Genomic DNA, 288,358 nt, shown 5'->3' with positions numbered 1-288,358 from the left:
GGGGGGGGGTATTTGAATGATTAACACGCAGTATTCTGGGGGTATGGGTCCCAGCGCGGTTACAGCAGCTGTGCAAGGGATTGACCGGGCATTGCTCGGCGTCTCCCCCCCCTCCCCCCCCCCCCCCCACGTGGGTGCTCAGTCAGATGTTTCCCTTACACAAGTAAATCGCAGAATTTGCACATTTTCATATGTCTGTTAATTGGATGAATTAACTGCAAATTTGTACTGGCACCTCTGAGTAACGCCCACTGTATACTGGCACCTCTGAGTAACGCCCACTCTGTACTGGCACCTCTGAGTAACGCCCACTGTATACTGGCACCTCTGAGTAACGCCCACTGTATACTGGCACCTCTGAGTAACGCCCACTGTATACTGGCACCTCTGAGTAACGCCCACTGTATACTGGCACCTCTGAGTAACGCCCACTGTATACTGGCACCTCTGAGTAACGCCCACTGTATACTGGCACCTCTGAGTAACGCCCACTGTATACTGGCACCTCTGAGTAACGCCCACTCTGTACTGGCACCTCTGAGTAACGCCCACTGTGTACTGGCACCTCTGAGTAACGCCCACTGTATACTGGCACCTCTGAGTAACGCCCACTGTATACTGGCACCTCTGAGTAACGCCCACTGTATACTGGCACCTCTGAGTAACGCCCACTCTATACTGGCACCTCTGAGTAACGCCCACTGTATACTGGCACCTCTGAGTAACGCCCACTCTGTACTGGCACCTCTGAGTAACGCCCACTGTATACTGGCACCTCTGAGTAACGCCCACTGTATACTGGCACCTCTGAGTAACGCCCACTCTGTACTGGCACCTCTGAGTAACGCCCACTGTATACTGGCACCTCTGAGTAACGCCCACTCTGTACTGGCACCTCTGAGTAACGCCCACTGTATACTGGCACCTCTGAGTAACGCCCACTCTGTACTGGCACCTCTGAGTAACGCCCACTGTATACTGGCACCTCTGAGTAACGCCCACTCTGTACTGGCACCTCTGAGTAACGCCCACTGTATACTGGCACCTCTGAGTAACGCCCACTCTGTACTGGCACCTCTGAGTAACGCCCACTGTATACTGGCACCTCTGAGTAACGCCCACTGTATACTGGCACCTCTGAGTAACGCCCACTGTATACTGGCACCTCTGAGTAACGCCCACTGTATACTGGTACCTCTGAGTAACGCCCACTCTGTACTGGCACCTCTGAGTAACGCCCACTGTATACTGGCACCTCTGAGTAACGCCCACTGTATACTGGCACCTCTGAGTAACGCCCACTGTATACTGGCACCTCTGAGTAACGCCCACTGTATACTGGCACCTCTGAGTAACGCCCACTCTGTACTGGCACCTCTGAGTAACGCCCACTGTATACTGGCACCTCTGAGTAACGCCCACTGTATACTGGCACCTCTGAGTAACGCCCACTGTATACTGGCACCTCTGAGTAACGCCCACTGTATACTGGCACCTCTGAGTAACGCCCACTGTATACTGGCACCTCTGAGTAACGCCCACTGTATACTGGCACCTCTGAGTAACGCCCACTGTATACTGGCACCTCTGAGTAACGCCCACTCTGTACTGGCACCTCTGAGTAACGCCCACTCTGTACTGGCACCTCTGAGTAACGCCCACTCTGTACTGGCACCTCTGAGTAACGCCCACTGTATACTGGCACCTCTGAGTAACGCCCACTCTATACTGGCACCTCTGAGTAACGCCCACTCTGTACTGGCACCTCTGAGTAACGCCCACTGTATACTGGCACCTCTGAGTAACGCCCACTCTATACTGGCACCTCTGAGTAACACCCACTGTATACTGGCACCTCTGAGTAACGCCCACTGTATACTGGCACCTCTGAGTAACGCCCACTCTATACTGGCACCTCTGAGTAACGCCCACTCTATACTGGCACCTCTGAGTAACGCCCACTCTGTACTGGCACCTCTGAGTAACACCCACTGTATACTGGCACCTCTGAGTAACGCCCACTGTATACTGGCACCTCTGAGTAACGCCCACTCTGTACTGGCACCTCTGAGTAACGCCCACTGTATACTGGCACCTCTGAGTAACGCCCACTCTGTACTGGCACCTCTGAGTAACGCCCACTCTATACGTTCTTCTGCAGCTAGTGGGGGGTAGTCAGGGTAGCCTAACCTTACTGACAGGACAGAGGGAGGATCAGATGGGGGGTGTTACCGCACAGTATGTCTCACTGGCTTCTCATCCCGGGAGGTATATATACGTGTTACCGCACAGTATGTCTCACTGGCTTCTCATCCCGGGAGGTATATATACGTGTTACCGCACAGTATGTCTCACTGGCTTCTCATCCCGGGAGGTATATATACGTGTTACCGCACAGTATGTCTCACTGGCTTCTCATCCCGGGAGGTATATATACGTGTTACCGCACAGTATGTCTCACTGGCTTCTCATCCCGGGAGGTATATATACGTGTTACCGCACAGTATGTCTCACTGGCTTCTCATCCCGGGAGGTATATATACGTGTTACCGCACAGTATGTCTCACTGGCTTCTCATCCCGGGAGGTATATATACGTGTTACTGCACAGTATGTCTCACTGGCTTCTCATCCCGGGAGGTTTATATACGTGTTACCGCACAGTATGTCTCACTGGCTTCTCATCCCGGGAGGTATATATACGTGTTACCGCACAGTATGTCTCACTGGCTTCTCATCCCGGGAGGTATATACTGTATACGTGCTACCGCAAAGTATGTCTCACTGGCTTCTCATCCCGGGAGGTATATATACGTGTTACCGCACAGTATATCCCCCTTGCTGCTCAGAATTTGAAGCCTTCCCTGTTCTATACTGCAATCCCTGATAGTAGACAAGGGGTTAATTACAGCTGAAACAAATAATTCTGCCTTAACCCCTCGCTGCTGGCGAAGCCTGCAATGCTTTGCTGGGCTATATTACACAGTGCAGGACAGTGCGTCCAGCAAAGAGGCTGGCCCACCTCTTCCTGTTACTCACAGCCTGGGGGGTTTCCTGGCCCCTGATTAAACTGTACCCCTACCCCCCTAAATAGTAACTGTGCTCAGTGAGGCCCCCTGTTGTTGGAGAGGAGAGCAGCAGATTCCACGGCTTCATCTTGTGTGTGTACATTTTCCCCCCACTGTATTTTGGGTGTCTGGGGGGGGTCTTGCTCCAAGCTGCCAGCTGCGCAGGAGTTATGACATCATAGCGGCACCCTCCATATGCCTCGCCTCTCAGGGAAAGGTTGTACTGGGAGCACTCTATCGTTTTGTTCTCTGATTTGGTATGTGTTTTGTTTGGAGATTATCAGATAACCCATGCTGTGTCTTCATGGCTACGGGATCACACCCGTCTCTCCGCCTCTTTCTCACCCTCTCCCGTCTCTTTCTACTCTCTCTCCTGTGTGTCCTCATGGCTACGGGATCCGTCTCTCCACCTCTTTCTCACCCTCTCCCGTCTCCTTCCACTCTCTATTCTGTGTGTCCTCATGGCTATAGGACCCGTCTCTCCACCTCTCTCACCCTCTCCCGTCTCTTTCCACTCTCTCTCTATCCATGCTGTGTCCTCATGGCTACGGGATCACACCCGTCTCTCCACCTCTTTCTCACCCTCTCCCGTCTCTTGCCACTCTCTCTATCCTGTGTGTTCTCGATATGCCTTGTCAGTATGGAGTTGCTCTGTTCTTAAGTGTTTGCAAGATACTTTAATCCTGGGCATCGTCTTATCACAGGTTATCATCGTCTGTCTCCCTATACATATATATATATATATATTTTACCCGGGGCAGTATTACCTGTTACCATCTGTATACCCGCACTCCCCTTCCTTCTGCTCTCAGACTGTTAATCTGACTTAGTTTTATTTTCAGAAATTTTTCAGAACTGATGTCTATTTTCCAATGAAAAATAAAGTATTTTAAAAATACTCGTCTTCCCGTCCTGTCTGTGACGTTTCGTATTACTGCTCTAAATATGGTCAGAAGAGACCCTGACATACCGAATCGCACACTGACACCCAATGTACAGCACCCATCACACACCTCTCACTGACACCCAATGTACAGCACCCATCCCACACCTCTCACTAACACCCAATGTACAGCACCCATCACACACACCTCTCACTGATACCCAATGTACAGCACCCATCCCACACCTCTCACTGACACCCAATGTACAGCACCCATCCCACACCTCTCACTGACACCCACTTGCGTGTACTGCGTGTACTGACCGATATGTGTGGTTGATTTCAAGTGCTGGTTGTTTAAAGTGTGTGCAGTTGTATTGTATTGTATGTCTTTATTTATATAGCGCCATTAGTGTACATAGCGCTTCACAGTAGTAATACACGTGGTAATCAAATAAATAACAGATAATATAAATAACAGATCATGGGAATAAGTGCTTTAGACATAAAAGTAACATTTCGGAAGAGGAGTCCCTGCCCCGAGGAGCTTACAGTCTAATTGGTAGGTAGGGAGAACGTACAGAGACAGTAGGAAGGACCAGAAGCAGTGCTGGTTGTTTAAAGTGTGTGCAGTTAGAACCAGAAGCAGTTAGAACAAGGAAGCGGTTAAACAAGGTATAGTTTATTGAAGTACAGGTTACTGTTAGTACTTATAATCTTCATAGTTGCTAGAATGAGCAGGATTGAAAATGCCACTCAATGCACATCTTGCCACATGTATGTGCACTTGGAGCAGCTGTTCCAGGGAGCATACCGCTGTGAGAAGTGTGAGCGGGTGGTCTCTTTAGAGTCAGAGATTGCTGATCTGAAGAGGCAACTTGCAATATTGAGGGACATTGGCAATCTTGAAAGGGAATTAGAGCTCACTGAGCAGGCCCTTGCTTCGACTAGTAGTGCAGATGGTGGCGCTGTTAGTGAGGAGCAGGTAGGTAGCTTGGTTGCTGTTAGTGAGGAGCAGGTAGGTAGCTTGGTTGCTGTTAGTGAGGAGCAGGTAGGTAGCTGGGTGACAGTTAGAAGGGGAAGCAGGGGCAATAGGGAGAGGCAGGTCGTTTCTGAGCTGACACATCCCAATAGATTTGCCGTGTTGAGTGAAGATATTGGGAATGTTGGGGGCAGAAATGGCAAGGCTGGGGGAGACTGATTCCTCTAGCAGCCAGGGGAATGGTTCCTCCAGCACAGTGGGGACTCAGGATGCTCAGATACGAAGAAAGATTGTGGTGGGAGGGGACTCCATTATTAGGAAGGTAGATAGGGCGATCTGTTGCCATGACCGCATGAACCGAACAGTTTGTTGTCTCCCGGGTGCTCGGGTTCGGCACATTGCGGATGTCAAGTCAAACAAAAAAAAACATAAGTAATTTACCTAAAGGAAGTTTCAAATGTTTAAATTGCAAATCCTGCAAACATATGACTTCTACATTAAAATGTAACTCTACAATGACTGGATCTGAGTTTAATGTTAATTCTTTCATTAATCGCAATACCACATTGGTAATTTATTTATTAAAGTGCGGATGCGGTCAGCAATATGTGGGGAGGTCCATATTATGGAGCATTACCAAAAAGGATCTCACTCATCCACTTTCACAACATAGTACAGATTGCAGTATGGGGAGTGTACATTCACAGACATGGGTATAAAACATATATACACTGCCAGAGGAGGAAACAGAATCAATATATTGTACAGATTGCAGTATGGGAGTGTATATTCACAGACATGGGTATAGAACATATATACACTGCCAGAGGAGGAAACAGAATCAATATATTGTACAGATTGCAGTATGGGAGTGTATATTCACAGACATGTGTATAGAACATATATACACTGCCAGAGGCGGAAACAGAATCAATATATTGTACAGATTGCAGTATGGGAGTGTATATTCACAGACATGGGTATAGAACATATATACACTGCCAGAGGAGGAAACAGAATCAATATATTGTACAGATTGCAGTACGGGGAGTGTACATTCACAGACATGGGTATAGAACATATATACACTGCCAGAGGAGGAAACAGAATCAATATATTGTACAGATTGCAGTATGGGGAGTGTATATTCACAGACATGGGTATAGAACATATATACACTGCCAGAGGAGGAAACAGAATCAATATATTGTACAGATTGCAGTATGGGGAGTGTACATTCACAGGCATGGGTATAGAACATATACACTGCCAGAGGAGGAAACAGAATCAATATATTGTACAGATTGCAGTACGGGGAGTGTACATTCACAGACATGGGTATAGAACATATATACACTGCCAGAGGAGGAAACAGAATCAATATATTGTACAGATTGCAGTATGGGGAGTGTACATTCACAGGCATGGGTATAGAACATATACACTGCCAGAGGAGGAAACAGAATCAATATATTGTACAGATTGCAGTATGGGGAGTGTACATTCACAGGCATGGGTATAGAACATATATACACTGCCAGAGGAGGAAACAGAATCAATATATTGTACAGATTGCAGTATGGGGAGTGTACATTCACAGACATGGGTATAGAACATATATACACTGCCAGAGGAGGAAACAGAATCAATATATTGTACAGATTGCAGTATGGGGAGTGTACATTCACAGACATGGGTATAGAACATATATACACTGCCAGAGGAGGAAACAGAATCAATATATTGTACAGATTGCAGTACGGGGAGTGTACATTCACAGACATGGGTATAGAACATATATACACTGCCAGAGGAGGAAACAGAATCAATATATTGTACAGATTGCAGTACGGGGAGTGTATATTCACAGACATGGGTATAGAACATATATACACTGCCAGAGGAGGAAACAGAATCAATATATTGTACAGATTGCAATAAGTGGGGAGGTCCATATTATGGAGCATTACCAAAAAGGATCTCACTCATCCACTTTCACAACATAGTACAGATTGCAGTATGGGGAGTGTATATTCACAGACATGGGTATAAAACATATATACACTGCCAGAGGAGGAAACAGAATCAATATATTGTACAGATTGCAGTATGGGGAGTGTACATTCACAGACATGGGTATAGAACATATATACACTGCCAGAGGAGGAAACAGAATCAATATATTGTACAGATTGCAGTATGGGGAGTGTACATTCACAGACATGGGTATAGAACATATATACACTGCCAGAGGAGGAAACAGAATCAATATATTGTACAGATTGCAGTACGGGGAGTGTACATTCACAGACATGGGTATAGAACATATATACACTGCCAGAGGAGGAAACAGAATCAATATATTGTACAGATTGCAGTATGGGGAGTGTACATTCACAGACATGGGTATAGAACATATATACACTGCCAGAGGAGGAAACAGAATCAATATATTGTACAGATTGCAGTACGGGGAGTGTATATTCACAGACATGGGTATAGAACATATATACACTGCCAGAGGAGGAAACAGAATCAATATATTGTACAGATTGCAGTATGGGGAGTGTACATTCACAGACATGGGTATAGAACATAGATACACTGCCAGAGGAGGAAACAGAATCAATATATTGTACAGATTGCAGTACGGGGAGTGTACATTCACAGACATGGGTATAGAACATATATACACTGCCAGAGGAGGAAACAGAATCAATATATTGTACAGATTGCAGTACGGGGAGTGTACATTCACAGGCATGGGTATAGAACATATATACACTGCCAGAGGAGGAAACAGAATCAATATATTGTACAGATTGCAGTATGGGGAGTGTACATTCACAGACATGGGTATAGAACATATATACACTGCCAGAGGAGGAAACAGAATCAATATATTGTACAGATTGCAGTATGGGGAGTGTACATTCACAGACATGGGTATAGAACATATATACACTGCCAGAGGAGGAAACAGAATCAATATATTGTACAGATTGCAGTACGGGGAGTGTACATTCACAGACATGGGTATAGAACATATATACACTGCCAGAGGAGGAAACAGAATCAATATATTGTACAGATTGCAGTACGGGGAGTGTACATTCACAGACATGGGTATAGAACATATATACACTGCCAGAGGAGGAAACAGAATCAATATATTGTACAGATTGCAGTATGGGGAGTGTACATTCACAGACATGGGTATAGAACATATATACACTGCCAGAGGAGGAAACAGAATCAATATATTGTACAGATTGCAGTACGGGGAGTGTATATTCACAGACATGGGTATAGAACATATATACACTGCCAGAGGAGGAAACAGAATCAATATATTGTACAGATTGCAATAAGTGGGGAGGTCCATATTATGGAGCATTACCAAAAAGGATCTCACTCATCCACTTTCACAACATAGTACAGATTGCAGTATGGGGAGTGTATATTCACAGACATGGGTATAAAACATATATACACTGCCAGAGGAGGAAACAGAATCAATATATTGTACAGATTGCAGTATGGGGAGTGTACATTCACAGACATGGGTATAGAACATATATACACTGCCAGAGGAGGAAACAGAATCAATATATTGTACAGATTGCAGTATGGGGAGTGTACATTCACAGACATGGGTATAGAACATATATACACTGCCAGAGGAGGAAACAGAATCAATATATTGTACAGATTGCAGTACGGGGAGTGTACATTCACAGACATGGGTATAGAACATATATACACTGCCAGAGGAGGAAACAGAATCAATATATTGTACAGATTGCAGTATGGGGAGTGTACATTCACAGACATGGGTATAGAACATATATACACTGCCAGAGGAGGAAACAGAATCAATATATTGTACAGATTGCAGTACGGGGAGTGTATATTCACAGACATGGGTATAGAACATATATACACTGCCAGAGGAGGAAACAGAATCAATATATTGTACAGATTGCAGTATGGGGAGTGTACATTCACAGACATGGGTATAGAACATAGATACACTGCCAGAGGAGGAAACAGAATCAATATATTGTACAGATTGCAGTATGGGGAGTGTATATTCACAGACATGGGTATAGAACATATATACACTGCCAGAGGAGGAAACAGAATCAATATATTGTACAGATTGCAGTATGGGGAGTGTATATTCACAGACATGGGTATAGAACATATACACTGCCAGAGGAGGAAACAGAATCAATATATTGTACAGATTGCAGTATGGGGAGTGTACATTCACAGACATGGGTATAGAACATATATACACTGCCAGAGGAGGAAACAGAATCAATATATTGTACAGATTGCAGTATGGGGAGTGTACATTCACAGACATGGGTATAGAACATATATACACTGCCAGAGGAGGAAACAGAATCAATATATTGTACAGATTGCAGTATGGGGAGTGTACATTCACAGACATGGGTATAGAACATATATACACTGCCAGAGGTGGAAACAGAATCAATATATTGTACAGATTGCAGTATGGGGAGTGTACATTCACAGACATGGGTATAGAACATATATACACTGCCAGAGGTGGAAACAGAATCAATATATTGTACAGATTGCAGTATGGGGAGTGTATATTCACAGACATGGGTATAGAACATATATACACTGCCAGAGGAGGAAACAGAATCAATATATTGTACAGATTGCAGTACGGGGAGTGTACATTCACAGACATGGGTATAGAACATATATACACTGCCAGAGGAGGAAACAGAATCAATATATTGTACAGATTGCAGTACGGGGAGTGTATATTCACAGACATGGGTATAGAACATATATACACTGCCAGAGGAGGAAACAGAATCAATATATTGTACAGATTGCAGTACGGGGAGTGTACATTCACAGACATGGGTATAGAACATATATACACTGCCAGAGGAGGAAACAGAATCAATATATTGTACAGATTGCAGTACGGGGAGTGTACATTCACAGACATGGGTATAGAACATATATACACTGCCAGAGGAGGAAACAGAATCAATATATTGTACAGATTGCAGTACGGGGAGTGTACATTCACAGACATGGGTATAGAACATATATACACTGCCAGAGGAGGAAACAGAATCAATATATTGTACAGATTGCAGTACGGGGAGTGTACATTCACAGACATGGGTATAGAACATATATACACTGCCAGAGGAGGAAACAGAATCAATATATTGTACAGATTGCAGTACGGGGAGTGTACATTCACAGACATGGGTATAGAACATATATACACTGCCAGAGGAGGAAACAGAATCAATATATTGTACAGATTGCAGTACGGGGAGTGTACATTCACAGACATGGGTATAGAACATATATACACTGCCAGAGGAGGAAACAGAATCAATATATTGGACAAATGTGAACTATTTTGGATTTTCACAGTAAAAACCAGAACCCCGCCAGGTTTAATCTCGGATTGGGACCTGGGTCCTTTTTTACATTGGTTATGTTTTTGATATGTTTGCACTTCATATGTTCCCAATAAAACTATTTTGTGATCTGCATTTTGACATTTATCTTTTGGAATATTTCAAATATCTGGCAGGAATTATTGTGCGTGACGCACACATCCCTCTCGTGGTTATTCCTCTTTAGGACCGTCCCTTCTCCCCCTTCTGCTGGTTGACATGCACTAGATTTCCTTTATGGATGGGAATTATTCACCTGTGGTGCATGTCTCATTGTGTTACGGTCTCTAGGACACTATACATAGATTATGACCCATGTTTACGTTGTGTTATATTTATACAGTTGTACATATGGATATATTCCAAATGCATGTTCTATTAATTAGCCACCAACTAAGACAACTATTCAACATCGGACATTCAATGTATTCATTATTATTATTTAGTAATTTTATATTGAATGAAGTTAGATGGTTGTGTTGTTGTCTTTTCTCATTCTCACTTTCGCATGGTATCAGCGGCTTAAACATACATGTTTTTTTCTGTCATTGCTCCACGAGTTATCTTGTGATGGGGAGAGTGGAAATAACTAGCAGAGACGCCTATATTGTATTTATGACCCGCTTTCGTCACAATTCCCCGCGTCATTTGACGCTCCAGGAAGTACAGGGGACTGGCGATGATGGCGCACGGCGCCGCTATATATATATATATATATATATATATATATATATATACACTCCAGTAAGTACTTTTATATTTTTCCTTCACCTTGATAAAGAGCCGTTGCTTGAAACGCGTAGGGGTGGACATCTTTTTTACATGGGAACGCTCTCTGCTTGATCCTTTTTTCTATATGTTGGTAGTGTTCGGTTTTCTTTGATTTTTCCTCTTGTATGCTGTGAAGACGGAAGCGCTCCTGTACCCCAGGATCAGGGGGCCATCAGGCCGGGACGCTGCACTACCCGCGAGTCCGGGCCACTGCCCCACACACCCACCCTAAGGTACTACTCCACGTCGATGTATGTGTGTCGGGATACAAGTGTATTTGAATTCCTTACTACAGTGCGAGTGGGAGCTCATCCAGCTAAATTCGACTTATGTGGGACTGTTATAGCCTTTATTTAGGTTTTTATATACCAAGGTACCAAAGGGGTACACCATTCTTTGGATTTTCAATATCTAAGAGCTATATTCAGCCATATTTTGCTCGTGTTTTGAGCATCACACAGTATTTTTTCAACTGAATGAATTTTTAACATTTCCATAAAGGACGAGGGATGGGATGAGGGGAATGTTAGTGGGAGGGGGCAGTGTAGGTGAGTGATGGGATGAGGGGAATGGAAGCAGGGTAGGTGAGGGATGGGATAAGGGGAATGGAAGCAGGGTAGGTGAGTGATGGGATGAGGGGAATGGAAGCAGGGTAGGTGAGGGATGGGATGAGGGGAATGGAAGCAGGGTAGGTGAGGGATGGGATGAGGGGAATGGAAGCAGGGTAGGTGAGTGATGGGATGAGGGGAATGGAAGCAGCATAGGTGAGGGATGGGATGAGGGGAATAGAAGCAGGGTAGGTGAGGGATGGGATGAGGGGAATGGAAGCAGGGTAGGTGAGGGATGGGATGAGGGGAATGGAAGCAGCGTAGGTGAGGGATGGGATGAGGGGAATGGAAGCAGCGTAGGTGAGGGATGGGATGAGGGGAATGGAAGCAGGGTAGGTGAGGGATGGGATGAGGGGAATGGAAGCAGGGTAGGTGAGGGATGGGATGAGGGGAATGGAAGCAGCGTAGGTGAGGGATGGGATGAGGGGAATGGAAGCAGGGTAGGTGAGGGATGGGATGAGGGGAATGGAAGCAGGGTAGGTGAGGGATGGGATGAGGGGAATGGAAGCAGCGTAGGTGAGGGATGGGATGAGGGGGGGTGGGATGAGGGGAATGGAAGCAGGGTAGGTGAGGGATGGGATGAGGGGAATGGAAGCAGCGTAGGTGAGGGATGGGATGAGGGGAATGGAAGCAGGGTAGGTGAGGGATGGGATGAGGGGAATGGAAGCAGGGTAGGTGAGGGATGGGATAAGGGGAATGGAAGCAGCGTAGGTGAGGGATGGGATGAGGGGAATGGAAGCAGGGTAGGTGAGGGATGGGATGAGGGGAATGGAAGCAGGGTAGGTGAGGGATGGGATGAGGGGAATGGAAGCAGGGTAGGTGAGGGATGGGATGAGGGGAATGGAAGCAGGGTAGGTGAGGGATGGGATGAGGGGAATGGAAGCAGCGTAGGTGAGGGATGGGATGAGGGGAATGGAAGCAGCGTAGGTGAGGGATGGGATGAGGGGAATGGAAGCAGGGTAGGTGAGGGATGGGATGAGGGGAATGGAAGCAGGGTAGGTGAGTGATGGGATGAGGGGAATGGAAGCAGGGTAGGTGAGGGATGGGATGAGGGGAATGGAAGCAGGGTAGGTGAGGGATGGGATGAGGGGAATGGAAGCAGGGTAGGTGAGTGATGGGATGAGGGGAATGGAAGCAGCGTAGGTGAGGGATGGGATGAGGGGAATGGAAGCAGGGTAGGTGAGGGATGGGATGAGGGGAATGGAAGCAGGGTAGGTGAGGGATGGGATGAGGGGAATGGAAGCAGCGTAGGTGAGGGATGGGATGAGGGGAATGGAAGCAGGGTAGGTGAGGGATGGGATGAGGGGAATGGAAGCAGGGTAGGTGAGGGATGGGATGAGGGGAATGGAAGCAGCGTAGGTGAGGGATGGGATGAGGGGAATGGAAGCAGGGTAGGTGAGGGATGGGATGAGGGGAATGGAAGCAGGGTAGGTGAGGGATGGGATGAGGGGAATGGAAGCAGCGTAGGTGAGGGATGGGATGAGGGGGGGTGGGATGAGGGGAATGGAAGCAGGGTAGGTGAGTGATGGGATGAGGGGAATGGAAGCAGGGTAGGTGAGGGATGGGATGAGGGGAATGGAAGCAGGGTAGGTGAGGGATGGGATGAGGGGAATGGAAGCAGGGTAGGTGAGGGATGGGATGAGGGGAATGGAAGCAGGGTAGGTGAGGGATGGGATGAGGGGAATGGAAGCAGCGTAGGTGAGGGATGGGATGAGGGGAATGGAAGCAGGGTAGGTGAGGGATGGGATGAGGGGAATGGAAGCAGGGTAGGTGAGGGATGGAATGAGGGGAATGGAAGCAGGGTAGGTGAGGGATGGGATGAGGGGAATGGAAGCAGGGTAGGTGAGGGATGGGATGAGGGGAATGGAAGCAGGGTAGGTGAGGGATGGAATGAGGGGAATGGAAGCAGGGTAGGTGAGGGATGGGATGAGGGGAATGGAAGCAGGGTAAGTGAGGGATGGGATGAGGGGAATGGAAGCAGCGTAGGTGAGGGATGGGATGAGGGGAATGGAAGCAGGGTAGGTGAGGGATGGGATGAGGGGAATGGAAGCAGGGTAGGTGAGGGATGGGATGAGGGGAATGGAAGCAGGGTAGGTGAGGGATGGGATGAGGGGAATGGAAGCAGGGTAGGTGAGTGATGGGATGAGGGGAATGGAAGCAGCGTAGGTGAGGGATGGGATGAGGGGAATGGAAGCAGGGTAGGTGAGGGATGGGATGAGGGGAATGGAAGCAGGGTAGGTGAGGGATGGGATGAGGGGAATGGAAGCAGGGTAGGTGAGGGATGGGATGAGGGGAATGGAAGCAGGGTAAGTGAGGGATGGGATGAGGGGAATGGAAGCAGGGTAGGTGAGTGATGGGATGAGGGGAATGGAAGCAGCGTAGGTGAGGGATGGGATGAGGGGAATGGAAGCAGGGTAGGTGAGGGATGGGATGAGGGGAATGGAAGCAGGGTAGGTGAGGGATGGGATGAGGGGAATGGAAGCAGGGTAGGTGAGGGATGGGATGAGGGGAATGGAAGCAGGGTAGGTGAGGGATGGGATGAGGGGAATGGAAGCAGGGTAGGTGAGGGATGGGATGAGGGGAATGGAAGCAGGGTAGGTGAGGGATGGGATGAGGGGAATGGAAGCAGGGTAGGTGAGGGATGGGATGAGGGGAATGGAAGCAGGGTAGGTGAGGGATGGGATGAGGGGAATGGAAGCAGGGTAGGTGAGTGATGGGATGAGGGGAATGGAAGCAGCGTAGGTGAGGGATGGGATGAGGGGAATGGAAGCAGGGTAGGTGAGGGATGGGATGAGGGGAATGGAAGCAGGGTAGGTGAGGGATGGGATGAGGGGAATGGAAGCAGGGTAGGTGAGGGATGGGATGAGGGGAATGGAAGCAGGGTAAGTGAGGGATGGGATGAGGGGGGATGGGAGCAGGGTAGGTGAGGGATGGGATGAGGGGAATGGAAGCAGGGTAAGTGAGGGATGGGATGAGGGGGGATGGGAGCAGTGTAGGTGAGGGATGGGATGAGGGGAATGGAAGCAGGGTAGGTGAGGGATGGGATGAGGGGAATGGAAGCAGGGTAGGTGAGGGATGGGATGAGGGGAATGGAAGCAGGGTATGTGAGGGATGGGATGAGGGGAATGGAAGCAGCGTAGGTGAGGGATGGGATGAGGGGAATGGAAGCAGCGTAGGTGAGGGATGGGATGAGGGGAATGGAAGCAGGGTAGGTGAGGGATGGGATGAGGGGAATGGAAGCAGGGTAGGTGAGGGATGGGATGAGGGGAATGGAAGCAGGGTAGGTGAGGGATGGGATGAGGGGAATGGAAGCAGCGTAGGTGAGGGATGGGATGAGGGGAATGGAAGCAGGGTAGGTGAGGGATGGGATGAGGGGAATGGAAGCAGGGTAGGTGAGGGATGGGATGAGGGGAATGGAAGCAGCGTAGGTGAGGGATGGGATGAGGGGGGGTGGGATGAGGGGAATGGAAGCAGGGTAGGTGAGTGATGGGATGAGGGGAATGGAAGCAGGGTAGGTGAGGGATGGGATGAGGGGAATGGAAGCAGGGTAGGTGAGGGATGGGATGAGGGGAATGGAAGCAGGGTAGGTGAGGGATGGGATGAGGGGAATGGAAGCAGCGTAGGTGAGGGATGGGATGAGGGGAATGGAAGCAGGGTAGGTGAGGGATGGGATGAGGGGAATGGAAGCAGGGTAGGTGAGGGATGGAATGAGGGGAATGGAAGCAGGGTAGGTGAGGGATGGGATGAGGGGAATGGAAGCAGGGTAGGTGAGGGATGGGATGAGGGGAATGGAAGCAGGGTAGGTGAGGGATGGAATGAGGGGAATGGAAGCAGGGTAGGTGAGGGATGGGATGAGGGGAATGGAAGCAGGGTAAGTGAGGGATGGGATGAGGGGAATGGAAGCAGCGTAGGTGAGGGATGGGATGAGGGGAATGGAAGCAGGGTAGGTGAGGGATGGGATGAGGGGAATGGAAGCAGGGTAGGTGAGGGATGGGATGAGGGGAATGGAAGCAGGGTAGGTGAGGGATGGGATGAGGGGAATGGAAGCAGGGTAGGTGAGTGATGGGATGAGGGGAATGGAAGCAGCGTAGGTGAGGGATGGGATGAGGGGAATGGAAGCAGGGTAGGTGAGGGATGGGATGAGGGGAATGGAAGCAGGGTAGGTGAGGGATGGGATGAGGGGAATGGAAGCAGGGTAGGTGAGGGATGGGATGAGGGGAATGGAAGCAGGGTAAGTGAGGGATGGGATGAGGGGAATGGAAGCAGGGTAGGTGAGTGATGGGATGAGGGGAATGGAAGCAGCGTAGGTGAGGGATGGGATGAGGGGAATGGAAGCAGGGTAGGTGAGGGATGGGATGAGGGGAATGGAAGCAGGGTAGGTGAGGGATGGGATGAGGGGAATGGAAGCAGGGTAGGTGAGGGATGGGATGAGGGGAATGGAAGCAGGGTAGGTGAGGGATGGGATGAGGGGAATGGAAGCAGGGTAGGTGAGGGATGGGATGAGGGGAATGGAAGCAGGGTAGGTGAGGGATGGGATGAGGGGAATGGAAGCAGGGTAGGTGAGGGATGGGATGAGGGGAATGGAAGCAGGGTAGGTGAGGGATGGGATGAGGGGAATGGAAGCAGGGTAGGTGAGGGATGGGATGAGGGGAATGGAAGCAGGGTAGGTGAGGGATGGGATGAGGGGAATGGAAGCAGGGTAAGTGAGGGATGGGATGAGGGGGGATGGGAGCAGGGTAGGTGAGGGATGGGATGAGGGGAATGGAAGCAGGGTAAGTGAGGGATGGGATGAGGGGGGATGGGAGCAGTGTAGGTGAGGGATGGGATGAGGGGAATGGAAGCAGGGTAGGTGAGGGATGGGATGAGGGGAATGGAAGCAGGGTAGGTGAGGGATGGGATGAGGGGAATGGAAGCAGGGTAGGTGAGGGATGGGATGAGGGGAATGGAAGCAGCGTAGGTGAGGGATGGGATGAGGGGAATGGAAGCAGCGTAGGTGAGGGATGGGATGAGGGGAATGGAAGCAGGGTAGGTGAGGGATGGGATGAGGGGAATGGAAGCAGGGTAGGTGAGGGATGGGATGAGGGGAATGGAAGCAGGGTAGGTGAGGGATGGGATGAGGGGAATGGAAGCAGTGTAGGTGAGTGATGGGATGAGGGGAATGGAAGCAGGGTAGGTGAGTGATGGGATGAGGGGAATGGAAGCAGGGTAGGTGAGGGATGGGATGAGGGGAATGGAAGCAGGGTAGGTGAGGGATGGGATGAGGGGAATGGAAGCAGGGTAGGTGAGGGATGGGATGAGGGGAATGGAAGCAGCGTAGGTGAGGGATGGGATGAGGGGAATGGAAGCAGGGTAGGTGAGGGATGGGATGAGGGGAATGGAAGCAGGGTAGGTGAGGGATGGGATGAGGGGAATGGAAGCAGGGTAGGTGAGGGATGGGATGAGGGGAATGGAAGCAGGGTAGGTGAGGGATGGAATGAGGGGAATGGAAGCAGGGTAGGTGAGGGATGGGATGAGGGGAATGGAAGCAGGGTAGGTGAGGGATGGGATGAGGGGAATGGAAGCAGGGTAGGTGAGGGATGGAATGAGGGGAATGGAAGCAGGGTAGGTGAGGGATGGGATGAGGGGAATGGAAGCAGGGTAAGTGAGGGATGGGATGAGGGGAATGGAAGCAGCGTAGGTGAGGGATGGGATGAGGGGAATGGAAGCAGGGTAGGTGAGTGATGGGATGAGGGGAATGGAAGCAGGGTAGGTGAGGGATGGGATGAGGGGAATGGAAGCAGGGTAGGTGAGGGATGGGATGAGGGGAATGGAAGCAGGGTAGGTGAGGGATGGGATGAGGGGAATGGAAGCAGCGTAGGTGAGGGATGGGATGAGGGGAATGGAAGCAGGGTAGGTGAGGGATGGGATGAGGGGAATGGAAGCAGGGTAGGTGAGGGATGGGATGAGGGGAATGGAAGCAGGGTAGGTGAGGGATGGGATGAGGGGAATGGAATCAGGGTAGGTGAGGGATGGGATGAGGGGAATGGAAGCAGGGTAGGTGAGGGATGGGATGAGGGGAATGGAATCAGGGTAGGTGAGGGATGGGATAAGGGGAATGGAAGCAGGGTAGGTGAGTGATGGGATGAGGGGAATGGAAGCAGGGTAGGTGAGGGATGGGATGAGGGGAATGGAAGCAGGGTAGGTGAGGGATGGGATGAGGGGAATGGAAGCAGGGTAGGTGAGGGATGGGATGAGGGGAATGGAAGCAGGGTAGGTGAGGGATGGGATGAGGGGAATGGAAGCAGGGTAGGTGAGTGATGGGATGAGGGGAATGGAAGCAGCGTAGGTGAGGGATGGGATGAGGGGAATGGAAGCAGGGTAGGTGAGGGATGGGATGAGGGGAATAGAAGCAGGGTAGGTGAGGGATGGGATGAGGGGAATGGAAGCAGCGTAGGTGAGGGATGGGATGAGGGGAATGGAAGCAGCGTAGGTGAGGGATGGGATGAGGGGAATGGAAGCAGGGTAGGTGAGGGATGGGATGAGGGGAATGGAAGCAGGGTAGGTGAGGGATGGGATGAGGGGAATGGAAGCAGGGTAGGTGAGGGATGGGATGAGGGGAATGGAAGCAGGGTAGGTGAGTGATGGGATGAGGGGAATGGAAGCAGGGTAGGTGAGTGATGGGATGAGGGGAATGGAAGCAGGGTAGGTGAGGGATGGGATGAGGGGAATGGAAGCAGGGTAGGTGAGGGATGGGATGAGGGGAATGGAAGCAGGGTAGGTGAGGGATGGGATGAGGGGAATGGAAGCAGGGTAGGTGAGGGATGGGATGAGGGGAATGGAAGCAGGGTAGGTGAGGGATGGAATGAGGGGAATGGAAGCAGGGTAGGTGAGGGATGGGATGAGGGGAATGGAAGCAGGGTAGGTGAGGGATGGGATGAGGGGAATGGAAGCAGGGTAGGTGAGGGATGGAATGAGGGGAATGGAAGCAGGGTAGGTGAGGGATGGGATGAGGGGAATGGAAGCAGGGTAAGTGAGGGATGGGATGAGGGGAATGGAAGCAGCGTAGGTGAGGGATGGGATGAGGGGAATGGAAGCAGGGTAGGTGAGGGATGGGATGAGGGGAATGGAAGCAGGGTAGGTGAGGGATGGGATGAGGGGAATGGAAGCAGGGTAGGTGAGGGATGGGATGAGGGGAATGGAAGCAGGGTAGGTGAGTGATGGGATGAGGGGAATGGAAGCAGGGTAGGTGAGTGATGGGATGAGGGGAATGGAAGCAGGGTAGGTGAGGGATGGGATGAGGGGAATGGAAGCAGGGTAGGTGAGGGATGGGATGAGGGGAATGGAAGCAGGGTAGGTGAGGGATGGGATGAGGGGAATGGAAGCAGGGTAGGTGAGGGATGGGATGAGGGGAATGGAAGCAGGGTAGGTGAGGGATGGAATGAGGGGAATGGAAGCAGGGTAGGTGAGGGATGGGATGAGGGGAATGGAAGCAGGGTAGGTGAGGGATGGGATGAGGGGAATGGAAGCAGGGTAAGTGAGGGATGGGATGAGGGGGGATGGGAGCAGGGTAGGTGAGGGATGGGATGAGGGGAATGGAAGCAGGGTAAGTGAGGGATGGGATGAGGGGGGATGGGAGCAGTGTAGGTGAGGGATGGGATGAGGGGAATGGAAGCAGGGTAGGTGAGGGATGGGATGAGGGGAATGGAAGCAGGGTAGGTGAGGGATGGGATGAGGGGAATGGAAGCAGGGTAGGTGAGGGATGGGATGAGGGGAATGGAAGCAGCGTAGGTGAGGGATGGGATGAGGGGAATGGAAGCAGCGTAGGTGAGGGATGGGATGAGGGGAATGGAAGCAGGGTAGGTGAGGGATGGGATGAGGGGAATGGAAGCAGGGTAGGTGAGGGATGGGATGAGGGGAATGGAAGCAGGGTAGGTGAGGGATGGGATGAGGGGAATGGAAGCAGTGTAGGTGAGTGATGGGATGAGGGGAATGGAAGCAGGGTAGGTGAGTGATGGGATGAGGGGAATGGACGCAGGGTAGGTGAGGGATGGGATGAGGGGAATGGAAGCAGTGTAGGTGAGGGATGGGATGAGGGGAATGGAAGCAGGGTAGGTGAGGGATGGGATGAGGGGAATGGAAGCAGGGTAGGTGAGGGATGGGATGAGGGGAATGGAAGCAGCGTAGGTGAGGGATGGGATGAGGGGAATGGAAGCAGGGTAGGTGAGGGATGGGATGAGGGGAATGGAAGCAGGGTAGGTGAGGGATGGGATGAGGGGAATGGAAGCAGGGTAGGTGAGGGATGGGATGAGGGGAATGGAAGCAGGGTAGGTGAGGGATGGAATGAGGGGAATGGAAGCAGGGTAGGTGAGGGATGGGATGAGGGGAATGGAAGCAGGGTAGGTGAGGGATGGGATGAGGGGAATGGAAGCAGGGTAGGTGAGGGATGGAATGAGGGGAATGGAAGCAGGGTAGGTGAGGGATGGGATGAGGGGAATGGAAGCAGGGTAAGTGAGGGATGGGATGAGGGGAATGGAAGCAGCGTAGGTGAGGGATGGGATGAGGGGAATGGAAGCAGGGTAGGTGAGGGATGGGATGAGGGGAATGGAAGCAGGGTAGGTGAGGGATGGGATGAGGGGAATGGAAGCAGGGTAGGTGAGGGATGGGATGAGGGGAATGGAAGCAGCGTAGGTGAGGGATGGGATGAGGGGAATGGAAGCAGGGTAGGTGAGGGATGGGATGAGGGGAATGGAAGCAGGGTAGGTGAGGGATGGGATGAGGGGAATGGAAGCAGGGTAGGTGAGGGATGGGATGAGGGGAATGGAAGCAGGGTAGGTGAGGGATCGGATGAGGGGAATGTGTCACGGGAGACGCGCTTAATAACACATTTATATTTCGTGGATCCTGATTGAGCAGAACAGGTTGAGCAAAATAAACTGAGATTTATTCCCTTGATAGGCAAACACACGACAACTGCAGAATAAACTTAATAATTGTACTTACGGGTAGAAGAACAGAGGATAATGTCCAGAAAGGTGCAAAGCGCCAGAAGATTGTCTTTTAAAATGTAGTCCTTTTGCAAATTGCCAAATAAATAGCCTGTCCAATCCTTCTGTGAATGTGCAAAGTCTTTTCTGGTTCTTTGGGGTTCGTTCTGGATCCTCAGGGCTAACGAAATCCTGAAGCAGGGCAAGTTTCCTTGTTGCGATGGTTTTAATCCCTTGCGTTCTGGAATCGTAGCCGCTGTACTTAGATCTTATCCGCTTGAAGAAATCAGGTAACAACAGCAACAACAACAGCAGCAACCCAGGAATGAGGGGTACAGGCCTTTTTAAGGACAAGGGCCTGTGAAGTGTTACATTAGCCTCATCCCATTGGCAAAGAATTCTCTTCCTCCTATCAGAACCTGCCAGGTCACATGGGCAAATCCTACAGCCAGCCCAGGTAACTCTGAGCATGCTCAGTAAGCAGCTTGGTAGCACTGCTAAGTAAAAAGGGGCCACTCATTTCTGGGGACGCAATGTCTGGAGTTTGGTCCCAAGGTGTGGAATATCCAGGATGAGTAACAGGATCTGCTACTCAGAAAAATCCTGATTAAGTGACACTAAGAATCTGGGGTCTTTCATCCCCTAGACGCATTGGCATCTCCCAACCGGGGGCTCATATATGCATAACATTTGTTCCTTAATGCATTACAAAGGCAGGCAGAAAAAAATAGCATCCTGCCGGTACATTTTAAAACTGCAACAGAAAGGCACTTCATCAAAAATATGTTTCCCTTATGACAAAGTTATATTTTTAATATGTGTGTACTTGGGGGGTTACACTGAGGCTGCACACCAAAAATCAGGGTGCTGGCTCACTCCGTTCCTAAATTAGCAGTCTTAATGGAACGGCTCCTGTTATTCAGCACTGCAAGTAGTGACTAGCCTGCAAAAAGGGGACAACAATGCATAGAGGGGAGAATGGCACATGGGAGCAGCATATAAAATTAACCCCTGCCTAGCCTCCCCTAGGAGATCTGGCAGAGCTATGTACTCCTTGAGCATATTGATGTGATAGACTTTGGTCCTCCTTGTCTCCCTAATCCTGGCTAGCACTGCTGCTACCTGTCCTGGATACCAATCACTGATCTGCCTGAAGCCAACTACCCTCTCTCTGTATGTCCCCACATACCTCTGCACTCTCTCTAGTGCCCTCCTGACCAGGCGGTGGGAGGTAGCCAGAGCATTCCTCATCCTGAATGGCACCCTGAAAAACTCACAGAGGCCATTCTGAAGGCTGAAGACTGACTCCTCCTTTGCCTTCCTCTCTACACTGTCTTCCACCTCTGCTGATACTCCATAGATATTCTTATGCAGAGGATGCAGATCACCTGGGAGCACAGGCTGATCTGTACTATGTGCCCTGCCCAGCTTGTCTGAGAACAGGACCCTAGGCTGCTCTACCCTAGCCCTGGTTTCTGCCCCTGCCTGCCTACCTCCCAGGGCCCCTAGCTCAACTAGGACCCCCCCTAGGAAACCCTATCCTACCTAAGAGGCCTGGCACTGCCTGAGCTACTTCCTGAAACATGTTCCCCATTCCTGGTAACAGGTTCAGGAGCATCTGCACATAATCACCCGCTTTACCCTCTGGCTGGCAGGCGTCCCAGGGGTGGCCAAAGTCTGCCACTGCCCCTGCTGCCTCTGGCCAGAAGTAAGGCTGCAACAGCTGGGTTCTCATGTGAGTGACCCCCTGATGCCCCACTAGTGGACTGGGGAAGGCTACCTGCAACACTTGCTGTCTACCCTCCCTGGGACACACTAACCGTCTTCTACCTGTCCAGCCCCTGGCTGACCCGGTAGAACCTGGCTCCCTACCCCAGAGCCCGCAGTGCCACAGCCTGTGGTCTGACCCCCTGCTTTCCCAGGACTCGGACACCCGCAGTCCCATACCATCTAAGCTGGGGTTTGCTTTCACCGCATCCCTATCTGCTGTCCCTAATTCTAACCACCCACCCTTAGTCTCTAAGTCAGGGGTAATAGGAACAGGTAAAGGGAACAGTAAGTCAGTCACTGGTCGTGACTCAGTAGTCTGGCTTACCTGTCTGGTCTCCGCAGAGGCCACTGGAACCATTAGTCCCAAATGCAGGGGGACAGAGGTTGATTCTGCTGTGACTCCTGAGGACAGGCTCTTAGGAATCGCCGCAACAGCAGGCAATTCCGCAGCAACCACACAGATCACAGGCTCCAGGTTATTGCTAAGGCGCACCTCAGCAGTTTCCCTGGACAAAACCCCCACCTCCCTCATGCCATGATTGGCACCCCCATCCAAAATGATCTGGGCACCCTGTAAGGACCGCAGCCCTCCATCAGGCATGGTTCTTTGCACCCCGGTGCCCGGGAGCAAATCTTCTGGCTGCACCAGAATAACAGCAGCACCCAAATCTGGCAAGCTCCCTGCTTGCCGGTCACCAAAGGTAACCCCACCATGGGTGCCTGCTCAGGACATCAGCAGGCTGGATCTCGACTGATGCACTTGGACATCCTCTGCTCACTGCTGCTGGCTCTGAGGTGACAAAAGCAGCATCTGCCTGGGACATCCCTCTTGGTTGTGGCTCCCTGGCTGTGCTCTGTTCCTCTGTGTGGGCCAGCCCAATCTGGGTTACTAGCCCTGCAGCTTGTGAACGTTGCCCCTGATGGGGTCCCCCAGACCGCTCACGGTCCGGGCAATGTGGCCCACCTTGTGGCAATGATAGCACCGTCTCTCAAGCTTGAACCCCCAGTATAGGGCGTGTTGCTGCCCACGGTATGTTTGGGAGTCCGCTGAGGTGCAGACTGGTCCCCCCTAGCCAGAATGGCTGCCTCTCTGGGGACTGCTGCGTTGCTCACCAAGGCTCTGCTGGTTACATATTCATTTGCTGGCTCTGCTGCTTCCACAGCAGTTACTCTGGGAACGTCCTGTTCCCCGCTGACAAGGTGGGAGTGAGGGGGCCTTCCAAGCGCTGTAGACAAGAGCTGGAGTAGCTGTTCATAGCTAAGCCCTTCTCCCCAGGCGGTGAGGAGTGCAATGAGCTCAGAGGTAGTAAGTCCAGTCGCCGCAGCGACTGATCCATCTGCACCCCCTGGCACCACGCCACCCTCTTCCAGGCGGTCACTGACATCCTCCCACTGTCCTTGCAGCCCCGGAGCTGGAGGGACCTCCTGCACTCCGGGCTGAGTACTGTCTGCTGGCGGGGCCATCCTGCCCTCATATTCTTCTAAATCCTCCTCCAGCTGACTCTTTGAATGACCGTCTGTCGTGAACCCGTACCCCACACATCTCTCCACTATCTGCACCCGGTTCCAGGTACAAAACCTTCCTGAGCGTGGACTCATGGTGCCACTGGGGTATGGGTCCAGAGACCAGTGAATTATCTCGTGCTCTTTGTGTGTGTAAGTTGCCACTTGTCTGAGGAGCTTGCAATCTACAAGGTCCTCACTATATTGCAGGACACTGCAATATAGGCTCAATCAGTATCTCACCCGCTGCCACCAGTTTTAAATGCTTGTCACGGGAGACGCACTTAATAACACATTTATATTTCGTGGATCCTGATTGAGCAGAACAGGTTGAGCAAAATAAACTGAGATTTATTCCCTTGATAGGCAAACACATGACAACTGCAGAATAAACTTAATAATTGCACTTACAGGTATAGGAACAGGGGATAATGTCCAGAAAGGTGCAAAGCGCCAGAAGATTGTTCTTTAAAAACTAGTCCATTTGCAAATTGCCAAATAAATAGCCAGTCCAATCCTTCTGTGAATGTGCAAAGTCTTTTCTGGTTCTTTGGGTTTCGTTCTGGAACCCCAGGGCTAACGAAATCCTGAAGCAGGGCAAGTTTCCTTGTTGCGATGTTTTTAACCCCTTGCGTTCTGGAACCGTAGCCGCTGTACTTAGATCTTATCCGCTTGAAGAAATCAGGTAACAACAGCAACAACAGCAACAACAACAGCAGCAGCAACCCAGGAATGAGGGGTACAGGCCTTTTTAAGGACAAGGGCCTGGGAAGTGTTACATTAGCCTCATCCCATTGGCAAGGAATTCTCTTCCTCCTATCAGAACCTGCCAGGTCACATGGGCAAATCCTACAGCCAGCCCAGGTAACTCTGAGCATGCTCAGTAAGCAGCTTGGTAGCACTGCTAAGTAAAAAGGGGCCACTCATTTCTGGGGACGCAATGTCTGGAGTTTGGTCCCAAGGTGTGGAATATCCAGGATGAGTAACAGGATCTGCTACTCAGAAAAATCCTGATTAAGTGACACTAAGAATCTGGGGTCTTTCATCCCCTAGACGCATTGGCATCTCCCAACCGGGGGCTAATATATGCATAACATTTGTTCCTTAATGCATTACAAAGGCAGGCAGAAAAAAATAGCATCCTGCCGGTACATTTTAAAACTGCAACAGAAAGGCACTTCATCAAAAATATGTTTCCCTTATGACAAAGTTATATTTTTAATATGTGTGTACTTGGGGGGTTACACTGAGGCTGCACACCAAAAATCAGGGTGCTGGCTCACTCCGTTCCTAAATTAGCAGTCTTAATGGAACGGCTCCTGTTATTCAGCACTGCAAGTAGTGACTAGCCTGCAAAAAGGGGACAACAATGCATAGAGGGGAGAATGGCACATGGGAGCAGCATATAAAATTAACCCCTTCTTTCCCAATATGAAATAGGGGTAACCACCTGAGCACACTGCCTTTATTAATGCGCTGATTACCCCCATTTTCGCCACATCTACCCCACTCAAAGCCCAAGGTTTGCCCTGGCCACCTCCTCTGGTGGTTGGGCTGACCGGAGAGTTTTTGAAGTCATTAGGTCTTGGGGATTGTCCTGCCGGGAGAGGCCATCAGCGTTCCCATGCTCACTGCCTTTCTGGTGCTGAATGGTGAAGTCACATTCTTGCAAGGCCAGGCTCCAGCGCAGGAGCTTGGCATTCTCTCCCGACACCCTCTGCAACCAACTTAGGGGGTTATGGTCAGTGATAACAGTGAAGTGTCTGCCATAGAGATAAGGCTGTAACTTCTTGAGAGCCCATACTATGGCCAAACACTCCTTCTCAATAGTGGCATATGCCCCTTCTCTGGGCAGCCGCTTGCGGCCCAGAAACATCATTGGAGGTTCCTTGACCTCCTCCCCCACCTGGCTGAGCACAGCCCCAATGCCAAAGTCTGAGGCATCAGTCTGCACCAGAAAGTTCTTGGAATAATCTGGAGCGGCAAGGATGGGTGCAGTCTTCAAAGCCTGAAATGCTTTTTCACAGGCTGGAGACCAGACTACCAGCACAGACTGTCGCTTCTGGGTCAAGTCAGTCAGGGGTTTTGCAATGGCACTATACTGGGGAACAAACTTCCTATAGTAGCCTGCAGTGCCTAGAAACGCCATGACCTGCTGCTTGGTTTTGGGAGTGGGCCACTGCACTACTGCCTCTACCTTAGCTGGTTCTGGCTTGAGGTGCCCTCCACCCACCCTATGCCCTAGGTATAAGACTTCAGCCATCCCTACTAAGCACTTGGTGGGTTTTAAGGTGAGCTACATGAAGTAAGTGTGATTCCCAGGAGTTACTGAACACAGCAATATCATCCAGATAAGCCCTTGCAAACCCTTGCATGCCCTCTAGCAAACGATTGACCAGGCGTTGGAAGGTAGCCGGTGCATTCTTCATCCCAAAATGGCATCATTAAGAACTCATAGAGGCCACTTGGGGTGATGAAAGCCGACTTCTAAGTAGCCTCCTGGGTCAAAGGGATCAGTCAGTACCCTTTACTGTGATCCCTGGTGGTCAGATACCTTGCCCCCGCGAGTTCATCCAGCAACTCATCCATGCGGGGCATGGGATAGGCATCTGAAACTGTCTGTGCATTGAGCTGCCGGTAGGCCACATAGAACCGGGTGGTCCCATCCTTCTTAGGCACTAGGACTACCGGACAAGCCCAAGGGCTCTGGGATGGTACAATTACCCCTAGGGCCAGCATCTCCTCCACCTCCCTCTCTATACTGCCCTTCACCTCTGCTGACACTCTATAAGCGTGCTTATGCAGAGGTCTCAGATCCCCTGTCAGCACTGGGTGCTCAGTGATGTGTGTCCTCCCTGGTTTGTCCGTGAACAGAGCCCTATACTGCTCTAGCATAGCCCTGGCATCTGCTCTCTGCCTGACACTCAGCTGAGATCCTATCTCCACCTGCTCTATGGTACCTCCCTGCCTAGCCTCCCCTAGGAGATCTGGCAGAGCTATGTACTCCTTGAGCATATTGATGTGATAGACTTTGGTCCTCCCTGTCTCCCTAATCCTGGCTAGCACTGCTGCTACCTGTCCTGGATACCAACCACTGATCTGCCTGAAGCCAACTACCCTCTCTCTGTATGTCCCCACATACCTCTGCACTCCCTCTAGTGCCCTCCTGACCAGGCGGTGGGAGGTAGCCAGAGCATTCCTCATCCTGAATGGCACCCTGAAAAAAACTCACAGAGGCCATTCTGAAGGCTGAAGACTGACTCCTCCTTTGCCTTCCTCTCTACACTGTCTTCCACCTCTGCTGATACTCCATAGATATTCTTATGCAGAGGATGCAGATCACCTGGGAGCACAGGCTGATCTGTACTATGTGCCCTGCCCAGCTTGTCTGAGAACAGGACCCTAGGCTGCTCTACCCTAGCCCTGGTTTCTGCCCCTGCCTGCCTACCTCCCAGGGCCCCTAGCTCAACTAGGACCCCCCCTAGGAAACCCTATCCTACCTAAGAGGCCTGGCACTGCCTGAGCTACTTCCTGAAACATGTTCCCCATTCCTGGTAACAGGTTCAGGAGCATCTGCACATAATCACCCGCTTTACCCTCTGGCTGGCAGGCGTCCCAGGGGTGGCCAAAGTCTGCCACTGCCCCTGCTGCCTCCGGCCAGAAGTAAGGCTGCAACAGCTGGGTTCTCATGTGAATGACCCCCTGATGCCCCACTAGTGGACTGGGGAAGGCTACCTGCAACACTTGCTGCCTACCCTCCCTGGGTCCCACTAACCGTCTTCTACCTGTCCAGCCCCTGGCTAACCCAGTAGAACCTGGCTCCCTACCCCAGAGCCCGCGGTGCCACAGCCTGTGGTCTGACCCCCTGCTTTCCCAGGACTCGGACACCCGCAGTCCCATACCATCTAAGCTGGGGTCAGCTTTCACCGCATCCCTATCTGCTGTCCCTAATTCTAACCCCCCACCCTTAGTCTCTAAGTCAGGGGTAATAGGAACAGGTAAAGGGAACAGTAAGTCAGTCACTGGTCGCGACTCAGTAGTCTGGCTTACCTGTCTGGTCTCCGCAGAGGCCACTGGAACCGTTAGTCCCAAATGCAGGGGGACAGAGGTTGATTCCGCTGTGACTCCTGAGGACAGGCTCTTAGGAATCGCCGCAACAGCAGGCAATTCCGCAGCAACCACACAGATCACAGGCTCCAGGTTATTGCTAAGGCGCACCTCAGCAGTTTCCCTGGACAAAACCCCCACCTCCCTCATGCCATGATTGGCACCCCCATCCAAAATGATCTGGGCACCCTGTAAGGACCGCAGCCCTCCATCAGGCATGGTTCTTTGCACCCCGGTGCCCGGGAGCAAATCTTCTGGCTGCACCAGAATAACAGCAGCACCCAAATCTGGCAAGCTCCCTGCTTGCCGGTCACCAAAGGTAACCCCACCATGGGTGCCTGCTCAGGACATCAGCAGGCTGGATCTCGACTGATGCACTTGGACATCCTCTGCTCACTGCTGCTGGCTCTGAGGTGACAAAAGCAGCATCTGCCTGGGACATCCCTCTTGGTTGTGGCTCCCTGGCTGTGCTCTGTTCCTCTGTGTGGGCCAGCCCAATCTGGGTTACTAGCCCTGCAGCTTGTGAACGTTGCCCCTGATGGGGTCCCCCAGACCGCTCACGGTCCGGGCAATGTGGCCCACCTTGTGGCAATGATAGCACCGTCTCTCAAGCTTGAACCCCCAGTATAGGGCGTGTTGCTGCCCACGGTATGTTTGGGAGTCCGCTGAGGTGCAGACTGGTCCCCCCTAGCCAGAATGGCTGCCTCTCTGGGGACTGCTGCGTTGCTCACCAAGGCTCTGCTGGTTACATATTCATTTGCTGGCTCTGCTGCTTCCACAGCAGTTACTCTGGGAACGTCCTGTTCCCCGCTGACAAGGTGGGAGTGAGGGGGCCTTCCAAGCGCTGTAGACAAGAGCTGGAGTAGCTGTTCATAGCTAAGCCCTTCTCCCCAGGCGGTGAGGAGTGCAATGAGCTCAGAGGTAGTAAGTCCAGTCGCCGCAGCGACTGATCCATCTGCACCCCCTGGCACCACGCCACCCTCTTCCAGGCGGTCACTGACATCCTCCCACTGTCCTTGCAGCCCCGGAGCTGGAGGGACCTCCTGCACTCCGGGCTGAGTACTGTCTGCTGGCGGGGCCATCCTGCCCTCATATTCTTCTAAATCCTCCTCCAGCTGACTCTTTGAATGACCGTTTGTCGTGAACCCGTACCCCACACATCTCTCCACTATCTGCACCCGGTTCCAGGTACAAAACCTTCCTGAGCGTGGACTCATGGTGCCACTGGGGTATGGGTCCAGAGACCAGTGAATTATCTCGTGCTCTTTGTGTGTGTAAGTTGCCACTTGTCTGAGGAGCTTGCAATCTACAAGGTCCTCACTATATTGCAGGACACTGCAATATAGGCTCAATCAGTATCTCACCCGCTGCCACCAGTTTTAAATGCTTGTCACGGGAGACGCGCTTAATAACACATTTATATTTCGTGGATCCTGATTGAGCAGAACAGGTTGAGCAAAATAAACTGAGATTTATTCCCTTGATAGGCAAACACACGACAACTGCAGAATAAACTTAATAATTGCACTTACAGGTATAGGAACAGGGGATAATGTCCAGAAAGGTGCAAAGCGCCAGAAGATTGTTCTTTAAAAACTAGTCCATTTGCAAATTGCCAAATAAATAGCCAGTCCAATCCTTCTGTGAATGTGCAAAGTCTTTTCTGGTTCTTTGGGGTTCGTTCTGGAACCCCAGGGCTAACGAAATCCTGAAGCAGGGCAAGTTTCCTTGTTGCGATGTTTTTAACCCCTTGCGTACTGGAACCGTAGCCGCTGTACTTAGATCTTATCCGCTTGAAGAAATCAGGTAACAACAGCAACAACAGCAACAACAACAGCAGCAGCAACCCAGGAATGAGGGGTACAGGCCTTTTTAAGGACAAGGGCCTGGGAAGTGTTACATTAGCCTCATCCCATTGGCAAGGAATTCTCTTCCTCCTATCAGAACCTGCCAGGTCACATGGGCAAATCCTACAGCCAGCCCAGGTAACTCTGAGCATGCTCAGTAAGCAGCTTGGTAGCACTGCTAAGTAAAAAGGGGCCACTCATTTCTGGGGACGCAATGTCTGGAGTTTGGTCCCAAGGTGTGGAATATCCAGGATGAGTAACAGGATCTGCTACTCAGAAAAAGCCTGATTAAGTGACACTAAGAATCTGGGGTCTTTCATTCCCTAGACGCATCGGCATCTCCCAACCGGGGGCTCATATATGCATAACATTTGTTCCTTAATGCATTACAAAAGCAGGCAGAAAAAAATAGCATCCTGCCTGTACATTTTAAAACTGCAACAGAAAGGCACTTCATCAAAAATATATGTTTCCCTTATGACAAAGTTATATATTTAATATGTGTGTGCTTGGGGGGTTACACTGAGGCTGCACACCAAAAATCAGGGTGCTGGCTCACTCCGTTCCTGAATTAGCAGTCTTAATGGAACGGCCCCTGTTATTCAGCACTGCAGGTAGTGACTAGCCTGCACAAAGGGGACAGCAATGCGTACTGTATAGGGGAAAATAGTACATGGGAACAGCATATAAAATTAACCCCTTCATCCCCAATACGAAATAGGGGTAACCAGCTGAGCACACTGCCTTTATTAATGCGCTGATTACCCCCATTTTCGCCACAGAATGGAAGCAGGGTAGGTGAGGGATGGGATGAGGGGAATGGAAGCAGGGTAGGTGAGAAATAGTGAAGTGCAGGCATGGCAGCGGGGTTAAGGGTCCCAGGGGGAGAGAGGATGTTAAGTGCCCCAGGGGTAACAGAGGAAGGGGTTAAGAGCCCCAGGGGATGGGAAGGGGTTAAATGCCCAGGTGGAGGATGGGAAAGAGGTTATGTGCCCCAGAGGGAGTGTGGGGAAGGGGTAAGTGCCCCAGGGGTGGGAGAGGAAGGGGATAAGTGCCCCAGGTGTGAGAGGAAGGGTTTAAGTGCCTCCGGGGAGGTTGGGAAAGGGGTTAAGTGCCTCAGGTGGAGGGTGGGAAAGAGGTCATGTGCCTCAGGGAGAGGGTGGGGAAGGGGTTAAGTTCACTAGGGGTGAGAGAGGAAGGAGTTAAGTGCCCTATGGGGGAGGTTGGGGAATGAGTTAAGGGTCCCAGGGGAATAGGAAGGGGTTGTGTCCCAGGTGGAGGGTGGGAAAGAGGTTATGTACCCCAGGGGATGGGTGGGGAAGGGGTTAAGTGCCCTAGGGGAGGGTGGGGGGATGGAGGGATGAACAAAAGGAAATAGGGTAGTTCCTGCTGCATTCAAAGGACAAATGGGGAAATAGGGCGCTCCACCACAGTACAGCTTCAGCCAAGCATCAATGCATCTTAGGAAAGCCCCAAACTGGACTAAGTGGGAGTGGGTGTAAATGAAAATGACCTGTGAGTCACTCAAAGGAACAAAAGCAATAAAGCATCCTAATGGAAACGATCCAAATAAGAGTACTCAACTACTGTGGTCATAAGAAATAAGTGTAAGTCTCTTACCCACAGCCAGGGAATCAGGGAAAAAAAGCTAATCCCATTTATCTCAGTACATGACTGATAAAAACATCACCCCGGGGGGAAAACACACAGCCTCCTACGCGTTTCGGACGGGTAGGTCCTTTATCAAGGAGTATGGAACATACAGCAAGTAGTATATATACCCCTTTCTAAATATCAATAATTGAAAACACTTGAAAAAAATCAAACTACCCCCTCGATGCGCATGCACGTGACATCACGCGAGGCGCCACCATCTCCGGCGTAATGCCGGTGGGTAGACACGCCCCCCCGCTCGCTCGCGCATGCTCACCCCAGAGACAGAACATATTGACTCTGATCAAAAGCCTGTGACAATGCGATATGTTCCGCCCCACGTGAGAAGCAGGGCTGGGATAGCAGCACGCCCACCCCTCGGCTCCCCTCCGGGTGGCCACGCGTGAGCGTAAACAAGACCACAATATCAGAGTCACCCGGTAGGTAAAGCGCAACCTGTAAAATACAGGAACGAAGCTCCCTATATACAAGCAGGGTGCCTCGTAATGGGTATCTAACCCCAATTGCCCCATGTCCCATATATAGGTAGCCAGGTCTCCCATGAGTATCAGCACCCCCCTCACCTAGCTGCCGATCGCGGGTGCCGCCGCGTCCAATGGCGGCTCCGCCAGGCGATCTCAGGGGTGAGGGCGGTCAGGCTCAGGCTCGGGGGTTGTCGGGGACGCGTGCGGCCGGTTGCCAAGGCCGCGATCGCGTCACTGGGCTCCCGGCGTTCCCAGAACCGGGCGGCAAGGGCGCCGCCATTGCGCATTAGCTCGTGCATGCGCAGTAAGAGTCAGGAGTCAGGAGAGCCCCAGATAGATCGCGCACGCGCGGGACAGGGTAGGAAAGCAGTGAGTGAGTCACGGCAGCCCCAGATAGATCGCGCACGCGCGGGACAGGGTAGGAAAGCAGTGAGTCACGGCAGCCCCAGATAGATCGCGCATGCGCGGGACAGGGTAGGAAAGCAGTGAGTCACGGCAGCCCCAGATAGATCGCGCACGCGCGGGACAGGGTAGGAAAGCAGTGAGAGAGTCACGGCAGCCCCAGATAGATCGCGCACGCGCGGGACAGGGTAGGAAAGCAGTGAGAGAGTCACGGCAGCCCCAGATAGATCGCGCATGCGCGGGACAGGGTAGGAAAGCAGTGAGAGAGTCACGGCAGCCCCAGATAGATCACGCACGCGCGGGACAGGGTAGGAAAGCAGTGAGTGAGTCACGGCAGCCCCAGATAGATCGCGCACGCGCGGGACAGGGTAGGAAAGCAGTGAGAGAGTCACGGCAGCCCCAGATAGCTCGCGCACGCGCGGGACAGGGTAGGAAAGCAGTGAGTGAGTCACGGCAGCCCCAGATAGATCGCGCACGCGCGGGACAGGGTAGGAAAGCAGTGAGAGAGTCACGGCAGCCCCAGATAGCTCGCGCATGCGCGGGACAGGGTAGGAAAGCAGTGAGAGTCACGGCAGCCCCAGATAGATCGCGCATGCGCGGGACAGGGTAGGAAAGCAGTGAGTGAGTCACGGCAGCCCCAGATAGATCGCGCACGCGCGGGACAGGGTAGGAAAGCAGTGAGAGTGTCACGGCAGCCCCAGATAGATCGCGCACGCGCGGGACAGGGTAGGAAAGCAGTGAGTGAGTCACGGCAGCCCCAGATAGATCGCGCACGCGCGGGACAGGGTAGGAAAGCAGTGAGAGTGTCACGGCAGCCCCAGATAGATCGCGCATGCGCGGGACAGGGTAGGAAAGCAGTGAGTGAGTCACGGCAGCCCCAGATAGATCACGCACGCGCGGGACAGGGTAGGAAAGCAGTGAGAGTCACGGCAGCCCCAGATAGATCGCGCATGCGCGGGACAGGGTAGGAAAGCAGTGAGTGAGTCACGGCAGCCCCAGATAGATCGCGCACGCGCGGGACAGGGTAGGAAAGCAGTGAGAGTGTCACGGCAGCCCCAGATAGATCGCGCACGCGCGGGACAGGGTAGGAAAGCAGTGAGAGTGTCACGGCAGCCCCAGATAGATCGCGCATGCGCGGGACAGGGTAGGAAAGCAGTGAGTCACGGCAGCCCCAGATAGATCGCGCACGCGCGGGACAGGGTAGGAAAGCAGTGAGAGAGTCACGGCAGCCCCAGATAGATCGCGCACGCGCGGGACAGGGTAGGAAAGCAGTGAGAGAGTCACGGCAGCCCCAGATAGATCGCGCACGCGCGAGACAGGGTAGGAAAGCAGTGAGAGTGTCACGGCAGCCCCAGATAGATCGCGCACGCGCGGGACAGGGTAGGAAAGCAGTGAGAGAGTCACGGCAGCCCCAGATAGATCGCGCACGCGCAGGACAGGGTAGGAAAGCAGTGAGTCACGGCAGCCCCAGATAGATCGCGCATGCGCGGGACAGGGTAGGAAATCAGTGAGTGAGTCACGGCAGCCCCAGATAGATCGCGCACGCGCGGGACAGGGTAGGAAAGCAGTGAGAGTCACGGCAGCCCCAGATAGATCGCGCATGCGCGGGACAGGGTAGGAAAGCAGTGAGTGAGTCACGGCAGCCCCAGATAGATCGCGCACGCGCGGGACAGGGTAGGAAAGCAGTGAGAGTCACGGCAGCCCCAGATAGATCGCGCATGCGCGGGACAGGGTAGGAAAGCAGTGAGAGTGTCACGGCAGCACCAGATAGATCGCGCACGCGCGGGACAGGGTAGGAAAGCAGTGAGAGAGTCACGGCAGCCCCAGATAGATCGCGCATGCGCGGGACAGGGTAGGAAAGCAGTGAGTGAGTCACGGCAGCCCCAGATAGATCGCACACGCGCGGGACAGGGTAGGAAAGCAGTGAGAGAGTCACGGCAGCCCCAGATAGATCGCGCACGCGCGGGACAGGGTAGGAAAGCAGTGAGTGAGTCAGGAGAGCCCCAGATAGATCGCGCACGCGCGGGACAGGGTAGGAAAGCAGTGAGAGAGTCACGGCAGCCCCAGATAGATCGCGCATGAGCGGGACAGGGTAGGAAAGCAGTGAGAGAGTCACGGCAGCCCCAGATAGATCGCGCATGCGCGGGACAGGGTAGGAAAGCAGTGAGAGAGTCACAGCAGCCCCAGATAGATCGCGCACGCGCGGGACAGGGTAGGAAAGCAGTGAGTGAGTCAGGAGAGCCCCAGATAGATCGCGCACGCGCGGGACAGGGTAGGAAAGCAGTGAGAGAGTCACGGCAGCCCCAGATAGATCGCGCATGCGCGGGACAGGGTAGGAAAGCAGTGAGAGAGTCACAGCAGCCCCAGATAGATCGCGCATGCGCGGGACAGGGTAGGAAAGCAGTGAGAGAGTCACGGCAGCCCCAGATAGATCGCGCACGCGCGGGACAGGGTAGGAAAGCAGTGAGAGAGTCATGGCAGCCCCAGATAGATCGCGCACGCGCGGGACAGGGTAGGAAAGCAGTGAGAGAGTCACGGCAGCCCCAGATAGATCGCGCACGCGCGGGACAGGGTAGGAAAGCAGTGAGAGAGTCACGGCAGCCCCAGATAGATCGCGCACGCGCGGGACAGGGTAGGAAAGCAGTGAGAGAGTCACAGCAGCCCCAGATAGATCGCGCACGCGCGGGACAGGGTAGGAAAGCAGTGAGAGAGTCACGGCAGCCCCAGATAGATCGCGCACGCGCGGGACAGGGTAGGAAAGCAGTGAGAGAGTCACGGCAGCCCCAGATAGATCGCGCACGCGCGGGACAGGGTAGGAAAGCAGTGAGAGAGTCACGGCAGCCCCAGATAGATCGCGCACGCGCGGGACAGGGTAGGAAAGCAGTGAGAGAGTCACGGCAGCCCCAGATAGATCGCGCACGCGCGGGACAGGGTAGGAAAGCAGTGAGAGAGTCACAGCAGCCCCAGATAGATCGCGCACGCGCGGGACAGGGTAGGAAATCAGTGAGTGAGTCACGGCAGCCCCAGATAGATCGCGCACGCGCGGGACAGGGTAGGAAAGCAGTGAGAGTGTCACGGCAGCCCCAGATAGATCGCGCACGCGCGGGACAGGGTAGGAAAGCAGTGAGTGAGTCACGGCAGCCCCAGATAGATCGCGCACGCGCGGGACAGGGTAGGAAAGCAGTGAGAGAGTCACGGCAGCCCCTGATAGATCGCGCACGCGCGGGACAGGGTAGGAAAGCAGTGAGAGAGTCAGGAGAGCCCCAGATAGATCGCGCACGCGCGGGACAGGGAAGGAAAGCAGTGAGAGTGTCACGGCAGCCCCAGATAGATCGCGCACGCGCGGGACAGGGTAGGAAAGCAGTGAGAGAGTCACGGCAGCCCCAGATAGATCGCGCACGCGCGGGACAGGGTAGGAAAGCAGTGAGTGAGTCACGGCAGCCCCAGATAGATCGCGCATGCGCGGGACAGGGTAGGAAAGCAGTGAGTGAGTCACGGCAGCCCCAGATAGATCGCGCACGCGCGGGACAGGGTAGGAAAGCAGTGAGTGAGTCACGGCAGCCCCAGATAGCTCGCACACGCGCGGGACAGGGTAGGAAAGCAGTGAGAGAGTCACAGCAGCCCCAGATAGCTCGCGCACGCGCGGGACAGGGTAGGAAAGCAGTGAGAGAGTCACAGCAGCCCCAGATAGCTCGCGCACGCGCGGGACAGGGTAGGAAAGCAGTGAGTGAGTCACGGCAGCCCCAGATAGATCGCGCATGCGCGGGACAGGGTAGGAAAGCAGTGAGAGAGTCACGGCAGCCCCAGATAGCTCGCGCACGCGCGGGACAGGGTAGGAAAGCAGTGAGAGAGTCACAGCAGCCCCAGATAGCTCGCGCACGCGTGGGACAGGGTAGGAAAGCAGTGAGTGAGTCACGGCAGCCCCAGATAGATCGCGCACGCGCGGGACAGGGTAGGAAAGCAGTGAGTGAGTCACGGCAGCCCCAGATAGATCGCGCATGCGCGGGACAGGGTAGGAAAGCAGTGAGAGAGTCACGGCAGCCCCAGATAGATCGCGCATGCGCGGGACAGGGTAGGAAAGCAGTGAGAGTGTCACGGCAGCCCCAGATAGCTCGCGCACGCGCGGGACAGGGTAGGAAAGCAGTGAGAGTGTCACGGCAGCCCCAGATAGCTCGCGCATGCGCGGGACAGGGTAGGAAAGCAGTGAGAGAGTCACGGCAGCCCCAGATAGATCGCGCACGCGCGGGACAGGGTAGGAAAGCAGTGAGTGAGTCATGGCAGCCCCAGATAGATCGCGCACGCGCGGGACAGGGTAGGAAAGCAGTGAGAGAGTCACAGCAGCCCCAGATAGATCGCGCACGCGCGGGACAGGGTAGGAAAGCAGTGAGAGTGTCACGGCAGCCCCAGATAGATCGCGCACGCGCAGGACAGGGTAGGAAAGCAGTGAGAGAGTCACGGCAGCCCCAGATAGATCGCGCACGCGCGGGACAGGGTAGGAAAGCAGTGAGAGAGTCACGGCAGCCCCAGATAGCTCGCGCACGTGCGGGACAGGGTAGGAAAGCAGTGAGAGAGTCACGGCAGCCCCAGATAGATCGCGCACGCGCGGGACAGGGTAGGAAAGCAGTGAGAGAGTCACGGCAGCCCCAGATAGATCGCGCACGCGCGGGACAGGGTAGGAAAGCAGTGAGAGAGTCACGGCAGCCCCAGATAGCTCGCGCACACGCGGGACAGGGTAGGAAAGCAGTGAGTGAGTCACGGCAGCCCCAGATAGATCGCGCACGCGCGGGACAGGGTAGGAAAGCAGTGAGTGAGTCACGGCAGCCCCAGATAGATCGCGCATGCGCGGGACAGGGTAGGAAAGCAGTGAGAGAGTCACGGCAGCCCCAGATAGATCGCGCATGCGCGGGACAGGGTAGGAAAGCAGTGAGAGTGTCACGGCAGCCCCAGATAGCTCGCGCACGCGCGGGACAGGGTAGGAAAGCAGTGAGAGTGTCACGGCAGCCCCAGATAGCTCGCGCATGCGCGGGACAGGGTAGGAAAGCAGTGAGAGAGTCACGGCAGCCCCAGATAGATCGCGCACGCGCGGGACAGGGTAGGAAAGCAGTGAGTGAGTCATGGCAGCCCCAGATAGATCGCGCACGCGCGGGACAGGGTAGGAAAGCAGTGAGAGAGTCACAGCAGCCCCAGATAGATCGCGCACGCGCGGGACAGGGTAGGAAAGCAGTGAGAGTGTCACGGCAGCCCCAGATAGATCGCGCACGCGCAGGACAGGGTAGGAAAGCAGTGAGAGAGTCACGGCAGCCCCAGATAGATCGCGCACGCGCGGGACAGGGTAGGAAAGCAGTGAGAGAGTCACGGCAGCCCCAGATAGCTCGCGCACGTGCGGGACAGGGTAGGAAAGCAGTGAGAGAGTCACGGCAGCCCCAGATAAATCGCGCACGCGCGGGACAGGGTAGGAAAGCAGTGAGAGAGTCACGGCAGCCCCAGATAGATCGCGCACGCGCGGGACAGGGTAGGAAAGCAGTGAGAGAGTCACGGCAGCCCCAGATAGCTCGCGCACACGCGGGACAGGGTAGGAAAGCAGTGAGAGAGTCACGGCAGCCCCAGATAGATCGCGCACACGCGGGACAGGGTAGGAAAGCATTGAGAGAGTCACGGCAGCCCCAGATAGATCGCACACGCGCGGGACAGGGTAGGAAAGCAGTGAGAGTGTCACGGCAGCCCCAGATAGATCGCGCACGCGCGGGACAGGGTAGGAAAGCAGTGAGAGTGTCACGGCAGCCCCAGATAGATCGCGCACGCGCGGGACAGGGTAGGAAAGCAGTGAGAGAGTCACGGCAGCCCCAGATAGATCGCGCACGCGCGGGACAGGGTAGGAAAGCAGTGAGTCACGGCAGCCCCAGATAGATCGCGCACGCGCGGGACAGGGTAGGAAAGCAGTGAGAGAGTCACGGCAGCCCCAGATAGATCGCGCACGCGCGGGACAGGGTAGGAAAGCAGTGAGTCACGGCAGCCCCAGATAGATCGCGCACGCGCGGGACAGGGTAGGAAAGCAGTGAGAGAGTCACGGCAGCCCCAGATAGATCGCGCATGCGCGGGACAGGGTAGGAAAGCAGTGAGAGAGTCACGGCAGCCCCAGATAGCTCGCGCACGCGCGGGACAGGGTAGGAAAGCAGTGAGAGAGTCACGGCAGCCCCAGATAGATCGCGCACGCGCGGGACAGGGTAGGAAAGCAGTGAGAGTGTCACGGCAGCCCCAGATAGATCGCGCATGCGCGGGACAGGGTAGGAAAGCAGTGAGAGTGTCACGACAGCCCCAGATAGATCGCGCATGCGCGGGACAGGGTAGGAAAGCAGTGAGAGTGTCACGGCAGCCTCAGATAGATCGCGCACGCGCGGGACAGGGTAGGAAAGCAGTGAGAGAGTCACGGCAGCCCCAGATAGATCGCGCACGCGCGGGACAGGGTAGGAAAGCAGTGAGAGTGTCACGGCAGCCCCAGATAGATCGCGCACGCGCGGGACAGGGTAGGAAAGCAGTGAGAGTGTCACGGCAGCCCCAGATAGATCGCGCACGCGCGGGACAGGGTAGGAAAGCAGTGAGAGAGTCACGGCAGCCCCAGATAGATCGCGCACGCGCGGGACAGGGTAGGAAAGCAGTGAGAGAGTCACGGCAGCCCCAGATAGATCGCGCACGCGAGGGACAGGGTAGGAAAGCAGTGAGAGAGTCACGGCAGCCCCAGATAGCTCGCGCACGCGCGGGACAGGGTAGGAAAGCAGTGAGAGAGTCACGGCAGCCCCAGATAGATCGGACACGCGCGGGACAGGGTAGGAAAGCAGTGAGTCACGGCAGCCCCAGATAGATCGCGCACGCGCGGGACAGGGTAGGAAAGCAGTGAGAGAGTCACGGCAGCCCCAGATAGATCGCGCACGCGCGGGACAGGGTAGGAAAGCAGTGAGAGAGTCACGGAAGCCCCAGATAGATCGCGCACGCGCGGGACAGGGTAGGAAAGCAGTGAGTGAGTCACGGCAGCCCCAGATAGATCGCGCACGCGCGGGACAGGGTAGGAAAGCAGTGAGAGAGTCACGGCAGCCCCAGATAGATCGCGCACGCGCGGGACAGGGTAGGAAAGCAGTGAGAGAGTCACGGCAGCCCCAGATAGATCGCGCATGCGCGGGACAGGGTAGGAAAGCAGTGAGAGAGTCACAGCAGCCCCAGATAGATCGCGCATGCGCGGGACAGGGTAGGAAAGCAGTGAGAGAGTCACAGCAGCCCCAGATAGATCGCGCATGCGCGGGACAGGGTAGGAAAGCAGTGAGTCACGGCAGCCCCAGATAGATCGCGCATGCGCGGGACAGGGTAGGAAAGCAGTGAGAGAGTCACAGCAGCCCCAGATAGATCGCGCACGCGCGGGACAGGGTAGGAAAGCAGTGAGAGAGTCACGGAAGCCCCAGATAGATCGCGCATGCGCGGGACAGGGTAGGAAAGCAGTGAGAGAGTCACGGCAGCCCCAGATAGATCGCGCACGCGCGGGACAGGGTAGGAAAGCAGTGAGAGTGTCACGGCAGCCCCAGATAGATCGCGCACGCGCGGGACAGGGTAGGAAAGCAGTGAGAGAGTCACGGAAGCCCCAGATAGATCGCGCATGCGCGGGACAGGGTAGGAAAGCAGTGAGAGAGTCACGGCAGCCCCAGATAGATCGCGCATGCGCGGGACAGGGTAGGAAAGCAGTGAGAGTGTCACGGCAGCCCCAGATAGATCGCGCATGCGCGGGACAGGGTACGAAAGCAGTGAGAGTGTCACGGCAGCCCCAGATAGATCGCGCACGCGCGGGACAGGGTAGGAAAGCAGTGAGTGTGTCACGGCAGCCCCAGATAGATCGCGCACGCGCGGGACAGGGTAGGAAAGCAGTGAGAGAGTCACGGCAGCCCCAGATAGATCGCGCACGCGCGGGACAGGGTAGGAAAGCAGTGAGTCACGGCAGCCCCAGATAGATCGCGCACGCGCGGGACAGGGTAGGAAAGCAGTGAGAGAGTCACGGCAGCCCCAGATAGATCGCGCACGCGCGGGACAGGGTAGGAAAGCAGTGAGTCACGGCAGCCCCAGATAGATCGCGCACGCGCGGGACAGGGTAGGAAAGCAGTGAGAGAGTCACGGCAGCCCCAGATAGATCGCGCACGCGCGGGACAGGGTAGGAAAGCAGTGAGTGAGTCACGGCAGCCCCAGATAGATCGCGCACGCGCGGGACAGGGTAGGAAAGCAGTGAGTGAGTCACGGCAGCCCCAGATAGATCGCGCACGCGCGGGACAGGTTAGGAAAGCAGTGAGAGAGTCACGGCAGCCCCAGATAGATCGCGCATGCGCGGGACAGGGTAGGAAAGCAGTGAGTGAGTCACGGCAGCCCCAGATAGATCGCGCACGCGCGGGACAGGGTAGGAAAGCAGTGAGTGAGAGTCACGGCAGCCCCAGATAGATCGCGCACGCGCGGGACAGGGTAGGAAAGCAGTGAGAGAGTCACGGCAGCCCCAGATAGATCGCGCACGCGCGAGACAGGGTAGGAAAGCAGTGAGAGTGTCACGGCAGCCCCAGATAGATCGCGCACGCGCGGGACAGGGTAAGAAAGCAGTGAGAGTGTCACGGCAGCCCCAGATAGATCGCGCACGCGCGGGACAGGGTAGGAAAGCAGTGAGAGTGTCACGGCAGCCCCAGATAGATCGCGCACGCGCGGGACAGGGTAGGAAAGCAGTGAGAGAGTCACGGCAGCCCCAGATAGATCGCGCACGCGCGAGACAGGGTAGGAAAGCAGTGAGAGTGTCACGGCAGCCCCAGATAGATCGCGCACGCGCGGGACAGGGTAGGAAAGCAGTGAGAGAGTCACGGCAGCCCCAGATAGATCGCGCACGCGCGGGACAGGGTAGGAAAGCAGTGAGTGAGTCACGGCAGCCCCAGATAGATCGCGCACGCGCGGGACAGGGTAGGAAAGCAGTGAGAGAGTCACGGCAGCCCCAGATAGATCGCGCACGCGCGGGACAGGGTAGGAAAGCAGTGAGTCACGGCAGCCCCAGATAGATCGCGCATGCGCGGGACAGGGTAGGAAAGCAGTGAGTCACGGCAGCCCCAGATAGATCGCGCACGCGCGGGACAGGGTAGGAAAGCAGTGAGAGAGTCACGGCAGCCCCAGATAGATCGCGCACGCGCGGGACAGGGTAGGAAAGCAGTGAGTCACGGCAGCCCCAGATAGATCGCGCATGCGCGGGACAGGGTAGGAAAGCAGTGAGTCACGGCAGCCCCAGATAGATCGCGCACGCGCGGGACAGGGTAGGAAAGCAGTGAGAGAGTCACGGCAGCCCCAGATAGATCGCGCACGCGCGGGACAGGGTAGGAAAGCAGTGAGAGAGTCACGGCAGCCCCAGATAGATCACGCATGCGCGGGACAGGGTAGGAAAGCAGTGAGTGAGTCACGGCAGCCCCAGATAGATCGCGCACGCGCGGGACAGGGTAGGAAAGCAGTGAGAGAGTCACGGCAGCCCCAGATAGCTCGCGCACGCGCGGGACAGGGTAGGAAAGCAGTGAGTGAGTCACGGCAGCCCCAGATAGATCGCGCACGCGCGGGACAGGGTAGGAAAGCAGTGAGAGAGTCACGGCAGCCCCAGATAGCTCGCGCATGCGCGGGACAGGGTAGGAAAGCAGTGAGAGTCACGGCAGCCCCAGATAGATCGCGCATGCGCGGGACAGGGTAGGAAAGCAGTGAGTGAATCACGGCAGCCCCAGATAGATCACGCACGCGCGGGACAGGGTAGGAAAGCAGTGAGAGTCACGGCAGCCCCAGATAGATCGCGCATGCGCGGGACAGGGTAGGAAAGCAGTGAGTGAGTCACGGCAGCCCCAGATAGATCGCGCACGCGCGGGACAGGGTAGGAAAGCAGTGAGAGTGTCACGGCAGCCCCAGATAGATCGCGCACGCGCGGGACAGGGTAGGAAAGCAGTGAGAGTCACGGCAGCCCCAGATAGATCGCGCATGCGCGGGACAGGGTAGGAAAGCAGTGAGTGAGTCACGGCAGCCCCAGATAGATCACGCACGCGCGGGACAGGGTAGGAAAGCAGTGAGAGTCACGGCAGCCCCAGATAGATCGCGCATGCGCGGGACAGGGTAGGAAAGCAGTGAGTGAGTCACGGCAGCCCCAGATAGATCGCGCACGCGCGGGACAGGGTAGGAAAGCAGTGAGAGTGTCACGGCAGCCCCAGATAGATCGCGCACGCGCGGGACAGGGTAGGAAAGCAGTGAGAGTGTCACGGCAGCCCCAGATAGATCGCGCATGCGCGGGACAGGGTAGGAAAGCAGTGAGTCACGGCAGCCCCAGATAGATCGCGCACGCGCGGGACAGGGTAGGAAAGCAGTGAGAGAGTCACGGCAGCCCCAGATAGATCGCGCACGCGCGGGACAGGGTAGGAAAGCAGTGAGAGAGTCACGGCAGCCCCAGATAGATCGCGCACGCGCGAGACAGGGTAGGAAAGCAGTGAGAGTGTCACGGCAGCCCCAGATAGATCGCGCACGCGCGGGACAGGGTAGGAAAGCAGTGAGAGAGTCACGGCAGCCCCAGATAGATCGCGCACGCGCGGGACAGGGTAGGAAAGCAGTGAGAGTGTCACGGCAGCCCCAGATAGATCGCGCACGCGCAGGACAGGGTAGGAAAGCAGTGAGAGAGTCACGGCAGCCCCAGATAGATCGCGCACGCGCGGGACAGGGTAGGAAAGCAGTGAGTCACGGCAGCCCCAGATAGATCGCGCATGCGCGGGACAGGGTAGGAAATCAGTGAGTGAGTCACGGCAGCCCCAGATAGATCGCGCACGCGCGGGACAGGGTAGGAAAGCAGTGAGAGTCACGGCAGCCCCAGATAGATCGCGCATGCGCGGGACAGGGTAGGAAAGCAGTGAGTGAGTCACGGCAGCCCCAGATAGATCGCGCACGCGCGGGACAGGGTAGGAAAGCAGTGAGAGTCACGGCAGCCCCAGATAGATCGCGCATGCGCGGGACAGGGTAGGAAAGCAGTGAGAGTGTCACGGCAGCACCAGATAGATCGCGCACGCGCGGGACAGGGTAGGAAAGCAGTGAGAGAGTCACGGCAGCCCCAGATAGATCGCGCATGCGCGGGACAGGGTAGGAAAGCAGTGAGTGAGTCACGGCAGCCCCAGATAGATCGCGCACGCGCGGGACAGGGTAGGAAAGCAGTGAGAGAGTCACGGCAGCCCCAGATAGATCGCGCACGCGCGGGACAGGGTAGGAAAGCAGTGAGTGAGTCAGGAGAGCCCCAGATAGATCGCGCACGCGCGGGACAGGGTAGGAAAGCAGTGAGAGAGTCACGGCAGCCCCAGATAGATCGCGCATGCGCGGGACAGGGTAGGAAAGCAGTGAGAGAGTCACAGCAGCCCCAGATAGATCGCGCATGCGCGGGACAGGGTAGGAAAGCAGTGAGAGAGTCACGGCAGCCCCAGATAGATCGCGCACGCGCGGGACAGGGTAGGAAAGCAGTGAGAGAGTCATGGCAGCCCCAGATAGATCGCGCACGCGCGGGACAGGGTAGGAAAGCAGTGAGAGAGTCACGGCAGCCCCAGATAGATCGCGCACGCGCGGGACAGGGTAGGAAAGCAGTGAGAGAGTCACGGCAGCCCCAGATAGATCGCGCACGCGCGGGACAGGGTAGGAAAGCAGTGAGAGAGTCACGGCAGCCCCAGATAGATCGCGCACGCGCGGGACAGGGTAGGAAAGCAGTGAGAGAGTCACGGCAGCCCCAGATAGATCGCGCACGCGCGGGACAGGGTAGGAAAGCAGTGAGAGAGTCACGGCAGCCCCAGATAGATCGCGCACGCGCGGGACAGGGTAGGAAAGCAGTGAGAGAGTCACGGCAGCCCCAGATAGATCGCGCACGCGCGGGACAGGGTAGGAAAGCAGTGAGAGAGTCACAGCAGCCCCAGATAGATCGCGCACGCGCGGGACAGGGTAGGAAATCAGTGAGTGAGTCACGGCAGCCCCAGATAGATCGCGCACGCGCGGGACAGGGTAGGAAAGCAGTGAGAGTGTCACGGCAGCCCCAGATAGATCGCGCACGCGCGGGACAGGGTAGGAAAGCAGTGAGTGAGTCACGGCAGCCCCAGATAGATCGCGCACGCGCGGGACAGGGTAGGAAAGCAGTGAGAGAGTCACGGCAGCCCCAGATAGATCGCGCACGCGCGGGACAGGGTAGGAAAGCAGTGAGAGAGTCACGGCAGCCCCTGATAGATCGCGCACGCGCGGGACAGGGTAGGAAAGCAGTGAGAGAGTCAGGAGAGCCCCAGATAGATCGCGCACGCGCGGGACAGGGAAGGAAAGCAGTGAGAGTGTCACGGCAGCCCCAGATAGATCGCGCACGCGCGGGACAGGGTAGGAAAGCAGTGAGAGAGTCACGGCAGCCCCAGATAGATCGCGCACGCGCGGGACAGGGTAGGAAAGCAGTGAGTGAGTCACGGCAGCCCCAGATAGATCGCGCATGCGCGGGACAGGGTAGGAAAGCAGTGAGTGAGTCACGGCAGCCCCAGATAGATCGCGCACGCGCGGGACAGGGTAGGAAAGCAGTGAGTGAGTCACGGCAGCCCCAGATAGCTTGCACACGCGCGGGACAGGGTAGGAAAGCAGTGAGAGAGTCACAGCAGCCCCAGATAGCTCGCGCACGCGCGGGACAGGGTAGGAAAGCAGTGAGAGAGTCACAGCAGCCCCAGATAGCTCGCGCACGCGCGGGACAGGGTAGGAAAGCAGTGAGTGAGTCACGGCAGCCCCAGATAGATCGCGCATGCGCGGGACAGGGTAGGAAAGCAGTGAGAGAGTCACGGCAGCCCCAGATAGCTCGCGCACGCGCGGGACAGGGTAGGAAAGCAGTGAGAGAGTCACAGCAGCCCCAGATAGCTCGCGCACGCGCGGGACAGGGTAGGAAAGCAGTGAGTGAGTCACGGCAGCCCCAGATAGATCGCGCACGCGCGGGACAGGGTAGGAAAGCAGTGAGTGAGTCACGGCAGCCCCAGATAGATCGCGCATGCGCGGGACAGGGTAGGAAAGCAGTGAGAGAGTCACGGCAGCCCCAGATAGATCGCGCATGCGCGGGACAGGGTAGGAAAGCAGTGAGAGTGTCACGGCAGCCCCAGATAGCTCGCGCACGCGCGGGACAGGGTAGGAAAGCAGTGAGAGTGTCACGGCAGCCCCAGATAGCTCGCGCATGCGCGGGACAGGGTAGGAAAGCAGTGAGAGAGTCACGGCAGCCCCAGATAGATCGCGCACGCGCGGGACAGGGTAGGAAAGCAGTGAGTGAGTCATGGCAGCCCCAGATAGATCGCGCACGCGCGGGACAGCACACGCGGGACAGGGTAGGAAAGCAGTGAGAGAGTCACGGCAGCCCCAGATAGATCGCACACGCGCGGGACAGGGTAGGAAAGCAGTGAGAGTGTCACGGCAGCCCCAGATAGATCGCGCACGCGCGGGACAGGGTAGGAAAGCAGTGAGAGTGTCACGGCAGCCCCAGATAGATCGCGCACGCGCGGGACAGGGTAGGAAAGCAGTGAGAGAGTCACGGCAGCCCCAGATAGATCGCGCACGCGCGGGACAGGGTAGGAAAGCAGTGAGAGAGTCACGGCAGCCCCAGATAGATCGCGCACGCGCGGGACAGGGTAGGAAAGCAGTGAGAGAGTCACGGCAGCCCCAGATAGATCGCGCACGCGCGGGACAGGGTAGGAAAGCATTGAGTCACGGCAGCCCCAGATAGATCGCGCATGCGCGGGACAGGGTAGGAAAGCAGTGAGAGAGTCACGGCAGCCCCAGATAGATCGCGCATGCGCGGGACAGGGTAGGAAAGCAGTGAGAGAGTCACGGCAGCCCCAGATAGCTCGCGCACGCGCGGGACAGGATAGGAAAGCAGTGAGAGAGTCACGGCAGCCATAGATAGATCGCGCACGCGCGGGACAGGGTAGGAAAGCAGTGAGAGTGTCACGGCAGCCCCAGATAGATCGCGCATGCGCGGGACATGGTAGGAAAGCAGTGAGAGTGTCACGACAGCCCCAGATAGATCGCGCATGCGCGGGACAGGGTAGGAAAGCAGTGAGAGTGTCACGGCAGCCCCAGATAGATCGCGCACGCGCGGGACAGGGTAGGAAAGCAGTGAGAGAGTCACGGCAGCCCCAGATAGATCGCGCACGCGCGGGACAGGGTAGGAAAGCAGTGAGAGTGTCACGGCAGCCCCAGATAGATCGCGCACGCGCGGGACAGGGTAGGAAAGCAGTGAGAGTGTCACGGCAGCCCCAGATAGATCGCGCACGCGCGGGACAGGGTAGGAAAGCAGTGAGAGAGTCACGGCAGCCCCAGATAGATCGCGCACGCGCGGGACAGGGTAGGAAAGCAGTGAGAGAGTCACGGCAGCCCCAGATAGATCGCGCACGCGCGGGACAGGGTAGGAAAGCAGTGAGAGAGTCACGGCAGCCCCAGATAGCTCGCGCACGCGCGGGACAGGGTAGGAAAGCAGTGAGAGAGTCACGGCAGCCCCAGATAGATCGCACACGCGCGGGACAGGGTAGGAAAGCAGTGAGTCACGGCAGCCCCAGATAGATCGCGCACGCGCGGGACAGGGTAGGAAAGCAGTGAGAGAGTCACGGCAGCCCCAGATAGATCGCGCACGCGCGGGACAGGGTAGGAAAGCAGTGAGAGAGTCACGGAAGCCCCAGATAGATCGCGCACGCGCGGGACAGGGTAGGAAAGCAGTGAGTGAGTCACGGCAGCCCCAGATAGATCGCGCACGCGCGGGACAGGGTAGGAAAGCAGTGAGAGAGTCACGGCAGCCCCAGATAGATCGCGCACGCGCGGGACAGGGTAGGAAAGCAGTGAGAGAGTCACGGCAGCCCCAGATAGATCGCGCATGCGCGGGACAGGGTAGGAAAGCAGTGAGAGAGTCACAGCAGCCCCAGATAGATCGCGCATGCGCGGGACAGGGTAGGAAAGCAGTGAGAGAGTCACAGCAGCCCCAGATAGATCGCGCATGCGCGGGACAGGGTAGGAAAGCAGTGAGTCACGGCAGCCCCAGATAGATCGCGCATGCGCGGGACAAGGTAGGAAAGCAGTGAGAGAGTCACAGCAGCCCCAGATAGATCGCGCACGCGCGGGACAGGGTAGGAAAGCAGTGAGAGAGTCACGGCAGCCCCAGATAGATCGCGCACGCGCGGGACAGGGTAGGAAAGCAGTGAGAGTGTCACGGCAGCCCCAGATAGATCGCGCACGCGCGGGACAGGGTAGGAAAGCAGTGAGAGAGTCACGGAAGCCCCAGATAGATCGTGCATGCGCGGGACAGGGTAGGAAAGCAGTGAGAGAGTCACGGCAGCCCCAGATAGATCGCGCATGCGCGGGACAGGGTAGGAAAGCAGTGAGAGTGTCACGGCAGCCCCAGATAGATCGCGCATGCGCGGGACAGGGTAGGAAAGCAGTGAGAGTGTCACGGCAGCCCCAGATAGATCGCGCACGCGCGGGACAGGGTAGGAAAGCAGTTAGTGTGTCACGGCAGCCCCAGATAGATCGCGCACGCGCGGGACAGGGTAGGAAAGCAGTGAGAGAGTCACGGCAGCCCCAGATAGATCGCGCACGCGCGGGACAGGGTAGGAAAGCAGTGAGTCACGGCAGCCCCAGATAGATCGCGCACGCGCGGGACAGGGTAGGAAAGCAGTGAGAGAGTCACGGCAGCCCCAGATAGATCGCGCACGCGCGGGACAGGGTAGGAAAGCAGTGAGAGTGTCACGGCAGCCCCAGATAGATCGCGCACGCGCGGGACAGGGTAGGAAAGCAGTGAGAGAGTCACGGCAGCCCCAGATAGATCGCGCACGCGCGGGACAGGGTAGGAAAGCAGTGAGTGAGTCACGGCAGCCCCAGATAGATCGCGCACGCGCGGGACAGGGTAGGAAAGCAGTGAGTGAGTCACGGCAGCCCCAGATAGATCGCGCACGCGCGGGACAGGGTAGGAAAGCAGTGAGAGAGTCACGGCAGCCCCAGATAGATCGCGCATGCGCGGGACAGGGTAGGAAAGCAGTGAGTGAGTCACGGCAGCCCCAGATAGATCGCGCACGCGCGAGACAGGGTAGGAAAGCAGTGAGAGTGTCACGGCAGCCCCAGATAGATCGCGCACGCGCGGGACAGGGTAGGAAAGCAGTGAGAGAGTCACGGCAGCCCCAGATAGATCGCGCACGCGCGAGACAGGGTAGGAAAGCAGTGAGAGTGTCACGGCAGCCCCAGATAGATCGCGCACGCGCGGGACAGGGTAGGAAAGCAGTGAGAGAGTCACGGCAGCCCCAGATAGATCGCGCACGCGCGGGACAGGGTAGGAAAGCAGTGAGTCACGGCAGCCCCAGATAGATCGCGCATGCGCGGGACAGGGTAGGAAAGCAGTGAGAGAGTCACGGCAGCCCCAGATAGATCGCGCATGCGCGGGACAGGGTAGGAAAGCAGTGAGAGAGTCACGGCAGCCCCAGATAGATCGCGCATGTGCGGGACAGGGTAGGAAAGCAGTGAGAGAGTCACGGCAGCCCCAGATAGATCGCGTACGCGCGGGACAGGGTAGGAAAGCAGTGAGTCACGGCAGCCCCAGATAGATCGCGCACGCGCGGGACAGGGTAGGAAAGCAGTGAGAGAGTCACGGCAGCCCCAGATAGATCGCGCACGCGCGGGACAGGGTAGGAAAGCAGTGAGTGAGTCACGGAAGCTCCAGATAGATCGCGCACGCGCGGGACAGGGTAGGAAAGCAGTGAGAGAGTCACGGCAGCCCCAGATAGATCGCGCATGCGCGGGACAGGGTAGGAAAGCAGTGAGAGAGTCACGGCAGCCCCAGATAGATCGCGCACGCGCGGGACAGGGTAGGAAAGCAGTGAGAGAGTCACGGCAGCCCCAGATAGATCGCGCACGCGCGGGACAGGGTAGGAAAGCAGTGAGTCACGGCAGCCACAGATAGATCGCGCATGCGCGGGACAGGGTAGGAAAGCAGTGAGTGAGTCACGGCAGCCCCAGATAGAGCGCGCACGCGCGGGACAAGGTAGGAAAGCAGTGAGTCACAGCAGCCCCAGATAGATCGCGCACGTGCGAGACAGGGTAGGAAAGCAGTGAGAGAGTCACGGCAGCCCCAGATAGATCGCGCACGCGCGGGACAGGGTAGGAAAGCAGTGAGAGAGTCACGGCAGCCCCAGATAGATCGCGCACGCGCGGGACAGGGTAGGAAAGCAGTGAGTGAGTCACGGCAGCCCCAGATAGATCGCGCACGCGCGGGACAGGGTAGGAAAGCAGTGAGAGAGTCACGGCAGCCCCAGATAGATCGCGCACGCGCGGGACAGGGTAGGAAAGCAGTGAGAGAGTCACGGCAGCCCCAGATAGATCGCGCACGCGCGGGACAGGGTAGGAAAGCAGTGAGAGAGTCACAGCAGCCCAAGATAGATCGCGCACGCGCGGGACAGGGTAGGAAAGCAGTGAGAGAGTCACGGCAGCCCCAGATAGATCGCGCACGCGCGGGACAGGGTAGGAAAGCAGTGAGAGTGTCACGGCAGCCCCAGATAGATCGCGCACGCGCGGGACAGGGTAGGAAAGCAGTGAGTGAGTCACGGCAGCCCCAGATAGATCGCGCACGCGCGGGACAGGGTAGGAAAGCAGTGAGAGAGTCACGGCAGCCCCAGATAGATCGCGCATGCGCGGGACAGGGTAGGAAAGCAGTGAGAGAGTCACGGCAGCCCCAGATAGATCGCGCACGCGCGAGACAGGGTAGGAAAGCAGTGAGAGAGTCACGGCAGCCCCAGATAGATCGCGCATGCGCGGGACAGGGTAGGAAAGCAGTGAGAGAGTCACGGCAGCCCCAGATAGATCGCGCACGCGCGGGACAGGGTAGGAAAGCAGTGAGAGAGTCACGGCAGCCCCAGATAGATCGCGCATGCGCGGGACAGGGTAGGAAAGCAGTGAGAGAGTCACGGCAGCCCCAGATAGATCGCGCACGCGCGAGACAGGGTAGGAAAGCAGTGAGAGAGTCACGGCAGCCCCAGATAGATCGCGCACGCACGGGACAGGGTAGGAAAGCAGTGAGAGAGTCACGGCAGCCCCAGATAGATCGCGCACGCGCGGGACAGGGTAGGAAAGCATTGAGAGAGTCACGGCAGCCCCAGATAGAGCGCGCACGCGCGGGACAGGGTAAGAAAGCAGTGAGAGAGTCACGGCAGCCCCAGATAGATCGCGCATGCGCGGGACAGGGTAGGAAAGCAGTGAGTGAGTCACGGCAGCCCCAGATAGATCGCGCACGCGCGGGACAGGGTAGGAAAGCAGTGAGTCACGGCAGCCCCAGATAGATCGCGCACGCGCGGGACAGGGTAGGAAAGCAGTGAGTGAGTCACGGCAGCCCCAGATAGATCGCGCATGCGCGGGACAGGGTAGGAAAGCAGTGAGTCACGGCAGCCCCAGATAGATGGCGCACGCGCGGGACAGGGTAGGAAAGCAGTGAGTGAGTCATGGCAGCCCCAGATAGATCGCGCATGCGCGGGACAGGGTAGAAAAGCAGTGAGTCACGGCAGCCCCAGATAGATCGCGCACGCGCGGGACAGGGTAGGAAAGCAGTGAGAGAGTCACGGCAGCCCCAGATAGATCGCGCATGCGCGGGACAGGGTAGGAAAGCAGTGAGAGAGTCACGGCAGCCCCAGATAGATCGCGCATGCGCGGGACAGGGTAGGAAAGCAGTGAGAGAGTCACGGAAGCCCCAGATAGATCGCGCATGCGCGGGACAGGGTAGGAAAGCAGTGAGAGAGTCACGGCAGCCCCAGATAGATCACGCACGCGCGGGACAGGGTAGGAAAGCAGTGAGAGAGTCACGGCAGCCCCAGATAGATCGCGCATGCGCGGGACAGGGTAGGAAAGCAGTGAGAGAGTCACGGAAGCCCCAGATAGATCGCGCATGCGCGGGACAGGGTAGGAAAGCAGTGAGAGAGTCACGGCAGCCCCAGATAGATCGCGCACGCGCGGGACAGGGTAGGAAAGCAGTGAGTCACGGCAGCCCCAGATAGATCGCGCACGCGTGGGACAGGGTAGGAAAGCAGTGAGTGAGTCACGGCAGCCCCAGATAGATCGCGCACGCGCGGGACAGGGTAGGAAAGCAGTGAGTGAGTCACGGCAGCCCCAGATAGATCGCGCACGCGCGGGACAGGGTAGGAAAGCAGTGAGAGAGTCACGGCATCCCCAGATAGATCGCGCACGCGCGGGACAGGGTAGGAAAGCATTGAGAGAGTCACGGCAGCCCCAGATAGATCGCGCATGCGCGGGACAGGGTAGGAAAGCAGTGAGTGGGTCACGGCAGCCCCAGATAGATCGCACACGCGCGGGACAGGGTAGGAAAGCAGTGAGAGTGTCACGGCAGCCCCAGATAGATCGCGCACGCGCGGGACAGGGTAGGAAAGCAGTGAGAGAGTCACGGCAGCCCCAGATAGATCGCGCACGCGCGGGACAGGGTAGGAAAGCAGTGAGTGAGTCACGGCAGCCCCAGATAGATCGCGCACGCGCGGGACAGGGTAGGAAAGCAGTGAGTGAGTCACGGCAGCCCCAGATAGATCGCGCACGCGTGGGACAGGGTAGGAAAGCAGTGAGAGAGTCACGGCAGCCCCAGATAGATCGCGCATGCGCGGGACAGGGTAGGAAAGCAGTGAGTGAGTCACGGCAGCCCCAGATAGATCGCGCACGCGCGGGACAGGGTAGGAAAGCAGTGAGAGAGTCACGGCAGCCCCAGATAGATCGCGCACGCGTGGGACAGGGTAGGAAAGCAGTGAGAGAGTCACGGCAGCCCCAGATAGATCGCGCATGCGCGGGACAGGGTAGGAAAGCAGTGAGTGAGTCACGGCAGCCCCAGATAGATCGCGCACGCGCGGGACAGGGTAGGAAAGCAGTGAGAGAGTCACGGCAGCCCCAGATAGATCGCGCACGCGCGGGACAGGGTAGGAAAGCAGTGAGTGAGTCACGGCAGCCCCAGATAGATCGCGCACGCGCGGGACAGGGTAGGAAAGCAGTGAGTGAGTCACGGCAGCCCCAGATAGATCGCGCACGCGCGGGACAGGGTAGGAAAGCAGTGAGAGAGTCACGGCAGCCCCAGATAGATCGCGCATGCGCGGGACAGGGTAGGAAAGCAGTGAGAGAGTCACGGCAGCCCCAGATAGATCGCGCATGCGCGGGACAGGGTAGGAAAGCAGTGAGAGAGTCACGGCAGCCCCAGATAGATCGCGCATGCACGGGACAGGGTAGGAAAGCAGTGAGAGTGTCACGGCAGCCCCAGATAGCTCGCGCATGTGCGGGACAGGGTAGGAAAGCAGTGAGAGAGTCACGGAAGCCCCAGATAGATCGCGCACGCGCGGGACAGGGTAGGAAAGCAGTGAGTGAGTCACGGCAGCCCCAGATAGATCGCGCACGCGCGGGACAGGGTAGGAAAGCATTGAGAGAGTCACGGCAGCCCCAGATAGATCGCGCACGCGCGGGACAGGGTAGGAAAGCAGTGAGAGAGTCACGGCAGCCCCAGATAGAGCGCGCACGCGCGGGACAGGGTAGGAAAGCAGTGAGTCACGGCAGCCCCAGATAGATCGCGCACGCGCGGGACAGGGTAGGAAAGCAGTGAGTCACGGCAGCCCCAGATAGCTCGCGCATGCGCGGGACAGGGTAGGAAAGCAGTGAGTGAGTCACGGCAGCCCCAGATAGATCGCGCACGCGCGGGACAGGGTAGGAAAGCAGTGAGAGAGTCACGGCAGCCCCAGATAGATCGCGCACGCGCGGGACAGGGTAGGAAAGCAGTGAGAGAGTCACGGCAGCCCCAGATAGATCGCGCACGCGCGGGACAGGGTAGGAAAGCAGTGAGTCACGGCAGCCCCAGATAGAGCGCGCACGCGCGGGACAGGGTAGGAAAGCAGTGAGAGAGTCACGGCAGCCCCAGATAGATCGCGCACGCGCGGGACAGGGTAGGAAAGCAGTGAGTCACGGCAGCCCCAGATAGATCGCGCACGCGCGGGACAGGGTAGGAAAGCAGTGAGAGTGTCACGGCAGCCCCAGATAGATCGCGCACGCGCGGGACAGGGTAGGAAAGCAGTGAGAGAGTCACGGCAGCCCCAGATAGATCGCGCACACGCGGGACAGGGTAGGAAAGCAGTGAGAGAGTCACGGCAGCCCCAGATAGATCGCGCATGCGCGGGACAGGGTAGGAAAGCAGTGAGAGAGTCACGGCAGCCCCAGATAGATCGCGCATGCGCGGGACAGGGTAGGAAAGCAGTGAGTGAGTCACGGCAGCCCCAGATAGATCGCGCACGCGCGGGACAGGGTAGGAAAGCAGTGAGAGAGTCACGGCAGCCCCAGATAGATCGCGCACGCGCGGGACAGGGTAGGAAAGCAGTGAGAGAGTCACGGCAGCCCCAGATAGATCGCGCACGCGCGGGACAGGGTAGGAAAGCAGTGAGTCACGGCAGCCCCAGATAGATCGCGCACGCGCGGAACAGGGTAGGAAAGCAGTGAGAGAGTCACGGCAGCCCCAGATAGATCGCGCACGCGCGGGACAGGGTAGGAAAGCAGTGAGAGAGTCACGGCAGCCCCAGATAGCTCGCGCACGCGCGGGACAGGGTAGGAAAGCAGTGAGAGAGTCACGGCAGCCCCAGATAGCTCGCGCACGCGCGGGACAGGGTAGGAAAGCAGTGAGAGTGTCACGGCAGCCCCAGATAGAGCGCGCACGCGCGGGACAGGGTAGGAAAGCAGTGAGTGAGTCACGGCAGCCCCAGATAGATCGCGCACGCGCGGGACAGGGTAGGAAAGCAGTGAGAGTGTCACGGCAGCCCCAGATAGATCGCGCACGCGTGGGACAGGGTAGGAAAGCAGTGAGTCACGGCAGCCCCAGATAGATCGCGCACGCGCGGGACAGGGTAGGAAAGCAGTGAGAGAGTCACGGCAGCCCCAGATAGATCGCGCACGCGCGGGACAGGGTAGGAAAGCAGTGAGAGAGTCACGGCAGCCCCAGATAGATCGCGCACGCGCGGGACAGGGTAGGAAAGCAGTGAGTGAGTCACGGCAGCCCCAGATAGATCGCGCACGCGCGGGACAGGGGAGGAAAGCAGTGAGTGAGTCACGGCAGCCCCAGATAGATCGCGCACGCGCGGGACAGGGTAGGAAAGCAGTGAGAGAGTCACGGCAGCCCCAGATAGATCGCGCACGCGCGGGACAGGGTAGGAAAGCAGTGAGAGAGTCACGGCAGCCCCAGATAGATCGCGCATGCGCGGGACAGGGTAGGAAAGCAGTGAGTGAGTCACGGCAGCCCCAGATAGATCGCGCACGCGCGGGACAGGGTAGGAAAGCAGTGAGTGAGTCACGGCAGCCCCAGATAGATCGCGCACGCGCGGGACAGGGTAGGAAAGCAGTGAGAGTCACGGCAGCCCCAGATAGATCGCGCACGCGCGGGACAGGGTAGGAAAGCAGTGAGAGTGTCACGGCAGCCCCAGATAGATCGCGCACGCGCGGGACAGGGTAGGAAAGCAGTGAGAGAGTCACGGCAGCCCCAGATAGATCGCGCACGCGCGGGACAGGGTAGGAAAGCAGTGAGAGAGTCACGGCAGCCCCAGATAGCTCGCGCACGCGCGGGACAGGGTAGGAAAGCAGTGAGTGAGTCACGGCAGCCCCAGATAGATCGCGCACGCGCGGGACAGGGTAGGAAAGCAGTGAGAGAGTCACGGCAGCCCCAGATAGATCGCGCATGCGCGGGACAGGGTAGGAAAGCAGTGAGAGAGTCACGGCAGCCCCAGATAGATCGCGCACGCGCGGGACAGGGTAGGAAAGCAGTGAGTCACGGCAGCCCCAGATAGATCGCGCACGCGCGGGACAGGGTAGGAAAGCAGTGAGAGAGTCACGGCAGCCCCAGATAGATCGCGCACGCGCGGGACAGGGTAGGAAAGCAGTGAGAGAGTCACGGCAGCCCCAGATAGATCGCGCACGCGCGGGACAGGGTAGGAAAGCAGTGAGTGAGTCACGGCAGCCCCAGATAGATCGCGCACGCGCGGGACAAGGTAGGAAATGCAGTGAGTGAGTCACGGCAGCCCCAGATAGATCGCGCACGCGCGGGACAGGGTAGGAAAGCAGTGAGAGAGTCACGGCAGCCCCAGATAGATCGCACACGTGCGGGACAGGGTAGGAAAGCAGTGAGAGAGTCACGGCAGCCCCAGATAGATCGCGCATGCGCGGGACAGGGTAGGAAAGCAGTGAGTGAGTCACGGCAGCCCCAGATAGATCGCGCACGCGCGGGACAGGGTAGGAAAGCAGTGAGTGAGTCACGGCAGCCCCAGATAGAGCGCGAACGCGCGGGACAGGGTAGGAAAGCAGTGAGTGAGTCACGGCAGCCCCAGATAGATCGCGCACGCGCGGGACAGGGTAGGAAAGCAGTGAGAGTGTCACGGCAGCCCCAGATAGATCGCGCACGTGCGGGACAGGGTAGGAAAGCAGTGAGAGAGTCACGGCAGCCCCAGATATATCGCGCACGCGCGGGACAGGGTAGGAAAGCAGTGAGAGAGTCACGGCAGCCCCAGATAGCTCGCGCACGCGCGGGACAGGGTAGGAAAGCAGTGAGAGAGTCACGGCAGCCCCAGATAGATCGCGCATGTGCGGGACAGGGTAGGAAAGCAGTGAGAGAGTCACGGCAGCCCCAGATAGATCGCGCATGCGCGGGACAGGGTAGGAAAGCAGTGAGTCACGGCAGCCCCAGATAGATCGCGCACGCGCGGGACAGGGTAGGAAAGCAGTGAGAGAGTCACGGCAGCCCCAGATAGATCGCGCACGCGCGGGACAGGGTAGGAAAGCAGTGAGTCACGGCAGCCCCAGATAGATCGCGCACGCGCGAGACAGGGTAGGAAAGCAGTGAGAGAGTCACGGCAGCCCCAGATAGATCGCGCACGCGCGGGACAGGGTAGGAAAGCAGTGAGTGAGTCACGGCAGCCCCAGATAGATCGCGCACGCGCGGGACAGGGTAGGAAAGCAGTGAGTGAGTCACGGCAGCCCCAGATAGATCGCGCACGCGCGGGACAGGGTAGGAAAGCAGTGAGAGTGTCACGGCAGCCCCAGATAGATCGCGCATGCGCGAGACAGGGTAAGAAAGCAGTGAGAGAGTCACGGCAGCCCCAGATAGATCGCGCATGCGCGGGACAGGGTAGGAAAGCAGTGAGAGTGTCACGGCAGCCCCAGATAGATCGCGCACGCGCGGGACATGGTAGGAAAGCAGTGAGAGACTCACGGCAGCCCCAGATAGATCGCGCACGCGCGAGACAGGGTAGGAAAGCAGTGAGAGAGTCACGGCAGCCCCAGATAGATCGCGCACGCGCGGGACAGGGTAGGAAAGCAGTGAGTGAGTCACGGCAGCCCCAGATAGATCGCGCACGCGCGGGACAGGGTAGGAAAGCAGTGAGAGTGTCACGGCAGCCCCAGATAGATCGCGCACGCGCGGAACAGGGTAGGAAAGCAGTGAGTCACGGCAGCCCCAGATAGATCGCGCACGCGCGAGACAGGGTAGGAAAGCAGTGAGAGAGTCACAGCAGCCCCAGATAGATCGCGCACGCGCGGGACAGGGTAGGAAAGCAGTGAGAGAGTCACGGCAGCCCCAGATAGATCGCGCACGCGCGGGACAGGGTAGGAAAGCAGTGAGAGTGTCACGGCAGCCCCAGATAGATCGCGCACGCGCGGGACAGGGTAGGAAAGCAGTGAGTCACGGCAGCCCCAGATAGATCGCACACGCGCGGGACAGGGTAGGAAAGCAGTGAGAGAGTCAGGAGAGCCCCAGATAGATCGCACACGCGCGGGACAGGGTAGGAAAGCAGTGAGTCACGGCAGCCCCAGATAGATCGCGCACGCGCGGGACAGGGTAGGAAAGCAGTGAGAGAGTCAGGAGAGCCCCAGATAGATCGCGCACGCGCGGGACAGGGTAGGAAAGCAGTGAGAGAGTCACGGCAGCCCCAGATAGATCGCGCACGCGCGGGACAGGGTAGGAAAGCAGTGAGAGAGTCACGGAAGCCCCAGATAGATCGCGCACGCGCGGGACAGGGTAGGAAAGCAGTGAGTGAGTCACGGCAGCCCCAGATAGATCGCGCACGCGCGGGACAGGGTAGGAAAGCAGTGAGAGAGTCACGGCAGCCCCAGATAGATCGCGCACGCGCGGGACAGGGTAGGAAAGCAGTGAGAGAGTCACGGCAGCCCCAGATAGATCGCGCATGCGCGGGACAGGGTAGGAAAGCAGTGAGAGAGTCACAGCAGCCCCAGATAGATCGCGCATGCGCGGGACAGGGTAGGAAAGCAGTGAGAGAGTCACGGCAGCCCCAGATAGATCGCGCATGCGCGGGACAGGGTAGGAAAGCAGTGAGAGAGTCACAGCAGCCCCAGATAGATCGCGCATGCGCGGGACAGGGTAGGAAAGCAGTGAGTCACGGCAGCCCCAGATAGATCGCGCATGCGCGGGACAGGGTAGGAAAGCAGTGAGAGAGTCACAGCAGCCCCAGATAGATCGCGCACGCGCGGGACAGGGTAGGAAAGCAGTGAGAGAGTCACGGCAGCCCCAGATAGATCACGCACGCGCGGGACAGGGTAGGAAAGCAGTGAGTGAGTCACGGCAGCCCCAGATAGATCGCGCACGCGCGGGACAGGGTAGGAAAGCAGTGAGAGTGTCACGGCAGCCCCAGATAGATCGCGCACGCGCGGGACAGGGTAGGAAAGCAGTGAGAGAGTCACGGAAGCCCCAGATAGATCGCGCATGCGCGGGACAGGGTAGGAAAGCAGTGAGTCACGGCAGCCCCAGATAGATCGCGCACGCGCGGGACAGGGTAGGAAAGCAGTGAGTGTGTCACGGCAGCCCCAGATAGATCGCGCACGCGCGGGACAGGGTAGGAAAGCAGTGAGAGAGTCACGGCAGCCCCAGATAGATCGCGCACGCGCGGGACAGGGTAGGAAAGCAGTGAGTCACGGCAGCCCCAGATAGATCGCGCACGCGCGGGACAGGGTAGGAAAGCAGTGAGAGAGTCACGGCAGCCCCAGATAGATCGCGCACGCGCGGGACAGGGTAGGAAAGCAGTGAGAGTGTCACGGCAGCCCCAGATAGATCGCGCGCGCGCGGGACAGGGTAGGAAAGCAGTGAGAGTGTCACGGCAGCCCCAGATAGATCGCGCACGCGCGGGACAGGGTAGGAAAGCAGTGAGTGAGTCACGGCAGCCCCAGATAGATCGCGCACGCGCGGGACAGGGTAGGAAAGCAGTGAGTGAGTCACGGCAGCCCCAGATAGATCGCGCACGCGCGGGACAGGGTAGGAAAGCAGTGAGAGAGTCACGGCAGCCCCAGATAGATCGCGCATGCGCGGGACAGGGTAGGAAAGCAGTGAGTGAGTCACGGCAGCCCCAGATAGATCGCGCACGCGCGGGACAGGGTAGGAAAGCAGTGAGTGAGTCACGGCAGCCCCAGATAGATCGCGCACGCGCGGGACAGGGTAGGAAAGCAGTGAGAGAGTCACGGCAGCCCCAGATAGATCGCGCACGCGCGAGACAGGGTAGGAAAGCAGTGAGAGTGTCACGGCAGCCCCAGATAGATCGCGCACGCGCGGGACAGGGTAAGAAAGCAGTGAGAGTGTCACGGCAGCCCCAGATAGATCGCGCACGCGCGGGACAGGGTAGGAAAGCAGTGAGAGAGTCACGGCAGCCCCAGATAGATCGCGCACGCGCGGGACAGGGTAGGAAAGCAGTGAGAGAGTCACGGCAGCCCCAGATAGATCGCGCACGCGCGAGACAGGGTAGGAAAGCAGTGAGAGTGTCACGGCAGCCCCAGATAGATCGCGCACGCGCGGGACAGGGTAGGAAAGCAGTGAGAGAGTCACGGCAGCCCCAGATAGATCGCGCACGCGCGGGACAGGGTAGGAAAGCAGTGAGTGAGTCACGGCAGCCCCAGATAGATCGCGCACGCGCGGGACAGGGTAGGAAAGCAGTGAGAGAGTCACGGCAGCCCCAGATAGATCGCGCACGCGCGGGACAGGGTAGGAAAGCAGTGAGTCACGGCAGCCCCAGATAGATCGCGCATGCGCGGGACAGGGTAGGAAAGCAGTGAGAGAGTCACGGCAGCCCCAGATAGATCGCGCATGCGCGGGACAGGGTAGGAAAGCAGTGAGAGAGTCACGGCAGCCCCAGATAGATCGCGCATGTGCGGGACAGGGTAGGAAAGCAGTGAGAGTGTCACGGCAGCCCCAGATAGATCGCGCACGCGCGGGACAGGGTAGGAAAGCAGTGAGAGAGTCACGGCAGCCCCAGATAGATCGCGTACGCGCGGGACAGGGTAGGAAAGCAGTGAGTCACGGCAGCCCCAGATAGATCGCGCACGCGCGGGACAGGGTAGGAAAGCAGTGAGAGAGTCACGGCAGCCCCAGATAGATCGCGCACGCGCGGGACAGGGTAGGAAAGCAGTGAGTGAGTCACGGAAGCTCCAGATAGATCGCGCACGCGCGGGACAGGGTAGGAAAGCAGTGAGAGAGTCACGGCAGCCCCAGATAGATCGCGCATGCGCGGGACAGGGTAGGAAAGCAGTGAGAGAGTCACGGCAGCCCCAGATAGATCGCGCACGCGCGGGACAGGGTAGGAAAGCAGTGAGAGAGTCACGGCAGCCCCAGATAGATCGCGCACGCGCAGGACAGGGTAGGAAAGCAGTGAGAGAGTCACGGCAGCCCCAGATAGATCGCGCATGCGCGGGACAGGGTAGGAAAGCAGTGAGAGAGTCACGGCAGCCCCAGATAGAGCGCGCACGCGCGGGACAAGGTAGGAAAGCAGTGAGTCACAGCAGCCCCAGATAGATCGCGCACGCGCGAGACAGGGTAGGAAAGCAGTGAGAGAGTCACGGCAGCCCCAGATAGATCGCGCACGCGCGGGACAGGGTAGGAAAGCAGTGAGAGAGTCACGGCAGCCCCAGATAGATCGCGCACGCGCGGGACAGGGTAGGAAAGCAGTGAGTGAGTCACGGCAGCCCCAGATAGATCGCGCACGCGCGGGACAGGGTAGGAAAGCAGTGAGAGAGTCACGGCAGCCCCAGATAGATCGCGCACGCGCGGGACAGGGTAGGAAAGCAGTGAGAGAGTCACGGCAGCCCCAGATAGATCGCGCACGCGCGGGACAGGGTAGGAAAGCAGTGAGAGAGTCACAGCAGCCCCAGATAGATCGCGCACGCGCGGGACAGGGTAGGAAAGCAGTGAGAGAGTCACGGCAGCCCCAGATAGATCGCGCACGCGCGGGACAGGGTAGGAAAGCAGTGAGAGTGTCACGGCAGCCCCAGATAGATCGCGCACGCGCGGGACAGGGTAGGAAAGCAGTGAGTGAGTCACGGCAGCCCCAGATAGATCGCGCACGCGCGGGACAGGGTAGGAAAGCAGTGAGAGAGTCACGGCAGCCCCAGATAGATCGCGCATGCGCGGGACAGGGTAGGAAAGCAGTGAGAGAGTCACGGCAGCCCCAGATAGATCGCGCACGCGCGAGACAGGGTAGGAAAGCAGTGAGAGAGTCACGGCAGCCCCAGATAGATCGCGCATGCGCGGGACAGGGTAGGAAAGCAGTGAGAGAGTCACGGCAGCCCCAGATAGATCGCGCACGCGCGGGACAAGGTAGGAAAGCAGTGAGAGAGTCACGGCAGCCCCAGATAGATCGCGCATGCGCGGGACAGGGTAGGAAAGCAGTGAGAGAGTCACGGCAGCCCCAGATAGATCGCGCACGCGCGAGACAGGGTAGGAAAGCAGTGAGAGAGTCACGGCAGCCCCAGATAGATCGCGCACGCACGGGACAGGGTAGGAAAGCAGTGAGAGAGTCACGGCAGCCCCAGATAGATCGCGCACGCGCGGGACAGGGTAGGAAAGCAGTGAGTGAGTCACGGCAGCCCCAGATAGATCGCGCACGCGCGGGACAGGGTAGGAAAGCAGTGAGTCACGGCAGCCCCAGATAGATCGCGCACGCGCGGGACAGGGTAGGAAAGCAGTGAGTGAGTCACGGCAGCCCCAGATAGATCGCGCATGCGCGGGACAGGGTAGGAAAGCAGTGAGTCACGGCAGCCCCAGATAGATGGCGCACGCGCGGGACAGGGTAGGAAAGCAGTGAGTGAGTCATGGCAGCCCCAGATAGATCGCGCATGCGCGGGACAGGGTAGGAAAGCAGTGAGTCACGGCAGCCCCAGATAGATCGCGCACGCGCGGGACAGGGTAGGAAAGCAGTGAGAGAGTCACGGCAGCCCCAGATAGATCGCGCATGCGCGGGACAGGGTAGGAAAGCAGTGAGTCACGGCAGCCCCAGATAGATCGCGCATGCGCGGGACAGGGTAGGAAAGCAGTGAGAGAGTCACGGAAGCCCCAGATAGATCGCGCATGCGCGGGACAGGGTAGGAAAGCAGTGAGAGAGTCACGGCAGCCCCAGATAGATCACGCACGCGCGGGACAGGGTAGGAAAGCAGTGAGAGAGTCACGGCAGCCCCAGATAGATCGCGCATGCGCGGGACAGGGTAGGAAAGCAGTGAGAGAGTCACGAAAGCCCCAGATAGATCGCGCATGCGCGGGACAGGGTAGGAAAGCAGTGAGAGAGTCACGGCAGCCCCAGATAGATCGCGCACGCGCGGGACAGGGTAGGAAAGCAGTGAGTGAGTCACGGCAGCCCCAGATAGATCGCGCACGCGTGGGACAGGGTAGGAAAGCAGTGAGTGAGTCACGGCAGCCCCAGATAGATCGCGCACGCGCGGGACAGGGTAGGAAAGCAGTGAGTGAGTCACGGCAGCCCCAGATAGATCGCGCACGCGCGGGACAGGGTAGGAAAGCAGTGAGAGAGTCACGGCAGCCCCAGATAGATCGCGCACGCGCGGGACAGGGTAGGAAAGCAGTGAGAGAGTCACGGCAGCCCCAGATAGATCGCGCACGCGCGAGACAGGATAGGAAAGCAGTGAGAGTGTCACGGCAGCCCCAGATAGATCGCGCACGCGCGGGACAGGGTAGGAAAGCAGTGAGAGAGTCACGGCAGCCCCAGATAGATTGCGCACGCGCGGGACAGGGTAGGAAAGCAGTGAGTGAGTCACGGCAGCCCCAGATAGATCGCGCACGCGCGGGACAGGGTAGGAAAGCAGTGAGAGAGTCACGGCAGCCCCAGATAGATCGCGCACGCGCGGGACAGGGTAGGAAAGCAGTGAGTCACGGCAGCCCCAGATAGATCGCGCATGCGCGGGACAGGGTAGGAAAGCAGTGAGAGAGTCACGGCAGCCCCAGATAGATCGCGCATGCGCGGGACAGGGTAGGAAAGCAGTGAGAGAGTCACGGCAGCCCCAGATAGATCGCGCATGTGCGGGACAGGGTAGGAAAGCAGTGAGAGTGTCACGGCAGCCCCAGATAGATCGCGCACGCGCGGGACAGGGTAGGAAAGCAGTGAGAGAGTCACGGCAGCCCCAGATAGATCGCGTACGCGCGGGACAGGGTAGGAAAGCAGTGAGTCACGGCAGCCCCAGATAGATCGCGCACGCGCGGGACAGGGTAGGAAAGCAGTGAGAGAGTCACTGCAGCCCCAGATAGATCGCGCACGCGCGGGACAGGGTAGGAAAGCAGTGAGTGAGTCACGGAAGCTCCAGATAGATCGCGCACGCGCGGGACAGGGTAGGAAAGCAGTGAGAGAGTCACGGCAGCCCCAGATAGATCGCGCATGCGCGGGACAGGGTAGGAAAGCAGTGAGAGAGTCACGGCAGCCCCAGATAGATCGCGCACGCGCGGGACAGGGTAGGAAAGCAGTGAGAGAGTCACGGCAGCCCCAGATAGATCGCGCACGCGCAGGACAGGGTAGGAAAGCAGTGAGAGAGTCACGGCAGCCCCAGATAGATCGCGCACGCGCGGGACAGGGTAGGAAAGCAGTGAGTCACGGCAGCCCCAGATAGATCGCGCATGCGCGGGACAGGGTAGGAAAGCAGTGAGAGAGTCACGGCAGCCCCAGATAGAGCGCGCACGCGCGGGACAAGGTAGGAAAGCAGTGAGTCACAGCAGCCCCAGATAGATCGCGCACGCGCGAGACAGGGTAGGAAAGCAGTGAGAGAGTCACGGCAGCCCCAGATAGATCGCGCACGCGCGGGACAGGGTAGGAAAGCAGTGAGAGAGTCACGGCAGCCCCAGATAGATCGCGCACGCGCGGGACAGGGTAGGAAAGCAGTGAGTGAGTCACGGCAGCCCCAGATAGATCGCGCACGCGAGGGACAGGGTAGGAAAGCAGTGAGAGAGTCACGGCAGCCCCAGATAGATCGCGCACGCGCGGGACAGGGTAGGAAAGCAGTGAGAGAGTCACGGCAGCCCCAGATAGATCGCGCACGCGCGGGACAGGGTAGGAAAGCAGTGAGAGAGTCACAGCAGCCCCAGATAGATCGCGCACGCGCGGGACAGGGTAGGAAAGCAGTGAGAGAGTCACGGCAGCCCCAGATAGATCGCGCACGCGCGGGACAGGGTAGGAAAGCAGTGAGAGTGTCACGGCAGCCCCAGATAGATCGCGCACGCGCGGGACAGGGTAGGAAAGCAGTGAGTGAGTCACGGCAGCCCCAGATAGATCGCGCACGCGCGGGACAGGGTAGGAAAGCAGTGAGAGAGTCACGGCAGCCCCAGATAGATCGCGCATGCGCGGGACAGGGTAGGAAAGCAGTGAGAGAGTCACGGCAGCCCCAGATAGATCGCGCACGCGCGAGACAGGGTAGGAAAGCAGTGAGAGAGTCACGGCAGCCCCAGATAGATCGCGCATGCGCGGAACAGGGTAGGAAAGCAGTGAGAGAGTCACGGCAGCCCCAGATAGATCGCGCACGCGCGGGACAAGGTAGGAAAGCAGTGAGAGAGTCACGGCAGCCCCAGATAGATCGCGCATGCGCGGGACAGGGTAGGAAAGCAGTGAGAGAGTCACGGCAGCCCCAGATAGATCGCGCACACGCGAGACAGGGTAGGAAAGCAGTGAGAGAGTCACGGCAGCCCCAGATAGATCGCGCACGCACGGGACAGGGTAGGAAAGCAGTGAGAGAGTCACGGCAGCCCCAGATAGATCGCGCACGCGCGGGACAGGGTAGGAAAGCATTGAGAGAGTCACGGCAGCCCCAGATAGAGCGCGCACGCGCGGGACAGGGTAAGAAAGCAGTGAGAGAGTCACGGCAGCCCCAGATAGATCGCGCATGCGCGGGACAGGGTAGGAAAGCAGTGAGTGAGTCACGGCAGCCCCAGATAGATCGCGCACGCGCGGGACAGGGTAGGAAAGCAGTGAGTCACGGCAGCCCCAGATAGATCGCGCACGCGCGGGACAGGGTAGGAAAGCAGTGAGTGAGTCACGGCAGCCCCAGATAGATCGCGCATGCGCGGGACAGGGTAGGAAAGCAGTGAGTCACGGCAGCCCCAGATAGATGGCGCACGCGCGGGACAGGGTAGGAAAGCAGTGAGTGAGTCATGGCAGCCCCAGATAGATCGCGCATGCGCGGGACAGGGTAGGAAAGCAGTGAGTCACGGCAGCCCCAGATAGATCGCGCACGCGCGGGACAGGGTAGGAAAGCAGTGAGAGAGTCACGGCAGCCCCAGATAGATCGCGCATGCGCGGGACAGGGTAGGAAAGCAGTGAGAGAGTCACGGCAGCCCCAGATAGCTCGCGCATGCGCGGGACAGGGTAGGAAAGCAGTGAGTGAGTCACGGCAGCCCCAGATAGATCGCGCACGCGCGGGACAGGGTAGGAAAGCAGTGAGAGAGTCACGGCAGCCCCAGATAGATCGCGCACGCGCGGGACAGGGTAGGAAAGCAGTGAGAGAGTCACGGCAGCCCCAGATAGATCGCGCACGCGCGGGACAGGGTAGGAAAGCAGTGAGTCACGGCAGCCCCAGATAGAGCGCGCACGCGCGGGACAGGGTAGGAAAGCAGTGAGAGAGTCACGGCAGCCCCAGATAGATCGCGCACGCGCGGGACAGGGTAGGAAAGCAGTGAGTGAGTCACGGCAGCCCCAGAGAGATCGCGCACGCGCGGGACAGGGTAGGAAAGCAGTGAGTCACGGCAGCCCCAGATAGATCGCGCATGCGCGGGACAGGGTAGGAAAGCAGTGAGTCACGGCAGCCCCAGATAGATCGCGCACGCGCGGGACAGGGTAGGAAAGCAGTGAGAGAGTCACGGCAGCCCCAGATAGATCGCGCACGCGCGGGACAGGGTAGGAAAGCAGTGAGAGAGTCACGGCAGCCCCAGATAGATCGCGCACGCGCGGGACAGTGTAGGAAAGCAGTGAGAGAGTCACGGCAGCCCCAGATAGATCGCGCACGTGCGGGACAGGGTAGGAAAGCAGTGAGAGAGTCACGGCAGCCCCAGATAGCTCGCGCACGCGCGGGACAGGGTAGGAAAGCAGTGAGAGAGTCACGGCAGCCCCAGATAGATCGCGCACGCGCGGGACAGGGTAGGAAAGCAGTGAGTGAGTCACGGCAGCCCCAGATAGATCGCGCACGCGCGGGACAGGGTAGGAAAGCAGTGAGAGAGTCACGGCAGCCCCAGATAGATCGCGCACGCGCGGGACAGGGTAGGAAAGCAGTGAGAGAGTCACGGCAGCCCCAGATAGATCGCGCACGCGCGGGACAGGGTAGGAAAGCAGTGAGTGAGTCACGGCAGCCCCAGATAGATCGCGCACGCGCGGGACAGGGTAGGAAAGCAGTGAGTGAGTCACGGCAGCCCCAGATAGATCGCGCACGCGCGGGACAGGGTAGGAAAGCAGTGAGAGTGTCACGGCAGCCCCAGATAGATCGCGCACGCGCGGGACAGGGTAGGAAAGCAGTGAGTCACGGCAGCCCCAGATAGATCGCGCACGCGCGGGACAGGGTAGGAAAGCAGTGAGAGAGTCACGGCAGCCCCAGATAGATCGCGCACGCGCGGGACAGGGTAGGAAAGCAGTGAGTGAGTCACGGCAGCCCCAGATAGATCGCGCACGCGCGGGACAGGGTAGGAAAGCAGTGAGAGAGTCACGGCAGCCCCAGATAGATCGCGCACGCGCGGGACAGGGTAGGAAAGCAGTGAGAGAGTCACGGCAGCCCCAGATAGATCGCGCATGCGCGGGACAGGGTAGGAAAGCAGTGAGTGAGTCACGGCAGCCCCAGATAGAGCGCGCACGCGCGGGACAGGGTAGGAAAGCAGTGAGTGAGTCACGGCAGCCCCAGATAGATCGCGCACGCGCGGGACAGGGTAGGAAAGCAGTGAGTCACGGCAGCCCCAGATAGATCGCGCACGCGCGGGACAGGGTAGGAAAGCAGTGAGAGTGTCACGGCAGCCCCAGATAGATCGCGCACGCGCGGGACAGGGTAGGAAAGCAGTGAGAGAGTCACGGCAGCCCCAGATAGATCGCGCACGCGCGGGACAGGGTAGGAAAGCAGTGAGAGAGTCACGGCAGCCCCAGATAGCTCGCGCACGCGCGGGACAGGGTAGGAAAGCAGTGAGAGAGTCACGGCAGCCCCAGATAGATCGCGCATGTGCGGGACAGGGTAGGAAAGCAGTGAGTGAGTCACGGCAGCCCCAGATAGATCGCGCACGCGCGGGACAGGGTAGGAAAGCAGTGAGAGAGTCACGGCAGCCCCAGATAGATCGCGCATGTGCGGGACAGGGTAGGAAAGCAGTGAGAGAGTCACGGCAGCCCCAGATAGATCGCGCATGCGCGGGACAGGGTAGGAAAGCAGTGAGTCACGGCAGCCCCAGATAGATCGCGCACGCGCGGGACAGGGTAGGAAAGCAGTGAGAGAGTCACGGCAGCCCCAGATAGATCGCGCACGCGCGGGACAGGGTAGGAAAGCAGTGAGTCACGGCAGCCCCAGATAGATCGCGCACGCGCGAGACAGGGTAGGAAAGCAGTGAGAGAGTCACGGCAGCCCCAGATAGATCGCGCACGCGCGGGACAGGGTAGGAAAGCAGTGAGTGAGTCACGGCAGCCCCAGATAGATCGCGCACGCGCGGGACAGGGTAGGAAAGCAGTGAGTGAGTCACGGCAGCCCCAGATAGATCGCGCACGCGCGGGACAGGGTAGGAAAGCAGTGAGAGTGTCACGGCAGCCCCAGATAGATCGCGCATGCGCGGGACAGGGTAAGAAAGCAGTGAGAGAGTCACGGCAGCCCCAGATAGATCGCGCATGCGCGGGACAGGGTAGGAAAGCAGTGAGAGTGTCACGGCAGCCCCAGATAGATCGCGCACGCGCGGGACAGGGTAGGAAAGCAGTGAGAGAGTCACGGCAGCCCCAGATAGATCGCGCACACGCGAGACAGGGTAGGAAAGCAGTGAGAGAGTCACGGCAGCCCCAGATAGATCGCGCACACGCGGGACAGGGTAGGAAAGCAGTGAGTGAGTCACGGCAGCCCCAGATAGATCGCGCACGCGCGGGACAGGGTAGGAAAGCAGTGAGAGTGTCACGGCAGCCCCAGATAGATCGCGCACGCGCGGGACAGGGTAGGAAAGCAGTGAGTCACGGCAGCCCCAGATAGATCGCGCACGCGCGAGACAGGGTAGGAAAGCAGTGAGAGAGTCACAGCAGCCCCAGATAGATCGCGCACGCGCGGGACAGGGTAGGAAAGCAGTGAGAGAGTCACGGCAGCCCCAGATAGATCGCGCACGCGCGGGACAGGGTAGGAAAGCAGTGAGTGAGTCACGGCAGCCCCAGATAGATCGCGCACGCGCGGGACAGGGTAGGAAAGCAGTGAGAGAGTCACGGCAGCCCCAGATAGATCGCGCACGCGCGGGACAGGGTAGGAAAGCAGTGAGAGAGTCACGGCAGCCCCAGATAGATCGCGCATGCGCGGGACAGGGTAGGAAAGCAGTGAGAGAGTCACGGCAGCCCCAGATAGATCGCGCACGCGCGGGACAGGGTAGGAAAGCAGTGAGAGAGTCAGGAGAGCCCCAGATAGATCGCGCACGCGCGGGACAGGGTAGGAAAGCAGTGAGAGAGTCACGGCAGCCCCAGATAGATCGCGCACGCGCGGGACAGGGTAGGAAAGCAGTGAGTGAGTCACGGCAGCCCCAGATAGATCGCGCACGCGCGGGACAGGGTAGGAAAGCAGTGAGTGAGTCACGGCAGCCCCAGATAGCTCGCGCACGCGCGGGACAGGGTAGGAAAGCAGTGAGAGTCACGGCAGCCCCAGATAGATCGCGCACGCGCGGGACAGGGTAGGAAAGCAGTGAGAGTGTCACGGCAGCCCCAGATAGATCGCGCACGCGCGGGACAGGGTAGGAAAGCAGTGAGAGAGTCACGGCAGCCCCAGATAGATCGCGCACGCGCGGGACAGGGTAGGAAAGCAGTGAGTGAGTCACGGCAGCCCCAGATAGCTCGCGCACGCGCGGGACAGGGTAGGAAAGCAGTGAGAGTCACGGCAGCCCCAGATAGATCGCGCACGCGCGGGACAGGGTAGGAAAGCAGTGAGAGTGTCACGGCAGCCCCAGATAGATCGCGCACGCGCGGGACAGGGTAGGAAAGCAGTGAGAGAGTCACGGCAGCCCCAGATAGATCGCGCACGCGCGGGACAGGGTAGGAAAGCAGTGAGAGAGTCACGGCAGCCCCAGATAGATCGCGCACGCGCGGGACAGGGTAGGAAAGCAGTGAGAGAGTCACGGCAGCCCCAGATAGATCGCGCACGCGCGGGACAGGGTAGGAAAGCAGTGAGAGAGTCACGGCAGCCCCAGATAGATCGCGCACGCGCGGGACAGGGTAGGAAAGCAGTGAGAGAGTCACGGCAGCCCCAGATAGATCGCGCACGCGCGGGACAGGGTAGGAAAGCAGTGAGAGAGTCACGGCAGCCCCAGATAGATCGCGCACGCGCGGGACAGGGTAGGAAAGCAGTGAGTCACGGCAGCCCCAGATAGATCGCGCACGCGCGAGACAGGGTAGGAAAGCAGTGAGAGAGTCACGGCAGCCCCAGATAGATCGCGCACGCGCGGGACAGGGTAGGAAAGCAGTGAGAGAGTCACGGCAGCCCCAGATAGATCGCGCACGCGCGGGACAGGGTAGGAAAGCAGTGAGAGAGTCACGGCAGCCCCAGATAGATCGCGCATGCGCGGGACAGGGTAGGAAAGCAGTGAGTGAGTCACGGCAGCCCCAGATAGATCGCGCACGCACGGGACAGGGTAGGAAAGCAGTGAGTGAGTCACGGCAGCCCCAGATAGATCGCGCACGCGCGGGACAGGGTAGGAAAGCAGTGAGAGTGTCACGGCAGCCCCAGATAGATCGCGCACGCGCGGGACAGGGTAGGAAAGCAGTGAGAGTGTCACGGCAGCCCCAGATAGATCGCGCACGCGCGGGACAGGGTAAGAAAGCAGTGAGTGAGTCACGGCAGCCCCAGATAGATCGCGCACGCGCGGGACAGGGTAAGAAAGCAGTAAGAGAGTCACAGCAGCCCCAGATAGATCACGCACGCGCGGGACAGGGTAGGAAAGCAGTGAGAGAGTCACGGCAGCCCCAGATAGATCACGCACGCGCGGGACAGGGTAGGAAAGCAGTGAGAGAGTCACAGCAGCCCCAGATAGATCGCGCACGCGCGGGACAGGGTAGGAAAGCAGTGAGAGAGTCACGGCAGCCCCAGATAGATCGCGCACGCGCGGGACAGGGTAGGAAAGCAGTGAGTGAGTCACGGCAGCCCCAGATAGATCGCGCACGCGCGGGACAGGGTAGGAAAGCAGTGAGAGAGTCACGGCAGCCCCAGATAGATCGCGCACGCGCGGGACAGGGTAGGAAAGCAGTGAGAGAGTCACGGCAGCCCCAGATAGATCGCGCATGCGCGGGACAGGGTAGGAAAGCAGTGAGAGAGTCACGGCAGCCCCAGATAGATCGCGCACGCGCGGGACAGGGTAGGAAAGCAGTGAGTGAGTCACGGCAGCCCCAGATAGATCGCGCATGCGCGGGACAGGGTAGGAAAGCAGTGAGAGAGTCAGGAGAGCCCCAGATAGATCGCGCACGCGCGGGACAGGGTAGGAAAGCAGTGAGAGAGTCACGGCAGCCCCAGATAGATCGCGCACGCGCGGGACAGGGTAGGAAAGCAGTGAGTCACGGCAGCCCCAGATAGATCGCGCACGCGCGGGACAGGGTAGGAAAGCAGTGAGAGAGTCAGGAGAGCCCCAGATAGATCGCGCACGCGCGGGACAGGGTAGGAAAGCAGTGAGAGTCACGGCAGCCCCAGATAGATCGCGCACGCGCGGGACAGGGTAGGAAAGCAGTGAGTGAGTCACGGCAGCCCCAGATAGATCGCGCACGCGCGAGACAGGGTAGGAAAGCAGTGAGAGAGTCACGGCAGCCCCAGATAGATCGCGCACGCGCGGGACAGGGTAGGAAAGCAGTGAGTGAGTCACGGCAGCCCCAGATAGATCGCGCACACGCGAGACAGGGTAGGAAAGCAGTGAGAGAGTCACGGCAGCCCCAGATAGATCGCGCACGCGCGGGACAGGGTAGGAAAGCAGTGAGTGAGTCACGGCAGCCCCAGATAGATCGCGCACGCGCGAGACAGGGTAGGAAAGCAGTGAGAGAGTCACGGCAGCCCCAGATAGATCGCGCACGCGCGGGACAGGGTAGGAAAGCAGTGAGAGTCACGGCAGCCCCAGATAGATCGCGCACGCGCGGGACAGGGTAGGAAAGCAGTGAGAGTGTCACGGCAGCCCCAGATAGATCGCGCACGCGCGGGACAGGGTAGGAAAGCAGTGAGAGAGTCATGGCAGCCCCAGATAGATCGTGCACGCGCGGGACAGGGTAGGAAAGCAGTGAGAGTGTCACGGCAGCCCCAGATAGATCGCGCACGCGCGGGACAGGGTAGGAAAGCAGTGAGAGAGTCACGGCAGCCCCAGATAGATCGCGCATGTGCGGGACAGGGTAGGAAAGCAGTGAGAGAGTCACAGCAGCCCCAGATAGATCGCGCACGCGTGGGACAGGGTAGGAAAGCAGTGAGAGAGTCACGGCAGCCCCAGATAGATCGCGCACGCGCGGGACAGGGTAGGAAAGCAGTGAGTGAGTCACGGCAGCCCCAGATAGATCGCGCACGCGCGGGACAGGGTAGGAAAGCAGTGAGAGAGTCACGGCAGCCCCAGATAGATCGCGCACGCGCGGGACAGGGTAGGAAAGCAGTGAGAGAGTCACGGCAGCCCCAGATAGATCGCGCACGCGCGGGACAGGGTAGGAAAGCAGTGAGTCACGGCAGCCCCAGATAGATCGCGCACGCGCGAGACAGGGTAGGAAAGCAGTGAGAGAGTCACGGCAGCCCCAGATAGATCGCGCACGCGCGGGACAGGGTAGGAAAGCAGTGAGTGAGTCACGGCAGCCCCAGATAGATCGCGCACGCGCGGGACAGGGTAGGAAAGCAGTGAGAGTGTCACGGCAGCCCCAGATAGATCGCGCACGCGCGGGACAGGGTAGGAAAGCAGTGAGAGAGTCACGGCAGCCCCAGATAGATCGCGCACGCGCGGGACAGGGTAGGAAAGCAGTGAGAGAGTCACGGCAGCCCCAGATAGATCGCGCACGCGCGGGACAGGGTAGGAAAGCAGTGAGTGAGTCACGGCAGCCCCAGATAGATCGCGCACGCGCGGGACAGGGTAGGAAAGCAGTGAGAGTCACGGCAGCCCCAGATAGATCGCGCACGCGCGGGACAGGGTAGGAAAGCAGTGAGAGTGTCACGGCAGCCCCAGATAGATCGCGCACGCGCGGGACAGGGTAGGAAAGCAGTGAGAGAGTCACGGCAGCCCCAGATAGATCGCGCATGCGCGGGACAGGGTAGGAAAGCAGTGAGAGAGTCACGGCAGCCCCAGATAGATCGCGCATGTGCGGGACAGGGTAGGAAAGCAGTGAGTGAGTCACGGCAGCCCCAGATAGATCGCGCACGCGCGGGACAGGGTAGGAAAGCAGTGAGAGAGTCACGGCAGCCCCAGATAGATCGCGCACGCGCGGGACAGGGTAGGAAAGCAGTGAGTGAGTCACGGCAGCCCCAGATAGATCGCGCACGCGCGGGACAGGGTAGGAAAGCAGTGAGAGAGTCACGGCAGCCCCAGATAGATCGCGCACGCGCGGGACAGGGTAGGAAAGCAGTGAGTCACGGCAGCCCCAGATAGATCGCGCACGCGCGGGACAGGGTAGGAAAGCAGTGAGTGAGTCACGGCAGCCCCAGATAGATCGCGCACGCGCGGGACAGGGTAGGAAAGCAGTGAGTGAGTCACGGCAGCCCCAGATAGATCGCGCACGCGCGGGACAGGGTAGGAAAGCAGTGAGAGAGTCACGGCAGCCCCAGATAGATCGCGCACGCGCGGGACAGGGTAGGAAAGCAGTGAGTCACGGCAGCCCCAGATAGATCGCGCACGCGCGGGACAGGGTAGGAAAGCAGTGAGTCACGGCAGCCCCAGATAGATCGCGCACGCGCGGGACAGGGTAGGAAAGCAGTGAGAGAGTCACGGCAGCCCCAGATAGATCGCGCACGCGCGGGACAGGGTAGGAAAGCAGTGAGTGAGTCACGGCAGCCCCAGATAGATCGCGCACGCGCGGGACAGGGTAGGAAAGCAGTGAGTGAGTCACGGCAGCCCCAGATAGATCGCGCACGCGCGGGACAGGGTAGGAAAGCAGTGAGAGTGTCACGGCAGCCCCAGATAGATCGCGCACGCGCGGGACAGGGTAGGAAAGCAGTGAGAGTGTCACGGCAGCCCCAGATTGATCGCGCACGCGCGGGACAGGGTAGGAAAGCAGTGAGAGAGTCACGGCAGCCCCAGATAGATCGCGCACGCGCGGGACAGGGTAGGAAAGCAGTGAGAGAGTCACGGCAGCCCCAGATAGATCGCGCACGCGCGGGACAGGGTAGGAAAGCAGTGAGTGAGTCACGGCAGCCCCAGATAGATCGCGCACGCGCGGGACAGGGTAGGAAAGCAGTGAGAGTCACGGCAGCCCCAGATAGATCGCGCACGCGCGGGACAGGGTAGGAAAGCAGTGAGAGTGTCACGGCAGCCCCAGATAGATCGCGCACGCGCGGGACAGGGTAGGAAAGCAGTGAGAGAGTCACGGCAGCCCCAGATAGATCGCGCATGCGCGGGACAGGGTAGGAAAGCAGTGAGAGAGTCACGGCAGCCCCAGATAGATCGCGCATGTGCGGGACAGGGTAGGAAAGCAGTGAGTGAGTCACGGCAGCCCCAGATAGATCGCGCACGCGCGGGACAGGGTAGGAAAGCAGTGAGAGAGTCACGGCAGCCCCAGATAGATCGCGCACGCGCGGGACAGGGTAGGAAAGCAGTGAGTCACGGCAGCCCCAGATAGATCGCGCACGCGCGGGACAGGGTAGGAAAGCAGTGAGTGAGTCACGGCAGCCCCAGATAGATCGCGCACGCGCGGGACAGGGTAGGAAAGCAGTGAGTGAGTCACGGCAGCCCCAGATAGATCGCGCACGCGCGGGACAGGGTAGGAAAGCAGTGAGAGAGTCACGGCAGCCCCAGATAGATCGCGCACGCGCGGGACAGGGTAGGAAAGCAGGGAGTCACGGCAGCCCCAGATAGATCGCGCACGCGCGGGACAGGGTAGGAAAGCAGTGAGTGAGTCACGGCAGCCCCAGATAGATCGCGCACGCGCGGGACAGGGTAGGAAAGCAGTGAGTGAGTCACGGCAGCCCCAGATAGATCGCGCACGCGCGGGACAGGGTAGGAAAGCAGTGAGAGAGTCACGGCAGCCCCAGATAGATCGCGCACGCGCGGGACAGGGTAGGAAAGCAGTGAGAGAGTCACGGCAGCCCCAGATAGATCGCGCACGCGCGGGACAGGGTAGGAAAGCAGTGAGTCACGGCAGCCCCAGATAGATCGCGCACGCGCGGGACAGGGTAGGAAAGCAGTGAGTGAGTCACGGCAGCCCCAGATAGATCGCGCACGCGCGGGACAGGGTAGGAAAGCAGTGAGTGAGTCACGGCAGCCCCAGATAGATCGCGCACGCGCGGGACAGGGTAGGAAAGCAGTGAGAGTGTCACGGCAGCCCCAGATAGATCGCGCACGCGCGGGACAGGGTAGGAAAGCAGTGAGAGAGTCACGGCAGCCCCAGATAGATCGCGCATGCGCGGGACAGGGTAGGAAAGCAGTGAGAGAGTCACGGCAGCCCCAGATAGATCGCGCATGCGCGGGACAGGGTAGGAAAGCAGTGAGAGAGTCACGGCAGCCCCAGATAGATCGCGCATGTGCGGGACAGGGTAGGAAAGCAGTGAGTGAGTCACGGCAGCCCCAGATAGATCGCGCACGCGCGGGACAGGGTAGGAAAGCAGTGAGAGAGTCACGGCAGCCCCAGATAGATCGCGCACGCGCGGGACAGGGTAGGAAAGCAGTGAGTCACGGCAGCCCCAGATAGATCGCGCACGCGCGGGACAGGGTAGGAAAGCAGTGAGTGAGTCACGGCAGCCCCAGATAGATCGCGCACGCGCGGGACAGGGTAGGAAAGCAGTGAGTGAGTCACGGCAGCCCCAGATAGATCGCGCACGCGCGGGACAGGGTAGGAAAGCAGTGAGAGAGTCACGGCAGCCCCAGATAGATCGCGCACGCGCGGGACAGGGTAGGAAAGCAGTGAGTCACGGCAGCCCCAGATAGATCGCGCACGCGCGGGACAGGGTAGGAAAGCAGTGAGAGAGTCACGGCAGCCCCAGATAGATCGCGCATGCGCGGGACAGGGTAGGAAAGCAGTGAGAGAGTCACGGCAGCCCCAGATAGATCGCGCACGCGCGGGACAGGGTAGGAAAGCAGTGAGAGAGTCACGGCAGCCCCAGATAGATCGCGCACGCGCGGGACAGGGTAGGAAAGCAGTGAGAGAGTCACGGCAGCCCCAGATAGATCGCGCACGCGCGGGACAGGGTAGGAAAGCAGTGAGAGAGTCACAGCAGCCCCAGATAGATCGCGCATGCGCGGGACAGGGTAGGAAAGCAGTGAGAGTGTCACGGCAGCCCCAGATAGATCGCGCACGCGCGGGACAGGGTAGGAAAGCAGTGAGTCACGGCAGCCCCAGATAGATCGCGCACGCGCGGGACAGGGTAGGAAAGCAGTGAGTGAGTCACGGCAGCCCCAGATAGATCGCGCATGCGCGGGACAGGGTAGGAAAGCAGTGAGTCACGGCAGCCCCAGATAGATCGCGCACGCGCGGGACAGGGTAGGAAAGCAGTGAGTGAGTCACGGCAGCCCCAGATAGATCGCGCATGCGCGGGACAGGGTAGGAAAGCAGTGAGTCACGGCAGCCCCAGATAGATCGCGCACGCGCGGGACAGGGTAGGAAAGCAGTGAGTGAGTCACGGCAGCCCCAGATAGATCGCGCATGCGCGGGACAGGGTAGGAAAGCAGTGAGTCACGGCAGCCCCAGATAGATCGCGCACGCGCGGGACAGGGTAGGAAAGCAGTGAGTGAGTCACGGCAGCCCCAGATAGATCGCGCATGCGCGGGACAGGGTAGGAAAGCAGTGAGTCACGGCAGCCCCAGATAGATCGCGCACGCGCGGGACAGGGTAGGAAAGCAGTGAGAGAGTCACGGCAGCCCCAGATAGATCGCGCATGCGCGGGACAGGGTAGGAAAGCAGTGAGAGAGTCACGGCAGCCCCAGATAGATCGCGCACGCGCGGGACAGGGTAGGAAAGCAGTGAGAGAGTCACGGCAGCCCCAGATAGATCGCGCACGCGCGGGACAGGGTAGGAAAGCAGTGAGAGAGTCACGGCAGCCCCAGATAGATCGCGCACGCGCGGGACAGGGTAGGAAAGCAGTGAGAGAGTCACAGCAGCCCCAGATAGATCGCGCATGCGCGGGACAGGGTAGGAAAGCAGTGAGAGTGTCACGGCAGCCCCAGATAGATCGCGCACGCGCGGGACAGGGTAGGAAAGCAGTGAGTCACGGCAGCCCCAGATAGATCGCGCACGCGCGGGACAGGGTAGGAAAGCAGTGAGTGAGTAACGGCAGCCCCAGATAGATCGCGCACGCGCGGGACAGGGTAGGAAAGCAGTGAGTGAGTCACGGCAGCCCCAGATAGATCGCGCATGCGCGGGACAGGGTAGGAAAGCAGTGAGTGAGTCACGGCAGCCCCAGATAGATCGCGCACGCGCGGGACAGGGTAGGAAAGCAGTGAGTGAGTCACGGCAGCCCCAGATAGATCGCGCACGCGCGGGACAGGGTAGGAAAGCAGTGAGTGAGTCACGGCAGCCCCAGATAGATCGCGCACGTGCGGGACAGGGTAGGAAAGCAGTGAGAGAGTCACGGCAGCCCCAGAGAGCTTGCGCACGCGCGGGACAGGGTAGGAAAGCAGTGAGTCACGGCAGCCCCAGATAGATCGCGCACGCGCGGGACAGGGTAGGAAAGCAGTGAGTCACGGCAGCCCCAGATAGATCGCGCACGCGCGGGACAGGGTAGGAAAGCAGTGAGTGAGTCACGGCAGCCCCAGATAGATCGCGCACGCGCGGGACAGGGTAGGAAAGCAGTGAGAGTGTCACGGCAGCCCCAGATAGATCGCGCACGCGCGGGACAGGGTAGGAAAGCAGTGAGAGAGTCACGGCAGCCCCAGATAGATCGCGCACGCGCGGGACAGGGTAGGAAAGCAGTGAGTCACGGCAGCCCCAGATAGCTTGCGCACGCGCGGAACAGGGTAGGAAAGCAGTGAGTCACGGCAGCCCCAGATAGCTTGCGCATGTGCAGGAAAGCACAAAGAAAGCCTGCGAAACCCTAGCCTACCAGGGAAGGCTCTAGGCAGGGACTACGAGTCCCAGGAGCCTCGGCGCGCCCCACGTGATGCCAGGGAGCCAATAGGGCTTAGGATCTCCAGCCAGGCAAGAGGTACATTTCGCGCGCTGAGCCCACGCCAGTCAGTTGGAGCAGCGGAGCAGAAGGGGAAGGAAGGGTGCAGGGAGAGAGTGAAGCTCCTGCACCGCGTAAGGTCCCCCCTCTCCCAGGTAGGCCCCAACTCCCCACCAGGTTAGTGGGTAATTGCTAGGGACGGCCCCAGTTAGGGACTCTGCCCTTAGTGTGAGTGCTGTCTTGTCAGAGTCACGGCTGTCAGTGCTGTGAGGTCTGACAGGCAGGCACAGTGTTGTGCAGTACGGTTGCTGTACGTACCAAGTAGCTGGCCGTGCGTTACTGCAGGTACTAGGTACTAGGTACTTAGAGTTAGGACCGGGAAGAGCTAGGGGGACGGGATAGGCCAATTAACCCCTTAGGTCCCAGATAGGTCCTCACTCCCCAGTTTGTGGTGCTACAGGGACAGGCCCTAGGTTAGGGATCCTGTCACAGTAGCGCTAGAGTTAGATAGGGACACAGCGGACGCTGCGTTTCCCTGGAAGAGGTTCGGGCTCAGTCGGGGCCCACAGAGACTATCTCCAGGGTGGGATCAGACGGAATCACCGAGCGACAGATCCTTTGCGAAGTGTTGCGGATCCGACCACTGGAGTGCTCGGGCAGGTACTTTAAAGCCACAAGTGCACCAACTGGCCATTAGCTTTAATAGTGACTGCGCAGTCATCCATATCCTCTCTCTGCAAGAGTGCGGGACATTGGGTGGGGATCCTATGGATACGGGGTGGGATCATCCTGTGTTGGGGAAGCGTCCTGCGCGACGCCGTAGTCAGTGTCGCCTCTAGAGAGGGACACCCGTAGATATTCTATTTGTGTTGTATGCTGTTTCTCATGTTCACAAGTAAACGTTATTGGTTATCATACATTACGGTGTGTGAGTTATTGTATGTGTCCTGCGAGGAACAATTCCTGCTCTGCTAGGAACCATCGCAGGTGGAGGCGCTGCACCGAGTACCGTGTAACTCTTAATATAATTGCCCCAGGTTCCCCGCGGCGGAAGCTCAGCCCTCCTGTGAGCCTAACAGGTAACGCACCACACCTGGTAACACTGTATGTTCTCCGCACTCACACTATATCTGCGATTGGGGTGGGGGAATACCCGTTACATATACAACATGTATACATTTAAAATAAACACATCCCCTGTCACTGCATTGATACCTAAATGACAGGGGAATTAACACAACATCCACAAACCAATAAAAAAGCATCACCGTACATTTAAACATTATGAATAAAATATAAAGTATCGTTCTGCTATACATCTATAAGTGTTCATCCTCTTAGAGTGATGATAAAAAGAACCAACAATATCGCCTTCAAATAATTTCTAACAACAGTATGGTAATTAATATTGTCATGGAACGAGAACTACATTTCTGACTCACCCCCCTCTCTCCTTTGCAGCTTCTGCCTGTCAGATTTTATTCCCAGCTGCATGGAGTTTGCACACACATACTGTGCCTGTGTGACATGTAACAATGTTGCATTTCTTGCCTCTGGGCATGGAATCAGTGAGCTGCTACTGCAGTTTCTGGGATCCTCACCAGAATGGGCTAGTCTGCCCCCCCTCCTGTTTGTTCAGAGATAGTCTGCCCCAAGACTATTCCCTTTACCCACACCGCCCCTCACTTCCTTTTCCACCCTGGAGACAGTGAGTACAGCACCCTTCTCTGTTAATCTCCCTCGGTGAGGCCATCTCTTTTTACCTGTTTCCAACTATAAATCACCACTACACACCATCCACAAGTATCTGTGTTCTGCTGCTTTTCCCAATAAAGTGGAGGAAATATTACAGGACTTGGAGTGATTAAAAGGGAGCTGAGTTAATGCTATCGGGGGCCATTCACACATCACACGTGACCCTGGCTTCAGAAAAGTAAAAAGAGGACCGTGTGCCTTGGGAACACACACAGAGGAGCTGCTACCCTCAGCCTTTATGCTAAAGAAACAAGCAAGCAGCTTACACAGCATATAAACAGCAGTCTCTCACCACCACTGTACAAACATACTGCTCCACGTTGCTACACAGAGCCACCAGCCTCTACACAGCAAACAACTACAGCTTTATGCAAAGACAAGTGAGCAGCCTTACTTTGCTAATAAGAACACAGAGCAGTCTCTGCAGACAAAAAAGCAGCAAGTAGCTCAAACTGCAAACAGCCTGCAGCCTTACAGACAAGCAGCAGCTGTACACTGGACAGCCAGCATCAACCCTGCACACAAGGCAGCAGCTTTGCAGACAGACAGTGCACTTTACACACAGAGCCTTGATCGCCTTCTCTGTCTTTTTGAGTCCACCCCTTGCACAGCCCCATAGTGAGGAGCTATCATCCCACCTACCCCTGCGCACGTCCCCACGGCCAGCGCCATCAAGGGCCACGCTACCGGACACCCGCCAGGACACGGGTCAGAGCCAACGGACACCTGTGAGTACAGCTACCCCTACGCTGCACGCTGCAGGACACCGCTCGGCATCATCTGAGACAGACGCCCATCGCTGACACAGGTAAAAGACCGCATGCCACACGCACTGGCTAAAGGCCTACACACACCTACAGCATGGCAGAACTCAGAGCCTCACCAGACATCAAGCAGGAAAGCGATCACTCAGACACAGAGACCGCTGCGCAACTGCAACAGGCGCAGGCAGGCGCAAGGCCCAAACGGACAGTCACACTGACACAAAAGGGCCGCGAAAAATATGAGACTGACATTGAAGCGCACCGCGCTAAATTAGAGTTGGCCTGGGAAACAACCACACTTGGGATACGCAATGTCGCCGGCGCCGGCAATTGTGTACAATAGCTCGAGCAGGCAATAACTCAATTAAAGATAGATCACTCGTGCTACCAAGAGCTGTCAGAGGCATACGTCACTTACTTGGCCAGGGCTAACACCGGCGAAAGCCTGCAAGAAAGGGACCTACAGCATAACATTGACTCGACACGTGACAGCCGCGTGCGAACCTCTATCACGGAAGCCGAGAGTAAGAGGAAAGACCTTTTGCTGGAAACCGCATCGCAGCACTCAAGCACATCCAGGCATTTATCAAGGTCAGCAAGGTCAGCGCAATCTAACGTGTCCAGCGCAAGCGCCAGCGCTACCAAGGCCCGAGCCACCACAGAGGCCGCACGTGCCAGGGCCGAATATGGTCGGAGAGAGGCAGCCGTAAGGGCAGAAAAGGCGCGCATAGAAGAGGAGGAGCAGGTCGCCGCTGCCACCTCTAATGCCGCCGCCGCTGCTGCCTCCGCCGCTGCCAATGCGCGTAGAAAGGCCGAATTAGACGCAAATCTAGAGGCTCTAAGCAAAGAAGAGGACGCCGCTGCCGCCATAGCCCAAGCCGAAGTCTTAGAAGCAGCTGCGAGACAGGACGGCGGGGAGCTACCGTACAGACGGTTTGCCTCAGAAGATCCAATCCAACGCACCGAAGACTACGTAAGGAGTCTCTTCAGTGTAAACACCAGCGCACCATCTCTACACAGAGGGAGTGACACCACAGACACCGAAGACTTGCTAGGCCCACGAGGAGAAGACGCTATTCCTTCAATGGTACATGCTGCCTGGGATAGCCACAGCCGCAACAGTGATCCACACGCCAGCGCGCACACGGATATACTACAATGGGTTCGCAATCCAGGTACACCCACACGGGAGAACACAGGCCCTCACACCGACCAGCAGTCATCACGCGTCGACGCCAAGGAAGAGGCGACCGCGCGGACCCTCCCAGCAACTACCTCAGAACAGGACCAACACGCCGATGCCTCAGGCCTGACAGACATAGCCAAGTACATGATCCGGCGCGACCTGGTGCACGCAGGACTCATCAACTTTGACGACCGTCCTGAGAACTACCGGACGTGGAAGTTCACGTTCAAAGACGCAATCGACAGCTTGGACTTCTCAGCAAGGGAAGAGCTCAACCTGCTATTCAAGTTCCTGGGGAACGAATCCAGGGAGCACGCGAAGAGACTTCGGGCGGCAAACGCGCACCAACCCCAATTAGGTCTTGACCTAGTGTGGGAAAGGCTGGAAGAATCCTACGGCAGCCCCGAAGCAGTCGAGGATTCGCTCTTCAAAAGAGTCGACAGCTTTCCCAAGATCACAACTAAAGACTACTCGAAATTACGAGAGCTCGGGGACCTGCTGCAAGAACTGGAGTTCGCAAGGAAAGACCATTCCTTAATAGGTCTCAACGTCCTAGACTCAGCTCGTGGAGTGAGACCCATCCTGGAGAAGCTACCCTTCAACCTCCAAGAAAAATGGATTTCACAAGGCTCCAAATACAAAAGGGAGAAGCAAGTCGCCTTCCCCCCATTCTCATTCTTCGTGAGCTTCATCCGCGAAGCGGCAAGGACAAGGAACGATCCCAGTTTCATCTTGGGTGCGCAAACCACATACAGTGCAAGCAGCCTGAGGAACGAGAGACCAGTGGCGAGATACGGTAACACTCAAACACCCATCTCGGTCCACAGGACGGACGTGCCTCCCACGACCCAAACTACTCCCGATCAGTCGGTTGCCGGAGGCGAGGAAACAGGGACCCAAACAGGGAATGTCCCATACACAAGAAGCCACACCCACTCAACAAGTGCTTTGGGTTCAGGATGAAGTCCCTAGAGGAACGCAAGAGGTTACTTGGAGAATTCGGAGTTTGCTTCAAGTGCTGCGGTTCCACGACTCACCTAGCCAGAGACTGTAAAGAAGAAACCAAATGTACAGTGTGCGAAAGTGACAAGCACGTGATATCGCTACACCCAGAGGCGCTGACACTGCACCAACTCAACAACCCATCCTCCGTAGCGGAGCATGGCGGGGAGAAAGAAGGAGAGTCAACATCCATCACATCCCAGCGCACTGAGATTTGCGGAAAAGAAGGTGACAAAATGTCCTGCTCCAAAATATGCCTTGTCGCAGTGCACCCCCAGGGACAACCTGAGAAGGCTATTCGGATGTACGCAATCCTCGACGACCAGAGCAACCGATCGCTGGTCAGGTCAGAGTTCTTTGACATGTTTAACATACAAGACGGTGCTTCTCCTTACACTCTCAGAACGTGCGCAGGGCGAATGGAGACCACAGGGAGAAGAGTGAATGGCTACACCATATGCTCAATAGACGGCAAAGTGAATATGCCCCTTCCCACACTCATCGAGTGCAACCACATGGCCACAAACAGGGACGAGATACCCACACCAGACGTGGCACTCCATTACCCGCACCTCAAAGGAATAGCCAACCGCATCCTGCCGGTAGAACAAGGCGCCAAGATCTTGCTGCTGCTCGGCAGGGACATCATGAGGGTACATAAAGTCTGTAAACAGCATAACGGACCCCACAACGCGCCATACGCCCAAAGACTTGACCTAGGATGGGTGATGGTGGGCAACGCGTGCACTGACAAAGAGCACGGACAAGACTATGTTGACGCCCGCTAGACGGTGGTAACAGAATGTGGACACACATCTCTCTCTGAACCATGTCTTGGCCATCTCCAAGTGACCGAAGGGCCAAGTGAAGAGAAAAGACAAGGTCATACCCCCTGAGATCAACAAAATCATCCTCACATCGGGGGGATGTGACAATGGCCTAGGATGCTCAGCAGTTCAGACAGCTAAGGATGACGAGTCGATTCCACCGAAGGAAGAAAGTAACCTCCCAAAGGTGATCGACAAAGGGATCGTCCAAAAGGCAATAAACAATCAAACAGTCCTCTCGCGAGCAATGGCACGACTAAGACGTACAGTTGTTCCTCTCCACAGAGTATCAAGTGACAAAGCAACCAGCTGCCACGGCTGGCATAGCCGCAAAAGATTGCACCCTACAGGTGAAGCCACAGTGTCAAAAAGACTGTCTTCTCACACGTCTAAAAAGAGACAGCCACAGAGACATTTCATAAAGGGATTTACTAGGGCAAAAGAGACTGTTCTTCGTTACGTCCAGGGAGAAAATAACCTCCTGATGGCAGTTAACAAAGAAACACAAAAGCGTTTCACCAAACTACGGGGAGATGTTCTCGTGCAAGAGGAATGCACCAATGACCTACGGTGTACAGCGTTCCAGACAACAAGGAACGACGACAAGCAAACACCATCGAGGGAAGATAGAGGATTCCCGAGGTTAACAGTCAAGGAGCTCTCTAAAGACGGACTACGCAGTTGGGTGACTCCGCTACCATTCCATTCACCAAAAGGACGCCTCCCGAACAATAGAGAACCTGCCATCCCTAGGCTCACTTCGCTCGGCTGCAACCCACAAAGGGAGCCGGAGACCAAGAATCAAATTGTGGTCTTCACGCGGAAGAGATTCCTTAGCGGACACGCAGAACCAGCGCCTTCACTGAAGGAAGGTAAAAAATGCCGGCACCTCCCATCATCTGGTGTCCACCACCGTCAGAAACCCAGCCAGATCTGGATAACGTTCAACTCCAATGCTCGGCACCAGGAAGCTTCTCCAAACGGTGCACTACTCACTGGACTAGATCTGACAACCAGTCTTCCAGGGGCGTTGATCCGCTTCCGCAAGGAGCCAAAGGCCATCTTCTTCAGCCAAACGCCAGGTGGTAGGATGACAAACTACCACAACTGGCACATCCATGAGGCGATGCACTCTGTAGCGCAAACTACAGTTAAAGGGACTGTTTTCTCACAAAGTTGAAAGAAAACAGTGCAAGGGACCTTTACACAAAGAGATTGTGGTGCATCAAGCTAACCTAGAGCTGTGCATCCGCCTACTTCCCTTACCGAGATGGCAAAGGATTTCTAGCTGGGGGTACCGGCCGGTATCCCATCGTTATGTGGACATCATCTTTGCACTGTTATGTTGTTATATTGCACATATGTTCCACATATACTTAGAATATAGTGGTATCTCCAGATACCAGACGGGGAGTGTCATGGAACAAGAACTACATTTTTGGTTCACCCCCCTTTCCCTTGCAGCTTCTGCCTGTCAGTTCTTATTTCAGCTGCATGGAGTTTGCATACACATACTGTGCCTGTGTGACATGTAACAATGTTGCCTTTCTTGCCTCTGGGCATGAAATCAGTGAGCTGTTACTGCAGCCTCTGAGATCCTCACCAGAATGGGCTAGTCTGCCCCCCCTCCTGTTTGTTCAAAGATAGTCTGTCCCAAGACTATTCCCTTTACCCACACTGCCCCTCACTTCCTTTTCCACCCTGGAGACAGTGAGTACAGCACCCTTCTCTGTTAATCTCCCATGGTGAGGCCATCTCTTTTTACCTGTTTCCAACTATAAATCACCACTACACACCATCCACAAGCATCTGTATTCTGCTGCTTTTCCCAATAAAGTGGAGGAAATATTATAGGACTTGGAGTGATTAAAAGGGAGCTGAGTTAATGCTATCTGGGGCCATTCACACATCACACGTGACCCTGGCTTCAGAAAAAATATAATGACTATAATATCAAATTTTAGTGAACCGAAGGTAAATGATATGCACGGTAAGTAATCTACAGATCAAAACAATGTAGACATAAGTGGCATCAACTTATACTATCAGTATACAGTACATATAGTAATGAAATTACCCCTACTGGGCCAAAATGAAGAAAGACTAATGACCCACAGAATATTCATAAATTCTCAAATAGTAAGATACATATTCAACGATTTAAAAAATGGCTCAGATTCCACTCTATATTTAGACCGCAGGGGGCTCTAGTTTGTAGCATAAAATCCAATATGCCTCCCTGCGGTCCAACATATTGAGTAAATCCCCTTTCTCTCGCTAGCAAATACTTTTTTAATTCCTCTCACAGTTAATCCTTTAGCCCCCCCCCCCTTTCTCGCATTGTGAGAAATGCTTGGAGACTGGATGTGAAGAGTCTCGTTTTTTAATCAGTCTTACATGTTCAAGTTTAAAGGAGATAGAGAAGTTGCGCCAAAAGAGATATCCTACGCGACTGTAGTCCGTCACACAATGCAGTTCTGCTGCCCGAGTCTCTCAGAGGTGATTCGCCAGCCTCTGTATACTTGTATAGAAGGGAAAGGGGAGAAATCCTCAGGCGCGTTGTTCTGCTTGTGGCTCCAGGACATATATGGACGTTAAAAATAAAAGAGAGAGGGGGACCACAATGAGGAGAAATTCAACATACATATATACCTTGATTTTTCATTTAAGGGGAATAAATATACAGTACGGGAGGAGACACACACATTAGGTGTCTGGTCTTGGTCAGATGACTACTCCTCTGGGTGGAGGGTGGGTTGGGGGTGAGGGGAAACCCCCTGATGACTCCTCAGAGAATAAGGAAAAGGGAAAAAATAGTGTAATAACATTTAATACCATACAAAAAATAGAGATTAAAAACTCACAAGCGACCAAAAGTTTTTGGCATAGGGAGGAGATAGATCCAGACTCCACAGAGCGTCCCTCTCAGAGATGGGTTGTCATGTGTAGATTATTCTCTGAGGAGTCATCAGGGGGTTTCCCCTCACCCCCAACCCACCCTCCACCCAGAGGAGTAGTCATCTGACCAAGACCAGACACCTGTGAGTGTGTCTCCTCCTATACTGTATATTTATTCCCCTTAAATGAAAAATCAAGGTATATATGTATGTTGAATTTCTCCTCATTGTGGTCCCCCTCTCTTTTATTTTCTACGTCCATATATGTCCTGGAGCCACAAGCAGAACAACGCGCCTGAGGATTTCTCCCCTTTCCCTTCTTTACATGTTCAAGTATCCTAATTTTTAGGGATCTAGTAGTCCTCCCGACATAATTCATTCCACACCTACAGGTCAGAAGATATATTACGTACTGTGTGTCACAATTTATAAAAGATTTAATTGGGAATGAATGACTAGAGGAAGAGCCCATAAATTGGGTTGATGGTAACATAAACTGGCATACTTTACATCCTCCACACCTAAAAGAACCTTTCGTGACAAATTTCTTAGTAATTGAGGATGAAGTTACATAGCTAGAGGACACGTACGTAGCTATTGTCTTCGCCTTTCGATAGACAAACCGCGGACCTTTGGTTACATAATCTTTCAAACTCGTATCCAATAGCAGAATATTCCAATACCTTCGAATAATCTCTTGAACTTGCTGGCTACATTTATTGTACGGAGTGATCATGACGGTTACATCCTCTCCTATGTGGCCCAGATTTCCTTTTTTACCTCTGTTGTCATCTTTTTCTAGATGACCTAATCGATTGGGAAATCCCTTTTTCTGTCATTCCATCTGTCCTGGGGCTGCCTGTGAAAGGTTGTGTCCCAGCCTTTATTTAAAGAAGCAGCAGCAGCATCAGACCCTGGGAAGAATGAAAGAGGCTTTTGCTGTTCTCTGAACCTTCTTTGTATTAGGGATTCCCCATTCAGGTGTACAACAACCAGTTCCCCCAACGTGATGTCTCCAGCCACAGAATAGCCAGCAATATCTGCATTAGAAAGTGTGCATCCTTTCACTGAAGTTCCACAGACATCCTCATATCACATAGCAGCAACAAGGAGTGCAGAAGGGGACAACCTCATATCACATAGCAGCAACAAGGAGTGCAGAAGGGGACAACCTCATATCACGTAGCCACAACAAGGAGTGCAGAAGGGAACAACCTCATATCACACAGCAGCAACAAGGAGTGCAGAAAGAGACATCCTCATATCACATAGCAGCAACAAGGAGTGCAGAAGGGGACAACCTCATATCACATAGCAGCAACAAGGAGTGCAGAAAGAGACAACCTCATATCACATAGCAGCAACAAGGAGTGCAGAAAGAGACAACCTCATATCACATAGCAGCAACAAGGAGTGCAGAAAGAGACAACCTCATATCACGTAGCAGCAACAAGGAGTGCAGAAAGAGACAACCTCATATCACATAGCAGCAACAAGGAGTGCAGAAAGAGACATCCTCATATCACATAGCAGCAACAAGGAGTGCAGAAAGAGACATCCTCATATCACATAGCAGCAACAAGGAGTGCAGAAAGAGACAACCTCATATCACATAGCAGCAACAAGGAGTGCAGAAAGAGACAACCTCATATCACATAGCAGCAACAAGGAGTGCAGAAAGAGACAACCTCATATCACGTAGCAGCAACAAGGAGTGCAGAAAGAGACAACCTCGTATCACATAGCAGCAACAAGGAGTACAGAAAGAGACATCCTCATATCACATAGCAGCAACAAGGAGTGCAGAAAGAGACATCCTCATATCACATAGCAGCAACAAGGAGTGCAGAAAGAGACAACCTCATATCACATAGCAGCAACAAGGAGTGCAGCAGCAGCCACAAGGAAAGAAACTCCCTCCCTTTTATTACTGGTTAATTAGGACACAACCAAATTAAGTATACCACACAGGGAAGCTGTCTCCCCAAAACTTACACAATTTGCAAACATAATACACTTCACTCAACATACAATTTTCTATAGCAAGCCCCAAAACAGTACCTTTTACAAACATCCCATGCATGTCTTTACTCTGCAAAATAAATGACATTCAGTATCACTTACTTTAATTCCTCCCCCTCCATACCATCGTATAATCCACCCTGAATGGTATGCAGGAAGGAAACGCCCTTTTCCTTTTTAACAGGGACTGCCCATGGCTGTGTAACATCAAACTCTGTTTAACTCCAACCATAACTGCATTATACTGGCTGACCTCAGGACATCACATTAAAGGTTAGTAAAGTTTCAGATAAAGGGAAACAAAAAAAAGATTGCTGGGCCCAGCAAAAAGCAAAACAGAAAAATAAAAGTGGTGTACTTGATGCCAGAAAGCAAACATGCATTTAACTTATACAATAGTGCAAGCAGCCCTGTCACACTGTCCTCTTTGGGACTCAATAAAGTATACCTGGCTATAGTTAATACATCATGGAACGTACGAACTAGGTCTTCAGTATTATAACCTCTCTGTTGGAATCGATGGCTCAACTCCTCAGACTGTCGGATGAAACCCTCCTCAGTGGAGCAGTTCTTCCTCAGTCTGAGGAATTGGCCTTTAGGGATACCCTTGATGACCGTGCAGGGGTGGCAGCTGTCTGCTCTCAGTAGCATGTTTCTGGAATTTGGCTTTCTAAACACATCCGTTTGTATATTCCTCTCAATGTCTATAAATAACCGAAGGTCCAGATAGTCATTGTGGTGCAAATTAAAATTATAAGTGAATTTTAGATTATTAGTATTTTGATTGATAAAATCAAAAAAAGTGTGTAATGTGACTAAATCCCCTTCCAAAATCATAATGAGGTCATCAATAAACCTCTTATAAAAAGTGATATATTGTCTAAATGGATTTGTACTAGTGAAAATGAATTGTGACTCCCGCCACCCCATAAACAAATTAGCATACACCGGTGCAAAACTCGTGCCCATAGCTGTGCCCTGTTGCTGCAAATAAAATTTGTGATCAAATAAAAAATAATTGTGAGTAAAAAATTAATAGAATCTACAATAAAAGCTGTATGGAATTGATTGCTATCTGGACCCCCAATAAAGTGATTAACAGCCGCCACACCCTGGTCATGTTTGATGACTGAGTACAATGACATTACGTCTAGAGTCACCCATATAGACTGAGGTCCCCATTTAACAAGACTTAATTTATTGATCAGGTCCCCCAAGTCCAACAGAAAAGAGGGTAAGCCCTTCACAAATGGCTGCAGATATTGATCAATATATTTGGATTAACCATCTCCCAAAGATCCAATAGACGACACGATTGGTCTCCCCGGAGGGTCGACCAATGTCTTATGGACCTTTGGGAGATGGTAGAAAACAGGAATGGTAGGGTATGGATTCCATAAGAAGATGCTCTCCGTTTTACTCAAAACTTGGGTGATTTCACCAACATCCAAAAGATCTTTGAAGGCTCTCATAAACCCTTCTGTGGGGTCACCTGGTAGCAGAGTAGATAGTGGCATCCCCAAGTTGCCGATAGGCTGCCTTGAGGTAGCCAGGCCTACTCTGTACCACCACTGCTCCCCCTTGTCAGCATTCTTAATAACAATTAAGTGCCCTAGGGGGAGGATGGAGGGATTAACAAAAGGAAATAGGGTAGTTCCTGCTGCAGCCTCGCTACGCTCTCCCCATGCTGCCCTTACACGCGCGCTCTCCCCATGCTGCCCTTACACGCGCGCTCTCCCCATGCTGCCCTTACACGCGCGCTCTCCCCATGCTGCCCTTACACGCGCGCTCTCCCCATGCTGCCCTTACACGCGCGCTCTCCCCATGCTGCCCTTACACGCGCGCTCTCCCCATGCTGCCCTTACACGCGCGCTCTCCCCATGCTGCCCTTACACGCGCGCTCTCCCCATGCTGCCAGAAGCTCACCCCCCGGAGTCAGCATTTAGAAGCAGGGAGGGGGACACGGAGACGCAGAGAGAGACCGCACAACGGCAGCTCAAAGCGGCTCTCACTGCACCGGATCTTGTAATATCGCGATAACAGGTAATATCCCATATCGGCCCACCGGAAGATTGTTATCGCAATATTACTGAATAGCGGTATATCGCTATAACAGGTAATATCCCACATCGGCCCACCGGAAGATTGTTATCGCAATATTACTGAATAGCGGTATATCGCGATAACAGGTAATATCCCACATGGCCCACCGGAAGATTGTTATCGCAATATTACTGAATAGCGGTATATCGCAATAACAGGTAATATCCCACATGGCCCACCGGAAGATTGTTATCGCAATATTACTGAATAGCGGTATATCGCAATAACAGGTAATATCCCACATCGGCCCACCGGAAGATTGTTATCGCAATATTACTGAATAGCGGTATATCGCGATAACAGGTAATATCCCACATCGGCCCACCGGAAGATTGTTATCGCGATATTACTGAATAGCGGTATATCGCGATATTACTGAATAGCGGTATATCGCCCAGCCCTAGGTGGGCGACTTTGGAAATGAATAGAAATAAAGACGGATTTCTGCTTTCAAGAAACTCTTTATTTTCCTGAGATAATTCCTTTAGAACAGATAAAATCAGAACGATGTCGCACGCTGGGACAGGCGCAGGGGAAAGCTACAGTGAGGTATACAGGTGTGCCCATCTCCTCGGGGCAATAACTATCTCCTCCCCAGGGCAACACCCATCGCCTCCCTGGGCAGGAAAGATGGGGGGAGGGGACAGCGAAGGAGCAGCAACAGGGCAGAAGGCAAAAGCAGCAAACGAGCAATATCAGAAAGAGGGGTGCAGAGAATGTGAGGCCGACGATCCCAAATACGGGAGAGGAGTGAGGGGGGAGGTCCCCGAGCCTCTCTGGGGGCTGTACAGCAGTATTTATATAAATCGGTGCAGAGTATTGCAGTGCAAGTCCCATTCCGCAGCAGAGGCTGGAAAATAAACATTTACATCCTCGGGTTGATACAGAGCACTAGCAGCCTCCAGTGTACTGGTCCTAGAGGTACGCAGTGCCGTTCCCATGCACAGGGGAAGGGGAGCAAGGGCTCATGGACAGGCCCAGCAGAGAGCGCAGGCGGAGAGGTAAAGGGGGTCTCTTCCTGTAAGAGGAGAGTGCAGGAGACTTCCTTACTGGGAGTGTAGGGGCAGGAGCTGGGGGAGGGGCAGGAGCTGGGGGAGGGGCAGGAGCTGGGGGAGGGGCAGGAGCAGGGGCAGGAGCTACCAGTAGAACTAGAGAGTTTGTTTTGGTGAAGGTCCATAAAGTGCTACTGAGCATGATGAGGGGAGGAGGAATAACCGTATAAGCATTAGGGACCTGGGGAGTGTATAAGAGACGACCCTTTAAGCGTCTGTTTGTGGGGTCACCTTAACAAGGAGGGGGTTTCGGTGTTTGTAGTGTCACGGTAAGCTGCTTGTGTGGTCACCCTATAAACATTAGGTTTCCTGGGTGTGTTTGTAGTGTCACCCTATAAACATTAGGTTTCCTGGGTGTGTTTGTAGGGTCACCCTATAAACATTAGGTTTCCTGGGTCACCCTATAAACATTAGGTTTCCTGGGTGTGTTTGTAGTGTCACCCTATAAACATTAGGTTTCCTGGGTGTGTTTGTAGTGTCACCCTATAAACATTAGGTTTCCTGGGTGTGTTTGTAGTGTCACCCTATAAACATTAGGTTTCCTGGGTGTGTTTGTAGGGTCACCCTATAAACATTAGGTTTCCTGGGTGTGTATGTAGGGTCACCCTATAAACATTAGGTTTCCTGGGTGTGTATGTAGGGTCACCCTATAAACATTAGGTTTCCTGGGTGTGTATGTAGTGTCACCCTATAAACATTAGGTTTCCTGGGTGTGTATGTAGTGTCACCCTATAAACATTAGGTTTCCTGGGTGTGTATGTAGTGTCACCCTATAAACATTAGGTTTCCTGGGTGTGTTTGTAGGGTCACCCTATAAACATTAGGTTTCCTGGGTGTGTTTGTAGGGTCACCCTATAAACATTAGGTTTCCTGGGTGTGTATGTAGTGTCACCCTATAAACATTAGGTTTCCTGGGTGTGTATGTAGTGTCACCCTATAAACATTAGGTTTCCTGGGTGTGTTTGTAGGGTCACCCTATAAACATTAGGTTTCATGGGTGTGTATGTAGTGTCACCCTATAAACATTAGGTTTCCTGGGTGTGTATGTAGTGTCACCCTATAAACATTAGGTTTCCTGGGTGTGTATGTAGTGTCACCCTATAAACATTAGGTTTCCTGGGTGTGTTTGTAGGGTCACCCTATAAACATTAGGTTTCCTGGGTGTGTATGTAGTGTCACCCTATAAACATTAGGTTTCCTGGGTGTGTTTGTAGGGTCACCCTATAAACATTAGGTTTCCTGGGTGTGTTTGTTGGGTCACCCTATAAACATTAGGTTTCCTGGGTGTGTATGTAGGGTCACCCTATAAACATTAGGTTTCCTGGGTGTGTATGTAGTGTCACCCTATAAACATTAGGTTTCCTGGGTGTGTTTGTAGTGTCACCCTATAAACATTAGGTTTCCTGGGTGTGTTTGTTGGGTCACCCTATAAACATTAGGTTTCCTGGGTGTGTATGTAGGGTCACCCTATAAACATTAGGTTTCCTGGGTGTGTATGTAGGGTCACCCTATAAACATTAGGTTTCCTGGGTGTGTTTGTAGGGTCACCCTATAAACATTAGGTTTCCTGGGTGTGTTTGTAGGGTCACCCTATAAACATTAGGTTTCCTGGGTGTGTTTGTAGTGTCACCCTATAAACATTAGGTTTCCTGGGTGTGTTTGTAGGGTCACCCTATAAACATTAGGTTTCCTGGGTGTGTTTGTAGGGTCACCCTATAAACATTAGGTTTCCTGGGTGTGTTTGTAGGGTCACCCTATAAACATTAGGTTTCCTGGGTGTGTATGTAGTGTCACCCTATAAACATTAGGTTTCCTGGGTGTGTTTGTAGGGTCACCCTATAAACATTAGGTTTCCTGGGTGTGTTTGTTGGGTCACCCTATAAACATTAGGTTTCCTGGGTGTGTATGTAGTGTCACCCTATAAACATTAGGTTTCCTGGGTGTGTTTGTAGTGTCACCCTATAAACATTAGGTTTCCTGGGTGTGTTTGTTGGGTCACCCTATAAACATTAGGTTTCCTGGGTGTGTATGTAGGGTCACCCTATAAACATTAGGTTTCCTGGGTGTGTATGTAGGGTCACCCTATAAACATTAGGTTTCCTGGGTGTGTTTGTAGGGTCACCCTATAAACATTAGGTTTCCTGGGTGTGTTTGTAGGGTCACCCTATAAACATTAGGTTTCCTGGGTGTGTTTGTAGGGTCACCCTATAAACATTAGGTTTCCTGGGTGTGTTTGTAGGGTCCCCGCATGGAACCTGTGGTTTGGAGTGTGCTGGGGTTCCCTCTCTCCGCTTATGTAATTGTGAGTGTGTTTGTAGGGTCTCCCTGTTAGTACTGGGGGTCCCAGGTTTGTTTGAGGGGTGCATTAGCTGTGGGATGACAGGTCGATGTTGCTGGCGCTCAGACCCCGAGTCTCAGAGAGAAGATTTGTAGAAACCTAAAGAAAAAACAAAAATAGTTTTATTATATGAAATGTAAGTACCGAAAGTGACGGGGGACAGGGTGACACAGGGTGACACACGGGGGACTTACTGCCCGAAGAACCAGTCCCTCTGCATTGTAACAGACAGAAGGGACCCATCCCGTGTTGCAGGTGACAGTGACAGACAGAAGGGACCCGTCTCACGTTGCAGGTGGCAGTGACAGAGAGGGGACCCGTCTCACGTTGCAGGTGACAGTGACAGAGAGGGGACCCGTCTCACGTTGCAGGTGACAGTGACAGAGAGGGGACCTGTCTCACGTTGCAGATGACAGTGACAGAGGGAACCTGTCTCAAGTTGCAGGTGACAGTGACAGAGAGGACCTGTCTCACGTTGCAGGTGACAGTGACAGCGAGGGGACCTGTCTCACGTTGCAGGTGACAGTGACAGCGAGGGGACCTGTCTCACGTTGCAGGTCACAGTGATAGCGAGGGGACCTGTCTCACGTTGCAGGTGACAGTGATAGCGAGGGGACCTGTCTCACGTTGCAGGTGACAGTGACAGCGAGGGGACCTGTCTCACGTTGCAGGTCACAGTGATAGCGAGGGGACCTGTCTCACGTTGCAGGTGACAGTGATAGCGAGGGGACCTGTCTCACGTTGCAGGTGACAGTGACAGAGAGGGGACCTGTCTCACGTTGCAGGTGACAGTGACAGAGAGGTGACCTGTCTCACGTTGCAGGTGACAGTGACAGAGAGGGGACCTGTCTCACGTTGTAGGTGACAGTGACAGACAGAAGGGACCCATCCCGTGTTGCAGGTGACAGTGACAGAGAGGGGACCTGTCTCACGTTGCAAGTGACAGAGAGGGGACCTGTCTCACGTTGCAGGTGACAGTGACACAGAGGGGACCTGTCTCACGTTGCAGGTGACAGTGATAGCGAGGGGACCTGTCTCACGTTGCAGGTGACAGTGACAGAAGGGACCTGTCTCACGTTGCAGGTGACAGTGACAGAGAAGGGACCTGTCTCACGTTGTAGGTGACAGTGACAGACAGAAGGGACCTGTCTCACGTTGCCGGTGACAGTGACAGCGAGGGGACCTGTCTCCCGTTGCAGGTGACAGTGACAGAGAGGGGACCTGTCTCACGTTGCAGGTGACAGTGACAGAGAGGGGACCTGTCTCACGTTGCAGGTGACAGTGACAGAGAGGGGACCTGTCTCACGTTGCAGGTGACAGTGACAGAGAGGGGACCTGTCTCACGTTGCAGGTGACAGTGACAGAGAGGAGACCTGTCTCACGTTGCAGGTGACAGTGACAGAGAGGGGACCTGTCTCACGTTGCAGGTGACAGTGACAGCGAGGGGACCTGTCTCACGTTGCAGGTGACAGTGACAGAGAGGGGACCTGTCTCACGTTGCAGGTGACAGTGATAGCGAGGGGACCTGTCTCACGTTGCAGGTGACAGTGACAGCGAGGGGACCTGTCTCACGTTGCAGGTGACAGTGACAGCGAGGGGACCTGTCTCACATTGCAGGTGACAGTGACAGAGAGGGGACCTGTCTCACGTTGCAGGTGACAGTGACAGCGAGGGGACCTGTCTCACGTTGCAGGTCACAGTGATAGCGAGGGGACCTGTCTCACATTGCAGGTGACAGTGATAGCGAGGGGACCTGTCTCACGTTGCAGGTGACAGTGACAGCGAGGGGACCTGTCTCACGTTGCAGGTGACAGTGATAGCGAGGGGACCTGTCTCACGTTGCAGGTGACAGTGACAGCGAGGGGACCTGTCTCACGTTGCAGGTGACAGTGATAGCGAGGGGACCTGTCTCACGTTGCAGGTGACAGTGATAGCGAGGGGACCTGTCTCACGTTGCAGGTGACAGTGACAGCGACGGGACCTGTCTCACGTTGCAGGTGACAGTGACCGAGAGGGGACCTGTCTCACGTTGCAGGTCACAGTGATAGCGAGGGGACCTGTCTCACGTTGCAGGTGACAGTGATAGCGAGGGGACCTGTCTCACGTTGCAGGTGACAGTGACAGCGAGGGGACCTGTCTCACGTTGCAGGTGACAGTGATAGCGAGGGGACCTGTCTCACGTTGCAGGTGACAGTGATAGCGAGGGGACCTGTCTCACGTTGCAGGTGACAGTGATAGCGAGGGGACCTGTCTCACGTTGCAGGTGACAGTGACAGCGAGGGGACCTGTCTCACGTTGCAGGTGACAGTGATAGCGAGGGGACCTGTCTCACGTTGCAGGTGACAGTGATAGCGAGGGGACCTGTCTCACGTTGCAGGTGACAGTGATAGCGAGGGGACCTGTCTCACGTTGCAGGTGACAGTGATAGCGAGGGGACCTGTCTCACGTTGCAGGTGACAGTGATCGAGAGGGGACCTGTCTCACGTTGCAGGTCACAGTGATAGCGAGGGGACCTGTCTCACGTTGCAGGTGACAGTGATAGCGAGGGGACCTGTCTCACGTTGCAGGTGACAGTGACAGCGAGGGGACCTGTCTCACGTTGCAGGTGACAGTGACAGCGAGGGGACCTGTCTCACGTTGCAGGTGACAGTGATAGCGAGGGGACCTGTCTCACGTTGCAGGTGACAGTGACAGCGAGGGGACCTGTCTCACGTTGCAGGTGACAGTGATAGCGAGGGGACCTGTCTCACGTTGCAGGTGACAGTGATAGCGAGGGGACCTGTCTCACGTTGCAGGTGACAGTGACAGCGACGGGACCTGTCTCACGTTGCAGGTGACAGTGACCGAGAGGGGACCTGTCTCACGTTGCAGGTCACAGTGATAGCGAGGGGACCTGTCTCACGTTGCAGGTGACAGTGATAGCGAGGGGACCTGTCTCACGTTGCAGGTGACAGTGACAGCGAGGGGACCTGTCTCACGTTGCAGGTGACAGTGATAGCGAGGGGACCTGTCTCACGTTGCAGGTGACAGTGATAGCGAGGGGACCTGTCTCACGTTGCAGGTGACAGTGATAGCGAGGGGACCTGTCTCACGTTGCAGGTGACAGTGACAGCGAGGGGACCTGTCTCACGTTGCAGGTGACAGTGATAGCGAGGGGACCTGTCTCACGTTGCAGGTGACAGTGATAGCGAGGGGACCTGTCTCACGTTGCAGGTGACAGTGATAGCGAGGGGACCTGTCTCACGTTGCAGGTGACAGTGATAGCGAGGGGACCTGTCTCACGTTGCAGGTGACAGTGATCGAGAGGGGACCTGTCTCACGTTGCAGGTCACAGTGATAGCGAGGGGACCTGTCTCACGTTGCAGGTGACAGTGATAGCGAGGGGACCTGTCTCACGTTGCAGGTGACAGTGACAGCGAGGGGACCTGTCTCACGTTGCAGGTGACAGTGACAGCGAGGGGACCTGTCTCACGTTGCAGGTGACAGTGATAGCGAGGGGACCTGTCTCACGTTGCAGGTGACAGTGACAGCGAGGGGACCTGTCTCACGTTGCAGGTGACAGTGATAGCGAGGGGACCTGTCTCACGTTGCAGGTGACAGTGATAGCGAGGGGACCTGTCTCACGTTGCAGGTGACAGTGACAGCGAGGGGACCTGTCTCACGTTGCAGGTGACAGTGACAGCGAGGGGACCTGTCTCACGTTGCAGGTGACAGTGACCGAGAGGGGACCTGTCTCACGTTGCAGGTCACAGTGATAGCGAGGGGACCTGTCTCACGTTGCAGGTGACAGTGATAGCGAGGGGACCTGTCTCACGTTGCAGGTGACAGTGACAGCGAGGGGACCTGTCTCACGTTGCAGGTGACAGTGATAGCGAGGGGACCTGTCTCACGTTGCAGGTGACAGTGATAGCGAGGGGACCTGTCTCACGTTGCAGGTGACAGTGATAGCGAGGGGACCTGTCTCACGTTGCAGGTGACAGTGACAGCGAGGGGACCTGTCTCACGTTGCAGGTGACAGTGATAGCGAGGGGACCTGTCTCACGTTGCAGGTGACAGTGATAGCGAGGGGACCTGTCTCACGTTGCAGGTGACAGTGATAGCGAGGGGACCTGTCTCACGTTGCAGGTGACAGTGATAGCGAGGGGACCTGTCTCACGTTGCAGGTGACAGTGACCGAGAGGGGACCTGTCTCACGTTGCAGGTCACAGTGACCGAGAGGGGACCTGTCTCACGTTGCAGGTGACAGTGATAGCGAGGGGACCTGTCTCACGTTGCAGGTGACAGTGATAGCGAGGGGACCTGTCTCACGTTGCAGGTGACAGTGACAGCGAGGGGACCTGTCTCACGTTGCAGGTGACAGTGATAGCGAGGGGACCTGTCTCACGTTGCAGGTGACAGTGACAGCGAGGGGACCTGTCTCACGTTGCAGGTGACAGTGATAGCGAGGGGACCTGTCTCACGTTGCAGGTGACAGTGACAGCGAGTTACCTGGAAGGTTTCATCACTGGATTTATTCAGATGGTTTAGAGAAGCAGCCCTCTTCATACTGCGGATACAAGCACATAATGAGTTACAGGGTGTGTGTGTGTGTGTGTGTGTGTGTGTGTGTGTGTGTGTGTGTGTGTGTGTGTGTGTGTGTGTGTGTGTGTGTGTGTGTGTGTGTGTGTGTGTGTGCGCGCGCTGTGAAAAGCTTCTGGGCTGTGTCCCGTTGTCCATCAGTGTTGTACTTTGTTGCAGGTCTTTGCAAATACCTAGTGTTGCATTGTGGACTTGTATCACACCTTGTGTCGTGTGTCTGTGTCATTATGAATTTGTTTTGTTAAGTTTCAGGATTTGTGGTTGTGTCAATGTTTTGTATGCAATCTTATTGTCTGAGTGTGTGTCAATATGGTTTGTCTGTCAGTGTGTGGTTGTGTGTCAGTGCCATACTTTGTGTTGAGTGGATCCGGGGTCGGTGTATCAGTGTTGTACTTGGTGTTGCGTGGCTTTGGGGGCTTTGTGTCAGTGTCACAATTTGTGTTGCGTAGCTCTGGGGGGGGCTGTTTGTTAATGTAAGATTGTGTGTCAGGGTGAGGTTGTGTGTCATTGTCGTACTTTGTGTTGCGGGGCTCCGGAGGCCCTGATCCCTGCAGTTTCTTCACCAACATCTCGCTGCTTTTCCGCAGAACATCCCGGATCTTTCCCAGAGACCCAGAGCGCCTGAGAGTCCCGCTACCATCCTATAACACAACAACACCACAACTTACACACTGCCACTGAGAACCCCGCTACCATCCTATAACACAACAACACCACAACTTACACACTGCCACTGAGAACCCCGCTATCATCCTATAACACAACAACACCACAACTTACACACTGCCACTGAGAACCCCGCTATCATCCTATAACACAACAACACCACAACTTACACACTGCCACTAAGAACCCCGCTACCATCCTATAACACAACAACACCACAACTTACACACTGCCACTGAGAACCCCGCTACCATCCTATAACACAACAACACCACAACTTACACACTGCCACTAAGAACCCCGCTACCATCCTATAACACAACAACACCACAACTTACACACTGCCACTGAGAACCCCGCTACCATCCTATAACACAACAACACCACAACTTACACACTGCCACTAAGAACCCCGCTACCATCCTATAACACAACAACACCACAACTCACACACTGCCACTGAGAACCCCGCTACCATCCTATAACACAACAACACCACAACTTACACACTGCCACTAAGAACCCCGCTACCATCCTATAACACAACACCACAACTCACACACTGCCACTGAGAACCCCGCTACCATCCTATAACACAACACCTTAACAAAGCTGTGCCTCCCCAGGTAACCCCCACTCCGAAGATACCCGAGTAACCAGCTCCTTACACACAGTATGACACAGCTGTGCCTCCCCAGGTAACCCCCACTCCGAAGATACCCGAGTAACCAGCTCCTTACACACAGTATGACACAGCTGTGCCTCCCCAGGTAACCCCCACTCCGAAGATACCCGAGTAACCAGCTCCTTACACACAGTATGACACAGCTGTGCCTCCCCAGGTAACCCCCACTCCAAAGATACCCGAGTAACCAGCTCCTTACACACAGTATGACACAGCTGTGCCTCCCCAGGTAACCCCCACTCCGAAGATACCCGAATAACCAGCTCCTTACACACAGTATGACACAGCTGTGCCTCCCCAGGTAACCCCCACTCCGAAGATACCCGAGTAACCAGCTCCTTACACACAGTATGACACAGCTGTGCCTCCCCAGGTAACCCCCACTCCGAAGATACCCGAGTAACCAGCTCCTTACACACAGTATGACACAGCTGTGTCTCCCCAGGTAACCCCCACTCCGAAGATACCCGAATAACCAGCTACTTACACACAGTATGACACAGCTGTGCCTCCCCAGGTAACCCCCACTCCGAAGATACCTGAGTAACCAGCTCCTTACACACAGTATGACACAGCTGTGCCTCCCCAGGTAACCCCCACTCCGAAGATACCCGAGTAACCAGCTCCTTACACACAGTATGACACAGCTGTGCCTCCCCAGGTAACCCCCACTCCGAAGATACCCGAGTAACCAGCTCCTTACACACAGTATGACACAGCTGTGCCTCCCCAGGTAACCCCCACTCCGAAGATACCCGAGTAACCAGCTCCTTACACACAGTATGACACAGCTGTGCCTCCCCAGGTAACCCCCACTCCAAAGATACCCGAGTAACCAGCTCCTTACACACAGTATGACACAGCTGTGCCTCCCCAGGTAACCCCCACTCCGAAGATACCCGAATAACCAGCTCCTTACACACAGTATGACACAGCTGTGCCTCCCCAGGTAACCCCCACTCCGAAGATACCCGAGTAACCAGCTCCTTACACACAGTATGACACAGCTGTGCCTCCCCAGGTAACCCCCACTCCGAAGATACCCGAGTAACCAGCTCCTTACACACAGTATGACACAGCTGTGTCTCCCCAGGTAACCCCCACTCCGAAGATACCCGAATAACCAGCTACTTACACACAGTATGACACAGCTGTGTCTCCCCAGGTAACCCCCACTCCGAAGATACCCGAATAACCAGCTCCTTACACACAGTATGACACAGCTGTGTCTCCCCAGGTAACCCCCACTCCGAAGATACCCGAGTAACCAGCTCCTTACACACAGTATGACACAGCTGTGCCTCCCCAGGTAACCCCCACTCCGAAGATACCCGAATAACCAGCTCCTTACACACAGTATGACACAGCTGTGTCTCCCCAGGTAACCCCCACTCCGAAGATACCCGAGTAACCAGCTCCTTACACACAGTATGACACAGCTGTGCCTCCCCAGGTAACCCCCACTCCGAAGATACCCGAGTAACCAGCTCCTTACATACAGTATGACACAGCTGTGCCTCCCCAGGTAACCCCCACTCCGAAGATACCCGAATAACCAGCTACTTACACACAGTATGACACAGCTGTGCCTCCCCAGGTAACCCCCACTCCGAAGATACCCGAATAACCAGCTCCTTACACACAGTATGACACAGCTGTGCCTCCCCAGGTAACCCCCACTCCGAAGATACCCGAGTAACCAGCTCCTTACACACAGTATGACACAGCTGTGCCTCCCCAGGTAACCCCCACTCCAAAGATACCCGAGTAACCAGCTCCTTACACACAGTATGACACAGCTGTGCCTCCCCAGGTAACCCCCACTCCGAAGATACCCGAGTAACCAGCTACTTACACACAGTATGACACAGCTGTGCCTCCCCAGGTAACCCCCACTCCGAAGATACCCGATTAACCAGCTCCTTACACACAGTATGACACAGCTGTGCCTCCCCAGGTAACCCCCACTCCGAAGATACCCGAATAACCAGCTCCTTACACACAGTATGACACAGCTGTGCCTCCCCAGGTAACCCCCACTCCGAAGATACCCGAGTAACCAGCTCCTTACACACAGTATGACACAGCTGTGCCTCCCCAGGTAACCCCCACTCCGAAGATACCCGAATAACCAGCTCCTTACACACAGTATGACACAGCTGTGCCTCCCCAGGTAACCCCCACTCCGAAGATACCCGAGTAACCAGCTCCTTACACACAGTATGACACAGCTGTGCCTCCCCAGGTAACCCCCACTCCGAAGATACCCGAATAACCAGCTCCTTACACACAGTATGACACAGCTGTGCCTCCCCAGGTAACCCCCACTCCGAAGATACCCGAATAACCAGCTCCTTACACACAGTATGACACAGCTGTGCCTCCCCAGGTAACCCCCACTCCGAAGATACCCGAATAACCAGCTCCTTACACACAGTATGACACAGCTGTGCCTCCCCAGGTAACCACCACTCCGAAGATACCCGAGTAACCAGCTCCTTACACACAGTATGACACAGCTGTGTCTCCCCAGGTAACCCCCACTCCGAAGATACCCGAGTAACCAGCTCCTTACACACAGTATGACACAGCTGTGCCTCCCCAGGTAACCCCCACTCCGAAGATACCCGAATAACCAGCTCCTTACACACAGTATGACACAGCTGTGCCTCCCCAGGTAACCCCCACTCCGAAGATACCCGATTAACCAGCTCCTTACACACAGTATGACACAGCTGTGCCTCCCCAGGTAACCCCCACTCCAAAGATACCCGAGTAACCAGCTCCTTACACACAGTATGACACAGCTGTGCCTCCCCAGGTAACCCCCACTCCGAAGATACCCGAATAACCAGCTCCTTACACACAGTATGACACAGCTGTGCCTCCCCAGGTAACCCCCACTCCAAAGATACCCGAGTAACCAGCTCCTTACACACAGTATGACACAGCTGTGCCTCCCCAGGTAACCCCCACTCCGAAGATACCCGAGTAACCAGCTCCTTACACACAGTATGACACAGCTGTCTCTCCCCAGGTAACCCCCACTCCGAAGATACCCGAATAACCAGCTCCTTACACACAGTATGACACAGCTGTGCCTCCCCAGGTAACCCCCACTCCGAAGATACCCGAATAACCAGCTCCTTACACACAGTATGACACAGCTGTGCCTCCCCAGGTAACCCCCACTCCGAAGATACCCGAGTAACCAGCTCCTTACACACAGTATGACACAGCTGTGTCTCCCCAGGTAACCCCCACTCCAAAGATACCCGAGTAACCAGCTCCTTACACACAGTATGACACAGCTGTGCCTCCCCAGGTAACCCCCACTCCGAAGATACCCGAATAACCAGCTACTTACACACAGTATGACACAGCTGTGCCTCCCCAGGTAACCCCCACTCCGAAGATACCCGAGTAACCAGCTCCTTACACACAGTATGACACAGCTGTGCCTCCCCAGGTAACCCCCACTCCGAAGATACCCGAGTAACCAGCTCCTTACACACAGTATGACACAGCTGTGCCTCCCCAGGTAACCCCCACTCCGAAGATACCCGAATAACCAGCTACTTACACACAGTATGACACAGCTGTGCCTCCCCAGGTAACCCCCACTCCGAAGATACCCGAGTAACCAGCTCCTTACACACAGTATGACACAGCTGTGCCTCCCCAGGTAACCCCCACTCCGAAGATACCCGAATAACCAGCTCCTTACACACAGTATGACACAGCTGTGCCTCCCCAGGTAACCCCCACTCCGAAGATACCCGAGTAACCAGCTCCTTACACACAGTATGACACAGCTGTGCCTCCCCAGGTAACCCCCACTCCGAAGATACCCGAGTAACCAGCTCCTTACACACAGTATGACACAGCTGTGCCTCCCCAGGTAACCCCCACTCCGAAGATACCCGAGTAACCAGCTCCTTACACACAGTATGACACAGCTGTGCCTCCCCAGGTAACCCCCACTCCGAAGATACCCGAGTAACCAGCTCCTTACACACAGTATGACACAGCTGTGCCTCCCCAGGTAACCCCCACTCCGAAGATACCCGAGTAACCAGCTCCTTACACACAGTATGACACAGCTGTGTCTCCCCAGGTAACCCCCACTCCGAAGATACCCGAATAACCAGCTCCTTACACACAGTATGACACAGCTGTGCCTCCCCAGGTAACCCCCACTCCGAAGATACCCGAATAACCAGCTCCTTACACACAGTATGACACAGCTGTGCCTCCCCAGGTAACCCCCACTCCGAAGATACCCGAATAACCAGCTCCTTACACACAGTATGACACAGCTGTGCCTCCCCAGGTAACCCCCACTCCGAAGATACCCGAATAACCAGCTCCTTACACACAGTATGACACAGCTGTGCCTCCCCAGGTAACCCCCACTCCGAAGATACCCGAGTAACCAGCTCCTTACACACAGTATGACACAGCTGTGCCTCCCCAGGTAACCCCCACTCCGAAGATACCCGAGTAACCAGCTCCTTACACACAGTATGACACAGCTGTGCCTCCCCAGGTAACCCCCACTCCGAAGATACCCGAATAACCAGCTCCTTACACACAGTATGACACAGCTGTGCCTCCCCAGGTAACCCCCACTCCAAAGATACCCGAATAACCAGCTCCTTACACACAGTATGACACAGCTGTGCCTCCCCAGGTAACCCCCACTCCAAAGATACCTGAGTAACCAGCTCCTTACACACAGTATGACACAGCTGTGCCTCCCCAGGTAACCCCCACTCCGAAGATACCCGAATAACCAGCTACTTACACACAGTATGACACAGCTGTGCCTCCCCAGGTAACCCCCACTCCGAAGATACCCGAGTAACCAGCTCCTTACACACAGTATGACACAGCTGTGTCTCCCCAGGTAACCCCCACTCCGAAGATACCCGAATAACCAGCTCCTTACACACAGTATGACACAGCTGTGCCTCCCCAGGTAACCCCCACTCCAAAGATACCCGAGTAACCAGCTCCTTACACACAGTATGACACAGCTGTGCCTCCCCAGGTAACCCCCACTCCGAAGATACCCGAATAACCAGCTACTTACACACAGTATGACACAGCTGTGCCTCCCCAGGTAACCCCCACTCCGAAGATACCCGAGTAACCAGCTCCTTACACACAGTATGACACAGCTGTGCCTCCCCAGGTAACCCCCACTCCGAAGATACCCGAGTAACCAGCTCCTTACACACAGTATGACACAGCTGTGCCTCCCCAGGTAACCCCCACTCCAAAGATACCCGAGTAACCAGCTCCTTACACACAGTATGACACAGCTGTGCCTCCCCAGGTAACCCCCACTCCGAAGATACCCGAATAACCAGCTACTTACACACAGTATGACACAGCTGTGCCTCCCCAGGTAACCCCCACTCCGAAGATACCCGAATAACCAGCTCCTTACACACAGTATGACACAGCTGTGCCTCCCCAGGTAACCCCCACTCCGAAGATACCCGAGTAACCAGCTCCTTACACACAGTATGACACAGCTGTGCCTCCCCAGGTAACCCCCACTCCGAAGATACCCGATTAACCAGCTCCTTACACACAGTATGACACAGCTGTGCCTCCCCAGGTAACCCCCACTCCGAAGATACCCGAATAACCAGCTCCTTACACACAGTATGACACAGCTGTGCCTCCCCAGGTAACCCCCACTCCAAAGATACCCGAGTAACCAGCTCCTTACACACAGTATGACACAGCTGTGCCTCCCCAGGTAACCCCCACTCCGAAGATACCCGAGTAACCAGCTCCTTACACACAGTATGACACAGCTGTGTCTCCCCAGGTAACCCCCACTCCGAAGATACCCGAATAACCAGCTCCTTACACACAGTATGACACAGCTGTGCCTCCCCAGGTAACCCCCACTCCGAAGATACCCGAGTAACCAGCTCCTTACACACAGTATGACACAGCTGTGTCTCCCCAGGTAACCCCCACTCCGAAGATACCCGATTAACCAGCTCCTTACACACAGTATGACACAGCTGTGCCTCCCCAGGTAACCCCCACTCCGAAGATACCCGAGTAACCAGCTCCTTACACACAGTATGACACAGCTGTGCCTCCCCAGGTAACCCCCACTCCGAAGATACCCGAGTAACCAGCTCCTTACACACAGTATGACACAGCTGTGTCTCCCCAGGTAACCCCCACTCCGAAGATACCCGAGTAACCAGCTCCTTACACACAGTATGACACAGCTGTGCCTCCCCAGGTAACCCCCACTCCGAAGATACCCGAGTAACCAGCTCCTTACACACAGTATGACACAGCTGTGCCTCCCCAGGTAACCCCCACTCCGAAGATACCCGATTTACCAGCTCCTTACACACAGTATGACACAGCTGTGCCTCCCCAGGTAACCCCCACTCCGAAGATACCCGAATAACCAGCTCCTTACACACAGTATGACACAGCTGTGCCTCCCCAGGTAACCACCACTCCGAAGATACCCGAGTAACCAGCTCCTTACACACAGTATGACACAGCTGTGCCTCCCCAGGTAACCCCCACTCCGAAGATACCCGAGTAACCAGCTCCTTACACACAGTATGACACAGCTGTGCCTCCCCAGGTAACCCCCACTCCGAAGATACCCGAATAACCAGCTCCTTACACACAGTATGACACAGCTGTGCCTCCCCAGGTAACCACCATGCGAAGATACCTGTGTCACGGGAGACCAAGCTTTTAACACCTTAATTACCAGGAACATTTTGTGGCGGGAGAGGGTTAACCAGGCCAATAATAAAGGTATTATGCCCGGCTGGTTAACCCTGAGCCCTGTTGGGAGTGAAGGGGTTAAAATGCATTGTCCCCATAATACCATGTTTTCCCCTACACTACTGTTATTGTCCCTGTTTTGCAGCCTGTTCGGGCTGAAAGGGGTTAAAATGTATTATCCCCATCATATGTTTTCCCCTACACTATCTTTGTTGTCCCTGGTTTGCAGCTTAGAAGCTAGCTGCAGTTACACTGAATGAATGAATATGTGCTAACTGTATTCGTGACACAAGGGGGAGCCTCTAGCGCTGAACCAAGCGCTAAGTGAAGAAGCGTGCCTGTGAATAAGTGGCTGCTTTGAAGTATAGGGATCCTTTCCTAAGCCGTAGATCTCTAAACCGCAAAGTCAATTGGATAAGTGGTTTGCGGTCTAACTGAAGTGCCTTCTTGTCAAAATGTATCTACCGGGCTCGTTAACCACTTAAACTGAAATTGTTGGCGCGTGTCTGCGGTCTCGGATTAAAGCCAGCACGGATACATTGTATGCCGGCTTGTAACCCAGACCGATTATAGGTCAAACCTCAACCCACATCAGAGAGCCTGTTCAATTAAGGGGATAACGTGCGCTAGGAAAGAACTAGCACTCTAATTTTTTGTGAGCAAAAAGAGAGAAGGGGGTGGGGGAGCACTGGTGGAGTAAAAAATAAAAAATATGATGCAATCTGATTCGAGTGTGTGAGACTCTGAAAAGTGGATGGTGTGGATCTAAAATAACATAAACACTCACACGGCCTTGTGCAAATGCTTGCGCATCAAGGTATCTTTTGCGTCCTCGCTTCTTTTCCTTGTAGATTCAGTCTCCGATTCTCGTCAGGCAGGGCTATTCTTTTTTTGATGTGATGTCTCTCGTCTGTTCTGTTCCTCTCCTTTTTCTTGCATGTGGTGTCCCCCTCAGAAGAAATACATGGGGATGTGAACAGAAAAATAACAAAATGATACAGACAGGAATTAGCACAAGTTGGTAAAAATCAAAATACAGAATTAATAAGACACTCACACGGGCATGTGTGGGTGCACTCAGGGGGGAAGGTATCTTGACCTCCAACGGGATCTCTCTATTTCAAAGTGCCGGCTGACACTCTGTGACGAGTGGTGGGGGATAGGGGAATGAGAAAAATGAGTATATATAAATGAAAATATTACTCACACGGCCAAGTGTGAGTGCACTCTTGGAAAAGGTATCTTGTTTGTTCTGGCTGGCGTCCCTGGATAAAGCCTTGTGCCGGCCTCTGATGTTGTTTTCTCTCTCCCAGTGCGATGTGGAAATATAACAGCCCAGAATGTTGAGGCCAAAAAACTCTTTATTTAAGAAACAAATAAATAAACAAACTCACCGCTCACTCAACTCGTGAGCTGCGGTGTCAGGGTGGGATAAAAAGGCCAGTCTTTAGGGGATGTTTAACGGGGATCGTGGGGCTGCAGTGGGACTCCCTCCGCGTCCGGGAGGAGCTCTGTACTTCCCGTGTCCCGCTCCCTGCGGTGGCCGCAACAGGTCAAAAAGGATGGGGGATTTTGAGCAACGCGTTTCGCCGAATGGGCTTCCTCAGGCTTACAACTACGGAGCCTGAGAAAGCCCATTCGGCGAAACGCGTTGCTCAAAATCCCCCATCCTTTTTGACCTGTTGCGGCCACCGCAGGGAGCGGGACACGGGAAGTACAGAGCTCCTCCCGGACGCGGAGGGAGTCCCACTGCAGCCCCACGATCCCCGTTAAACATCCCCTAAAGACTGGCCTTTTTATCCCACCCTGACACCGCAGCTCACGAGTTGAGTGAGCGGTGAGTTTGTTTATTTATTTGTTTCTTAAATAAAGAGTTTTTTGGCCTCAACATTCTGGGCTGTTATATTTCCACATCGCACTGGGAGAGAGAAAACAACATCAGAGGCCGGCACAAGGCTTTATCCAGGGACGCCAGCCAGAACAAACAAGATACCTTTTCCAAGAGTGCACTCACACTTGGCCGTGTGAGTAATATTTTCATTTATATATACTCATTTTTCTCATTCCCCTATCCCCCACCACTCGTCACAGAGTGTCAGCCGGCACTTTGAAATAGAGAGATCCCGTTGGAGGTCAAGATACCTTCCCCCCTGAGTGCACCCACACATGCCCGTGTGAGTGTCTTATTAATTCTGTATTTTGATTTTTACCAACTTGTGCTAATTCCTGTCTGTATCATTTTGTTATTTTTCTGTTCACATCCCCATGTATTTCTTCTGAGGGGGACACCACACGCAAGAAAAAGGAGAGGAACAGAACAGACGAGAGACATCACATCAAAAAAAGAATAGCCCTGCCTGACGAGAATCGGAGACTGAATCTACAAGGAAAAGAAGCGAGGACGCAAAAGATACCTTGATGCGCAAGCATTTGCACAAGGCCGTGTGAGTGTTTATGTTATTTTAGATCCACACCATCCACTTTTCAGAGTCTCACACACTCGAATCAGATTGCATCATATCTTTTATTTTTTACTCCACCAGTGCTCCCCCATCCCCTTCTCTCTTTTTGCTCACCTTTGAAGGATCCTGGGTAGATCCTACATTGGGGTCTTTAGAGTCACAGGAGGAGAAGAACCAGAGGGAAAACCTTGTCCACCATCAAGGTTTATTACTTTATTACACCTTATCCGCCTTTGAACAATTCACAGGTAGCGCCCGGGCATTTCTGTTCTAATTTTTGGAGTACAGCCAGGTAAAAAGAAACCATCAACATACACATAAGTTGTATAATTGTTGCACAAGCAGAACATACATTTATAAACAAAGTGTATTGTAATGGTGTTTTAAAATGTGCCGGCAGGAATCCTTTCCTGTCCTGAAAACATTAGCCTGCCCATATGTTATGGATGAATGAGCTGAGGGATTTTTCATCTCCGAACTTCAAAAGGCACCCTGCTAAGGTGGTGCCCCAGTGTCTATGAGAAGTTCGGAGTTTAAAAGCCTCAGATACCCTAGGTATTAGGGTGGCCAGGATATTATTAATTGCCAGATTGCAGTGGGAAGTATGGGCACTTCACACTTGGTAGCCAAACCCCAGACTTACTGACGCCAGGTAGGGGGTTGGGTTTGGTATGCTAAGCAGCTTAGGTGTGAGATTAGCACATGCTCTGTGCAAACTGGGAAGCAACTTCTGCCCTCTTTGTAAGGTACTGGCAAGTTGGGGATAGGTGGGGAAAATTATTCCCACGAGAGGATTGGGTGTATATGTTAGGTATAGGACCCTTAACCCTATAAAAATGCCTGCAGCCCAGTCCCAGTCAGATTCATCTCAGCTTTACCAAGATACGTCCAAGCTACAGCGTCAGCGGTTCCGGAGTGTGAGGGGTTAACTACACGTAATGAAGAATTGCACCCCTCTTCCAGAATTCGTTTGAGCGAAGGATTCCCGAACTAATCCTGTAAGGACATTACGAAAGACTTCCTTTTGGCGCAGATATAGGGCTGGCAAATTGCACCCCTAGCCAAGGACTGTCGCACAGCTCACATCGCGCACCCACTTGCATGCGTGCAGAGGTGCCCAGAGACTTTGATTCGTTCTGTGGACATTTTATTTCGTTTCCCCATCCCAGTAAGTGTATATTGACTGTAATTGTGAAGTATTATGTGTTTGTCTTAAAAGGAAATAAATTACAATTTATTTTACTCATCTTGTGTGCTCAGTCCAGAATCCCGGTATAATTTGAGCAAAACGAGTGATGAAATAAATTGTAATTTATTCAATTAAATAGGCAGACACACAATATTACACAAAATACAGAAGAAAGACACACTTACTTTGGAAACTGGGATACAAAACTAATCTTTCCTAGATGCAAACAAACAGCAAGATAATCCAGGCAACTTTTCCTTCAAGTCGCCTCTTTCTGCTGGAGTCTTATATCTGGACACTTACCCTCTGAGAAATTTAGATGACTTTCTCAGAGCTTGGAATTCTGGGAACTTCATACACAATGGAACTTAGATGGAACCACACCAGAGAGAGTTCTGGGATGGGGCTAGCTGTCTTATACCCTTTTAGGAGAGGCAGTTCCACAGCTTGCCCTCCAACCAGTGGCGTGGGAATTTCATCACTGGCCACTCACACACTTTGCCAGGTTGGCAACACCAGCTCCTTACACACAGTATGACACAGCTGTGTCTCCCCAGGTAACCATCACTCCAAAGATACCTGATTAACCAGCTGAAAATAATGCAGCGTGCAAAAGCAAAATGTCTGTGTAGGGATACACGCGTGCACAGCACCTTGCACACGCGTGCACAGCACCTTGCACACGCGTGCACAGCAGAGCAGAGGTCACCTAGGAGTTATAGGGCCAGTTTCCCGGCCCTGCTGTAACCATAACAGACATGGTAAGGTTCCATCTGCAGACAGCACAATGTCCAGACAGTTCTGGGAAGGATTCCTGTGGCACGTGGCTTAGGGTGGCCGCCCCGTCTATCAGAGCAATGGGAATACTGGGAGACGGAAGCCATGATCCCATTGTGCCGGTCACACAGGGGACAGACTGAGAGACTGAAGCCACAGTCCCATTGTGCCGGTCACACAGGGGACAGACTGGGAGACGGAGCCACGGTCCCATTGTGCCGGTCACACAGGGGACAGACTGGGAGACGGAGCCACGGTCCCATTGTGCCGGTCACGCAGGGGACAGACTGGGAGACGGGAGCCACGGTCCCATTGTGCCGGTCACACAGGGGACAGACTGGGAGACGGAGCCACGGTCCCATTGTGCCGGTCACACAGAGGACAGACTGGGAGACGGGAGCCACGGTCCCATTGTGCCGGTCACACAGGGGACAGACTGGGAGACGGGAGCCACGGTCCCATTGTGCCGGTCACACAGGGGACAGACTGGGAGACGGGAGCCACGGTCCCATTGTGCCGGTCACACAGGGGACAGACTGGGAGACGGGAGCCGCGGTCCCATTGTGCCGGTCACGCAGGGGACAGACTGGGAGACGGAAGCCACGGTCCCATTGTGCCGGTCACACAGGGGACAGACTGGGAGACGGGAGCCACGGTCCCATTGTGCCGGTCACACAGGGGACAGACTGGGAGACGGAGCCACGGTCCCATTGTGCCGGTCACACAGGGGACAGACTGGGAGACGGAGCCACGGTCCCATTGTGCCGGTCACACAGGGGACAGACTGGGAGACGGGAGCCACGGTCCCATTGTGCCGGTCACACAGGGGACAGACTGGGAGACGGGAGCCACGGTCCCATTGTGCCGGTCACACAGGGGACAGACTGGGAGACGGAGCCACGGTCCCATTGTGCCGGTCACACAGGGGACAGACTGGGAGACGGAGCCACGGTCCCATTGTGACGGTCACACAGAGGACAGACTGTGAGACGGGAGCCACGGTCCCATTGTGCCGGTCACACAGGGGACAGACTGGGAGACGGGAGCCACGGTCCCATTGTGCCGGTCACACAGGGGACAGACCGGGAGACGGGAGCCACGGTCCCATTGTGCCGGTCACACAGAGGACAGACTGGGAGACGGAGCCACGGTCCCATTGTGACGGTCACACAGAGGACAGACTGGGAGACGGAGCCACGGTCCCATTGTGCCGGTCACACAGAGGACAGACTGGGAGACGGGAGCCACGGTCCCATTGTGCCGGTCACACAGGGGACAGACTGGGAGACGGGAGCCACGGTCCCATTGTGCCGGTCACACAGGGGACAGACTGGGAGACGGAGCCACGGTCCCATTGTGCCGGTCACACAGGGGACAGACTGGGAGACGGGAGCCACGGTCCCATTGTGGCGGTCACACAGGGGACAGACTGGGAGACGGGAGCCACGGTCCCATTGTGCCGGTCACACAGGGGACAGACTGGGAGACGGGAGCCACGGTCCCATTGTGCCGGTCACACAGAGGACAGACTGGAAGACGGGAGCCACGGTCCCATTGTGCCGGTCACACAGGGGACAGACTGGGAGACGGGAGCCACGGTCCCATTGTGCCGGTCACACAGGGGACAGACTGGAAGACGGGAGCCACGGTCCCATTGTGCCGGTCACACAGGGGACAGACTGGGAGACGGGAGCCACGGTCCCATTGTGCCGGTCACACAGGGGACAGACTGGGAGACGGGAGCCACGGTCCCATTGTGCCGGTCACACAGAGGACAGACTGGAAGACGGGAGCCACGGTCCCATTGTGCCGGTCACACAGAGGACAGACTGGGAGACGGAGCCACGGTCCCATTGTGCCGGTCACACAGAGGACAGACTGGGAGACGGAGCCACGGTCCCATTGTGCCGGTCACACAGAGGACAGACTGGGAGACGGTGTGTGTTGGTCCTGCGTGTTAAGGTCGGTTGCACCCTGCAGAACACACTCCCTGCATCACAGTATGGGAGTGAAGGGACGAGATGTCAGGAGAGATGAAGACACAGGAGACTGCCATGTTTGATTCTTATGTTATTTATAACATTAGAAATAACTGGAAGGCTGCAGTACATTGAGATTACAAGGTGGCTGCCTCCCATGTGGCTGCGAGATTAAGTTCTGTGGTCTCATTTCAGAACTCCATTTCTACCCATCGGATCCAAGGCTCCTGGGTGCGAGTACTCAGCGACCCCCTGAAGAAGTGCGCATGCGCACGAAACGCGTTGGGCAGTTTGTTTCGAGTTATTTTTGACTAAGGCAGAGGACTTGCAGAGCGTGATTGCAGTAATACTACAAGAGAAGGGATTTCGGTGTTTTTACCCGCCCCTGGTGACGTGTTTCCGGCTACGGAGTGACAGACAGTTCCTGGAGAGCTCCAGATTCATCCCGAGTGACGCACATCCGGTCGCGGAGTAAAGGACACCATTTGGAGCAACCCCTGGATGTCACGTGTCTACCGGATCCCACATCTGCTATAGTCTTTTAGTGTGTGTATTAAATTAACTCTTACTATTGGTCAGCCTTGCTTGTCCTGTTGAGTGTTTGTCCTGTCCTGTTTTTATTGGCATTGTTGCACTATGCTGTGCTCTCTGTCTCTCCTTTCTCTGCATTATATGCACGGAGTAACGTCTTGCTGTGGAGCTGGAAAGTGATAAGAGCTGATATCCACCTCTAGAGACTATATCACTATTGGACTAGAACTATTCCCTTTGGACTCTTTAGGCGCCGGTTTGTATGCTTTATTTAGTACTCGGCAGCGCTTTATTTGTACAAAAACACAAGCATGGAGGATCGATACATCCAGCCACCTCGCACGCACGAGTAATAGAAACAAACCTCACGCACGCACGCACGAGTAATAGAAACACACCTCGCACACGCACGCACGCACAATAGAAACACACCGCGCACACACACTGCGCACACGCACGAGTAATAGACACACACATCGCGCACACACACTGCGCACACGCACGAGTAACAGAAACACACACCGCGCACACTCACACGCACCCCAGAGTAATAGAAACACAAGTTCATTAGCTATCTTACTTTAATTAACATGACAGAAAGCTGCAAAACATTTACAATTCGTAACTACAATCCTAATATAAATATCCTAAATACTCAGGAAGGAAAGCTGGAGACATACAAGAGGGAGGAGAGAGAGCAGGGAGAGGGGGGAGGTAGGGGGGGGGAAGAGAGAGAGAGAAGAGAGCAGGGAGTGGGAGGAGGAGCAGGGGGGAGGGAAGGAGGGGGGAGGGGGGAAAGGGGGAGGGGGGAAAGGGGGAGGGGGAAAGGGGGAGGGGGGAAAGGGGGAGGGGGGAGGGGGGGAAAGGGGGAAAGGGGGAAAGAGGGAGGGGAAAAAGGGAAGAGAGAGAGGGAGGAGAAACAGGGTAGAGGGAGAGAATATGAAAGAGTGCAAGGTAGGATGGGGGGCAGAGAAAGAGACAGGAGTAGTAATTGATGGCATACAGATAGAAAGGCTGGAGCAGGGAGAGAGAGACAGGAGGAGGCTGGATATTGTTGGGGGGAGAGAGACAGGAGGAGGCTGGATATTGTTGGGGGGAGAGAGACAGGAGGAGGCTGGATAGTGTTGGGGGGGAGAGACAGGAGGAGGCTGGAGCAGGGAGAGAGAGACATGAGGAGGCTGGATATTGTTGGGGGGGAGAGACAGGAGGAGGCTGGATAGTGTTGGGGGGGGAGAGAGACAGGAGGAGGCTGGATAGTGTTGGGGGGGAGAGACAGGAGGAGGCTGGATAGTGTTGGGGGGGAGACAGGAGGAGGCTGGATAGTGTTGGGGGAGAGAGACAGGAGGAGGCTGGATAGTGTTGGGGGCGAGACAGGAGGAGGCTGGATAGTGTTGGGGGGAGAGGCAGGAGGAGGCTGGATAGTGTTGAGAGGGAGACAGGAGGAGGCTGGATAGTGTTGGGGGGGAGAGATAGGAGGAGGCTGGATAGTGTTGAGGGGGAGACAGGAGGAGGCTGGATAGTGTTTGGGGAGAGAGACAGGAGGAAACTGGATAGTGTTGGGGGGAGAGAGACAGGAGGAGGCTGGATAGTGTTGGGGGAGAGAGACAGGAGGAGGCTGGATAGTGTTGGGGGGAGAGGCAGGAGGAGGCTGGATAGTGTTGGGGGGGAGAGGCAGGAGGAGGCTGGATAGTGTTGGGGGGGAGAGATAGGAGGCTAGATAGTGTTGGGGGGGAGAGGCAGGAGGAGGCTGGATAGTGTTGGGGGGGAGACAGGAGGAGGCTGGATAGTGTTGGGGGGGAGAGGCAGGAGGAGGCTGGATAGTGTTGGGGGGAGAGAGACGGGAGGAGGCTGGATAGTGTTGGGGGGAGAGAGATAGGAGGAGGCTGGATAGTGTTGGGGGGGAGAGACAGGAGGAGGCTGGATAGTGTTGGGGGGGAGAGACAGGAGGAGGCTGGATAGTGTTGGGGGGGAGAGAGACAGGAGGAGGCTGGATAGTGTTGGGGGGGAGAGGCAGGAGGAGGCTGGATAGTGTTGGGGGGGAGAGAGATAGGAGGAGGCTGGATAGTGTTGGGGGGGAGACAGGAGGAGGCTGGATAGTGTTGGGGGGGAGACAGGAGGAGGCTGGATAGTGTTGGGGGGGAGAGACAGGAGGAGGCTGGATAGTGTTGGGGGGAGAGGCAGGAGGAGGCTGGATAGTGTTGGGGGGGAGAGACAGGAGGAGGCTGGATAGTGTTGGGGGAGAGAGACAGGAGGAGGCTGGATAGTTTTGGGGGGAGAGAGATAGGAGGCTGGATAGTTTTGGGGGGGAGAGGCAGGAGGAGGCTGGATAGTGTTGGGGGGAGAGAGATAGGAGGAAGCTGGATAGTGTTGGGGGGGGAGAGACAGGAGGAGGCTGGATAGTGTTGGGGGGGAGAGACAGGAGGAGGCTGGATAGTGTTGGGGGGGAGAGAGACAGGAGGAGGCTGGATAGTGTTGGGGGGGAGAGGCAGGAGGAGGCTGGATAGTGTTGGGGGTGAGAGAGATAGGAGGAGGCTGGATAGTGTTGGGGGGAGAGATAGGAGGAGGCTGGATAGTGTTGGGGGGAGAGAGATAGGAGGAGGCTGGATAGTGTTGGGGGGAGAGAGATAGGAGGAGGCTGGATAGTGTTGGGGGGGAGATAGACAGGAGGCTGGATAGTGTTGGGGGGGAGAGGCAGGAGGAGGCTGGATAGTGTTGGGGGGGAGAGAGATAGGTGGAGGCTGGATAGTGTTGGGGGGGAGAGAGATAGGTGGAGGCTGGATAGTGTTGGGGGGGAGAGAGACAGGAGGAGGCTGGATAGTGTTGGGGGGGAGAGAGACAGGAGGAGGCTGGATAGTGTTGGGGGGGGAGAGGCAGGAGGAGGCTGGATAGTGTTGGGGGGGAGAGGCAGGAGGAGGCTGGATAGTGTTGGGGGGGAGAGACAGGAGGAGGCTGGATAGTGTTGGGGGAGAGAGACAGGAGGAGGCTGGATAGTGTTGGGGGGGAGAGAGACAGGAGGAGGCTGGATAGTGTTGGGGGAGAGAGACAGGAGGAGGCTGGATAGTGTTGGGGGGGAGAGAGACAGGGGAGGCTGGATAGTGTTGGGGGAGAGAGACAGGAGGAGGCTGGATAGTGTTGGGGGGGAGAGAGACAGGAGGAGGCTGGATAGTGTTGGGGGGGGGGGACAGGAGGAGGCTGGATAGTGTTGGGGGAGAGAGACAGGAGGAGGCTGGATAGTGTTGGGGGAGAGAGACGGGAGGAGGCTGGATAGTGTGGGGGGGAGAGACAGGAGGAGGCTGGATAGTGTTGGGGAGAGAGAGACAGGAGGAGGCTGGATAGTGTTGGGGGGGAGAGAGACAGGAGGAGGCTGGATAGTGTTGGGGGAGAGAGACAGGAGGAGGCTGGATAGTGTTGGGGGAGAGAGACAGGAGGAGGCTGGATAGTGTTGGGGGAGAGAGACAGGAGGAGGCTGGATAGTGTTGGGGGAGAGAGACAGGAGGAGCCTGGATAGTGTTGGGGGAGAGAGACAGGAGGAGGCTGGATAGTGTTGGGGGAGAGAGACAGGAGGAGGCTGGATAGTGTTGGGGGGGAGAGATAGGAGGAGGCTGGATAGTGTTGGGGGAGAGAGACAGGAGGAGGCTGGATAGTGTTGGGGGGGAGAGACAGGAGGAGGCTGGATAGTGTTGGGGGAGAGAGACAGGAGGATGCTGGATAGTGTTGGGGGAGAGAGACAGAAGGAGGCTGGATAGTGTTGGGGGGGAGAGACAGGAGGAGGCTGGATAGTGTTTGGGAGAGAGAGACAGGAGGAGGCTGGATAGTGTGGGGGTATTGGGTTGGGTGTTGGGCAGGGTGTTATAGAGGGTATTGGGCTGGGTTTTTATAGAGGGTATTGGGCTGGGTGTTATAGAGGGTATTGGGTTGGGTGTTAGAGAGGGTATTGGGTTGGGTGTTAGAGAGGGTGTTGGGCTGGGTGTTATAGAGGGTGTTGGGTTGGGTGTTAGAGAGGGTATTGGGTTGGGTGTTAGAGAGGGTATTGGGCTGGGTTTTTATAGAGGGTATTGGGTTGGGTGTTAGAGAGGGTGTTGGGCTGGGTGTTATAGAGGGTGTTGGGCTGGGTGTTATAGAGGGTACTGGGTTGGGTGTTAGAGAGGGTATTGGGTTGGGTGTTAGAGAGGGTATTGGGCTGGGTTTTTATAGAGGGTATTGGGTTGGGTGTTAGAGAGGGTGTTGGGCTGGGTGTTATAGAGGGTGTTGGGCAGGGTGTTATAGAGGGTACTGGGTTGGGTGTTAGAGAGGGTATTGGGTTGGGTGTTAGAGAGGGTATTGGGCTGGGTTTTTATAGAGGGTATTGGGTTGGGTGTTAGAGAGGGTGTTGGGCTGGGTGTTATAGAGGGTGTTGGGCAGGGTTGTTATAGAGGGTATTGGGTTGGGTGTTAGAGAGGGTATTGGGTTGGGTGTTAGAGAGGGTACCAGTTTGTGTTATGTTGGATTACAGTATACAGTGGGGTTTGACAAGCATTAGCAGGATCTCATGATGTGGGTGTGGATTTCGGGATCAGGATGTCAATGGTGGGTTTTCACACTGGCCCGTTAGTATCTTGCAGTGGGTACAGGTGGGTTACGTGGCCCAGTCTGGATTCCCCCCCCACTAATATCTTGCAGTGGGTACAGGGGGGTTACGTGGCCCAGTCTGGATTCCCCCCCACTAATATCTTGCAGTGGGTACAGGGGGGTTACGTGGCCCAGTCTGGGTTCCTCCCCCACTAATATCTTGCAGTGGGTACAGGGGGGTTACATGGCCCAGTCTGGGTTCCTCCCCCACTAATATCTTGCAGTGGGTACAGGGGGGTTACGTGGCCCAGTCTGGGTTCCTCCCCCACTAATATCTTGCAGTGGGTACAGGGGGGTTACGTGGCCCAGTCTGGGTTCCTCCCCCACTAATATCTTGCAGTGGGTTAGGAGGTTCGAGGGACAGAGGCTGGTTTCTGTCCTCTCCATAGCCATGTATCGTCTGCTGCTGCCGCTGGCTCCTGCTGGGTAGTGTGTGGGCAAGACTGCCGTCCCTCTGGTGATGTGGAAGGGGACACAGGGAACAGGGCGCGGGGGTAGATGGGTCCAGGTGACTTTGGCAATTAGGCCTAAAAAGCACAGAGATAAGAAAACAAAGGAACAGCTTACAAAGCCTGAGCCACTGGAGAAAGAGACCAAGTCCCCAAGGTACAGAAAGAGAGACCAGGTCACCCAAGGTACAGAGAGAGAGACCAGGTCACCCAAGGTACAGAAAGAGAGACCAGGTCACCCAAGGTACAGAGAGAGAGAGACCAGGTCACCCAAGGTACAGAGAGAGAGACCAGGTCACCCAAGGTACAGAGAGAGAGAGACCAGGTCACCCAAGGTACAGAGAGAGAGAGACCAGGTCACCCAAGGTACAGAGAGAGAGAGACCAGGTCACCCAAGGTACAGAGAGAGAGAGACCAGGTCACCCAAGGTACAGAGAGAGAGACCAGGTCACCCAATGTACAGAGAGAGAGAGACCAGGTCACCCAAGGTACAGAAAGAGAGACCAGGTCCCCACAGTACAGAAAGAGAGACCAGGTCACCCAAGGTACAGAGAGGGGCCGATGAGGAGAGAGACCAAGCCCCCAAGGTACAGAGAGGGGCCGATGAGGAGAGAGACCAAGCCCCCAAGGTAGAGAGGGGCCGATGAGGAGAGAGACCAAGCCCCCAAGGTACAGAGAGGGGCCGATGAGGAGAGAGACCAAGCCCCCAAGGTACAGAGAGTGGCCGATGAGGAGAGAGACCAAGCCCCCAAGGTACAGAGAGTGGCCGATGAGGAGAGAGACCAAGCCCCCAAGGTAGAGAGAGTGGCCGATGAGGAGAGAGACCAAGCCCCCAGGGTACAGAGAGTGGCCGATGAGGAGAGAGACCAAGCCCCCAAGGTACAGAGAGTGGCCGATGAGGGTGAGCGAGAGAGTTGGGAGGACAGAGCGGTAAAGAAGCCAAATAAGATGGTAAAATAAACCCATACACCTTCTAGTTGGGACTTCACATCTTCACTGCCAGAGAGGCCAAACATGTATTAAACGCCCCTCTGTGTGGCAGTGGAGGGTTTACACGAGGGGGCAGAGAAATGTTAACATTTTTATGATAAATATAGATATGTATTTTTTATATATATTTTTGTTCAGTTGTTTTTAAACCAATAATAGTCCAGCGGTTTCTGTGTTTAATTTTTTTTTTATTAAAGTAGATGTTTAGATCAGGAGAAGTAAAAGTAATGTGAAATATTCTATGTTCAGACACGAGGGAATCCAAGCTAGTGACAAGTGCTTAATAAAGCCCCCCATCCCCCCGAGAGGGCCCCCGATGTGGCAGAGTGGGATAATTTGGGTAAGCAGCGAGAATGGGCGGCTTAGGTGGGTTATGGGAACCACATTTGCCACGAATATTTATGTATAATCTGGTTTGACTTCAGTTCTGTGCTATTCTTTATTTCCATTTCCCCTCCTGTGATCTCCCTTCCTCAGGGTCACAGTGACCTCACTAATGCATGGAACGGGCTACACAGGAAGTGACCAGTCTGACCAGAGATGGAGGGGTCGGACAAGAAGTGACCAGTCTGACCAGAGATGGAGGGGTCGGACAAGAAGTGACCAGTCTGACCAGAGATGGAGGGGTCGGACAAGAAGTGACCAGTCTGACCAGATATGGAGGGGTAGGACAAGAAGTAACCAGTCTGACCAGAGATGGAGGGATCGGACAAGAAGTAACCAGTCTGACCAGAGATGGAGGGATCGGACAAGAAGTAACCAGTCTGACCAGAGATGGAGGGATCGGACAAGAAGTAACCAGTCTGACCAGAGATGGAGGGATCAGGCTCAGAGTCCTATACATGGAGATCCCGGCAGCAATAGCATGTAAACGGGAAATATCCATATGTACGTGTACCTGAGCTGTATATACTGTGTGGGGAGGATTTATTATCTAGCTCTATTGCAGTACTGGCCAATGCAGTCCTCAAGGGCCACCAACAGGTCAGGTGTTATGAATATCTCTGCTTCAGCACAGGTGATAGTCAATTATTCAGCCACCTGCGCTGAAGCAGGGATATCTTTAAAACCTGACCTGTTGGTGGCCTTGAGGACTGCAGTTGGCCGCCCCATGTCTACTGCATTAACCCCAATCACAGTTACAAAGGCCTCTCCGGCAGAGAAGGGGTTAAAATAAATGTTTTGGGGGGAGGAGGGGTAATGTCTGCGATACAGAAGTGCACCAGCACATGCAGGAATATGGCTCATCCCGCTCTCGATAATAAAGGAAACGCAGGGTGCAATACCCTGGGAAGAGGCACCCCAATAATAAGCCCCCTCCCCCCCCCCCCAACAAAGGCTGAGCGCTTTCCTCTCAGAGAAGTTACTGCTATGTACTGGCAGGGAAGCTATGTCACTGTCACCCTTAAGTATGAGGGACTGGGTAAACCGCCGCACGTTCATCTCTTCTGTGTCACCCTGCTCTACGAGGGACTGGTTAAACCACCCATTAATCTCTTCTGTGTCCCTGTCACCCTGCAGCAGCGGCTGAAACAATGGGTCACACATCCCTTCAATCAGGGTCACCCGGACGGAAAAGGGACGGACATAAGGTGACAGGTCCCTCCCGTGGTGTTCATTGTATGGTGGAAGAGTGAGTGGTGAGAGAAGAAGTGAGACTGCGTCAGTGATAGAAGATGGTCCCTCCTGTGGTGTTCATTATATGGTGAAAGAGTGAGTGGCGAGAGAAGAAGTGAGACTGAGTCAGTGATAGAAGATGGTCCCTCCAGTGGTGTTCATTGTATGGTGGAAGAGTGAGTGGCGAGAGAAGAAGTGAGACTGAGTCAGTGATAGAAGATGGTCCCTCCTGTGGTGTTCATTAAATGGTGGAAGAGTGAGTGGCGAGAGAAGAAGTGAGACTGAGTCAGTGATAGAAGATGGTCCCTCCTGTGGTGTTCATTGTATGGTGGAAGAGTGAGTGGCGAGAGAAGAAGTGAGACTGAGTCAGTGATAGAAGATGGTCCCTCCTGTGGTGTTCATTGTATGGTGGAAGAGTGAGTGGCGAGAGAAGAAGTGAGACTGAGTCAGTGATAGAAGATGGTCCCTCCTGTGGTGTTCATGGTATGGTGGAAGAGTGAGTGGCGAGAGAAGAAGTGAGACTGAGTCAGTGATAGAAGATGGTCCCTCCTGTGGTGTTCATTGTATGGTGGAAGAGTGAGTGGCGAGAGAAGAAGTGAGACTGAGTCAGTGATAGAAGATGGTCCTCCTGTGGTGTTCATTGTATGGTGGAAGAGTGAGTGGTGAGAGAAGAAGTGATACTGAGTCAGTGATAGAAGATGGTCCTCCTGTGGTGTTCATTGTATGGTGGAAGAGTGAGTGGTGAGAGAAGAAGTGAGACTGAGTCAGTGATAGAAGATGGTCCCTCCCGTGGTGTTCATTATATGGTGGAAGAGTGAGTGGTGAGAGAAGAAGTGAGACTGAGTCAGTGATAGAAGATGGTCCCTCCTGTGGTGTTCATTATATGGTGGAAGAGTGAGTGGCGAGAGAAGAAGTGAGACTGAGTCAGTGATAGAAGATGGTCCCTCCTGTGGTGTTCATTGTATGGTGGAAGAGTGAGTGGCGAGAGAAGAAGTGAGACTGAGTCAGTGATAGAAGATGGTCCCTCCCGTGGTGTTCATTATATGGTGGGAGAGTGAGTGGTGAGAGAAGAAGTGAGACTGAGTCAGTGATAGAAGATGGTCCCTCCTGTGGTGTTCATTATATGGTGGAAGAGTGAGTGGCGAGAGAAGAAGTGAGACTGAGTCAGTGATAGAAGATGGTCCCTCCTGTGGTGTTCATTGTATGGTGGAAGAGTGAGTGGCGAGAGAAGAAGTGAGACTGAGTCAGTGATAGAAGATGGTCCCTCCCGTGGTGTTCATTGTATGGTGGAAGAGTGAGTGGTGAGAGAAGAAGTGATACTGAGTCAGTGATAGAAGATGGTCCCTCCTGTGGTGTTCATTGTATGGTGGAAGAGTGAGTGGTGAGAGAAGAAGTGAGACTGAGTCAGTGATAGAAGATGGTCCCTCCTGTGGTGTTCATTATATGGTGGAAGAGTGAGTGGCGAGAGAAGAAGTGAGACTGAGTCAGTGATAGAAGATGGTCCTCATGTGGTGTTCATTGTATGGTGGAAGAGTGAGTGGTGAGAGAAGAAGTGAGACTGAGTCAGTGATAGAAGATGGTCCCTCCTGTGGTGTTCATTGTTTGGTGGAAGAGTGAGTGGTGAGAGAAGAAGTGAGACTGAGTCAGTGAAAGAAGATGGTCCCTCCTGTGGTGTTCATTGTATGGTGGAAGAGTGAGTGGTGAGAGAAGAAGTGAGACAGGCACCCCAAACAGAAGGGCACATCCCGGGTGTACAGCCCACAATCAAGACTGCAGGAGCCAGACGGAAATTCCAGACCATGGGAAAGGGGGCCAGGGGAAAACCCCACGGCGACCTCTACGCGCAGAGGATATGGGGCAGCCAGTCATTTAGGGAGGTTCTGACAGGCTGGTTGGTTCTCATGGCAGATTAATGGCAGAAAGAGGGGGTGATAAGCCTTGCGGGAGATGGCTCAGAACATGGAGAAGCAAAGAGGTGAAATAGAATCAGAGAGGAGGGGCAGGCAGAGGTGATGCGGGGGGAGGCAGAGGTGATGCGGGGGGGAGGCAGAGGTGATGCGGGGGGGGAGGCAGAGGTGATGCGGGGGGGGAGGCAGAGGTGATGCGGGTAGGGAGGCAGAGGTGATGCGGGGGGGAAGCAGAGGTGATGCGGGGGGGAAGCAGAGGTGATGCGGGGGGAGGCAGTGGTGATGCGGGGGGGGAGGCAGAGGTGATGCGGGGGGGGAGGCAGAGGTGATGCGGGGGGGAGGCAGAGGTGATGCGGGGGGGGGAGGCATAGGTGATGCGGGGGGGGAGGCAGAGGTGATGCGGGGGGGAGGCAGAGGTGATGCGGGGGGGGGGGAGGCAGAGGTGATGCGGGGGGGGGAGGCAGAGGTGATGCGGGGGGGAGGCAGAGGTGATGCGGGGGGGGGGGGCAGAGGTGATGCGGGGGGGGCAGAAGTGATGCGGGGGGGGGCAGAGGTGATGCGGGGGGGGAGGCAGAGGTGATGCGGGGGGGAGGCAGAGGTGATGCGGGGGGGAGGCAGAGGTGATGCGGGGGGGGGCAGAGGTGATGCGGGGGGGGCAGAGGTGATGCGGGGGGGGAGGCAGAGGTGATGCGGGGGGGGGAGGCAGAGGTGATGCGGGGGGAGGCAGCGGTGATGCGGGTGGAGGCAGAGGTGATGCGGGGGGGAGGCAGAGGTGATGCGGGGGGGAGGCAGAGGTGATGCTGGGGGGGGAGGCAGAGGTGATGCGGGGGGAAGGCATAGGTGATGCGGGGGGGGCAGAGGTGATGCGGGGGGGCAGAGGTGATGCGGGGGGGGCAGAGGTGATGCGGGGAGGGGGGCAGAGGTGAGGCAAGGAGGGGGGGCAGAGGTTAGGCGAGGGGGCAGAGGTGAGGTGTTGGGACAGAGGTGAGGCGGGGAGGGAGGGCAGAGTGTGAGGTGGGGAGGGGGGTGCAGAGGTGAGGTGGGGAGGGGGGGGCAGAGGTGAGGTGGGGAGGGGGGGGGCAGAGGTGAGGTGGGGAGGGGGGGGGGCAGAGGTGGGGAGGGGGGGGGCAGAGGTGATGCGGGGGGGCAGAGGTGATGCGGGGAGGGGGGCAGAGGTGAGGCAAGGAGGGGGGGTAGAGGTTAGGCGAGGGGGCAGAGGTGAGGTGTTGGGACAGAGGTGAGGCGGGGAGGGAGGGCAGAGTGTGAGGTGGGGAGGGGGGGCAGAGGTGAGGTGGGGAGGGGGGGGCAGAGGTGAGGTGGGGAGGGGGGGGCAGAGGTGAGGTGGGGAGGGGGGGGGCAGAGGTGGGGAGGGGGGGCAGAGGTGAGGCGGGGAGGGGGGGCAGAGGTGAGGCGGGGAGGGGGGGCAGGAGTGAGCCAGAGATGGAGGGGGGCAGAGATGAGGCAGGGAGGGTGGGGCAGAGATGAGGCAGGAGGGTGGGGCAGAGGTGAGGCGGGGAGGGGGGGCAGAGGTGAGGCGGGGAGGGGGGGCAGAGGTGAGGCTGGGAGAGCAGGGAGGGGGCAGATGTGAGGCAGGGAGCAGAGGTGAGGCAGGGAGGGTGGCAGAGGTGAGGGGGGGAGAGGTAAGGGAGGAGGGTTGTAGTCGAAGTGGGGGAGGGCAGGGCTGTGGCGAGGATAGGGGGGAGCAAGGCTGTGAGAGGGGAGTAAGGGGGGAGATGGGGCTTTAGCATAACATACAGTATTAGGGTAGTGTGCATGTTAGGGGTTAATATAATCAGGGCATGCAGTACATGCTCCCCCCCCCTCCCCCGCTCTCTGACCTACACTCAGGAGATTTATACCTCCCCCATCACTACACAATGGGGCTCCTCACACACCTAGTCACAGGAGGCCCCCCTTACTCTCACTCAGTGTGTGCACACTCACCAGCTAACATTCAGGTTAAACTATACATATACACACACACACATATACATACATACATACACATACAGTATACACACACACACACACACACAGTATATGCACACACACACAGTATATGCACACACAGCCCTACATACAGGTACATACATACAAGTATGCGAGTATGGGTCCCTGATGCAGTGAGTATGGGTCCCTGATGCAGCGAGTATGGGTCCCTGATGCAGTGAGTATGGATCCCTGATGCAGTGAGTATGTGAGTATGTGTCCCTGATGCAGTGAGTATGTGTCCCTGATGCAGTGAGTATGTGAGTATGTGTCCCTGATGCAGTGAGTATGTGAGTATGGGTCCATGATGCAGTGAGTATGTGTCCCTGATGCAGTGAGTATGTGAGTATGGGTCCCTGATGCAGTGAGTATGTCCCTGATGCAGTGAGTATGTGAGTATGGGCCCCTGATGCAGTGAGTATGGGTCCCTGATGCAGTGAGTATGTCCCTGATGCAGTGAGTATGGGTCCCTGATGCAGTGACTATGTGAGTATGGGTCCCTGATGCAGTGAGTATGGGTCCCTGATGCAGTGAGTATGGGTCCCTGATGCAGTGAGTATGGGTCCCTGATGCAGTGAGTATGGGTCCCTGATGCAGTGAGTATGGGTCCCTGATGCAGTGAGTATGGGTCCCTGATGCAGTGAGTATGGGTTCCTGATGCAGTGAGTATGGGTCCCTGATACAGTGAGTATGTGAGTATGGGTCCCTGATACAGTGAGTATGTGAATATGGGTCCCTGATGCAGTGAGTATGTGAGTATGGGTCCCTGATGCAGTGAGTATGGGTCCCTGATGCAGTGAGTATGGGTCCCTGATGCAGTGAGTATGGGTCCCTGATGCAGTGAGTATGGGTCCCTGATGCAGTGAGTATGGGTCCCTGATGCAGTGAGTATGGGTCCCTGATGCAGTGAGTATGGGTTCCTGATGCAGTGAGTATGGGTCCCTGATACAGTGAGTATGTGAGTATGGGTCCCTGATACAGTGAGTATGTGAATATGGGTCCCTGATGCAGTGAGTATGGGTCCCTGATGCAGTGAGTATGGGTCCCTGATACAGTGAGTATGTGAGTATGGGTCCCTGATGCAGTGAGTATGGGTCCCTGATGCAGCGAGTATGGGTTCCTGATGCAGTGAGTATGGGTCCCTGATACAGTGAGTATGTGAGTATGGGTCCCTGATACAGTGAGTATGTGAATATGGGTCCCTGATGCAGTGAGTATGGGTCCCTGATGCAGTGAGTATGGGTCCCTGATACAGTGAGTATGTGAGTATGGGTCCCTGATGCAGCGAGTATGGGTCCCTGATGCAGCGAGTACGGGTCCCTGATGCAGCGAGTACGGGTCCCTGATGCAGCGAGTACGGGTCCCTGATGCAGCGAGTACGGGTCCCTGATGCAGCGAGTACGGGTCCCTGATGCAGCGAGTACGGGTCCCTGATGCAGTGAGTACGGGTCCCTGATGCAGTGAGTACGGGTCCCTGATGCAGTGAGTATGGGTCCCTGATGCAGTGAGTATGGGTCCCTGATGCAGTGAGTATGGGTCCCTGATGCAGTGAGTATGGGTCCCTGATGCAGTGAGTATGGGTCCCTGATGCAGTGAGTATGGGTCCCTGATGCAGTGAGTATGGGTCCCTGATGCAGTGAGTATGGGTCCCTGATGCAGTGAGTATGGGCCCCTGATACAGTGAGTATGGGTCCCTGATACAGTGAGTATGGGTCCCTGATGCAGTGAGTATGGGCCCCTGATGCAGTGACTATGTGAGTATGGGTCCCTGATGCAGTGAGTATGGGTCCCTGATGCAGTGAGTATGGGCCCCTGATGCAGTGAGTATGGGCCCCTGATGCAGTGAGTATGGGCCCCTGATGCAGTGAGTATGGGCCCCTGATGCAGTGAGTATGGGCCCCTGATGCAGTGAGTATGTCCCTGATGCAGTGAGTATGGGTCCCTGATACAGTGAGTATGTGAGTATGGGTCCCTGATTCAGTGACTATGTGAGTATGGGTCCCTGATTCAGTGACTATGTGAGTATGGGTCCCTGATGCAGTGAGTATGGGTCCCTGATGCAGTGAGTATGGGTCCCTGATGCAGTGAGTATGGGTCCCTGATGCAGTGAGTATGGGTCACTGATGCAGTGAGTATGGGCCCCTGATGCAGTGAGTATGGGTCCCTGATGCAGTGAGTATGGGTCCCTGATGCAGTTCGTGGGGAGCTTGGGGCTATCAGGATTATTGCTGTCCTCGCTTATTTACAACGGTATTTTTAGGTCCTTTAGGTGACACTTTACCCAGGGTAGAGTGCCGATGAGACGCTTGAAGTGCCTGTCCTGAAGCCAGTTGTCACCCTTACGATTAGTTGAAATCGCTTTTTGGGAGACACTCTCTTTTCTGGGGTGTTGAAAGCATTCCCAAAATTCTCAGCACTTTGGAAGGGTGGAGATTGAATTTTGACAAACTTATTGCCAGCCCAGCTTCTTCAATTCTGTCAAAGCCAGATCTAAACGTGCCAACTGCTGACTTCGTGCTGGAGCGTTTGTTTTGTTAAGGGAATTACGAATACTCCATGTTGCCCGAGACATGATCCTACCACAGCCATGACCATTGTGAAGAGGCCGTTGCTATTCCAAATGGTAAGGCCATGAGTTGAAAGGTTCTTCTCGTCACTCAAAATCTTACATACTTCTGAGGACTTTCCCTGATTGGGATATGTAGGTAAGCATCTTTCAGATGTTCCGAGACTTGGTTATGTAGCGGTGATGACTGATCTCAAAGATTCCATCTTGAAATGATGACTCTTCAACCTGCAATTCACGAGCTTGAGGACTAAAACTGGTCTGAAGCCAGCTGAGGGGTTTCGTCGATGATGGAGTATAGCCATAGACTGGTAGATGCATGATGACATTTTGGTGGAAAAAGGTTTAGGCCAAGCAGTGCCTTGTTTCTAAGGGGGACTCAAGGAGACCATGAGGCCACAAAGTGCTTCTAAGGCATAACATTTCCATTGTTCAACATCCATGTATCTCAAGTTAAATGAATTTAGCAATCCAGGGACTAGGAGAGTAAACATTCTAATGAACTCTCCTCCCCAAATGGGTTCAATGTCTTCAAGACCTCCATCTTCTATTGAAAGGCCTGCTGGTTCCTCTTCATAATCTAACCCTCTGCGATGGTTGCAGAGCCAGTGATACCAAGGATCTGGTGGATCAGCCTGGCCAGTAATATTGGTTTTCCTTCATTCACCTCCATGGAGATGTGGGAATAACATCTCTTATCCTGAGCCAGAAAATATCTTCTTCCACCAGAAATCTTTGCAATGAGTCAATTCAACGCTTCCCCAAACTGGGAGGAGCCTGTTAAAGGTAAGCACACACGCATTCCTTCAGATAAAATGCTCGCCACTCCCCTTCCTAGCCACAGTGCTGCTGACTGCGCTGATTATCTTGGTCATGTCCAATGAGACGTCACAAAGGAAATCTACTGCATCTCTGAGATTAGCAGGATCCTCTGACGTAATATCCACTTCCAGATTGACTGTTCTAGGCTTCAAGGTTGCTCCAATTGTGGATAATTATTTCAACAGAATTTCTTCCATCCTTTTACCAAATGGACCATTGAATAATTATCCATACTCCAATGAATAGTGGTCCATCGAAGCGGTTATTGAACGGCTGTATCAGTTTAAGTGGTGCCGCCCATAGAGATGAATCCACTGCAAACGGGCAGATTTTCTTAAATCTATTTGAGCGAGAACACCTTCTATTGGGCGTTGCCCGTTATTGGAGCACCCTGCCTTTTCCAGATATGTGTACGGGAAAACGCCTGAACTTCCTGGAGGACATCAAAAAGCCCGGTCCTGGTAACCCATCACCTCTCTGTATCCCTGAATGTGGACTTCTTAATGCATCCCATACACAGCATTCTAGTGCAACACCAAGGCAACTTCCACCGGCACCAGATGCTTCGCCTTCGCAGACACCTTTGTGGGCTTAGTAACAGTGTCAGAAGACGCCGGTTTATTCAAAGACACCCCCCAGCAGAGGTCGGACGTGCAATAGCAGCAGAACAAAGAAATGAATATATACATTGGAAGGAGCTAAAACATTTCCTTGGTCAAAGTAACAGGGTGCACGCCCCAACGGGGTGCAAAATATAAGGGTCGTCAGGCGAAAGGCCCAGCAGAGGGTAGGAATGCTGGTAGGATTTGCACCCAGATATTTGGCCTTTCCTTGGAAGGATCACCTGCTCCCCGTCTTCTCTTTCTATAGTAGCAGAACAGACAGGGAAGTCCCCCGGCCGGCCCATCAGGAACGCTGAGAATCACCAGGTTGAGTCTTCTGCCTGCGTGGCCGGACACGCCTGAACGCTCAGCGCAGCCGCTGGCCACCATGTTGGCTCAGGAGGTTGCCCCTGGACTCGGCCCCACCTCTCCCCCCTACAGAGATTAGGTGACCCCGGGAAACCTGCTGCCTAATGTCGTCTCTGTGGGAGGGAAATGAAACAAGCCCCAGCCAATACAGGCCCCTCCCACAAGTACCTGCCAATACAGGCCCCTCCCACAAGTACCTGCCAATACAGGCCCCTCCCACAAGTCCCAGCCAATACAGGCCCCTCCCACAAGTACCTGCCAATACAGGCCCCTCCCACAAGTCCCAGCCAATACAGGCCCCTCCCACAAGCCCCAGCCAATACAGGCCCCTCCCACAAGCCCCAGCCAATACAGGCCCCTCCCACAAGTACCTGCCAATACAGGCCCCTCCCACAAGTCCCAGCCAATACAGGCCCCTCCCACAAGTACCTGCCAATACAGGCCCCTCCCACAAGTCCCAGCCAATACAGGCCCCTCCCACAAGTACCTGCCAATACAGGCCCCTCCCACAAGTACCTGCCAATACAGGCCCCTCCCACAAGTCCCAGCCAATACAGGCCCCTCCCACAAGTACCTGCCAATACAGGCCCCTCCCACAAGTCCCAGCCAATACAGGCCCCTCCCACAAGTCCCAGCCAATACAGGCCCCTCTCACAAGTCCCAGCCAATACAGGCCCCTCCCACAAGTCCCAGCCAATACAGGCCCCTCCCACAAGTCCCAGCCAATACAGGCCCCTCCCACAAGCCCCAGCCAATACAGGCCCCTCCCACAAGTCCCAGCCAATACAGGCCCCTCCCACAAGCCCCAGCCAATACAGGCCCCTCCCACAAGTCCCAGCCAATACAGGCCCCTCCCACAAGTCCCAGCCAATACAGGCCCCTCCCACAAGCCCCAGCCAATACAGGCCCCTCCCACAAGTCCCAGCCAATACAGGCCCCTCCCACAAGCCCCAGCCAATACAGGCCCCTCCCACAAGCCCCTGCCAATACAGGCCCCTCCCACAAGCCCCAGCCAATACAGGCCCCTCCCACAAGTCCCAGCCAATACAGGCCCCTCCCACAAGTCCCAGCCAATACAGGCCCCTCCCACAAGTCCCAGCCAATACAGGCCCCTCCCACAAGCCCCAGCCAATACAGGCCCCTCCCACAAGTCCCAGCCAATACAGGCCCCTCCCACAAGCCCCCGCCAATACAGGCCCCTCCCACAAGTACCTGCCAATACAGGCCCCTCCCACAAGTCCCAGCCAATACAGGCCCCTCCCACAAGCCCCAGCCAATACAGGCCCCTCCCTCAAGTCCCCGCCAATACAGGCCCCTCCCTCAAGTCCCCGCCAATACAGGACCCTCCCACAAGTCCCAGCCAATACAGGCCCCTCCCACAAGTCCCAGCCAATACAGGCCCCTCCCACAAGTCCCAGCCAATACAGGCCCCTCCCACAAGTCCCAGCCAATACAGGCCCCTCCCACAAGTCCCAGCCAATACAGGCCCCTCCCACAAGTCCCAGCCAATACAGGCCCCTCCCACAAGTCCCAGCCAATACAGGCCCCTCCCACAAGCCCCTGCCAATACAGGCCCCTCCCACAAGTCCCAGCCAATACAGGCCCCTCCCACAAGTCCCTGCCAATACAGGCCCCTCCCACAAGTCCCAGCCAATACAGGCCCCTCCCACAAGTCCCAGCCAATACAGGCCCCTCCCACAAGTCCCAGCCAATACAGGCCCCTCCCACAAGCCCCAGCCAATACAGGCCCCTCCCACAAGTCCCTGCCAATACAGGCCCCTCCCACAAGTCCCAGCCAATACAGGCCCCTCCCACAAGTCCCAGCCAATACAGGCCCCTCCCACAAGTCCCAGCCAATACAGGCCCCTCCCACAAGTCCCAGCCAATACAGGCCCCTCCCACAAGTCCCAGCCAATACAGGCCCCTCTCACAAGTCCCAGCCAATACAGGCCCCTCCCACAAGTCCCAGCCAATACAGGCCCCTCTCACAAGTCCCAGTCAATACAGGACCCTCCCACAAGCCCCTGCCAATACAGGACCCAGCCAATACAGGCCCCTCCAAATACAGGCCCCTCCCACAAGTCCCAGCCAATACAGGCCCCTCCAAATACAGGCCCCTCCCACAAGTCCCAGCCAATACAGGCCCCTCCCACAAGCCCCAGCCAATACAGGCCCCTCCCACAAGCCCCAGCCAATACAGGCCCCTCCCACAAGTCCCAGCCAATACAGGCCCCTCCCACAAGCCCCAGCCAATACAGGCCCCTCCCACAAGTCCCAGCCAATACAGGCCCCTCCCACAAGCCCCAGCCAATACAGGCCCCTCCCACAAGCCCCTGCCAATACAGGCCCCTCCCACAAGCCCCAGCCAATACAGGCCCCTCCCACAAGTCCCAGCCAATACAGGCCCCTCCCACAAGTCCCAGCCAATACAGGCCCCTCCCACAAGTCCCAGCCAATACAGGCCCCTCCCACAAGCCCCAGCCAATACAGGCCCCTCCCACAAGTCCCAGCCAATACAGGCCCCTCCCACAAGCCCCCGCCAATACAGGCCCCTCCCACAAGTACCTGCCAATACAGGCCCCTCCCACAAGTCCCAGCCAATACAGGCCCCTCCCACAAGCCCCAGCCAATACAGGCCCCTCCCTCAAGTCCCCGCCAATACAGGCCCCTCCCTCAAGTCCCCGCCAATACAGGACCCTCCCACAAGTCCCAGCCAATACAGGCCCCTCCCACAAGTCCCAGCCAATACAGGCCCCTCCCACAAGTCCCAGCCAATACAGGCCCCTCCCACAAGTCCCAGCCAATACAGGCCCCTCCCACAAGTCCCAGCCAATACAGGCCCCTCCCACAAGTCCCAGCCAATACAGGCCCCTCCCACAAGTCCCAGCCAATACAGGCCCCTCCCACAAGCCCCTGCCAATACAGGCCCCTCCCACAAGTCCCAGCCAATACAGGCCCCTCCCACAAGTCCCTGCCAATACAGGCCCCTCCCACAAGTCCCAGCCAATACAGGCCCCTCCCACAAGTCCCAGCCAATACAGGCCCCTCCCACAAGTCCCAGCCAATACAGGCCCCTCCCACAAGCCCCAGCCAATACAGGCCCCTCCCACAAGTCCCTGCCAATACAGGCCCCTCCCACAAGTCCCAGCCAATACAGGCCCCTCCCACAAGTCCCAGCCAATACAGGCCCCTCCCACAAGTCCCAGCCAATACAGGCCCCTCCCACAAGTCCCAGCCAATACAGGCCCCTCCCACAAGTCCCAGCCAATACAGGCCCCTCTCACAAGTCCCAGCCAATACAGGCCCCTCCCACAAGTCCCAGCCAATACAGGCCCCTCTCACAAGTCCCAGTCAATACAGGACCCTCCCACAAGCCCCTGCCAATACAGGACCCAGCCAATACAGGCCCCTCCAAATACAGGCCCCTCCCACAAGTCCCAGCCAATACAGGCCCCTCCAAATACAGGCCCCTCCCACAAGTCCCAGCCAATACAGGCCCCTCCCACAAGCCCCAGCCAATACAGGCCCCTCCCACAAGCCCCAGCCAATACAGGCCCCTCCCACAAGTCCCAGCCAATACAGGCCCCTCCCACAAGCCCCAGCCAATACAGGCCCCTCCCTAAAGTCCCAGCCAATACAGGCCCCTCCCACAAGTCCCAGCCAATACAGGCCCCTCCCACAAGTCCCTGCCAATACAGGCCCCTCCCACAAGCCCCTGCCAATACAGGCCCCTCCCACAAGTCCCAGACAATACAGACCCCTCCCACAAGCCGCTGCCAATACAAGCCCCTCCCACAAGCCCCTGCCAATACAGGCCCCTCCCTCAAACTTTGCCAATACAGGCCCCTCCCACACGTCCCCGCTAATACAAGCCCCTCCCACAAACTCTGCTAATACAGGCCCCTCCCACAAACTCCTGCTAATACAGGCCCCTCCCACAAACTCTGCTAATACAGGCCCCTCCCACAAACTCCTGCAAATACAAGCCCCTCCCACAAACTCTGCTAATACAGGCCCCTCCCACAAACTCTGCTAATACAGGCCCCTCCCACAAACTCCTGCTAATACAAGCCCCTCCCACAAACTCTGCTAATACAGGCCCCTCCCACAAACTCCTGCTAATACAAGCCCCTCCCACAAACTCTGCTAATACAGGCCCCTCCCACAAACTCCTGCTAATACAGGCCCCTCCCACAAAACACCTGTTACACGAGTAACAGCCACTCTCTTCACACAATACCCCGAGATATTACTCCCTGTTACACGAGTAACAGCCACTCTCTTCACACAATACCCTGAGATATTACTCCCTGTTACACGAGTAACAGCCACTCTCTTCACACAAAACCCTGAGATATTACTCCCTGTTACACAAGTAACAGACACTCTCTTCACACAATACCCTGAGATATTACTCCCTGTTACACGAGTAACAGCCACTCTCTTCACACAATAGCCTGAGATATTACTCCCTGTTACACGAGTAACAGCCACTCTCTTCACACAAAACCCTGAGATATTACTCCCTGTTACACGAGTAACAGCCACTCTCTTCACACAATACCCTGAGATATTACTCCCTGTTACACGAGTAACAGCCACTCTCTTCACACAATACCCTGAGATATTACTCCCTGTTACACGAGTAACAGCCACTCTCCTCACACAATACCCTGAGATATTACTCCCTGTTACACGAGTAACAGCCACTCTCTTCACACAATACCCTGAGATATTACTCCCTGTTACACGAGTAACAGCCACTCTCCTCACACAATACCCTGAGATATTACTCCCTGTTACACGAGTAACAGCCACTCTCTTCACACAATACCCCGAGATATTACTCCCTGTTACACGAGTAACAGCCACTCTCTTCACACAATACCCCGAGATATTACTCCCTGTTACACGAGTAACAGCCACTCTCTTCACACAATACCCTAAGATATTACTCCCTGTTACACGAGTAACAGCCACTCTCTTCACACAATACCCTGAGATATTACTTCCTTTTACACGAGTAACAGCCACTCTCTTCACACAATACCCCGAGATATTACTCCCTGTTACACGAGTAACAGCCACTCTCTTCACACAATACCCTGAGATATTACTCCCTGTTACACGAGTAACAGCCACTCTCTTCACACAATACCCTGAGATATTACTTCCTGTTACACGAGTAACAGCCACTCTCTTCACACAATACCCCGAGATATTACTCCCTGTTACACGAGTAACAGCCACTCTCTTCACACAATACCCTGAGATATTACTCCCTGTTACACGAGTAACAGCCACTCTCTTCACACAATACCCTGAGATATTACTCCCTGTTACACGAGTAACAGCCACTCTCTTCACACAAAACCCTGAGATATTACTCCCTGTTACACGAGTAACAGACACTCTCTTCACACAATACCCTGAGATATTACTCCCTGTTACACGAGTAACAGCCACTCTCTTCACACAATACCCTGAGATATTACTCCCTGTTACACGAGTAACAGCCACTCTCTTCACACAAAACCCTGAGATATTACTCCCTGTTACACGAGTAACAGCCACTCTCTTCACACAATACCCTGAGATATTACTCCCTGTTACACGAGTAACAGCCACTCTCTTCACACAAAACCCTGAGATATTACTCCCTGTTACACGAGTAACAGCCACTCTTCACACAATACCCTGAGATATTACTCCCTGTTACACGAGTAACAGCCACTCTCTTCACACAATACCCTGAGATATTACTCCCTGTTACACGAGTAACAGCCACTCTCCTCACACAATACCCTGAGATATTACTCCCTGTTACACGAGTAACAGCCACTCTCTTCACACAATACCCTGAGATATTACTCCCTGTTACACGAGTAACAGCCACTCTCCTCACACAATACCCTGAGATATTACTCCCTGTTACACGAGTAACAGCCACTCTCTTCACACAATACCCCGAGATATTACTCCCTGTTACACGAGTAACAGCCACTCTCTTCACACAATACCCTGAGATATTACTCCCTGTTACACGAGTAACAGCCACTCTCTTCACACAATACCCTGAGATATTACTTCCTTTTACACGAGTAACAGCCACTCTCTTCACACAATACCCCGAGATATTACTCCCTGTTACACGAGTAACAGCCACTCTCTTCACACAATACCCTGAGATATTACTCCCTGTTACACGAGTAACAGCCACTCTCTTCACACAATACCCTGAGATATTACTTCCTGTTACACGAGTAACAGCCACTCTCTTCACACAATACCCCGAGATATTACTCCCTGTTACACGAGTAACAGCCACTCTCTTCACACAATACCCTGAGATATTACTCCCTGTTACACGAGTAACAGCCACTCTCTTCACACAATACCCTGAGATATTACTCCCTGTTACACGAGTAACAGCCACTCTCTTCACACAAAACCCTGAGATATTACTCCCTGTTACACGAGTAACAGCCACTCTCTTCACACAATACCCTGAGATATTACTCCCTGTTACACGAGTAACAGCCACTCTCTTCACACAATACCCTGAGATATTACTCCGTTACACGAGTAACAGCCACTCTCTTCACACAAAACCCTGAGATATTACTCCCTGTTACACGAGTAACCGCCACTCTCTTCACACAAAACCCTGAGATATTACTCCCTGTTACACGAGTAACAGCCACTCTCTTCACACAATACCCTGAGATATTACTCCCTGTTACACGAGTAACAGCCACTCTCTTCACACAAAACCCTGAGATATTACTCCCTGTTACACAAGTAACAGACACTCTCTTCACACAATACCCTGAGATATTACTCCCTGTTACACGAGTAACAGCCACTCTCTTCACACAATAGCCTGAGATATTACTCCCTGTTACACGAGTAACAGCCACTCTCTTCACACAAAACCCTGAGATATTACTCCCTGTTACACGAGTAACAGCCACTCTCTTCACACAATACCCTGAGATATTACTCCCTGTTACACGAGTAACAGCCACTCTCTTCACACAATACCCTGAGATATTACTCCCTGTTACACGAGTAACAGCCACTCTCCTCACACAATACCCTGAGATATTACTCCCTGTTACACGAGTAACAGCCACTCTCTTCACACAATACCCTGAGATATTACTCCCTGTTACACGAGTAACAGCCACTCTCCTCACACAATACCCTGAGATATTACTCCCTGTTACACGAGTAACAGCCACTCTCTTCACACAATACCCCGAGATATTACTCCCTGTTACACGAGTAACAGCCACTCTCTTCACACAATACCCTAAGATATTACTCCCTGTTACACGAGTAACAGCCACTCTCTTCACACAATACCCTGAGATATTACTCCCTGTTACACGAGTAACAGCCACTCTCCTCACACAATACCCTGAGATATTACTCCCTGTTACACGAGTAACAGCCACTCTCTTCACACAATACCCCGAGATATTACTCCCTGTTACACGAGTAACAGCCACTCTCTTCACACAATACCCTGAGATATTACTCCCTGTTACACGAGTAACAGCCACTCTCTTCACACAATACCCTGAGATATTACTTCCTTTTACACGAGTAACAGCCACTCTCTTCACACAATACCCCGAGATATTACTCCCTGTTACACGAGTAACAGCCACTCTCTTCACACAATACCCTGAGATATTACTCCCTGTTACACGAGTAACAGCCACTCTCTTCACACAATACCCTGAGATATTACTTCCTGTTACACGAGTAACAGCCACTCTCTTCACACAATACCCCGAGATATTACTCCCTGTTACACGAGTAACAGCCACTCTCTTCACACAATACCCTGAGATATTACTCCCTGTTACACGAGTAACAGCCACTCTCTTCACACAATACCCTGAGATATTACTCCCTGTTACACGAGTAACAGCCACTCTCTTCACACAAAACCCTGAGATATTACTCCCTGTTACACGAGTAACAGCCACTCTCTTCACACAATACCCTGAGATATTACTCCCTGTTACACGAGTAACAGCCACTCTCTTCACACAATACCCTGAGATATTACTCCGTTACACGAGTAACAGCCACTCTCTTCACACAAAACCCTGAGATATTACTCCCTGTTACACGAGTAACCGCCACTCTCTTCACACAAAACCCTGAGATATTACTCCCTGTTACACGAGTAACAGCCACTCTCTTCACACAATACCCTGAGATATTACTCCCTGTTACACGAGTAACAGCCACTCTCTTCACACAAAACCCTGAGATATTACTCCCTGTTACACAAGTAACAGACACTCTCTTCACACAATACCCTGAGATATTACTCCCTGTTACACGAGTAACAGCCACTCTCTTCACACAATAGCCTGAGATATTACTCCCTGTTACACGAGTAACAGCCACTCTCTTCACACAAAACCCTGAGATATTACTCCCTGTTACACGAGTAACAGCCACTCTCTTCACACAATACCCTGAGATATTACTCCCTGTTACACGAGTAACAGCCACTCTCTTCACACAATACCCTGAGATATTACTCCCTGTTACACGAGTAACAGCCACTCTCCTCACACAATACCCTGAGATATTACTCCCTGTTACACGAGTAACAGCCACTCTCTTCACACAATACCCTGAGATATTACTCCCTGTTACACGAGTAACAGCCACTCTCCTCACACAATACCCTGAGATATTACTCCCTGTTACACGAGTAACAGCCACTCTCTTCACACAATACCCCGAGATATTACTCCCTGTTACACGAGTAACAGCCACTCTCTTCACACAATACCCTAAGATATTACTCCCTGTTACACGAGTAACAGCCACTCTCTTCACACAATACCCTGAGATATTACTTCCTTTTACACGAGTAACAGCCACTCTCTTCACACAATACCCCGAGATATTACTCCCTGTTACACGAGTAACAGCCACTCTCTTCACACAATACCCTGAGATATTACTCCCTGTTACACGAGTAACAGCCACTCTCTTCACACAATACCCTGAGATATTACTTCCTGTTACACGAGTAACAGCCACTCTCTTCACACAATACCCCGAGATATTACTCCCTGTTACACGAGTAACAGCCACTCTCTTCACACAATACCCTGAGATATTACTCCCTGTTACACGAGTAACAGCCACTCTCTTCACACAATACCCTGAGATATTACTCCCTGTTACACGAGTAACAGCCACTCTCTTCACACAAAACCCTGAGATATTACTCCCTGTTACACAAGTAACAGACACTCTCTTCACACAATACCCTGAGATATTACTCCCTGTTACACGAGTAACAGCCACTCTCTTCACACAATACCCTGAGATATTACTCCCTGTTACACGAGTAACAGCCACTCTCTTCACACAAAACCCTGAGATATTACTCCCTGTTACACGAGTAACAGCCACTCTCTTCACACAATACCCTGAGATATTACTCCCTGTTACACGAGTAACAGCCACTCTCTTCACACAAAACCCTGAGATATTACTCCCTGTTACACGAGTAACAGCCACTCTTCACACAATACCCTGAGATATTACTCCCTGTTACACGAGTAACAGCCACTCTCTTCACACAATACCCTGAGATATTACTCCCTGTTACACGAGTAACAGCCACTCTCCTCACACAATACCCTGAGATATTACTCCCTGTTACACGAGTAACAGCCACTCTCTTCACACAATACCCTGAGATATTACTCCCTGTTACACGAGTAACAGCCACTCTCCTCACACAATACCCTGAGATATTACTCCCTGTTACACGAGTAACAGCCACTCTCTTCACACAATACCCCGAGATATTACTCCCTGTTACACGAGTAACAGCCACTCTCTTCACACAATACCCTAAGATATTACTCCCTGTTACACGAGTAACAGCCACTCTCTTCACACAATAGCCTGAGATATTACTCCCTGTTACACGAATAACAGCCACTCTCTTCACACAATACCCCGAGATATTACTCGCTGTTACACGAGTAACAGCCACTCTCTTCACACAATACCCTGAGATATTACTCCCTGTTACACGAGTAACAGCCACACTCTTCACACAATACCCTGAGATATTACTCCCTGTTACACGAGTAACAGCCACTCTCTTCACACAATAGCCTGAGATATTACTCCCTGTTACACGAGTAACAGCCACTCTCTTCACACAATAGCCTGAGATATTACTCCCTGTTACACGAGTAACAGCCACTCTCTTCACACAATAGCCTGAGATATTACTCCCTGTTACACGAGTAACAGCCACTCTCTTCACACAATAGCCTGAGATATTACTCCCTGTTACACGAGTAACAGCCACTCTCTTCACACAATAGCCTGAGATATTACTCCCTGTTACACGAGTAACAGCCACTCTCTTCACACAATAGCCTGAGATATTACTCCCTGTTACACGAGTAACAGCCACTCTCTTCACACAATAGCCTGAGATATTACTCCCTGTTACACGAGTAACAGCCACTCTCTTCACACAATAGCCTGAGATATTACTCCCTGTTACACGAATAACAGCCACTCTCTTCACACAATACCCCGAGATATTACTCGCTGTTACACGAGTAACAGCCACTCTCTTCACACAATACCCTGAGATATTACTCCCTGTTACACGAGTAACAGCCACTCTTCACACAATACCCTGAGATATTACTCCCTGTTACACGAGTAACAGCCACTCTCTTCACACAATACCCTGAGATATTACTTCCTGTTACACGAGTAACAGCCACTCTCTTCACACAATACCCCGAGATATTACTCGCTGTTACACGAGTAACAGCCACTCTCTTCACACAATACCCTGAGATATTACTCGCTGTTACACGAGTAACAGCCACTCTCTTCACACAATACCCTGAGATATTACTCCCTGTTACACGAGTAACAGCCACTCTCTTCACACAAAACCCCGAGATATTACTCCCTGTTACACGAGTAACAGCCACTCTCTTCACACAATACCCTGAGATATTACTCCCTGTTACACGAGTAACAGCCACTCTCTTCACACAATAGCTTGAGATATTACTCCCTGTTACACGAGTAACAGCCACTCTCTTCACACAATACCCTGAGATATTACTCCCTGTTACACGAGTAACAGCCACTCTCTTCACACAATACCCTGAGATATTACTTCCTGTTACACGAGTAACAGCCACTCTCTTCACACAATACCCCGAGATATTACTCGCTGTTACACGAGTAACAGCCACTCTCTTCACACAATACCCCGAGATATTACTCCCTGTTACACGAGTAACAGCCACTCTCTTCACACAATACCCTGAGATATTACTCCCTGTTACACGAGTAACAGCCACTCTCTTCACACAAAACCCCGAGATATTACTCCCTGTTACACGAGTAACAGCCACTCTCTTCACACAATAGCCTGAGATATTACTCCCTGTTACACAAGTAACAGCCACTCTCTTCACACAATAGCCTGAGATATTACTCCCTGTTACACGAGTAACAGCCACTCTCTTCACACAATACCCTGAGATATTACTTCCTGTTACACGAATAACAGCCACTCTCTTCACACAATACCCTGAGATATTACTCCCTGTTACACGAGTAACAGCCACTCTCTTCACACAATACCGAGATATTACTCCCTGTTACACGAGTAACAGCCACTCTCTTCACACAATACCCTGAGATATTATTCCCTGTTACACGAGTAACAGCCACTCTCTTCACACAATACCCTGAGATATTACTTCCTGTTACACGAGTAACAGCCACTCTCTTCACACAATACCCCGAGATATTACTCGCTGTTACACGAGTAACAGCCACTCTCTTCACACAATACCCTGAGATATTACTCCCTGTTACACGAGTAACAGCCACTCTCTTCACACAATAGCCTGAGATATTACTCCCTGTTACACGAGTAACAGCCACTCTCTTCACACAAAACCCCGAGATATTACTCCCTGTTACACGAGTAACAGCCACTCTCTTCACACAATAGCCTGAGATATTACTCCCTGTTACACGAGTAACAGCCACTCTCTTCACACAATAGCCTGAGATATTACTCCCTGTTACACGAGTAACAGCCACTCTCTTCACACAATAGCTTGAGATATTACTCCCTGTTACACGAGTAACAGCCACTCTCTTCACACAAAACCCTGAGATATTACTCCCTGTTACACGAGTAACAGCCACTCTCTTCACACAATAGCCTGAGATATTACTCCCTGTTACACGAGTAACAGCCACTCTCCTCACACAATAGCCTGAGATATTACTCCCTGTTACACGAGTAACAGCCACTCTCCTCACACAATAGCCTGAGATATTACTCCCTGTTACACGAGTAACAGCCACTCTCCTCACACAATAGCCTGAGATATTACTCCCTGTTACACGAGTAACAGCCACTCTCCTCACACAATAGCCTGAGATATTACTCCCTGTTACACGAGTAACAGCCACTCTCTTCACACAATAGCTTGAGATATTACTCCCTGTTACACGAGTAACAGCCACTCTCTTCACACAAAACCCTGAGATATTACTCCCTGTTACACGAGTAACAGCCACTCTCTTCACACAATAGCCTGAGATATTACTCCCTGTTACACGAGTAACAGCCACTCTCCTCACACAATAGCCTGAGATATTACTCCCTGTTACACGAGTAACAGCCACTCTCCTCACACAATAGCCTGAGATATTACTCCCTGTTACACGAGTAACAGCCACTCTCCTCACACAATAGCCTGAGATATTACTCACTTACAACAACGGGTTCTGTTCTGTTTGTATTCTCGCTGTTACAGGAGTTAGACTCCTCCCCAGCAAGCGGATACTCTCGCACACTCTCGCACACTCTCACACACTCTCACACACCCCCCCACAGACACGCAGCACAGGCCGGCAGGAGACGCACAGCGCAGGGTACACCGCAGGCAGCTTTGTTTTGACCATGTCATGGGGACAGATGCAGGTGACATGCAGGAGGGTGTTATGGGGTGAGAGGTGGGGGGGTGAGAGGTGGGGGGGTGGAGGGGAGCGGGTCTCCAGGAACAGGATGGTCCATGAGGGATACTGGGACACAGGGTCATGGGGTCACACAGACACATGGGAGGTGAGAGGTGAGAGGTCGGGGGGGGGGGGGGAGGGGAGCGGGTCTCCAGGATCAGGATGGTCCATGAGCGATACTGGGACACAGGGTCATGGGGTCACACAGACACATGGGATGTGACTGCCAGCTGCCATGACGCACGCAACCTGCCTGTCACACAGAGGGGGGCAGGGGACCCCAAAACCCGGATAAAGGAGCCCTCTCTAGTTCCAACTAAGGATCACGCTACCCCTGCAGTGTAACCCGTGGCTCCGCACTGCGTGGCTGGCCCTCGGCCACGTGAGATGGGGATTTTTGGTAAAATAACACGAATCGCTGAGTACGAGGGGGCCGCTACGCCCCCTCCCAAAACCTGACCTTCAGTACAGGGGCAGAGGTGAGGTGGAAGATGGGGAGCGGTGAGGAGGAAGATGGGGAGTGGTGAGGAGGAGGGGTGAGGGGGAGCGGTGATGAGGAGCGGTGAGGAGGAGCAGTGAGGAGGAGGAGCGGTGAGGAGGAGGAGGGGTGAAGAGGAGGGGTGAGGTGGAGTGAGGAGGAGGATGGGGAGCAGTGAGGAGGAGTGGTGAGGAGGAGCAGTGAGGAGGAGGAGCGGTGAAGAGGAGGGGTGAGGTGGAGCGAGGAGGAGCGATGAGGAGGAGGAGCAGTGAGGAGGAGGAGGGGGAGCAGTGAGGAGGAGGGGGAGCAGTGAGGAGGGGGAGCGGTGAGGAGGAGGGGGAGCGGTGAGGAGGAGGGGGAGCAGTGAGGAGGGGGAGCAGTGAGGAGGAGGAGGGGGAGCGGTGAGGTGGGGGAGCGGTGAGGTGGGGGAGCAGTGAGGAGGAGGAGGGGGAGCAGTGAGGAGGGGGAGCAGTGAGGAGGAGGAGGGGGAGCAGTGAGGAGGGGGAGCAGTGAGGAGGGGGAGCAGTGAGGAGGAGGAGGGGGAGCGGTGAGGTGGAGGGGTGAGGTGGAGGGGTGAGGGGGAGGGGTGAGGCCGCTATGAATGGATCTGTGTGGGATCACAGATAAGAGATCCCCAGATTCCCAGATCTCTCCTCTGTGTACGTGCAGCACTTTGTGATTTTACATTAACCCCGACGCTGCCAGAGGAGCCGGCAATGCAGCAGGCAGCAAAGGGTTACAGCACTTTGTATGACAGGGAGGAGTAGCACACAATGTAATGCCGGCCCCCCTCCCCCGGGGGCGTGTGCCACCCCCCCCAGATTAACCGATCTCTCCTGGTATACCCGCGGGATTCCCACAGTAATGTCCTGGTATGTTGGGGTCCCCTCCCCCGGGGCGTGTGCCACCCCCCCCAGATTAGCCGATCTCTCCTGGTACACCCGCGGGATTCCCACAGTAATGCCCTGGTATGTTGGGGTCCCCTCCCCCGGGGGCGTGTGCCACCCCCCCAGATTAACCGATCTCTCCTGGTATACCCGCGGGATTCCCACAGTAATGTCCTGGTATGTTGGGGTCCCCTCCCCCCGGGGGCGTGTGCCACCCCCCCCAGATTAACCGATCTCTCCTGGTATACCCGCGAGATTCCCACAGTAATGTCCTGGTATGTTGGGGTCCCCTCCCCCGCGGGCGTGTGCCACCCCCCCCAGATTAACCGATCTCTCCTGGTATACCCGCGGGATTCCCACAGTAATGTCCTGGTATGTTGGGGTCCCCTCCCCCGGGGGCGTGTGCCACCCCCCCAGATTAGCCGGATCTCTCCTGGTATACCCGCGGGATTCCCACAGTAATGTCCTGGTATGTTGGGGTCCCCTCCCCCGGGGGCGTGTGCCACCCCCCCCAGATTAACCGATCTCTCCTGGTATACCCGCGGGATTCCCACAGTAATGCCCTGGTATGTTGGGGTCCCCTCCCCCGGGGGCGTGTGCCACCCCCCCCAGATTAACCGATCTCTCCTGGTATACCCGCGGGATTCCCACAGTAATGTCCTGGTATGTTGGGGTCCCCTCCCCCGGGGGCGTGTGCCACTCCCCCAGATTAACCCGATCTCTCCTGGTATACCCGCGGGATTCCCACAGTAATGTCCTGGTATGTTGGGGTCCCCTCCCCCGGGGGCGTGTGCCACCCCCCCCAGATTAACCGATCTCTCCTGGTATACCCGCGGGATTCCCACAGTAATGCCCTGGTATGTTGGGGTCCCCTCCCCCGGGGGCGTGTGCCACTCCCCCCAGATTAACCGATCTCTCCTGGTATACCCGCGGGATTCCCACAGTAATGTCCTGGTATGTTGGGGTCCCCTCCCCCGGGGGCGTGTGCCACTCCCCCAGATTAACCCGATCTCTCCTGGTATACCCGCGGGATTCCCACAGTAATGTCCTGGTATGTTGGGGTCCCCTCCCCCGCGGGCGTGTGCCACCCCCCCAGATTAACCCGATCTCTCCTGGTATACCCGCGGGATTCCCACAGTAATGCCCTGGTATGTTGGGGTCCCCTCCCCCGGGGGCGTGTGCCACCCCCCCCAGATTAACCGATCTCTCCTGGTATACCCGCGGGATTCCCACAGTAATGCCCTGGTATGTTGGGGTCCCCTCCCCCGGGGGCGTGTGCCACTCCCCCAGATTAACCCGATCTCTCCTGGTATACCCGCGGGATTCCCACAGTAATGTCCTGGTATGTTGGGGTCCCCTCCCCCGGGGGCGTGTGCCACTCCCCCAGATTAACCCGATCTCTCCTGGTATACCCGCGGGATTCCCACAGTAATGTCCTGGTATGTTGGGGTCCCCTCCCCCGGGGGCGTGTGCCACCCCCCCCAGATTAACCGGATCTCTCCTGGTACACCCGCGGGATTCCCACAGTAATGTCCTGGTATGTTGGGGTCCCCTCCCCTGGGCGGTGGTCCCGAGGCCCCTTCCTCCCAACCCCCACCCTCCCCGCGCTCCTGGCGGTCTTGACGGAGAGTCTGTACTTACCCCATTCCACTCCACGCCGCCCATACTCACTTCTTCTGCCCCCTCCGCCCCACTCTCGTATTTCACGCTGCTCCGGGGGGTCTCGCGTCCTTTCCTTCGCTGCTCGGGGGTCTCACCGTCTTTCAGCAGCTGAGCGACCTTCGTCTGATTGGCGGGATCCAGCCCCTGAGGATTGGGGGGGAGGGGGGAGGTGAATCAGAAACCGGGGCGAGGTCCATGCCCCTTATCCCAAAGCACAGCCCCTCCTAGGGGCAGAGTGTACTAATGGCAGTGACAGAGTTAAGGGGTCAGTCCCTCCTAGGGGCAAAGTGTACTAATGGCAGTGACAGGGTTAAGGGGTCAGTCTCTCCTAGGGGCAGAGTGTACTAATGGCAGTGACAGGGTTAAGGGGTCAGTCCCTCCTAGGGGCAGAGTGTACTAATGGCAGTGACAGGGTTAGGGGTCAGTCTCTCCTAGGGGCAAAGTGTACTAATGGCAGTGACAGGGTTAAGGGATCAGTCCCTCCTAGGGGCAAAGTGTACTAATGGCAGTGACAGGGTTAAGGGATCAGTGCCTCCTAGGGGCAGAGTGTACTAATGGCAGTGACATGGTTAAGGGGTCAGCCTCTCCTAGGGGCAAAGTGTAGTAATGGCAGTGACAGGGTTAAGGGGTCAGTCCCTCCTAGGGGCAGAGTGTACTAATGGCAGTGACAGGGTTAGGGGTCAGTCTCTCCTAGGGGCAAAGTGTACTAATGGCAGTGGCAGGGTTAAGGGATCAGTGCCTCCTAGGGGCAAAGTGTACTAATGGCAGTGACAGGGTTAAGGGATCAGTGCCTCCTAGGGGCAGAGTGTACTAATGGCAGTGACATGGTTAAGGGGTCAGCCTCTCCTAGGGGCAAAGTGTACTAATGGCAGTGACAGGGTTAAGGGGTCAGTCCCTCCTAGGGGCAGAGTGTACTAATGGCAGTGACAGGGTTAAGGGATCAGTCCCTCCTAGGGGCAAAGTGTACTAATGGCAGTGACAGGGTTAAGGGATCAGTGCCTCCTAGGGGCAGAGTGTACTAATGGCAGTGACATGGTTAAGGGGTCAGCCTCTCCTAGGGGCAAAGTGTACTAATGGCAGTGACAGGGTTAAGGGGTCAGTCTCTCCTAGGGGCAAAGTGTAGTAATGGCAGTGACATGGTTAAGGGGTCAGTCTCTCCTAGGGGCAAAGTGTACTAATGGCAGTGACAGGGTTAAGGGCTCAGTCCCTCCTAGGGACAGAGTGTACTAATGGCAGTGACAGGGTTAAGGGGTCAGTCCCTCCTAGGGGCAGAGTGTACTAATGGCAGTGACAGGGTTAAGGGGTCAGTCCCTTCTAGGGGCAGAGTGTACTAATGGCAGCAACAGGGTTAAGGGGTCAGTCCCTCCTAGGGGCAGAGTGTACTAATGGCAGTGACATGGTTAAGGGGTCAGTCCCTCCTAGGGGCAGAGTGTACTAATGGCAGTGACATGGTTAAGGGGTCAGTCCCTCCTAGGGGCAAAGTGTACTAATGGCAGTGACATGGTTAAGGGGTCAGTCCCTCCTAGGGGCAGAGTGTACAAATGGCAGTGACAGGGTAAAGGGTTCAGTCCTTAATAGGGGCAGAGAGTACTAATGGCAGTGACAGGGTTAAGGGGTCAGTCCCTCCTAGGGGCAGAGTGTACTAATGGAAGTGACAGGGTTAAGGGGTCAGTCCCTCCTAGGGGCAGAGTGTACTAATGGCAGTGACAGGGTTAAGGGATCAGTCCCTCCTAGGGGCAAAGTGTACTAATGGCAGTGACAGGGTTAAGAGGTCAGTCTCTCCTAGGGGCAGAGTGTACTAATGGCAGTGACAGGGTTAAGAGGTCAGTCTCTCCTAGGGGCAGAGTGTACTAATGGCAGTGACATGGTTAAGGGGTCAGCCTCTCCTAGGGGCAAAGTGTACTAATGGCAGTGACAGGGTTAAGGGATCAGTCCCTCCTAGGGGCAAAGTGTACTAATGGCAGTGACAGGGTTAAGGGATCAGTGCCTCCTAGGGGCAGAGTGTACTAATGGCAGTGACATGGTTAAGGGGTCAGCCTCTCCTAGGGGCAAAGTGTACTAATGGCAGTGACAGGGTTAAGGGGTCAGTCCCTCCTAGGGGCAGAGTGTACTAATGGCAGTGACAGGGTTAAGGGATCAGTCCCTCCTAGGGGCAAAGTGTACTAATGGCAGTGACAGGGTTAAGGGATCAGTGCCTCCTAGGGGCAGAGTGTACTAATGGCAGTGACATGGTTAAGGGGTCAGCCTCTCCTAGGGGCAAAGTGTACTAATGGCAGTGACAGGGTTAAGGGGTCAGTCTCTCCTAGGGGCAAAGTGTAGTAATGGCAGTGACATGGTTAAGGGGTCAGTCTCTCCTAGGGGCAAAGTGTACTAATGGCAGTGACAGGGTTAAGGGCTCAGTCCCTCCTAGGGACAGAGTGTACTAATGGCAGTGACAGGGTTAAGGGGTCAGTCCCTCCTAGGGGCAGAGTGTACTAATGGCAGTGACAGGGTTAAGGGGTCAGTCCCTTCTAGGGGCAGAGTGTACTAATGGCAGCAACAGGGTTAAGGGGTCAGTCCCTCCTAGGGGCAGAGTGTACTAATGGCAGTGACATGGTTAAGGGGTCAGTCCCTCCTAGGGGCAGAGTGTACTAATGGCAGTGACATGGTTAAGGGGTCAGTCTCTCCTAGGGGCAGAGTGTACAAATGGCAGTGACAGGGTAAAGGGTTCAGTCCTTAATAGGGGCAGAGAGTACTAATGGCAGTGACAGGGTTAAGGGGTCAGTCCCTCCTAGGGGCAGAGTGTACTAATGGAAGTGACAGGGTTAAGGGGTCAGTCCCTCCTAGGGGCAGAGTGTACTAATGGCAGTGACAGGGTTAAGGGGTCAGACCCTCCTAGGGGCAGAGTGTACTAATGGCAGTGACAGTGTTAAGGGGTCAGTCCCTCCTAGGGGCAAAGTGTACTAATGGCAGTGACAGGGTTAAGGGATCAGTCCCTCCTAGGGGCAAAGTGTACTAATGGCAGTGACAGGGTTAAGAGGTCAGTCTCTCCTAGGGGCAGAGTGTACTAATGGCAGTGACAGGGTTAAGGGGTCAGTCCCTCCTAGGGGCAAAGTGTACTAATGGCAGTGACAGGGTTAAGAGGTCAGTCCCTCCTAGGGGCAAAGTGTAGTAATGGCAGTGATAGGGTTAAGGGGTCAGTCCCTCCTAGGGGCAAAGTGTACTAATGGCAGTGACATGGTTAAGGGGTCAGTCCCTCCTAGGGGCAGAGTGTAGTAATGGCAGTGACAAGGTTAAGGGGTCAGTCCCTCCTAGGGGCAGAGTGTACTAATGGCAGTGACAGAGTTAAGGGGTCAGTCCCTCCTAGGGGCAGAGTGTACTAATGGCAGTGACAGGGTTAAGGGGTCAGTCCCTCCTAGGGGCAGAGTCTACTAATGGCAGTGACATGGTTAAGGGGTCAGTCCCTCCTAGGGGCAAAGTGTACTAATGGCAGTGATAGGGTTAAGGGATCAGTCCCTCCTAGGGGCAAAGTGTACTAATGGCAGTGACAGGGTTAAGGGTTCAGTCCCTCCTAGGGGCAAAGTGTACTAATGGCATTGACAGGGTTAAGGGATCAGTCCCTCCTAGGGGCAAAGTGTACTAATGGCAGTGACAGGGTTAAGGGGTCAGTCCCTCCTAGGGGCAGAGTGTACTAATGGCAGTGACAGGGTTAAGGGGTCAGTCCCTCCTAGGGGCAAAGTGTAGTAGTGACAGGGTTAAAGGGTCAGTCCCTCCTAGGGGCAAAGTGTACTAATGGCAGTGACATGGTTAAGGGGTAAGTCCCTCCTAGGGGCAAAGTGTAGTTAGACAGGGTTAAGGGATCAGTCTCTCCTAGGGGCAAAGTGTACTAATGGCAGTGACAGGGTTAAGGGATCAGTCCCTCCTAGGGGCAAAGAGTACTAATGGCAGTGACAGGGTTAAGAGGTCAGTCTCTCCTAGGGGCAAAGTGTACTAATGGCAGTGACAGGGTTAAGGGGTCAGTCCCTCCTAGGGGCAGAGTGTACTAATGGCAGTGACAGGGTAAAGGGTTCAGTCCCTCCTAGGGGCAAAGTGTACTAATGGCAGTGACAGGGTTAAGGGGTCAGTCCCTCCTAGGGGCAAAGTGTAGTAATGGCAGTGACAGGGTTAAGGGGTCAGTCCCTCCTAGGGGCAAAGTGTACTAATGGCAGTGACAGGGTTAAGGGGTCAGTCCCTCCTAGGGGCAAAGTGTACTAATGGCAGTGACAGGGTTAAGGGGTCAGTCCCTCCTAGGGGCAAAGTGTAGTAATGGCAGTGACAGGGTTAAGGGGTCAGTCCCTCCTAGGGGCAAAGTGTAGTAATGGCAGTGACAGGGTTAAGGGGTCAGTCCCTCCTAGGGGCAAAGTGTAGTAGTGACAGGGTTAAGGGGTCAGTCCCTCCTAGGGGCAAAGTGTAGTAATGGCAGTGACAGGGTTAAGGGGTCAGTCCCTCCTAGGGGCAAAGTGTAGTAATGGCAGTGACAGGGTTAAGGGGTCAGTCCCTCCTAGGGGCAAAGTGTAGTAGTGACAGGGTTAAGGGGTCAGTCCCTCCTAGGGGCAAAGTGTAGTAATGGCAGTGACAGGGTTAAGGGGTCAGTCCCTCCTAGGGGCAGAGTGTACTAATGGCAGTGACATGGTTAAGGGGTCAGTCCCTCCTAGGGGCAGAGTGTACTAATGGCAGTGACAGGGTTAAGGGGTCAGTCCCTCCTAGGGGCAGAGTGTACTAATGGCAGTGACAGGGTTAAGGGCTCAGTCCCTCCTAGGGGCAAAGTGTACTAATGGCAGTGACATGGTTAAGGGCTCAGTCCCTCCTAGGGGCAGAGTGTACTAATGGCAGTGACATGGTTAAGGGCTCAGTCCCTCCTAGGGGCAGAGCGTAGTAATGGCAGTGACAGGGTTAAGGGCGTGCCAGACAGAAGCGTGCCACCATTTTCTAGGGGCCACAGATCCCAGCAGCAGCCAGAGGGTTAAACATGCCACTGTACGTGGCTCACTTTGGTCCACGCGGGACAGTCCCTTTAAACCACCCCCATCTGTGCACCCCTCACCATCCCACCACTGGTGCGCCCCTCCCCGGCACACGGCAAGACCAGGGGAACAGGAGGGCAGAGGGAAGGGGACCTTGAAATAAGTCAGAAGGTAGTGCATGCGCGGAAGGGTCTCCCGGCAGGGAGGGTGTGGGGCAAAGAGAATAACAAGAAGAATGGGATCCCAGGGTGGGAAGTCCCTGTGCCTCGCCCCTTAACCCCCATTACCTCACGGGGAAGTCCCTGTGCCTCGCCCCTTAACCCCCATTACCTCACAGGGCAGTTCCATGTGCCTCGCCCCTTAACCCCCATTACCTCACGGGGAAGTCCCTGTGCCTCGCCCCTTAACCCCCATTACCTCCCGGGGCAGTCCCTGTGCCTCGCCCCTTAACCCCCCATTACCTCCCGGGGCAGTCCCTGTGCCTCGCCCCTTAACCCCCCATTACCTCCCGGGGCAGTCCCTGTGCCTCGCCCCTTAACCCCCATTACCTCACGGGGAAGTCCCTGTGCTTCGCCCCTTAACCCCCATTACCTCCCGGGGCAGTCCCTGTGCCTCGCCCCTTAACCCCCCATTACCTCCCGGGGCAGTCCCTGTGCCTCGCCCCTTAACCCCATTACCTCACGGGGAAGTCCCTGTGCCTCGCCCCTTAACCCCATTACCTCACGGGGAAGTCCCTGTGCCTCGCCCCTTAACCCCATTACCTCACGGGGCAGTCCCTGTGCCTCGCCCCTTAACCCCCATTACCTCACGGGGCAGTCCCTGTGCCTCGCCCCTTAACCCCATTACCTCACGGGGAAGTCCCTGTGCCTCGCCCCTTAACCCCATTACCTCACGGGGCAGTTCCCCCGCAGGACACACAAGCCCCCCATTACCTCACGGGGCAGTTCCCCCGCAGGACACACAGACCCCCCATTACCTCACGGGGCAGTTCCCCCGCAGGACACACAGACCCCCCATTACCTCACGGGGCAGTTCCCCCGCAGGACACACAGACCCCCCATTACCTCACGGGGCAGTTCCACCGCAGGACACACAAGCTCCCCCATTACCTCACGGGGCAGTTCCCCCGCAGGACACACAGACCCCCCATTACCTCACGGGGCAGTTCCACCGCAGGACACACAAGCCCCCCCATTACCTCACGGGGCAGTCCCTGTGCCTCTCCCCTTAACCCCATTACCTCACGGGGCAGTTCCCCCGCAGGACACACAGACCCCCCATTACCTCACGGGGCAGTTCCACCGCAGGACACACAAGCCCCCCCATTACCTCACGGGGCAGTTCTCCCGCAGGACACACAGACCCCCCATTACCTCACGGGGCAGTTCCCCCGCAGGACACACAGACCCCCCATTACCTCACGGGGCAGTTCCACCGCAGGACACACAAGCCCCCCCATTACCTCACGGGGCAGTCCCTGTGCCTCTCCCCTTAACCCCATTACCTCACGGGGCAGTTCCCCCGCAGGACACACAGACCCCCCATTACCTCACGGGGCAGTTCCACCGCAGGACACACAAGCCCCCCCATTACCTCACGGGGCAGTTCTCCCGCAGGACACACAGACCCCCCATTACCTCACGGGGCAGTTCCACCGCAGGACACACAAGCCCCCACATTACCTCACGGGGCAGTTCCACCGCAGGACACACAAGCCCCCCCATTACCTCACGGGGCAGTTCTCCCGCAGGACACACAGACCCCCCATTACCTCACGGGGCAGTTCCACCGCAGGACACACAGCCCCCCATTACCTCACGGGGCAGTTCCCCCGCAGGACACACAAGCCCCCACATTACCCCACGGGGCAGTTCCCCCGCAGGACACACAAGCCTCCCCATTACATCACGGGGCAGTTCCACCGCAGGACACACAAGCCCCCCATTACCTCACGGGGCAGTTCCCCCGCAGGACACACAAGCCCCCCCCCATTACCTCATGGGGCAGTTCCCCCGCAGGACACACAAGCCCCCCCATTACCTCACGGGGCAGTTCCCCCGCAGGACACAGAAGCCTCCCCATTACCTCACGGGGCAGTTCCCCCGCAGGACACACAAGCCCCCCCATTACCTCACGGGGCAGTTCCACCGCAGGACACACAGCCCCCCATTACCTCACGGGGCAGTTCCCCCGCAGGACACACAGACCCCCCATTACCTTACGGGGCAGTTCCACCGCAGGACACACAAGACCCCCCATTACCTCACGGGGCAGTTCCCCGCAGGACACACAGACCCCCATTACCTCACGGGGCAGTTCCCCCGCAGGACACACAAGCCCCCTTATTACCTCATGGGGCAGTTCCCCCGCAGGACACACATGCCCCCCCATTACCTCACGGAGCAGTTCCCCCGCAGGACACACAAGCCCCCCCATTACCTCACAGGGCAGTTCCCCCGCAGGACACACAAGCCCCCCCATTACCTCACGGGGCAGTTCCCCCGCAGGACACACAAGCCCCCCCATTACCTCACGGGGCAGTTCCCCCGCAGGACACACAAGCCCCCCCATTACCTCACGGGGCAGTTCCACCGCAGGACACACAGACCCCCCATTACCTCACGGGGCAGTTCCACCGCAGGACACACAAGACCCCCCATTACCTCACGGGGCAGTTCCCCCGCAGGACACACAGACCCCCCATTACCTCACGGGGCAGTAACACCGCAGGACACACAAGCCCCCACATTACCTCACGGGGCAGTTCCCCCGCAGGACACACAAGCCTCCCCATTACCTCACGGGGCGGAGTCCCCGCAGGACACACAGACCCCCCATTACCTCACGGGGCAGTTCCCCCGCAGGACACACAGACCCCCCATTACCTCACGGGGCAGTTCCACCGCAGGACACACAAGCCCCCCCATTACCTCACGGGGCAGTCCCTGTGCCTCTCCCCTTAACCCCATTACCTCACGGGGCAGTTCCCCCGCAGGACACACAGACCCCCCATTACCTCACGGGGCAGTTCCACCGCAGGACACACAAGCCCCCCCATTACCTCACGGGGCAGTTCTCCCGCAGGACACACAGACCCCCCATTACCTCACGGGGCAGTTCCACCGCAGGACACACAAGCCCCCACATTACCTCACGGGGCAGTTCCACCGCAGGACACACAAGCCCCCCCATTACCTCACGGGGCAGTTCTCCCGCAGGACACACAGACCCCCCATTACCTCACGGGGCAGTTCCACCGCAGGACACACAGCCCCCCATTACCTCACGGGGCAGTTCCCCCGCAGGACACACAAGCCCCCACATTACCCCACGGGGCAGTTCCCCCGCAGGACACACAAGCCTCCCCATTACATCACGGGGCAGTTCCACCGCAGGACACACAAGCCCCCCATTACCTCACGGGGCAGTTCCCCCGCAGGACACACAAGCCCCCCCCCATTACCTCATGGGGCAGTTCCCCCGCAGGACACACAAGCCCCCCCATTACCTCACGGGGCAGTTCCCCCGCAGGACACAGAAGCCTCCCCATTACCTCACGGGGCAGTTCCCCCGCAGGACACACAAGCCCCCCCATTACCTCACGGGGCAGTTCCACCGCAGGACACACAGCCCCCCATTACCTCACGGGGCAGTTCCCCCGCAGGACACACAGACCCCCCATTACCTTACGGGGCAGTTCCACCGCAGGACACACAAGACCCCCCATTACCTCACGGGGCAGTTCCCCGCAGGACACACAGACCCCCATTACCTCACGGGGCAGTTCCCCCGCAGGACACACAAGCCCCCTTATTACCTCATGGGGCAGTTCCCCCGCAGGACACACAAGCCCCCCCATTACCTCACGGAGCAGTTCCCCCGCAGGACACACAAGCCCCCCCATTACCTCACAGGGCAGTTCCCCCGCAGGACACACAAGCCCCCCCATTACCTCACGGGGCAGTTCCCCCGCAGGACACACAAGCCCCCCCATTACCTCACGGGGCAGTTCCCCCGCAGGACACACAAGCCCCCCCATTACCTCACGGGGCAGTTCCACCGCAGGACACACAGACCCCCCATTACCTCACGGGGCAGTTCCACCGCAGGACACACAAGACCCCCCATTACCTCACGGGGCAGTTCCCCCGCAGGACACACAGACCCCCCATTACCTCACGGGGCAGTAACACCGCAGGACACACAAGCCCCCACATTACCTCACGGGGCAGTTCCCCCGCAGGACACACAAGCCCCCCCATTACCTCACGGGGCAGTTCCACCGCAGGACACACAAGCCCCCCCATTACCTCACGGGGCAGTTCCCCCGCAGGACACACAAGCCCCCCCCATTACCTCACGGGGCAGTTCCCCCGCAGGACACACAAGCTCCCCCATTACCTCACGGGGCAATTCCCCCGCAGGACACACAGCCCCCCCATTACCTCACGGGGCAGTAACACCGCAGGACACACAAGCCCCCCCATTACCTCACGGGGCAGTTCCCCCGCAGGACACACAAGCCCCCACATTACCTCACGGGGCAGTAACACCGCAGGACACACAAGCCCCCCCATTACCTCACGGGGCAGTTCCCCCGCAGGACACACAAGCCCCCACATTACCCCACGGGGCAGTTCCCCCGCAGGACACACAAGCCCCCCCATTACCTCACGGGGCAGTAACACCGCAGGACACACAAGCCCCCCCATTACCTCACCGGGCAATAACACCGCAGGACACACAAGACCCCCCATTACCTCACGGGGCAGTTCCCCCGCAGGACACACAAGCCCCCCCATTACCTCACGGGGCAGTTCCACCGCAGGACACACAAGCCCCCCCATTACCTCACGGGGCAATAACACCGCAGGACACACAAGCCCCCCCATTACCTCACGGGGCAGTAACACCGCAGGACACACAAGCTCCCCCATTACCTCACGGGGAAGTTCCCCCGCAGGACACACAAGCCCCCACATTACCTCACGGGGCAGTAACACCGCAGGACACACAGACCCCCCATTACCTCACGGGGCAGTTCCCCCGCAGGACACACAAGCCCCCCCATTACCTCACGGGGCAGTTCCCCCGCAGGACACACAAGCCCCCACATTACCTCACGGGGCAGTAACACCGGAGGACACACAAGCCCCCACATTACCTCACGGGGCAGTAACACCGCAGGAAACACAGACCCCCCATTACCTCACGGGGCAGTTCCCCCGCAGGACACACAAGCCCCATTACCCCACGGGGCAGTTCCACCGCAGGACACACAAGCCCCCCCATTACCTCACGGGGCAGTTCCCCCGCAGGACACACAAGCCCCCACATTACCCCACGGGGCAGTTCCACCGCAGGACACACAAGCCCCCACATTACCTCACGGGGCAGTTCCCCCGCAGGACACACAAGCCCCCACATTACCCCACGGGGCAGTTCCACCGCAGGACACATAAGCCCCCACATTACCTCACGGGGCAGTTCCCCCGCAGGACACACAAGCCCCCCCATTACCTCACGGGGCAGTTCCACCGCAGGACACACAAGCCCACCCATTACCTCACGGGGCAGTTCCCCCGCAGGACACACAAGCCCCCCCATTACCTCACGGGGCAGTAACACCGCAGGACACACAAGCTCCCCCATTACCTCACGGGGCAATTCCCCCGCAGGACACACAAGCCCCCCCATTACCTCACGGGGCAGTAACACCGCAGGACACACAAGCCCCCCCATTACCTCACGGGGCAGTTCCCCCGCAGGACACACAAGCCCCCCCATTACCCCACGGGGCAGTTCCCCCGCAGGACACACAAGCCCCCCCATTACCTCACGGGGCAGTAACACCGCAGTACACACAAGCCCCCCCATTACCTCACGGGGCAATAACACCGCAGGACACACAAGACCCCCCATTACCTCACGGGGCAGTTCCCCCGCAGGACACACAAGCCCCCCCATTACCTCACGGGGCAGTTCCACCGCAGGACACACAAGCCCCCCCATTACCCCACGGGGCAGTTCCCCCGCAGGACACACAAGCCCCCCCATTACCTCACGGGGCAGTAACACCGCAGGACACACAAACTCCCCCATTACCTCACGGGGCAGTTCCCCCGCAGGACACACAAGCCCCCACATTACCTCACGGGGCAGTAACACCGCAGGACACACAGACCCCCCATTACCTCACGGGGCAGTTCCCCCGCAGGACACACAAGCCCCCCCATTACCTCACGGGGCAGTTCCCCCGCAGGACACACAAGCCCCCCCATTACTTCACGGGGCAGTAACACCGCAGGACACACAAGCCCCCCCATTACCTCACGGGGCAGTAACACCGCAGGACACACAAGCCCCCCCATTACCTCACGGGGCAGTTCCCCCGCAGGACACACAAGCCCCCACATTACCTCACGGGGCAGTAACACCGCAGGACACACAAGCCCCCACATTACCTCACGGGGCAGTAACACCGCAGGAAACACAGACCCCCCATTACCTCACGGGGCAGTTCCCCCGCAGGACACACAAGCCCCCACATTACCCCACAGGGCAGTTCCACCGCAGGACACACAAGCCCCCACATTACCTCACGGGGCAGTTCCCCCGCAGGACACACAAGCCCCCACATTACCCCACGGGGCAGTTCCACCGCAGGACACATAAGCCCCCACATTACCTCACGGGGCAGTTCCCCCGCAGGACATACAAGCCCCCCCATTACCTCACGGGGCAGTTCCCCGCAGGACACACAAGCCCCCCCATTACCTCACGGGGCAGTTCCCCCGCAGGACACACAAGCCCCCCCATTACCTCACGGGGCAGTTCCCCCGCAGGACACACAAGCCCCCCCATTACCTCACGGGGCAGTTCCACCGCAGGACACACAAGCCCCCACATTACCCCACGGGGCAATTCCACCGCAGGACACACAAGCCCCCACATTACCCCACGGGGCAGTTCCCCCGCAGGACACACAAGCCCCCCCATTACCTCACGGGGCAGTAACACCGCAGGACACACAAGCCCCCCCATTACCTCACGGGGCAGTTCCCCCGCAGGACACACAAGACCCCCCATTACCTCACGGGGCAGTAACACCGCAGGACACACAAGCCCCCCCATTACCTCACGGGGCAGTTCCCCCGCAGGACACACAAGCCCCCACATTACCTCACGGGGCAGTTCCCCCACAGGACACACAAGCCCCCACATTACCCCACGGGGCAGTTCCCCCGCAGGACACACAAGCCCCCCCATTACCTCACGGGGCAGTTCCACCGCAGGACACACAAGCCCCCCCATTACCTCACGGGGCAGTTCCCCCGCAGGACACACAAGCCCCCCCATTACCTCACGGGGCAGTTCCCCCGCAGGACACACAGACCCCACATTACCTCACGGGGCAGTTCCCCCGCAGGACACACAAGCCCCCCCATTACCTCACGGGGCAGTTCCCCCGCAGGACACACAAGCCCCCCCATTACCTCACGGGGCAGTTCCCCCGCAGGACACACAGACCCCACATTACCTCACGGGGCAGTTCCCCCGCAGGACACACAAGCCCCCCCATTACCTCACGGGGCAGTTCCCCCGCAGGACACACAAGCCCCCCCATTACCTCACGGGGCAGTTCCCCCGCAGGACACACAGACCCCCCATTACCTCCCGGGGCAGTTCCCCCGCAGGACACACAAGCCCCCCCATTACCTCACGGGGCAGTTCCCCCGCAGGACACACAAGCCCCCCCCATTACCTCACGGGGCAGTTCCCCCGCAGGACACACAGACCCCCCATTACCTCCCGGGGCAGTTCCCCCGCAGGACACACAAGCCCCCCCATTACCTCACGGGGCAGTTCCCACCGCAGGACACACAAGCCCCCCCATTACCTCACGGGGCAGTTCCACCGCAGGACACACAGCCCCCCGATTACCTCACGGGGCAGTAACACCGCAGGACACACAGACCCCCCATTACCCCACGGGGCAGTTCCCCCGCAGGACACACAAGCCCCCCCATTACCCCACGGGGCAGTTCCACTGCAGGACACACAAGCCCCCCCATTACCTCACGGGGCAGTTCCCCCGCAGGACACACAGACCCCCCATTACCTCCCGGGGCAGTTCCCCCGCAGGACACACAAGCCCCCCCATTACCTCACGGGGCAGTTCCCACCGCAGGACACACAAGCCCCCCCATTACCTCACGGGGCAGTTCCACCGCAGGACACACAGCCCCCCATTACCCCACGGGGCAGTTCCCCCGCAGGACACACAAGCCCCCACATTACCCAACGGGGCAGTTCCACCACAGGACACACAAGCCCCCACATTACCTCACGGGGCAGTTCCCCCGCAGGACACACAAGCCCCCACATTACCCCACGGGGCAGTTCCACCGCAGGACACATAAGCCCCCACATTAACTCACGGGGCAGTTCCCCCGCAGGACACACAAGCCCCCCCATTACCTCACGGGGCAGTTCCCCCGCAGGACACACAAGCCCCCCCATTACCTCACGGGGCAGTTCCCCCGCAGGACACACAAGCCCCCCCATTACCCCAAGGGGCAGTTCCACCGCAGGACACACAAGCCCCCACATTACCTCACGGGCAGTTCCCCCGCAGGACACACAAGCCCCCACATTACCCCACGGGGCAGTTCCCCCGCAGGACACACAAGCCCCCACATTACCCCACGGGGCAGTTCCACCGCAGGACACACAAGCCCCCACATTACCTCACGGGGCAGTTCCCCCGCAGGACACACAAGCCCCCACATTACCTCACGGGGCAGTTCCCCCGCAGGACACACAAGCCCCCACATTACCCCACGGGGCAGTTCCCCCGCAGGACACACAAGCCTCCCCATTACATCACGGGGCAGTTCCACCGCAGGACACACAAGCCCCCCATTACCTCACGGGGCAGTTCCCCCGCAGGACACACAAGCCCCCCCCCATTACCTCATGGGGCAGTTCCCCCGCAGGACACACAAGCCCCCCCATTACCTCACGGGGCAGTTCCCCCGCAGGACACAGAAGCCTCCCCATTACCTCACGGGGCAGTTCCCCCGCAGGACACACAAGCCCCCCCATTACCTCACGGGGCAGTTCCACCGCAGGACACACAGCCCCCCATTACCTCACGGGGCAGTTCCCCCGCAGGACACACAGACCCCCCATTACCTTACGGGGCAGTTCCACCGCAGGACACACAAGACCCCCCATTACCTCACGGGGCAGTTCCCCGCAGGACACACAGACCCCCATTACCTCACGGGGCAGTTCCCCCGCAGGACACACAAGCCCCCTTATTACCTCATGGGGCAGTTCCCCCGCAGGACACACAAGCCCCCCCATTACCTCACGGAGCAGTTCCCCCGCAGGACACACAAGCCCCCCCATTACCTCACAGGGCAGTTCCCCCGCAGGACACACAAGCCCCCCCATTACCTCACGGGGCAGTTCCCCCGCAGGACACACAAGCCCCCCCATTACCTCACGGGGCAGTTCCCCCGCAGGACACACAAGCCCCCCCATTACCTCACGGGGCAGTTCCACCGCAGGACACACAGACCCCCCATTACCTCACGGGGCAGTTCCACCGCAGGACACACAAGACCCCCCATTACCTCACGGGGCAGTTCCCCCGCAGGACACACAGACCCCCCATTACCTCACGGGGCAGTAACACCGCAGGACACACAAGCCCCCACATTACCTCACGGGGCAGTTCCCCCGCAGGACACACAAGCCCCCCCATTACCTCACGGGGCAGTTCCACCGCAGGACACACAAGCCCCCCCATTACCTCACGGGGCAGTTCCCCCGCAGGACACACAAGCCCCCCCCATTACCTCACGGGGCAGTTCCCCCGCAGGACACACAAGCTCCCCCATTACCTCACGGGGCAATTCCCCCGCAGGACACACAGCCCCCCCATTACCTCACGGGGCAGTAACACCGCAGGACACACAAGCCCCCCCATTACCTCACGGGGCAGTTCCCCCGCAGGACACACAAGCCCCCACATTACCTCACGGGGCAGTAACACCGCAGGACACACAAGCCCCCCCATTACCTCACGGGGCAGTTCCCCCGCAGGACACACAAGCCCCCACATTACCCCACGGGGCAGTTCCCCCGCAGGACACACAAGCCCCCCCATTACCTCACGGGGCAGTAACACCGCAGGACACACAAGCCCCCCCATTACCTCACCGGGCAATAACACCGCAGGACACACAAGACCCCCCATTACCTCACGGGGCAGTTCCCCCGCAGGACACACAAGCCCCCCCATTACCTCACGGGGCAGTTCCACCGCAGGACACACAAGCCCCCCCATTACCTCACGGGGCAATAACACCGCAGGACACACAAGCCCCCCCATTACCTCACGGGGCAGTAACACCGCAGGACACACAAGCTCCCCCATTACCTCACGGGGAAGTTCCCCCGCAGGACACACAAGCCCCCACATTACCTCACGGGGCAGTAACACCGCAGGACACACAGACCCCCCATTACCTCACGGGGCAGTTCCCCCGCAGGACACACAAGCCCCCCCATTACCTCACGGGGCAGTTCCCCCGCAGGACACACAAGCCCCCACATTACCTCACGGGGCAGTAACACCGGAGGACACACAAGCCCCCACATTACCTCACGGGGCAGTAACACCGCAGGAAACACAGACCCCCCATTACCTCACGGGGCAGTTCCCCCGCAGGACACACAAGCCCCATTACCCCACGGGGCAGTTCCACCGCAGGACACACAAGCCCCCCCATTACCTCACGGGGCAGTTCCCCCGCAGGACACACAAGCCCCCACATTACCCCACGGGGCAGTTCCACCGCAGGACACACAAGCCCCCACATTACCTCACGGGGCAGTTCCCCCGCAGGACACACAAGCCCCCACATTACCCCACGGGGCAGTTCCACCGCAGGACACATAAGCCCCCACATTACCTCACGGGGCAGTTCCCCCGCAGGACACACAAGCCCCCCCATTACCTCACGGGGCAGTTCCACCGCAGGACACACAAGCCCACCCATTACCTCACGGGGCAGTTCCCCCGCAGGACACACAAGCCCCCCCATTACCTCACGGGGCAGTAACACCGCAGGACACACAAGCTCCCCCATTACCTCACGGGGCAATTCCCCCGCAGGACACACAAGCCCCCCCATTACCTCACGGGGCAGTAACACCGCAGGACACACAAGCCCCCCCATTACCTCACGGGGCAGTTCCCCCGCAGGACACACAAGCCCCCCCATTACCCCACGGGGCAGTTCCCCCGCAGGACACACAAGCCCCCCCATTACCTCACGGGGCAGTAACACCGCAGTACACACAAGCCCCCCCATTACCTCACGGGGCAATAACACCGCAGGACACACAAGACCCCCCATTACCTCACGGGGCAGTTCCCCCGCAGGACACACAAGCCCCCCCATTACCTCACGGGGCAGTTCCACCGCAGGACACACAAGCCCCCCCATTACCCCACGGGGCAGTTCCCCCGCAGGACACACAAGCCCCCCCATTACCTCACGGGGCAGTAACACCGCAGGACACACAAACTCCCCCATTACCTCACGGGGCAGTTCCCCCGCAGGACACACAAGCCCCCACATTACCTCACGGGGCAGTAACACCGCAGGACACACAGACCCCCCATTACCTCACGGGGCAGTTCCCCCGCAGGACACACAAGCCCCCCCATTACCTCACGGGGCAGTTCCCCCGCAGGACACACAAGCCCCCCCATTACCTCACGGGGCAGTAACACCGCAGGACACACAAGCCCCCCCATTACCTCACGGGGCAGTAACACCGCAGGACACACAAGCCCCCCCATTACCTCACGGGGCAGTTCCCCCGCAGGACACACAAGCCCCCACATTACCTCACGGGGCAGTAACACCGCAGGACACACAAGCCCCCACATTACCTCACGGGGCAGTAACACCGCAGGAAACACAGACCCCCCATTACCTCACGGGGCAGTTCCCCCGCAGGACACACAAGCCCCCACATTACCCCACAGGGCAGTTCCACCGCAGGACACACAAGCCCCCACATTACCTCACGGGGCAGTTCCCCCGCAGGACACACAAGCCCCCACATTACCCCACGGGGCAGTTCCACCGCAGGACACATAAGCCCCCACATTACCTCACGGGGCAGTTCCCCCGCAGGACATACAAGCCCCCCCATTACCTCACGGGGCAGTTCCCCGCAGGACACACAAGCCCCCCCATTACCTCACGGGGCAGTTCCCCCGCAGGACACACAAGCCCCCCCATTACCTCACGGGGCAGTTCCCCCGCAGGACACACAAGCCCCCCCATTACCTCACGGGGCAGTTCCACCGCAGGACACACAAGCCCCCACATTACCCCACGGGGCAGTTCCACCGCAGGACACACAAGCCCCCACATTACCCCACGGGGCAGTTCCCCCGCAGGACACACAAGCCCCCCCATTACCTCACGGGGCAGTAACACCGCAGGACACACAAGCCCCCCCATTACCTCACGGGGCAGTTCCCCCGCAGGACACACAAGACCCCCCATTACCTCACGGGGCAGTAACACCGCAGGACACACAAGCCCCCACATTACCTCACGGGGCAGTTCCCCCACAGGACACACAAGCCCCCACATTACCCCACGGGGCAGTTCCCCCGCAGGACACACAAGCCCCCCCATTACCTCACGGGGCAGTTCCACCGCAGGACACACAAGCCCCCCCATTACCTCACGGGGCAGTTCCCCCGCAGGACACACAAGCCCCCCCATTACCTCACGGGGCAGTTCCCCCGCAGGACACACAGACCCCACATTACCTCACGGGGCAGTTCCCCCGCAGGACACACAAGCCCCCCCATTACCTCACGGGGCAGTTCCCCCGCAGGACACACAAGCCCCCCCATTACCTCACGGGGCAGTTCCCCCGCAGGACACACAGACCCCACATTACCTCACGGGGCAGTTCCCCCGCAGGACACACAAGCCCCCCCATTACCTCACGGGGCAGTTCCCCCGCAGGACACACAAGCCCCCCCATTACCTCACGGGGCAGTTCCCCCGCAGGACACACAGACCCCCCATTACCTCCCGGGGCAGTTCCCCCGCAGGACACACAAGCCCCCCCATTACCTCACGGGGCAGTTCCCCCGCAGGACACACAAGCCCCCCCATTACCTCACGGGGCAGTTCCCCCGCAGGACACACAGACCCCCCATTACCTCCCGGGGCAGTTCCCCCGCAGGACACACAAGCCCCCCCATTACCTCACGGGGCAGTTCCCACCGCAGGACACACAAGCCCCCCCATTACCTCACGGGGCAGTTCCACCGCAGGACACACAGCCCCCCGATTACCTCACGGGGCAGTAACACCGCAGGACACACAGACCCCCCATTACCCCACGGGGCAGTTCCCCCGCAGGACACACAAGCCCCCCCATTACCCCACGGGGCAGTTCCACTGCAGGACACACAAGCCCCCCCATTACCTCACGGGGCAGTTCCCCCGCAGGACACACAGACCCCCCCATTACCTCCCGGGGCAGTTCCCCCGCAGGACACACAAGCCCCCCCATTACCTCACGGGGCAGTTCCCACCGCAGGACACACAAGCCCCCCCATTACCTCACGGGGCAGTTCCACCGCAGGACACACAGCCCCCCATTACCCCACGGGGCAGTTCCCCCGCAGGACACACAAGCCCCCACATTACCCAACGGGGCAGTTCCACCACAGGACACACAAGCCCCCACATTACCTCACGGGGCAGTTCCCCCGCAGGACACACAAGCCCCCACATTACCCCACGGGGCAGTTCCACCGCAGGACACATAAGCCCCCACATTAACTCACGGGGCAGTTCCCCCGCAGGACACACAAGCCCCCCCATTACCTCACGGGGCAGTTCCCCCGCAGGACACACAAGCCCCCCCATTACCTCACGGGGCAGTTCCCCCGCAGGACACACAAGCCCCCCCATTACCCCAAGGGGCAGTTCCACCGCAGGACACACAAGCCCCCACATTACCTCACGGGCAGTTCCCCCGCAGGACACACAAGCCCCCACATTACCCCACGGGGCAGTTCCCCCGCAGGACACACAAGCCCCCACATTACCCCACGGGGCAGTTCCACCGCAGGACACACAAGCCCCCACATTACCTCACGGGGCAGTTCCCCCGCAGGACACACAAGCCCCCACATTACCCCACGGGGCAGTTCCACCGCAGGACACACAAGCCCCCACATTACCCCACGGGGCAGTTCCCCCGCAGGACACACAAGCCCCCACATTACACCAAGTGACCCCGCTCCACCAACACACGTGCAGAGAGAGAGAAGTAAGGACTTACAGATGTGCTCTGCCAAAAACCCCGGGGCAGAGAGAAGAGAAACAATCAGGTAAGTAACCAAGCCAGGTCCCCCTCCTCCAGTGTATAAACAGCCCTCCCCCAGTGTATATACCGTCCTCCCCCTCCCCCAGTGTATATAATGCCCCCCCAGTGTATATACCGCCCTCCCCCAGTGTATATACCGCCCTCCCCCAGTGTATATATCGCCCTCCCCCAGTGTATAAACAGCCCCCCCTTCCCCAGTGTATATACCGCCCTCCCCCAGTGTATAAACAGCCCTCCCCTCCCCCAGTGTATATACCGCCCTCCCCCAGTGTATAAACAGCCCTCCCCTCCCCCAGTGTATATACCGCCCTCCCCCAGTGTACATACCATCCTCCCCCTCCCCCAGTGTATATAATGCCCCCCCAATGTATATACCGCCCTCCCCCAGTGTATAAACAGCCCCCCCCTCCCCCAGTGTATATACCGCCCTCCCCCAGTTTATAAACAGCCCTCCCCTCACCCAGTGTATATACCGCCCTCCCCCAGTGTATATACCGTCCTTCCCCTCCCCCAGTGTATATAATGCCCCCCCAATGTATATACCGCCCTCCCCCAATGTATATACCGCCCTCCCCCAGTGTATATACCCCCCTCCCCCAGTGTATATACCGCCCTCCCCCAGTGTATATACCCCCCTCCCCCGGTGTATATACCGCCCTCCCCCAGTGTATATACCGCCCTCCCCCAGTGTATATACCGCCCTCCCCCAGTGTATATAACCCCCTCCCCCAGTGTATATACCCCCCTCCCCCGGTGTATATACCGCCCTCCCCCAGTGTATATAACCCCCTCCCCCAGTGTATATACCGCTCTCCCCCAGTGTATATACCGCCCTCCCCCAGTGTATATACCCCCCTCCCCCAGTGTATATACCCCCTCCCCCAGTGTATATACCCCCCTCCCCCAGTGTATATACCCCCCTCCCCCAGTGTATATACCCCCCTCCCCCAGTGTATATACCCCCCTCCCCCAGTGTATATACCGCCCTCCCCCAGTGTATATAACCCCCTCCCCCAGTGTATATACTGCTCTCCCCCAGTGTATATACCGCCCTCCCCCAGTGTATATACCGCCCTCCCCCCCCAGTGTATATACCCCCCTCCCTCAGTGTATATACCGCCCTCCCCCCCCCAGTGTATATACCCCCCTCCCCCAGTGTATATACTGCCCTCATCAGGGAGAAGTAGTTGCGAGTACGAAACATGTAGGATGTAATTGGTCCAAGTGTTTTATTGCTACTCTTCTTATGTGTGCAATTTGGGCACTTTAGAGACTTTTTTCCGCTTTTGCTGTGTACTTTTGAAATCACCACTGTGACGTCACTCCGCAGCGTCCTGCATCGGAGCAACAGCGCGACATATTGGCGTTTCATTCCCAGCCAGTCAGTTCACCCCTGCTTGTGGCTCCACTAAACAGAGAGCTCTGCGAACCACCCAGGTCCTCACTGACCAATCCGGGGCCCCTCCCAGTGCGTCTGCAGGCTGCAGATTGCTCGATCCGTCTGGAGCCCAGCTGACCAGAGGGGAGTTTCCCACAGAGACGGTGACAGAATGCAGAGGTGTTCCTAGGAAGGAAAAGCATCGCAGCTGCTGTCCCAGACGCCTGCCAAGGGAAACATACTCCTGACTCCTGTATGAGCGGCCGCCGAGTGGTAACTTGTGTGCTTAACACACTCAATGTTTATGTCCTAATACCTTGAAGTACGCAGAATATTTATCCCCTATTTTAATATACACTTGCTACTTTCATACTTCACTATTTGCGCTGTGCGCTGTTTTTTGTCTCCATTTAATTTAATGCCGGGGGATCGCGCGAGGCCTCTGCAACAAGGAAACGTAACTTGTTTCAGACACGTTTCCATGGCAACGCAGCGTCAAATGGCAACCGCAGGGTCATGACGTCACGCAACTCCGGAGCGTCATTTGACAAATGTGGAAGGTAGGAGAGGGGGCGCGAGACCTGGGGAGGCGCAGCTTAAAAAGTTTGCACTCCCCTGCTCTGAGGGAATCTCCACATTCCTTCGCAGAGTGTCTCTCCCTCTGTAATACTCTCTTGCTCTGATCAGCACCACCCCTTATATAGCCCTCTGTGGCTATCTGTTGCATGGGACAGGGGCTGTAGGCCAATCAGAGCACGGATTAAATTAGTGCCACAAAAGCCAGACCAGGGGCGTGCTAAGGCACTCAAGACCTCCCACTGGGTTGGAGCCTCAGAGTCTGGGCAGTACAATGCTCTTACTCCCAGATCTGATCTGCAGCCTTTTACCTCCTCCCGCAGGAGTCCTGACACCCACTGTCCCTAATCCTATCATTTCTATAGAAAGCTTCAACTAAGTGGATTGCTTAGTCTTTCTCCATAGAGATGACAGTAACTGTGGAATATCTCATTTACTTTCTTGCAGGGCCGACACCCAAAACACATTGCAGAACAATGTTGATTCACTAAACTGTGGGATTGCATTTACAGGGAATAACGAATACAGGCTTTGAAAAAGATTCTTACAGACAGTGCATTATACATTCCCTGTTCTACCCCAGAGATTAAATACATTTGGCTGAAATAAGCCTTACATAGGTGGCCAAGTTACATAGATTTAGGGGTAGCTAACTGGGCTATCCCTACCGTCAGTAGATAAGGGATACTTCCCTAATGGCTGCTCAAATGCATGGGCCAATGGCTGTGGAATACGAGTAGATAAGGGATACCTCCCTAATGGGTCCCTACCGTCACATCTCCCCCCTCAAGATGAAAGCTCTGGGGTAGTCACCCCATCAGTTTGCGCCACAAGCCTGGAAGTCCTTGAGGTGCGTTGGTCGCTGGGTATGTCCAGCCGGAGAGACCATCTGCGAAGCCATGCCTGCTACCTTTAGCAAAGTCCAAGTCCTGAAGGGTACGGCTCCAGGTTAACAAGGTCTCAGTCTTCCCGGGCATCCTCCGCCACCAATTTAGGGGGCCGTGCTCCACGAGCCCAGCATAAGGTTTCCCACATACATAGGGCTGCCAGTGCTCCTGAGCCCAAGCAGAGGCCAGGCACACTGGCAGAGCCTGTATCACTGCCCCGCACTCGGGGAACCAGACTGCCAGTACCTCGAGCCGCCTTTTGGTCACCTCAGTCAGGATTCTGTCTGGGACGCAACCCTGGCTCTCCCCTCTCCAACGGTAGCTTTATGTCTCCTCTATCTCCTTCCCCATGTTCCGTTTCCCCTCCGCCGAGACCTGGTACGTGGTGCGGTGGAGGGGTCTGTGATTCCAGGTTTTGACCAGGTGGATGGGTCCTGCCTGGCTTATCCAGAGCCAAGACCCGGTCTATCGCTCCAACCTCTCGCGTCTGCTCCTGCTGGGGAGCCGCGAGCTGGGGACAGGTCCCCCCCTGCTACACTGAGCCTCCCTGTCCTGCCTCTCCTAGGTCATCAGAGAGAGCCTGGCTCTCCCGATTTCCCAGCGGCGAGCTACATACAGCCAACAACGCTGACCCACTCACAGCCTTGTGCTGTAAGGGCTTAAATAAACCTGGTGACAGTCTCCGGGCAGCCCTCGCACTGTCCCCCGGCCTGCCTACTTACTGGCAGACATCCCAGGTGCGGCCGAACACCGATACCTCCTGGGATGCCTCCAGCCCGCAGAATGGTTGCACTAGCCGGGCTCTGATGCGAGCGACCTCCTGATGCCCGGTCAGCAGGATCTCCTTAGTCCCCTGCAAGCTCTCTTCTCCACCCACCCAGGGACTCACTAACTGCCCCCTCTCTGTCCCCTGTCTGACCAGAGCAACCGGGGCTGGTTCCCAGTATATAAGCACACAGGGTCCAGGGAACCGATCGGCATGATCTTGGAGGCAGACTCGGCCGCCCGAGGTCTCATGCCCGCCAGATCAGTGTCTGCCTGCACCCTCTCGCGACTACTCACTGAGCTCCGGCCGTTCGCCCTCAGTCAATTTGTCAGGGGAATGGTCAGCAGGGATGTCAGGACAGAGGTTAGGCTGGGTCTGGCTTACCGGCCTGGTCTCCTCCGTGAACCTGGGACATGATGGCTCCAAATGCAGGGGAGCAGTTATCACTGCTGTTGGCTCCAATAGCTGGGGGGGCATAAACCACTGTGATGGACAGCGGCGCCAAAGGCTCCACCGCAGGGGTGACTGGGGTCACAGGAGCATCCTCTTCCGGTAGCTTCACCAGCATCCCCATCCGAGGGAAGTGTTGCGCTGGGCAGACCATTTCAGGCTGCCCCAGAGGTACCGTAGCACTGGGGTCCCCCAGGCCGACTCCCTGCCGATTGCCTGGGACCCCTGTACGCAAAAATCTTCCATGGACCGCTTGGTCCTCCAGCCTGATGGCTGCACTCTGCTGCCCGTCAAGCTGCATCTCTGCATCGCTAGTAGCTGCTGGAGGGACCGCTGGCTGGGTCCTCTGCTTCTCCGGCTGCACAGCTGCTGTCTGTTCCTTTGCTGGGGGTTGCCTATCGTAGGCTGTCAGCCCTGTAGCTGGGGAACGTTGCCCCGGATTAGGGTTGCTCGAGCAGGATACTTTGGGGTACTCCATCCGCGGATGGTACGGCCGGTCTCCCATCCTCTGCCATCTTGGCGGCCACGGGGCAAGGCACCCGTGTGGTGCCATCCTCAGCCAGCGCAGTCGCTCTCACGGAGGCAGATTCGCCGGCAATGTCTCGGTCGACCACAGTCTCTCTGGCTCCTGGCTGACTCCACAATGGCTTGGTGGGTTGGGAAGAGTCAGCTACTGGAAGTGCGCGGCTCACCGGCACTGTAGCGGGGTTTAGGACCTGCTTCTCGAGCTGCGCCAGTGGTAATCGAACCGGCTCAGATCCTGCAGGACCTCTCACTTGGTGGACAATGTTCCAGTGAATGTCCTCAGTTATGTCTGGACCATACGCTGCAAGGAAATCCGCTCAAACACTCTCCATAACATCGTACTCAGCCAAGCTGGCCTCATACCACTCAAGGTCCTACGTAAGGCCCATGGTACCTCGGCCGTCACTCGGCAGCCCAGATCTTGTGCACCGGGCAACTAACAATTGTCGGTCCCAGGAAGAAAAACGTCCTCCTGCACAAGCCATCTTCAGATTTACCCAAACTAATATAAATGTGTTCGAATAGTAAAATATCAGGTTTATACAACGTTTCAAAGGTAGGTAATTGGGGAGCGCAGATCCCACCACATATGAAAAAAAAAAAATACTGCACATATGCAGTATTTCTGTTGGCCTGGTATCCCATTTTGTGGAGTCTGGGCATGTTACAGGGCCCCACACCTCGCTGCCATACAGAAGGATGGGTGTGTGGGGTCTGGGTATGTTACAGGGCCCCACACCTCGCTGCCATACAGAAGGATGGGTGTGTGGGGTCTGGGTATGTTACAGGGCCCCACACCTCGCTGCCATACAGAAGGATGGGTGTGTGGTATCTGGGTATGTTACAGGACCCCACACCTCGCTGCCATACAGAAGGATGGGTGTGTGGTATCTGGGTATGTTACAGGGCCCCACACCTCGCTGCCATACAGAAGGATGGGTGTGTGGGGTCTGGGTATGTTACAGGGCCCCACACCTCGCTGCCATACAGAAGGATGGGTGTGATGATACTGTTGAATATTTTCATCCAGATTCTTATTGGTGGTTTGAGGTGGTACATCTGTTCCCTTATTGCATAAAATGCTCTGCGGGCTTCTCCTTCAGTGTGTTTATGGCCAGGTTGAATTTCCCTGATGAGCTGATTGTTAGACCAAGGTATGTGTAGCTCGCCGTCTGTTCCAGTGCATTTTCATTCAGTGTGAATTGTGATATGGTTGGATGTTTTTTAGATTTTTTATTTATTTATTTAATCTCTGGGGGAGAACAGGGAATGTATAATGCACCATGTTTGTAAGAATGTATTTCAACGCCTGTATTCGTTATTCCCTGTAAATGCAATCCCACAGTTTAGTGAATCAGCATTGTTCTGTAATGTGCTTTGGGTGTCGGCCCTGCAAGAAAGTAAATGAGATATTCCACAGTTACTGTCATCTCTATGGAGAAAGACTAAGCAATCCACTTAGTTGAAGCTTTCTATAGAAATGATAGGATTAGGGACAGCTAGGTGTCAGGACTCCTGGGGGGAGGTGAAAGGCTGCAGATCAGATCTGGGAGTAAGTGCATTGTACTGCCCAGCCTCTGGGGTTCCAACCCAGTGGGAGGTCTTGAGTGCCTTAGCACACCCCTGCTCTGGCTTTTGTGGCACTAACTTAATCCGTGCTTTGCAGCCCCTGTCCCATGCAACGGATAGCCACAGTGGGCTATATAAGGGGTGCTGCTGATCAGAGCAAGAGAGTCTAACAGAGGGAGAGACACTGGGAAGGAGTGTGTAGATTCACTCAGAGGACCATCTGAGAGAGATCTACCTTCAGAGAGCATCTGAGAGCAAGAGAGGCTAACAGAGACTGAGAGACACTCTAGGAGTGTGGAGATTCCCTGAGAGGACCATCTGAGACACACTCTGGGAAGGAGTTTGGATCTTGACCGTGACCAGCTGGAGATACATGTTAGAGGGGCTGCTGTGTGATCAGCACTCTGATATCCTGGCCGAGAAGTAGACAGGGCAAGCCTTCTTGAAGCAGACCCCTGCACCTAGCGAGGCTAGAGACTACTCCCCAGGCCACTGCACCCAGCGAGGCAAGAGTCTCCTCCCCAGGTCCGCAGTTGGTATTGTATCCTGTTTTGTGCATCTTTGTTTTGTCTGCTGGCGTGCCAGAATTAACCCCATTTTATTCAACAACTTTGTCCTGTCTGGTGCTAGTGATCCCGGTGGTTTCGGTGTTAAAGTACTGGTCTCCCTTGACAGGACTTTTCTGGTGGCAGCAGTGGGATCGCTAGACTGTGTGCTGGGATTTCTTGCGGAAAATCACAGCAAAGACGGTCTTGAATTTTTAAGACCGCAGGACAAGTTGTTCCAGACAAACGTTGTATAAAGAAAAAGTGTGATTGTATGCGCTCCTTTCTGAGAGAAAATCAAGTGCAATTATACTGTGTTAATCAATAAAATATATATATATATATAGTGCTCAATAAAATATATAACCGTGCAAATGTGTTTGTTAAAATTTTTCAGTGATATAAAATCGCAGCTCAACCCTTTTGTAGAGACGGTCCAGTTCTCCTTAGACAAATCTTCAAAGGTATGTTATTGGGGAGCGCAGATACCCCCGTATATGAAAAAAATATAAACAATATATAGTGTAGTATTTTCTTTGATAGGAGACATCTTTGGTAAAAACAGAAATGGGGACTCACTCTTTCCCAGTGAATCAACAGCAATGGTTTAATCCGATGGATGGTCAGCTCAGGTGGACACAGCGCGTTTGTCCTCAATATAAGAAGTACACACTCTTAGTGCAACATTGTTAGTTCAATATAAGTTATATTAAAATGAATACTATGACACTTACATTTGAACACAATGGCACGTACACATAAGAATTATAGATGGCCCGATTCCTCTAGGCTCCTGGACTGCGTCGCTTCCGGCGGTCGACCGCGTCACTTCCGGTTTCTGATAATTCCGTTTTTCGGAGCCGTGGGTGCAGGGCAGTCACTGGATCTCACAGGGCCTACTCAGTCTCAACTCTACGCGTTTCGCTTCGATAGAAGCTACTTCAGGAGTCATATTTGCGTCAACTTCTATATTACTATAAGTATACACTGCTTTGCTCTGATTGGATGATGGAACTTTTCTCTATCTTGCTATTGGCCAAACAATTGTGCACTAATTGGATGGGGGGCGGGCTAATACAGATGTAAACACTACTCTAACCATTCATCATCTTACAACCTACAATAACTTTATTAACATTATACAAACATTAAAATGACAAACTTTTAAAATGACATACACTTTATTAGAATTTTAAGATATTTAAAATTAAAATAGATTAGACTAGCATTAAACTGGGGAATGTATTTAAACTCAGCAATAAACATTAAACATTAAGGTATATACATCATATGGGGAAAGGAAAAGGAAAAAAGGAAAAAACGAAAAATAAGAAAACAGATTGTTAGATTCAGACATAAATTATTTTTTCTAGAGAACTATAGACACTATGATATATATATATATATATATATATATATATATATATATATAAATATAAATATATATGCATACTCAGTTAATCAACCCCACACTGATGAGACCCATTAAGGTCGAAACAGCTGTCTGTGGGTGGTTTTCTGGCTATGCACCTTAACCCTGGCTGTGCTCAAAGCTGTGACCATGCAGCAAGCTTAAGCCTATAGGGAACCATGTTAAAAATGTTTTTTGAAGCAAAAAGTGGCACTGTGTGCTCATTTGCATGTCATTTCCCAGAATCCCTTGCTGCAGTGGAAGTGCTGTGTGCGGGGTGATAATGGGGAAAGGCGGGGTTGCAGACCTGCCTAAGACATGCAGATGAGCATACAGTTGTATTTACATTTGTATATATATAAAGAAATAGATAATTAAAATAAATCTTAGTTTCTATAAAAACTTTTTAGTTTAAAATATAATATAAAATAAAAGTTTAAATAAAAGCACCACTCTCTATATCTACATTAAGCCCTCCTGGATTCAACGTTTTGAGGCGGTGAATCCAGAAGGTTTCTCCTTTATTAATTCAATGGAGCGATCACCTCCTCTCCAATTTTGAGGGATATGTTCTATCCCCTTAAATGTTAAATCTTTCGGATTGGATAGGTGACAAATAAATAAAGTGTATGTCATTTTAAAAGTTTATGTCATTTTAATGTTTGTATAATGTTAATAAAGTTATTGTAGGTTGTAAGATGATGAATGGTTAGAGTAGTGTTTACATCTGTATTAGCCCGCCCCCCATCCAATTAGTGCACAATTGTTTGGCCAATAGCAAGATAGAGAAAAGTTCCATCATCCAATCAGAGCAAAGCAGTGTATACTTATAGTAATATAGAAGTTGACGCAAATATGACTCCTGAAGAAGCTTCTATCGAAGCGAAACGCGTAGAGTTGAGACAGAGTAGGCCCTGTGAGCTCCAGTGACTGCCCTGCACCCACGGCTCCGAAAAACGGAATTATCCGAAACCGGAAGTGACGCGGTCGACCGCCGGAAGCGACGCAGTCCAGGAGCCTAGAGGAATCGGGCCACCTATAATTCTTATGTGAATATGCCATTGTGTTCAAATGTAAGTGTCATAGTATTCATTTTAATATAACTTATATTGAACTAACAATGTTGCACTAAGAGTGTGTACTTCTTATATTGAGGACAAACGCGCTGCGTCCACCTGAGCTGACCATCCATCGGGTTAAACCATTGCTGTTGATTCACTGGGAAAGTGTGAGTCCCCATTTCTGTTTTTACGAAAGATGTCTCCTATCAAAGAAAATACTACACTATATATTGTTTATATTTTTTTCATATACGGGGGTATCTGCGCTCCCCAATAACATACCTTTGAAGATTTGTCTAAGGAGAACTGGACCGTCTCTACAAAAGGGTTGAGCTGCGATTTTATATCACTGAAAAATTTTAACAAACACATTTGCACGGTTATATATTTTTTATTGAGCCCCAAATATATATATATATATATAATTTATTGATTAACAATATAATTGCACTTGATTTTCTCTCAGAAAGGAGCGCATACAATCACACTTTTTCTTTATACAACGTTTGTCTGGAACAACTTGTCCTGCGGTCTTAAAAATTCAAGACCGTCTTTGCTGTGATTTTCCGCAAGAAATCCCAGCACACAGTCTAGCGATCCTACTTCTGCCACCAGAAAAGTCCTGTCAAGGGAGACCAGTACTTTAACACCGAAACCACCGGGATCACTAGCACCAGACAGGACAAAGTTGTTGAATAAAATGGGGTTAATTCTGGCACGCCAGCAGACAAAACAAAGATGCACAAAACAGGATACAATACCAACTGCGGACCTGGGGAGGAGACTCTTGCCTCGCTGGGTGCAGTGGCCTGGGGAGTAGTCTCTAGCCTCGCTAGGTGCAGGGGTCTGCTTCAAGAAGGCTTGCCCTGTCTGCTTCTCGGCCAGGATCTCCGAGGGCTGATCACACAGCAGCCCCCCTAACATGTATCTCCAGCTGGTTACTGTCAAGATCCAAACTCCTTCCCAGAGTGTCTCTCAGATGGTCCTCTCAGGGAATCTCCACACTCCTAGAGTGTCTCTCAGTCTCTGTTAGCCTCTCTTGCTCTCAGATGCTCTCTGAAGGTAGATCTCTCTCAGATGGTCCTCTGAGGGAATCTACACACTCCTTCCCAGTGTCTCTCCCTCTGTAATACTCTCTTGCTCTGATCAGCAGCACCCCTTATATAGCCCACTGTGGCTATCTGTTGCATGGGACAGGGGCTGCAAAGCACGGATTAAGTTAGTGCCACAAAAGCCAGAGCAGGGGCGTGCTAAGGCACTCAAGACCTCCCACTGGGTTGGAGCCCCAGAGGCTGGGCAGTACAATGCTCTTACTCCCAGATCTGATCTGCAGCCTTTCACCTCCCCCCAGGAGTCCTGACACCCACTGTCCCTAATCCTATCATTTCTATAGAAAACTTCAACTAAGTGGATTGCTTAGTCTTTCTCCATAGAGATGACAGTAACCGTGGAATATCTCATTTACTTTCTTGCAGGGCCGACACCCAAAGCACATTGCAGAACAATGCTGATTCACTAAACTGTGGGATTGCATTTACAGGGAATAACGAATACAGACATGGAAATACTTTCTTACAGACACAGTGCATTATACATTCCCTGTTCTCCCCCAGAGATTAAATACATTTGGCCAAAATAAGCCTTACATAGGTGGCCAAATTACATAGATTTAGGGGTAGCTAGCTGGGCTTCATCCCAGTTTTGTGATGCCAGCTACCCCTCCCCCAGTTTATATAAAGCTCCCCCCTCCCCCAGTGTATATAAAGCTCCCCCAGTGTATATAAAGCCCCCCTCCCCCAGTGTACATAATGCCCCCCTCCCCCAGTGTATATAAACCCTCCCTGTTTATTTAAAAGCTCCCCCCTCCCCCAATGTATATAAAGCTCCCCCAGTGTATATAAACCCTCCCTGTTTATTTAAAAGCTCCCCCCTCCCCCAATGTATATAAAGCTCCCCCAGTGTATATAAAGCCCCCTTCCCCCAGTGTACATAATGCCCCCCTTCCCCCGGTGTACATAATGCCCCCCTCCCCCAATGTATATAAAGCTCCCCCAGTGTATATAAAGCCCCCTTCCCCCAGTGTACATAATGCCCCCCTCCCCCAGTGTACATAAAGCCCCCTTCCCCCAGTGTACATAATGCCCCCCTCCCCCAGTGTACATAATGCCCCCCTCCCCCAGTGTACATAATGCCCCCCTCTCACCCACCCTCCACCTTGTTCTTCTCACCCTGGCCTCTTCTCAGTGCGCAGGGGTGTGCGCGCCCCTACCTGTCTGTGTGCGCGCCCCTACCTGTCTGTGTGAGCGCCCCTACCTGTCTGTGTGAGCGCCCCTGTCTGTGTGAGCGCCCCTACCTGTCTGTGTGCGCGCCCCTACCTGTCTGTGTGAGCGCCCCTGTCTGTGTGAGCGCCCCTACCTGTCTGTGTGCGCGCCCCTACCTGTCTGTGTGAGCGCCCCTACCTGTCTGTGTGCGCGCCCCTACCTGTCTGTGTGCGCGCCCCTACCTGTCTGTGTGAGCGCCCCTACCTGTCTGTGTGCGCGCCCCTACCTGTCTGTGTGAGCGCCCCTACCTGTCTGTGTGCGCGCCCCTACCTGTCTGTGTGCGCGCCCCTACCTGCCTGTGTGCGCGCCCCTACCTGTCTGTGTGCGCGCCCCTACCTGTCTGTGTGCGCGCCCCTACCTGTCTGTGTGCGCGCCCCTACCTGTCTGTGTGAGCGCCCCTACCTGTCTGTGTGAGCGCCCCTACCTGTCTGTGTGCGCGCCCCTACCTGTCTGTGTGAGCGCCCCTACCTGTCTGTGTGCGCGCCCCTACCTGTCTGTGTGCGCGCCCCTACCTGTCTGTGTGAGCGCCCCTACCTGTCTGTGTGAGCGCCCCTACCTGTCTGTGTGAGCGCCCCTACCTGTCTGTGTGAGAGCCCCTACCTGTCTGTGTGAGCGCCCCTACCTGTCTGTGTGAGCGCCCCTACCTGTCTGTGTGAGCGCCCCTGTCTGTGTGAGCGCCCCTACCTGTCTGTGTGCGCGCCCCTACCTGTCTGTGTGAGCGCCCCTGTCTGTGTGAGCGCCCCTACCTGTCTGTGTGCGCGCCCCTACCTGTCTGTGTGAGCGCCCCTACCTGTCTGTGTGCGCGCCCCTACCTGTCTGTGTGAGCGCCCCTACCTGTCTGTGTGCGCGCCCCTACCTGTCTGTGTGCGCGCCCCTACCTGCCTGTGTGCGCGCCCCTACCTGCCTGTGTGCGCGCCCCTACCTGTCTGTGTGCGCGCCCCTACCTGTCTGTGTGCGCGCCCCTACCTGTCTGTGTGAGCGCCCCTACCTGTCTGTGTGAGCGCCCCTACCTGTCTGTGTGCGCGCCCCTACCTGTCTGTGTGAGCGCCCCTACCTGTCTGTGTGCGCGCCCCTACCTGTCTGTGTGCGCGCCCCTACCTGTCTGTGTGCGCGCCCCTACCTGTCTGTGTGCGCGCCCCTACCTGTCTGTGTGCGCGCCCCTACCTGTCTGTGTGCGCGCCCCTACCTGTCTGTGTGAGCGCCCCTACCTGTCTGTGTGAGCGCCCCTACCTGTCTGTGTGAGCGCCCCTACCTGTCTGTGTGAGAGCCCCTACCTGTCTGTGTGAGCGCCCCTACCTGTCTGTGTGCGCGCCCCTACCTGTCTGTGTGCGCGCCCCTACCTGTCTGTGTGCGCGCCCCTACCTGTCTGTGTGCGCGGCCCTACCTGTCTGTGTGCGCGCCCCTACCTGTCTGTGTGCGCGCCCCTACCTGTCTGTGTGCGCGCCCCTACCTGTCTGTGTGCGCGCCCCTACCTGTCTGTGTGCGCGCCCCTACCTGTCTGTGTGCGCGCCCCTACCTGTCTGTGTGAGCGCCCCTACCTGTCTGTGTGAGCGCCCCTACCTGTCTGTGTGCGCGCCAGTACCTGTCTGTGTGAGCGCCCCTACCTCCCTGTGTGCGCGCCCCTACCTGCCTGTGTGCGCGCCCCTACCTGCCTGTGTGCGCGCCCCTACCTGTCTGTGTGAGCGCCCCTACCTGTCTGTGTGAGCGCCCCTGTCTGTGTGAGCGCCCCTACCTGTCTGTGTGCGCGCCCCTACCTGTCTGTGTGAGCGCCCCTGTCTGTGTGAGCGCCCCTACCTGTCTGTGTGCGCGCCCCTACCTGTCTGTGTGAGCGCCCCTACCTGTCTGTGTGCGCGCCCCTACCTGTCTGTGTGCGCGCCCCTACCTGTCTGTGTGAGCGCCCCTACCTGTCTGTGTGCGCGCCCCTACCTGCCTGTGTGCGCGCCCCTACCTGTCTGTGTGCGCGCCCCTACCTGTCTGTGTGAGCGCCCCTACCTGTCTGTGTGAGCGCCCCTACCTGTCTGTGTGAGCGCCCCTACCTGTCTGTGTGCGCGCCCCTACCTGTCTGTGTGAGCGCCCCTACCTGTCTGTGTGAGCGCCCCTACCTGTCTGTGTGCGCGCCCCTACCTGTCTGTGTGAGCGCCCCTACCTGTCTGTGTGCGCGCCCCTACCTGTCTGTGTGAGCGCCCCTACCTGTCTGTGTGAGCGCCCCTACCTGTCTGTGTGAGCGCCCCTACCTGTCTGTGTGAGCGCCCCTACCTGTCTGTGTGAGCGCCCCTACCTGTCTGTGTGAGAGCCCCTACCTGTCTGTGTGAGCGCCCCTACCTGTCTGTGTGCGCGCCCCTACCTGTCTGTGTGCGCGCCCCTACCTGTCTGTGTGCGCGCCCCTACCTGTCTGTGTGCGCGCCCCTACCTGTCTGTGTGCGCGCCCCTACCTGTCTGTGTGCGCGCCCCTACCTGTCTGTGTGCGCGGCCCTACCTGTCTGTGTGCGCGCCCCTACCTGTCTGTGTGCGCGCCCCTACCTGTCTGTGTGCGCGCCCCTACCTGTCTGTGTGCGCGCCCCTACCTGTCTGTGTGCGCGCCCCTACCTGTCTGTGTGAGCGCCCCTACCTGTCTGTGTGAGCGCCCCTACCTGTCTGTGTGAGCGCCCCTACCTGTCTGTGTGAGCGCCCCTACCTGTCTGTGTGCGCGCCAGTACCTGTCTGTGTGAGCGCCCCTACCTCCCTGTGTGAGCGCCCCTACCTCCCTGTGTGCGCGCCCCTACCTGCCTGTGTGCGCGCCCCTACCTGTCTGTGTGCGCGCCCCTACCTGTCTGTGTGAGCGCCCCTACCTGTCTGTGTGAGCGCCCCTACCTGTCTGTGTGAGCGCCCCTACCTGTCTGTGTGCGCGCCCCTACCTGCCTGTGTGCGCGCCCCTACCTGCCTGTGTGCGCGCCCCTACCTGCCTGTGTGAGCGCCCCTACCTGTCTGTGTGAGCGCCCCTACCTGTCTGTGTGCGCGCCCCTACCTGTCTGTGTGAGCGCCCCTGTCTGTGTGAGCGCCCCTGTCTGTGTGAGCGCCCCTACCTGTCTGTGTGCGCGCCCCTACCTGTCTGTGTGCGCGCCCCTACCTGCCTGTGTGAGCGCCCCTACCTGTCTGTGTGAGCGCCCCTGTCTGTGTGAGCGCCCCTGCCTGTGTGAGCGCCCCTACCTGTCTGTGTGCGCGCCCCTACCTGCCTGTGTGCGCGCCCCTACCTGCCTGTGTGCGCGCCCCTACCTGCCTGTGTGCGCGCCCCTACCTGCCTGTGTGCGCGCCCCTACCTGCCTGTGTGAGCGCCCCTACCTGCCTGTGTGAGCGCCCCTACCTGTCTGTGTGAGCGCCCCTACCTGTCTGTGTGAGCGCCCCTACCTGCCTGTGTGAGCGCCCCTACCTGTCTGTGTGAGCGCCCCTACCTGCCTGTGTGAGCGCCCCTACCTGTCTGTGTGCGCGCCCCTACCTGTCTGTGTGCGCGCCCCTACCTGTCTGTGTGCGCGCCCCTACCTGTCTGTGTGCGCGCCCCTACCTGTCTGTGTGCGCGCCCCTACCTGTCTGTGTGCGCGCCCCTACCTGTCTGTGTGCGCGCCCCTACCTGTCTGTGTGCGCGCCCCTACCTGTCTGTGTGCGCGTCCCTACCTGTCTGTGTGCGCGCCCCTACCTGTCTGTGTGCGCGCCCCTACCTGTCTGTGTGCGCGCCCCTACCTGTCTGTGTGCGCGCCCCTACCTGTCTGTGTGCGCGCCCCTACCTGTCTGTGTGAGCGCACCTACCTGTCTGTGTGAGCGCCCCTACCTGTCTGTGTGAGCGCCCCTACCTGTCTGTGTGAGCGGCCCTACCTGTCTGTGTGCGCGGCCCTACCTGTCTGTGTGCGCGGCCCTACCTGTCTGTGTGCGCGGCCCTACCTGTCTGTGTGCGCGGCCCTACCTGTCTGTGTGCGCGGCCCTACCTGTCTGTGTGCGCGCCCCTACCTGTCTGTGTGCGCGCCCCTACCTGTCTGTGTGAGCGCCCCTACCTGTCTGTGTGAGCGCCCCTACCTGTCTGTGTGAGCGCCCCTACCTGTCTGTGTGAGCGCCCCTACCTGTCTGTGTGCGCGCCCCTACCTGGCTGTGTGCGCGCCCCTACCTGCCTGTGTGCGCGCCCCTACCTGTCTGTGGGAGCGCCCCTACCTGTCTGTGTGCGCGCCCCTACCTGTCTGTGTGCGCGCCCCTACCTGTCTGTGTGCGCGCCCCTACCTGTCTGTGTGCGCGCCCCTACCTGTCTGTGTGCGCGCCCCTACCTGCCTGTGTGCGCGCCCCTACCTGCCTGTGTGAGCGCCCCTACCTGCCTGTGTGAGCGCCCCTACCTGCCTGTGTGAGCGCCCCTACCTGCCTGTGTGCGCGCCCCTACCTGCCTGTGTGCGCGCCCCTACCTGCCTGTGTGCGCGCCCCTACCTGCCTGTGTGCGCGCCCCTACCTGTCTGTGTGCGCGCCCCTACCTGTCTGTGTGCGCGCCCCTACCTGTCTGTGTGCGCGCCCCTACCTGTCTGTGTGAGCGCCCCTACCTGTCTGTGTGAGCGCCCCTACCTGTCTGTGTGCGCGCCCCTACCTGTCTGTGTGAGCGCCCCTACCTGTCTGTGTGAGCGCCCCTGTCTGTGTGAGCGCCCCTACCTGTCTGTGTGCGCGCCCCTACCTGTCTGTGTGAGCGCCCCTGTCTGTGTGAGCGCCCCTACCTGTCTGTGTGCGCGCCCCTACCTGTCTGTGTGAGCGCCCCTACCTGTCTGTGTGCGCGCCCCTACCTGTCTGTGTGAGCGCCCCTACCTGTCTGTGTGAGCGCCCCTACCTGTCTGTGTGAGCGCCCCTACCTGTCTGTGTGCGCGCCCCTACCTGTCTGTGTGAGCGCCCCTACCTGTCTGTGTGCGCGCCCCTACCTGTCTGTGTGCGCGCCCCTACCTGCCTGTGTGCGCGCCCCTACCTGTCTGTGTGCGCGCCCCTACCTGTCTGTGTGCGCGCCCCTACCTGTCTGTGTGCGCGCCCCTACCTGTCTGTGTGAGCGCCCCTACCTGTCTGTGTGAGCGCCCCTACCTGTCTGTGTGAGCGCCCCTACCTGTCTGTGTGTGCGCCCCTACCTGTCTGTGTGCGCGCCCCTACCTGTCTGTGTGAGCGCCCCTACCTGTCTGTGTGAGCGCCCCTACCTGTCTGTGTGAGCGCCCCTACCTGTCTGTGTGAGAGCCCCTACCTGTCTGTGTGAGCGCCCCTTCCTGTCTGTGTGAGCGCCCCTACCTGTCTGTGTGAGCGCCCCTGTCTGTGTGAGCGCCCCTACCTGTCTGTGTGCGCGCCCCTACCTGTCTGTGTGAGCGCCCCTGTCTGTGTGAGCGCCCCTACCTGTCTGTGTGCGCGCCCCTACCTGTCTGTGTGAGCGCCCCTACCTGTCTGTGTGCGCGCCCCTACCTGTCTGTGTGCGCGCCCCTACCTGTCTGTGTGCGCGCCCCTACCTGTCTGTGTGAGCGCCCCTACCTGTCTGTGTGAGCGCCCCTACCTGTCTGTGTGAGCGCCCCTACCTGTCTGTGTGCGCGCCCCTACCTGTCTGTGTGAGCGCCCCTACCTGTCTGTGTGCGCGCCCCTACCTGTCTGTGTGCGCGCCCCTACCTGTCTGTGTGCGCGCCCCTACCTGTCTGTGTGCGCGCCCCTACCTGCCTGTGTGCGCGCCCCTACCTGCCTGTGTGCGCGCCCCTACCTGTCTGTGTGCGCGCCCCTACCTGTCTGTGTGCGCGCCCCTACCTGTCTGTGTGAGCGCCCCTACCTGTCTGTGTGAGCGCCCCTACCTGTCTGTGTGCGCGCCCCTACCTGTCTGTGTGAGCGCCCCTACCTGTCTGTGTGCGCGCCCCTACCTGTCTGTGTGCGCGCCCCTACCTGTCTGTGTGAGCGCCCCTACCTGTCTGTGTGAGCGCCCCTACCTGTCTGTGTGAGCGCCCCTACCTGTCTGTGTGAGAGCCCCTACCTGTCTGTGTGAGCGCCCCTACCTGTCTGTGTGCGCGCCCCTACCTGTCTGTGTGCGCGCCCCTACCTGTCTGTGTGCGCGGCCCTACCTGTCTGTGTGCGCGGCCCTACCTGTCTGTGTGCGCGCCCCTACCTGTCTGTGTGCGCGCCCCTACCTGTCTGTGTGCGCGCCCCTACCTGTCTGTGTGCGCGCCCCTACCTGTCTGTGTGCGCGCCCCTACCTGTCTGTGTGCGCGCCCCTACCTGTCTGTGTGCGCGCCCCTACCTGTCTGTGTGAGAGCCCCTACCTGTCTGTGTGCGCGCCAGTACCTGTCTGTGTGCGCGCCCCTACCTGTCTGTGTGCGCGCCCCTACCTGTCTGTGTGCGCGCCCCTACCTGTCTGTGTGCGCGCCCCTACCTGTCTGTGTGCGCGCCCCTACCTGTCTGTGTGCGCGCCCCTACCTGTCTGTGTGCGCGCCCCTACCTGTCTGTGTGCGCGCCCCTACCTGTCTGTGTGCGCGCCCCTACCTGTCTGTGTGCGCGCCCCTACCTGTCTGTGTGCGCGCCCCTACCTGTCTGTGTGCGCGCCCCTACCTGTCTGTGTGCGCGCCCCTACCTGTCTGTGTGCGCGCCCCTACCTGTCTGTGTGAGCGCCCCTACCTGTCTGTGTGCGCGCCCCTGTCTGTGTGCGCGGCCCTACCTGTCTGTGTGCGCGGCCCTACCTGTCTGTGTGCGCGGCCCTACCTGTCTGTGTGCGCGGCCCTACCTGTCTGTGTGCGCGGCCCTACCTGTCTGTGTGCGCGGCCCTACCTGTCTGTGTGCGCGGCCCTACCTGTCTGTGTGCGCGCCCCTACCTGTCTGTGTGCGCGCCCCTACCTGTCTGTGTGCGCGCCCCTACCTGTCTGTGTGCGCGCCCCTACCTGTCTGTGTGAGCGCCCCTACCTGTCTGTGTGCGCGCCCCTACCTGTCTGTGTGCGCGCCCCTACCTGTCTGTGTGCGCGCCCCTACCTGTCTGTGTGAGCGCCCCTACCTGTCTGTGTGCGCGCCCCTACCTGTCTGTGTGAGCGCCCCTACCTGTCTGTGTGAGCGCCCCTACCTGTCTGTGTGAGCGCCCCTACCTGTCTGTGTGAGCGCCCCTACCTGTCTGTGTGAGCGCCCCTACCTGTCTGTGTGAGCGCCCCTACCTGTCTGTGTGAGCGCCCCTACCTGTCTGTGTGCGCGCCCCTACCTGTCTGTGTGCGCGCCCCTACCTGTCTGTGTGCGCGCCCCTACCTGTCTGTGTGAGCGCCCCTACCTGTCTGTGTGAGCGCCCCTACCTGTCTGTGTGAGCGCCCCTACCTGTCTGTGTGAGCGCCCCTACCTGTCTGTGTGCGCGCCCCTACCTGTCTGTGTGCGCGCCCCTACCTGTCTGTGTGCGCGCCCCTACCTGTCTGTGTGCGCGCCCCTACCTGTCTGTGTGCGCGCCCCTACCTGTCTGTGTGCGCGCCCTTACCTGTCTGTGTGCGCGCCCCTACCTGTCTGTGTGCGCGCCCCTACCTGTCTGTGTGCGCGCCCCTACCTGTCTGTGTGCGCGCCCCTACCTGTCTGTGTGCGCGCCCCTACCTGTCTGTGTGCGCGCCCCTACCTGTCTGTGTGAGCGCCCCTACCTGTCTGTGTGAGCGCCCCTGTCTGTGTGAGCGCCCCTACCTGTCTGTGTGCGCGCCCCTACCTGTCTGTGTGAGCGCCCCTGTCTGTGTGAGCGCCCCTACCTGTCTGTGTGCGCGCCCCTACCTGTCTGTGTGAGCGCCCCTACCTGTCTGTGTGCGCGCCCCTACCTGTCTGTGTGCGCGCCCCTACCTGTCTGTGTGCGCGCCCCTACCTGTCTGTGTGCGCGCCCCTACCTGTCTGTGTGCGCGCCCCTACCTGTCTGTGTGCGCGCCCCTACCTGTCTGTGTGCGCGCCCCTACCTGCCTGTGTGCGCGCCCCTACCTGCCTGTGTGCGCGCCCCTACCTGTCTGTGTGCGCGCCCCTACCTGTCTGTGTGCGCGCCCCTACCTGTCTGTGTGCGCGCCCCTACCTGTCTGTGTGCGCGCCCCTACCTGTCTGTGTGAGCGCCCCTACCTGTCTGTGTGAGCGCCCCTACCTGTCTGTGTGCGCGCCCCTACCTGTCTGTGTGAGCGCCCCTACCTGTCTGTGTGCGCGCCCCTACCTGTCTGTGTGCGCGCCCCTACCTGTCTGTGTGAGCGCCCCTACCTGTCTGTGTGAGCGCCCCTACCTGTCTGTGTGAGCGCCCCTACCTGTCTGTGTGAGAGCCCCTACCTGTCTGTGTGAGCGCCCCTACCTGTCTGTGTGCGCGCCCCTACCTGTCTGTGTGCGCGCCCCTACCTGTCTGTGTGCGCGCCCCTACCTGTCTGTGTGCGCGCCCCTACCTGTCTGTGTGCGCGCCCCTACCTGTCTGTGTGCGCGCCCCTACCTGTCTGTGTGCGCGCCCCTACCTGTCTGTGTGCGCGCCCCTACCTGTCTGTGTGCGCGCCCCTACCTGTCTGTGTGCGCGCCCCTACCTGTCTGTGTGCGCGCCCCTACCTGTCTGTGTGCGCGCCCCTACCTGTCTGTGTGAGCGCCCCTACCTGTCTGTGTGAGCGCCCCTACCTGTCTGTGTGAGCGCCCCTACCTGTCTGTGTGCGCGCCAGTACCTGTCTGTGTGAGCGCCCCTACCTCCCTGTGTGAGCGCCCCTACCTCCCTGTGTGCGCGCCCCTACCTGCCTGTGTGCGCGCCCCTACCTGTCTGTGTGCGCGCCCCTACCTGTCTGTGTGAGCGCCCCTACCTGTCTGTGTGAGCGCCCCTACCTGTCTGTGTGAGCGCCCCTACCTGTCTGTGTGAGCGCCCCTACCTGTCTGTGTGAGCGCCCCTGCCTGTGTGAGCGCCCCTACCTGTCTGTGTGCGCGCCCCTACCTGCCTGTGTGCGCGCCCCTACCTGCCTGTGTGCGCGCCCCTACCTGCCTGTGTGCGCGCCCCTACCTGCCTGTGTGAGCGCCCCTACCTGTCTGTGTGAGCGCCCCTACCTGTCTGTGTGAGCGCCCCTACCTGCCTGTGTGAGCGCCCCTACCTGCCTGTGTGAGCGCCCCTACCTGTCTGTGTGCGCGCCCCTACCTGTCTGTGTGCGCGCCCCTACCTGTCTGTGTGCGCGCCCCTACCTGTCTGTGTGCGCGCCCCTACCTGTCTGTGTGCGCGCCCCTACCTGTCTGTGTGCGCGCCCCTACCTGTCTGTGTGCGCGCCCCTACCTGTCTGTGTGCGCGCCCCTACCTGTCTGTGTGCGCGCCCCTACCTGTCTGTGTGCGCGCCCCTACCTGTCTGTGTGCGCGCCCCTACCTGTCTGTGTGCGCGCGCCCCTACCTGTCTGTGTGCGCGCCCCTACCTGTCTGTGTGCGCGCCCCTACCTGTCTGTGTGCGCGCCCCTACCTGTCTGTGTGCGCGCCCCTACCTGTCTGTGTGCGCGCCCCTACCTGTCTGTGTGCGCGCCCCTACCTGTCTGTGTGCGCGCCCCTACCTGTCTGTGTGCGCGCCCCTACCTGTCTGTGTGCGCGCCCCTACCTGTCTGTGTGCGCGCCCCTACCTGTCTGTGTGCGCGCCCCTACCTGTCTGTGTGCGCGCCCCTACCTGTCTGTGTGCGCGCCCCTACCTGTCTGTGTGCGCGCCCCTACCTGTCTGTGTGCGCGCCCCTACCTGTCTGTGTGAGCGCCCCTACCTGTCTGTGTGAGCGCCCCTACCTGTCTGTGTGAGCGCCCCTACCTGTCTGTGTGCGCGCCCCTACCTGTCTGTGTGAGCGCCCCTACCTGTCTGTGTGCGCGGCCCTACCTGTCTGTGTGCGCGGCCCTACCTGTCTGTGTGCGCGGCCCTACCTGTCTGTGTGCGCGGCCCTACCTGTCTGTGTGCGCGCCCCTACCTGTCTGTGTGCGCGCCCCTACCTGTCTGTGTGCGCGCCCCTACCTGTCTGTGTGAGCGCCCCTACCTGTCTGTGTGAGCGCCCCTACCTGTCTGTGTGAGCGCCCCTACCTGTCTGTGTGAGCGCCCCTACCTGTCTGTGTGAGCGCCCCTACCTGTCTGTGTGAGCGCCCCTACCTGTCTGTGTGCGCGCCCCTACCTGTCTGTGTGAGCGCCCCTACCTGTCTGTGTGCGCGCCCCTACCTGTCTGTGTGCGCGCCCCTACCTGTCTGTGTGCGCGCCCCTACCTGTCTGTGTGCGCGCCCCTACCTGTCTGTGTGCGCGCCCCTACCTGTCTGTGTGCGCGCCCCTACCTGTCTGTGTGCGCGCCCCTACCTGTCTGTGTGCGCGCCCCTACCTGTCTGTGTGCGCGCCCCTACCTGTCTGTGTGCGCGCCCTTACCTGTCTGTGTGCGCGCCCCTACCTGTCTGTGTGCGCGCCCCTACCTGTCTGTGTGCGCGCCCCTACCTGTCTGTGTGCGCGCCCCTACCTGTCTGTGTGCGCGCCCCTACCTGTCTGTGTGAGCGCCCCTGTCTGTGTGCGCGGCCCTACCTGTCTGTGTGCGCGGCCCTACCTGTCTGTGTGCGCGCCCCTACCTGTCTGTGTGCGCGCCCCTACCTGTCTGTGTGCGCGCCCCTACCTGTCTGTGTGCGCGCCCCTACCTGTCTGTGTGAGCGCCCCTACCTGTCTGTGTGCGCGCCCCTACCTGTCTGTGTGCGCGCCCCTACCTGTCTGTGTGAGCGCCCCTACCTGTCTGTGTGCGCGCCCCTACCTGTCTGTGTGAGCGCCCCTACCTGTCTGTGTGAGCGCCCCTACCTGTCTGTGTGAGCGCCCCTACCTGTCTGTGTGAGCGCCCCTACCTGTCTGTGTGAGCGCCCCTACCTGTCTGTGTGAGCGCCCCTACCTGTCTGTGTGAGCGCCCCTACCTGTCTGTGTGAGCGCCCCTGTCTGTGTGCGCGCCCCTACCTGTCTGTGTGCGCGCCCCTACCTGTCTGTGTGAGCGCCCCTACCTGTCTGTGTGAGCGCCCCTACCTGTCTGTGTGAGCGCCCCTACCTGTCTGTGTGAGCGCCCCTACCTGTCTGTGTGCGCGCCCCTACCTGTCTGTGTGCGCGCCCCTACCTGTCTGTGTGCGCGCCCCTACCTGTCTGTGTGCGCGCCCCTACCTGTCTGTGTGCGCGCCCTTACCTGTCTGTGTGCGCGCCCCTACCTGTCTGTGTGCGCGCCCCTACCTGTCTGTGTGCGCGCCCCTACCTGTCTGTGTGCGCGCCCCTACCTGTCTGTGTGCGCGCCCCTACCTGTCTGTGTGCGCGCCCCTACCTGTCTGTGTGAGCGCCCCTACCTGTCTGTGTGCGCGTCCCTACCTGTCTGTGTGCGCGGCCCTACCTGTCTGTGTGCGCGCCCCTACCTGTCTGTGTGAGCGCCCCTACCTGTCTGTGTGCGCGGCCCTACCTGTCTGTGTGCGCGCCCCTACCTGTCTGTGTGAGCGCCCCTACCTGTCTGTGTGCGCGCCCCTACCTGTCTGTGTGCGCGCCCCTACCTGCCTGTGTGAGCTCCCCTACCTGTCTGTGTGAGCGCCCCTACCTGTCTGTGTGAGCTCCCCTACCTGTCTGTGTGAGCGCCCCTACCTGTCTGTGTGCGCGCCCCTACCTGTCTGTGTGCGCGCCCCTACCTGTCTGTGTGCGCGCCCCTACCTGTCTGTGTGAGCGCCCCTACCTGTCTGTGTGAGCGCCCCTACCTGTCTGTGTGCGCGCCCCTACCTGTCTGTGTGAGCGCCCCTACCTGTCTGTGTGAGCGCCCCTACCTGTCTGTGTGCGCGCCCCTGCCTGTCTGTGCGCGCGCCCCTGCCTGTCTGTGTGCGCGCCCCTACCTGTCTGTGTGAGAGCCCCTACCTGCCTGTGTGAGCGCCCCTACCTGTCTGTGTGCGCGCCCCTGTCTGTGTGAGCGCCCCTACCTGTCTGTGTGCGCGCCCCTACCTGTCTGTGTGCGCGCCACTACCTGTCTGTGTGCGCGCCCCTACCTGTCTGTGTGCGCGCCCCTACCTGTCTGTGTGCGCGCCCCTACCTGTCTGTGTGAGCGCCCCTACCTGTCTGTGTGCGCGCCCCTACCTGTCTGTGTGAGCGCCCCTGTCTGTGTGAGCGCCCCTACCTGTCTGTCTGTGTGCGCCCCTACCTGTCTGTGTGCGCGCCCCTACCTGTCTGTGTGAGCGCCCCTACCTGTCTGTGTGCGCGCCCCTACCTGTCTGTGTGCGCGCCCCTACCTGTCTGTGTGCGCGCCCCTACCTGTCTGTGTGCGCGCCCCTACCTGTCTGTGTGAGCGCCCCTACCTGCCTGTGTGAGCGCCCCTACCTGTCTGTGTGCGCGCCCCTACCTGTCTGTGTGCGCGCCCCTACCTGTCTGTGTGAGCGCCCCTACCTGTCTGTGTGAGCGCCCCTACCTGTCTGTGTGCGCGCCCCTACCTGTCTGTGTGCGCGCCCCTACCTGTCTGTGTGCGCGCCCCTACCTGCCTGTGCGCGCGCCCCTACCTGCCTGTGCGCGCGCCCCTACCTGCCTGTGCGCGCGCCCCTACCTGTCTGTGCGCGCGCCCCTACCTGTCTGTGCGCGCGCCCCTACCTGTCTGTGCGCGCGCCCCTACCTGTCTGTGCGCGCGCCCCTACCTGTCTGTGCGCGCGCCCCTACCTGTCTGTGCGCGCGCCCCTACCTGTCTGTGTGCGCGCCCCTGTCTGTGTGAGCGCCCCTACCTGTCTGTGTGCGCGCCCCTACCTGTCTGTGTGAGCGCCCCTACCTGTCTGTGTGAGCGCCCTTACCTGTCTGTGTGCGCGCCCCTACCTGTCTGTGTGCGCGCCCCTACCTGTCTGTGTGCGCGCCCCTACCTGTCTGTGTGCGCGCCCCTACCTGTCTGTGTGCGCGCCCCTACCTGCCTGTGTGCGCGCCCCTACCTGCCTGTGTGCGCGCCCCTACCTGCCTGTGTGAGCGCCCCTACCTGCCTGTGTGAGCGCCCCTACCTGCCTGTGTGAGCGCCCCTACCTGCCTGTGTGCGCGCCCCTACCTGTCTGTGTGCGCGCCCCTACCTGTCTGTGTGAGCGCCCCTACCTGTCTGTGTGCGCGCCCCTACCTGTCTGTGTGCGCGCCCCTGTCTGTGTGCGCGCCCCTGTCTGTGTGCGCGCCCCTGTCTGTGTGCGCGCCCCTGTCTGTGTGAGCGCCCCTACCTGTCTGTGTGAGCGCCCCTACCTGTCTGTGTGAGCGCCCCTACCTGTCTGTGTGAGCGCCCCTACCTGTCTGTGTGAGCGCCCCTACCTGTCTGTGTGAGCGCCCCTACCTGTCTGTGTGAGCGCCCCTACCTGTCTGTGTGAGCGCCCCTACCTGTCTGTGTGAGCGCCCCTACCTGTCTGTGTGAGCGCCCCTACCTGTCTGTGTGAGCGCCCCTGTCTGTGTGAGCGCCCCTGTCTGTGTGAGCGCCCCTGTCTGTGTGAGCGCCCCTGTCTGTGTGAGCGCCCCTGTCTGTGTGAGCGCCCCTGTCTGTGTGAGCGCCCCTACCTGTCTGTGTGCGCGCCCCTACCTGTCTGTGTGCGCGCCCCTACCTGTCTGTGTGAGCGCCCCTACCTGTCTGTGTGCGCGCCCCTACCTGTCTGTGTGCGCGCCCCTACCTGTCTGTGTGCGCGCCCCTACCTGCCTGTGTGCGCGCCCCTACCTGCCTGTGTGAGCGCCCCTACCTGTCTGTGTGAGCGCCCCTACCTGCCTGTGTGCGCGCCCCTACCTGCCTGTGTGAGCGCCCCTACCTGCCTGTGTGAGCGCCCCTACCTGTCTGTGTCAGCGCACCTGTCTGTGTGAGCGCCCCTACCTGTCTGTGTGCGCGCCCCTACCTGTCTGTGTGCGCGCCCCTACCTGTCTGTGTGAGCGCCCCTACCTGTCTGTGTGAGCGTCCCTACCTGTCTGTGTGAGCGCCCCTACCTGCCTGTGTGAGCGCCCCTACCTGTCTGTGTGAGCGCCCCTACCTGTCTGTGTGAGCGCCCCTACCTGTCTGTGTGAGCGCCCCTACCTGTCTGTGTGCGCGCCCCTACCTGTCTGTGTGCGCGCCCCTACCTGTCTGTGTGCGCGCCCCTGTCTGTGTGAGCGCCCCTACCTGTCTGTGTGCGCGCCCCTACCTGTCTGTGTGCGCGCCCCTACCTGTCTGTGTGAGCGCCCCTGTCTGTGTGAGCGCCCCTGTCTGTGTGAGCGCCCCTGTCTGTGTGAGCGCCCCTGTCTGTGTGCGCGCCCCTACCTGTCTGTGTGCGCGCCCCTACCTGTCTGTGTGCGCGCCCCTACCTGTCTGTGTGCGCGCCCCTACCTGTCTGTGTGCGCGCCCCTACCTGTCTGTGTGAGCGCCCCTACCTGTCTGTGTGCGCGCCCCTACCTGTCTGTGTGCGCGCCCCTACCTGCTTTGTGAGCTCCCCTACCTGTCTGTGTGAGCGCCCCTACCTGTCTGTGTGCGCGCCCCTACCTGCCTGTGTGCGCGCCCCTACCTGTCTGTGTGCGCGCCCCTACCTGTCTGTGTGCGCGCCCCTACCTGCTGTGTGAGCGCCCCTACCTGTCTGTGTGAGCGCCCCTACCTGTCTGTGTGCGCGCCCCTACCTGCCTGTGTGAGCGCCCCTACCTGTCTGTGTGCGCGCCCCTACCTGTCTGTGTGCGCGCCCCTACCTGTCTGTGTGAGCGCCCCTACCTGTCTGTGTGCGCGCCCCTACCTGTCTGTGTGCGCGCCCCTACCTGTCTGTGTGCGCGCCCCTACCTGTCTGTGAGCGGCCCTACCTGCCTGTGTGCGCGCCCCTACCTGTCTGTGTTAGCGCCCCTACCTGTCTGTGTGCGCGCCCCTACCTGGCTGTGTGCGCGCCCCTACCTGGCTGTGTGCGCGCCCCTACCTGCCTGTGTGCGCGCCCCTACCTGTCTGTGGGAGCGCCCCTACCTGTCTGTGTGCGCGCCCCTACCTGTCTGTGTGCGCGCCCCTACCTGTCTGTGTGCGCGCCCCTACCTGTCTGTGTGCGCGCCCCTACCTGCCTGTGTGCGCGCCCCTACCTGCCTGTGTGAGCGCCCCTACCTGCCTGTGTGAGCGCCCCTACCTGCCTGTGTGAGCGCCCCTACCTGCCTGTGTGCGCGCCCCTACCTGCCTGTGTGCGCCCCTACCTGCCTGTGTGCGCGCCCCTACCTGTCTGTGTGCGCGCCCCTACCTGTCTGTGTGAGCGCCCCTACCTGCCTGTGTGAGCGCCCCTACCTGCCTGTGTGAGCGCCCCTACCTGTCTGTGTGAGCGCCCCTACCTGTCTGTGTGAGCGCCCCTACCTGTCTGTGTGAGCGCCCCTACCTGCCTGTGTGAGCGCCCCTACCTGTCTGTGTGAGCGCACCTGTCTGTGTGCGCGCCCCTACCTGTCTGTGTGCGCGCCCCTACCTGTCTGTGTGAGCGCCCCTACCTGTCTGTGTGAGCGCCCCTATCTGTCTGTGTGAGTGCCCCTACCTGTCTGTGTGCGCGCCCCTACCTGTCTGTGGGAGCGCCCCTGTCTGTGTGAGCGCCCCTGTCTGTGTGAGCGCCCCTACCTGGTCTGTGTGAGTGCCCCTACCTGTCTGTGTGAGCGCCCCTACCTGTCTGTGTGAGCGCACCGCACACTCCTCCAGCGTCTCAGCGGCCTCCAGCTTCCCCTGGCGCCGGTACAGAGCGCCCAGATTACGCAGGGTCGTGTTCACTGTGGGACTGGAGAGGTCAAAGGTTACAGTGGGACTGGAGAGGTCAAAGGTTACAGTGGGACGCAGAGAGAGAGAGAGAGAGAGAGAGAGAGAGAGAGAGAGAGAGAGAGAAACGCAGAGAGAGAGAGAGACAGAGAGAGAGAGACAGAGAGAGACACAGAGAGAGAGAGACGCAGAGAGAGAGAGAGACGCAGAGAGAGAGAGAGACGCAGAGAGAGAGAGACGCAGAGAGAGAGAGACGCAGAGAGAGAGAGACGCAGAGAGAGAGAGACGCAGAGAGAGAGAGACGCAGAGAGAGAGAGAGAGACGCAGAGAGAGAGAGAGAGACGCAGAGAGAGACGCAGAGAGAGGGAGAGAGAGATGCAGAGAGAGAGATGCAGAGAGAGAGACGCAGAGAGAGAGAGAGAGAGACGCAGAGAGAGAGAGAGAGAGAGGCAGAGAGAGAGGCAGAGAGAGAGAGGCAGAGAGAGAGAGAGAGAGAGAGACGGAGAGAGAGACGGGGAGAGAGAGAGACGCAGAGAGGGGGAGAGAGAGACGCAGAGAGGGGGAGAGAGAGACGCAGAGAGGGGGAGAGAGAGACGCAGAGAGGGGGAGAGAGAGACGCAGAGAGGGGGAGAGAGAGACGCAGAGAGGGGGAGAGAGAGAGACGCAGAGAGGGGAGAGAGACGCAGAGAGGGGAGAGAGAGAGAGACGCAGAGAGGGGGAAAGCGAGAGACCCAGAGAGGGGGAAAGCGAGAGACGCAGAGAGGGGGAAAGAGAGAGACGCAGAGAGGGGGAAAGAGAGAGACGCAGAGAGGGGGAAAGAGAGAGACGCAGAGAGGGGGAAAGAGAGAGACGCAGGGAGGGGAAAAGAGAGAGACGCAGAGAGGGGAAAAGAGAGAGACGCAGAGAGGGGGAAAGCGAGAGACGCAGAGAGGGGGAAAGCGAGAGACGCAGAGAGGGGGAAAGCGAGAGACGCAGAGAGGGGGAAAGCGAGAGACGCAGAGAGGGGGAAAGCGAGAGACGCAGAGAGGGGGAAAGCGAGAGACGCAGAGAGGGGGAAAGCGAGAGACGCAGAGAGGGGGAAAGCGAGAGACGCAGAGAGGGGGAAAGCGAGAGACGCAGAGAGGGGGAAAGCGAGAGACGCAGAGAGGGGGAAAGCGAGAGACGCAGAGAGGGGGAAAGCGAGAGACGCAGAGAGGGGGAAAGCGAGAGACGCAGAGAGGGGGAAAGCGAGAGACGCAGAGAGGGGGAAAGAGAGAGACGCAGAGAGGGGGAAAGAGAGAGACGCAGAGAGGGGGAAAGAGAGAGACGCAGAGAGGGGAAAAGAGAGAGACGCAGAGGGGGGGAAAGAGAGAGACGCAGAGGGGGGGAAAGAGAGAGACGCAGAGGGGGGGAAAGAGAGAGACGCAGAGGGGGGGAAAGAGAGAGACGCAGAGGGGGGGAAAGAGAGAGACGCAGAGGGGGGGAAAGAGAGAGACGCAGAGGGGGGGAAAGAGAGAGACGCAGAGGGGGGGAAAGAGAGACGCAGAGGGGGAGAAAGAGAGACGCAGAGGGGGGGAAAGAGAGAGACGCAGAGGGGGGGAAAGAGAGACGCAGAGAGGGGGAAAGAGAGAGACGCAGAGAGGGGGAAAGAGAGAGACGCAGAGGGGGAAAGAGAGAGACGCAGAGAGGGGGAAAGAGAGAGGGGGAAAGAGAGAGAGGGAAAGAGAGAGACGCAGAGAGGGAAAGAGAGACGCAGAGAGGGAGAGAGAGAGACGCAGACACAGAGACGCAGAGAGACGCAGATAGAGGGAGACAGATAGACGCAGATAGAGGCAGACAGAGAGACGCAGAGAGAGGGAGACAGAGAGACGCAGATAGAGGGAGACAGAGAGACGCAGAGACAGAGAGACGCAGATAGAGGGAGACAGAGAGACGCAGAGACAGAGAGACGCAGATAGAGGGAGACAGAGAGACGCAGAGACAGAGAGACGCAGATAGAGGCAGACAGAGAGACGCAGAGAGAGGGAGACGCAGATAGAGGGAGACAGAGAGACGTAGAGACAGAGAGACGCAGAGAGAGGGAGACAGAGAGACGCAGAGAGAGGGAGACAGAGAGACGCAGAGACAAGAGACGCAGATAGAGGGAGACAGAGAGACGCAGAGACAAGAGACGCAGATAGAGGGAGACAGAGAGACGCAGAGAGAGGGAGACAGAGAGACGCAGAGACAAGAGACGCAGATAGAGGGAGACAGAGAGACGCAGAGAGAGGGAGACAGAGAGACGCAGAGACAGAGAGACGCAGATAGAGGGAGACAGAGAGACGCAGAGACAGAGAGACGCAGATAGAGAGAGACAGAGAGACGCAGATAGAGAGAGAGAGACGCAGATAGAGAGAGAGAGACGCAGAGAGAGAGAGACAGAGAGACGCAGAGAGAGAGACAGAGATACGCAGATAGAGGGAGACAGAGAGACGTAGAGAGAGGGAGACAGAGATACGCAGAGAGAGAGACAGAGATACGCAGATAGAGGGAGACAGAGAGACGTAGAGAGAGAGACAGAGAGACGCAGAGAGAGAGAGACAGAGAGACGCAGAGAGAGAGACAGAGAGACGCAGAGAGAGAGACAGAGAGACGCAGATAGAGGGAGACAGAGAGACGCAGATAGAGGCAGACAGAGAGACGCAGAGAGAGGGAGACAGAGAGACGCAGAGACAGAGAGACGCAGATAGAGGGAGACAGAGAGACGCAGAGACAGAGAGACGCAGATAGAGGGAGACAGAGAGACGCAGAGAGAGGGAGACAGAGAGACGCAGAGACAGAGAGACGCAGATAGAGGGAGACAGAGAGACGCAGAGACAGAGAGACGCAGATAGAGGGAGACAGAGAGACGCAGAGAGAGGGAGACAGAGAGACGCAGAGACAGAGAGACGCAGAGAGAGGGAGACAGAGAGACGCAGAGACAGAGAGACGCAGATAGAGGCAGACAGAGAGACGCAGAGACAGAGAGACGCAGATAGAGGGAGACAGAGAGACGCAGAGACAGAGAGACGCAGATAGAGGGAGACAGAGAGACGCAGAGACAGAGAGACGCAGATAGAGGCAGACAGAGAGACGCAGAGAGAGGGAGACGCAGATAGAGGGAGACAGAGAGACGTAGAGAGAGACAGAGAAACGTAGAGAGAGAGAGAGAAACTGTTACCCATATACCCTGCAATCATTATACCCTACCCCTAGTATTCGTGTAATTATTGTCCCCCACCCCCTATTATTCACGCTTTGGCAATACTGAAATGTTCTTTCGTCATGCCAATAAAGCTGATTTGATTTGATTTGATTTGAGAGAGACGCAGAGAGAGAGACAGAGAGACGCAGAGAGAGAGAGACAGAGAGACGCAGAGAGAGGGAGACAGAGAGACGCAGAGAGAGGGAGACAGAGAGACGCAGAGACAGAGAGACGCAGATAGAGAGAGACAGAGAGACGCAGAGACAGAGAGACGCAGATAGAGGGAGACAGAGAGACGCAGAGACAGAGAGACGCAGAGAGAGAGACAGAGAGACGCAGAGAGAGAGAGACAGAGAGACGCAGAGAGAGGGAGACAGAGAGACGCAGAGAGAGAGAGACAGAGAGACGCAGAGAGAGGGAGACAGAGATACGCAGAGAGAGGGAAACAGAGATACGCAGAGAGAGAGAGACAGAGAGACGTAGAGAGAGGGAGACAGAGATACGCAGAGAGAGAGAGACAGAGAGACGCAGAGAGAGAGAGACAGAGAGACGTAGAGAGAGGGAGACAGAGATACGCAGAGACAGAGATACGCAGAGAGAGAGAGACAGAGAGACGCAGAGAGAGAGAGACAGAGAGACGCAGAGAGAGGGAGACAGAGAGACGTAGAGAGAGGGAGACAGAGATACGCAGAGAGAGAGAGACAGAGAGACGCAGAGACAGAGAGACGCAGATAGAGGGAGACAGAGAGACGCAGAGAGAGGGAGACAGAGATACGCAGAGAGAGAGAGACAGAGAGACGTAGAGAGAGGGAGACAGAGATACGCAGAGAGAGAGAGACAGAGAGACGCAGAGAGAGAGAGACAGAGAGACGTAGAGAGAGGGAGACAGAGATACGCAGAGAGAGAGAGACAGAGAGACGCAGAGAGAGAGAGACAGAGAGACGCAGAGAGAGGGAGACAGAGAGACGTAGAGAGAGGGAGACAGAGATACGCAGAGAGAGAGAGACAGAGAGACGCAGAGAGAGAGAGACAGAGAGACGCAGAGAGAGGGAGACAGAGAGACGTAGAGAGAGGGAGACAGAGATACGCAGAGAGAGAGAGACAGAGAGACGCAGAGAGAGAGACAGAGATACGCAGATAGAGGGAGACGCATGTACTAATCCCCCCCGCCCTCCTTCCATGTATTCTGCATTGTGACGGGAGGGGGTAACCAGGCTATCTAATAAAGGTTAAGCCCGCTGGTTACACCTAAACCCGTGGTCCCGCCCGGATGCTGCCGCCTGCGCTGGGGTCCCGCCCCTGCTGCTGCCGCCTGCGCTGGGGTCCCGCCCCTGCTGCCACCGCCTGCGCTGGGGTCCCGCCCCTGCTGCCACCGCCTGCGCTGGGGTCCCGCCCCTGCTGCCACCGCCTGCGCTGGGTCCCGCCCCTGCTGCCACCGCCTGCGCTGGGGTCCCGCCCCTGCTGCCACCGCCTGTGCTGGGGTCCCGCCCCTGCTGCCACCGCCTGCACTGGGTCCCGCCCCTGCTGCTGCCACCTGCGCTGGGTCCCGCCTCTGCTGCCACCGCCTGCGCTGGGTCCCACCCCTGCTGCAGCCGACTGCGCTGGGGTCCCACCCCGGATGCTGCCGCCTGCGCTGGGGTCCCACCCCTGCTGCCACCGCCTGCGCTGGGGTCCCAACCCTGCTGCCACCGCCTGCGCTGGGGTCCCACCCCGGATGCTGCCGCCTGCGCTGGGTCCCACCCCTGCTGCCACCGCCTGCGCTTGGGTCCCACCCCTGCTTCTGCCAGCTGCGCTGGGGTCCCGCCCCTGCTGCCACCGCCTGCGCTGGGGTCCCGCCCCTGCTGCCACCGACTGCGCTGGGGTCCCGCCCCTGCTTCTGCCAGCTGCGCTGGGGTCCCGCCCCTGCTGCCACCGCCTGCGCTGGGGTCCCGCCCCTGCTTCTGCCAACTGCGCTGGGGTCCCACCCCTGCTGCCACCGCCTACGCTGGGGTCCCGCCCCTGCTGCCACCGCCTGCGCTGGGGTCCCGCCCCTGCTGCCACCGCCTGCGCTGGGGTCCCGCCCCTGCTGCCACCGCCTGCGCTGGGGTCCCGCCCCTGCTTCTGCCAGCTGCGCTGGGGTCCCGCCCCTGCTTCTGCCAGCTGCGCTGGGGTCCCGCCCCTGCTTCTGCCAGCTGCGTTGGGGTCCCGCCCCTGCTGCCACCGCCTGCGCTGGGGTCCCGCCCCTGCTGCCACCGCCTGCGCTGGGGTCCCGCCCCTGCTGCCACCGCCTGCGCTGGGGTCCCGCCCCTGCTGCCACCGCCTGCGCTGGGGTCCCGCCCCTGCTGCCACCGCCTGCGCTGGGGTCACGCTCCTGCCGCCTGCGCTATCGGGACTAGGTCCCGGTCAGGATGTCCGGAACAAGGTTCCGATCAGGGGTAAGTCCTAGCAAGCGGGTGTGTGGAAGTTGAAGGGGAGCGCAACTCATTCAATGGTGAATATGTGAAATGAAAAACAAACACAATAGTGCAACAAAGTCTCTATAGGTGTATCTCCAGATTCAGTGGCTTCTATACATTCAGAACTCACATTTTCTCTGAAAAAATCGAGCACGTACCCCAAGCTGTGGTGGGTAATGATGGTGGGATGTGATTGTGTAGGTCCTCTCTCTCTCTGTGTCCTCGGATTCTCGGGGATGTCTGGATATCACTCAGAATGGTGCGATGGCAATCGTGTATAGGTGAGAAAACGAAATGCCAAACATAGTGTGTACCGTATAAAAAGTAACAATTTAATCACTAAAAAACCTAAGGATGTATGCTTACATCAATAAAACATATACTGGGCACATAGGAAACGAACACTGCTTCCAGATTCTCAGCCCCTCCGCACCAATCTCCCGTCGCGTCACTTCCAGTTACCGGCGTTTCATTTCCGGTATCGCGGCGCGAGTGAAATTCACTGGATGAAGGGGATCCCAAGTGCAGACCGGTGCAGGCGAGTGCAGGTATGGGTGAGTGACGTCAGCAGGGCGCCTTCCGACTCTACGTGTTTCGCTGGTGTCGCTTCGTCAGGAGTCGATGATTGGCTTCTCATCTCTCTACTTTAAATAGCAATCCTCTTACTCCCATTGGTCCACGGGCCAACCTACAGACGCCGTGATTGGTCTGCACTGACCAATGAGAGTGGTCTAATAACGGAGTGCATAACAGCAGTCTATCACTTGATATGACTGAGATACTACACAAAATCTCTGTCTATCATATTAGGATTCACTATACTCCCTACATATAACTCTAAATTCTCAAATACAGGGACAAATCTGTCTATTACTTATATGATGTGGCCAACATCTCACATCATCCAAAGGGGAATCATTAACGTCATTACATTTCATACGTGGGCTGAGACATATATTTACATAAATTTACTATCAATGAATAGGAACTATAAATTCATATATCTCATATCATAAAAATCATAGTTGCAAGGAGGGAAAAAAAGGGTAAAAGAGAATAGAAAACGATTACATATGGATGTAAATATACATATTCTCTTCATAATAATCAACATGTGATTATATATCATAAAATCACAAATGAAATCTCATACTAAAAATGTCATACTAAAAGATGTGTTGGAAACTAAAAGTTAACCAAGACATTTGAAAGCAAACAGTTTCGTGATATGTCATATATGAGGTGATGTGTGGATGGTGGTAACTCCCAGAATTATATTGATGGTGGTGCACTCAAAGGAATGCGGAAATATCTCAATCTACATTCATGCCTCCAGGGCTCATAGCTTCCATTTTATGTACCCCGAATGTCTCCCCCTGGGATAGGAGAGACGTTCTGTTACCGCCTCTCCAATGAGCCCTCACTCTTTCTATCCCTCTGAAAGTCAGACCTTTAGGATCGCTCCCATGACATAATTCAAAATGTTTAGGTACTGTATGGCTCTGTAATTTCCCCGTATGTTTCCTATATGTTCTAACATTCTTGTTTTCAGCGGGCGGGTGGTGCTGCCTATGTATTGTTGTCCGCATGGACATTCAATCAAATACACAACAAAGTCCATTGTGCAATTAATAAAATCTGTTGTACTAAATTTTTCTTTCGTTGTATTTGACTGAAAGTGTATTTTTTCTTTTGAACTAAATTCACAGGCTGTACATCTGCCACGCTTATGAAAACCTATAGGGGAATTGAGCCATCTAGTACTTGAAATCTCTATTTTTTTCTTTTTTAAAGTACTTGGAGCTAGTCTGCTTCTCAAATTATTGGCTTTTTTAAAAATCACATGTGGTTTTTCTGGTATCTCACTTCCCAGGATGGGGTCATTTCTAAGGACATGCCAGTGTTTAAAAATGACATCTTTGATTTTGTTCGCTTCTCGGTTATATTGTGTAATAAAGGTAGACTGGAAGTCCATCTTCTTTCTGTCATCTGTTGTATCTGGATGAAGGATTGTTTCTCTTTCTAGATTATTTGTTTTCATTACCGCCTTATTTATGTTACTTTCATTATACCCTTTTTCTCTAAATTTTTCGATCAGAATTTCTGACTGTTGTTTATAAATATTGTTGTCAGTACAGTTTCTTTTGATACGACGTAGCTGTCCATAGGGGATGTTGGCTATCCACTTTGGATGGTGGCAACTAGAATTGTCTATATAATTATTTGCATCTACTTTTTTAAAAAGATTTTTTAGTTTTAATGGCCCCATCTTTTACGTATATCACTAAATCCAGAAATTCTCTCTCTAATCTACTACTATTAGATGTGAAACACAAATTTCGGTCATTTTGGTTTATATAATTCAGAAATCTATCTAGCTCCAATTCACCTCCCCTCAAAACTATGAGCACATCATCGATGTTTCTCTTCCACAGGACCAGGCTCGCACCGAACTCATGGTTGGACCATATCTGATCTTCTTCCCAGATTCCCATGAAGATATTTGCGTAGCTCGGTGCGAACCTGGTCCCCATGGCCGTGCCACACACTTGGAGGAAATGATCGCCATCAAAATTGAAAAAGTTATGAGTCAGAATTTTTATTAAAAGGAAGAGTTTATTTTATCTGTTCTTCCAACATAATTAGATCTCTTGACAAAACACGTTTTACCGCTTCTATACTCTGATTGAGGTGTATAAAGCTGAGACATCACATGTCACAAGGATAAACTCACTATTCCATGTTATGTCCTTTAGAATTCTCAAAACTTCGGTGGTATCTTTTAAATGTGACTTATTCTGTACAACATACTTTTGCAACATACGGAGGAAATTACAGAGCCATACAGTACCTAAACATTTTGAATTATGTCATGGGAGCGATCCTAAAGGTCTGACTTTCAGAAGGATAGAAAGCGTGAGGGCTCATTGGAGAGGCGGTAACAGAACGTCTCTCCTATCCCAGGGGGAGATATTCGGGGTACATAAAATGGAAGCTATGAGCCCTGGAGGCATGAATGTACATTGAGATATTTCCGCATTCCTTTGAGTGCACCACCATCAATATAATTCTGGGAGTTACCACCATCCACACATCACCTCATATATGACATATCACAAAATTGTTTGCTTTCAAATGTCTTGGTTAACTTTTAGTTTCCAACACATCTTTTAGTATGACATTTTTAGTATGAAATTTCATTTGTGATTTGTGAGGAAGAAGTGGACACCCCATCTGGCCCTGATTCCTGCATTTGAACTACGCTGGAAAGGAGGATATCATCTATACCAGACTGCATCATTACTGCTGTGATGCCGCCTTTACCATTTATATTTGCAGTGACTTCACTTCTTCTCAAATTATGCACTTCTTTTTACCAGCCTCAGTATGTCTCAAACTCTATTCATATATCTCCATCTCTCCTTCCTTCCCCACTTCTCAGTTCACATGAACTCCTTTCTTACCTGCGTCCTCTGACACCACACAGCTATACACCCTGCACTAAAACACCCCTACAAATCATCCTCATACATCCTCTTTCTATCCATGCTTCTCCTCCTTGCTTCTGGGGATATCTCTCCCAATCCTGGTCCCTGTCTTATTTCAACTTGCTCTCGTCCTCGCCTCCCACATGCAACTTCTACTCCTTCTGGTGTCAACCCCTCCAACCTCATACCCATCCCCTGCCACCCCCCCTCCTCTCTCCCTTTCTCCTGTGCATGACTTCTTTCTCTCTCACTCCCTGCTTCTCTTTGCTATAACTGAGACCTGGCTCACTCAGTCTGACTCTGCTCTGGAAGCTGCCCTCTCCTATGTTGGCCTTTCCTTCTCCCACACTCCGCGCCCTGATGGCAGGGGTGGAGGCGTGGGGCTCCTGCTCTCCTCTGTCTGCCGTTACCGAACCCTTCCTATTCCCCCCTCTCTTGCTTTTCCCTCCTTTGAGGCTCACACTGTCCAGATCTTCTCTCCTCTCCCTGTTCATGTGGCGGTCATCTATCGCCCACCTACCTCTACTCATCCCCCTTCTGCCTTTCTCTCTCACTTTGAATCCTGGCTCTCTTTCTTTCTCTCCTCAGACTCCCCTGTTCTTCTCCTTGGGGACTTCAATTGCCACATTGATGACCCCTCTCTCTCTTGGGCTTCCCGCTTTCTTTCTCTTACCTCTTCTTTTGGCCTTCAACAGTGGACTGCAGCCAGCACCCACAAGGATGGCCACTACTTAGACCTGGTTTTCACTAAAAACTTCTCTCTCTCTGATTTCTCCATTTCCCCTCTCTGACCATCATCTCATCTCATTCTCTTTATCTCGCTTCTCCCCTTCTCCACCTCCATCTACCCCCCGGTTCTGCAGAAACCTGCGCTCTATTCACTTGCCTGACTTTGAGTCCACTTTACACTCCTCCCTCTCCTCTCTCAGCTCTGCTACAGACCCTGACAACCTGGTCAGAAAGTACAACTCTGTCTTGTCCTCGTCTCTTGATCTACATGCCCCGCTTTCTCTCTGCCGCCCTCGCCCTTCTAACCCTAGACCCTGGCTAAATTCCCACACGCGCATGCTGCGTTCCTCCACTCGTTCCTCTGAACGCCTCTGGAGGAAGTCTCACACTCTCGCAGACTTCCTTCACTACAAATTTATGCTATCCTGTTTCAACTCTGCCCTCTCGCAAGCTAAACAAGCCTACTTTTCTGCACTAATCAACATGCACAAGTCTAACCCACGCCGACTGTTCTCTGTCTTTGATACTCTACTCAAACCACCCTCAGCTGCCTCTCCTTCCTCCATCTCCGCTCAGGACTTTGCTGACTATTTTAAGGAAAAGGTGGAATCCATACGGCAGAACATCCCCTCTGTTTCTTCCCCCCATCCTACACCTCTTCCTAACTCTCCTCCTGCCTTCCTTGAGTCTTTTTCCACTGTCTCAGAGGAGGATGTGTCGCTGTTGATCTCCTCTTCTCCCTCTACCACTTGCCCTCTTGACCCCATTCCCTCCCATCTCCTAAAACCTCTAGCTCCTACTATAATCCCTACGCTTACACACATTTTTAACTCCTCCCTCTGTTCTGGAACCTTTCCATCCTCCTTCAAACATGCAACAGTCATACCATTACTCAAAAACAGCAAGCTTGACCCTACCTGTCTTTCTAACTATCGACCTGTCTCCCTCCTGCCTTTTGCCTTTAAACTACTTGAACGTCTTGTATTCTCTCGCTTGCTCCATTTTCTCAACACCTATTCTCTCCTAGACCCTCTACAATCTGGCTTCCGCACTGCTCACTCCACCGAAACAGCCCTCACTAAAATAACGGACGACCTCCATGCTGCCAAAGACAGAGGTCATTACACTCTGCTCATATTACTCGACCTCTCTGCAGCATTTGACACCGTGGACCACCCTCTTCTCCTCCACATTCTCCATACTCTAGGTATTCGGAACAAAGCTCTATCCTGGATCTCATCCTACCTCTCCCATCGTACTTTTAGTGTCTCTTCTGCTAACACCTCCTCCTCCTATTGATCTCTCTGTGGGGGTACCCCAGGGCTCTGTCCTGGGACCTCTTCTCTTTTCTCTGTACACACTCTCTCTAGGTGACCTAATAACATCTTTTGGGTTTAATTATCACCTCTATGCCGACGACACACAAATATACTTTTCAACACCTGACCTTACACCTGCTGTACAAACCAAAGTTTCTGAATGTCTCTCTGCTATATCATCCTGGATGGCCCTCCGACGCCTTAAACTCAACATGGCTAAAACAGAGCTCCTCATACTTCCTCCCAAACCTGGCCCTCCTACCTCCTTCCACATTACTGTTGGAACTACAATCATTCACCCAGTAGCCCAAGCACGCTGCCTAGGGGTCACGTTCGACTCCTCTCTCACATTCGCCCCTCACATTCAAAACATTTCTAAAACTTGTCGCTTTTTCCTCCGCAATATAACTAAGATACGCCCTTTCCTCTGTTGTTCGACTGCTAAAACTCTGACTCAGGCCCTCATTCTCTTCCGTCTTGATTACTATAACCTCCTGCTGTCCGGCCTTCCTGCCTCTCACCTGTCTCCCCTACAATCTATCCTAAATGCTGCTGCCAGAATCACTCTACTCTTTCCTAGATCTGTCTCAGCATCTCCCCTCATGAAATCCCTCTCCTGGCTTCCAATCAAATCCCGCATCTCACACTCCATTCTTCTCCTCACTTTTAAAGCTTTACATTCTTCTGCCCCTCCTTACATCTCATCCCTAATTTCTCGGTATGCACCATCCAGACTCTTGCGTTCTTCTCAAGGATGTCTTCTTTCTACCCCCTTTGTATCTAAAGCCCTCTCCCGCCTTAAACCTTTTTCACTGACTGCCCCACACCTCTGGAATGCCCTTCCCCTCAGTACCCGACTAGCACCCTCTCTATCCACCTTTAAGACCCACCTTAAGACACACTTGCTTAAAGAAGCATATGAATAGCACTGCGGATATTCTGAACACATGATACATAAAGCTTGGCCCCCTGCAGACGCACTTACCAGAACTCCCTCCTACTGTCTCTGTACGTTCTCCCTACCTACCAATTAGACTGTAAGCTCCTCGGGGCAGGGACTCCTCTTCCGAAATGTTACTTTTATGTCTAAAGCACTTATTCCCATGATCTGTTATTTATATTATCTGTTATTTATTTGATTACCACATGTATTACTACTGTGAAGCGCTATGTACACTAATGGCGCTATATAAATAAAGACATACAATACAATACATGTGGATTATTATGAAGAGAATATGTATATTTACATCCATATGTAATCGTTTTCTATTCTCTTTTACCCTTTTTTTCCCTCCTTGCAACTATGATTTTTATGATATGAGATATATGAATTTATAGTTCCTATTCATTGATAGTAAATTTATGTAAATATATGTCTCAGCCCACGTATGAAATGTAATGACGTTAATGATTCCCCTTTGGATGATGTGAGATGTTGGCCACATCATATAAGTAATAGACAGATTTGTCCCTGTATTTGAGAATTTAGAGTTATATGTAGGGAGTATAGTGAATCCTAATATGATAGACAGAGATTTTGTGTAGTATCTCAGTCATATCAAGTGATAGACTGCTGTTATGCACTCCGTTATTAGACCACTCTCATTGGTCAGTGCAGACCAATCACGGCGTCTGTAGGTTGGCCCGCGGACCAATGGGAGTAAGAGGACTGCTATTTAAAGTAGAGAGATGAGAAGCCAATTATCGACTCCTGACGAAGCGACACCAGCGAAACGCGTAGAGTCGGAAGGCGCCCTGCTGACGTCACTCACCCATACCTGCACTCGTCTGCACTTGGGATCCCCTTCATTCGGTGAATTTCACCCGCGCCGCGATACCGGAAATAAAACGCCGGTAACTGGAAGTGACGCGACGGGAGATTCGTGCGGAGGGGGTGAGAATCTGGAAGCAGTGTTCGCTTCCTATGTGCCCAGTATATGTTTTATTGATGTAAGCATACATCCTTATGGTTTTTAGTGATTAAATTGTTACTTTTTATACGGTACACACTATGTTTGGCATTTCGTTTTCTCACCTATACACGATTGCCATCGCACCATTCTGAGTGATATCCAGACATCCCCGAGAATCCGAGGACACAGAGGGAGAGAGGACCTACACAATCACATCCCACCATCATTACCCACCACAGCTTGGGGTACGTGCTCGATTTTTTCAGAGAAAATGTGAGTTCTGAATGTATAGAAGCCACTGAATCTGGAGATACACCTATAGAGACTTTGTTGCACTATTGTGTTTGTTTTTCATTTCACATATTCACCATTGAATGAGTTGCGCTCCCCTTCAACTTCCACACGCCCGTTTGCTAGGGCTTACTCTGCTGCCACTGCCTGCGCCGGCTCCCACCCCTTCTGCCACCGCCGGGTCCCACCCCTTCTGCCATCGCCTGCGCCGGGTCCCGCCCCTGCTGCTGCCGCCTGCGCTGGGTCCCGCCCCTGCTGTTGCCGCCTGCGCTGGGTCCCGCCCCTGCTGTTGCCGCCTGCGCTGGGTCCCGCCCCTGCTGTTGCTGCTGCCGCCTGCGCTGGGTCCCGCCCCTGCTGCTGCAGCTGCGGCCGCCTGCGCTGGGTCCCGCCCCTGCTGCTGCTGCTGCCGCCTGCGCTCGGTCCCGCCCCTGCTGCTGCTGCTGCCGCCTGCGCTGGGTCCCGCCCCTGCTGCTGCTGCTGCCTGCGCTCGGTCCCGCCCCTGCTGCTGCTGCCTGCGCTGGGTCCCGCCCCTGCTGCTGCAGCTGCGGCCGCCTGCGCTGGGTCCCGCCCCTGCTGCTGCTGCTGCCGCCTGCGCTGGGTCCCGCCCCTGCTGCTGCTGCCGCCTGCGCTGGGTCCCACCCCTGCTGCTGCTGCTGCTGCCGCCTGCGCTCGGTCCCGCCCCTGCTGCTGCTGCTGCCGCCTGCGCTGGGTCCCGCCCCTGCTGCTGCTGCTGCCGCCTGCGCTCGGTCCCGCCCCTGCTGCTGCTGCTGCCGCCTGCGCTGGGTCCCGCCCCTGCTGCTGCTGCTGCCGCCTGCGCTGGGTCCCGCCTCTGCTGCTGCCGCCTGCGCTGGGTCCCACCCCTGCTGCTGCTGCGGCCGCCTGCGCTGGGTCCCGCCCCTGCTGCTGCCGCCTGCGCTGGGTCCCGCCCCTGCTGCTGCTGCTGCCGCCTGCGCTGGGTCCCGCCCCTGCTGCTGCTGCCACCTGCGCTGGGTCCCGCCCCTGCTGCTGCTGCTGCTGCCGCCTGTGCTGGATCCCACCCCTGCTGCTGCTGCTGCCGCCTGCGCTGGGTCCCACCCCTGCTGCTGCTGCTGCTGCCGCCTGCGCTGGGTCCCACCCCTGCTGCTGCTGCTGCGGCCGCCTGCGCTCGGTCCCGCCCCTGCTGCTGCTGCTGCTGCTGCCGCCTGTGCTGGATCCCGCCCCTGCTGCTGCTGCTGCCACCTGCACTGGGTCCCGCCCCTGCTGCTGCCGCCTGCGCTGGGTCCCACCCCTGCTGCTGCTGCTGCCGCCTGCGCTGGGTCCCACCCCTGCTGCTGCCGCCTGCGCTGGGTCCCACCCCTGCTGCTGCTGCTGCTGCTGCTGCCGCCTGCGCTGGGTCCCGCCCCTGCTGCTGCTGCCGCCTGCGCTGGGTCCCGCCCCTGCTGCTGCTGCTGCCGCCTGCGCTGGGTCCCGCCCCTGCTGCTGCTGCTGCTGCCGCCTGCGCTGGGTCCCACCCCTGCTGCTGCTGCTGCCGCCTGCGCTGGATCCCACCCCTGCTGCTGCTGCTGCCGCCTGCGCTGGGTCCCGCCCCTGCTGCTGCCACCTGCGCTGGGTCCCGCCCCTGCTGCTGCTGCCGCCTGCGCTGGGTCCCGCCCCTGCTGCTGCCACCTGCGCTGGGTCCCGCCCCTGCTGCTGCTGCCGCCTGCGCTGGGTCCCGCCCCTGCTGCTGCCACCTGCGCTGGGTCCCGCCCCTGCTGCTGCTGCCGCCTGCGCTGGGTCCCGCCCCTGCTGCTGCCGCCTGCGCTGGGTCCCGCCTCTGCTGCTGCTGCTGCCGCCTGCGCTGGGTCCCGCCCCTGCTGCTGCCGCCGCCTGCACTGGGTCCCGCCCCTGCTGCTGCCGCCGCCTGCACTGGGTCCCGCCCCTGCTGCTGCCGCCGCGTGTGCTGGATCCCACATACCTGTTCACTCTGCAGGCCTTGTACCAGCCGCCGTATTCAGAGTAAGGGGTGCTGTCATTGTGCGGACTCTGCAAGAAAACACGGATCAGAACCACGTACTGAGGAGAACAGAATACCTGACGTGACAGTACAAGCCCCCACGTGTCAGAAGAACGTTACCCCACGCTGCTCCCTCTGCGAGCGGCACGTTACCCCCCACGCTGCTCCCTCTGCGAGCGGCACGTTACCCCCCGCTGCTCCCTCTGCGAGCGGCACGTTACCCCCCCGCTGCTCCCTCTGCGAGCGGCACATTACCCCACGCTGCTCCCTCTGCGAGCGTCACATTACTCCACGCTGCTCCCTCTGCGAGCGGCACGTTACCCCCCACGCTGCTCCCTCTGCGAGCGACACGTTACCCCCGCGCTGCTCCCTCTGCGAGCGGCACATTACCCCACGCTGCTCCCTCTGCGAGCGTCACATTACTCCACGCTGCTCCCTCTGCGAGCGTCACATTACTCCACGCTGCTCCCTCTGCGAGCGGCACGTTACCCCCCACGCTGCTCCCTCTGCGAGCGACACGTTACCCCCGCGCTGCTCCCTCTGCGAGCGGCACATTACCCCACGCTGCTCCCTCTGCGAGCGTCACATTACTCCACGCTGCTCCCTCTGCGAGCGACACGTTACCCCTGCGCTGCTCCCTCTGCGAGCGGCACGTTACCCCTATGCTGCTCCCTCTGCGAGCGACACGTTACCCCCCTCTGCTCCCTCTGAAAGCGGCACGTTACCTCATCCTCATTGCTTCATTGCATAGCCAGTTAACAAACCCCACACTGATGAGACCCATTAAGGTCGAAACGGCTGTCTGTGGGTGGGTTTACTGGCTATGCATCTTAACCCTGGCTGTGCTCAATGCTGTGACCATGCAGCAAGCTTAAGCCTATAGGGGACCATGTTAAAAATGTATTTGAAGCAAAAGGTGACATTGTGTTCCCATTTGCATGTCATTTCCCAGAATCCCTTGCTGCAGTGGAAGTGCTGTGTGCTGGGTGATAATGGGGAAAGGCGGGGTTGCAGACCTGCCTAAGACATGCAAATGAGCATACAGGAATATTTCCATTTGCTATATGCTTTGCTGTGGAGGGTTTTTGTCACTTTTTGTACCCACCATAACTTAAATATATATATATACACACATGTCCATGTGGTACATTGTAAGTGGCAGGACAGGACAACTGAAGTTTAAAAGGAAATTCAATAGAAGTGAAGAAGAAGTGGACAACATCTATTGGCCGATTCCTGTATTTGAACCACGCTGGAAATGAGGATATCATCTATCCCAGACTGCACTTCCCAGAACTTAACTATTGCTGTGTTGCTGCCTTTACCATTTATTTTTGCTGTGGCCTCTCTTCTCAAATTATGCACTTCCTTCTACCAGCCTCAGTATGTCTCTAACTCTATCCATATATCTCCATCTCTCCTTCCTTCACCACTTCTCTTTTCACATGAACTCCTTTCTTACTTGCGTCCTCTGGCACCACACAGCTATATCCCCTGCACTAAAAAACACCCTTACAAATCCTCCTCACACATCCTCTTTCTATCCATGCTTCTCCTCCTTGCTTCTGGGGATATCTCTCCCAATCCTGGTCCCTGCCTTATTCCTACATGCGCTCGTCCTCGCCTGCCAACTGCAACCTCTACTCCTTCTGGTGTCAACCCCTCCAACCTCATACCCATCCCCTGCCACCCACCCTCCTCTCTCCCTTTCTCCTGTGCCCTTTGGAATGCTCGCTCCCTCTATAACAAGTTCCTCTCTGTCCATGACTTCTTTCTCTCTCACTCCCTGCTTCTCTTTGCTATAACTGAGACCTGGCTCACTCAGTCTGACTCTGCTCTGGAAGCTGCCCTCTCCTATGGTGGCCTTTCCTTCTCCCACACTCCGCGCCCTTATGGCAGGGGTGGAGGCGTGGGGCTCTTGCTCTCCTCTCTCTGCCGTTACCGAGCCCTTCCTATTCCCCCCTCTCTTGCTTTTCCCTCCTTTGAGGATCACACTGTCCAGATTTTCTGTCCTCTCCCTGTCCATGTGGCGGTCATCTATCGCCCACCTACCTCTACTCATCCCCCTTCTGCCTTTCTCTCTCACTTTGAATCCTGGCTCTCTTTCTTCCTCTCCTCAGACTCCCCTGTTCTTCTCCTTGGGGACTTCAATTACCACATTGATGACCCCTCTCTCCCTTGGGCTTCCCGCTTTCTCTCTCTAACCTCTTCTTTTGGCGTTCAACAGTGGACTGCAGCCAACACCCACAAGGATGGCCACTACCTAGACCTGGTTTTCACTAAAAACTTCTCTGTCTCCGATTTTTCAATTTCCCCCTTTCCTCTCTCTGACCGTCACCTCATCTCATTCTCTCTCTCGCTTCTCCCCTTCTCAAACTCCATCTACCCCCCGGTTCTGCAGAAACCTGCGCTCTATTCACCTACCTGACTTTGAGTCCACTTTACGCTCCTCCCTCAGCTGTGCTACAGACCCTGACAACCTGGTCAGGAACTACAACTCTGTCTTATCCTCCTCACTCCACGGAAACAGCCCTCACTAAAATAACTGATGACCCCCATGCTGCCAAAGACAGAGGTCATTACACGCTGCTCATATTGCTCGACCTCTCTGCAGCATTTGACACCGTGGACCACCCTCTTCTCCTTCACATTCTCCATACTCTTGGTATTCGGAACAAAGCTCTATCCTGGATCTCCTCCTACCTCTCCCATCGTACTTTCAGTGTATCTTCTGCTAACACCACCTCCTCCTCCATTGATCTCTCTGTGGGGGTTCCCCAGGGCTCTGTCCTGGGACCTCTTCTCTTTTCTCTGTACACACTTTCTCTAGGTGACCTAATCACATCTCTTGGGTTTAAATATCACCTCCATGCTGACGACACACAAATATACTTTTCAACACCTGACCGTACACCAGCTGTACAAACCAAAGTTTCTGAATGTCTTTCTGCTATATCATCCTGGATGGCCATCCGCCGCCTTAAACTCAACATGGCTAAAACAGAGCTCCTCATACTTCCTCCCAAACCTGGCCCTACTACCTCCTTCCACATTACTGTTGGAAGTACCATCATTCACCCAGTAGCCCAAGCACGCTGCCTAGGGGTCACACTCGACTCCTCTCTCACATTCGCCCCTCACATTCAAAACATTTCTAAAACCTGTCGCTTTTTCCTCCGCAATATCACAAAGATACGCCCTTTCCTCTGTTGCTCGACTGCTAAAACCCTGACTCAGACCCTCATTCTCTCAAGTCTCGATTACTGCAACCTCCTGCTGTCTGGCCTTCCTGCCTCTCACCTGTCTCCCCTACAATCTATCCTAAACGCTGCTGCCAGAATCACTCTACTCTTTCCTAGATCTGTCTCAGCATCTCCCCTCCTGAAATCCCTCTCCTGGCTTCCGATCAAATCCCGCATCTCTCAAACTCCATTCTTCTCCTCACTTTTAAAGCTTTACACTCTTCTGCCCCTCCTTACATCTCAGCCCTAATTTCTCGTTATGCACCATCCCGACTCTTGAGGTCTTCTCAAGGATGTCTTCTTTCTACCCCCTTTGTATCTAAAGCCCTCTCCCGCCTTAAACCTTTTTCACTGAGTGCCCCACACCTCTGGAATGCCTTTCCCCTCAGTACCCAACTAGCACCCTCTCTATCCACCTTTAAAACCCACCTTAAGACACATTTGCTTAAACAAGCATATGAATAGCACTGTGGATATTCTGAACACATGATACATAAAGCTTGGCCCCCTGCAGACGCACTTACCAGAACTCCCTCCTACTGTCTCTGTACGTTCCCCCTACCTACCAATTAGACTGTAAGCTCCTCGGGGCAGGGACTCCTCTTCCGAAATGTTACTTTTATGTCTGAAGCTCTTATTCCCATGCTCTGTTATTTATATTATCTGTTATTTATATGATTACCACGTGTATTACTACTGTGAAGCGCTATGTACATTAATGGCGCTATATAAATAAAGACATACAATACAACTATAGCTTATACTGTGTGTTTCCGAGGTCTTATCCAAATAAACCTCATTTTATTTCACTGTCTTGTTTTGCCCTGTGATTGATCCCTTAAATATAAATGGTGTTAAAAGACCTAGTCTACCGTGTCACCAGCCTTCCCAAGCCTCCCAGAAATGGTGCCAGCCTTCCCAAGCCTCCCAGAAATGGTGCCAGCCTTCCCAAGCCCCCCAAGAAATGAGGTTCCATCCGTCCCAAACCACCCCAGAAATGAGCTACCAGCCGTCCTAAACTCCCCTAGAAATGAGATACCAGCCATCCCAAGCCCCCGAGAAATGAGGTCCAGCCATCTCGAGCCCCCCCCAGAAATTAGGTGCCAGCCATCCCAAGCCCCCACAAGAAATGAGGTACCAGCCATCTCGAGCCCACCATAAATTAGGTACCAGCCACCCCAAGCCCCTCCAGAAATGAGGTACCAGCCATCCCAAGCTCCCAGAAATTAGATGCTAGCCATTCCCAAGCCCCCCAGAAATGAGATGCTAGCCATTCCCAAGCCCCCCCAGAAATGAGATGCTAGCCATTCCCAAGCCCCCCCAGAAATTAGATGCTAGCCATTCCCCCCCCAGAAATAAGGTACCAGCCGTCCCAAACCCCTCCAGAAATGAGGTACCAGTTTCACAGGGTGACCATGAAGAGACATAACACAGACCTGTCCGCTAAGGCGCTAAATACAGCAGGAAAGGGACAGGCGGGATTTAATCCCGTTTATCCCAGGATATTTCCCCTTGGAGCACAGCAGGAGTTGTGTGACCATCACAAGGGCCCGTTCTTTGTGGCATTATAGGCGGTTAATACCGCCTGCGCTGGGCGCACTCATTTGTTAACCCCTTGGCTGCAACTGGATGTGGAGAATTGCAAGAGGTGGTCACATCGCGGGAGCAGCCTGATGGGTACGGGAGAAGGTTCCCCCCTCCCTGGCGGAGATCACCCCCAGATCCATACAAAGTGATCTCCCCAGATAAAGAAGAGTGAGGACCCCAAGGAAATCCATCATCATCCATCCCGATCAGCAGGACCCCACACTTCTGAGGGGGTCCTGACGCAATTCACCCGCCATCCACACGTCTATACCTGCCCCTAAAGTAATCATAGCAGCAGACTCACTTTCATTTGGCTTAATGCTATTCTCAAAATAAGAAGAATCAGAACCGAGAAATAAATCTGATCAATAAGTTCAGCAAATTATTAGGATTCTCATTTCTATCCAAGAAACAACCTGATTAACAATGACAGAGGCCTGAGCCCTGACGTGAGCGTGATTAGCAGTGACAGAGACCTGAGCCCTGACGTGAGCGTAATTAGCAGTGACAGAGGCCTGAGCCCTGACGTGAGCGTGATTAGCAGTGACAGAGACCTGAGCCCTGACGTGAGCGTGATTAGCAGTGAGAGGCCTGGGATCTGGGCCCTGACGTGAGCGTGATTAGCAGTGACAGAGACCTGAGCCCTGACGTGAGCGTGATTAGCAGTGAGAGGCCTGGGATCTGGGCCCTGACGTGAGCGTGATTAGCAGTGAGAGGCCTGGGATCTGGGCCCTGACGTGAGTGTGATTAGCAGTGACAGAGGCCTGGGATCTGGGCCCTGACGTGAGTGTGATTAGCGGTGACAGAGGCCTGGGATCTGGGCCCTGACGTGAGCGTGATTAGCAGTGACAGAGGCCTGGGATCTGGGCCCTGACGTGAGTGTGATTAGCGGTGACAGAGGCCTGGGATCTGGGCCCTGACGTGAGCGTGATTAGCGGTGACAGAGGCCTGGATCTGGGACCTGACGTGAGCGTGATTAGCAGTGACAGAGGCCTGGGATCTGGGCCCTGACGTGAGCGTGATTAGCAGTGACAGAGGCCTGGGATCTGAGCCCTGACGTGAGCGTGATTAGCAGTGACAGAGACCTGGGATCTGGGTCCTGACGTGAGCGTGATTAGCAGTGACAGAGGCCTGGGATCTGGGCCCTGACGTGAGCGTGATTAGCAGTGACAGAGGCCTGGGATCTGGGTCCTGACGTGAGCGTGATTAGCAGTGACAGAGGCCTGGGATCTGGGCCCTGACGTGAGCGTGTTTAGCAGTGACAGAGACCTGGGATCTGGGTCCTGACGTGAGCGTGATTAGCAGTGAGAGGCCTGGGATCTGGGCCCTGACGTGAGCGTGATTAGCAGTGAGAGGCCTGGGATCTGGGCCCTGACGTGAGCGTGATTAGCAGTGACAGAGGCCTGGGATCTGGGCCCTGACGTGAGAGTGATTAGCAGTGACAGAGACCTGGGATCTGGGCCCTGACGTGAGCGTGATTAGCAGTGACAGAGGCCTGGGATCTGGGCCCTGACGTGAGCGTGATTAGCAGTGACAGAGGCCTGGGATCTGGGCCCTGACGTGAGCGTGTTTAGCAGTGACAGAGACCTGGGATCCGGGCCCTGACGTGAGCGTGATTAGCAGTGACAGAGACCTGGGATCTGGGACCTGACGTGAGCGTGATTAGCAGTGAGAGGCCTGGGATCTGGGTCCTGACGTGAGTGTGATTAGCAGTGACAGAGGCCTGGGATCTGGGCCCTGACGTGAGCGTGATTAGCAGTGAGAGGCCTGGGATCTGGGTCCTGACGTGAGCGTGATTAGCAGTGACAGAGGCCTGGGATCTGGGCCCTGACGTGAGCGTGATTAGCAGTGACAGAGGCCTGGGATCTGGGCCCTGACGTGAGTGTGATTAGCAGTGAGAGGCCTGGGATCTGGGTCCTGACGTGAGCGTGATTAGCAGTGAGAGGCCTGGGATCTGGGTCCTGAGGTGAGCGTGATTAGCAGTGACAGAGGCCTGGGATCTGGGCCCTGACGTGAGTGTGATTAGCAGTGACAGAGGCCTGGGATCTGGGCCCTGACGTGAGCTTGATTAGCAGTGACAGAGACCTGGGATCTGGGCCCTGACGTGAGCGTGATTAGCAGTGACAGAGGCCTGGGATCTGGGCCCTGACGTGAGCGTGATTAGCAGTGAGAGACCTGGGATCTGGGCCCTGACGTGAGCGTGATTAGCAGTGACAGAGGCCTGGGATCTGGGCCCTGACGTGAGCGTGATTAGCAGTGAGAGGCCTGGGATCTGGGCCCTGACGTGAGCGTGTTTAGCAGTGACAGAGACCTGGGATCCGGGTCCTGACGTGAGCGTGATTAGCAGTGACAGAGGCCTGGGATCTGGGTCCTGACGTGAGTGTGATTAGCAGTGACAGAGGCCTGGGATCTGGGCCCTGACGTGAGCGTGATTAGCAGTGACAGAGGCCTGGGATCTGGGTCCTGACGTGAGCGTGATTAGCAGTGAGAGGCCTGGGATCTGGGTCCTGACGTGAGCGTGATTAGCAGTGACAGAGGCCTGGGATCTGGGCCCTGACGTGAGCGTGATTAGCAGTGAGAGGCCTGGGATCTGGGCCCTGACGTGAGCGTGATTAGCAGTGAGAGGCCTGGGATCTGGGCCCTGACGTGAGCGTGATTAGCAGTGACAGAGGCCTGGGATCTGGGCCCTGACGTGAGCGTGATTAGCAGTGAGAGGCCTGGGATCTGGGCCCTGACGTGAGCGTGATTAGCAGTGAGAGGCCTGGGATCTGGGTCCTGACGTGAGCGTGTTTAGCAGTGACAGAGGCCTGGGATCTGGGCCCTGACGTGAGCGTGATTAGCAGTGAGAGGCCTGGGATCTGGGTCCTGACGTGAGCGTGATTAGCAGTGACAGAGGCCTGGGATCTGGGCCCTGACGTGAGCGTGATTAGCAGTGACAGAGGCCTGGGATCTGGGTCCTGACGTGAGCGTGATTAGCAGTGACAGAGACCTGAGCCCTGACGTGAGCTTGATTAGCAGTGACAGAGGCCTGAGCCCTGACGTGAGCTTGATTAGCAGTGACAGAGGCCTGAGCCCTGACGTGAGCTTGATTAGCAGTGACAGAGGCCTGAGCCCTGACGTGAGTGTGATTAGCAGTGACAGAGGCCTGAGCCCTGACGTGAGCGTGATTAGCAGTGACAGAGGCCTGAGCCCTGACGTGAGCGTGATTAGCAGTGACAGAGGCCTGAGCCCTGACGTGAGCGTGATTAGCAGTGACAGAGGCCTGAGCCCTGACGTGAGTGTGATTAGCAGTGACAGAGGCCTGAGCCCTGACGTGAGCGTGATTAGCAGTGACAGAGGCCTGGGCCCTGACGTGAGCGTGATTAGCAGTGACAGAGGCCTGAGCCCTGACGTGAGCGTGATTAGCAGTGACAGAGGCCTGAGCCCTGACGAGAGCGTGATTAGCAGTGACAGGGGCCTGAGCCCTGACGTGAGCGTGATTAGCAGTGACAGAGACCTGAGCCCTGACGTGAGCGTGATTAGCAGTGACAGAGACCTGAGCCCTGACGTGAGCGTGATTAGCAGTGACAGGGGCCTGAGCCCTGACGTGAGTGTGATGGATTGGATAAAATGCCTATTTCTTCATCTGTAATGTAATACTTTGCTATGATTCCTTACTCAAAATGGCTACCGCAGTTACCCCTCCCTTCAAGTAAGGAAGATGGCACCTAGGAATTCCACTTCAATGCTGATGTGTTAAAAAACTGGAATAACAAGACCATAAATCATAATAACAAGACCATACAAGGACAAGACCTAACAAAGAACCAATGAGACAGATAACCTGAGACAGCTCCTTTGCATACAAACCCCCTCCCCTACAGCCCGTTTATATGAACGTGGTCTGTAGGAATAAAGTCAGACATTATCATCCTGAACGTGTGTCAGCGTGATTTTTTCTCAGTGCACGCATTACCTACGTAGGAAAATAATCTTGATGGGGACAGATACTCTGAAGACGTTTTGGTCTGATCCAAATTATCCAAATCAGCTGGCGCCCAACGTGGGGCTCTGGGTTGTGAACCAACAGACAGCCGTGCGCAGAGGGACCGGGGTGGACCAAGTGCGGACGCGGCAGGAGACTGATCACCTCTGGAGTACGGTAAGATAACATTTATTATCTACCGATACGCACTGTCTCCGCTGTTGGTCTATTTCTGTGTCTCATACGGCTCTCCGAAGGTCACCTAAAGACAGGTAGATATCTTGCCCAGAGCCCGTTTTAAACTCAAACCTGTTACCTAGACTATCTGTCACCCGGTATACGTTTACATGTTGTATATGTTAGTCAGTGCCGCAAGTGGGAGCCCAAAGTGGAGTGGGATTTTTGCCGGCTGACTAGGGGTCTTGTCACTGTATGTTGTAAACTTGGTGGAAGGAGGGGAAAAGGGGGAGTAAGTGATAGTCGGTTCAGAGAGGAACACGGTAATCCCGGTAGTGACTGTGGGGTTGGCGCGTTGCGGAGGGAAGGGGTGTTAAGTTGCGCGTTACGGTTTGTAGCAGCGCGGAATCCTGCCGATTGATTCCTGAACAACCTTTTCTTCTCTCTCGTAATCAAGTGGTATGTTATGTCTAAAATGTGTTTGTGTATTAGTGTTGAGAATTCATGAGGATGGGTGGGGATTGTTGAGAGTAGAAGAGATAGCCCATAGGTGCTTGGGCGATAACCCCTAGACGTTAAACTGCCCGAACTCCTGTTTTTTCCGCGTTAACGTACGCTTTCCAGTAAGAAAGAAAGAAAGTGAATAGGAAAGAAATAGCAAGTGAATTTGCTGATAGATAATCAAGGCATATGATTGTGTTGTGGAAGTAGGTATTGAGGGTTATTTTTATGAAAGGTTTATATGCAGAAATTGGGATACAATTAGAGAAAGTGTTATAAGTGAAAGGAAAAAAAAAGGCAGGGCATTTTTGCTAGTAATTGCAGTGTAGCTTTAAAAAAAAAAAAAAAAAAAAAAAAGAAGAAGAAAAAAAAAAAAACCATGGGAACACAGGCAAGTAAGACAGAGAAAGGAGTCTTAGCCTGCCACCTAGTGGCGGAAAGAGAGAGAACAGAACGAAAAGGAATGGGAGCAGCCCTCCCTGCAACTGGTAAAGATTTATTTAAAGGGTTTGTTCGTACTGGCCACACGAATGGGTCTTTTAAAACCAGGAAATACTATTTTTCCTTCTGTTCTAATGGCAACTAGATAGAGAGTCAGAACAATAGTAGTACAGACCGCGCCAAAAAAAACCTTTTTCCCTCCAAAGGAATGTGCAAAAGATACGGAAATTGTGCAGATGTTTAAATGAAAGAGGGGTCTTTTTCTGTGGGAGTGAGAAGCTCAGGGAGCGCCGTCTCGTGTGTTTTTGAATCCCACAGGGAAACATACCTTACGGTAGTATGGGTCAAAAGAATTCTGTTGAGGGACAGAAGGGTCCCGCTGCATTTATTTTATCATTGCCAGGACAGAAGTTAATATAATAACAAGTAAAAAAGAAAGCAAGTAGGCTGTTTAAAGTATGTGGTATTACTGCAGCAGAAGGCAGGTTACAACCAGAAAAGTGGTAAAAAATATTGAAAGAAAAGAGAGGAATTTTGAATGATAACAACCTGCTGAAGACAGCAGAAGCCTGGTTTAATGTTGCCAAGGCTGTCCAGAGAAAAATGGACCGAGCAGGAGATAGAAATGGGAGGGAAGGTTGTATTTCTTTATCACCCTTGCGGTGATTGTACAAGTAACCCCCCTGAAAATGACCAACCCCCACCCTATGCTGGTGCTGACTCACCCCCCTGGACATGTTTAAGGTGTGGCACCCAAAACCCCCAATGCAGGGAAGATTGTTTTAATTGTGGTGTGCAGCGCCACGGTGTGACTGATTTATCTATACTCACTCCTTTGTTACCTTCGCTCCCAGCTCCAGCAGCACCCCCACCTATACAACCCACTACCCCGCCCACGAATGACAAACCAACCATGACTGCCCATGTAGCACAACTATATCCTGTGCTGCAGGCAGATGGTTCCTATTACACCCCGACTGCGCCCCTAATGCCCCTGATGCCAGCCCTTTCACCCCAAACAATCTCTGCCCCAGCGGTAGGGATTCAAGTCTACCCTGACACAACAATAGCACACAGACCCAGCAGCAGTGTCCACTATAGTACGCCTGGTAGTTTTGACTCAGATAGTGAGTCACAGGCCGCTGCACAGGAGGCAAACATGACCTGGAATACTAACCCCAGACACCCCCCAGTACCCGACCGCGGCCCAAGGTTATATGGGCAGACGCCCAAGCAGGTAGAAGGCGCCCCAATAATGTATGTCACCTCACCCCCTTCCTGGTAGACACAGGTGCAGCCAGGAGCGTAATTAGAGCTGCAGACATACCTGACCCTTCCTATTTGTCTGATATTGATGTTTTATGTGTGGGGGTAGATGGCACACCGCGCTCTAGCCCATTAACACGACCCCTGCAGATAGGTCCCTACCCTGAACTATTTGCACGATTTGTAGTTTCCTCCACTTGCCCGCTTAATCTGCTTGGCGCTGATGTTTTGTCCAGGTTACAGGCCTCCATAATATCCTCGGAGGACGGCACCATTGATGTAACCTCCCCGCTCTGGGAGTCAGATGTCTCTGCCCTTTGTTCCCTTCCAATACTTTTGGCATTAGCGGACAAACCCTCAGCCGCCAATATACCACCCGCTGTCATGGATAGGATCCCGTCCAAATTATGGTCCACAGGCCCTGAGGATATCGGGCACCTAATGGTACCGCCCATTGTTGTACAGCTCAAACAAGGGGCCCCGCTTCCCCGTAAACTGCAATACCCCTCTTTTCACTGTGAAGAAACGCACCGCGAAGGGTGAACCTGATAAGTATAGAATAGTTTAAGATCTTCGAGCAGTAAATGATGCAACCATTGTACGATGTCTTAACCACAAATCCCTTCCAGATGACCCCAGAGGCTTCCAAGAATTTCACTGTTCTCAAACAGGTAATATCCTCGGCCCCTGCCTTGGGCCTCCCAGACTATGATTTACCCTTCAAGCTTTTCGTTTCAGAACGAAATGGACATGCAACTGGAGTGTTAACACAGTTTACACGCTGGCCGATGTCGACCTATTGGTTATTACTCCAGCCGTCTCGATGCTGTGGCTCGTGGTGGACCGTCCTGTCTTCGTGCTGTCTTTGCTGCTCAAGCACTGCTGGATAAAACTTCGGATATCGTTCTAGGGCATGACCTCATTCTCCTGGCACCACATGACATTGCTGCTATTCTTAATCAGACACAGCCAAAACATCTGTCCGCTGCCAGACACCTCAGGTTGCAATGCTCGCTTCTCATTCCAGACAATGTCACCCTTCTCCGGTGCCAAGTGCTTAACCCCTCCACTCTTCTTCCACTTCCCGAGGGGGGAGATGTGCAGGGACACGAACAAGAACAAAGCACAGTTGGAGTCGACCTACCCCATGATTGCTTCGAACTCATGAAGCTAGAAACAGCTCATCTGCCCACGGTGAGTGAAACGCCGATACAGAACCCAGATCTAATCCGGTTTGTGGATGGTTCTCGATATGCTGACCAACAAGGCACCTACCATACGGGTTATGCTGTCACCACAGACTCCGTAGTCCTACTGGCAAGCACACTACCGTCAACAGCATCCGCACAAGAGGCCGAACTACAAGCCCTCACTGCAGCGTGTAAACTGGCAGAAGGACAAACGGCGAATATCTACACTGACTCTAGATATGCCTTTGGTGTAGCACACGATTTTGGCGTCATTTGGCAAACCAGGGGATTTTTGACAGCAGCAGGAACACCAGTGAAACACAGCTCAGCCATACAAGCTCTGATGGACGCCCTACTCCTTCCAAGCCATGTGGCCATCCTAAAGGTAAAAGCCCATGGGAAACTGAACACAGAAGAAGCCAGAGGAAACCATCTGGCGGATGCTGCGGCAAAACAAGCTGCCAGCGGGATACGAGAAGTGGAAGATCGAGTGGACACGACAAGGATGGTTCCGTTAATGCAGAACCTCCCAGTGAATCGAGAATATCTGAAGAAGTTGCAAGAATCTGCAACAAAGGAAGAAAAGGAAAGCTGGAAGAGAAGAGGTGCATCACTCCAAGAAGGAATTAACGAGTACAAAAAGAAACTTTGTCTGCCACGGGCACTGTATCCTGCTGTGGTACAATGGGCACATGGAGCAGCACATCTCTCGAAGACTCTTATGAATGCACTGATCGACAAATACTATGTGGCGCCTGGAATTACCCCAATGACTAGTAATTTCTGCAAATCATGTACAATTTGTGCAAAGTGTAACCCAGGACGTGTGGAAAAACCACCGCAGAAACACCTTGCAAGGCCCTTATACCCTTTCCAGCGTATCCAGATTGACCATATTCAGATGGCAAAGTCGGGCCGTTTTGAATATGCGTTAGTAATTGTAGATATGTTTTCAGGATGGCCAGAAGCCTATCCTGTCACCAATCTCACTGCGAAAACAACAGCAAAAAAAACTCCTGACAGAGGTGGTTTGTAGATATGGGGTACCTGAAGTAATAGAAAGCGACCAAGGCCCCGCTTTCACTGCTACGCTAGCTAAAGAAATTTGGTCCGCGCTAGGGACCACCCTTGCTTTCCACACTCCATACCATCCCCAGAGTAGCGGAAAAGTAGAAAGAATGAATGGCACACTGAAAACTAGAATGTTGAAAATGGCCCAGGAAACAAATATGCCCTGGCCAGATAGTCTACCCATTGCTTTGTTCAGTGTTCGATACACCCCACGAGGGGAACATGCTCTATCCCCATTTGAGATACTGTTTGGTACTGCCCCCAAACTTGGTTGTTACTACCCACAGCAGTTACAAATGCAGTGTGATGTTTTGATCAAATATGTAACTGCCCTAGCGCAAGAACTAACCAATATGCATGGTCGAGTGTTTTATTCTATTCCAGATCTAGATACCGGGACTCATAAACTCGTGACCGGAGACTGGGTACTCGTGATTTTTGTAAGGAAGCACTCCCTAGAGCCCAGATATGATGGTCCTTTCCAAGTTCTGTTGACCACAGCCACATCAGTCAAACTAGCTGGCAAGAACACCTGGATACACGCCTCTCATTGCAAGAAGGTTCCAGCTCCCAACGAGGACACCTCAGAAGGAAAATGATGCTATATATCTTTTGCTTGTTGGGTCTAGGGGGGGGGGCACAAGAGATTGCTATCACCCAACATGAAGGGGTAGTCACGTTTTGGTATAATTCATCCAATACTCATGTAGCTACCTTCTCCTTTGATTATTGTAATATTGTCAGCTGCCCCTCAACACATTGGCAATGTAATCGATACAGCAATGTCGGTTTCAGGTCTACTTATATATGCGTAACGGATTCCTACTGGGGACAGGAATGTGATTACTGGGGAGCAGTAGGATGGAACACGGGAACAGATTGGGGATACCGACCACAAAATGGTCTAGCAAGGAAAGACAGGATGGCAAAAGATTCTTGCCCAAATAGGCATCGCAATAGTTATTATTTTTGTTTTGTTTGTGATTATTGTCTGCTGTGTTCTCCCATGTTTTAAAAAATTCATGACCAAAGCTGTTGACAATAGCACTCCTACCCTTTTTCTGCAGTCAGATAATAATATTCCACTCTCGGAAGATGGTCCATTTACTCCGTTACAGTCCCTCCCAGTTAAGTACAATAGTATAAATCCATAGGGACAGCATCTGACTTCCTTATGTGCAATGTCTGTGGTAAGGGGGGTCATGGACAAGCCATGACTCGTCTAACGTACAGCACAAAAAAGTTCCCAGGCACATCTGGACAGATGTTAGTATACATCTAGGGACAGACTCAGAAATAGACATTTCAAGTGGGGACTGTGATGGATTGGATAAAATGCCTATTTCTTCATCTGTAATGTAATACTTTGCTATGATTCCTTACTCAAAATGGCTACCGCAGCTACCCCTCCCTTCAAGTAAGGAAGATGGCACCTAGGAATTCCACTTCAATGCTGATGTGTTAAAAAACTGGAATAACAAGACCATAAATAATAATAAGAAGACCATACAAGGACAAGACCTAACAAAGAACCAATTAGACAAATAACCTGAGACAGCTCCTTTGCATACAAACCCCCTCCCCTACAGCCCCTTTATAGGAACGTTGTCTGTAGGAATAAAGTCAGACATTATCATTCTGAACGTGTGTCAGCGTGATTTTTTTCTCAGTGCACGCATTACCTACGTAGGAAAATAATCTGGACGGGGACAGATACTCTGAAGACGTTTTGGTCTGATCCAAATTATCCAAATCATGAGCGTGATTAGCAGTGACAGAGGCCTGAGCCCTGACGTGAAGGTGATTAGCAGTGACAGAGGCCTGAGCCCTGACGTGAGCGTGATTAGCAGTGACAGAGACCTGAGCCCTGACGTGAGTGTGATTAGCAGTGACAGAGACCTGAGCCCTGACGTGAGCGTGATTAGCAGTGACAGAGGCCTAAGCCCTGAGCCCTGACGTGAGCGTGATTAGCAGTGACAGAGGCCTAAGCCCTGAGCCCTGACGTGAGCGTGATTAGCAGTGACAGAGGCCTAAGCCCTGAGCCCTGACGTGAGCGTGATTAGCAGTGACAGAGGCCTGAGCCCTGACGTGAGCGTGATTAGCGGTGACAGAGGCCTGAGCCCTGACGTGCGTGTGATTAGCGGTGACAGAGGCCTGGGATGTGGGTCCTGACGTGAGCGTGATTAGCAGTGACAGTGGCCTGGGATCTGGGCCCTGACGTGAGCGTGATTAGCAGTGACAGAGGCCTGGGTTCTGGGTCCTGACGTGAGTGTGATTAGCAGTGACAGAGACCTGGGATCTGGGTCCTGACGTGAGCGTGATTAGCAGTGACAGAGGCCTGGGATCTGGGCCCTGACGTGAGCGTGATTAGCAGTGACAGAGGCCTGGGATCTGGGCCCTGACGTGAGCGTGATTAGCAGTGAGAGGCCTGGGATCTGGGCCCTGACGTGAGCGTGATTAGCAGTGACAGAGGCCTGGGATCTGGGCCCTGACGTGAGCGTGATTAGCAGTGATAGAGGCCTGGGATCTGGGCCGTGACGTGAGCGTGATTAGCAGTGAGAGGCCTGGGATCTGGGTCCTGACGTGAGCGTGATTAGCAGTGACAGAGGCCTGGGATCTGGGCCCTGACGTGAGCGTGATTAGTAGTGACAGAGGCCTGGGACCTGGGCCCTGACGTGAGCGTGATTAGCAGTGAGAGGCCTGGGATCTGGGCCCTGACGTGAGCGTGATTAGCAGTGACAGAGGCCTGGATATCTGGGCCCTGACGTGAGCGTGATTAGCAGTGACAGAGGCCTGGGATCTGGGCACTGACGTGAGCGTGATTAGCAGTGAGAGGCCTGGGATCTGGGCCCTGACGTGAGCGTGATTAGCAGTGACAGAGGCCTGGGATCTGGGCCCTGACGTGAGCGTGATTAGCAGTGAGAGGCCTGGGATCTGGGCCCTGACGTGAGCGTGATTAGCAGTGACAGAGGCCTGGGATCTGGGTCCTGACGTGAGCGTGATTAGCAGTGAGAGGCCTGGGATCTGGGCCCTGACGTGAGCGTGATTAGCAGTGACAGAGACCTGGGATCTGGGCCCTGACGTGAGCGTGTTTAGCAGTGACAGAGGACTGGGATCCGGGCCCTGACGTGAGCGTGTTTAGCAGTGACAGAGACATGGGATCTGGGATCTGACGTGAGTGTGATTAGCAGTGACAGAGGCCTGGGATCTGGGTCCTGACGTGAGCGTGATTAGCAGTGACAGAGACCTGGGATCTGGGCCCTGACGTGAGCGTGATTAGCAGTGACAGAGGCCTGGGATCTGGGCCCTGACGTGAGCGTGATAAGAAGTGACAGAGGCCTGGATATCTGGGCCCTGACGTGAGCGTGATTAGCAGTGACAGAGGCCTGGGATCTGGGTCCTGACATGAGCGTGATTAGCAGTGAGAGGCCTGGGATCTGGGCCCTGACGTGAGCGTGATTAGTAGTGACAGAGGCCTGGGACCTGGGCCCTGACGTGAGCGTGATTAGCAGTGACAGAGGCCTGGGATCTGGGCCCTGACGTGAGCGTGATTAGTAGTGACAGAGGCCTGGGACCTGGGCCCTGACGTGAGCGTGATTAGCAGTGACAGAGGCCTGGGATCTGGGCCCTGACGTGAGCGTGATTAGCAGTGAGAGGCCTGGGATCTGGGCCCTGACGTGAGTGTGATTAGCAGTGACAGAGGCCTGGGAACTGGGCCCTGACGTGAGCGTGATTAGCAGTGACAGAGGCCTGGATATCTGGGCCCTGACGTGAGCGTGATTAGCAGTGACAGAGGCCTGGGATCTGGGCCCTGACTTGAGCGTGATTAGCAGTGACAGAGGCCTGGGATCTGGGCCCTGACGTGAGCGTGATTAGCAGTGAGAGGCCTGGGATCTGGGCCCTGACGTGAGCGTGATTAGCAGTGACAGAGGCCTGGAATCTGAGCCCTGACGTGAGCGTGATTAGCAGTGACAGAGGCCTGGGATCTGGGTCCTGACGTGAGCGTGATTAGCAGTGACAGAGGCCTGGGATCTGGGTCCTGACGTGAGCGTGATTAGCAGTGACAGAGGCCTGGGATCTGGGCCCTGACGTGAGCGTGATTTGCAGTGACAGAGGACTGGGATCTGGGTCCTGACGTGAGCGTGATTTGCAGTGACAGAGGACTGGGATCTGGGTCCTGACGTGAGCGTGATTAGCAATGACAGACACATGGGATCTGGGCCCTGACGTGAGCGTGATTAGCAGTGACAGAGGCCTGGGATCTGGGTCCTGAGGTGAGCGTGATTAGCAGTGACAGAGGCCTGGGACCTGGGCCCTGACGTGAGCGTGATTAGCAGTGAGAGGCCTGGGATCTGGGCCCTGACGTGAGCGTGATTAGCAGTGACAGAGGCCTGGATATCTGGGCCCTGACGTGAGTGTGATTAGCAGTGACAGAGGCCTGGGACCTGGGCCCTGACGTGAGCGTGATTAGCAGTGAGAGGCCTGGGATCTGGGCCCTGACGTGAGCGTGATTAGCAGTGACAGACACATGGGATCTGGGCCCTGACGTGAGCGTGATTAGCAGTGACAGAGGCCTGGGATCTGGGTCCTGACGTGAGCGTGATTAGCGGTGACAGAGGCCTGGGATCTGGGCCCTGACGTGAGCGTGATTAGCAGTGACAGAGGCCTGGGATCTGGGACCTGACGTGAGTGTGATTAGCAGTGAGAGGCCTGGGATTTGGGCCCTGACGTGAGTGTGATTAGCAGTGACAGAGGCCTGGGACCTGGGCCGTGACGTGAGCGTGATTAGCAGTGAGAGGCCTGGGATCTGGGTCCTGACGTGAGCGTGATTAGCAGTGACAGACACATGGGATCTGGGCCCTGACGTGAGTGTGATTAGTAGTGACAGAGGCCTGGGATCTGGGTCCTGACGTGAGCGTGATTAGCAGTGACAGAGGACTGGGATCTGGGCCCTGACGTGAGCGTGATTAGCAGTGACAGAGGCCTGGGATCTGGGTCCTGAGGTGAGCGTGATTAGCAGTGACAGAGGCCTGGGACCTGGGCCCTGACGTGAGCGTGATTAGCAGTGAGAGGCCTGGGATCTGGGCCCTGACGTGAGCGTGATTAGCAGTGACAGAGGCCTGGATATCTGGGCCCTGACGTGAGCGTGATTAGCAGTGACAGAGGCCTGGGACCTGGGCCCTGACGTGAGCGTGATTAGCAGTGAGAGGCCTGGGATCTGGGCCCTGACGTGAGCGTGATTAGCAGTGACAGACACATGGGATCTGGGCCCTGACGTGAGCGTGATTAGCAGTGAGAGGCCTGGGATTTGGGCCCTGACGTGAGTGTGATTAGCAGTGACAGAGGCCTGGGACCTGGGCCGTGACGTGAGCGTGATTAGCAGTGACAGAGGCCTGGGATCTGGGCCCTGACGTGAGCGTGATTAGCAGTGACAGACACATGGGATCTGGGTCCTGACGTGAGCGTGATTAGCAGTGACAGAGGCCTGGGATCTGGGTCCTGACGTGAGCGTGATTAGCAGTGACAGAGGCCTGGGATCTGGGTCCTGACGTGAGCGTGATTAGCAGTGACAGAGGCCTGGGATCTGGGCCCTGACGTGAGCGTGATTAGCAGTGACAGAGACATGGGATCTGGGCCCTGACGTGAGCTTGATTAGCAGTGACAGAGGCCTGGGACCTGACGTGAGCGTGATTAGCAGTGAGAGGCCTGGGATCTGGGCCCTGACGTGAGCGTGATTAGCAGTGACAGAGGCCTGGATATCTGGGACCTGACGTGAGCGTGATTAGCAGTGAGAGGCCTGGGAACTGGGCCCTGACGTGAGCGTGATTAGCAGTGAGAGGCCTGGGATCTGGGACCTGACGTGAGCGTGATTAGCAGTGACAGAGGCCTGGATATCTGGGACCTGACGTGAGCGTGATTAGCAGTGAGAGGCCTGGGATCTGGGCCCTGACGTGAGCGTGATTAGCAGTGAGAGGCCTGGGATCTGGGCCCTGACGTGAGCGTGATTAGCAGTGAGAGGCCTGGGATCTGGGCCCTGACGTGAGCGTGATTAGCAGTGACAGAGGCCTGGATATCTGGGCCCTGACGTGAGCGTGATTAGCAGTGATAGAGGCCTGGGATCTGGGCCCTGACGTGAGCGTGATTAGCAGTGAGAGGCCTGGGATCTGGGCCCTGACGTGAGCGTGATTAGCAGTGACAGAGGCCTGGATATCTGGGTCCTGACGTGAGCGTGATTAGCAGTGACAGAGGCCTGGGATCTGGGCCCTGACGTGAGCGTGTTTAGCAGTGACAGAGACCTGGGATCCGGGTCCTGACGTGAGTGTGATTAGCAGTGACAGAGGCCTGGATATCTGGGCCCTGACGTGAGCGTGATTAGCAGTGAGAGGCCTGGGATCTGGGCCCTGACGTGAGCGTGATTAGCAGTGAGAGGCCTGGGATCTGGGTCCTGACGTGAGCGTGATTAGCAGTGAGAGGCCTGGGATCTGGGCCCTGACGTGAGCGTGATTAGCAGTGACAGAGGCCTGGGATCTGGGCCCTGACGTGAGCGTGATTAGCAGTGACAGAGGCCTGGATATCTGGGCCCTGACGTGAGCGTGATTAGCAGTGACAGAGGCCTGGGATCTGGGTCCTGACGTGAGCGTGATTAGCAGTGACAGAGGCCTGGATATCTGGGCCCTGACGTGAGCTTGATTAGCAGTGACAGAGGCCTGGGATCTGGGTCCTGACGTGAGCGTGATTAGCAGTGAGAGGCCTGGGATCTGGGCCCTGACGTGAGCGTGATTAGCAGTGACAGAGGCCTGGGATCTGGGTCCTGACGTGAGCGTGATTAGCAGTGAGAGGCCTGGGATCTGGGTCCTGACGTGAGCGTGATTAGCAGTGACAGAGGCCTGGATATCTGGGCCCTGACGTGAGCTTGATTAGCAGTGACAGAGGCCTGGGATCTGGGCCCTGACGTGAGTGTGATTAGCAGTGAGAGGCCTGGGATCTGGGCCCTGACGTGAGCGTGTTTAGTAGTGACAGAGGCCTGGGATCTGGGCCCTGACGTGAGCGTGATTAGCAGTGACAGAGACCTGGGATCTGGGCCCTGACGTGAGCGTGATTAGCAGTGACAGAGGCCTGGGACCTGGGCCCTGACGTGAGCGTGATTAGCAGTGACAGAGGCCTGGGATCTGGGTCCTGACGTGAGCGTGATTAGCAGTGACAGAGGCCTGGGATCTGGGCCCTGACGTGAGCGTGATTAGCAGTGACAGAGGCCTGGGATCTGGGCCCTGACGTGAGCGTGATTAGCAGTGACAGAGACCTGGGATCTGGGCCCTGACGTGAGCGTGATTAGCAGTGACAGAGGCCTGGGATCTGGGCCCTGACGTGAGCGTGATTAGCAGTGACAGAGGCCTGGGATCTGGGCCCTGACGTGAGTGTGATTAGCAGTGAGAGACCTGGGATCTGGGTCCTGACGTGAGCGTGATTAGCAGTGACAGAGGCCTGGGATCTGGGTCCTGACGTGAGCGTGATTAGCAGTGACAGAGGCCTGGGATCTGGGTCCTGACGTGAGCGTGATTAGCAGTGACAGAGGCCTGGGATCTGGGTCCTGACGTGAGCGTGATTAGCAGTGACAGAGGCCTGGGATCTGGGTCCTGACGTGAGCGTGATTAGCAGTGACAGAGGCCTGGGACCTGGGTCCTGACGTGAGTGTGATTAGCAGTGAGAGGCCTGGGATCTGGGACCTGACGTGAGCGTGATTAGCAGTGACAGAGGCCTGGGATCTGGGTCCTGACGTGAGCGTGATTAGCAGTGACAGAGGCCTGGGATCTGGGCCCTGACGTGAGTGTGATTAGCAGTGACAGAGGCCTGGGATCTGGGCCCTGACGTGAGCGTGATTAGCAGTGACAGAGGCCTGGGATCTGGGCCCTGACGTGAGTGTGATTAGCAGTGACAGAGGCCTGGGATCTGGGCCCTGACGTGAGTGTGATTAGCAGTGATAGAGACCTGGGATCTGGGCCCTGACGTGAGTGTGATTAGCAGTGAGAGGCCTGGGATCTGGGCCCTGACGTGAGTGTGATTAGCAGTGACAGAGACCTGGGATCTGGGTCCTGACGTGAGCGTGATTAGCAGTGAGAGGCCTGGGATCTGGGCCCTGACGTGAGTGTGATTAGCAGTGACAGAGGCCTGGGATCTGGGCCCTGACGTGAGTGTGATTAGCAGTGACAGAGGCCTGGGATCTGGGCCCTGACGTGAGCGTGATTAGCAGTGACAGAGACCTGGGATCTGGGTCCTGACGTGAGCGTGATTAGCAGTGACAGAGGCCTGGGATCTGGGCCCTGACGTGAGCGTGATTAGCAGTGACAGAGGCCTGGATATCTGGGCCCTGACGTGAGCGTGATTAGCAGTGACAGAGGCCTGGATATCTGGGCCCTGACGTGAGCTTGATTAGCAGTGACAGAGGCCTGGGATCTGGGTCCTGACGTGAGCGTGATTAGCAGTGACAGAGGCCTGGGATCTGGGCCCTGACGTGAGTGTGATTAGCAGTGACAGAGGCCTGGGATCTGGGTCCTGACGTGAGCGTGATTAGCAGTGACAGAGACCTGGGATCTGGGCCCCGACGTGAGTGTGATTAGCAGTGACAGAGGCCTGGGATCTAGGCCCTCACGTGAGCGTGATTAGCAGTGAGAGGCCTGGGATCTGGGTCCTGACGTGAGCGTGATTAGCAGTGACAGAGGCCTGGGATCTGGGTCCTGACGTGAGCGTGATTAGCAGTGACAGAGGCCTGGGATCTGGGCCCTGACGTGAGCGTGATTAGCAGTGACAGAGGCCTGGGATCTGGGCCCTGACGTGAGCGTGATTAGCAGTGAGAGGCCTGGGATCTGGGCCCTGACGTGAGCGTGATTAGCAGTGACAGAGGCCTGGGATCTGGGCCCTGACGTGAGCGTGATTAGCAGTGACAGAGGCCTGGGATCTGACGTGAGTGTGATTAGCAGTGACAGAGGCCTGGGATCTGGGCCCTGACGTGAGCGTGATTAGCAGTGAGAGGCCTGGGATCTGGGCCCTGACGTGAGCGTGATTAGCAGTGACAGAGGCCTGGGATCTGGGCCCTGACGTGAGCGTGATTAGCAGTGATAGAGGCCTGGGATCTGGGCCGTGACGTGAGCGTGATTAGCAGTGAGAGGCCTGGGATCTGGGTCCTGACGTGAGCGTGATTAGCAGTGACAGAGGCCTGGGATCTGGGCCCTGACGTGAGCGTGATTAGTAGTGACAGAGGCCTGGGACCTGGGCCCTGACGTGAGCGTGATTAGCAGTGAGAGGCCTGGGATCTGGGCCCTGACGTGAGCGTGATTAGCAGTGACAGAGGCCTGGATATCTGGGCCCTGACGTGAGCGTGATTAGCAGTGACAGAGGCCTGGGATCTGGGCACTGACGTGAGCGTGATTAGCAGTGAGAGGCCTGGGATCTGGGCCCTGACGTGAGCGTGATTAGCAGTGACAGAGGCCTGGGATCTGGGCCCTGACGTGAGCGTGATTAGCAGTGAGAGGCCTGGGATCTGGGCCCTGACGTGAGCGTGATTAGCAGTGACAGAGGCCTGGGATCTGGGTCCTGACGTGAGCGTGATTAGCAGTGAGAGGCCTGGGATCTGGGCCCTGACGTGAGCGTGATTAGCAGTGACAGAGACCTGGGATCTGGGCCCTGACGTGAGCGTGTTTAGCAGTGACAGAGGACTGGGATCCGGGCCCTGACGTGAGCGTGTTTAGCAGTGACAGAGACATGGGATCTGGGATCTGACGTGAGTGTGATTAGCAGTGACAGAGGCCTGGGATCTGGGTCCTGACGTGAGCGTGATTAGCAGTGACAGACACCTGGGATCTGGGCCCTGACGTGAGCGTGATTAGCAGTGACAGAGGCCTGGGATCTGGGCCCTGACGTGAGCGTGATTAGAAGTGACAGAGGCCTGGATATCTGGGCCCTGACGTGAGCGTGATTAGCAGTGACAGAGGCCTGGGATCTGGGTCCTGACATGAGCGTGATTAGCAGTGAGAGGCCTGGGATCTGGGCCCTGACGTGAGCGTGATTAGTAGTGACAGAGGCCTGGGACCTGGGCCCTGACGTGAGCGTGATTAGCAGTGACAGAGGCCTGGGATCTGGGCCCTGACGTGAGCGTGATTAGTAGTGACAGAGGCCTGGGACCTGGGCCCTGACGTGAGCGTGATTAGCAGTGACAGAGGCCTGGGATCTGGGCCCTGACGTGAGCGTGATTAGCAGTGAGAGGCCTGGGATCTGGGCCCTGACGTGAGTGTGATTAGCAGTGACAGAGGCCTGGGAACTGGGCCCTGACGTGAGCGTGATTAGCAGTGACAGAGGCCTGGATATCTGGGCCCTGACGTGAGCGTGATTAGCAGTGACAGAGGCCTGGGATCTGGGCCCTGACTTGAGCGTGATTAGCAGTGACAGAGGCCTGGGATCTGGGCCCTGACGTGAGCGTGATTAGCAGTGAGAGGCCTGGGATCTGGGCCCTGACGTGAGCGTGATTAGCAGTGACAGAGGCCTGGAATCTGAGCCCTGACGTGAGCGTGATTAGCAGTGACAGAGGCCTGGGATCTGGGTCCTGACGTGAGCGTGATTAGCAGTGACAGAGGCCTGGGATCTGGGTCCTGACGTGAGCGTGATTAGCAGTGACAGAGGCCTGGGATCTGGGCCCTGACGTGAGCGTGATTTGCAGTGACAGAGGACTGGGATCTGGGTCCTGACGTGAGCGTGATTTGCAGTGACAGAGGACTGGGATCTGGGTCCTGACGTGAGCGTGATTAGCAATGACAGACACATGGGATCTGGGCCCTGACGTGAGCGTGATTAGCAGTGACAGAGGCCTGGGATCTGGGTCCTGAGGTGAGCGTGATTAGCAGTGACAGAGGCCTGGGACCTGGGCCCTGACGTGAGCGTGATTAGCAGTGAGAGGCCTGGGATCTGGGCCCTGACGTGAGCGTGATTAGCAGTGACAGAGGCCTGGATATCTGGGCCCTGACGTGAGTGTGATTAGCAGTGACAGAGGCCTGGGACCTGGGCCCTGACGTGAGCGTGATTAGCAGTGAGAGGCCTGGGATCTGGGCCCTGACGTGAGCGTGATTAGCAGTGACAGACACATGGGATCTGGGCCCTGACGTGAGCGTGATTAGCAGTGACAGAGGCCTGGGATCTGGGTCCTGACGTGAGCGTGATTAGCGGTGACAGAGGCCTGGGATCTGGGCCCTGACGTGAGCGTGATTAGCAGTGACAGAGGCCTGGGATCTGGGACCTGACGTGAGTGTGATTAGCAGTGAGAGGCCTGGGATTTGGGCCCTGACGTGAGTGTGATTAGCAGTGACAGAGGCCTGGGACCTGGGCCGTGACGTGAGCGTGATTAGCAGTGAGAGGCCTGGGATCTGGGTCCTGACGTGAGCGTGATTAGCAGTGACAGACACATGGGATCTGGGCCCTGACGTGAGTGTGATTAGTAGTGACAGAGGCCTGGGATCTGGGTCCTGACGTGAGCGTGATTAGCAGTGACAGAGGACTGGGATCTGGGCCCTGACGTGAGCGTGATTAGCAGTGACAGAGGCCTGGGATCTGGGTCCTGAGGTGAGCGTGATTAGCAGTGACAGAGGCCTGGGACCTGGGCCCTGACGTGAGCGTGATTAGCAGTGAGAGGCCTGGGATCTGGGCCCTGACGTGAGCGTGATTAGCAGTGACAGAGGCCTGGATATCTGGGCCCTGACGTGAGCGTGATTAGCAGTGACAGAGGCCTGGGACCTGGGCCCTGACGTGAGCGTGATTAGCAGTGAGAGGCCTGGGATCTGGGCCCTGACGTGAGCGTGATTAGCAGTGACAGACACATGGGATCTGGGCCCTGACGTGAGCGTGATTAGCAGTGAGAGGCCTGGGATTTGGGCCCTGACGTGAGTGTGATTAGCAGTGACAGAGGCCTGGGACCTGGGCCGTGACGTGAGCGTGATTAGCAGTGACAGAGGCCTGGGATCTGGGCCCTGACGTGAGCGTGATTAGCAGTGACAGACACATGGGATCTGGGTCCTGACGTGAGCGTGATTAGCAGTGACAGAGGCCTGGGATCTGGGTCCTGACGTGAGCGTGATTAGCAGTGACAGAGGCCTGGGATCTGGGTCCTGACGTGAGCGTGATTAGCAGTGACAGAGGCCTGGGATCTGGGCCCTGACGTGAGCGTGATTAGCAGTGACAGAGACATGGGATCTGGGCCCTGACGTGAGCTTGATTAGCAGTGACAGAGGCCTGGGACCTGACGTGAGCGTGATTAGCAGTGAGAGGCCTGGGATCTGGGCCCTGACGTGAGCGTGATTAGCAGTGACAGAGGCCTGGATATCTGGGACCTGACGTGAGCGTGATTAGCAGTGAGAGGCCTGGGAACTGGGCCCTGACGTGAGCGTGATTAGCAGTGAGAGGCCTGGGATCTGGGACCTGACGTGAGCGTGATTAGCAGTGACAGAGGCCTGGATATCTGGGACCTGACGTGAGCGTGATTAGCAGTGAGAGGCCTGGGATCTGGGCCCTGACGTGAGCGTGATTAGCAGTGAGAGGCCTGGGATCTGGGCCCTGACGTGAGCGTGATTAGCAGTGAGAGGCCTGGGATCTGGGCCCTGACGTGAGCGTGATTAGCAGTGACAGAGGCCTGGATATCTGGGCCCTGACGTGAGCGTGATTAGCAGTGATAGAGGCCTGGGATCTGGGCCCTGACGTGAGCGTGATTAGCAGTGAGAGGCCTGGGATCTGGGCCCTGACGTGAGCGTGATTAGCAGTGACAGAGGCCTGGATATCTGGGTCCTGACGTGAGCGTGATTAGCAGTGACAGAGGCCTGGGATCTGGGCCCTGACGTGAGCGTGTTTAGCAGTGACAGAGACCTGGGATCCGGGTCCTGACGTGAGTGTGATTAGCAGTGACAGAGGCCTGGATATCTGGGCCCTGACGTGAGCGTGATTAGCAGTGAGAGGCCTGGGATCTGGGCCCTGACGTGAGCGTGATTAGCAGTGAGAGGCCTGGGATCTGGGTCCTGACGTGAGCGTGATTAGCAGTGAGAGGCCTGGGATCTGGGCCCTGACGTGAGCGTGATTAGCAGTGACAGAGGCCTGGGATCTGGGCCCTGACGTGAGCGTGATTAGCAGTGACAGAGGCCTGGATATCTGGGCCCTGACGTGAGCGTGATTAGCAGTGACAGAGGCCTGGGATCTGGGTCCTGACGTGAGCGTGATTAGCAGTGACAGAGGCCTGGATATCTGGGCCCTGACGTGAGCTTGATTAGCAGTGACAGAGGCCTGGGATCTGGGTCCTGACGTGAGCGTGATTAGCAGTGAGAGGCCTGGGATCTGGGCCCTGACGTGAGCGTGATTAGCAGTGACAGAGGCCTGGGATCTGGGTCCTGACGTGAGCGTGATTAGCAGTGAGAGGCCTGGGATCTGGGTCCTGACGTGAGCGTGATTAGCAGTGACAGAGGCCTGGATATCTGGGCCCTGACGTGAGCTTGATTAGCAGTGACAGAGGCCTGGGATCTGGGCCCTGACGTGAGTGTGATTAGCAGTGAGAGGCCTGGGATCTGGGCCCTGACGTGAGCGTGTTTAGTAGTGACAGAGGCCTGGGATCTGGGCCCTGACGTGAGCGTGATTAGCAGTGACAGAGACCTGGGATCTGGGCCCTGACGTGAGCGTGATTAGCAGTGACAGAGGCCTGGGACCTGGGCCCTGACGTGAGCGTGATTAGCAGTGACAGAGGCCTGGGATCTGGGCCCTGACGTGAGCGTGATTAGCAGTGACAGAGGCCTGGGATCTGGGTCCTGACGTGAGCGTGATTAGCAGTGAGAGGCCTGGGATCTGGGTCCTGACGTGAGCGTGATTAGCAGTGACAGAGGCCTGGGATCTGGGCCCTGACGTGAGCGTGATTAGCAGTGACAGAGGCCTGGGATCTGACGTGAGTGTGATTAGCAGTGACAGAGGCCTGGGATCTGGGCCCTGACGTGAGCGTGATTAGCAGTGACAGAGACCTGGGATCTGGGCCCTGACGTGAGCGTGATTAGCAGTGACAGAGGCCTGGGATCTGGGCCCTGACGTGAGCGTGATTAGCAGTGACAGAGGCCTGGGATCTGGGCCCTGACGTGAGTGTGATTAGCAGTGAGAGACCTGGGATCTGGGTCCTGACGTGAGCGTGATTAGCAGTGACAGAGGCCTGGGATCTGGGTCCTGACGTGAGCGTGATTAGCAGTGACAGAGGCCTGGGATCTGGGTCCTGACGTGAGCGTGATTAGCAGTGACAGAGGCCTGGGATCTGGGTCCTGACGTGAGCGTGATTAGCAGTGACAGAGGCCTGGGATCTGGGTCCTGACGTGAGCGTGATTAGCAGTGACAGAGGCCTGGGACCTGGGTCCTGACGTGAGTGTGATTAGCAGTGAGAGGCCTGGGATCTGGGCCCTGACGTGAGCGTGATTAGCAGTGACAGAGGCCTGGGATCTGGGCCCTGACGTGAGTGTGATTAGCAGTGACAGAGACCTGGGATCTGGGCCCTGACGTGAGTGTGATTAGCAGTGAGAGGCCTGGGATCTGGGCCCTGACGTGAGTGTGATTAGCAGTGACAGAGACCTGGGATCTGGGTCCTGACGTGAGCGTGATTAGCAGTGAGAGGCCTGGGATCTGGGCCCTGACGTGAGTGTGATTAGCAGTGACAGAGGCCTGGGATCTGGGCCCTGACGTGAGTGTGATTAGCAGTGACAGAGGCCTGGGATCTGGGCCCTGACGTGAGCGTGATTAGCAGTGACAGAGACCTGGGATCTGGGTCCTGACGTGAGCGTGATTAGCAGTGACAGAGGCCTGGGATCTGGGCCCTGACGTGAGCGTGATTAGCAGTGACAGAGGCCTGGATATCTGGGCCCTGACGTGAGCGTGATTAGCAGTGACAGAGGCCTGGATATCTGGGCCCTGACGTGAGCTTGATTAGCAGTGACAGAGGCCTGGGATCTGGGTCCTGACGTGAGCGTGATTAGCAGTGACAGAGGCCTGGGATCTGGGCCCTGACGTGAGTGTGATTAGCAGTGACAGAGGCCTGGGATCTGGGTCCTGACGTGAGCGTGATTAGCAGTGACAGAGACCTGGGATCTGGGCCCTGACGTGAGCGTGATTAGCAGTGACAGAGACCTGGGATCTGGGCCCTGACGTGAGTGTGATTAGCAGTGACAGAGACCTGGGATCTGGGTCCTGACGTGAGCGTGATTAGCAGTGAGAGGCCTGGGATCTGGGTCCTGACGTGAGCGTGATTAGCAGTGACAGAGGCCTGGGATCTGGGTCCTGACGTGAGCGTGATTAGCAGTGACAGAGGCCTGGGATCTGGGCCCTGACGTGAGCGTGATTAGCAGTGACAGAGGCCTGGGATCTGGGCCCTGACGTGAGCGTGATTAGCAGTGAGAGGCCTGGGATCTGGGCCCTGACGTGAGCGTGATTAGCAGTGACAGAGGCCTGGGATCTGGGCCCTGACGTGAGCGTGATTAGCAGTGACAGAGGCCTGGGATCTGACGTGAGTGTGATTAGCAGTGACAGAGGCCTGGGATCTGGGCCCTGACGTGAGCGTGATTAGCAGTGAGAGGCCTGGGATCTGGGCCCTGACGTGAGCGTGATTAGCAGTGACAGAGGCCTGGGATCTGGGCCCTGACGTGAGCATGATTAGCAGTGACAGAGGCCTGGGATCTGGGCCCTGACGTGAGCGTGATTAGCAGTGAGAGGCCTGGGATCTGGGCACTGACGTGAGCGTGATTAGCAGTGACAGAGGCCTGGGATCTGGGCCCTGACGTGAGCGTGATTAGCAGTGACAGAGGCCTGGGATCTGGGCCCTGACGTGAGCGTGATTAGCAGTGACAGAGGCCTGGGATCTGGGTCCTGACGTGAGCGTGATTAGCAGTGACAGAGACCTGGGATCTGGGCCCTGACGTGAGTGTGATTAGCAGTGACAGAGGCCTGGGATCTGGGCCCTCACGTGAGCGTGATTAGCAGTGAGAGGCCTGGGATCTGGGTCCTGACGTGAGCGTGATTAGCAGTGAGAGGCCTGGGATCTGGGCCCTGACGTGAGAGTGATTAGCAGTGACAGAGGCCTGGGATCTGGGCCCTGACGTGAGCGTGATTAGCAGTGAGAGGCCTGGGATCTGGGCCCTGACGTGAGCGTGAATAGCAGTGACAGAGGCCTGGGATCTGGGTCCTGACATGAGCGTGATTAGCAGTGACAGAGGCCTGGGATCTGGGCCCTGACGTGAGCGTGATTAGCAGTGACAGAGGCCTGGGATCTGGGCCCTGACGTGAGCGTGATTAGCAGTGACAGAGGCCTGGGATCTGGGCCCTGACGTGAGCGTGATTAGCAGTGACAGAGGCCTGGGATCTGACGTGAGTGTGATTAGCAGTGACAGAGGCCTGGGATCTGGGCCCTGACGTGAGCGTGATTAGCAGTGAGAGGCCTGGGATCTGGGCCCTGACGTGAGCGTGATTAGCAGTGACAGAGGCCTGGGATCTGGGCCCTGACGTGAGCGTGATTAGCAGTGACAGAGGCCTGGGATCTGGGCCCTGACGTGAGCGTGATTAGCAGTGACAGAGGCCTGGGATCTGGGCCCTGACGTGAGCGTGATTAGCAGTGAGAGGCCTGGGATCTGGGCACTGACGTGAGCGTGATTAGCAGTGACAGAGGCCTGGGATCTGGGCCCTGACGTGAGCGTGATTAGCAGTGACAGAGGCCTGGGATCTGGGCCCTGACGTGAGCGTGATTAGCAGTGACAGAGGCCTGGGATCTGGGCCCTGACGTGAGCGTGATTAGCAGTGACAGAGGCCTGGGATCTGGGCCCTGACGTGAGCGTGATTAGCAGTGACAGAGACCTGGGATCTGGGCCCTGACGTGAGTGTGATTAGCAGTGACAGAGGCCTGGGATCTGGGCCCTGACGTGAGCGTGATTAGCAGTGACAGAGGCCTGGAATCTGGGCCCTGACGTGAGCGTGATTAGCAGTGACAGAGACCTGGGATCTGGGCCCTGACGTGAGTGTGATTAGCAGTGACAGAGGCCTGGGATCTGGGCCCTGACGTGAGCGTGATTAGCAGTGACAGAGGCCTGGGACCTGGGCCCTGACGTGAGCGTGATTAGCAGTGACAGAGGCCTGGGATCTGGGCCCTGACGTGAGAGTGATTAGCAGTGAGAGGCCTGGGATCTGGGCCCTGACGTGAGTGTGATTAGCAGTGAGAGGCCTGGGATCTGGGCCCTGACGTGAGCGTGATTAGCAGTGACAGAGGCCTGGGATCTGGGCCCTGACGTGAGCGTGATTAGTAGTGACAGAGGCCTGGGATCTGGGCCCTGACGTGAGCGTGATTAGCAGTGAGAGGCCTGGGATCTGGGCCCTGACGTGAGCGTGATTAGCAGTGACAGAGACCTGGGATCTGGGTCCTGACGTGAGTGTGATTAGCAGTGACAGAGGCCTGGGATCTGGGTCCTGACGTGAGCGTGATTAGCAGTGACAGAGGCCTGGGATCTGGGCCCTGACGTGAGTGTGATTAGTAGTGACAGAGGCCTGGGATCTGGGCCCTGACGTGAGCGTGATTAGCAGTGACAGAGGCCTGGGATCTGGGTCCTGACGTGAGCGTGATTAGCAGTGACAGAGACCTGGGATCTGGGTCCTGACGTGAGCGTGATTAGCAGTGACAGAGGCCTGGGATCTGGGTCCTGACGTGAGCGTGATTAGCAGTGAGAGGCCTGGGACCTGGGCCCTGACGTGAGCGTGATTAGCAGTGACAGAGGCCTGGGATCTGGGTCCTGACGTGAGCGTGATTAGCAGTGAGAGGCCTGGGATCTGGGCCCTGACGTGAGCGTGATTAGCAGTGACAGAGGCCTGGGATCTGGGTCCTGACGTGAGCGTGATTAGCAGTGACAGAGGCCTGGGACCTGGGTCCTGACGTGAGCGTGATTAGCAGTGACAGAGGCCTGGGATCTGGGCCCTGACGTGAGCGTGATTAGCAGTGACAGAGGCCTGGGATCTGGGCCCTGACGTGAGCGTGATTAGCAGTGACAGAGGCCTGGGATCTGGGCCCTGACGTGAGCGTGATTAGCAGTGACAGAGGCCTGGGATCTGGGCCCTGACGTGAGCGTGATTAGCAGTGACAGAGGCCTGGGATCTGGGCCCTGACGTGAGCGTGATTAGCAGTGAGAGGACTGGGATCTGGGTCCTGACGTGAGCGTGATTAGCAGTGACAGAGGCCTGGGATCTGGGACCTGACGTGAGCGTGATTAGTAGTGACAGAGGCCTGGGATCTGGGCCCTGACGTGAGCGTGATTAGCAGTGACAGAGGCCTGGGATCTGGGCCCTGACGTGAGCGTGATTAGCAGTGACAGGCCTGGGATCTGGGCCCTGACGTGAGCGTGATTAGTAGTGACAGAGGCCTGGGATCTGGGCCCTGACGTGAGTGTGATTAGCAGTGACAGAGGCCTGGGACCTGGGCCCTGACGTGAGCGTGATTAGCAGTGACAGAGGCCTGGGATCTGGGACCTGACGTGAGCGTGATTAGCAGTGACAGAGGCCTGGGATCTGGGCCCTGACGTGAGTGTGATTAGCAGTGACAGAGGCCTGGGATCTGGGCCCTGACGTGAGCGTGATTAGCAGTGAGAGGCCTGAGATCTGGGCCCTGACGTGAGCGTGATTAGCAGTGAGAGGCCTGGGATCTGGGCCCTGACGTGAGCGTGATTAGCAGTGACAGAGACCTGGGATCTGGGCCCTGACGTGAGCGTGATTAGCAGTGAGAGGCCTGGGATCTGGGTCCTGACGTGAGCGTGATTAGCAGTGACAGAGGCCTGGGATCTGGGCCCTGACGTGAGCGTGATTAGCAGTGACAGAGGCCTGGGATCTGGGTCCTGACGTGAGCGTGATTAGCAGTGACAGAGGCCTGGGATCTGGGCCCTGACGTGAGCGTGATTAGCAGTGAGAGGCCTGGGATCTGGGTCCTGACGTGAGCGTGATTAGTAGTGAGAGGCCTGGGACCTGGGCCCTGACGTGAGCGTGATTAGCAGTGACAGAGGCCTGGGATCTGGGCCCTGACGTGAGCGTGATTAGCAGTGACAGAGGCCTGGGATCTGGGCCCTGACGTGAGCGTGATTAGCAGTGACAGAGGCCTGGGATCTGGGCCCTGACGTGAGCGTGATTAGCAGTGACAGAGGCCTGGGATCTGGGTCCTGACGTGAGCGTGATTAGTAGTGAGAGGCCTGGGACCTGGGCCCTGACGTGAGCGTGATTAGCAGTGAGAGGCCTGGGATCTGGGTCCTGAGAGTGTGTGTGACTAAGTGACAGGGGGCACTGCTCCTGTCCGCTCTTGCCTGCCCGCTTACTCGCTGGGGGACTTGAGCGCTGCTAACAGAGAGAGCGGGTATGTACCAAGGTGAGCAGGTGGGGACATACACACACACACACCCACAGACCAGAACACACAAGGCAGCCAGTGTACACACACACCCAGGGAACAGAGAAATACTCACCTTGCTCATTTCTTCTCTCTCCTCTGCATGCATCCAGATAGGCTTGTGATCATCTGAGAGACAAACACATAGTACACTGAATAAGACACACACACATAGAGCACGCTGTACGAGACGCACACAGAGCACGCTGTATGAGACACACACAGAGCACGCTGTATGAGGCGCACACACAGAGCACGCTGTACGAGGCGCACACAGAGCACGCTGTACGAGACACACAGAGCACGCTGTACGAGGCGCACACAGAGCACGCTGTATGAGACACACACAGAGCACGCTGTACGAGGCACACACAGAGCACGCTGTATGAGGCGCACACAGAGCACGCTGTATGAGGCACACACAGAGCACGCTGTATGAGGCGCACACAGAGCACGCTGTATGAGGCACACACAGAGCACGCTGTATGAGACACACACAGAGCACGCTGTATGAGGCACACACAGAGCACGCTGTATGAGGCACACACAGAGCACGCTGTATGAGGCACACACAGAGCACGCTGTATGAGGCACACACAGAGCACGCTGTATGAGGCGCACACAGAGCACGCTGTATGAGGCACACACAGAGCACGCTGTATGAGGCACACACAGAGCACGCTGTATGAGACGCACACACAGAGCACGCTGTATGAGGCACACACAGAGCACGCTGTATGAGACGCACACAGAGCACGCTGTATGAGGCGCACACAGAGCACACTGTATGAGGCACACACACAGAGCACGCTGTATGAGGCACACACACAGAGCACGCTGTATGAGGCACACACACAGAGCACGCTGTATGAGGCACACACAGAGCACGCTGTATGAGGCACACACAGAGCACGCTGTATGAGACGCACACAGAGCACGCTGTATGAGACACACACAGAGCACGCTGTATGAGACACACACAGAGCACGCTGTATGAGGCACACACAGAGCACGCTGTATGAGACGCACACACAGAGCACGCTGTATGAGACGCACACACAGAGCACGCTGTATGAGACGCACACAGAGCACGCTGTATGAGACGCACACAGAGCACGCTGTATGAGGCACACACAGAGCACGCTGTATGAGGCACACACAGAGCACGCTGTATGAGGCACACACAGAGCACGCTGTATGAGGCACACACAGAGCACGCTGTATGAGGCACACACACAGAGCACGCTGTATGAGACGCACACAGAGCACGCTGTATGAGGCACACACAGAGCACGCTGTATGAGGCACACACAGAGCACGCTGTATGAGGCACACACAGAGCACGCTGTATGAGGCACACACAGAGCACGCTGTATGAGGCACACACAGAGCACGCTGTATGAGGCGCACACAGAGCACGCTGTATGAGGCGCACACAGAGCACGCTGTATGAGGCGCACACAGAGCACGCTGTATGAGGCACACACACAGAGCACGCTGTATGAGGCACACACAGAGCACGCTGTATGAGGCACACACAGAGCACGCTGTATGAGGCACACACAGAGCACGCTGTATGAGGCACACACAGAGCACGCTGTATGAGGCACACACAGAGCACGCTGTATGAGGCACAGAGCACGCTGTATGAGGCACACACAGAGCACGCTGTATGAGACGCACACACAGAGCACGCTGTATGAGGCACACACAGAGCACGCTGTATGAGGCACACACAGAGCACGCTGTATGAGGCACAGAGCACGCTGTATGAGGCACACACAGAGCACGCTGTATGAGGCACAGAGCACGCTGTATGAGGCGCACACAGAGCACGCTGTATGAGGCACACACAGAGCACGCTGTATGAGACGCACACACAGAGCACGCTGTATGAGACGCACACAGAGCACGCTGTATGAGGCACACACAGAGCACGCTGTATGAGGCACACACACAGAGCACGCTGTATGAGGCACAGAGCACGCTGTATGAGACACACACAGAGCACGCTGTATGAGACACACACAGAGCACGCTGTATGAGGCACACACAGAGCACGCTGTATGAGACGCACACAGAGCACGCTGTATGAGACGCACACAGAGCACGCTGTATGAGACGCACACAGAGCACGCTGTATGAGACGCACACAGAGCACGCTGTATGAGACGCACACAGAGCACGCTGTATGAGACGCACACAGAGCACGCTGTATGAGACACACACAGAGCACGCTGTATGAGACACACACAGAGCACGCTGTATGAGACACACACAGAGCACGCTGTATGAGACACACACAGAGCACGCTGTATGAGGCGCACACAGAGCACGCTGTATGAGGCACACACAGAGCACGCTGTATGAGGCACACAGAGCACGCTGTATGAGGCACACACAGAGCACGGTGTATGAGACGCACACAGAGCACGCTGTATGAGACGCACACACAGAGCACGCTGTATGAGGCACACACAGAGCACGCTGTATGAGGCACACACAGAGCACGCTGTATGAGACACACACAGAGCACGCTGTATGAGGCACAAACAGAGCACGCTGTATGAGGCACAAACAGAGCACGCTGTATGAGACACACACACAGAGCACGCTGTATGAGACGCACACAGAGCACGCTGTATGAGACACACACAGAGCACGCTGTATGAGGCACACACAGAGCACGCTGTATGAGACACACACAGAGCACGCTGTATGAGACACACACAGAGCACGCTGTATGAGACACACACAGAGCACGCTGTATGAGGCACACACAGAGCACGCTGTATGAGACACACACAGAGCACGCTGTATGAGACACACACAGAGCACGCTGTATGAGACACACACAGAGCACGCTGTATGAGGCGCACACAGAGCACGCTGTATGAGGCACACACAGAGCACGCTGTATGAGACACACACATAGCACGCTGTATGAGACACACACAGAGCACGCTGTATGAGACGCACACAGAGCACGCTGTATGAGGCACACACAGAGCACGCTGTATGAGGCACACACAGAGCACGCTGTATGAGGCACACACACAGAGCACGCTGTATGAGGCACACACAGAGCACGCTGTATGAGGCACACACAGAGCACGCTGTATGAGGCACACACAGAGCACGCTGTATGAGGCACAGAGCACGCTGTATGAGGCACACACAGAGCACGCTGTATGAGGCACACACACAGAGCACGCTGTATGAGGCACAGAGCACGCTGTATGAGACACACACAGAGCACGCTGTATGAGACACACACAGAGCACGCTGTATGAGGCACACACAGAGCACGCTGTATGAGACGCACACAGAGCACGCTGTATGAGACGCACACAGAGCACGCTGTATGAGACACACACAGAGCACGCTGTATGAGACGCACACACAGAGCACGCTGTATGAGGCGCACACAGAGCACGCTGTATGAGACGCACACAGAGCACGCTGTATGAGACGCACACAGAGCACGCTGTATGAGACACACACAGAGCACGCTGTATGAGACGCACACACAGAGCACGCTGTATGAGACGCACACAGAGCACGCTGTATGAGACGCACACAGAGCACGCTGTATGAGACACACACAGAGCACGCTGTATGAGGCGCACACAGAGCACGCTGTATGAGACGCACACAGAGCACGCTGTATGAGACACACACAGAGCACGCTGTATGAGGCACGCACAGAGCACGCTGTATGAGACGCACACACAGAGCACGCTGTATGAGGCACACACAGAGCACGCTGTATGAGGCACACACAGAGCACGCTGTATGAGGCAAACACAGAGCACGCTGTATGAGACACACACAGAGCACGCTGTATGAGACGCACACAGAGCACGCTGTATGAGGCGCACACAGAGCACGCTGTATGAGACGCACACAGAGCACGCTGTATGAGACGCACACAGAGCACGCTGTATGAGACGCACACAGAGCACGCTGTATGAGACGCACACAGAGCACGCTGTATGAGACGCACACAGAGCACGCTGTATGAGGCACACACAGAGCACGCTGTATGAGGCACACACAGAGCACGCTGTATGAGGCGCACACAGAGCACGCTGTATGAGGCGCACACAGAGCACGCTGTATGAGACGCACACAGAGCACGCTGTATGAGACACACACAGAGCACGCTGTATGAGGCACACACAGAGCACGCTGTATGAGGCGCACACAGAGCACGCTGTATGAGACCCACACAGAGCACGCTGTATGAGACACACACAGAGCACGCTGTATGAGACGCACACAGAGCACGCTGTATGAGACGCACACAGAGCACGCTGTATGAGACGCACACAGAGCACGCTGTATGAGATGCACACAGAGCACGCTGTATGAGGCACACACAGAGCACGCTGTATGAGACGCACACAGAGCACGCTGTATGAGACGCACACACAGAGCACGCTGTATGAGACGCACACAGAGCACGCTGTATGAGACGCACACAGAGCACGCTGTATGAGGCGCACACAGAGCACGCTGTATGAGGCACACACAGAGCACGCTGTATGAGGCACACACAGAGCACGCTGTATGAGGCACACACAGAGCACGCTGTATGAGGCACACACAGAGCACGCTGTATGATGCACACACAGAGCACGCTGTATGAGGCGCACACAGAGCACGCTGTATGAGACGCACACAGAGCACGCTGTATGAGGCGCACACAGAGCACGCTGTATGAGACACACACAGAGCACGTATGAGGCACAGAGCACGCTGTATGAGACACACAGAGCACGTATGAGGCACAGAGCACGCTGTATGAGACGCACACACAGAGCATGCTGTATGAGACGCACACACAGAGCACGCTGTATGAGACGCACACAGAGCACGCTGTATGAGACGCACACAGAGCACGCTGTATGAGGCGCACACAGAGCACGCTGTATGAGGCACACACAGAGCACGCTGTATGAGGCACACACAGAGCACGCTGTATGAGGCACACACAGAGCACGCTGTATGATGCACACACAGAGCACGCTGTATGAGGCACACACAGAGCACGCTGTATGAGACGCACACAGAGCACGCTGTATGAGGCGCACACAGAGCACGCTGTATGAGACACACACAGAGCACGTATGAGGCACAGAGCACGCTGTATGAGACACACAGAGCACGTATGAGGCACAGAGCACGCTGTATGAGACGCACACACAGAGCATGCTGTATGAGACACACACAGAGCACGCTGTATGAGGCACACACAGAGCACGCTGTATGAGGCGCACACAGAGCACGCTGTACGAGGCGCACACAGAGCACGCTGTATGAGGCACACACAGAGCACGCTGTATGAGACACACACAGAGCACGCTGTATGAGACACACACAGAGCACGCTGTATGAGACACACACAGAGCACGCTGTATGAGGCGCACACAGAGCACGCTGTATGAGGCACACACAGAGCACGCTGTATGAGACACACACATAGCACGCTGTATGAGACACACACAGAGCACGCTGTATGAGACACACACAGAGCACGCTGTATGAGGCACACACAGAGCACGCTGTATGAGGCACGCACACAGAGCACGCTGTATGAGACGCACACAGAGCACGCTGTATGAGGCACACACAGAGCACGCTGTATGAGGCACACACAGAGCACGCTGTATGAGGCACGCACAGAGCACGCTGTATGAGGCACAGAGCACGCTGTATGAGGCACACACACAGAGCACGCTGTATGAGGCACACACAGAGCACGCTGTATGAGGCACACACAGAGCACGCTGTATGAGGCACACACAGAGCACGCTGTATGACACACAGAGCACGCTGTATGAGGCACACACAGAGCACGCTGTATGAGGCACACACACAGAGCACGCTGTATGAGGCACAGAGCACGCTGTATGAGACACACACAGAGCACGCTGTATGAGACACACACAGAGCACGCTGTATGAGGCACACACAGAGCACGCTGTATGAGACGCACACAGAGCACGCTGTATGAGACGCACACAGAGCACGCTGTATGAGACACACACAGAGCACGCTGTATGAGACGCACACACAGAGCACGCTGTATGAGGCGCACACAGAGCACGCTGTATGAGACGCACACAGAGCACGCTGTATGAGACGCACACAGAGCACGCTGTATGAGACACACACAGAGCACGCTGTATGAGACGCACACACAGAGCACGCTGTATGAGACGCACACAGAGCACGCTGTATGAGACGCACACAGAGCACGCTGTATGAGACACACACAGAGCACGCTGTATGAGACGCACACAGAGCACGCTGTATGAGACACACACAGAGCACGCTGTATGAGGCACGCACAGAGCACGCTGTATGAGACGCACACACAGAGCACGCTGTATGAGGCACACACAGAGCACGTATGAGGCACAGAGCACGCTGTATGAGACACACACAGAGCACGCTGTATGAGGCACACACAGAGCACGCTGTATGAGGCAAACACAGAGCACGCTGTATGAGACACACACAGAGCACGCTGTATGAGGCGCACACAGAGCACGCTGTATGAGACGCACACAGAGCACGCTGTATGAGACGCACACAGAGCACGCTGTATGAGACGCACACAGAGCACGCTGTATGAGACGCACACAGAGCACGCTGTATGAGGCACACACAGAGCACGCTGTATGAGGCACACACAGAGCACGCTGTATGAGGCGCACACAGAGCACGCTGTATGAGGCGCACACAGAGCACGCTGTATGAGACGCACACAGAGCACGCTGTATGAGACACACACAGAGCACGCTGTATGAGGCACACACAGAGCACGCTGTATGAGGCGCACACAGAGCACGCTGTATGAGACCCACACAGAGCACGCTGTATGAGACACACACAGAGCACGCTGTATGAGACGCACACAGAGCACGCTGTATGAGACGCACACAGAGCACGCTGTATGAGACGCACACAGAGCACGCTGTATGAGATGCACACAGAGCACGCTGTATGAGGCACACACAGAGCACGCTGTATGAGACGCACACAGAGCACGCTGTATGAGACGCACACACAGAGCACGCTGTATGAGACGCACACAGAGCACGCTGTATGAGGCGCACACAGAGCACGCTGTATGAGGCACACACAGAGCACGCTGTATGAGGCACACACAGAGCACGCTGTATGAGGCACACACAGAGCACGCTGTATGAGGCACACACAGAGCACGCTGTATGATGCACACACAGAGCACGCTGTATGAGACACACAGAGCACGTATGAGGCACAGAGCACGCTGTATGAGACGCACACACAGAGCATGCTGTATGAGACACACACAGAGCACGCTGTATGAGGCACACACAGAGCACGCTGTATGAGGCGCACACAGAGCACGCTGTACGAGGCGCACACAGAGCACGCTGTATGAGGCACACACAGAGCACGCTGTATGAGGCACACACAGAGCACGCTGTATGAGGCGCACACACAGAGCACGCTGTATGAGACACACACAGAGCACGCTGTATGAGACACACACAGAGCACGCTGTATGAGGCGCACACAGAGCACGCTGTATGAGACGCACACAGAGCACGCTGTATGAGACGCACACAGAGCACGCTGTATGAGACGCACACAGAGCACGCTGTATGAGACGCACACAGAGCACGCTGTATGAGACGCACACACAGAGCACGCTGTATGAGGCACACAGAGCACGCTGTATGAGGCGCACACAGAGCACGCTGTATGAGGCACACACAGAGCACGCTGTATGAGACACACACAGAGCACGCTGTATGAGACGCACACAGAGCACGCTGTATGAGACGCACACAGAGCACGCTGTATGAGACGCACACAGAGCACGCTGTATGAGGCGCACACAGAGCACGCTGTATGAGGCGCACACAGAGCACGCTGTATGAGGCACACACAGAGCACGCTGTATGAGGCACACACAGAGCACGCTGTATGAGGCACACACAGAGCACGCTGTATGAGGCACACACAGAGCACGCTGTATGAGGCACACACAGAGCACGCTGTATGAGACGCACACAGAGCACGCTGTATGAGACGCACACACAGAGCACGCTGTATGAGGCACACAGAGCACGCTGTATGAGGCGCACACAGAGCACGCTGTATGAGACACACAGAGCACGCTGTATGAGACACACAGAGCACGCTGTATGAGGCACACACAGAGCACGCTGTATGAGGCACACACAGAGCACGCTGTATGAGGCGCACACAGAGCACGCTGTATGAGGCGCACACAGAGCACGCTGTATGAGGCGCACACAGAGCACGCTGTATGAGACACACACAGAGCACGCTGTATGAGGCGCACACAGAGCACGCGGTATGAGGCGCACACAGAGCACGCTGTATGAGGCACACACAGAGCACGCTGTATGAGACGCACACAGAGCACGCTGTATGAGGCACACACAGAGCACGCTGTAAGAGGCACACACACAGAGCACGCTGTATGAGGCACACACAGAGCACGCTGTATGAGGCACACACAGAGCACGCTGTATGAGGCACACACAGAGCACGCTGTATGAGGCACACACAGAGCACGCTGTATGAGACACACACAGAGCACGCTGTATGAGACACACACAGAGCACGCTGTATGAGACACACACAGAGCACGCTGTATGAGGCGCACACAGAGCACGCTGTATGAGGCGCACACAGAGCACGCTGTATGAGACACACACATAGCACGCTGTATGAGACACACACAGAGCACGCTGTATGAGGCACACACAGAGCACGCTGTAAGAGGCACACACACAGAGCACGCTGTATGAGGCACACACAGAGCACGCTGTATGAGGCACACACAGAGCACGCTGTATGAGGCACACACAGAGCACGCTGTATGAGGCACACACAGAGCACGCTGTATGAGACACACACAGAGCACGCTGTATGAGACACACACAGAGCACGCTGTATGAGGCACACACAGAGCACGCTGTATGAGGCGCACACAGAGCACGCTGTATGAGGCGCACACAGAGCACGCTGTATGAGACACACACATAGCACGCTGTATGAGACACACACAGAGCACGCTGTATGAGACACACACAGAGCACGCTGTATGAGACACACACAGAGCACGCTGTATGAGGCACACACAGAGCACGCTGTATGAGGCACGCACACAGAGCACGCTGTATGAGACGCACACAGAGCACGCTGTATGAGACACACACAGAGCACGCTGTATGAGACACACACAGAGCACGCTGTATGAGGCACACAGAGCACGCTGTATGAGGCGCACACAGAGCACGGTGTATGAGACGCACACAGAGCACGCTGTATGAGACGCACACACAGAGCACGCTGTATGAGGCACACACAGAGCACGCTGTATGAGGCACACACAGAGCACGCTGTATGAGACACACACAGAGCACGCTGTATGAGGCACAAACAGAGCACGCTGTATGAGGCACAAACAGAGCACGCTGTATGAGGCACACACACAGAGCACGCTGTATGAGACGCACACAGAGCACGCTGTATGAGACACACACAGAGCACGCTGTATGAGGCACACACAGAGCACGCTGTATGAGACACACACAGAGCACGCTGTATGAGACACACACAGAGCACGCTGTATGAGACACACACAGAGCACGCTGTATGAGGCACACACAGAGCACGCTGTATGAGACACACACAGAGCACGCTGTATGAGGCACACACAGAGCACGCTGTAAGAGGCGCACACAGAGCACGCTGTATGAGGCACACACAGAGCACGCTGTATGAGACACACACATAGCACGCTGTATGAGACACACACAGAGCACGCTGTATGAGACACACACAGAGCACGCTGTATGAGGCACACACAGAGCACGCTGTATGAGGCACGCACACAGAGCACGCTGTATGAGACGCACACAGAGCACGCTGTATGAGGCACACACAGAGCACGCTGTATGAGGCACACACAGAGCACGCTGTATGAGGCGCACACAGAGCACGCTGTATGAGGCGCACACAGAGCACGCTGTATGAGGCACACACAGAGCACGCTGTACGAGACGCACACAGAGCACGCTGTACGAGGCGCACACAGAGCACGCTGTATGAGACGCACACAGAGCACGCTGTATGAGGCACACACAGAGCACGCTGTATGAGACACACACAGAGCACGCTGTATGAGGCACACACAGAGCACGCTGTATGAGGCGCACACAGAGCACGCTGTACGAGGCGCACACAGAGCACGCTGTACGAGACACACACAGAGCACGCTGTATGAGGCACACACAGAGCACGCTGTATGAGGCACACACAGAGCACGCTGTATGAGACACACACAGAGCACGCTGTATGAGACACACACAGAGCACGCTGTATGAGACACACACAGAGCACGCTGTATGAGGCGCACACAGAGCACGCTGTATGAGACGCACACAGAGCACGCTGTATGAGGCGCACACAGAGCACGCTGTATGAGGCACACACAGAGCACGCTGTATGAGGCACACACAGAGCACGCTGTATGAGACACACACAGAGCACGCTGTATGAGGCACACACAGAGCACGCTGTATGAGACACACACAGAGCACGCTGTATGAGACACACACAGAGCACGCTGTATGAGACACACACAGAGCACGCTGTATGAGACACACACAGAGCACGCTGTATGAGACGCACACAGAGCACGCTGTATGAGGCGCACACAGAGCACGCTGTATGAGGCACACAGAGCACGCTGTATGAGGCACACACAGAGCACGGTGTATGAGATGCACACAGAGCACGCTGTATGAGACGCACACACAGAGCACGCTGTATGAGGCACACACAGAGCACGCTGTATGAGGCACACACAGAGCACGCTGTATGAGACACACACAGAGCACGCTGTATGAGACACACACAGAGCACGCTGTATGAGGCACACACAGAGCACGCTGTATGAGGCACACACACAGAGCACGCTGTATGAGACGCACACAGAGCACGCTGTATGAGACACGCACAGAGCACGCTGTATGAGGCACGCACAGAGCACGCTGTATGAGACGCACACAGAGCACGCTGTATGAGACGCACACAGAGCACGCTGTATGAGGCACACACAGAGCACGCTGTATGAGGCACACACAGAGCACGCTGTATGAGGCACACACAGAGCACGCTGTATGAGGCACACACAGAGCACGCTGTATGAGGCACACACAGAGCACGCTGTATGAGGCACACACAGAGCACGCTGTATGAGACGCACACACAGAGCACGCTGTATGAGGCACACACAGAGCACGCTGTATGAGGCACACACAGAGCACGCTGTATGAGGCACACACAGAGCACGCTGTATGAGACACACACAGAGCACGCTGTATGAGGCACACACAGAGCACGCTGTATGAGGCGCACACAGAGCACGCTGTATGAGGCACACACAGAGCACGCTGTATGAGACACACACAGAGCACGCTGTATGAGGCGCACACAGAGCACGCTGTATGAGGCGCACACAGAGCACGCTGTATGAGGCACACACAGAGCACGCTGTATGAGACACACACAGAGCACGCTGTATGAGGCACACACAGAGCACGCTGTATGAGACACACACAGAGCACGCTGTATGAGGCACACACAGAGCACGCTGTATGAGGCACGCACATAGAGCACGCTGTATGAGACGCACACAGAGCACGCTGTATGAGGCACACACAGAGCACACTGTATGAGGCACACACAGAGCACGCTGTATGAGGCACACACACAGAGCACGCTGTATGAGGCACACACAGAGCACGCTGTATGAGGCGCACACAGAGCACGCTGTATGAGGCGCACACAGAGCACGCTGTATGAGGCACACAGAGCACGCTGTAAGCACGCTGTATGAGGCACACACAGAGCACGCTGTATGAGGCACACACAGAGCACGCTGTATGAGGCACACACAGAGCACGCTGTATGAGGCACACACAGAGCACGCTGTATGAGGCACACACAGAGCACGCTGTATGAGGCACACACAGAGCACGCTGTATGAGGCACGCACACAGAGCACGCTGTATGAGACGCACACAGAGCACGCTGTATGAGGCACACACAGAGCACGCTGTATGAGGCACACACAGAGCACGCTGTATGAGACACACACAGAGCACGCTGTATGAGACACACACAGAGCACGCTGTATGAGGCACACACACAGAGCACGCTGTATGAGGCACACACAGAGCACGCTGTATGAGGCACACACAGAGCACGCTGTATGAGGCGCACACAGAGCACGCTGTATGAGGCACACACACAGAGCACGCTGTATGAGGCACACACAGAGCACGCTGTATGAGGCACACACAGAGCACGCTGTATGAGACACACACAGAGCACGCTGTATGAGACACACACAGAGCACGCTGTATGAGACGCACACACAGAGCACGCTGTATGAGGCGCACACAGAGCACGCTGTATGAGACGCACACACAGAGCACGCTGTATGAGGCACACACACAGAGCACGCTGTATGAGGCACACACAGAGCACGCTGTATGAGGCACACACAGAGCACGCTGTATGAGACGCACACACAGAGCACGCTGTATGAGGCACACACAGAGCACGCTGTATGAGGCACACACAGAGCACGCTGTATGAGGCACACACAGAGCACGCTGTATGAGGCACACACAGAGCACGCTGTATGAGACGCACACAGAGCACGCTGTATGAGACACACACAGAGCACGCTGTATGAGACACACACAGAGCACGCTGTATGAGACACACACAGAGCACGCTGTATGAGGCACGCACAGAGCACGCTGTATGAGACGCACACACAGAGCACGCTGTATGAGGCACACACAGAGCACGCTGTATGAGGCACAGAGCACGCTGTATGAGACACACACAGAGCACGCTGTATGAGACGCACACAGAGCACGCTGTATGAGGCGCACACAGAGCACGCTGTATGAGACGCACACAGAGCACGCTGTATGAGGCACAGAGCACGCTGTATGAGGCACACACAGAGCACGCTGTATGAGACGCACACAGAGCACGCTGTATGAGGCGCACACAGAGCACGCTGTATGAGGCACACACAGAGCACGCTGTATGAGGCACACACAGAGCACGTATGAGGCACAGAGCACGCTGTGTAACAGTACCTGGGGGCGGGGGGAGGGTAACAGCAGTATTTCTATGGTATCAGTAGTATCTGGTACTCACCGTCCACAGATCCGAACTCCTTGACATGAGCCTGTGTGAGAATGTCTTTGTAAAGTTGCTCTGCAGCTTTGTACTTGGCCTGCTTCAGGTAACAGGATGCCTAAGGGAAACACACATGGCTGTCACACGTGCACACGCCGCAGCCACACACACACACACACACACACACACACACACACACACACACGGCTGTCACACGTGCACACGCCGCAGCCACACACACACACACACACACACACACACACACACACACACACGGCTGTCACACGTGCACACGCCGCAGCCACACACACACACGGCTGTCACACGTGCACACGCCGCAGCCACACACACACACGGCTGTCACACGTGCACACGCCGCAGCCACACACACACACACACACGGCTGTCACACGTGCACACGCCGCAGCCACACACACACACGGCTGTCACACGTGCACACACCGCAGCCACACACACACACGGCTGTCACACGTGCACACGCCGCAGCCACACACACACACACACACACACACACAGCTGTCACACGTGCACACGCCGCAGCCACACACACACACGGCTGTCACACGTGCACACGCCGCAGCCACACACACACACGGCTGTCACACGTGCACACGCCGCAGCCACACACACACACGGCTGTCACACGTGCACACGCCGCAGCCACACACGGCTGTCACACGTGCACACGCCGCAGCCACACACACACACACACACACACACACAGCTGTCACACGTGCACACGCCGCAGCCACACACACACACGGCTGTCACACGTGCACACACCGCAGCCACACACACACACACACACACACATACATCTGTCAGACGTGCACACGCCGCAGACACACACACACACACACACACACACACACACACACACACACACACAGATGTCACACGTGCACACGCCGCAGCCACACACACGGCTGTCACACACGTGCACACGCCGCAGCCACACACACACACACACGGCTGTCACACGTGCACACGCCGCAGCCACACACACACACGGCTGTCACACGTGCACACGCCGCAGCCACACACACACACACACACACGGCTGTCGTGTGCATGCACAGAGCGGTCTGATAGAGACGCACAGCTGTCACACGTGCACACGCCGCAGCCACACACACACACACACACACGGCTGTCACACGTGCACACGCCGCAGCCACACACACACACACACACACACACGGCTGTCGTGTGCATGCACAGAGCGGTCTGATATAGAGACGCACAGCTGTCACACGTGCACACGCCGCACCCACACACACACACACACACACGGCTGTCGTGTGCATGCACAGAGCGGTCTGATATAGAGACGCACAGCTGTCACACGTGCACACGCCGCAGCCACACACACACACACACACACACACGGCTGTCACACGTGCACACGCCGCAGCCACACACACACACACACACACACACACGGCTGTCGTGTGCATGCACAGAGCGGTCTGATATAGAGACGCACAGCTGTCACACGTGCACACGCCGCAGCCACACACACACACACACACACACACACACGGCTGTCACACGTGCACACGCCGCAGCCACACACACACACGGCTGTCACACGTGCACACACCGCAGCCACACACACACACACACACACACATACATCTGTCAGACGTGCACACGCCGCAGCCACACACACACACACACACACACACACACACACACACACACACACACACAGCTGTCACACGTGCACACGCCGCAGCCACACACACGGCTGTCACACACGTGCACACGCCGCAGCCACACACACACACACGGCTGTCACACGTGCACACGCCGCAGCCACACACACACACGGCTGTCACACGTGCACACGCCGCAGCCACACACACACACACACACACGGCTGTCGTGTGCATGCACAGAGCGGTCTGATAGAGACGCACAGCTGTCACACGTGCACACGCCGCAGCCACACACACACACACACACACACACACACACACACACACACGGCTGTCACACGTGCACACGCCGCAGCCACACACACACACACACACACACACGGCTGTCGTGTGCATGCACAGAGCGGTCTGATATAGAGACGCACAGCTGTCACACGTGCACACGCCGCACCCACACACACACACACACACACACACACGGCTGTCGTGTGCATGCACAGAGCGGTCTGATATAGAGACGCACAGCTGTCACACGTGCACACGCCGCAGCCACACACACACACACACACACACACACACGGCTGTCACACGTGCACACGCCGCAGCCACACACACACACACACACACACACACACACGGCTGTCGTGTGCATGCACAGAGCGGTCTGATATAGAGACGCACAGCTGTCACACGTGCACACGCCGCAGCCACACACACACACACACACACACGGCTGTCACACGTGCACACGCCGCAGCCACACACACACACACACACACACACACACACACACACACACACGGCTGTCGTGTGCAGGCACAGAGCGGTCTGATATAGAGACGCACAGCTGTCACACGTGCACACGCCGCAGCCACACACACACACGGCTGTCACACGTGCACACGCCGCAGCCACACACACACACACACACGGCTGTCGTGTGCATGCACAGAGCGGTCTGATAGAGACGCACAGCTGTCACACGTGCACACGCCGCAGCCACACACACACACACACACACACACGGCTGTCACACGTGCACACGCCGCAGCCACACACACACACACGGCTGTCGTGTGCATGCACAGAGCGGTCTGATATAGAGACGCACAGCTGTCACACGTGCACACGCCGCACCCACACACACACACACACGGCTGTCGTGTGCATGCACAGAGCGGTCTGATATAGAGACGCACAGCTGTCACACGTGCACACGCCGCAGCCACACACACACACACACACACACACACGGCTGTCACACGTGCACACGCCGCAGCCACACACACACACACACACACACACACGGCTGTCGTGTGCATGCACAGAGCGGTCTGATATAGAGACGCACAGCTGTCACACGTGCACACGCCGCACCCACACACACACACACACACACGGCTGTCGTGTGCATGCACAGAGCGGTCTGATATAGAGACGCACAGCTGTCACACGTGCACACGCCGCAGCCACACACACACACACACACACACACACGGCTGTCACACGTGCACACGCCGCAGCCACACACACACACACACACACACACACACACACACACACACACACACGGCTGTCGTGTGCAGGCACAGAGCGGTCTGATATAGAGACGCACAGCTGTCACACGTGCACACGCCGCAGCCACACACACACGGCTGTCGTGTGCAGGCGCAGAGCGGTCTGATATAGAGACGCACAGCTGTCACACGTACACACTCACTCGCCGCACCAACACGCACACAGGGTTAAGGTGCATACCCAGAAAACCACCCACAGACAGCTGTTTCGACCTTAATGGGTCTCATCAGTGTGGGGTTGATTTTACTGGGAATGCAAGAGAGGCTATGGGATAGGCTAAACCATAATACTGAGTTAAGTTATGGTGAGTAAAAAAAGTGACAAAAACCCTCCACAGGAAAGCAAATATGCAAATATAACTGTATGCTCATCTGCATGTCTTAGGCAGGTCACACTGATGAGACCCATCAAGGTCGAAACAGCTCTCTGTGGGTGGTTTTCTGGGTATGCACCTTAACCCTGGCTGTGCTCAAAGCTGTGACCATGCAGCAAGCTTAAGCCTATAGGGAACCATGTTAAAAATGGTTGAGGCAAAAAGTGACACTGTGTGCTCATTTGCATGTCATTTCCCAGAATCCCTTGCTGCAGTGGAAGTGCTGTATGCTGGGTGATGATGGGGAAAGGCGGGGTTGCAGACCTGCCTAAGACATGCAGATGAGCATACAGGAATATTTGCATATTTGCTTTCCTGTGGAGGGTTTTTGTCACTTTTTTTACTCACCATAACTTAGCTCAGTATTATGTTTTATTTATATATATATTCATACACATACACATACGTTCATCATCTCACACCCTCCTGTACAGCTCAGCACCCCGTTACGCTGCAGTGTGCGATATTACAGCGGGATTGTGGCGTTCTGCTGTGTGTCACGCTGGATTTTGGTAAAAGCCGCCCAATCACACAGCAGTCTCGGATAAACCCACACAGGATCACTAGCTGTGGGCTGTGGGCGTCAGTGTTACAGCAGCAATGAATTGCTGCTTGTGTTCTGCAGTATTTGATTGTTGTATATGTTGGTAAGATAAGCGCTACCGTACCTAAATAAGGTTTTATAGGTGGCCACCATCAGCCCGTCCCTCACACTGAGATGTGTGTGTGTATACACACACACACACACACACACACACACACACACACACACACACATATATACACACACACACACATATATACACACATATATACACACACACACACACACATACACACACACACACACACACACACACACACCCTTCACAGCTCACAGTATACACCTTCGCACAGGCACGCGCACGGCCGCACACACTATAGAACAGCCCTAAGACAGCAGCTATTATTATCCTCTATGTGTCTCCTGTCGCTCGGCGCGCGTATCGCCTAGGAGAAAGTCTATTTGACTTTGGTCTATGATCATAATATGTATTAAATAAACTTCTCATTATCCAACAAATCCTTGTTTGTGAGTTTACAAACAACGACAAGACATTCAGCTTTAATTCAAGGGGTTACATAGTTACATAGTATGTCTCTGTATATATCTGTATGTGCAGAGAGACGTCTCTGTATATATCTGTATGTGCAGAGAGACGTCTCTGTATATACAGTTAGGTCCGGAAATAATTGGACACTGACACAATTTTCATAATTTTGCCTCTGTACGCCACCACAATGGATTTGAAATGAAACAACCGAGATGCAATAGAAGTGCAGACTTTCAGCTTTAATTCAAGGGGTTGAACAAAAATATCGTATGAAACGTTTAGGAATTGCAACCATTTTCATACACAGTCCCCTTATTTCAGGGGCTCAAATGTAATTGGACAAATTAACACAATCATAAATAAAATGTTCATTTTTAATACTTTGTCGAGAATCCTTTGCAGGCAATGACTGCTTGAAGTCTGGAACGCATGGACATCACCAAACGCTGGGTTTCCTCCTTTGTGATGCTTTGCCAGGCCTTTACTGCAGCTGTCTCTAGTTGTTGTTTGTTTGTGGGTCTTTCTGCCTTAAGTTTTGTCTTCAGCAAGTGAAATGCATGCTCGATCGGGTTGAGATCAGGTGATTGACTCGGCCATTGCAGAATATTCCACTTCTTTGCCTTAAAAAAACTCCTGGGTTGCTTTCGCAGTATGTTTTGTGTCATTGTCCATCTGTAAAGTGAAGCGCCGTCCAATCAACTTCGCTGAATTTGGCTGAATCTGAGCAGACAATATATCCCTATACACTTCCGAATTCATCCGGCTGTTTCTGTCTTCTGTCACATTATCAATAAACACTAGTGACCCAGTGCCATTGTAAGCCATGCATGCCCATGCCATCACACTGCCTCCACAGTGTTTTACAGATGATGTGGTATGCTTCAGATCATAAGCCATTCCAAGTCTTCTCCATACTTTTTTATTCCCCTCATTCAGGTACAAGTTGATCTTAGTTTTCTCTGTCCAAAGAATGCTGTTCCAGAACTGGGTTGGCTTTTTTTTTTTAGATATTGTTTGGCAAAGTCTAATCTGGCCTTTCTACTGTCGAGGCTTATGAATGGTTTGCATTTTGTGGTGAACCCTCTGTATTTGCTCTCGTGAAGTCTTCTCTTTATGGTAGACTTGGATAATGATATGCCTACCTCCTAGAGAGTGTTCTTCACTTGGCTGGATGTTGTGAAGGGGGTTTTCTTTACCATGGAAAGGATCCTACGATCATCCACCACTGTTGTCTTCCGTGGACGTCCAGGCCTTTTTGTGCTGCAGAGCTCACCAGTGCGTTCTTTTTTTTTCTCAGAATGTACCAAACTGTTGATTTGGCCACTTCATTATTTCCAGTACACAATGTGCCCGCCATTCATTATCTCCAGTATACAATGTGCCTGCCACTCATTATCTCCAGTACACAGCTTGCACCCATTTGCCATTTCAAGGCAATTAGGCACAATCTAAATACCCTTATATTGGTGTTGAGTGAGCGGTGTAACCTCTGTTGCTGTGTATATATAGTGTGACACAGTCACTAACTCAGTAGGCTGGAATAGTGAATGGAGAGATGCTGCAGCCAGTTCACAGAGTGTTAATCTCCTCAGACAGAAAGAAGCACACCTGCAGCCTAATTAAGCAGGAGGCCTGAGAGACTGCAGGTTTAAAAGCAGGAAGTGACACACACACAGAGAGCTTGTTTTTCCACAGGAAGGTGGAGAGAACTCTCCCGGCTGGGAAGCCGTTGCTGTTGCTCTGGTCCCCCAGTCCTGCGAGGAGCTAGGCTGCTGGAACCAGCTGGGACCCCAACCCTGGATAAAGATCAAGATCGCTGCGAGGCTGGATATAGCTTGCTACTGGAGCGGCAAAACAGATAAGACTTTATTCTTATACGTATCGTTATCCTTTGTGTAGCATATTTTGGGCATGACCAGATTAGCTGGCTGTCCTGTTAGTAAGGGCTCAAGAAGTGAGTTGGTGTCCCTAACGGGACTAGGCTTTAATTTTCAAGAAAGTAGTTTCTTAAAGGGACAGTGCACCCATACTTATTTTGGTTGTGGCTAATAAACCACTAGTGTTTAAAGTTTCCTATCGTGTCTAGCGTCTTACTGACCCCGCCGCGAGGCCGTCCTGCCACAGGTGGTGTCAGAAGTGGGATGCTACGCCTCTGGGGGTCAGTAGATGAAAATGTGTTGAGACACTGAACTCAAGCGAAAAAAAAAAAAAAAAATGAGTTTTTGCTGAAGCATGGAAGTTACAGCTAGCAAGCGCTGAGTGTAAATTTTGCCCCGTCGGGTATGAAAGGATTGCTGTGTAAAGCTAATGCCTTTTGCTGAAGTGAGAGAATTTGCAGCTAGCAAGTGCTGTGAGCAAAGTTTGCCCTGTCTGGTAAAAAAGAAAGTGAAAATGATTTTTGGCAAAGATGTTGCCCTAAGAAGAACCCAGAAGGTTCAAAGATTGTAAAGCTCGTACAACTTACGTGTGTTGTGCAAAGTCTGCCTCGTCGGGTGTGAAAAAAAAACAAAAAAAACAAAAAAAACAAAAACGGGGTTTTAAAATGGCCGCCGTCAAGTGTCAGTTTTGCAATGTACTTAACCATACAAAACAGTGTCCCTTCAGGCCATATGATGATTATGATGACGACGCATATGTGGCCCCGAGAAGAGAGACGTACCCGCAGATGAAAGCTGCAAAAGTTGCCTGTGTGTGTGCCCAGTAACACTGATGTCTCTGGAACTAATAAAACAAAGAGAAAGAAGAAAAATAAAAATATTTGTCAAGTCACAGAGAAAGTGACCGAACCACTTGAGCCTGCGATATCAGGACAACAGGCGTCAGCAAGCCACCGAGATGTGCTGCAGACCGGAGTGATGGGCAGAATTGTCCCTGGAACGGTGGCAAAGGAAAAGGAGAAGCAAAGGGAAGCTGAATCCTTGATCCAGGGAAAAGAGGCCTTAATTTCTGCACTCCAAACTGCCCAGCGTGATTATGATGTCTTGCAGGAACAATTGAATAGGGAGCGAGAAGCTAATGCAGAGGTACAGAGATGTATACTCCCAGCTATACAAGAGTATGCGGCATTAAAGAAAACAGAGCAGCTCTTGCGGAGTGAGTTGGAGGAGCTGACGACAAGCTTGAATAAAGCCAACACCTCAATTGCTAACATGGAATCAGAGAGAACAAGTCCTGACTGGAGACTATGCTATCAGATGTCCCAGAGAGATGTGCAAAACTTCATCAAAGACTTAGAAGTTTCTCACCAAGAAGCTAGCACGCTCAAAACAGAGCTGGAGCTCTCACGCCAGGAGGGCCACAGTCTAAACACAGAGCTGGGTATGTTGAAGGAAACCCATGAGAATGCCCTGAGGGATTTAGAGACTGTAAGGAAGGAGAATGTAAGTCTGACGCAGAAAAATTCAGACTTGACTGATCAAATCAGTAAAGGTGATAAGAAGCTCCACCAAGCAGGAAAAGTGGAGGAGCAATTAATCCAGGAAAAGCTAGAGGTGCAGGAAGCACTGCAGAATGCAGAGAGGATGCAACGTGTCTCCCTGCAGCAGCACACACAGGCAACGCACTTATGGCAGAGCCAGCTGCAAGAGCTACATGCAAGTCTGCAAGCAGCCAAGGAGAAGCAGCGAGTGCTACAGGAACGGCTGAGTACCCAGTATGTCCCCACAGAACAGCATGAGGAACTGAGGGCCACACTGTACGCCACAAGAGCATCGCTAGGGGCAGAGCTGGGTACTTTGAAGAAAGCCAATGAAACGGTCCTAAGGGATGTAAAGACTGTGAAAATGGAGAATATAAACCTGAAGGAAGAGGTTTTAAACCTGATTGGTCAGGTCAGTGATGGGACTCAGAAGCTTCACCAAGCGCAGAAAGTGAAGACACAATTGTCGCAAGAAAAAAATGAAGTACAGACTGCTCTGCAGAATGCAGAGAAAATGCTGGAAAAAGAATGCCTCGCCCTGGAGCAGCTGAAGATCACGTTGAGCGCCACAAGAGCATCGCTGGAGGCGGAGCTTAGAAGCCAGGTGACTCTGTGTGAGAGGGAACATGAGAAGGTCCAAAGACTGGAGCAAGAGCTGGAGAAGCAGAGAGGCAACTCCATCTCCATGAGTCAGTATGCCAAGGAGAAAGAAGCCTAGAAGCCAGAAGCAACAGCGATACTGGCGACAAAAACTGCAGAGCACCAAAAGATGAAGGAGGAGCTGACGCAAGCCCAGAGCAAGCACCGGGAAGAGGTGAGGGCCCTGAGAGGGGATTTTCAGGATCAAATTGAAGAGCTGCAAACGCAGGTTGCTGAGCACAAGATACAGCTCGCCGAGCGGGAGAAGGTGACCGTCCGACAGGTGGCTTGCCTGTCATTGCGCTATGAAACCGAGATGGCTGATACCCGCAAGCTGCTGGACCACACGTCCAATGATATGGCCCGACTGCAGCTGGAGCTGGACAAGGTCCGGGAGGAGTACTGGCAGTGGCAGGTCAGAAATAGAGCGAAAGAAACAGACTTAAGACTTGCGCTGAACCAGCTAGGAGATGTGAAATCGCGACTCGACGCCAAAGAAGATGAACTGGCAGCTGCACTGAGTGAAAAAAGAAATGCAGGACAGCTTCATGACCTGAGGAAGGACCTGGAGTCTGAGCGTGCTGGCCGCAAGATGGCGGAGAAACAAAAGCGTGACCTGGATGAAATACTCGAGGCTCTGAAGACTGAGCAGGATGCTACGTTGGACTCTAATGCTGCCCAGCAGGAGAGTCCTCAGCTGAAGTTGGAGAAAGAGGTTACAACCCTAAGACAGATCCTTGGGTCACAGAAGCAGTCCATGGGAAAAAGGGTGGTAGAGATAAAGCAAGTGAGGCGCACCAGGAAGCGTGACTGCAATACCGTTGCAGTGTTACAGTCTACTTTTCACAAGGCACGGGATGGGAAGACCAAGGTGCTATGCAGTAGCACAGTAAGAAGCCAGTTGTACTATGGGACCCATAGTGGTTTCCTTGCAAGGAAGGCAGCCGCTGTGAAGAGACAGTCGAGAATGGGACAAAAGAGTGTCCATGTTTGTAAGATGAGAAAGACCTCAGTTTGTTCAGCAACACTCCCAACGGAGTAAGTTAAGGGGACAAGAAAGACAGGCCCAAGCCGTCGAGTCTGCCGACTGTAAAAGAGAGGCATCATGGGGTGCACTTGGGGTTAAAAAGACCCCCACCCAATTTGAAACTCTGAAAGTAAATGATGTGAAACCCAACACTGAAGGTATGCTGATGGAAAAAGGTCCAAAACCCATCACCGCTAAAGCGGAGTTGCTGTCTTCACAGGAAAAGGCCAAACAGTTACTGGCAAGAGTATGCAATGAGCTGACCGAAGTCAAGGCTCTTATACAGGGTGAAGTAGTCTCTGAACACAAGGAGATAGTGAGGTACCAGTCCTCAGGCCCAGATGGCCTGGTAATAATCCCAAAAAGAAAATTCCTAAATTGGAAGGCAAGAAAAAAAAAAAAAAAAGGGGGAGGGAAGGGCCGACGTCAGACATTTTCGCCAAAGATGCTGGTGCACGGGAATGGTGCACGGGCCGCTCCACAGGACAATGTTTCGCTGGGGAGAGGGATATGTGACAGTCACTGACTCAGTAGGCTGTGACCGTGAATGGAGAGATGCTGCAGCCAGTTCACAGAGTGTTAATCTCCTCAGACAGAAAGAAGCACACCTGCAGCCTAATTAAGCAGGAGGCCTGAGAGACTGCAGGTTTAAAAGCAGGAAGTGACACACACACACAGAGAGCTTGTTTTTCCACAGGAAGGTGGGGAGAACTCTCCCGGCTGGGAAGCCGTTGCTGTTGCTCTGGTTCCCCAGTCCTTCGAGGAGCTTTGCTGCTGGGACCAGCTGGGACCCCAACCCAGGATAAAGATCCCGATCGCTGCGAGGCTGGACATAGCCTGCTCCCCGGAACCGTGTTCCTGTTGCTACTGGAGCGGCAAAACAGATAAGACTTTATTCTTATATGTATCGTTATCCTTTGTGTAGCATGTTTTGGGCATGACCAGATTAGCTGGCTGTCCTGTTAGTAAGGGCTCAAAAAGTGAGTTAGTGTCCCTAACGGGACTAGGCTTTAATTTTCAAGAAAGTAGTTTCTTAAAGGGACAGTGCACCCGTACTTATTTTGGATGTGGCTAATAAACCACTAGTGTTTAAAGTTTCCCATCGTGTCTAGCGTCTTACTGACCCCGCCACGAGGCCGTCCTGCCACAATATATATATATATATATATATATATATATATTCACACACACACATACACACAGCTGTATGTATAAATATATATATATATATATATATATATACACACATATACATACACACCCACACGCACGCAGTTGTCACACGCACACAGCTGTCATACGCACTCAGATAGTAATACACACGTGCACACACACACAGCTGTCACACGCAATCAGAGTAACACACACACAGCTGTCACACGCACTCAGGTAGTAACACACACACACAGCCGCCACTCTCTCCCTTCCCTCTGTCCCCGGTACCAGGTTATTCTTTGTCTTGGCCACGTTCGGATCATCGGGTCCCAGTCGGGCCTGGTAGATTTCTAGTGCCCGGCAATAGTAATATTCCACCTCCTCGTACTTCCCCTGGTTCTGACAGAGCAGCGCCAGGTTATTCAGCTGCTTCGCCACATCGGGGTGATCCTTACCCAGCACCTGCGGAGGGGACACTAGCTGTCAGTGTGCGGCGCAAGGGGCCCAGCGCGAGGGGTCCAGCGCGAGGTGACCAGGGCGAGGTGCCCAGCGCCCAGCAATGTTAGTGTGTGGGCGCCATCACCAACACGCACCCAGCGAGAGGGGTCCAGTGCCCAGCAATGTTAGTGTGTGGGCGCCATCACCAACACGCACCCAGCGAGAGGGGCGCAGTGCCCAGCAATGTTAGTGTGTGGGCGCCATCACCAACACGCACCCAGCGAGAGGGGCGCAGTGCCCAGCAATGTTAGTGTGTGGGCGCCATCAACAACACGCACCCAGCGAGAGGGGCGCAGTGCCTAGAAATGTCAGTTTGCAATCACCGACACGAACCCAGCAAAGAGCGCGCAGTGCCCAACGAGCGGGACGCGGTTCCCAGTGAGAGGAGCGCTATGCCCAGAAATGTCAGTGTGCGGGCGCTGACAGACAGCGTGCGGGCGCAATCACACACGCCAGCAATGTCCGTGTGCGGGCGCAATCACACACGCCAGCAATGTCCGTGTGCGGGCGCAATCACACACGCCAGCAATGTCCGTGTGCGGGCGCTGACAGACACCGTGCGGGCGCAATCACACACGCCAGCAATGTCCGTGTGCGGGCGCTGACAGACACCGTGCGGGCGCAATCACACACGCCAGCAATGTCCGTGTGCGGGCGCTGACAGACACCGTGCGGGCGCAATCACACACACCAGCAATGTCCGTGCGGTATTACCTTCTCTCGGATCTCCAGCGCTCTCTTGCACAGCGGCTCCGCCTCCCGGTATTTGCCTCTCTTGCCGTAGAGAACAGCCAAGTTATTGAGTGTGGCGGCCACCTGCAAGAAAGCGGGAGCTGTATATTCTGATCACTTGTTAGCGGCCAGGACGAGAGGCAGCACCTACACACCCCCACACACACACCCCCACACACACACACACACCCCCACACCCCTACACACACACCCGGTATTTAACTATCCACTCAGGCATTACGATAGTTACGTATAGATCAAATAATCACACCCTGGCAGCCGAAAATAAACTCTTACCGATTTCATCTACTACAAATTAATCCTGTCCTATTTCAGCACCGCCCCTCCCGGGCTAAAACTAAACACGCAGAAGTGTAACCCAAGCGACTCTGAAGGCCCTACTCAAACTGTCTGTTACCCATCTTTCTTCCTCCATCTCACCTCAGGACTTTGCTGACTATTTAAAGACAAAAGGTGGAATCCGTATGTCATGACATTCCCTCTGTATCCTCCTCCCAACCCACACCTCTTAACTCTCCACCTGCCTTCCTTGACTCTGACGAAGTTGAGACATTAGGGGGACTGACATAACAGCATTAGGATCAAAGCAGCCATTTTGTTTAACTATTTCAATCCGCCATCTTGTCTTGTCTCTGTGAGTCTTAATTTCTGTGTTTCATTTCTGTATAAACAAACGTGTGAAACAGAGAATGGAATGTTATCGCTCCTAGCTGACTTTATTGATCTTTCCTCATCCAATCAGCTTCAAATTGAAAGTGTAAACAGGCCAGAAGTTGTGAGAAACCTTGAGATAAGCTCAGATTCTTACAGAGAAACTGATTCTCATACAATGTGCCAAGTGGCAAAATAGGCACATCCCATTTAACCCCATAATGATTTTTAGCTGACAGACAGTTATCCAGTATTATTATGTATTACAAAATGACATCAGCTTTAGTATTGTTATGTATTACAAAATTAGGTAATATTAGTGATGTGCAAGCCCCCCATAAAGGGGTGGAGCTTTAGGTTTTAGGGTATAAATATATGGCATAACGTGTTATTGTTAGAGAGCTTTTTTTCAAAAGCTGTCTCCTATGTGCACTTGACTTGAATAAATTCACATGTTATTCTGTTTCAAAATAACCTCGGACTGTGTTTTTTATTTACGCTTTTTCTCAGATGGCGCCCGAATAGGGACTCAATATCATCGGAATCGAGCACCCGGATGAATCACTCCTCCATCACTCAAACCTGAGCGCTCATATGAATCAAGGTAAGGCTACCTGCATTTTTTAGACAAACAGCCTGATTAAATTGTTTTGAGTGATGCTTGGAGCTGATTTTTGAACGGTGTCTTATCTGATGTGACGAGTAAGAATCCCTAGCAGTTTCACGTGAAATTATTATCTGTTCCTGTATTCATTTTAAAGTGTAAGAGTTGTTAAGGGCTAAAGTAAGAGTCCCGTTAAAAGCTTTGGTGTTTTGGTGATGAAGGTGAGTGTTTGTATGCTTAAGGGATTTTCAGACTGTCCTGGGTTGTGATAAATATTTTTGTTGTCTGAGCAGGACGGGTCCCTGATTGTACATTTGCTCTATCTTGTCATTAACATACCAAGTGAGTTCATGGATATCTTGTTAGAAGGTCTTATCTGTATCCATGTTATAAAAGTATAAGGTTTATCAGGACTGGGTTGGACCCGCTGAAGTGATTCAAGTTTTTCTTTGGTATAGTTATGGTGAGAAAATGTGATTGGGGAACAGTCTCGTGACAGGTCCTTATTTGCCTATTTACACTATTCAGAACAATAACATGCCAAAAGAGTTGTACGTAATCAGCTTGCGCTGATTATTGTAACGTTAAATTGTACAGGTCAATTAAAGTTGATTTCTGTAGCCGAAGAAGTATTGTACAGGTCAATTAAAGTTGATTTCTGTAGCCAAAGAAGTATTGTACAGGTCAATTAAATTTGATTTCTGTAACAGGGGAATAATGGGAAACAAAAAATTCTCAAAGGATTGTGTGTCTGCAGACGAAAATAATAAAGAATGAATACAGAGAACGAAAAGAGACAATATAAATATATTTTGTTGGCCAGAGAATGGCACTGTTTGTACTATTATCAACAAATTGCACAGATGTTTAAATGAAAGAGGGGTCTTTTTCTGTGGGATTGATAAGCTCACGGAGCGCCGTCTCGTGTGTTTTTGAATCCCACAGGGAAACATACCTTACGTTAATATGGGTCAAAAGAATTCTGTTGAGGGACAGAAGGGTCCCGCTGTATTAATTTTTACCATTGCCAGGACAGAAGTTAATATAATAACAAGTGAAATAGAAAGTGACTAGGAAAGAAATAGCAAGTGAATTTGCCGATAATCAAGGCATACGATGGTGTTGAGGAAGTAGGTATTGAGGGTTATTTTTATGAAAGGTTTTTATGCAGAAATTTGGATACAATTAGAGACTGTGTATATTGTTTGGAAGGGACAGAAAGTGTTATAATTGTAAAAAAAAAAAAAAAAAAGGGGCAGGACATTTTTGCTAGTAATTGCAGTGCAACCTTAAGAGAGAGAACGGAAAAGAATGGGAGTAGCCCTGTAACTGGTAAAAATGTAAAAGGTTTGTTCGTACTGGCCACACGAATGGGTCTTTTAAACCAGAAAATATTATTTTTCCTTATGTTCTAATGGCAACTAGAAAGAGAATCAGAATAACAGCAGCACAGACCGCGCCAAAACCCCCCCTTTACTTCAAAGGAATGTGCAAAAGATACGAAAAGATAACTCAAAAGCTCCGGAGCATAAAAATTTTTTTTTAGTTTTAAAAGCAGGTTATTTATGAGAAGTTGATTCGCTGTGTAGGAGAAAAGTTTGTGTCTATGTTCTTTGTGTGTCTGTATTGTGGTCTCTGTATTGTGTGTAAACCAGTAAAAACACGTCAATTGCATTTCTATAGGATTAGGATATGTTGCAAAGAGATTTTAAGCTCGCACGTATTGTTTAAATTATATATGGTGTATTCAGTTGTATAAGAGGCCATATTTTTATTTTTAAGAGGCCATATTTTTATTTTTGAGAGGCCATATTTTTATTTTTTGAGAGGCCATATTTTTATTTTTGAGAGGCCATATTTTTATTTTTTGAGATGCTATATTTTTATTTTTGAGAGGCCATATTTTTATTTTTTGAGAGGCTATATTTTTATTTTTGAGAGGCCATATTTTTATTTTTGAGAGGCCATATTTTTATTTTTAGAGGGTCCATAAATTTTTTCATTTTTATTGCTGTGGAGAGAGCTCCATTTGTAACTTTGAGCTGAATTTTCAATTTAGTAATTAATATTTAGAAGACTGAGAAGCTGTTTTGTTATCTGCTCGGCACTCTCAAGGTCTTTTTGGCGAAACGCCCAGGCTGGCTAATTGCCAAGATAAACAAGCTATGAAATTTTTCTCTGAGTGTCTTTAAAAAAAATAAAGCTGGCAGTGTGCTCGGCAGTGTGCTCGGCACTGTGCAAAGAGATTATATTATAAAAATTAGTGTGAAGTCCTATACAAAAGCATTTGACTATTACCTAAAAATGTGATGTATTTTATAACTTTTAACCATTTATTTTTTCCATAGGTGTCCTATTTTATTATAAGCAGTAGTTACTGTTAAAATAACTGTATAATATATAATTCTAATTCTGCTGATTAAGCAAACAACATCTTAGTTGCTAATTTATTATTTATTTGTAGAATATTTTTGCCAGGAAGTGGTGCATTGGGAGTCACCTCTCGTTTTGGGGTGTGTCCTGGGTATAGAGTTAAAGGACAGGTGATACATAGTTGCAAATACAGTTACATAAGTGAGCAGGGTATATATTATATGCAAGGCATTTCACATTTTTAGCAGAATAATTACAATGGAGTGTTTGGGGTGGAGGCCAGACTGGAATTGGCTAGGGGCATTTGTCTTAGAATAGTAATTGTTTAATTGGGAGTAAACACATTTTACTCCATGACTTTGGATAGTATTGTATTGTAGTGTATGACTTTATTTATATATAGCGTCAAAAATGTTCTCAGCACTTCACAAAGAATACAGTAGAGGGAATTATAATAGAATAGTAAGTGCAGCAAAATCAGACAATAGGAAAGGAAATCCCTGCCCTGAAGAGCTTACAATCTAAGGTTTAAGGGAAATTTACAGAGATAGCAGGTGAGGGAATAAGTGCTGTAGATGGCAGTGCTTGGCCACAATGGGCGTGGTAGGTAGGAGTGACTGGGTGTGTGATAATAGGCATGAGTGCAGGCTATTGGGATGTTTAATTTGTGGGGCAAGTTTTAAGGTTAGTTAGTATTTGATGAAAAGGTTGATACCATTTGCATCGGAGGAGATGACAGTGAGGCATGAATGAGAGCAAGTGTGTATTGGGAGAAGAGAGATTGTTCTGTAGTTTGAGACAGTGTTTTTGTCCCCACTTTTGAAGATTGGGACAGCTCTGGTAGTTTTCCAGGTTTTAGGGATATGGCCTGCAGACAGGATAGAGTTGATTATGGAAGCAATTGGTTTGACAATGGATGAGGCCCAAAGTCTTAGGAACTAAGATTGTAGTACAGTCAAGTCCACATTAGCTGCTTAGTTTGAAATATGAGGAGCATTAATAGGAGATACCTCTGTCTATATGCACATGTTAAGACAGTAGTAAACACATTGATACAAGAATTTATTCCTAGGTATAAATTATCTCCCTATGAGACACTTATGGGATGACTTATGACTATCAGTAGTTCAAAGGAACAAATTAAGGACTATCTATTGGTAATAAAACAATTAATAAGTATTGTATGCCACTAATACATTTTTTGAGTCTCTCTAGGCAAAGTTGAAAGTGCACCTACTCGAGAAGGGGTTAATAGTTAAATATTTCCTACGCAAGCATGCTCTTCATCCCAGATGAAAAGGCCCATACTAACCACCAATACAGCAATTAAAGTGGCAGAGATTTCTGGATCCACGTGGCTCACATAAAACTCATTCCAGCTCCACCAAAGACCAAAGGCATCTAAAGCACAGCCACATCAAGTTAACGTTTTGACGAGACAAACTTTGATCGTTAACCAACGAGGAAAATAAGATACCTGGGAGAGGCCTGATCTTATCAGGAACATTTCATTTTTTCAAAGACTCAATATTTTTATTCTTTTATAGTGTGTATAAGTTAGAATTTTAAGATGTATGCACCATTGGGTCTGCGAAGGTATAACCCACAGAGAGATGACAGGATTGTCAGGATGATGCTCTAAAGAGCCTCGTCAGCAATACTCATCTGCCTGTGTTCCTTATACATCACAGATATCCATCACCATGGTCAAGGTAACACTACACTAAGCATCTCACCCACAAACATCACAAAGTCCATTGGTTCCCTGGAAGTGAGGCTTGTGAATGCTCTTGTATATGTTTTGGCAGTACTCATTGTCACGATGACATCAACTTTTATCAACACATTTATATTTCTGGGAACTTGATTGAACAGAACAAGTTGCAAAATAAATTGTGATTTATTTCCTTAATAGACAAACACACGACATCTGCAGAATACACTTCAAACCACACTCACTGGGATCAGGAAACGAAATAAATTGTCCTTGGAACGAAAGAAATTGTCCTTTGCTTGCCAGTGCAAGAAATGCAGCCTTGGTTTTAAAAGTCCTGTGGTTATGTGGTTATTAACCCCTTCACTCCTGGACTGGTTGCTGCTGTGCTGGAACAAAGTCTTGCATCTTTACATCATGGATTAAAATTCAGGAATCACCCTGGGAAATACCTGGGGAGCCACAGTTATAGACTGGCCAAAGCTATCTTCAACATGTGGATCCAATCCCCTCGTGGCAACAAAAAAATCCACGAATAGCCAAGTGACCCACAGTTCATAAGACCGGTCAAAAGGGCTGTCCGGTGGGCAGGCGCATGGGTCAGGTTGACGCCCCTGCCACTTAGCATACCTGGGCTACACCCATTTCAGTATGCCAGTATTGTAGACATTATGGGCCTATGGGTCTTGTCATAATTGACACTCTTTTAGACAGGGGGACTCTAAATCTGTGGGAGCCTTTTGAGGCTCCATCATAAAAATTATTACAACCCTTTCAGGCTTGGTCATAAAAATACCGAAGCTCCTTCACCCATATCACAGCTGGATGTCCAAGTAATTCCTGCTTAGACTTACAAAAAAAATACCTCCTGCCTTACATTTAAGATCTTCTATCATGTGTTGGTTAGAGGGTATGGCAAGCAATGCATCTTGTCTTTTACCCTCGCAGACAGGAAATGGCCTGCACATGGGGAATAACAGTAATGCATGGCAAATCAGGTATTAACCCTTTCCTCCCCGTCACACCTCCCTCACTCAAGACGCAGGGACTGCGCTGACCACCCCGTCCGGTGGCTGGGCTGACCTGCCAGCTCTTGAAGTTAGTAATTACTCCTTGATAAAGTGCTGTTTGCACGAAACATGTAGGGGGGCTGCTACACCCCCGGTTTTTAATGAATTAATAAAGCTGTATTTTTATACTATTTTGGACCCACTCTCCTCGCTGTGCGCAATATCTACCATTTTGCTCATCTCTACTTCACCATTTGCCGCACGCTTTGCCAAAGGTACAGGATGGGGCTCTTCACATATGTGAGTATATTTATAGTCATTCAACTCATGTGGACCAATAGTGGTTCTGGGACTATCCCAATGCGGTTCTGGGGAGTGGGTTTATAACCCATTTCTCTTTTCCTTCAGGGTCATTTTGTCTCTTAAGGACACCACACCCCCTGGGAGCTGTTTCTCTAAAGGACACCACACCCCCTGGGAGCTGTATCTCTAAAGGACACCACACCCCCTGGGAGCTGTATCTCTAAAGGACACCACACCCCCTGGGAGCTGTTTCTCTCTAAAGGACACCACACCCCCTGGGAGCTGTTTCTCTAAAGGACACCACACCCCCTGGGAGCTGTTTCTCTCTAAAGGACACCACACCCCCTGGGAGCTGTTTCTCTCTAAAGGACACCACACCCCCTGGGAGCTGTTTCTCTAAAGGACACCACACCCCCTGGGAGCTGTTTCTCTAAAGGACACCACACCCCCTGGGAGCTGTTTCTCTCTAAAGGACACCACACCCCCTGGGAGCTGTTTCTCTAAAGGACACCACACCCCCTGGGAGCTGTTTCTCTAAAGGACACCACACCCCCTGGGAGCTGTTTCTCTAAAGGACACCACACCCCCTGGGAGCTGTTTCTCTAAAGGACACCACCCCCCCTGGGAGCTGTTTCTCTCTAAAGGACACCACACCCCCTGGGAGTTGTTTCTCTAAAGGACACCACACCTCCTGGGAGCTGTTTCTCTAAAGGACACCACACCCCCTGGGAGCTGTTTCTCTAAAGGACACCACACCCCCTGGGAGCTGTTTCTCTAAAGGACACCACACCCCCTGGGAGCTGTTTCTCTAAAGGACACCACACCCCCTGGGAGCTGTTTCTCTAAAGGACACCACACCCCCTGGGAGCTGTTTCTCTAAAGGACACCACACCCCCTGGGAGCTGTTTCTCTAAAGGACACCACACCCCCTGGGAGCTGTTTCTCTAAAGGACACCACACCCCCTGGGAGCTGTTTCTCTAAAGGACACCACACACCCTGGGAGCTGTTTCTCTAAAGGACACCACACCCCCTGGGAGCTGTTTCTCTAAAGGACACCACACCCCCTGGGAGCTGTTTCTCTAAAGGACACCACACCCCCTGGGAGCTGTTTCTCTAAAGGACACCACCCCCCCTGGGAGCTGTTTCTCTCTAAAGGACACCACACCCCCTGGGAGCTGTTTCTCTAAAGGACACCACACCCCCTGGGAGCTGTTTCTCTAAAGGACACCACACCCCCTGGGAGCTGTTTCTCTAAAGGACACCACACCCACTGGGAGCTGTTTCTCTAAAGGACACCACACCCCCTGGGAGCTGTTTCTCTCTAAAGGACACCACACCCCCTGGGAGCTGTTTCTCTCTAAAGGACACCACACCCCCTGGGAGCTGTTTCTCTAAAGGACACCACACCCCCTGGGAGCTGTTTCTCTAAAGGACACCACACCCCCTGGGAGCTGTTTCTCTCTAAAGGACACCACACCCCCTGGGAGCTGTTTCTCTAAAGGACACCACACCCCCTGGGAGCTGTCTCTCTAAAGGACACCACACCCCCTGGGAGCTGTTTCTCTCTAAAGGACACCACACCCCCTGGGAGTTGTTTCTCTAAAGGACACCACACCCCCTGGGAGCTGTTTCTCTCTAAAGGACACCACACCCCCTGGGAGCTGTTTCTCTCTAAAGGACACCACACCCCCTGGGAGCTGTTTCCTAAAGGACACCACACCCCCTGGGAGCTGTTTCCTAAAGGACACCACACCTCCTGGGAGCTGTATCTCTAAAGGACACCACACCTCCTGGGAGCTGTTTCTCTCTAAAGGACACCACACCCCCTGGGAGCTGTTTCTCTAAAGGACACCACACCCCCTGGGAGCTGTCTCTCTAAAGGACACCACACCCCCTGGGAGCTGTTTCTCTAAAGGACACCACACCCCCTGGGAGCTGTATCTCTAAAGGACACCACACCCCCTGGGAGCTGTATCTCTAAAGGACACCACACCCCCTGGGAGCTGTTTCTCTATAAAGGACACCACACCCCCTGGGAGCTGTTTCTCTAAAGGACACCACACCCCCTGGGAGCTGTTTCTCTAAAGGACACCACACCCCCTGGGAGCTGTTTCTCTAAAGGACACCACACCCCCTGGGAGCTGTTTCTCTAAAGGACACCACACCCCCTGGGAGCTGTTTCTCTCTAAAGGACACCACACCCCCTGGGAGCTGTTTCTCTAAAGGACACCACACCCCCTGGGAGCTGTATCTCTAAAGGACACCACACCCCCTGGGAGCTGTTTCTCTAAAGGACACCACCCCCCCTGGGAGCTGTTTCTCTAAAGGACACCACACCCCCTGGGAGCTGTTTCTCTAAAGGACACCACACCCCCTGGGAGCTGTTTCTCTAAAGGACACCACACCCCCTGGGAGCTGTATCTCTAAAGGACACCACACCCCCTGGGAGCTGTTTCTCTAAAGGACACCACACCCCCTGGGAGCTGTTTCTCTAAAGGACACCACCCCCCCTGGGAGCTGTTTCTCTAAAGGACACCACACCCCCTGGGAGCTGTCTCTCTAAAGGACACCACACCCCCTGGGAGCTGTTTCTCTAAAGGACACCACACCCCCTGGGAGCTGTTTCTCTAAAGGACACCACACCCCCTGGGAGCTGTATCTCTAAAGGACACCACACCCCCTGGGAGCTGTTTCTCTAAAGGACACCACACCCCCTGGGAGCTGTATCTCTAAAGGACACCACACCCCCTGGGAGCTGTTTCTCTAAAGGACACCACACCCCCTGGGAGCTGTATCTCTAAAGGACACCACACCCCCTGGGAGCTGTTTCTCTAAAGGACACCACACCCCCTGGGAGCTGTTTCTCTAAAGGACACCACACCCCCTGGGAGCTGTATCTCTAAAGGACACCACACCCCCTGGGAGCTGTTTCTCTAAAGGACACCACACCCCCTGGGAGCTGTTTCTCTAAAGGACACCACACCCCCTGGGAGCTGTTTCTCTCTAAAGGACACCACACCCCCTGGGAGTGGGTTTTCGGGCTCCCTTGATGATTATTATTAGCCCCATATCTTGTGCCTTTGATTATTTCTGATTATTCTACAAATACATCACATCAATTCGGCGCTAGAGCGCGTATACCACACACCATCACTGCGCCCCCCCCCCCAAAGCCACACACCGCCCCCCCCCCAACCCCCCGCGGGCCACACAACGCCCCCCTGCGTGTCATACTGCCACTCCCCCCAAGACACACACCGCCCCCCTAGAAACAACAGCCCTCCGCAGGACACACACCGCCCCCCCGCCCTCCCAGGACACACACCGCCCCCCCGCCCTCCCAGGACATACAACGCCCCTCCGCTCCCCCAGGACACACAACGCCCTGCACACCCCCAGGACACACAGTGCAGCCCCCCGTGCCCCACACACCGTCCCTCTCTCCTCCCCCTACCCCTGGATCACACACCCCCCCTCCCCCTTGAAACACACCCCCCCCGGTACTCACGGCTGGGTGATCCTTGCCCAGGGTTTTCTCTCTGATGGACAGCGCGTCGTTCAGAAGATGTGCCGCCTCTTTGTACTTATTCTGGTCTCTGAGGAGATACTCCATTACTAGGAACATCCCGGCACAACCCCTCCCCCCCCCACACCTTATTCTGGTCTCTGAGGAGATACTCCATTACTAGGAACACCCCGGCACACCCACCTCCCCCCCGCACCTTATTCTGGTCTCTGAGGAGATACTCCATTACTAGGAACACCCCGGCACACCCACCTCCCCCCCGCACCTTATTCTGGTCTCTGAGGAGATACTCCATTACTAGGAACACCCCGGCACAACCCCCCTCCCCCGCACCTTATTCTGGTCTCTGAGGAGATACTCCATTACTAGGAACACCACCGGCACACCCACCCTCCCCCGCACCTTATTCTGGTCTCTGAGGAGATACTCCATTACTAGGAACACCACCGGCACACCCACCCTCCCCCGCACCTTATTCTGGTCTCTGAGGAGATACTCCATTACTAGGAACACCACCGGCACACCCACCTCCCCCCCGCACCTTATTCTGGTCTCTGAGGAGATACTCCATTACTAGGAACACCCCGGCACACCCACCCTCCCCCCCGCACCTTATTCTGGTCTCTGAGGAGATACTCCATTACTAGGAACACCCCGGCACACCCACCCTCCCCCCCGCACCTTATTCTGATCTCTGAGGAGATACTCCATTACTAGGAACACCCCGGCACACCCCCCCCCCCCCGCACCTTATTCTGGTCTCTGAGGAGATACTCCGTTAGTAGGAACACCCCGGCACAACCCCCCCACCTTATTCTGGCAAGGACCTCCCTCCCTGCACCTTATTCTGTTAATGAACTGCAGGGCGCGCTGCGGGGGGCGCTGCGGGGGGCGCAATCTGACCTGTAGACGAGTGCCAGGATGTTGAGCATGGTGGCCACGTCGGGATGGTCGTGGCCGGAGGTCTTCTCGAGGTCTTCCAGCGCCTGTTTGCAGAGCGGTACAGCCACCTCGTAGCGCCCCTGTGACGCGTACTGAATAACCAGATTGTGCAGGGTGCGCAGACGCGCCGGGATCTCGTACCCTCCCTGCTGAGCCGCGGCCGCTGCACTGCTGTGCTGGCGAGGCACTGACCAGGGGGAGAAAACAGGGAATGACCTCTGACCCCTGCACTTCCCGCCCGTCTTCCAAGCACTGACCCCTGCTCTTCCGCCCGTCTTCCCAGCACTGACCCCTGCTCTTCCCGCCCGTCTTCCCTGCACTGACCCCTGCTCTTCCCGCCCGTCTTCCCAGCACTGACCCCTGCTCTTCCCGCCCGTCCTCCCAGCACTGACCCCTGCTCTTCCCGCCCGTCTTCCCAGTACTGACCCCTGCTCTTCCCACCCGTCTTCCCAGCACTGACCCCTGCTCTTCCCACCCGTCTTCCCAGCACTGACCCCTGCTCTTCCCAGCACTGACCCCTGCTCTTCCCAGCACTGACCCCTGCTCTTCCCACCCGTCTTCCCAGCACTGACCCCTGCTCTTCCCAGCACTGACCCCTGCTCTTCCCACCCCTCTTCCCAGCACTGACCCCTGCTCTTCCCGCCCGTCTTCCCAGCACTGACCACTGCTCTTCCCGCCCGTCTTCCCAGCACTGACCCCTGCTCTTCCCGCCCGTCTTCCCAGCACTGACCCCTGCTCTTCCCACCCGTCCTCCCAGCACTGACCCCTGCTCTTCCCGCCCATCCTCCCAGCACTGACCCCTGCTCTTCCCGCCCGTCCTCCCAGCACTGACCCCTGCTCTTCCCGCCCGTCTTCCCAGCACTGACCCCTGCTCTTCCTGCCCGTCTTCCCAGCACTGACCCCTGCTCTTCCCGCCCGTCTTCCCAGCACTGACCCCTGCTCTTCCGCCCGTCTTCCCAGCACTGACCCCTGCTCTTCCCGCCCGTCTTCCCTGCACTGACCCCTGCTCTTCCCGCCCGTCTTCCCAGCACTGACCCCTGCTCTTCCCGCCCGTCCTCCCAGCACTGACCCCTGCTCTTCCCGCCCGTCTTCCCAGCACTGACCCCTGCTCTTCCCGCCCGTCTTCCCAGTACTGACCCCTGCTCTTCCCACCCGTCTTCCCAGCACTGACCCCTGCTCTTCCCACCCGTCTTCCCAGCACTGACCCCTGCTCTTCCCAGCACTGACCCCTGCTCTTCCCGCCTGTCTTCCCAGCACTGACCCCTGCTCTTCCCACCCGTCTTCCCAGCACTGACCCCTGCTCTTCCCAGCACTGACCCCTGCTCTTCCCACCCCTCTTCCCAGCACTGACCCCTGCTCTTCCCGCCCGTCTTCCCAGCACTGACCACTGCTCTTCCCGCCCGTCTTCCCAGTACTGACCCCTGCTCTTCCCACCCGTCTTCCCAGCACTGACCCCTGCTCTTCCCACCCGTCTTCCCAGCACTGACCCCTGCTCTTCCCAGCACTGACCCCTGCTCTTCCCGCCTGTCCTCCCAGCACTGACCCCTGCTCTTCCCAGCACTGACCCCTGCTCTTCCCAGCACTGACCCCTGCTCTTCCCACCCGTCTTCCCAGCACTGACCCCTGCTCTTCCCAGCACTGACCCCTGCTCTTCCCACCCCTCTTCCCAGCACTGACCCCTGCTCTTCCCGCCCGTCTTCCCAGCACTGACCACTGCTCTTCCCGCCCGTCTTCCCAGCACTGACCCCTGCTCTTCCCGCCCGTCTTCCCAGCACTGACCCCTGCTCTTCCCACCCGTCCTCCCAGCACTGACCCCTGCTCTTCCCGCCCATCCTCCCAGCACTGACCCCTGCTCTTCCCGCCCGTCCTCCCAGCACTGACCCCTGCTCTTCCCGCCCGTCTTCCCAGCACTGACCCCTGCTCTTCCTGCCCGTCTTCCCAGCACTGACCCCTGCTCTTCCCGCCCGTCTTCCCAGCACTGACCCCTGCTCTTCCCGCCCGTCTTCCAAGCACTGACCCCTGCTCTTCCCGCCCGTCCTCCCAGCACTGACTCCTGCTCTTCCCGCCCGTCCTCCCAGCACTGACCCCTGCTCTTCCCGCCCGTCCTCCCAGCACTGACCCCTGCTCTTCCCGCCCGTCTTCCCAGCACTGACCCCTGCTCTTCCCGCCCGTCTTCCCAGCACTGACCCCTGCTCTTCCCGCCCGTCCTCCCAGCACTGACCCCTGCTCTTCCCGCCCGTCTTCACAGCATTGACCTCTGACCCCTGCACATTCCGCCCGTATTCCCAGCACTGACCCCTGACCTCTGCACATCCCGCTCTCAGCCCCAATAACGGACCCCAGCATGTGCATGTAAAGCTTCATTTACCGGAAATGGTGCCCCCCCCGCTTGTGTTTCCCAGTTAAAGCGCAGGGCTTCGGTAATGGCCGCAGCTATTTATGGTCATACTGACCCATTGGTCTCGTGCATTAGTGGCGCTGCGTCCTACGCACAGTAAAGGGGACCCCTCCTCCGGGGCGTGTGGGGGAACACTTCCCACTTCCAGCATTGGCACCAGTGGGGTTTGAATCATTTCTCTCCCCAGTCAGCACTTATTTTTGGAGAGTAACGCCCAGAAAATGTATCGAATGTTAAACGTTAAAGCAAACTTCCTGGGTCATGTAGCCGCGCATGACGCTGGACGGAGGTGACCCGTGGCGCAGGCATGTTTTAACTTTACCTGTATTGTGAATGTAGAGGGAGAGGGGGGTTAGCCCGGTATTAAAGGGGTTGCACCCCATATGGCCATCCCCTGACCTCACCAGGGAGGCAAGGGGTTAACTGGACTGCGGTCCAGGAATGTGGCTTACACCTTGTCATGTCAGGAAACTGTATGTTCCCCTGTTCCCATGTTTCATTATAATCCTGTATTTTAATGTTTTAAAGTGCATTTCTGTATCTCCAGTTCTGGAGGTCGCAGAGAGTTGAAATTTGGCCAATATGTGGAGTCACTGTAGGCATTAAAAACTGGCAAATTTCGACTCACTGAGCCCACCAGAATGGCACTTATTAATATGTGTAGATATTAAAGTGTATATGTATGGTATTTTGGATCTGCTCTGAAAATGCAGACTCCATCTGCTATGCTAATAGGTCATGAAGGGCAGCCAGATAATTGAGCATAAGCACTGTGATCAAAAGTTAACTGCCCTGGTTGTTAGGGATTGGATACAGATAATTGTTCACCAATAGTCTGTATTCAATGTTAGGAATAGGGTTACAAAGGTATATAAACTGTGTCAACCTTACAGTTTTGAGTTGTTCTTCTGATTCCACTTGGAATGTCACCGGATTGCTGGAGAATTGCTAGCTGATACTTCTCCATCCCCCAACCCTAAGTAAGTGTTACCTTCTTGCCTGTTAATTGTACTATATTGCTGTGTTCACCTTTTTTAAGGAATAAATATATTTTATTATATCTAAGCCTCGTTCAGTTCAACACAGATATTTGGTGTTCATTATATCTTGTCATAAGCTCCCATGACAGTGAACCTCGCTGGGTCGAGAATAAATTAACGTAAAGATGGAAGGTCATAGTGCGGATACCGGTGACCTCTTCCCACGGGGGCTTGGTGACTCCCGCGCTGATCCGGGTGACGCAGTGTCTCCCTGCCACACTCCCGCGCTGATACTGGTGACACGGTGTTTCCCTCCCGCACTCCCCTGCTGATCCTGGTGACACAGTGTCTCCCTGCCATACTCCCTCGCTGATCCTGGTGACACGGTGTCTCCCTGCCATACTCCCTCGCTGATCCTGGTGACAGTGTCTCCCTCCCGCACCCCCCTGCTGATCCTGGTGACACAGTGTCTTCCTGCCGCACTCCCTCACTGATCCTGGTGAAATAGTGTCTCCCTGCCGCACTCCCTCGCTGATCCTAGTGACACGGTGTCTCCCTGCCGCACTCCCTCGCTGATCCTGCTGACACGGTGTCTCCCTGCCACACTCCCTTACTGATCCTGGTGACAAGGTGTCTCCCTGTAGCACTCCCTTACTGATCCTGGTGACACGGTGTCTCCCTGCTGCACTCCCTTACTGATCCTGGTGACACTGTGTCTCCCTGCCGCACTCCCTTACTGATCCTGGTGACACGGTGTCTCCCTCCCGCACTCCCTCGCTGATCCTGGTGACACGGTGTCTCCCTCCCGCACCCCCGCGCTGATCCTGGTGACACGGTGTCTCCCTGCCGCACTCCCGCGCTGATCCTGGTGACACAGTGTTTCCCTGCCACACACCCCTGGTTGATCCTGGTGACGCGGTGTCTCCCAGCCACACACCCGCGCTGATCCTGGTGACACGGTGTCTCCCTCCCGCACCCCCACGCTGATCCTGGTGACACGGTGTCACCCTCCTGCACCCCCGCGCTGATCCTGGTGTCACGGTGTTTCCCTGCCACACACCCCTGGTTGATCCTGGTGACACGGTGTCTCCCTGCCGCACTCCCACGCTGATCCTGGTGACACGGTGTTTCCCTCCCGCAGCCCCGCGCTGATCCTGGTGTCACGGTGTTTCCCTGCCGCACTCCCCTGGCTGATCCTGGTGACACGGTGTTTCCCTCCCGCAGCCCCGCGCTGATCCTGGTGTCACGGTGTTTCCCTGCCGCACTCCCCTGGCTGATCCTGTTGACACGGTGTCTCCCTGCCGCACTCCCGCGCTGATCCTGGTGACACGGTGTCTCCCTCCCGCAGCCCCGCGCTGATCCTGGTGACACGGTGTCACCCTCCTGCACCCCCGCGCTGATCCTGGTGTCACGGTGTTTCCCTGCCACACACCCCTGGTTGATCCTGGTGACACGGTGTCTCCCTGCCGCACTCCCACGCTGATCCTGGTGTCACGGTGTTTCCCTGCCGCACTCCCTTGCTGATCCTGGTGACACGGTGTCTCCCTGCCGCACTCCCACGCTGATCCTGGTGACACGGTGTTTCCCTCCCGCAGCCCCGCGCTGATCCTGGTGTCACGGTGTTTCCCTGCCACACACCCCTGGCTGATCCTGGTGACACGGTGTCTCCCTGCCGCACTCCCGCGCTGATCCTGGTGACACGGTGTCTCCCTGCCACACACCCCTGGTTGATCCTGGTGACGCGGTGTCTCCCAGCCACACTCCCGCGCTGATCCTGGTGACACGGTGTCTCCCTCCCGCACGCCCGCGCTGGTCCTGGTGACACGGTGTCACCCTCCTGCACCCCCGCGCTGATCCTGGTGTCACGGTGTTTCCCTGCCACACACCCCTGGTTGATCCTGGTGACACGGTGTCTCCCTGCCGCACTCCCACGCTGATCCTGGTGACACGGTGTTTCCCTCCCGCAGCCCCGCGCTGATCCTGGTGTCACGGTGTTTCCCTGCCGCACTCCCCTGGCTGATCCTGGTGACACGGTGTCTCCCTCCCGCAGCCCCGCGCTGATCCTGGTGACACGGTGTTTCCCTGCCGCACTCCCTTGCTGATCCTGGTGACACGGTGTTTCCCTGCCGCACTCCCTTGCTGATCCTGGTGACACTGTGTCTCCCTGCCGCACTCCCTTGCTGATCCTGGTGTCACGGTGTTTCCCTGCCGCACTCCCACGCTGATCCTGGTGACACGGTGTTTCCCTCCCGCAGCCCCGCGCTGATCCTGGTGTCACGGTGTTTCCCTGCCGCACTCCCCTGGCTGATCCTGGTGACACGGTGTTTCCCTCCCGCAGCCCCGCGCTGATCCTGGTGACACGGTGTCTCCCTGCCGCACTCCCACGCTGATCCTGGTGTCACGGTGTTTCCCTGCCGCACTCCCTTGCTGATCCTGGTGACACGGTGTCTCCCTGCCGCACTCCCCTGGCTGATCCTGGTGACACGGTGTCTCCCTGCCGCACTCCCCTGGCTGATCCTGGTGACACGGTGTCACCCTCCTGCACCCCCGCGCTGATCCTGGTGTCACGGTGTTTCCCTGCCACACACCCCTGGCTGATCCTGGTGACACGGTGTTTCCCTCCCGCAGCCCCGCGCTGATCCTGGTGACACGGTGTTTCCCTGCCACACACCCCTGGCTGATCCTGGTGTCACGGTGTCTCCCTGCCGCACTCCCTTGCTGATCCTGGTGACAGTGTCTCCCTGCCGCACTCCCTTGCTGATCCTGGTGACACGGTGTCTCCCTCCCGCACCCCCGCGCTGATCCTGGTGTCACGGTGTTTCCCTGCCGCACTCCCTTGCTGATCCTGGTGACACGGTGTCTCCCTGCCGCACTCCCACGCTGATCCTGGTGACACGGTGTTTCCCTCCCGCAGCCCCGCGCTGATCCTGGTGTCACGGTGTTTCCCTGCCACACACCCCTGGCTGATCCTGGTGACACGGTGTTTCCCTCCCGCAGCCCCGCGCTGATCCTGGTGTCACGGTGTTTCCCTGCCACACACCCCTCGTTGATCCTGGTGACGCGGTGTCTCCCAGCCACACTCCCGCGCTGATCCTGGTGACACGGTGTCTCCCTCCCGCACCCCCGCGCTGATCCTGGTGACACGGTGTCACCCTCCTGCACCCCCGCGCTGATCCTGGTGTCACGGTGTTTCCCTGCCACACACCCCTGGTTGATCCTGGTGTCACGGTGTTTCCCTGCCGCACTCCCACGCTGATCCTGGTGACACAGTGTTTCCCTCCCGCAGCCCCGCGCTGATCCTGGTGTCACGGTGTTTCCCTGCCACACACCCCTGGCTGATCCTGGTGACACGGTGTCTCCCTCCCGCAGCCCCGCGCTGATCCTGGTGTCACGGTGTTTCCCTGCCACACACCCCTGGTTGATCCTGGTGACACGGTGTCTCCCTGCCGCACTACCACGCTGATCCTGGTGACACGGTGTCTCCCTCCCGCACCCCCGCGCTGATCCTGGTGACACGGTGTCTCCCTGCCGCACTCCCTCGCTGATCCTGGTGACACGGTGTCTCCCTGCCGCACTCCCACGCTGATCCTGGTGACAGTGTCTCCCTGCCGCACTCCCACGCTGATCCTGGTGACACGGTGTCTCCCTGCCACACTCCCGCGCTGATCCTGGTGACACGGTGTCTCCCTCCCGCACCCCCGCGCTGATCCTGGTGACACGGTGTCACCCTCCTGCACCCCCGCGCTGATCCTGGTGTCACGGTGTTTCCCTGCCACACACCCCTGGTTGATCCTGGTGACACGGTGTCTCCCTGCCGCACTCCCCTGGCTGATCCTGGTGACACGGTGTTTCCCTCCCGCAGCCCCGCGCTGATCCTGGTGTCACGGTGTTTCCCTGCCACACACCCCTGGTTGATCCTGGTGACACGGTGTCTCCCTGCCGCACTACCACGCTGATCCTGGTGACACGGTGTCTCCCTCCCGCACCCCCGCGCTGATCCTGGTGACACTGTGTCTCCCTTCCACACTCCCTCGCTGATCCTGGTGACACGGGGTCTCCCTCCCGCACCCCCGCGCTGATCCTGGTGACACGGTGTTTCCCTGCCGCACTCCCCTGGCTGATCCTGTTGACACGGTGTCTCCCTGCCGCACTCCCCTGGCTGATCCTGGTGACACGGTGTCTCCCAGCCACACTCCCGCGCTGATCCTGGTGGCACGGTGTCTCCCTCCCGCACCCCCGCGCTGATCCTGGTGACACGGTGTCACCCTCCTGCACCCCCGCGCTGATCCTGGTGTCACGGTGTTTCCCTGCCACACACCCCTGGTTGATCCTGGTGACACGGTGTCTCCCTGCCGCACTCCCACGCTGATCCTGGTGACACGGTGTTTCCCTCCCGCAGCCCCGCGCTGATCCTGGTGTCACGGTGTTTCCCTGCCACACACCCCTGGCTGATCCTGGTGACACGGTGTCTCCCTCCCGCAGCCCCGCGCTGATCCTGGTGTCACAGTGTTTCCCTGCCACACACCCCTGGTTGATCCTGGTGACACGGTGTCTCCCTGCCGCACTCCCACGCTGATCCTGGTGACACGGTGTTTCCCTCCCGCACCCCCGCGCTGATCCTGGTGTCACGGTGTTTCCCTGCCGCACTCCCCTGGCTGATCCTGGTGACACGGTGTTTCCCTCCCGCAGCCCCGCGCTGATCCTGGTGTCACGGTGTTTCCCTGCCGCACTCCCCTGGCTGATCCTGTTGACACGGTGTCTCCCTGCCGCACTCCCCTGGCTGATCCTGGTGACACGGTGTCTCCCTCCCGCAGCCCCGCGCTGATCCTGGTGACACGGTGTTTCCCTGCCACACACCCCTGGCTGATCCTGGTGACACGGTGTTTCCCTGCCACACACCCCTGGCTGATCCTGGTGACACGGTGTCTCCCTGCCGCACTCCCACGCTGATCCTGGTGTCACGGTGTTTCCCTGCCGCACTCCCACGCTGATCCTGGTGACACGGTGTCTCCCTGCCGCACTCCCTCGCTGATCCTGGTGACACGGTGTTTCCCTCCCGCAGCCCCGCGCTGATCCTGGTGTCACGGTGTTTCCCTGCCACACACCCCTGGTTGATCCTGGTGACACGGTGTCTCCCTGCCGCACTACCACGCTGATCCTGGTGACACGGTGTCTCCCTCCCGCACTGATCCTGGTGACACTGTCTCCCTTCCACACTCCCTCGCTGATCCTGGTGACACGGTGTCTCCCTCCCGCAGCCCCGCGCTGATCCTGGTGACACGGTGTCTCCCTGCCACACACCCCTGGTTGATCCTGGTGACACGGTGTCTCCCTGCCGCACTCCCCTTGCTGATCCTGTTGACACGGTGTCTCCCTCCCGCACCCCCGCGCTGATCCTGGTGACACGGTGTCACCCTCCTGCACCCCCGCGCTGATCCTGGTGTCACGGTGTTTCCCTGCCACACACCCCTGGTTGATCCTGGTGTCACGGTGTTTCCCTGCCGCACTCCCACGCTGATCCTGGTGACACAGTGTTTCCCTCCCGCAGCCCCGCGCTGATCCTGGTGTCACGGTGTTTCCCTGCCACACACCCCTGGCTGATCCTGGTGACACGGTGTTTCCCTCCCGCAGCCCCGCGCTGATCCTGGTGTCACGGTGTTTCCCTGCCGCACTCCCCTGGCTGATCCTGGTGACACGGTGTTTCCCTCCCGCAGCCCCGCGCTGATCCTGGTGTCACGGTGTTTCCCTGCCGCACTCCCCTTGCTGATCCTGGTGACACGGTGTCTCCCTGCCGCACTCCCCTGGCTGATCCTGGTGACACGGTGTCTCCCTCCCGCAGCCCCGCGCTGATCCTGGTGTCACGGTGTTTCCCTGCCGCACTCCCCTGGCTGATCCTGGTGACACGGTGTTTCCCTCCCGCAGCCCCGCGCTGATCCTGGTGTCACGGTGTTTCCCTGCCGCACTCCCCTTGCTGATCCTGGTGACACGGTGTCTCCCTGCCGCACTCCCCTGGCTGATCCTGGTGACACGGTGTCTCCCTGCCGCACTCCCCCTTGCTGATCCTGGTGTCACGGTGTTTCCCTGCCACACACCCCTGGCTGATCCTGGTGACACGGTGTCTCCCTCCCGCAGCCCCGCGCTGATCCTGGTGTCACGGTGTTTCCCTGCCACACACCCCTGGTTGATCCTGGTGACACGGTGTCTCCCTGCCGCACTCCACGCTGATCCTGGTGACACTGTGTCTCCCTTCCACACTCCCACGCTGATCCTGGTGACACGGTGTCTCCCTGCCGCACTCCCATGCTGATCCTGGTGACACGGTGTCTCCCTGCCGCACTCCCACGCTGATCCTGGTGACACGGTGTCTCCCTCCCGCAGCCCCGCGCTGATCCTGGTGTCACGGTGTTTCCCTGCCACACACCCCTGGTTGATCCTGGTGACACGGTGTCTCCTGCCGCACTCCCACGCTGATCCTGGTGACACGGTGTCTCCCTTCCACACCCCCCTGGCTGATCCTGGTGTCACGGTGTTTCCCTGCCACACACCCCTGGCTGATCCTGGTGACACGGTGTTTCCCTCCCGCAGCCCCGCGCTGATCCTGGTGTCACGGTGTTTCCCTGCCGCACTCCCCTGGCTGATCCTGGTGACACGGTGTCTCCCTGCCGCAGCCCCGCGCTGATCCTGGTGACACGGTGTCTCCCTGCCGCACTCCCTCGCTGATCCTGGTGACACGGTGTCTCCCCTGCCGCACTCCCACGCTGATCCTGGTGACAGTGTCTCCCTGCCGCACTCCCACGCTGATCCTGGTGACACGGTGTCTCCCTGCCGCACTCCCACGCTGATCCTGGTGACACGGTGTCTCCCTGCCGCACTCCCACGCTGATCCTGGTGACACTGTGTCTCCCTGCCGCACTCCCTACGCTGATCCTGTGACACGGTGTCTCCCTCCGCACTCCCACGCTGATCCTGGTGACACGGTGTCTCCCTGCCGCACTCCCACGCTGATCCTGGTGACACTGTGTCTCCCTGCCGCACTCCCACGCTGATCCTGGTGACACGGTGTCTCCCTGCCGCACTCCCACGCTGATCCTGGTGACACGGTGTCTCCCTGCCGCACTCCCACGCTGATCCTGGTGACACGGTGTCTCCCTGCCGCACTCCCACGCTGATCCTGGTGACACGGTGTCTCCCTGCCGCACTCCCTCGCTGATCCTGGTGACACGGTGTCTCCCTGCCGCACTCCCACGCTGATCCTGGTGACACTGTGTCTCCCTTCCACACCCCCCTGGCTGATCCTTATCTTGCTTGTATCTTCATGTAATCTAATGGCTGATGTGACATTCTGGTAAATGTTCTTTATAATATTAATGTTCGCTTCTTCCCCCCTTTGTTGTCTTCTTGATGCATCAAACCCGCGGAAGGGTAGACGGAATGAAGTGCTTTTCCTACGAATCCTAAACGGAGTGGGAGACCGTATCCATTACATCGGGAAACCACTTCTTCAATAACTTGGGTGTGATCCCTTGTGTTGTATACATATCTAGCCTGCGCCCCCCTCTGGGCCCCCATGCCCCCCTTACCTTCCGATCAGCGGTGGAGGGACCCGGGTACATCCGGCAAGTGCCGATGGGAGCAGGGAGGTTGCGGCAGATGACCCGGTCGTCGGAGGCTATCGGCCCACTCCCGTACCAGGGCGCCGCCATGACAGTGATGACGCGCATGCGCAGTGCAGTTGTGCAGTTGCGTATGCGCAGAGGACCTCCACGGTTACAGCAGAGGGCTCCGCGGGGACTACAAGCCCCATCATGCACCGTGGTTGCGGAGATCACATGCGGCCAGACAGCCAATAGGGCTGCAATGATCCTCTGCTCCAGAGACAGATACATTTCGCGCGCAGAGGAGCACGCCAGTCGAAGCTGGTACACAGTCGGCGCTACCGGGTGCTGGAGTTCCCGGCAGGTATCAACAAGTGCACCAACTGTACACACGCTAGTTGTGGGCAGCGCTGTGGCACACTTGGGGTGGGAGTGCCTATTGTAGGCCGGGACACTAGGACATTGGTGCCCCTGCACCCAGGCACTGTGGGGTATACTGTGCGGGATTATCGCTATACGTATTACACGGTGTGGTTGTGTAGTATGTGTGTATTATCAGGTTGTGCTTAGTAAATATTGTTATACCATATCCTGGTGTGTGTTACTGAGTGAATGGCATTGTCCTGTGTCGGGGTTATCCCACACTGCTAGGATCCCCCGCAGGTGGAGGCACTGGCATCAGACGGACCAGGTACACCCCAGGCTCCCAGCAGCGGAGGCTCAGGGCTCCTGTGAGCCGCAGGTAACGCAGCACACACACACACACACAGTATATATAAATGGCTGTATATTTATATATCATGCGAGAGAGACTCACTTCCTTGTCCTGACTCCTCCTCCTCATTTGGGAACAGCTCATCCAGATTGTCTTTGGAAGAATCCCCCTCCTTTTCCTCCTGAGGGGAGAGAGGGGGGGAAGAGAAGTCAGTAGCCAGCGGGGAGGGGAGAGAGAGGGGGGGAAGAGAGGTCAGCAGCCAGCGGGGGGGGGGGGGGGGGGGGGGTGGTGGGGGGGGGGGGGGGGAGGGGGGGGGGGGAGAGAGGGGGGGGGAGAGAGG

At 55.7% G+C, this 288,358-nt stretch overlaps 3 protein-coding genes across 3 annotated transcripts in view; 2 read left to right on the top strand and 1 right to left on the bottom strand.

The window, feature by feature from the left end:
* LOC142483607 (tight junction-associated protein 1-like) overlaps positions 1–371 on the top strand; it is a 14,856-nt gene extending 14,485 nt beyond the window's left edge. Inside the window, exon 3 of the mRNA XM_075583619.1 lies at positions 1–371. This exon is cut by the window's left edge and continues 1,939 nt beyond it. The gene's annotated coding sequence lies outside the window, so the exon portion shown is untranslated.
* Positions 1–3,965, top strand: part of LOC142483606 (uncharacterized) — a 4,540-nt gene extending 575 nt beyond the window's left edge. Inside the window, exons 2-3 of the mRNA XM_075583618.1 lie at positions 363–535; positions 656–3,965. Of these exons, the coding sequence (XP_075439733.1) occupies positions 363–535; positions 656–2,175 (1,693 nt within the window). The 3' untranslated portion in view covers positions 2,176–3,965. The remainder of the gene's footprint in view (positions 1–362; positions 536–655) is intronic.
* An 86,352-nt stretch (positions 3,966–90,317) lies between these two features.
* On the bottom strand, positions 90,318–288,205 carry LOC142483605 (kinesin light chain 4-like; the record flags this gene model as incomplete). Its single annotated transcript, XM_075583617.1, has 13 exons — positions 90,318–93,365; positions 97,755–97,812; positions 98,361–98,485; positions 144,922–145,086; positions 191,399–191,507; positions 206,799–206,866; positions 239,803–239,855; positions 253,008–253,107; positions 264,244–264,417; positions 265,168–265,269; positions 275,371–275,458; positions 276,292–276,517; positions 288,121–288,205. Coding segments are annotated over 13 exons (1,425 nt in total), but the record flags the coding sequence as incomplete, so codon positions are not given.
* Between the last annotated feature and the right edge of the window lie 153 nt (positions 288,206–288,358).

The sequence above is a fragment of the Ascaphus truei genome, unplaced genomic scaffold (genome assembly GCF_040206685.1).
Source record: "Ascaphus truei isolate aAscTru1 unplaced genomic scaffold, aAscTru1.hap1 HAP1_SCAFFOLD_342, whole genome shotgun sequence".
In the NCBI taxonomy this organism is placed as follows: Eukaryota; Metazoa; Chordata; class Amphibia; order Anura; family Ascaphidae; genus Ascaphus; species Ascaphus truei.
This window is presented reverse-complemented; position numbering and strand designations above follow the sequence as displayed.